The sequence below is a fragment of the Trematomus bernacchii genome, unplaced genomic scaffold (genome assembly GCF_902827165.1).
Source record: "Trematomus bernacchii unplaced genomic scaffold, fTreBer1.1, whole genome shotgun sequence".
Taxonomy (NCBI): domain Eukaryota; kingdom Metazoa; phylum Chordata; class Actinopteri; order Perciformes; family Nototheniidae; genus Trematomus; species Trematomus bernacchii.
The window spans coordinates 3,848,766-4,090,542 of record NW_022987739.1 but is presented as its reverse complement, the minus strand read 5'-3'; the positions used below and the strand labels follow the sequence as shown (position 1 = coordinate 4,090,542).

The window sequence follows — 241,777 nt, the reverse complement described above, 5'->3', positions numbered from 1 at the left end:
TGGGGTAGGTAATTTTGGAGAAACCAGCTCGAGATCGCTAGAATTTGAAAATACACAGCCGGAAAAAATCTGCCACTTCCTTACAGAGCCCCTCCTCCAACACACACGAACGCGCACATGACCAATGAGGGCACGAGATAAGTTTGTGCACAGATGGAAGGCTGACAGGCAGGTAGGCCATCCAGTTACTTTAGCCGGGCCGGCTAAAATGATTGGTCGTGCTTTTTACAGTATTACGGCTTCCACAGATGACATTTTTGTATGGATTTTTTGTCAAAGCACTTAAGATATTCATTGCTATCGGGATGTTAAAAGCATTCCATGGAATATAACAAAAAGTGTATCTCGAGCCGGTTTCTCAAACTTACCTACCCCACCTTTAAACCTACCCTAACAGATATGACATTTTTGAACCGATTGTGTGTCGGATTGGGCAGCATCTAGCGATAGGGTAGCAGATTACAACCAAGTGCATACCCCTCCCTTTACAAGAATGCAGTAATGGGAAGCCAAGTGCAAAACCATGGTAAGGCATTGGTATCTTTGAGGACCTTGACCTCAATCAGCGCCCCTACTGTACTTCCCACGGCTCTGACTATAGGAGTAGCAACATTCCGGCAGGGGCTGGCGCTACCACAGTTAAAAGGATTGTCAAAAAACTACAGTGGCCTTCAGCAAAAAAAAAGAGGTCTAGCTGTGTTTGGTTTGTCCATTCTGGACTCAGTGAAGAGGACCCACTCAAAAACACAACGATTCTTAGTTTCAGGTGATTTTAGAATCACATTTCATTTTTGAGAATATATCCCTTTAAAATACTTTACACCAGCCCTTGAAAATACCTGATAAGGCTTTTTGATTTGATTCGATTTATTTCGAATGTGTAAAACAATAATACAAACATTTAACATGAGAATTATTATAAAATACAAAATGTAAAAGTGTCAAATTGATATACAAATATATTGCTGATTCTAAATTATGTATAAACAAATAATATACTTAATTACACATCCGAAAAGGGGTGGGAAGAAGTTTACACTTATGTAATCCCACCCCTTCTCCCAAAAACTAAATTACTAACATATATATATATTTTTTCTTTTTGAATTGAGTTACAAGATTGCATTTCTGAACTCCTAACTGGATGTTTACCTGCATACAAAAAAAGCCAGCTTAAAATGTATTGGTCAATACTACTCATACCACAATTGAGCTACAAGCAGAAACCAGACAAAGTTTTTTGTTTTTTTCATTGAAATCAGTAGCCTGCAGCTGAGAGTGAACCAAAATAGAAAAGTTGTGGGTTGTAAAACCAAAATCAATGAGCCGAAAGACACTAAGAGCTCCACAGAGTTGAGAGGGAGTGTTGAACAGACTTTCTCCTCGACCTGCCAGGATCAATTCAGTTTACTATATTCCCAAATTCACTTTACAAAACTAGCATAGAAAAGACATCTCAATACATGGAAATAATGATTGAATATTATTTTATATAAATGTAGCTTACTTTTTTGGATCTATGAAACCCTATTTATTTTTGCTCAAGTACACAAAGGAGCAGCCGTACATCTTCCAACTCCACAAACTGTGCGACAGCTGCTCTTACTCGTGAAAATGGAGAGAGGGTGGTGAGCTGTGTCAGGTGGTTGAAACCGTTTTAGGTCGTTCAGGGTGGATTGAATTTCATTTCATGGTGAGGAAGAAGCTTTGCCCTTTAAATCTCTGTGGGAATGGCATCTCAAGATATATTTGGACGAAAAAGTTTTAAGATTTTGTTTTAAACATCCAGGTTATCTGCTAAATTATTATTAAAGGACATTTTCAGTTTGAACCAATAAGACATTTGTGAATCCCAAAAAATGATTCAAAATTAAGTTATCATACAAGAAAAAATATACATTCAGTATATTGGCTTTATTATCAACTACATAACAATTATAAAATACACCACAGCCTACAAAGACAGTCAATATGATTACATTACCATATTAAGTAGGTGTGAACTAAAGAAGATGTGGGCACTATTCCCACACAACTCATTCTTAACTTAAGTGCTAGTCTCTTTAATGGAAAGACTCTTTAATGGGCTCAGATGCTGACAAGGACAGGAAGACTCACGCTCTTCCTCCAGGCATCCTCACACATCTTTTACATTTCTCTGCCACTTTTTCTTTTTTTTACAGAGCATAAATCAGCGTCTGAGCCCGTGCAGGAGTGTCATATTCAGGTGAAGATGGAGGCTGTGCCATGTTTCATCTGATCTGCAGTCTGTGGTGCGGTCCTCAAAGAGACAATGGATCATGCTGCAGTCTCTGTGCATGTGTTGTGTGCGGTCTCTTCATTTGAGTGACTGTTTTTTTTACAGAATCTCAATTTTGCCACTGGTTTTGTTAACTTTAGCCCAAACTGCTGTACTGCAATATCCAGTGTTACGATGACCTTCACATGAATGTAATTTTCCCCTCAACCATTTCAAGGTAGAAGCTTTGCTGTGAGATGGAGGACACGATTTTGTAGCTCTGCAGTAGTTTCACAATAACAATACAGCACAGTAATAATCACCATGCTTCATACCTGAGGAAAGCAGTGAAACCAAGTCTGCTCTGGGTTTCTGGTGTAATATTTTCATGGGTTTTCTGCAGGAGAATTGAGGGTGTGGGTGTTGATAAATACATTATACATAAAACATGAAGGCAATGTACCTGCCTACTGTGCAGGTCGAAAAGGCTGTGCATTAACTCCAGGGCTCTATAGTAATTTGTCAAATGATACGTACTGCTTATGCTTGCTCTCTCTCTCTGTGTGGGTGTGAGAGGCTGAACAAAAAGCCAAAGTGCTGTGATAGAGACATGGTAGCACTCGGGCAGAGATCTAATTTAATTTAATATTTTAACATTAAGTTACAGTTTTGTAATTTTGCAAAGAGCAAGTGTGTTTCTAAAGGAGTTTACTCAACTCTTCCATTTACAGATCAAAGATGCATCCGAGTGGATAAGTGCATTTCTAAATGTTGCATAACTGTATGTGTGAATATTATATAGGACACTTGTATTCTTACTGGATCTTCTGATTTGGAGTTGATGTCTTCCTTGTATACAGGCAGACACATCATAGGAATGGATTGTCATATAAACTGTTACTTTGCAGAAACACTGTCTCAATAAAAGGGTTATCATTCGAGTCCACAGCAGTTTGTTGAGTTAGTAAAAATCTTCTATGCACAACATCAATCTTACAGTGTTTGCGACTAGTGAACCAGCACTTTAAGCTGCAACTCAAATAAATCATAATCGACAAGGCAGCTGCAAAAGGGAGTCATATTTAGTTGAATTATAATCAGCAGTACAGTGTCTGTCAGCTTTAATAAATAACTAGCAAAAGACTTTGGAAGTGAGTCGTAAAAAGAAAGAAAACTACAGTAGTAAAAAGTCAACCATTATCAGCCCTTAGTGACAGACATTTAACAACTTCACAGCCTCTAAAGTAAGCATCAACACTTTAACACACAGTCAAAGCTGGAAAACGAATGTTTGGAATGGAAAATGAGCTCCACAAATCAGTAAATACTACAGTATTATTGCTCTAGGCTTAAAACATCAACAACCACAGCACCTTGACTGAAGGCCATTAGTAAATACTGACTGAACCCCTCTGACAGTTTTACAGTATCTCTCAGACTCACCCACTCAAACAAGAGAAAAAACTAACTAATGGCCTTGGGCAACTTAAAGCCATTTTGACCATTAATGCACACCCACTCACTCAAAACTAAACGCACAACACTGCAGATTTCCGTGAATGAAGGACAAAGATACACAGCAGTGGGATTTTACATTTCATTAAACGTAATTCTGACAAACTTAAGAGAAAGTTACAGACAGTATTTTAATATATAGATGCTATTCTGTGGTAGAGCAATTTTGATACTATGGCTAGAATAAGATAAGCAAGTATTTGGTTTGTTGAATCCCAAACGTTTTGGCCAGTTGCCTTTAATCATGAAGCAATGTCTATAAGGTGCAAGCAGTTATAGCTAAATATAAGGTACCCCCTTTGACTTGTTAAATTTGAGCAGCGCCTAAATATGTATTTTTTCACAATAAACAAAACCGAGAATCGACAGCCATACTAGCAGCTCTGTGAGGCAGGTTTATTGTTAATGTGCAGCACCTCAATTTACCATAATGGCAAGCTAATATTAGCTTATCAATGTAAACACAATGTGAAGCTGCAGTTGATAGGATTATCATTAGTTTAGCTGGCATTTGGTCAAAGCATTTGACAAGCTGAAATGTTCACACTACTGTAGATGAAAAGTTAGATGCTCATCAAAGTTAGAGAATGTGTTAGGGCTGTGCAATTAATCGTATTTTCATCGCAATTACGATGTTGGCCTGCCACAATTACGAAAACAACATAATCGATAATCGAAAAACGATTATTTTGCTTTGCTAGGTTGTGACAGTGCACTGCAACATATTTGATCTAATTTATTTTGGTCTAATTTATATTAGACCATATTAATATATGTTTAGTAGCTTGTGGAAGTGCGCTCCAAAATATTTGTTGATTTTGTTTAATGGTATTTATTATTTTTGATATTATTTATTTAAATTTAAATACAAATGTATCATTTTTTAAATTAATTTTTGTATTGGTTTTTCAGTTGAATTATACGTTCAGGGTAATCAACAGTTAAAAAGATACTGTTCAAATGATTATATGTATTTGTTTTAAAGTTCAATAAATGGATGTTTTCAAAGTCAATGAATAATCGTATTTAATAATCGTGATATCAATTATTGACCAAAATAATCGTGATTATGATTTTTGCCATAATCGAGCAGCCCTAGAATGTGTTATCATTTCTCTTGAGGGGGGCATGAATGATTTCTGTTTTCATTTTAAGAAATGATATGGTTACAGGGTATACAAAAGAAAAGAAAGGTAAGCATATGATAAGATAAAATAACAATGAATCTGTTTTCAAATGTAATGGCATCCATCAAACAGTGGCCATCTGTTGCCATCAAATGCCTGGCTAGAAACAGAGAAAGAAAATGTGAATGTATTTCATATTTTGTTTATCATCCTACATTCCTTTATCTTTCCTCATCTTCCAACTACATTTAAGCGGCCACTTTCTTAACATACATTACAGAATACACTGGTTATCATGCATGGTTATTGTGCTGCAGCTCATTATAATTAAACAATGTTTATTTGACCTCGTCCAAAATGCCATTATATTATTAAGTGGGTGTGCACGAGGCATCAAATTGTTGTGCATCCATGTGTGTCCTACCTGCTTTGCATGCACACCAGTGCGTGTTCAGGAGTGTGTGTTCAAGAGTGTGTGTTCAGGAGTGTGTCCTGCAGCCTCACACTGAGTGCCGTGCGGAGCCCATCTGCCTGTTGGACCGGCCAGACTGCTGCAGCTGTGAACCACTGACAAGAAGAGCATCACACAACTTACAGAAACTGAGTGTGTTCGTGAGTGTGTGTCTGTGCGTGAGTAGGCATGCAAACACCGTGTTACATTTCACTGCAACTGTGAAAAAGGCTGCGTGAGTAATCGCTGCTGCTCAGCTCGTCTTGGACTCCCTGTGGGTGTGGCGAGCTCAGAGGTGGCACATGTATTCACGGACAGTGTAGACATATTCCGGCAGCAAGTACATTCATCACACCACAAGCATGAATGTACACAAACACAAACACAAGGCATCTGTCTCTGCTGGTGCGGTAAGCTGCTGATTTCTCCTCTGTGCTATCTGTGGAGCGATTAGGAAAACATGGACAGAAATTAAGTGACAACGCAAGATGACAAATGCAGGATTTATCCGAATACAAGCCAAAACCAAATGAAGCATTTAAGAAATGTAACACACAAGCTAGAGACATGATGCATTAAAAAATGTTTTATTAAGGTCTCTGCTAAATGTAACTTTCATCTAATTCAGCCTGTGGCTTGATATGCTTATCACTGCAGTGTCTCCTCAATTACACGGCTCTCTGTGGCTGAAGTGTGTGTGTGTGTGTGTGTGTGTGTGTGTGTGTGTGTGTGTGTGTGTGTGTGTGTGTGTGTGTGTGTGTGTGTGTGTGTGTGTGTGTGTGTGTGTGTGTGTGTGTGTTTGGGCTTTTTGAAACGTTTCTTCTTAATATGATGTGATAACTTCGCGTGAGGATTTCCATGCTGCAGCCAGGCAGAGGCAGGATGAGTAATATGCTGGTGCTTCAGTGTTTGCTTGACATATTATTGTGTGTGTAGGCTGGACAGTCCCTCACTCGCCGGCTCGGACAAAGGTTGGTGACTCACCAAGAGCTCTGCCGAAGCATTAAGAAAAACAAAGTGATATAGAGAAGACGAGGGACTGGATTAGTGGTGACTTTGAGAGGAGGGGCGGGGAAGATGGAGAGGATGGAGAGGATGGAGGTCTACGGGGAGCCCAAAGACCCAGAGGGAGAGGAGAAATGTGTGAGCAGAGAGAAGAAGGACTGAGAAGAAAGGAGGGGACGTCTGCTTGGGCCCTGAAGACTGAACTGTGGGGAGTGAGGGAAGGATGAAGGATGACGGGAATAAAGAGAGATAGAGAGCAAAAGGGGGAGGCTAAGCTGCACCCAGTGGGACTCTGAGAGAAGCAGGAAGGAGGAAGAGAGGCAGCTTGGAGGAGCTCTGGAGACTATAGACAAACACACAGACAATTTCTTTTGGATGTGGGCAGGAGAGCATATTTGCTCGAGCCAATAGACTTTGTGTGTGTGTATGTGTGTGATTACACTATATTTTCTTTCAGTGTTTACACAAACAGGGACCAGAGACTGCAGTGGGCCTCGAGCATCTTCTGACTTCTTACATTATGTCAGACGGTTTTGCAGATCAGCACGGACAAAACTAGAAAGGAACGCAGTTTAACTGTTTCCACTGGGAATAAGCGTGATCATTAATCGACTACTTCTTACTTTCAGTGCTGTGGAGTCTGAACATCATCTCAAAGGCACCCTGTGGTGTTCTGACCTCTGCTTTACAAAAGAAGAAAAGCAGAGTTTTGATGAGTGTATCTCCGAGGTATGGAGTAAAAATCATCATTTGGAGGTCCTAATTTACAAGAAGGAGAAACATGACCAGAGGCCTGTGTAACACTGAGCACAAATAATGAAAACATGCACATTGTAAGGCCTTAAAGACAGGTTATTTCAAAGGAATACAATATTTGCGCGTCCATATGTTATTTGAAAGAGTTACTGGTCATTGCAATCATTTTTTTGTCCATTCCGGCCCTAAAGAGATGTCTGCCATTCAAACCTGGCAAAAACTCTCTTCAACCCTAAATGACAATCTAACCTCCTTCAATAAAACCTGGTCTCCTTTCCTGCATTACATCCAGAGCTGATTCCACTTGGTTAGATACTCCCAACAACAACAGACTAATTTGAAATTATAAAGTAGCACAATATACTCACCTCTCTCACCTCGCAGATTGAAAATGACTGGAAATACAAATAAATCTGATCTGACCAGGTACGACTCACAACAAAATCAATACATATCTTCAATGGGGTCACTGAAAGTACCAGTTCAGCTCTGTTATGATTTTGATAGCTATACCCTAAAAAGAGCATTCAAATCTTTTTATGGAACCACAATCTCGAGTGAAAGCCATGCAAATTAACTTATCTGAGGACGCTCTCCTCTTGCTCAATTTTAATTGAGTTGGGCAACTGTGAATAACCAAAACTAATTTAGAAATAAATCCATTGAAGTAATAGATTTAGCAACACAGAGAAAGCAGAGAAATTGTTCAAACCAACTTTCAGATTTCACTTCCCTGCTGCAGTCGCACCAGCAGGGATGAAAAATGCAGGGATGAAAAAGGAAAATGTTCAACCCCTCAAGGATGAAATCTGAACTGCCCACACTTTCCTCAACTACAACACATGCATGAAATAGTGGAATAAAAACAGACTGCACGCTTCTGGGTCAATGTCAGTCGTGCTACAGTGGGAGGTCGTCGCTGCACTTGAGAGACAGTCCCTCTGCCGCTGAGGGTCAATGCCTCCCAAAAGGGAGGAGGAATATCTCTCAAACTCTGCACACATCACTGCGTCACATGAATAACCCCAGCAGCTTCCTGCCAATGTCAGAGACACACAGGGCATATAAACACCCACAGCGACAGCAGGGAGAGGAACCGAGAGCGACACAAGGACACATTTGTGACAGATCTCTGATTAAACAGACGCAGAACAAATAGTATTTAGTTTTTTCCTCTGCATAAGTACATAAGTCTGCAGCTGACAGCGGGAGGGTGAGCCGAGCTCCACAGATCCGGAGCCATGCAGGCGGCTTCAATGAAATGTTAAATAATTGATTGTTGCCTGGCAATATGAAAATAGCAGGTACTATAATGCCGCTCATAGTGAACGCCCGGCTCAGGCACCGTATGAATTTGTTAATTAAGTCAAACCCTGTGGATGAGAGTAATTCCCCTGCTAGGTTAGCTAATTAAATCACAGAAATTATTTATAACACAGACATAGCTAAGTTAAATTAATGTTTAATTTTAAAATGAATATAGGGTTGAGTATATATATGTAAGAGCATGTGAGGGAAAGATATCTTATAGAAATGAGGGAGAGTCTAAGCTTAAAGGGGCCCTATCATGCTCATTTCAGGTTCACATTTGTATTGTGTGCCTCTACTGTAACATGTCTCCATGCTTTAAAGGTAGGGTAGGTAAGTTTGAGAAACCGGCTCGAGATCGCTAGAATTTGAAAATACACAGCCGGAGAAAATCTGCCACTTCCTTATAGAGCCCCTCCTCCAACACACATGAACGCGCACATGACCAATGAGGGCACGAGATAAGTTTGTGCACAGATGAAAGGCTGACAGGCAGGCAGGCCATCCAGTTATTTTAGCCGGGCCGACTAAAATGATTGGTCGTGCTTTTTACAGTATTACGGCTTCCACAGATGAAATTTTTTTATGGATTTTTTGTCAAAGCACTTAAGATATTCATTGCTATCGGGATGTTAAGAGCATTCCATGGAATATAACAAAAAGCGTATCTCGAGCCGGTTTCTCAAACGTACCTACCCTACCTTTAATGTTCAAAAAGCTCTTTATTTTTCTCATACTGCCTGCAGTACCTCTTTTCACCCTCTGTCTGAAACCAGAGCCCAGTCTGCTCTGATTGGTTAGCTGGCCGGCTCTGTTGTGATTGGGCAACCGCTAAGAGATGTCCCGCCCCTTAGCCTATCATGTAGAATGTGTTGGAGCGCTAATCAATATAAGGGTGAGTGTAGCATAGTGCTGTCATTATGTAACAGAAGTACTGTATGTATGTCTCCCTCTGGAGGGAACTCTGGGATATTAGCCTTTACAGACCATTGACATGCACAAAAACCTATATACCACACTAGTGGAAAAGGAAAACCCCAAAAAGCATAATAGGGCCTGTTTAAAATGTGTTATCACAATGAAGAGAAACAAAAATAACCCATAAAAGGTTGAACTGGTGGGAATATGTCCGCAGCTCAAGGATAATACACAACAGCTGAGATTATCCCCCGTGGGATGCTTTTAGCCCCCGAACAAGCTGAGCCAGCGAATGGAGGTGCAGGTGAGAATCAGTCACACATTCATGCCTCAATAAAGCTGATGTTGGCAGAAATTAAGTGAGCGAGGCGAGGAGAGAGGAGGAGGAGGTGAAAGAGGAGGAGGAAGGAACATACAGTAAGCTGCAGGAAAATCTCTGGAGCAGCAGAATAAACAGCCCTTAGTATAAAGAGCAAATCCAAATATATTAAATTACACAATGTCACGTCATAAACTATTTATCCAGTGCTTTAACAAACTGACAGCTGCAGGTCATCTTTGTGTTGCGTCTCTCTCACACTCATCGGAACAGACTGCTCTGACATTACTGCAAAACTATGACTGTAAACAAATATTGTTGAGACACATTTCACTTACAATGCACTGCTGTTTATTTCCAGGCTACATGAAATAAATAAGGGGTCAGTCATGTTGTCGAGAATTATCTGTGCTTCTTGTATTATGTTGCTTTTTTTTTTATTAGTGAGGGTCATGTAAGGTTTTTTCTGCACTTTCTTGCTGACGTGTCTTTAATGTGCGTATCTATTGTTGGGTTGGTGTTTTGTACTGTCTTTTTGTCCTTGAGACAGGCATTGCAAATTAGCTTGGGCTATAAATGCTGTAAAGTGTGGCATTGGTTTATACTTGCCCCTATACAGAAAAACTATGAATACACAAAAAATAAAATACAAATAATATAAATCACTGGAGCGCTCATTTTTAAATCAACAAAGATTTTGAGCTTTTTGATCCACAAAGCACGGCTGTATCAGAGAATGGCATGTTGTTTATACACAGGGGAAATATCGTCAACATGCCTGTTTGGTGTTAATGAGGTATAGTCGGTGTGAGTTGCCTTTAATTGCTCCTTTCTTTACTTGACATGCACATTTTGCCGGGTGACTAGGACAATGATTAATTTGCCTGTAGCAGCACAAGCCTCTTTCATTATTAAAGCAACAAGCATGACATTGTGCTTCACTTTTAGCAGCGCAGTTACTCCCGGCTGCCAAGTCATTAGTCAAATAAAACAGCCTTTAACATTAATAACAAAATGTGTTATTTATATTGTTCCACCTCTAGACACATTTATACCTGAATCTGGCTTGATGACCTAACATTTTCAATTTTAAATGAACTGACATTGGCCTCTGACGATGCAAATTCATCTTTGTATTATTGTGTTTTTTGCACCATCTGCTCTCGCTGATACAGGCCTTCCACTGAGATTTACGCTCCACCTCTTCAGTTAATTGCATTCCATAATTACACTCACCACTTGCATCCCAACAACAAACTATCGAGAGATACTGATACCTTTCCAAGTCTAAACAAATGTTTTTCTACCTTCATTTGTATTTTGTGGCTCTATTGATTACTGTGAGTGATAGAGTGTGCAGATGAGGAGTCCTGCAGTCCATCTGGGCCTGAGCCTGGATTCCCCATGTTGCTCTCTGTTTGCTGGCCTGTGTGCCATGGGGCAGCTAATGAGCGATGTGAAGTCCAGCCAGGCGCTCGATCTGCTGTCCACAACATCATGCAAGGGCAAGTCTGGGCACGGAGCCAGAACTCAAACAAAGTGCGGGCTGTCACGGCGCCCTGTGTGAATGCTCTGTCTGCGGGCTATAGGAGGGCTTCCTGTCATCACCTCAAGAGTGAGGATGTGAAGACACCAGCGACATTAGTGTGCCAGTTTTACGCATCTATCACTGCCCGACCACAAAACACATTACTGTGAGCACACACATTCACATGTAGAGGAAATGTATCATATAGTCTCTTTAAGTTATATTTCGACTAAATTAACTCGTGATTCTGGCCTCATTATGTCTGTGACCCTATAAGGTTTCCTCACACTTTAGCACATGTCATCAGCATTTGACAGACAGTATGGTGCTACTGTGACCATTGTCAGGCAATAATCATACAGATGTTGAAGATTAAAGGCTCCCTATAATTCTCATTTCAGGTTCATATTTGGATTTTATGCCTCTACTGTTCAGAAAGATCTTTATTTTTCTCATACTGCCGGTGCTGCAGCAGCTGTTTTCAGCCTCTGCTCTGATTGGTTAGCTGCCTGCGGTTGTACCTGAGTATAATGACAATAAAGAACTTCTGATTCTTATTCTGAATGTGTGTCATCAGACCGCTGTTATTCAGGGAATAAGCAAAAGCCAAGGAGGGAGATATCGATCACTTTTTAGCTTCTTTTTGGATTTATATGTTGGTGCCCTTTAAGTGTGTGTGTGTGTTCAGACAGAGCCATCTGTTCCAGTCTAAAGATTTAATGTATTATCCACTTAGTGTCAACACTGGATTCTCCAAGTCTGTCATGTGCAACCATGCCAATGAGAATAACTGAATTAAATGTAAAGGGTATGTGCAGATTTTAGCCAACAATTACTCTTGAAAATCTGTGTCTTCCTGGAGGCGATCCTTAAAATGAATCGCTGAAGGACAGTCAGGAAGAGAGGGAGTTCAGACAAACAGACAGTATTTACTCTCCATGCAGGAGCCTTTGCTCCCATCCTATCAGGCCGTAATGAAAGAACTGTCTGTAGCCTTCACCTAGAGAAACACACTGGCTTTGATTAATCCACCTGTTCTCCTAATCCAATCTCAAATCCTCTTCTTTTTTTTCAGTCTTAACAAATGGACTGTCCAATCTCCAGAGAGAGACAAGAGACAGAGAGGCTGCAGGACTCAAAGAAAACAAAAACGATGCCAGGGTCGGCTATTGATGAATCCCTGAAAGAAGCCTGGGCTGCAGCGAGATAAGGAGAAAGTGAGACATCAGGAGGGAGAGACAGGGGGAGAAACAACAGGGGGGGGGAAAACTCACTTCCCTGTGCAAGCCTGGCCAACTCTAAAAGTGAGTGTGTCTGAGGAAGAGTGGGGTATATGTGGTCACAGTTTCAATTTGAAGCTGTCAGGAGTAAATCAGGAGTGTGTGGCTGGAAGGCTCCGAGGGCAGGATTACTCCCGGCGCTGCTGCTGCACCTCATTTCCACATTTACTACTAAAACATGCAGAGTGTGAGACGTTAAACTTCTTAATGCCAGCAGGAGAGAGGATAAGCCTGCAGAAATATATGGATCCGCCGTATATAAAATGTGCTATGGTTGAAAACTCTAAATGTGGATTATTGTGAGGGAGAATTCTGCCTCCTTTCATGGTTTGTGAATATGCATTTCCTCTCTCAGAGAATCAGCTGCAGATGTGATGCCACTCGCTGCAACCTCTTAGCCAAGACAAAAATAACTTCAACTCTCGGATGTAAAATATGCAGCCTGTGGAACGTGTCAGAGGGGATTATGGGAGCGTGGTCACAGCGATATTGAGCAGTAAGTTAGAAATCATTTTAGTGAGGGGGTAAAAAAAAAAAAAGCAGTATTTTTGTCACAACTTTGCTCTCAGCTATTTTGCAGCTCATACTTGAATCAGTGAGGTCATGCGTGATAAATAAATGCACATACAAAATCAGGCACGCAGCTCGAGGCAACAAATGCTCATAAAGACTCCTCTGAGCTTCCCATCTATTTAATATTATTGCGAAAAACATGCTGCATCAAATATTGTTCCCAAACTATATTACATTACAACATCCCCGGAGTATCATCTGCTTCAGGCCATATTTGCATCACATGTGCAATAACAACAAAAGCTTTTTATTTCCTGTTAGTTAGGAAACATTTTACTGCAGAGAAGCATAAACTGCAGGCATTAAAAAAATATATTCCAGGCTGTAGAAAAACGCGTTTTTTTTTTTTTCATTTAGGGCCTTGATTACACTTTCGGTATATTTTTAAATGGTGAGTGGTTGGTGTGTGTATGTGTATGTGTATGTGTATGTGTATGTGTGTATGTGTGTGTGTGTGTGTGTGTGTGTGTGTGTGTGTGTGTGTGTGTGCGTGTGTGTGTGTATTTAATGTGGCATCAGATCAGTGAGTTCACACAATAGCCTCCCACACCGTATGCATATCGAGCAGAGCAGAGGATGGTGGGTGGATTAGAAAGCTCTGGGGTTATGTTTCTCTTTCCAGCCTGTTTCAACAGCTCAGACAGGAAGAATCCAAATCACTGCGCATGATACAAGCGAATGAACCATGGGAGATACAATAAAAACCAATTAGATGAACACAAAAGGAGATATTTTCCATGCATGGCGCTTTGCTGAAGTGGAAAAAAAATGTTATCAGTAAGTGTACATTTCAGGAATTGGATTTTTTAAATGACTATAAGAGAGCAGCAGAGAGATTGTGTTCTGTCTCTGGCCTCGGATGTTTTACTCATCACTTACACAATGTAAAGCTGCAGCTGGTGTATGTATATATATAGGACACTGAAACCCAAGTCGTCCCAATGGGCCCGCCAGTGGGTTGCAAGGCAGCTTTGCCTAAAGAAATTATTCTGTAAGGTGGAAAGGCGCTATATATATATGAAGTGCTTTTACCATAGCTATATTGATTTACAGCATGTCTTGTGCAATATAAAAAGGATTTATAAACACACAATGGCTGTGCATTTGCATATCATGCACATGTACGGAGCTGAGGGTAAACGGCACGGTAAAAATATCCGTACAGCTGGATTTTTCATGCTGACCACTGCTGTGTTTTGTTAGCTCTCAGGCCAGGAGAGCCGATTAGGATGGGTGGCCAGTGGAGTTAAGCTGAGCCCTGATGTGCACACACAAACATCACTACAAATGCCAGGAAGCAAGGGGGAAAGTGTAGGGGGATTACAGAGTAAAAAAAAAAGTCCACCCCTGTAAATAAATAGTTATGTAATCACTAAAAGGTACAGAAGTATTCAGTAAACTACAATCTGAATCAAGAAAAATCTGCAAATCTTCATATTTGAGAAGCTGTTACCATGAAATGTTCTTAATGTTTGAATAAAAAATGGTTTCATACCTCTTTTTTTATTATCTGCCAGTTCATCTTTTTATAATTGTCCATTCATCTAAGCTTACATTTTGTATAATGGGTGATTTAATCTCTCACAGTACAACATATTTTAACCTTATATACAACATCTCTGTTTTAAACAGCTGTCAGATCAGTAGCCTAAAATATTTCCCTCTGAAATGCAATCGAGTCGGAATATAGTCACATAAAAGGGAACTTACTTAAATGTGTACGCAGGTTGAGTAACGGAAGTATTTTCCAACACGGAATTTGAGCGGTAAACACAATAGAAGGGATCACAGCGGGGCGCTGCGACAAACTTAACTCAGCTTGATGACTCAGCGGGAGATTATATTCAGCTACTATATAAGGGGATAAAGACAAAAAATAATTCTCCCATCACTCTCTCTGTCACCACATTGTTCTTGTTTATTTTTAGAGACGTCAAGTGGCCTCTGCTTTGGTGCGCTCAGGTATGAGTAGCGACTCGTGCCCAGCAGTGCACGGGTCCTGCTCGCATGCCACAGGCGACTCTCCTCCTGCTTTTTATGTTATGTAAGGAGGCTGGAGCCAAGTCTACAGTTGCCAGGTTCTGTTCCTGCTCCTAATGCTACAAAGCTACTCTGACGCCACTCTGCATCACTGCTTCTCTCTCTTAAAGCACACACTCATCCCTGACAAGCCTCTAACTCCGCTTTAGTCTTTTAGTGTGTCATGCCTCACTTCTGTCCTCTTTTCAAATTCACAAAAACACTGAGGCTCTTTTCTAAAGCGACATCATCAGTGTGGCGGCATAGGCTAAACAGGCGTTAGCCCTTCATGGCCTTTTGAAGTTAAATCAATCACAGCTGAAAAACCTTTTGAAGGATCCGAGGTATGAACTCACTGTGGTCATAAACAGCAGCCAGACAGTCAAGGTGAGGAGAAATGAAAACAAACGCCGAGGTCTCCAGACAGACAGTGGAGTCTCCAAAGAAATATGTAACCAAAACAAAACCCACGTCTTTGGTGGAAATGTTATTTTCTGTGGCCCAGAGCCATTTGAGTTGTCTCAACCTTGAAGTGTAGCTGATGTTATGAGGTGTTACCTCCCTGGTTTAATTTCCTGTTGGCTCACCAATCACAGATATCATCAGCACCGACAGCAGCCGGAGGAGGTCTGAGGGAAACATTAATATAACACTTAAAATCGATAACAGAGAGTGTGCACGCACCTGCAGCCTCACTTCCTGTCTACACATCAACATCCATCTGTTCCACTCAAAATCAAGGCTGGCCTGTCTTTGTCTAATATCATTGTTTGCCCTGCAGCCACAAGGGAAATTCATTTATAAATGATGGAATAACTGATAGGAAGTCATCAAACAAGCTACAGTCACTCCGGCTGCAGCCAGACAGCATGCACCTTTACCTCCCGAGTGTGTGTGTGTGTGTGTGTGTGTGTGTGTGTGTGTGTGTGTGTGTGTGTGTAGGGGGGAGATACATGCACACACTGAACAAGGTCTGTAGTCATTATTCTGTCGGGAAAAAGATGACAAATCTCATTAGTGCCAGTGGGCACATCAAAGATTTTCAGGTTTAGGATTTGACTTTCTCTCTCGCTGTGTGTGTGTGTGTGTGTGTGTGTGTGTGTGTGTGTGTGTGTGTGTGTGTGTGTGTGTGTGTGTGGTCTCCCTGTGACTAAGAGGAAGCTTAACATTCACTCTACATGTTATCACTACTGTCATTCAGCGGGGCCTGGCACATTCTCAAAAAGCAAAGGACGACACAGAGCTGCGGGGGAAAAAACATAATGACAAACAAAACGCGAGCAGACAGCGAACCACAGACAACATGCCACTACAAGCTAGCAGCGACAACAACAATGTGTTATTCCTGCAAGATACATCAAACCACAAAATAAATACTGTTTTTATAAATCAGAAAACGTGTTGCTCTAGTGAAATTCTCTGCAGCGGATGTTTTCTCTGCAGCCTCCCCCCCCCCCTCCCCCCCCCCCCCCCCCAATACAAGTCTTCACCATCGCAGCCCCCATCCTTTTATTTATCTGCCCTACATTCTGCTACCAGCATCAGAAATTCTTCTGATGTTGCAGAAATGTTTCCCCACAACAACAAGAAACAGCACGGAGATATGGGTTAATTGGACAGCTGGAAATTGGAGCGTATTAGTCTCTTTGCTGCCATGGACAGTAATCAGTGGAAACAGTAAAGTGGGGGATTTGCTAGAATCTTCATGGCCTAAAAACACTCTGCTGTGATGTAAAATATTCAAGAAGGACTTCCTTTGAAAATGACAATCCCATAAATCACATCAAAGAACCAACTGGTCCATGCACTAGAATTTCACTGTCAAAAAGAAACATCAGAGAAAGAAGGGATAAACATTATTTTGTACACCTTTTATTGAGGAATGTTCTTCTAATGTCGCCTCGTATCACGTTATTCATTATTTCAAGGCTCACAAAAGCTCATTCTCATTTTCCATTATTTTCTTAATTGCAGCTCCTCTCCCACTGCATGTTTTTGTATCCTTCAATTCAATTTACAAATAGCATACATTTCCTTTCTCCAACTATTGGAAGTAACGTACTTGTGTGCATTAACAGCACTTTACCTGTGAAGCTGTCTGCATTGGATAAAGTAATGTTTGTTATTTTAAGTATTTAGTAATCTCCTTAATCATGTTCCTACCCAATCCAATAATGAGTTGATTTGTTATACATGAGAAAATAGAGAGACATTTCAATTGCTTTGTTCTGTATTTAACAGAGATCACAGAGGCATCTTTTAAATGTCTTGCTTTCCAACCAATATTCAAAACTTAAAAAGGGCCCTATTATGCAAGTTGGGCTTTTCCCAAATAATATGTCCTCTTTAAGAATAATTCAGTTTACTGGAATTTTAATCAAGAAAAATCCTCACATATAAGAAGCTGTAACCATGAAAAGAAAAATGACTTCATACTTCTTATCCTAACAGTAGAGCAGTGGGGTAAATCTCTGAACAAAACCAGGTAATACCTGGATATAAGATTGTTAATGTCAACAAAAACAAAAGATAATAAACATGAACCCTGAAGTCACATTTCTTCTCTTTGAACCGCCAAACCAGAGTCAAAATAACAACTGTCCATAAAAACTCCAGGTAAAACTGTGGAAAAGACAACCCACAAAATAAATTGGGTATAATAAGTGTAATGTAGTTACTGAACTTCAAATGATAAACCTTCACACTGCCGGACACTGGGAGCTATTAGTTACAGGGCAAATGAAAGGCTCTGCACAGCCTCACAGATAAACAACGATTAAAAAACGAAATGAATCGATGCATGGAGGAGGTGTCCATGAAGCAGAGTAGATGCCCACACACTGTCCTGAGAGGAATTACGCAGCATATGTAAAAGAGTGTGTGTGGGCGGACTAATGGGTGAGCAGGGGCTGTAACTTTTACACAGTATAATTACTTAATAGAATGGGATGCTTTATTATTTATCTAACAACCAAGCAGCATAATAAGCTCTATCTCGACCAGCTACATTAAAATGTTGCTTATTTATTTTATTATTACTGGTAATATACATGTTATAAATTGTACTATAATGCACATATTTTTAACTTTAACTTCTTATGTTTATATAAGATTTTTATTCTATTTTATATTGAATTTTACTTAAACTTGTGTTTATATAAATATCTTATTTTTATTTTATCTGTTTATTGCACATCTCAGGGTTCATACACTTTTTCACCAATGATTTTCAATGAATTTTCCATGACCAAAAAAAATGACTCTTTCTCAGCGGTACCACTGAAAATGGTTTATTTGAACATGGAACAGAAAAATAAGGTCTGCATATGAAACATGTTGTGCCTATCTGAAACAAATCCAATAGGCTTACTAGCTCCTACACGCTAAAGCAACTCAAATCTCTCACCAGCAAAATACCTCGTCAGTTAAATGCCATTTTTAATGCCGTTTCATTACTATACAATACAGTATTTATTATCATTATAGTATTACTATTTCGGCGATTAGATCAAATGTAAATTATATTTGATGCAACTTGTTACATTTCCATGACTTTTCCAAAACTTTGGGAAAAATATTGTTTTCCATAACTTTTCCAGGGCCTGGAATTAGCATTTTGAATTTCCATGACTTTTCCAGGTTTTTAATGACCGTAAGAACCCTGGCATCTATACTTAGACTTCCTATGTTTATATGGGTTTATTTAATCTACATTTGTATTATCTTTCATTTTATTTTATTCTAAAATGGATTAACTGTCACAAAACCCAACTTCCCCTCAGATAAATAAAGTTCTGAATTCAGATTTTATTGTATTGATTGAGTAGTCAATAATCAATAGGATATGAACAAATATAAAACTGAACATTTGAGTTTTTTTTTTGTTTTACTTAACCCATTTATTAGAACAGGGTATATGCAGGAATCCTGAAGTCAAATGTAATACCTTTTAAGACCTGTTTTTAAGACCCTTTCCATACATTTAAAGACCTCATCGCCACTTTGAGTTTTAACCGGTTACATTGGCGACACACTTTACCTCACCTTTTAAGAGCCTTTTTACATTTTAGGAATTACTACTATGACTTAATTAGGTCTTCTGAATACTTCATCCATCCCTTCCTGTTTTTCATCAATGCAGATATATAGAAAAGTCAATATTTTAAACCCTGCTGAGAAATGTAGAAGCTGCAACACGTACAGCATGTATGCCCAACCTCTGCCACAGTTGAAGATAACACGGGATGAAACCTGCCAAAGCGTCTTGTATTCAAGAGCTGCACAAACTGTCAGCACCGTGTTGAGGCGCTGACATTTGACACTTTCTCTCCGGGTTAGAAGATTTTATACTTTTCGAGCTCTGACTTTGAGACATTGTGCCACTCTTACTTGTGACATGTTGTGCATTGTTATACTTTAAAGTTCTTTATTGTACAGTTTAAGGCATAGTCAAACTAAATAAATTAAATCACATCTTATCAATATATTTATCAAAACATATTTTGCACTGAACATTTCTGTACCAATTATTCCTTCCAACAGAGGATTTTGAATGAAAATATACCTGAGAAAAAGCTCTTTATAGCAATGTGTCCATTATAAATGTAGATATTAAGTATTTCACATTTACTCTTGCTACATCTGGCAGACATCATACAAAGCAGCTTACAGTGTGCTCAGTATTCAGGAATAAGACACCAGCAGATCAGGTGAAAGTGTGTCATTGAGTTGATAAGGTAAAGAGTTTAACGAGTGTCCTGGAATAATTCGCTTCTGATTAAAGGTAGGGTAGGTCATTTTGGAGAAACCGGCTCGAGTGCGCTGGAATTAGAAAATACACAGCCGGAAAAGATCTGCCACTTCCTTACAGAGCCCCTCCTCCAACACACACGAACGCGCACATGACCAATGAGGGCACGAGATAAGTTTGTGCACAGATGGAAGGCTGACAGGCAGGTAGGCCATCCAGTTACTTTAGCCGGGCCGGCTAAAATGATTGGTCGTGCTTTTTACAGTATTACGGCTTCCACAGATGACATTTTTTTATGGATTTTTTGTCAAAGCACTTCAGATATTCATTGCTATCGGGATGTTAAGAGCATTCCATGGAATATAACAAAAAGTGTATCTAGAGCCGGTTTCTCAAACTTACCTACCCCACCTTTAAGTAAGAATTTCTATTTAAATTTCATTTTTGTTCCTTTTATTTTGTAAGTCATTTTTATTCGTCCGTATGATGGATTTGAATTCTTTAAACTCTCATCAGCTTGTTGTCTCCAAAATGCATGTGCATGTGTTCACCTGTGTGTATTTGTACTGTGTCTCGCATAACAAAAAATGCATGTTAATGTCAGAATTGGTTTTATTACCAAGTAGGTTTAAACCTACAGGGAATTTGCTTTTGTATATGTTTGCATCTATATACTTGTACTGCGTGTGCATATCAAAAACAGTGGAAACTGAATTTCTCTCTAGGGGGATCATATATTTAATTTTTTTATTTCTTTTGCTCCTGTCCAATAAAGTTTGCACAAAAAAGCAACATAACTAGAATTGGATTTTTCACACAATGTGCACACATTAAATGAAGCATAAGCAGAGAGGAATGAGTGAAGTTAATCATCAGACTAAATATCCAGGTTCCCTCAGTGGTGTAAGTACTGGTGTTGAGATCATTTTTGTTATGAAACAATGAAATAATAATATGTAAAAAGTACTATTCTACAAGTAAAAGTCCAGCACTGAAAATGCTACTTAAATAAAAGCATGTAAAAACTAATCGGCACTATATAGAGTAAAAGTATTCGATGCAGAAAAATGTATATGATTGTTAAACCTATTGTGTATTATATAATGGCATTATTATTACCCATTTCTCAATGAATGAGGGATGTCATAAAGGAATATTTAATAGATTTTTTACATACATTTTGTAAGGAATACTCTTTAATATGTAAAGTAACTAGCAACTAATGTTTTCAAATGTGTTGTAAAAAGTAAAATATTTCCACTAGAAATGCATTACAGTATGTATAAAGGGACATGAAGAGAAATCCGAAGTATCTCCAATTTGTACTTAACTACAGTCGTTGTTTCCCATGCTGAGAGATTTACTTAATTGCTCATTCGAAACAGGCTTCCACAACATCACTAGAGGACAACAATGTGCCATAAGTAATAAGCTGATGCTAACAGTGCAATCAAAACAGCACTACACAGAGAGAAGAAGCTTTAAGACATACAGCGTTTTGTTGAGATCTACATGATTGACATTTGACCTCTCCCAGTCTGTCACATTCAGTCTGGCTTGTACAGTAGTTAACACAAAGTGACAGAAGTCCTCCAGCTGCTGTGAACAAATTAAACAAGAGAGAGAGAGAGAGAGTCTAAGGTCAAATAAATCAGAAGCACTGAACCTCCTAATTGTGAGTAAAGATTTTAAAGCGGTCTGACTTTCAGAACTGTTTCTCTGAATACCCTTTCTCGTCTGGTTGTTAGAAATCTGGCTGCGTCTCTTGGCTGTGTCTCAGAATAGCTTCATAAATGTGTGAATGGATTTTCTCAGCAGGAGCGCTGCACAATTTGCTGTGAGTCCGAGGTGTTGGTGACCTTCGAGCAGACAAGGACAAACACAATCACAGATAGCAGCAAAGCCTTTAAATCCTGCTGTTTGATCAAGGAGAGAGATGAGACGTATAATACACTCATCCAGATGAGAAGCTGAGGTGATGCTGCCGTGTGACTCTAAAGGGACTCTGAGGATAAGCTGGCTTGTGATAGGGGCGTCAGATTATTATATTAAAACAATTTCAAGAGACAAAATAATATCTGAGAGGCCGAGGTCAGGCCTGGTTGCTTTTGTCTGTGAGCTATCAAAACACACATTTCCGAGATAAAACAAAAGTGATTATAAAGTGTTATATAGGTTTGTGTGCATGTAAATGGTATGCAAAGGATAAAATGCCAGTTTCTCTCCCACACACACACTCCCCTGAAATGCCTCCATTGGAGTCTTTTGTTTACTTCTGTAACATAATAACATCAGTATTTAACACTTGTGCTTCTATTGGCTAGTGCTTCAACACATTGTACGTGATACTAAGCACGCAGTATGAGACAAATAAAGACCTTTTTGAACATTAAAGCATGGAGACATGTCACAGCAGAGGCTAGGGCTGTGCAATTAATCGTATTTTAATCGCAATTATGATTTTGGCCTGCCACAATTACGAAAACAACATAATCGAAAAAAACAATTATTTTGCTTTGCTAGGTTGTGACAGTGCACTGCAACATATTTGATCTAATTTATTTGTATTTATCATATTTATATATGTTTAGTAGCTTGTTGAAGTGCGCTCCAAAATATTTGTTGATCTTGTTTATTGGTATTTATTATTTTGATATTATTTATTTAAATGTAAATATAAATGTATCATTTATTTTTGGATTGGTTTTTCAGTTGAATTATACGTTCAGGGTAATCAACAGTTAAAAAGATACTGTTCAAATTATTATTTGTATTTAAAAGTTCAATAAATGGATGTTTTCAAAGTCAATGAATAATCGTATTTAATAATCGTGATATCAATTATTGACCAAAATAATCGTGATTATGATTTTTGCCATAATCGCACAGCCCTAGCAGAGGCACACAATTGCCCATATTCATGTGACTGAACTCATCCAACCCATTATGATCACAAAACAATAAACCAACACTGTGGGGGGAAACTTCTGAAGCAATTGGAAACAGGACTCAGAGAGACACGAGGAGAGCTGGAGCTTTGATGGCAAACACTGGTCGTTTATTTGGAGTTACGGCCGGAGAATTGACAAGACAGGTGGTGTGTCACGAGTTGACACAGCGGTTGCCAAACCAATTCTGAAGAACTCTTCTGCAGCTCGAGGTTTTAACTAGTTCGGAGTGTAATAATCAACATTCTTCATCAGTGAGACTAAACAATGATGGACCCTGAATCTAACTAGAGCTCTCGTCCATAGAAAAGAATGTGCGCCAGGGAACCTAAGTCCCTGAACAGTAAACTACCTCATGGCGGCTTGTGCTCGGTCATAGACTGGCAACAACAATGCGCCCAAGCTGCCCCTCCTTAAGAGAGATAGCAGCAATACCCAAGGCCGTAGACCTATGCCATGGGAAAGGAGACAGTGAAGAGAGAAAACGATGAACTGGGTCGAAGGTTGAATACCTAAGCAAATTATTCCCTACAAACACCAAAAATATAAACCATCAAAACCACTTTGTGACATGAATGGCTCCTTCAACAACATTACGGAAATGAAAAATTGCTGCCTTGTCAAAACCTCTAAGACAAATGTACTCGATTCTGTCTTATAGTGAAAGCTTGACTTAATTTTGAGAGACAGCGCCCTGAGGTAGCAGTTACTCATCCACCAACGACCTTCACTCACTCCCGAGCGCTTCAATCAACATTGATTACACAAGATCTCCTTCCTATGCAGGATGTCTTAACGCAGAAACTTCCTGAGAGCCCTCATTGTGCTCAGCATCAAAGTGTTACTGAAGGCTCCACCTGCCCGCTTCATTTTCATGCCTCTTTTCCTGGTCTACTTCTCTGAAGATGATGGATGCTTTTGAAATCTATGAGGACAGCTGGTCATTAGGCTAGAGGTGAAGCGAGACTCTCTGTATGACCGTGTTGAAAGGGGTGCAGGGGGGCAGTAAAGCAGGTTGCAGCGGAGAAATGAGAGCCAGGGGAGTGAGTTAGAGCACTTTTGTTTGCTGACATTACAGAGGCACATTGTAATGCAGCAGATAATAGCCTGCAGGTCAGACTGGGGGCCTAAAGGGGGGGGGGGGCGGGCAGCCGGCACCTGCTGCCATTCATTCAAGGTGACAAAAAGCTGATGTCACCACCTTGCTGTGGCTCTGCGGTGTGTCCAGCCTCTAGGTGTGTGTGTGTGTGTGTGTGTGTGTGTGTGTGTGTGTGTGAGGTTTTATAACCATCTGTGCGAAGTTGCTCACATGAATCAGGTAAAATGTCATAAACAAATGACATAAGGTGGTGCAGGAATGAGTCCTAAAACCCTGAAATGAGTCAGCATTTTAACACATGCAGTTTAGTCGTCATGAAGTCAACTCTTTTTAATAACATCTTTGTATCAGATGCTTGAAATGAGGTCTGTGGTTAACACAAGCTTTAGAGATTTTCACGTTTTATTCCACGACATAAAACACGTTAGTAAACAACGCACTTGTACATTTCAGAAACGGCTCAATGAGACTAACATCATCACAAAGAACTTTAGCTGCCTTTAGCTTAGCAGGGGTTACGTGAAGTTATTTGACCTTGATGTTATTCTTTTATAGCCTTAGCTTTTTACTTAAAAAGTGAGAGAAGTGGAATTAATATGTTGAGATTATCCTGCTGAAACAAAAACTTTAAAGTTTCATAAACGTTTGTTTGCCACAGAGCTTATTTTCTGCAATTTTCAACTGCCAGGTCAGCCTACGAAAGATAGTAATTACTGCACCACTATAAATGAAAGCCCCTGCTGTAGAAACCACCCTGCATATTAACTGTTCACCTGGACAAATCACTTTGCATGCATCCAGCCATTACACAACAACACCTGCACTGCAATCACTGCATGAGGCAGGCAGCTTTTGTTCTGCAGGACACCTGGGACTGTGCATGAGGTTTACAGCCCCTTTCCAGGCACTGTGTTTCACCTTGCTTGTTGAAAGGTAAAAACAGAGCTTTTAGGTTTAAAAGCGGTCTCCAGCTGGCTACAAACAGCAGAGATAGAGGTCGATGCTCTCTAACGCTGAGCAGTCTACCCTTCAAACACTCAGACAGCCATGAGAGCCCCCAGAGACGTTTCTGCTCTGTATCTAGCTCTCACTGCTGCCCTTCCCACAAACACACAATCACACACACACACTGAGCATTTAATTCATATCAGTGTGCTGCTTCAGTAAAGGTCCGGACTGCCTTCGCACCTGAGCGTCAAGAGGTGAAAAACACCTGAGAGGAGAAGAAAGAGAGAAGACACACAGTTCACCGTCAAAACAACTTCATGTGCTTTCAGGATTTAATTGAATTGAAGGCAGCCGGATCTCAGTGTGGAAAGATTAATCACTTCCCATTTATACCTGATCTAGGCTGTTTTAAAACTCTGAACTTTCCTAACAAAAAAAGACAGACTAGACAAATTAGCCCAGACACCATTATATGTGGTGCAGAGCTGTTTAATGAAGCCTATAATGATGTAACTTTCCTGTTTTTGTCACTTTGAAACACTTTTTCCTTTCCCACAGTATATAATTTAGCTGTGGTTCAACCAGACACCAGCAATTCAGCCCCTCCTCTGTGTAACCTAAGCATAAGGGAAATTATTCATTAGCGTGTGAGAGAGAAACTCCAACTCAACTTTGGGATTTTAGCCATTGCAGACCATTGACATGCACAATACCTATATAACGCACTACAGGAAAAGGGAAAACCCCGAAAATGCATAATAGGGCCCTTTTAAGATCGGAAAAAGCTCTGTTTTTCTCCTAATGACTAATAAACTGAACTTTATGTAAAAGATCAGTAGCTTACCCCTTGTTGCTTCTTGGATAAGAGCTCCAAGTTGATGAGCGATTCCTCTCACTTTAAACCTTAAGGGTATGTGCATATAAACCAGAGGAAAAAAAAACCTTGTGCACAGGATTAATAGACAAAAGCCCAACATTTGCACACCAACTATGATCTGCTCCAGCTTCAGCGTGGGCAAGCTGGAAAAGGACGAGCACGGGTTCAGTCATTTCAAGAGGTTCATTGGGTTCTTCACAGTAGCCACCCACCTACTCCAATAACCACAGCACACACACTCAGCCCCGAAGAGACACACTGCATGTGTACAAGTGGACAGCAGAGGAACAACCCTGTGGGCAGCATAATATTACCCTCCAAAACCTCTTTTTATCTGAGGGATAAATTAAACAAAAGACAAGGATGTGTTCACACTCAAGAGACCATCAGCTAGGTGCATTTAAGAATGAGGTTCATCTCTGGTTTTATAATCCTGTCTGCAAGTCAAAGAGATTTACTTTTTTCAATAAAATGACCTATTTAGGCTGATTTCTTTTTGGCTGGATGACTATAGTGTGATTTTTTTTTTTTTTTTTTTTTTTTTTTTTTTTTTTAAATCAGATTTTATTAGCCAAGCTTGAAAGAGAATAAAGAGTATTTTGTTTAAACCAAGCTGTCAATTTTTTTGAAAATGGGGAATGTAATAAAACGATGGCCACTGTTACTGGTGAATTGTTAACTAAAAATAAAGGCAGTTCTCAAATCTTCTCCTGATGCCACAACAGAGCTACATGGCAGCAGCTAACGCTTCACCTGCAGAGTGAGAGAGCCAGAGGCAGCGTGAGCTCACGGTAACACTCGTTTTCTGCTTGGATAAACTTGGGTCAAACAACAGAGGTTTAAAGTAAAAAATAGCACCGGTTCATCCACTGGTAGTGATGTGGTGTAGTCAACATTCCTTTTGTTTGGCTGACAAGATTCATCATCATTGCCACATCATATTTACACTATTGAAAGTGCAAACATTTGAATTCAAAAGCTGAGAATAATTTACATAATGATGCAGTCCCATGTAAATCTCGGTAAGTTTACAATCTGATCATCGATTGCATCTGACATTAATCTGTGAATAACTCCTTACAGTTGAATCAAGATAAAAACTGAGCGAGAAAAACTCTGACCAGCTAAAGTTATTTGGGATAAACTCCAAGGAACAGGTCAGGAATGTTGGTGTTATCCTTGACTCTGACCTTAATTTGCAGTCCTAAATTGAAGGAATATTGCGTGTGTCAGAGAGGATCTCACAGGCAGACAAGTTAAAACATGCCTTTATCTCCGGCAGGCTGGACTAATGAAACACATTTCTGTCTGTCTAGGAAAGCTTTTGGACAGGTTACAACTCATACAGAACATAGCCGCACGTGCTCCGACGAAAAAAAACAGTAGAGCCCACATTGCTTCGATCCCAAAATCTTTTCATTGTAGCCAGTCTGTCACAGAACTAATTATAATCGTTTATTGAATCACCGAATGGCTCTGCTTCTTGTCCGACATGTTTAAAACCTAAGTGACTGGAGGTTGTAAAGGCTTTTAGTCACATCTTTTACCATTGTTTTTTGGCAGAATTTTACCTGATGTCATCTTGTCAAAGCTTTTTTTTTTTCCTTTAGTATACATTTTGATCATGTAATTTCACATTTAGTGCTTGTTTTAAGAATAGTGCTATACATTAGACTAAAAACTGTGATATTAGGAAAATGTAAGAGGGGTCCGAGCCTCTTTAGAGACAAATGTTGGGAAACGGACATCCCCGATTTGAATATTGATACTTTAAAACTTAATGAGGCACTGTGCGCTTTGCAAAAACTCAATGCGTTTGTGGCAGTGATCACAGGCAAAGCTGAAATATGCCAGCAACCAGACTCAGGTTTAATTATGTTCAAGTAAGCTGAGAGCAACTATTCTGGTGCAGCTTTTATACCACTAACAGTGGTTGGTTCTAAGCAGTAGAAAACCACTAAAAATATATGCCCACTCGCAGGTCAGCTGATCAGTTGCTCCTGAGGGTGCCAAAAACTAAGTCTAAGCGCAGAGGCGACCGTGCTTTCTCTGCTGCCTCCCCTAAACTGTGGAACAACCTGCCCTTGCTAATCAGACAGGCTCCCACACTGTCTGTTTTTAAATCCAGTCTTAAAACCCACCCACCTTTTCTCCTTAGCATTCGTAAACAAGTAGATTGTTGCTTTCAGTGGTCTATTGTTTTTATGTTTTTTATTTTGTAATGGTTACATGTATTCTGGTTTGTTTTTTGTTCGTATTTTTATTTTAAATTGATTTTATGTTTTGTGAGCCGAGCAATTTTATATTTTATGTATCTCTCTGTACAGCACTTTGGTCTGGAGGTTTTAAAGTGCTATATAAATAAAGTTGGATTGGATATGAGCAACCTCAACAAGTTTGTAAAATGCAGGGCTATTGAAATACCAACTTATCAAAGGTTTTAAGATTAAGTCAATGTGATGTCTGTCTAAACACGCCGTAGGAACATGTTATCACTAATTTCGACACCGTGTTGCCAAACTGTGAAATAGAAAACTCATTACTGCCATCTAGTGGGAGGCCAGAGCAATGTCAAGGCAAATAACAATTTTATTGAATTAATACATTAACATACAAAAGCATTGAATACAACATTCTTCAATATAACCCATTTAAACAGCAGGGTAAGACACTTCATCTGGAGTGGACAGCTCAACATCCTGTAAACACAAAATGTGTGAAACACTCATGTTCAAATTCACAGATGCTGGTTAAAACATTATGCCTCCACCGATCTTACCGTGTTCACGTCTTCAATGAGCACTCGATTCCCCTGCATCTCAAAGTCGCTTTCCGTGTCATTGTGCGAGCAGTACTCTTCACTCTCAGTCTCGATAGAACTGGGCTGAGAGATTGATCAGCATTAGGATAATGTTTGCTCCATCATGTGGCGTTAAAGGCTTTTTTGTTTTTATGAAAAGGGTATAGATTTCACAGGTTCACAATGAACATGTGGTACTTGTAGCAATAAAGTCATCCACTTTGAAACACCTTCATTTCCCCTCAGAAATGGGAGGAAAATTAAATGTTTACCATCCTTCAAAACACAAGTTTGCAGCTCAGTTGAAAACTGGAAACAGCCGAGATCATGCGCTGCCTTGACCTTTAGCACTAACCTCATAGTCGGGATCCACCTCGAGGTCCTCGTCATCAGCGAGCTCCTGATTAAGCGTCTCCACCCAGGTCTGACTCTCCTCTTCTTCTTCATCCTCGTCCAACTCATTCTGCTTTCTCTTGCTGCCCTTTCCACAAGGTTTAGTAGGAGAGACTCCGATTTCTGTGGGGAAACAAGCATATATAGAAAGGTGCCTGGGGAGAGTCATGGTCTTGCATGGACCATCAAAAGGTCAAACCGTAAATCATTTTTCCACATCAAGCATGACTGTTACACCAACATTGATTTGATCTCAGTTTGACATGGTAAAACATGTTTGTTTTGGTGCTGCTTAACAGGGGAACCTTGTTAACAAAGCTATTACATTTGCCATGTTAAAAAAAAAGCAAAAACTAAACAGTTTTCTTTCAAAGTCAGAAAATGCTGCACTTTTCAGGGAACAGAAATCTAGCACTGGTTTCCCCGAGTAGTTAGTTAAATGTTAACAGTGATAGACCAAGATCATCCCAAGTAGCAGGGCAAACAATTAGCAACATTACTAGCCAAATAGCCAGTAGGTTCAAGTCACTAGCCAGCTTCCCCAAGACACTTAAGATTAGCTGGTAAAAAAAACAACAACCTTAACACGCTTTAATGAGGCCAAAGGAAACATCCTTCCCAATGAGAACAATTAGCAATACATTATCGTTGCATGAGTTGGGAGCATTGGTGTAGATTTACACAAGTACAATTGTGAGATACTTGTACTACTTTACTTGAGTATCTCCATGTTATGCTACTTTGAACTTCAATTCAGAGGTAAATAGTGTACTCTTACTTCTGGTACTTACATTTTGAATTCAGGACTTTTACTAACAGATTATTCTTACACTCTGGTACTACTTTTACTGAAGTACAAGATAGAATAACTTCTCCCACCTCTGGATTAGAATCAACTCATAAGAGTTTAACAAAATAAAAATGGGGCAACGTTTTTGGTATTGTAATGTAGTAGTCTACAAACAAGGCCTGCTTTCCACAGAGTAAGATTTTTCACAACTCTTGATACCTGGTGAGAAGGAGAGCCCGATGCTGCTAAACACCGGGTATCCCAGTTTACTCTGCACCCAGCGGGGCAGCACGGACAGCAGCAGGCGGGTGACCCGGTGCAGGCGCTTGCGGCTGGAGAGGCTCTGGCGTCCGGGGCTGAGGACCGAGGAGCTGAGGACCGAGGGGCTGAGGACCGACGGGCTGAGGACCGAGGGGCTGAGGACCGAGGGGCTGAGGACGGCCTTCTCCTGCGGCTGCCGGTAACCCAACACCCACCAAAACCCGCGGTATGTGTAAACCTGTAAGAAAGAGCCATTTTAGAGAGTGCATGTAAAGCTAAGTTGGATGCAAAGGTGACTTAGCTGCAGCTCTTACCAAGATGCCGAAGGGCCAGAGGAGGCCGCGCAGCACGGAGCGAAACACGCCACCGCTTCTCACCACGCTGTCCTCCTGCAGAGACAAAACAGGTGAGAACTACCATTTACGAGTTGTTACGTTAATTCATATGTTCTCTAGGAGTAGCATCTATAACACTTGTGGAGAACACCGAGATTTGATGCGTCTTTCCACCATTACGTTACCTCAGTAAGACTGTTTTCGACCTGCTCCAGCTCCACGGTTTCTGTGCGGATTTCACAAGTCATCCTGGTGGGTCTGCCGGCCTGAGATGATGAGGAACAGGCGTTAAAGGGAGTACTGGGTGGTGTGTATGTGTGTGAGTTTTGGTGGGTAATATGTAGGCTACCCTGAAGTTGCGTCTGTTTAGCCAATCAATAGGGACGAATGCACCTGGCGCAATCAGAGAGGACCAATGGAGAAATCCCGCCAATTAAGCTGCAACAGGCAGAGAGATGGTGGTCACATGACCGGTTTGAATTCAAAAAGAGGTCACATCATCCCAGAAATAGTGAACATGCTGCAAAAAGAACTATAAAACCTATCAACTAAGATAAGAATAAAGGTTTTAAAATGAATTAAACAAAATTATCTAAACTTGAAAACAAACATGTAAAACAAAACTTGTCTTGATAAAACATTTTAAAAGATGAGAAAACAGTTTACTGTAGGATTTCCTTTCCCACAGGTTGCAGCTTTATATTTGTATACAAAAGGTTTTTATATGTGTATAAATAAGGTTTTTATTTATTGATTGATTAAGTCCAAGTGATATGGACTATTATACAAATAAACTGTACCCTTTGAGCGATAGGCTTTATCAACTATTTTCAGACATTTTTAGACCAAACCTGACTATAATTGAAAATATAATCAGCAGATTACTGCTAATAAACATAGTCAATATATTTAGCCTTATTGCAACCGTAAACATAGCCGGAAACCATTCAACCATGAAAAGTCAAATGGTTATTTCCCTAAAATGAGGGAATGTTCTGTCCTGACGTTCTGAGAGGTAGAGAGATGATGCATCTCTGTCTGCTTGTTTGCATATGAAGAGGTTTAAGAGCGAGGCCCACCATTATGCTCCCTCAAGCTCCCTAATTGGTAACCATTTCCGCTTCTGGCTTTCGTCACATTTTGTTGATGCATTTGGTGGAGGACAAAATGTGCAAAGTGGAGATGTATAAAAGCTGCCTGTTGTCCCCCCTGTGCCAGTATACAACCGAGCCTGTTTGCAAAGACAGTGAAAGACGTTCAGTGATGGATCACAACACAGTCACACGGACCTTCAGTTATGGAGCTATTGGCAGTAGGACTGAAGCTCTGGAGGATTGGTCCACATCACGCAGACACAGCAGCGCAGGGATCCGTGCACTCCTGTGGGCTACCAGCAGTGCACGGTCCCTCGGGTGTTCACTAGAATCGGACTTCCAGACCAGCCGGGAGAACATTTATCCAAATATCCTGACACCTGACAGTATCCCACAGTTCACTATACCAAGTCTGTCTGTGCAGAACAGCTGCAGATCATTCGACAAAGAGAGAGACGAGGATAGTGCAAAGACAAATGATGGCTTAGGGAGTTCTGGGACTGATCTGGAGTCATCTTTATCTGCGTCTCTGGCCTGCTCCACGCTCTCATCAACCACATCTTCCAACAGCCTCACTTTGGTTCTGTCAGATCGCAGGGCCGAGAGGAGTCTCTCAGACCCGTATTCCCGGAAGAAATCTATTCTTCAGAGGGAGGCTTCCTATGATTGCTCCTTCTCCGAGGCCCAGCACTGCCTGGACCCTTCCAGCAGAGCCGCCCTCTCCCTGCCGCACTTAGCCAAAGTCACCACCCCGTACGGCTTCGTCACCTTGAGCCAGAGCCCACAGATGGCGAGCGAGGAGGCACTTCTCTGCCAAGCTGGGCTACGGCGCTTAAACAAGAGCGAGGAGACTGCATGCGCTTATAGCAAAACTCCACTGACAAGGACAGTATACAACAAAGGCAACTCCCTTTACCTGTCAGAAGACAAGAAGAGAGTGTTTAAAAAGTCAACAGACTCACAGAACAAAGAAAGATCAGTTTCTTCAGAGATGAAGGCTGCCTCTAACAACAACACAACAGTTGCATCCTCTTCTACACCCAAACAACCAGATGGCAAGTGTAAAAAGCGGTTCTATAATGTTATACGGAAACACTTCATCTCCCGCCATTAGAATTTAATCTTGGGACTGATTTGTAACAATGCAAAGTGTGTTTTAAATGTTTAAACTGTGTATTTATTCATGTAAAAACATGCCAATGTACACCAATGTTCTTGTGAAATACAAAGCATTTGTCTTGTGTGAGTTGACAAAAATGTCAGAATGATAAAGCTGTGAAAACTTTGTGGAAAATGTATCAATTGTCACTTAAAAAATAATAAACAACATAAACAGACTGCTTTTATATTGTGTGTACTATGTTAATGTCTTATTCATTTAAAGTTCCTGTTTCATGTGTTGAGTAGCTTGGAGAATCACCTTTAAAATTCTCATAAAGGGCAGAGTGAGTACTTCAGATCCACCATAGTGTTTAAGGTTAATGAATTCCTCCACCGCTTCCAGGATCTTAAATGTCACTCGCTCTCGGGCTGTCGGCTCCTATTCAGCCCCTTGTTGAATACGTCTGTGTAGTTTCCACGGTTAGCTGGATCTCTAAACCTGCATGAATGTGTGCTGGTTCGTCCCTCAGGAAATTGTTGCTCCTTAGCATACGAAGTGCGTCAGTGGAGAGACCCTTAATGATGGTCGACTAATGCATCCTCGAGGAGCCCTGCGCACTCCACACTCCCACACACTGAGATTTAGTGGGTAAATATCATTATGATGCAGAGTGCTCGGCTCTTGGAGCAGTGGAGGGCAATGAAAATACAAGAATAGGTGTGTGGACACAAGAACATCTACAATTATAATCACTCGCCATAAGGTTTGTTTATTTGCATAAGCGATTCTACATTCACAATTGTGGGCCTCATAAGGGTTTCCGCTACCATTTCATTCACAGCTCATTTCAGTCACTTAAGATAAAGAGATTGATGATTTTTTAGTTTTTCAGAAAATTAAGCAATAAGACAGTCCAAATTTAAACCCAAAAGCAAGTGTTATAGTTGTACATGCTTTATTTAGCCTGTATCTTTGATCTGTATTGTGTTGTGTTTATAATATTTAATTTTAGGCCATTATATCCCAATCATTTAAATGGGGTGAACAAAGTGCAGAAAATTAAAATCTTCTGAAAGCTATGGATTTGTTAAATGTATTTATACAGGAAATAAAATGCAACAGGCACTCGATTCTACAAAATAATAATGAAAAGAAAAAATCGTCAAGACCAAAAGAAATAAGATAAAAAGGTAATATAATTGGTAACAGAAAAGGGAATAATAATAATAATAATTCTTGAAAAAAAGTATAACCTATTAACACACACTTTAAATGTAATTCAAATCTTAACATGTTTAAGACTGCATTTGTTTTAACTAAGTTTACCAAATAAACTTGCTACTGAGTATATATCTGGAAGCCAAGAAAAGTACTTTATTATATAACAAAAGTCAATCAATATCAATATCAATCAATACATCGATCAATTTAATAAATGTATATTGATAGAGAAATCAAAATCAAGGAGAGTCTTTTTCATTGTCATGAAATATTTTTCAAACATTCCCGTCTCCCTCCGGAGGGATTGTAAGAGGTCTGGTGACATTTTGGATTTGATTGACACTTATTTAATGACCATAACCATTTTTAATTTCTCCTCTGTAAATATAAGTCCATCCAGTGCTTCCTTTTCAAAATGATGAGATTAATGGCCCATCACTGCAGCTGACATTTTGATTTACACAAAGCTTGTTTTCAGCTCTATATTTTGAGATTAGTAAATACATCAGTCACAAACATGTTTACACGTTGTCATTGTGATTTAAATGAGACAGTGTTATGATATAAATATAGCAGAAATGATTGTGGAAAACCCTTTGAGAGACTATCACCCTTAACCCAGAGGATGTGAGGGATGGGAGTACTTCAATAGAACACAGGATATACACTCCAGCACAACAGCACACACAATGGCAGATAATAGACACATGCGTGGAAGTTTTTCTGTGGATCACTGACGTCACAAAGGTGTTGTATCATCGCAAGATGGTCTCTAGTGCTGTTTTGATTTGATTTTCCAGAGCTGTGCTACAAAATTAAAGATGGTAATGTTGAATATTCAAAAAGGTCTTTATCTTTCTCATACGGCCTGTGCTGCAGCAGCTCTTTTCACCCTCTGTCCAAAACCAGAGCCCAGTCTGCTCTGATTTGTTAGCTGGGCGGCTCTGTTGTCATTGGTGAACCGCTTAGAGATGTCCCGCCCCTTATCCTATCAAGTATAATATGTTGGAGCGCTAGCCAATAGAAGCACAAGTGTTACATAGTGATGTCAACATGTTAAACAAAGGGGTCCAATCGAAACGTTTCAGGATGGGGGGGGGGGATTATAGCCTTTGCAGACCATTTACATGCACATATTACACAACCTATAACACACTACAGGAAAGGAGCACAACCCAAAAAGCATAATAGGGCCCCTTTAACTCCCTCCCTTTCCATCTTCATAGTGTGTAACTATTCCTCTCATGTCATCATAGGTCATAACAGAATGTATCTCCCATTGTTGCCATATATTGACAAGGTTAAGCTGCTTGTACTTTATCTGCTAAAATATTTAACCTTTCCTTTAAATTCAGTGAAAGCAAACACTCCTAAATGCAAGCACTGAGTCTTGAAGAGGGCGTTGCATTTGTTGAGACTTAAAACTGCATCATACAAAAGAGAGAAGTTCACTCTGAGAATACACATGACAAACGTAGATAAACTGAGAGAGAGAAAGAGACGTCAGAGCGAAATGAAGGGGCTTTCTGTAACTGCTCTTCCTCGTTCTGTCAAATTGAGGTTAGCTCAGAGAACAGTTGTGCCCTCAAAACAGACCCCACTTTTCCGGTACCCACTTCAAGTACAGAAGTAAAAGAAAAATGTGTGCAAAAGATAATAAGGGCAGAACATTTACATTCAACTACACAGACGAGAGGCAGAGCAAAAGTGTCAGAGGGAGTTACTGAGCTAAACGGGAAGTATTTCGGAGAGGCACTGAGTTAGCCACCTGTAAGCTACACACACACACACACACACCGCTTTCAGTGACAGCAGTGAACAGTGAGAGAGGTGGAGGTGAGGTTGTAACTTTATAGATTCTTGATGGCGTCTGGACCTGGCAGCAGAGCGGAGGAACAGCCACCAGCACTGCCTGTCAAAAAGCACAGGTAAGAGGAACAAACTGACTCTTAATAGAAGTTTAAAAGTATTTAAAAGATTCTCTTATTGGGTTACCTTTAGATCTAGTCCATAATCCTCAATAAGATCCTTATTTATTAGGTAGGACACTAATTTGCTTATGTCAAACCTCCTGCAGGGCTTGCACTTACATGTGTTTTTGTGATTCTGTGCATCAGTAGCCGTTCTTCCAGATGCTCCAGTGTTGGGTCTGATTGTCTGATGCTCAGCCCTGTTGGACTCCAGCATCAGAACTACACGTACAACGACGTATTCCCTGAACCCACCGATTGTCACGCAGCCCAGTGCCCCATACACTACGGTAGGTTTACAGAAGGTAAAGTGACTAAAGGTCGTGGGAAAGTGCTCCATTGTTCTAAATGTCATTGAAACAACAAATCCATCATCTACTGGTGCATGGTTCTCTAATTCGGATACAGCTCAGAGCGATGGGAAGAGAAACTTCTTACCATAATATGAAGTCTTCTCAGTTCGTCTTTCTCATGAGAAATGAAAGAGAGGAAGTTAAAATGTGAAACTCTTACCTTCAATAACATTCATTTAGTATTCTGACAGATTATAATGAGTTGCAGACTGTTAATGCTGACACACACTCCTCAAACTTGTGCATGTTTATTGCTTTTGCTCACTGACCCAAATCTCTGTCCCTGTGTTTCTCAGATCCCTCCCAACACCAGGTGAGATTTTTCTCCGATGGCACCCCGCCGCCTGTCCCAAAGAAGAGGTTAGCTCGCACCCTCTCCCTCCCTTGCTCCAATCTGCCTCCACTCTCCCCTCTGTGTCCCCCGTCTCCACTGCAAAGACACCCTCAAAACTTCGACAACCCCCTGTACATGCTGGCACCCATACCTGACGTGTTTTTCAGAGAGGAGACAGAAGAGTTTAAACCTGTCAGTGGGAGTAACGTCTCTTTCCTGCACCTATCCCAGCTGTCCTTTGACACCCCGGATGAACATCTGCCCTTCCTATTCAGTAGATTTGACGACCAGAGGGTTGTTTCTCAGGGGATTCAGAATCGACATCTACTGTTTTTGAGAAGCGTGGCCCAGAGTGTGGAGGCTGGGATCCTGCTGCAGGGAGAGGCCTCAGAGAGGGACGTGAGCTCGTACCAGCCTCAGGATTTCCTGCTGTGTGAGGGCAGCGGGCCAAAGCAGATCGGAGACACGCTTTTCTACAGCCTGCACAGCCCCAAGCAACCCGGGAGGACGCTTGCTTTAAGGGTAAGGTTACAACACTTTTAAATAGAGTACTGTACGTTCTGTATGATAATAAAAAAAGGTAAAATGTTCTGTTGTAGTATTCTGTTAACTTTGGGTCACATTGCAATTGAGGTCATCTGCAAAGCAAAGTGGTTTGCACATTGCTAGCAGTAAAACAAACTTGATCTTTATCACGATTGGCAAATGTGACACTGACTTGCGGTACCCGAAACACTTCCTCTAAACTGTCATCAGGTGTTATAACTGCAACAGGAAGGCGAGAGAAGATATATTTTTCTTCATATTTCACAATACATATTTTTGCAATGCATGTGTTTTTTTATTATGACTATGGAGTTTTCGGTCTTTCTGTGCAGGTACACAAACAGCCTGATGAAGCCTCCTCAGCTCACACCAAACACCAGCATGTCAACGTTCAAGATATGATTGCTTATTTCCAAGCAAGCAACGCCCTGAGGGAAGATTCCAGTAAACTACAAACTCAAGCTCCCTCTCATCCTCTGAAGTCAGACTGCAGTGCTGCTCCACCAGCAGTAGGAGGCAGCACTGAGTGTGCCACAGTTCATGTGAACATTAATCTGCCCTCTGTTCAGTCTCTCCTGCAGAATGGACTCTCAGTGGGTGTTGAGAGAGACCTTCCTCACGCCACTCTAGAGGACTTTGTCCAGGTTAACAGCTCACTGCAGAGCACTGACTGTGAGGCCTATGACAGACAGGTATGTGCTCTGTTGCTGCAGATACTACTGGGCTCACAACATCTGTATGACATCGGAGCCACAGCGGCTGAGCTCAGACCTCAGGGCATCTTGTTAGTGTGGCCGTACAGGGATAATGAAGAGGGAGAAGACAAGGATGATTCTGAAATGAAGAGCGGTTTCACTACCAACAGGAAGATCAAAGAAGGAAAGACAGAAAAAGGGATCCAGATGTTATGCAGGACATACGGTTCCCCTCGTGTGGTGTTAACCCCGGTATCATCTGCTCCAATACCTCACCTCTCCACCTACATAAAAACCCAGATTGCAGCTCTGATTGAATACTGCCTCCACTCACAAGAGAGCCTGGCCTCAGCCCTGTCCAAGTCCTCGTACCGCAGAGGGCTCCTCTTCCTGGGGTCTCTGCTCCACTCTGACAGCAGGGGGCCGCAGATGGCTGACATGGTGGCCCTGCTTCAGGTTCTCCTCTGGGGGCCACGAGCCTCGCTCTTCAATCAAAGCGGCTCTATGACCACCGCTGTGCACAACTGGCTGACAGTCAAGCGAGCGCTGCTGGTGATGAAGCTGGCAGAGAGAGGGCTGATCCAGGATCAGTCTGCACTGAGTTGGGAGGACTGTATGTGCCTGCAGTATCTGTCGTTCACAGAGCCGGAGACAGTCCTGAGTGTGACCAGTCAGCTGTCACTGGACGGATCGTCGTGAAGTTAAATCATTATTTTGCCCACTCTCGGGTATTGACAGTCCAAGATCATTTTAATTGTCAGTCTGTTTTATGCACAATAGTCAAAAATACACTGAGAAAGCTGTTCCAATCCTTCCTTTAAAAATACAAAACATGGATATTCTTCATATACTGCTTTTCATCATGTGACATTGATTTAATAAAATGCTGCACTTATTTCTGCTGTAATATTTAATATTAAGTGGCCTACTTTTGTATTTCCCAAGCAGCTTTGTACTAGAAGTGAAGGAATTAGGTGTATTTAAAAAACATATTAAATAACTAAATTACTCTCTATGTTTTTTGTGTGTATTTTTCGCGCTAAATATTGCACTCAAAATATGATTGATTTAAAACACGCTAGCTCTATATCACATGTAATATTAACATGATTTTTTGGGTGTTAAACATCAGTTATAGTTACTACCCGTACATAGCAATACCTCTAGATGAAATTGAATTTAATAGAAGTTGAGATTTCATTTTTTTCCATGCTTTAGATTTTTTAAGACACTTATATTGTGAGCATGACTGTCCATAATGACTCCATTGTATGCTTATTCCTAATAAAATCAAGATTAGTGACACACTTAAGGCTTCAGTATGCATCAAAGGAAGTGCTTTCAGACCTTCAAACACCAAGATTGAGTCATTAAATGTATCTGACTAAATAGACAATTATGCCCACTGCATCAGATCAACAGTTGTGCTTATGTGAGGAAAACGACCTTTTTCTCAGTTTTTCACACACCCACTACTATCTTGTAAAATAAGTTTGACGCCATGAATGCAGCCACAGGGATAGGCTAGGTGACAGCAGACTACTTCAAGTGTGTCCATGTGTAAACAAACACTTTACATGTGGTCAGAAACCTTATAGGATTAGATAAACCACAGACACCCCTTTCTTAGGTGAGCACTTTTATTTAGTAGTTACAACATGCAGATTTCTATCACGTGAACTAAAGCAACAAATTAGAATCATGCGCACGTTTAAAAAAAAAAAAAAAGGAATCAACTGGTACTTGCTATTGAAACATTTCTACTGACAGGAGTAGGATTAATTTAAATTTACCATAAATATCACACTGTGGAGATGATCATCGGAGGAGGAGGGGGGGAGAGGGATTGGCACTACACATCATGGATACAGTGGTGAGGACACATTGCCCGGATAGTAAGTGAACGCTTACTCTACATTCCTGGTACATTAACATCTTACCCTAGTGCAAATATAATTGAAACACAGCACATGGCAGGTGAAGCAAACAGAAAGGAAACCTCAAGCACATTGTATTTGGATAATATATTCATTTCCCGTAAGAATCATAAAGCTGTGTAGCGTATGGATTGAAATAAGAACAACAAACATCTGTAACTGCTCAGCGTTATTTAATCGTCATCAGAGGAGTCTCGCTCGATGCTGTAAGCCATGAAGAAAGCGTCGGGGCGGGAGGGGACGAGGGGATGACCCGGTCTCACAATCTCAAAGCCCAGGAAACTGAAAGTACGCAGCAGGGAAGCTGGGGAGGGACAAGAGGGACACGGATGTAAATAAAAGGACCGTGATCCAGAAACTGCACCTTCAAAATACTGTCAAAACGGCCAGTCTTGTGTACATATAAAGTATATTACAGCTTTGAGTAAACAAAGCAGTTCAAATGAAGAGTTTAACATAATAAAAACCCAGTAAACAAAAGTCTCACCTCTGTCGTCACGGCTCTTGTGAAAACAGATGAACGCGTGATCAACCTGCAGCTGCTCTTCTGCAAATTCCAGCAGAAGAGCAAAACTGTAGAGAAACAAAGCAAACAGACGGGTGAATGTTTCACAGGAGGAATGTTAATGAAGTTACAAAATATGTATTCATTATGGTCTAAGCATAAGAGTAACATTTAACAAGAAAACCAAAGCATTTAAACCTTAACTTGACTTAAAATGCTTATTTGATCAATCAGGCTGATCAAATGATCTTTTTCACATTTATTTGTTATATTAACATTCAAGTTTGAGGTAATCTACTGTACGAATTAGAAAAAAACCTTAATGGTCTGTTATTCCCTTAGGTGTAGACACAATCTATCAATTTCTTCGTATTATTTGGAATTAGTACATAATGTACATTTCATCGCCCATCAATCATATAGATAGAAACAAGTTTAAATGTTTGTACAAGAGATTTCTTTTAAATGTTGAAAAGCGTTCTGCCCACGGACCTTTCTTTGCTGCCCTCGGGCAAAGCTCCAGGAGGGATTTCCACATAAAGATTATCTCCCTTCAGCGCCGCCCTCCAGACACAGTGCTTGCCCTCCGAGCGACGGGGCTCAAAGAGCAGGAAGCGCACTCTGCCGTTGGCAGGGGGGGGCTCCTCAAGAACCAGCAACTGAGTATCCTACAAGACAGAGAGGACAAAATGTTCAGAGGACAGAGTATAAAGTTGCAGGATAAAAATAAATGCAGTTAAGGAATCTTGATGAAAATTACAGAAATACTTTAGAGTTGGCAAGGAAACCACAGCTGTGCTTAAAGCCTGAACATGAGAAGCAGTAAAGATAAAAACAATCAGGCGAATCAACTTCAGAGCCATAAACATTCAGTAGATTGGTGGCTTTGATAGACAGGATGAGCCTCAGGTGAAGAGCGCCCGGGGTAACGGTTGTTTTAAGATAAATAGAAATGGCACAGGACATTTAAGGGACCATCCAAAGGTTCACAACCTTATCTGGGATGTCCTGTTTTATTAGCGGTCTAACCATTGTGATTGAAATGATATGTCTAGCTTCATGGTGTGTTCACAACAAGCAATTCATTCAAGAGGCATTAGTGTTGATGCAGCTGCAATGTCGGCAAAGCCCTAACGGATATGTACAGGGTTCTTACACCTTTTCCAAAGTCAAATTCAAGCACTTTTCAAGCATTTTCAAGGTGCATTTTCAAGCTTTTCAAGCATCTTACAGCTGTTGTAAATTACATATTTATATACACATACTTATACTCAAATGATTATTTCCCTACCTCACATTAAATCAGATGTTCTTTATGCTATAAACAACCAAATGTGTGTTTCATAATAGCATTCTACATGAGGATGAAAAATTAAAAATGTTAGAAAAGAAAACTAAGTTTAATATTTCAAAATGAGTGACCCATCTGTACGTAGACTGGGCATCCCATATAACCTGGCTGAGCCAATATAAAACAATCAGCCAAATAACTTTTCAATATATTATTGATTACTATTTTTGAGGTACTTTTAGGTTGGCAGTAAACACAAGTCAGAGGTAAATGGTGTACTTTGACTCCACTACATGTATTTAATACCTTTAGTTACTTTACAGATGTGGATGAATGATGTGAAATATAATCAAGTGTTAAATCAGACTTTAGTTCCACCTGGAGTAAATTCACAAGCTACCCTGCAGTATACAAAGTCATTCAAACTAGCTGCACCTTTACCAGCTTTGAGAACACTTTCATGATCAATCATTATAAAACATATCATATACAATTATTAGGGATGCTCCGATCGCCAATTTTGGGGCCGATCGCCGGAATCAGTATCGGCCGATACCGCTCTCTTTTCCTCTCTCGCCCTCTCTCTCTCTCCTGACAGCCCGTCAGTATCTCCTGCAGCTCACTGATCCAGTAATGAGCGACCCGACAGTGAAGAATAAATATATTTATAACTAGTTTAGCTTGTTCCAGAGGTAGATAAAATAGCTAAGTGTGTTAGGTCTAACTAATGTGTGTTCTGCTCCGCTCACCGGTCCGTCACAGCGGGTGGAGCTGCAGGATTTCTGCTTCACACACACGTTGCATACCGCTATTTTATTGTCATTTTCGGACACTTAAAATACTGCCAGACTAGTGAAGCCATTTTGGCGGGGTTGTTTTGCCGCGCACAGAGAAAAGTGTCATGTATTTTACATGCAACGATAGCCTAATCTAAAATGCTCTACTCTGGCGTACCTTTCGTGTGGTGTGTGGCGTCAGCGCAGACTCTCGCATCGTTATTGTTGCACACTTTGCAGGAGGCTACTCTTGGGCTTCGCTTGACCCTCGTCTTAGCCATGGCTTGTATTTGTCTTCTGCTAGCCAACGCTCGTTGAAACGGCAACCTCCTGGCATACTGTCATCTATCACTCTCATCAGAATGCCCAGGTCACACACACGTAACAAAAACACTTGCCGGTCACGCGCATAGCGCGGGAAGGCCGGAGCGGAGCTGTTTTATGTAAAAGCGAAGCAATTAAGCGCGCTCCGACTTCTTTATTTTCTTTTAATCTAAAAAGCGAAGTAAAGCATTTACAATTTCAAGCACTTTATCCCAAATTCAAGCACCATTCCCAAAATTCAAGCACTTTTCAAACCTTGAAAACACCTCGTACAATTTCAAGCATTTTCAAGGATTTCCAGCACCCGTACGCACCCTGTATGTACTTCATTCACAAAACAAACATTTTAAAAGTTGATGGCTTTTCATCTTTCCAACTTTAAAAAAATCGACATTATGGTTTAGTTATTTCTGCATCCTTTTGATCAGTTTATTGCATCACAATCATATCAAATGTTGCTTATTTTGGGTTAATTTCAGTGTATTGAACCAGATTAATCAAACGCACTAAACATTACATTACATGTCACTTGTTAGACGCTTTTATCCAAAGCGATTTACATACTCAATACTGTGGGCAATCCCCACAGGAGCAATTTGGGGTGAAGTGTCTTCAGGGACACAACGACATGCTGACTGCAGTGGCGTTTGAACCTGTGCTCCCCTGATCCGAACACCAACACACTAGCGCCACAGCCCCTCACTAAACAAATAGTCCCATGGTGAATTTCCGTAACGTAAGTAACAAATGGCAAAAATGCACTTTGAGTTTGATGTGAACACAGCATAACAATTGCAGTAACATAAGAACTGTTGATTTACTGCAGCAGTAAAACGATTACATTATTAGCTGGGTTGAAGATGAAGATTGAAAAGAGCAGAACTTATCTGCGTTGATAGTTCAAAGAGGTTGCTCTCTGCATTTCTAAAAATATTAAGAAAGTGCTTTTTAACTCACAGAATAGAATGTCTTAGCTGAAAGATTGCGATCCCTCTGGTCATTCCCTCGCCCACCTGGGATCTTCAGGGGTGGGAGAGGGGCATCAGGAGCACCACAGAGGCCCCGGACACGGGTTACTGCAACAGCGGGAGCACCTCCTGGGATTGGAGGTACTGGAGTGCGAAACAAACACACACACAGAAGGAGCCATTATTAAATGGAGTATTCACTGGAGGTTCTGCTACCCGACTCCCGATATACACAACAGGGGTTAGACATTAAACTGTTGAGTTACTCATCTTCAAAACTACGGTTAAACAGTGGCTAAAGTTGAGTGAGTCCTAAGAAACTAAATATAAGGCCGATGGGAACAGTTCAATCAGTAACTGTCCTCATCGCCAGCAGACAGACAGGAAGCTGAAATAGTTTGAGTAACACTTCCACATTTGAGATGTCCCATGTGCAATGTCAACAAGAGGTAAAATATTCACTACAAGATATTTTTGTTTCCATTTCACAAAGTCCCAATCCTAATCCCTGTAACCTTTGGAAAAATAGGCTAGTTGTTCACGTAAGAAGCTTGACGTCTTTTACTTCCAAAAACAGATTTGTGTGGGGTAACTTTAAGCTTGTCACATAATTTCTAGAGGAAGGCCACCAGAGGATCAGGCTCTTATTTGTCTAAAAATCTGCCTACTTTAGTACTGCTGCACTGACAATGTCCCCCCCAGGCTACAACAGACAAACAACCGTTTAGCAGGTGAGATGAGCTATATTAATTCAGAGGCCAGCCAACGAGCTCTGTAGAATTAGCTTGGCTTACCGGCGCAGATGTCTGTTTGTACGGTTGCATTCATTTACAGCATTGTGGGTAGGTCTATTCTCAGGGTTCATATCGGGAACCCATCCCATTAGCAACAGCACTACCACAGCGATGCAAACGCTCTCACACACACTCACTGATGCTCTCCTACGCAAATGTCACCTCTATGCTATATGTGGAGCAGATGTGGGAAAACCATTGTCACTCGCATAACTCAGGCTAACCAAGTCATTATGCAATATCAAACATATTGCCTGATTTTGCAAAACTAACACAAAAAAAACTCAAGAAATGCCATTATTTGATTATTTAAAAAGCCAATCACCATCTTTTTCCTAAGCATTTGATGGTGAAAAGTACAGCATCAGGTTTTCAATCAACGTCTTCATTCATTTAACAGCATTCTTTGAAATCCCCATGCCTACAGCAGGCAGTGCAACACACACTCACACCCATGTTGTATTGGCAAGACTGCTCTGGTCACATGAGCGATGATTCTCTCAAGCTTCTGCTGCTGCATAAGAGCACCTTTGTCATGTATGAATATCATACAAAAACACTTATCTCTAGGGGGGGATATCATAATGCAAGTATCATGGGGAAAGTGTTTTTGCTTCAGATGGACAACATGCTGGCGTCATCTCAAAATAAACCACAGAATCAGTTAGTATAAAAGGGCACCTGCTCATGGATAAAGAGAGAAAACGGTATCAAATGATCGTAACATATTTTACACAATCTATAACAACATCTATGCTGTTATTGCATGTTGCTGTTATCCATACCACCCACCCAACCCCCAACCCCCCCCCCCTCCCCCTCGCAGTGCAGTGGAAATTTCCTACGAGTCCTTCACAAACAGCCTCTACAAAAAAATCATGTCAGGACACGAAATAGATTAAAACACCACAAAGGTAATAACTCACAGGTTGTGTAAAATGATGGTACATATTTGCAGTAGGGTCAACCCCACTCTATAATCTTATTTCCAGTCAATGAATACATTTAAATTGGAAATTCCCCAACAAACAAGCAGTCTCCGGCTGGAGTCCAATGGCTGGCAGAGGCTCACTCAATGGTTAATATAATACCACGTTAAGATAGCACATAGCAAAGGTTATTTAACTATCTGCACTGTTGTAAACAAATTGCTTAATTTTAACATTTCGTCGATGCAAAATTGCAACGCTTGCAAGCACCTGATCCCGAGAGCAAAATGGGGAATAAACAAACCATGAAACTACAAATAATCAATTCAGCCATAATTTAACTACGAACAAGCTCCATGTACATAACATTATATACACATTTGTAGTGTGCCTTTATTATTTGTATGCTTTTAATTCAATTGTGAAATATTGTATTGTTGTTTGTGTTACTGCAACGGCTGAGATATGAAAACATCCCTCTGATGCAACTGCTAACGTTCGCGCTAGCCGTATGCTAACACCGCTAGCAATTAAAACCGTTAACATTCAGATCAAACATAAACAAACACTACATTACCGACACAATACAGTTATTAAAACTTTTTACACATAAGATTTTTAAATATATAACATTGATAAAATGCCATGAATGTATAAGACGGCAACATTAAATGTTAGCTAGCTAGCATCTCATCTTTTAGGTAACTCATTTCAATGGCATTTCACATTAGCTAGCAAGCTAGTGCATGGATATCAACAGCAGTGATGATTATATTTTTGTGTATTTGCTAGATAAATACCAATGTTACTTGAATGTCAAACATTCGGGATAAATGACAGGAATGAAGAGTGGATTTTTTAAGACATTTTTATAAAAAGGTATTAAACCAAACGCGGTTGACGATTTAATTTGGAAACCTGAATAAATAGTGCTGTTATGTAAACAAGAAGCCCAGGTAATAGTACTAGCCACTCCAGGAAATATACAGCTCCCTTAGCTAGGCCGCGGCTTTTAAATGTATCCTAGCTTGCTAGCTTATGACAACAATTCACAACGGCTACAACAACATACCTTCCACTTTCAGGTTTATTACTGGATTGTTCAATAACAGGCATTTCGGTTAAGTTTCTCTCTTTTTCTCTAACAAAACAATGACTATTCAAAATCGTCTGTAGGTTAGATTTAACCATAAGGCCAGCGTCCACACCAGCGGCTCTCTGTCTCTCCTCTACCCTAATGCTGCGCTCAGAGCCGGCTGCAGTATTTCAGAGGGGAGGGTCCTGCCCTGAATGACGTGCTGCTGTGAAAATATGACGCATTATGAACCACTTCACTAATAAATAAACAAGCACATTTATCTTAAGAAAGCATCAGAATGAGAAATCCTTTGTTTGTGGGAAATTAGAAGCGTGGATGAGAGGCACACATAAAACTAGGCTTATTTATTAATTTTACAAATAGTGTGTAATGATAAGAAATCCTTTATTTGTCCGACAGCAGGGAAATTAAAAGTGTTGATAAGAGGCACACGTAAAACTAAGCACATTTATTAGTTTAACATACATTGTGTAAAACTAATCATAATGTCAACATTGGGGTTTTTTTCTGATAAAATGTTGTAGCCTATATTTAATCTTAAAGTGCACCTATCATGCTATATTTGAAACATATATTGTAGGGCCATACCTATATAAAACATGTCTGTGAAGTTTTTTTTTGGTAAAAAAAAGTAATATCTTCCTTTATATATTGGTAACTCTAACTTTCCAAATAGAAAAATACAAAATTACCCTTTGAAATCTAATTTAGTATAGTACTGTATAGCGCACAATGGAAACCGGTAAATGTTAGTACCTCAAATTTGCAACTCAATACAGTGTAGTACATGAGTAAAAGTACTTCCACCTGTCACTTACGGGTACTAAACAGACTTATAAGGTACAAAAGAGAAGCCCTATTTTGGATTTTCCCAAAAGAGCAATAGTTTTATGATTTTATACCATTAGGCATCTAACTAAATGCAATTAATTAGTATAAAAAAGGCTAATGCTGTTTAATGCTCTTTAAACTTGTCCACCCATAGCCTGGTAAGTGTAAACAGTCTCTGTAAATGTCATTTTCCTTTTTTCAACTACTGTCATCTGTGCCTGTCAATCAAGGAGCTAAAGAGCATGGTGCATGGTGCAGGTTGTGTTTAACGCCGTCTCTGGTGCCTGCAGAACTGAAAACACTGTCAAAACAACCTCCTTCACTTCAATACTGAGACACAACTGAAGGCTCAAATCAGGTACGTTTCTTAATGTATTCAAGATGCTCATATATAACCTAACTCATTAAATATCATTATTGTGATTAGCCAAGTGACTATTTAAAGCTGGCTTATTTAAGCCTATGAGACACTGCGACCATTTTTAAGACTGTGCACACAGCAATACAGGCGCATATACTTAGACTTTCAATTGTCCTTATGCATGTCAAAAACTCAATTTCTTATCTTGACTTACTTTAATTTTGTGACCAGCTATTAATATAGGAGTACAGGAATTAAGGAGGGAGAGTTGGAGTGTCTGAAAACATCATAAGTAAGACAAATATCCATAATTTAAAAATAAATACATTGTGAATTGTATTGCAACAAGCCTCTGACTTGTTCGTGTTTGTCCACAGTGTCGGGTTATGACCGTATTTTGTCCATCGAACATTTGAGTGATGTTCCTAACCCATGGAAAGGTTTTACCATGAACCGCTGCCTAGTGCTGGCTCTGGTTGTTCTGCTGGTGAGCTCAGGAGTCAGCGAACTGCACGGTGAGTCATGATACACAACGTTTTATATGGTTTGTTTTCAGTGGTGGACTGTGATAAAGTACATTTACTCAGTTACTATTTTGACATACTTGTTCTTTACTTTACTAGTGTTTTTATTCTATGTTTCATATACATCTGATTTACTATATTTTGGAGGCAAATATTGGACTTTTTACTCCACTACATTTATGTAACACTCATAGCTTTTAGCTATTATGTACATATAAAAACACATCATATACTTACATAATATAATGCACTGTACAATCTACCCAGTATTTAAAAAAGTATCTAGATTTGGCTCAACATTGGCAAACTGTAACATTAAAACAATATGTATTTGTTTGTGTTAAAAACTGAATTTTAATGTTCTACAACACCATGAAAAGAGCTATTAACCGGGTACTTTTTTGATAGTAAAAAGTCAATTTTTATGAAAATACTTCTGCACTCTAACCTTATTGAATAAAGTAAAGGATCTAAGTACTTGTTACGCTACTGTTTGTTTTTCGTCTTTATGCAATAATACAGTATGCAACTTGCATGGATACTTCTCTATACGACATATATGTATTATTGTTACAGTGTATTATTTTAATATTTTCTACACAACAAACTCTTTCTCCTCTGTTACAGTCAGCAGGAATTTTTTGTGTTTTACATATAATTTTCTTTCTAGATGCAATGGATTCTTTTGTTGAGGAGACAGGAATAAGGTCTTTTGTTGGAAGTCTGCAGGATGGTTCAATATTTCAGGTATAGTCTTCCTCTTTAAAGAAGATTACCCAAACCTATTGGTTTCGATGTTGAGTGATTTAAAGGGTAATATTTTTGTGATGTTATTTAGATTTCTTATCTACTCAGTGGTATAAATCAATAGAGGCCTTGTGTATACTGAATCTCTGTGTGCAGTTTAAAGGTACTTTATACTGAACGATGAGACTTCTTGATGTTATCCCGTTTGCATGATGTGAAGGTGATCCGTACAGTCAATAGTCAGCACTAAGCTATTACCTTTTTATCATCAAGCTTACAGAAGTTTAAAGAAAAGATTGTCAAAATATAGAAATAAAAAGAGACCCTAAAGCATTTACTTCATTTATTTTCATTTAATCGTTTATTTGAAGAGGGACAATGCATATTGATGAACATTTAAAACAAATAATGCTTTAAAACGTAAACATGCTGGATTTTAGCTTTGAGCTCATTTCCATCCGTAGTCCCTCACATACAACATTTCTACACTTCTTAGGCCCATCATTCAGAAATGTAGACATGCTTACAGTGTTGAAGTGTTTGTAAATTGCTTTGGATAAAAGTGTATAATACAAATCATAACAATGCTGTTAGGCCAATAAGTTCAATGCATTAGCGATACACACTTACTATTGGTAAGTATTGGTCTCACTGCATTGCAAGTATGACTGCACTTCATTGCATCACTATATATGTGACATTTTTAAAGGGTACAAGTAAAAAAAAAACTGAACAAAGATATGTTCTGCTTTCATGTGGTGGTATATTGTGTGTATTTGAGGAATCACCTGTGAACTCAGACTGTTTTTTCCTGCTGCCTGTCTGCAGATCTCACTATGGGACAATTTCATGGAGTGGTGGGGAACTGAAGAACTCGGAGCGATAAGAAGAAGAAAAAAGCCGATTGGCAACAAGTCGATCCTGAAACCCAAACCTAAAGTATGATTTGAAAAAATAAATGTAATCAACTTTCACAACAGCATGTTTCCAAATTGAGAACACAAATCATCTTCATTATACAGTACCTTGCATTTAATCAAATAAAGATGCAGAATGCTAATCCATTTTTTATTTCATTTGTCAGACAGGAAACATTAAATCTACCTTTTAGCATCACTGATTTAGAACTGTAATGTACTGCCACAGTGTAACAAAGTCTTATATTGTCTGTAAAGTTTGCCTTTAAAAACATTGTAATAAAACATATTTACAGAAAAATATGATGATACTTATCATAACTGAGTGTGAAAATACTGCAGATAATACATTGTCTTTATACTGTATGTGAAAGCATATAGCATAAAGAAACCTCTGTGAATGAACACGTACATTTACTAAAAGCAGAGGTGGACAAAGAACTCAAAACCCTTATTGAAATAAAAATAGTAATTTGACAGTAAAATTACAAAAGTAATAGTCAAGTATATTTAAAACACCAAAACTGGACAGTACTCATTCTGCTGCAATTGCCCATTTCAAAATGAAATATGTTATATTATTGGATTATAATTATTGATGCATCAACGTGTTCACCATTTTAATGATGTAATTGTAGAAGGAGAAGCTATTTTTTAGGTTGGAGTAAAGCACACAATATACTTGCCTCCTAATCCGAAAATCGAAGTATAAATTAGCAATAATTGTAAATAAGTACAATTCCCTCAAAATTATACGTAAGAAAAGTACATACATGTATTAATGTACTGTCCATTGCTGACTACCAGAGTATTAATACTGTAGGAATAAATAAATGATACTAACGTGTGATATTTAAAATAGTTTTACAAGTTAAATATGCAAAACATATTTTGTGTCGTAATAAAACTACAAGACGAAAACATACTCAGCGACATCCGCACTCCTTCGCCAACATGTTTGGTTGGAGGGAGATGGAAGTCCCGCCTGGGTCCAGGGACATCACATCCAGGGGATCGTAGGCTGTGGGCACACAGCAGGGGGTCCGCTCCTCCACGTTCCCATTCTCGATGTAGGAGTTGAGCAGCATGGCGTGGTGGGTGGGGTTGACCAGGGGGAAAGCGCACGAGCCTTGGCAGTTGTTGATGTTAGCCGTGTTGGGACCCAGGAATTGCTTCAACAGGGACACGGTGAGGCTCCTCAGCCCGCACACGCTGGCCCCCACTGGGTTGTCAGTGCTGTCTCTGGTGGATCGCAGGCTTCTCTGCATCTCGTATCCACGGGCCACCGTCTGCAGGGCCCTCAGCAGAAGGAAAGCACGGTACTGGCTCGCTCCTGTTCTAGAGGGAACACAAGCACCAGTTACAAAGTGAGTTTCATACTGCCAGGTATCTTTATTGATTATAGTGCTTCTTATCTATTAGATTATTTATTTATTTATTTCATTTATTTTCTAGTATATGAACGTGCAAAGTAACCCAAGCTGTCAGATAAATGTAGGTGAGTAAAAAGAACAGAACAGTACTTGAATAAATGTCTACATTGACTGTGATTTCCAGGGGCTTTAGTTATTTTGCATGTGAAGAAGCTCAACTCATTTGAAAAAAATATATTTGATCCACATATTGAGTGAGCTATGAAACTAAATATAACATATCAAATATTGCATATCAATATTCCATGAACAATAATTAAAAACAATTATGCTTTAAAAAGCAAAACTATGAAATCCTTGAAAAAAAAGAGAAGGGGTGCGATTAAATAAGTGTAAACTTCTTCCCACCCCTTTTCGGATGTGTAATTAAGTAGATTATTTGTTTATACATAATTTAGAATCAGTAATATTTTTGTATATTAATTTGACACTGATTAGTTTTGTATTGTATAACAATTCTCATGTAAAAATGTTGTATTAGTGTTTTACACATTCAAAATAAATCCAATCAAATCCAATCAAATATTCCATAAAAACTAGTTGAGTAAGCATTACTAAAGCCAAGGGATACATTGAAAATAAGTCGATGTAGTAAGCTTAAGATAGTGGTTGAAATGTCTAGCTTAAAGCTAGAGCAATGGATACATGCAAATAAAAGCAAAGGCTGAGTATATTTAGTTACTAAAAAAGCAGCACGTTGAAATAGTAAACTTAAGGTGTGGATTCGATGAAATAGTTAGCTAACCATAAGGGTAATATATAAATACCTGAAATGGATGAAAAAAAACGTGTCAGCTTAAAGTAATACATTAATGATTCAAATATCCACCATCTGCCACCTTAAAGCTAGGGTAGGTAAGTTTGAGAAACCGGCTCGAGATCGCTAGAATTTGAAAATACACAACCGGAGAAAATCTGCCACTTCCTTATAGAGCCCCTCCTCCAACACACACGAACGCGCACATGACCAATGAGGGCACGAGATAAGTTTGTGCACAGATGGAAGGCTGACAGGCAGGTAGGCCATCCAGTTATTTTAGCCGGGCCGGCTAAAATAATTGGTCGTGCTTTTTACAGTACTACGGCTTCCACAGATGACATTTTTGTATGGATTTTTTGTCAAAGCACTTAAGATATTCATTGCTATCGGGATGTTAAGAGCATTCCATGGAATATAACAAAAAGTGTACCTCGAGCCGGTTTCTCAAACTTACCTACCCCACCTTTAAGTTGTTGAATGGAAACCTTAACCGACCAAACATTGATCGACCAAATATATGGGAAACATATTGTATTGCTATCATATTATTCAATGTAAAATAAAATCCACCTTAACTTAACACTGTTGAACCTGACAGGGGGCTTGATTAGGGGTACTTGAGTTCATCTGAAGGGTCTGTAGCTCTGACAACAAAGCTTGGGAACATCTGCTTTAGGAGTTTTCTTGAACACATCACCTGCTGCAGGCTCCTTCTCTGGAAATGCACTGAGTTCGGTGAGCCTTCGCAGCCTCTTTGTGGCTCTGCAGCCGACCTCCCCCTCTGTCTCTATGACCTCCGTCACCTGCGTCACAGTCTGCTGCAACCTCTGCTTCACCTCCTGCAGCAGAGCAGGAGACATGGCCAACTCCCCAAGATACACCTGAAACATGGAGCCCCGGCTGGTGAAGGAGAAGATGGTCAGGGAGGAGGAGTTGATCAGTTCAGCAAGCAGGGTGTCACTGGAGGACAAATCGAGCATCAGGGGGGGCAGGGAGTCTAAGGAGTTCAGCTGCAGGGCGGGGGACTCAGGGGGGTCCTGAGGCGGGACATCACCCAGGAACCTCTTCAGCTCACAGAGAAAAGAGGTCTGTGAGGAGGCCGGGGATGAAGTGTGGGTATATCTGAGAAACAGAATGAAACATGTTGCTGAGCATCTCTCTGGCAATGGTTGAATAACATGTCAATAAGGAACATGAAAGCCAAGAAAACCTTCTTTCTGTTCCTCCTTCCCCAGAGAAAAGCAGAAGTGGAGTCATGCTGGTGGTACTTCCTGATTTTCCACCAATAAGAATGTCTCGTAGGCTTTGGTCTGCAAAGAGAGGAAATGTGAGGTGAGGGCACATGAAAAAAGAAATGATATCAAATGTCATATCTTACACAGGTCATATCTTGCTAATGTCTTTACTTATTACTACCATTCCCTACTCATGACATATCTTACTAATGACATGTCTTACTGATGTTACTTCTTACTCATATCAGGCTTTTTTGTTTCAATAGACATCCTCCATCTGTGGTGAACGCCGCCCTCTGATGCTTTTCCTGTAAGTATTATGTACTGTGTTTTTTCTGAAATGCACACAGACTAGAAGAGAACAGTAGTAGAAAAGAAAGAAGAAGACAACCATTATCATCTACAAAAGATTTAGGGACATCAGGACAGTTTTAAAACAGGCAATATTTACACAAGGCCTGTCTGTACCTGTGTGTTAGGATGCAGCGACGGACTGGAGAAAGTGACGTCCAGGTTTCCTCCTGTGAGCGGACTTTCAAACACCAGGAGCAGCACGGGGTTCGGCTTGAGCAATGGAGACTGTGGGAGGTCAAAGGTCAACAAGAGCGCTCCTCTTTCATTTTCCTCTGCCAAAATCACTGATGGAGAAATCAAGACATGCTGTAAAGATAAAAAAAACAACAACATTCAGACAAATGATTGCGTTCAGAGAGCAATAATACCTCCAGTTGGAGGCAAAACCTCCAATCCATCCCTATGGTTTCTCCGTGTTTCCTTAGCAAGCTGCAGTAAGACTGATGAGCGTTCAGATGCCGTGCAGACTCCAAACTGATACACACTGGAGTTTGTGAGTTCATCATCGTTACCAACACTTTCACGTAGCGCTGCAAATATGTCATCCACAAAGCACGGTGCATAGTGAGGGGCGGGATGAGAGACTGTGGATGCTGTTGTTGGAAAGGTGTGCTCTGAATAAAGAAACAATACAACAACATTACAAACTAAAATAATATGTATCCTTGGAGATTATTCAACTGTGCAATATTTATATCAAGTTGGCATTATTACTATACTAAAATGTACATTTAGAGCAATTATCTGGTTTTCAGCATTACCATTATTAATAAACTGCTATTGTATTATTCATATTTTTACATATATATAGTTGTTTTATATTTTGGACAAATGTGCACATTATTCCTTGGACTTCTCTCATTTCTATAAATGTTTTTATTTTATTGAAATGTTCAAATGGAGCGACTGTTATACAATTAAATTCCTAAACATATAGTGTTAAACATATGTTTACATGTTTATTGTTGTTATATATTATGGAACAATATGCACATTTGTACTTCTTTACATTTAGATTAATTATTTTGAAACATAGAATTGTATTTTATTTTACATAATCTATTGTCTGGTTTTGTTTTAATTGCAATTTCATATTAAAATGGAGCAACTTTTAATAAATTCAATTTCCCGCTGAGGTTAAAAAGAGTATTTCTAATTCTGATTCTGAAAAATAAACGAGAACTTAAAGGGGACCTATCATGCAAAATGCACTTTTGTACGTCTTTTACACATGAATATGTGTCCCCGGTGTTCCAGGGAACTCACCAAGTGTCAGAAAACACAACCCTCTCTATTTTACTCCATACCTAAATCCATGGGCGTCGCAGCCATTATATGAGGGTGGGACAAGTCCCCCCCACTTTTTCAAATGATTAGTTTAGACCCCCCCACTTTTACTATGCGGAAAGTCCGTGAATCGGTCTATCCACTCGCTGCACTTTGTCGAGCGCTGTGTCAGTGCTTCACTATCAAATGAAATCCATTCCACTTGCTTATTGAGAGAATGCCCAAATCAATGAAACTCCGTTCCATGTTTTCACTGCTACTTTGTACCAAGGCAGATTCTCACATAGCGCGCGCATGTTCAAGGAGTGATGTCATAGTTGGACAGCTCAGATCTGTTGTATGAAGCGATGCCGGTAGCGGAGGTAAGGCACACACACCAAATGTTCAGGAAATGGTTAATACAGCGAAAATCAAAGCTGACGATCTCTTGGTTTGATATGTTTTCTCCCCCAGACAACATGGACATAAGAACATTTTTTTCAAAGAAGAGGAAAGTAAGTCATCAGCTGGTAGCAGTTAATCAGTTAACAGTGATGGCGGTGTCTCACTTCTGGAGAGGAGTTTCGTCTTTATGTCATGATAGAGAGAGATACAAATACTGAATAGTTTAGATGAGAAAAGGCATCGAAATGCCAGGTTACTAGTATTTATCAGTATTTATTATCACTTCACCACCTCTCTTGACATCTAGGCACTTGAGAGTGAGTCAGAGGCAGAATACAGGGACAGTGGAGAGAGGTCCATTGCTGAGGTGAGTGATGAAAGGGAAATGACAGTTGAGAGTAAATTGTGATGTGGACTCTCATCCCAGGATTTTAAGGAAATCAGTGGGGATCTTGAACAGGAAACATTTCAGTCAAGGGGCATCATATGACCAATATAGACAGAAGAGCAACATTTATTTGAACATTTAAGTCAATGATACCATTCCTAGGTGAACTTAACATCCGTATGGAGTCAGATCAGTCTCAATATTAATAAATGCTCACAGAAGGATTCACAAATGTATTTTGCGATTTATATATAAATGACTCTCCACAACAATATCTCTCAATGCACTCACAAATATTTATTGTTGTATATAAATGTACAAAAAATGGGCATTTAAACTGCTTTTTATTCATTCAAAGACAGCTCTGAATTAATAATCAAATATGTTTCCTTTCTTTACTACTGAAATTACAAAATGTACCCATCATTTTCCTCATGCTAGTATAGCCACATAAAAGTATCAAACCACCTGTTAAAATGCACCAGAATACAGGAAATCTATATATTTTTTCGCCCCCACACCCCCGTTAAAAATGTCCCCCCCACATTCAGGATGCTTCCTACGCCCATGCCTAAATCTCTAAAAAAGGGGCTGCAACGGATCTGATAAAAACGGATCCAGATTTGAACACTTTCCTGATGTCAGGACAGTGGCGCTACGGCTATTGGGCCAACTCCACCAATCAGGAGGAGACAACCACGGTATTGCCGTTCGAAAGCGCTGGAGACACTGTAGTACATATGCCAGGCCTCTAGATGGTGCTGTTGCTCACAGAATCAACCCTTGCTAAAAACAGATCTAAAAAATGTCAAATTGAGCAAAATGAGGCATGGCTAAAATGCATGATCTGTTTGGTATTTTGAAAAAAAAAAAGTATAAATATGCCTTATATAGGTATGGTCCTACACTATATTATTCAAATATAGCATGATAGGTCCACTTTAAGGCATGCAAACAATCCAAAACACACTTATTGACCAGATAAATACACCACAACATAAAAATAAAGGCATTGCACAGAACTGCATGAATATTATTGCAAACCGCTCATCATTGTGCAGAGTCTGACCTGTGAGTGAGGGGCTGCGGGCCGGGGGCCGTCCGTGGGAGAGGTGCAGGCCAACAGAGAGCCTGGAGCAGCAGAGCATCAGCGCTGCGACACAGAACACATCCACAAACATCTTCCTTCTATCTGTCTGAACATGTCTGGTCAGACCTATCTTTATCACATGTTATGAATGTGTCAAGCTCGGGAGGTAGGGAGGTATATGCTCCCACCTTCTCTTCTCACTAACGTGGTCACGTGCTGCCAAATATTTGGCCTTGATCATTTCACGGTGGATTCTTTTTTTAGTTGTTTGCTGCACAGAAATATGTGTCTTTCACCTCACAAAGGCAAGTTGAAGTCTGATAATGGGAGAAAGGCAAAGAAAAGGCAATATTGTTGGTTTGGAGCTTAATGTGTGTAAACTCAAATGGATATCCAAGTATATATTATACACAAAAGAGATAAGGTGTTTTAATCCTTCATGATTGTATAGCAAAGCTTCATTTAAACTGAATGTAGAAAAGACACAGATGAGTTGAATGTTGTTTTTCATAAAAACACCTGAGCTGAGCAGCTAAATTAAAAAACAACAACAAGCTCTATTTTGTTTAAATCAAATAAAAAATACAGAAGTGCAAAAGATAAAAATAAATAAAAATAAAATAGCTGTTTGTTGCATATGAAGCTAGAGCCAGAGTATGGTTAGCTTAACTTAGCATAGCATATGGAAGCAGTTTGAAACAGCTTGCCTGGCTCTGTCCATAGTTTACTACATTTGTCTACCAGTAGGCCTACATCCAAAGCTCACTATTCAACTCGATAAATTCAATTTAAAAAACAGAAGTGCAAAAGATAAAAAATAGCGGTGTGTTGCATATGAAGCCAGAGCCAGAGGATGGTTAGCTTAACTTAGCATAGTATATGGAAGCAGTTTGAAACAGCTAGCCTGGCTGTCCATAGTTTACAAAATGTGTCTACCAGTAGGCTACATCTCACTATTCAACTCGTTATTTTGAAGACTGCAACAAGGAATTAAAGTTGTACATGGAGTTATTAACAGGACTATTTCTTGACTGGATGCAGGGACTTTCTGAAGTCTTGAAGGCCACCAGTAGAGACTTCAGGAAGTTCCTGCTTACTGGCTATGTAAAACCACAACTAATCTAACACTGCATTATTTTGTGTGGTAAACGAACACAATAAATAAAATGTTTATTAGTGAGATTTAGAAGTGTTGGTAGGCTCATTTTGTTACTTTTAGCCAGAGCTAAGCCAACCGTTTCCTCTTGTTGGGCTCTCAGTGCTGTGGGAGTGGATCACTCTTCTCATCCTACTAGCAAGTAAAGGTGGGGTAGGTAAGTTTGAGAAACCGGCTCGAGATACACTTTTTGTTATATTCCATGGAATGCTCTTAACATCCCGATAGCAATGAATATCTTAAGTGCTTTGACAAAAAATCCATTAAAAAATGTCATCTGTAGAAGCCGTAATACTGTAAAAAGCACGACCAATCATTCTAGCCGGCCCGGCAAAAATAACTGGATGGCCTACCTGCCTGTCAGCCTTCCATATGTGCACAAACTTATCTCGTGCCCTCATTGGTCATGTGCGCGTTTGTGTGTGTTGGAGGAGGGGCTCTATAAGGAAGTGGCAGATTCTTTCCGGCTGTGTATTTTCAAATTCTAGCGCACTCGAGCTGGTTTCTCCAAAATTACCTACCCCACCTTAAAGTGGACCTATCATGCTATATTTGAATAATATAGTGTAGGACCATACCTATATAAGGCATATTTATACTTTTTCAAAATACCAAACAGATCATGCATTTTAGCCATGCCTCATTTTGCTCAATTTGACCATTTCTAGCTCTGGGCAGATTCAGTGAGAACAGCACCATCTACAGGCCTGACATATGTACTACAGCGTCTCCAGCGCTTTCGAACGGCAATGGCTGTGGCTGTCTCCTCCTGATTGGTGGAGTTGGCCCAATAGCCGTAGCGCCACCGTCCTGACGTCAGGACAGTGTTCAAATCTGGATCAGTTTTTATCAGATCCGTTGCAGCCCCTTTTTTAGAGATGTGGGTATGGAGGAAAATAGAGAGGGTTGTGTTTTCTGACACTTGGTGAGTTCCCTGGAACACCGGGGACACATATTCATGTATAAAAGACGTACAAAAGTGCATTTAGCATGATAGGTCCCCTTTAATAAAGCATATTTTACACAATGGAGACATATTCCTTTAGGTAAATGCTCTCACGGTGATAAAAGAGCTGAATGAAACATGTTTATCTCGTAAATGTGTCTAATTGATCTGCTCTTATTCATGCTAAAGTGGGAAAACAAGTGAATAAAGTCCTGCTCCCATAAAGAAACGTAGACATGAGGCCCGACTCCTTTCATAGGGCCTTCACTCCCACCATCTCTCTCACAGCTGCACTCCTGTTGTGCAGACAGTCAAGGTCTCAGATGTTTAGTAGCCGTGTATCCCGAGAGATAACACCAAGGCTCATTCTTGTACATCACAAACCTTCATTGTGGAACGAAAAGAACAGTTCATTATTTTCTAATGGCTGCAACATCCGCCAACACTGTTTGTGGGACAGGAACCACTTAATCGTGATGTTCTTGAAGAGTGTGAAGTAATGTCTGGTTGTGTGTAAAAACACACATCTATAATCTCAAAGAGAATTTAGACAATACTTTTGTAGTCTCGTTTGAATGTGTAATGTAATTGTGTGTTTTATATTATGCCTGTGTGCTTTTTTTATTTATGAATGTTAACATATGTAAAGTGTCTTACCTTTTAAAAGCTCCAGTTGTAAAAAAAATATTAATTATTCTCATCTACATACAGCGCTATTTGGACCCCCCTAATTTATCTTCAGTGTTGATGAAAACTTTTTTTTTTTTTAAATATACAATTCTAATGAAACCATAAGGAAAGTTTGGTACGAATGAGTGCAAATATTCTTATGTTAATGGGAGGTATGGCTATTTGTGAATCATTAAATCAAAAACAATTAAAGTTAATTAAGTTGGCTTTGTAGTTAAAACATATTTTAGCCTTTTTTAAATATACAGATTAATTCTCATTACAAGACGTGTAATTTTGCTTCATCTGCATCACAGATAATCTTCCCTTTAGTTAGCATCAAAACTAATTAAATAACAAAAATAATTTTGTTAATAGTGGCTAGAATATTTGAAAAATTAAAAGACATTTAAAAATAATAAATTATAACCCTTACGAGGGAAAAATAACAATTCGATCAGACAAAAATGCCACTAAACACAAAATGAATTCAAATAGAAGAAACATTTTTATTAATAATCATAAAACGCAGGGGAGAAAAAAGAACCATGTTTTTCATTTCTTTCATTATAACATCTTAGGATAAAAGCACCAACATCGAACAGTAAGAACTCATGTAAATGCAGGGCCTTTTGGGAAGTAGGTTTGCGTTATTGCACCTCAAACCTGCCCTGGCTGCACCCATCAGACATCGCTGTACACATCCTGTCACATGTCCGCCCACCAAACAATGGGAAGAGTCCCAACAAAGGACCGTGAACCTCTTTTGTTTGACAAATTTAGACAAAGGCATTTGTGAGATGAGGAAGATGCTGAAAGCCATTTCACAGCATCTGGATTCTAAAGCTTTATAAAGCTGGATTCAACCGGAGGCGCTGGATGTATGTGACAGCGAGAATAAATCTGAGGTTTGAATGTTACCTCGCTTACTCAGGCATTGTCCTGGTCCTGAGTTTGGTTACAAATAGGACTCAATCATGCCACGAGATGGAGCATACGTTTATGACATGCAGTAGTTTTAAGAAAATTGTTTACATAATTTCAAGCCATGTGGGAAGTTCCTGAGTTACGACCTTTGGCAGGATTTAGAGTAAACAGCCTCCACTGCAGAGCTCTCACAGATTATTAATAATGTATCAGGATGGAGCATGCGGGAGAACTGCATAGAGGCTTTTATTTAAACCATGCTCATACACCAAAGGACTTGAATAACAGCACCTCATCCCTTTGACTGATTATATAAGCAGCTATAAAACTGGTTGAAATCTGTAATGATTGCACATTTTTTGCCGTCTCCATAAACTGTTCTCACTTCCACATACATCACGCAGACACTCCAGATTCGAGAACATTTCTGGTAAACTCGTGTTGAAGATTATTAAACCATAAAACCCTGCAGCACAACAGGAGGAGAGTAGTATTTATCAATAGCTGCAATTTCCTTGTTTTAAGTGAAGGAGAGCACCGTGCTGTCGGTCTAAATAGTATTACAAACTGACAGGAATCTGAAGACACCATTAAAAGCATAACATGTGACTGCAATTGTATCAAACACCAAGAATAAGAAAATCAAAACAGCATCAACAATAATTACAAAATACCTCTCAGTGCTGGTAACAAACGGACTAGTCTCTAAATGTTGCACTAAAATGATTTTTTCTTCTTTTATATTTAAAACAGTCGCAGGTGAGAAACACATTGAGTGCACAGGACAGGCGGACAATAAAGCTTTGATTATTAATCTTATCTTCCCTTAGATATGCACCGGAGAGTGGGGACAAAAAGCACACACAAACTGAGCCAAGTGTTTTCCCACTATCAGAGAAAAGGGAAGCTTGGATGTTCTCACTCCCAACAAAGTGTTACACATACATCCTAACACAAGAGTTGTACATCTTTCCATTGACACAATATGCTCACATCACAAGGTAGGGCCTTGTGTAGTGCGATATCTAGCGACGGACAGTTTGTGTAAGACGTGGACATGAGGATTTGTATGCACCAGTGAAGTTTTTCAGAACAGAATTGCGATTGTTTGGAAACAGAAGCACCGTTTTTTCCTGCAGAAATTGTATTGGTAAAAATAAAAATAAACAAGAGGTGACAACATCTGATAAAAGTGAAATCTAGTCGTGTTTAAGCCACAGCACCTTTGTTTGTCTGCATTAAATACGCACAGCTTTTCAGTTTCTATTTCTATCACAAGGTCCAGTGATGTCAAAGCTCCTCTCTCATTGGCTTCAAGCCTCCTGTTTAACAGGCTGAGTTTAAGGTCACAATGCCAAAACAACCCTTTTCACTCATATATATACATATACATATACATATATACATATATATATATATATATATTTAGACTGTGTATATAGATACATATTTTGTATACCTTTCTGTTCATAAGGAAAACCAAAGTTATGCACAGAAACATTGAGTATGTTCACTAACAGATAAGCAGCTCGCTCTGAGGCTGACTTGTGTTTGAAACTGTGGCGTGAGAAACGTCCTCACAGCGGTTCACTCTGAGCAGCTGCTGCAGAGTCGTTCTGTCGGATTGGGGTCTACAGCTATCCATTAGGAATTCCAAGAACCAGACATTAAATATCAGAAAGAAAGTGCCAGAAAAAGGCTAAAAAAGTGTCCCTGTGTACAGCACCAAGTATTCGATTTGTTTTTGATGTTTTCACCACAGAATAAATAATCAGATACAGTCCAAATGTAGCACCATAGTTTTCAGACTGTGAGTCAAGCACCATTGCATTCTAAAATGCCAACACATTTCAGGATAAAACAAAAAGAAGAATAAAACCAATACCAAGGCAAATGGAGGCCGACAGCATAAATATAAGAATCTAAATTATACACAACTATACAGTCGGAGAATGAATCACATTCACAGTACAAATCTTTTTATACAAAAAAACTAATTACACAATAAAAAAAAAAGCAAAAAAAAAGGTGTGAAGAGAGTCCAGTAGTTTGTTGTGGTTATGGTTTTCTCAGTGTGTGAGGATTTGCATGCACGAGTGTTAAACAAAACATGTGTCCACATTTTATGCCCTAAACAATCACTTAAACCTGCGTTTCCCAACAGTAGAGATAAATATGAATATGATTAGCTTAAGAAGAGTTCAAACATTTCTGCTGTTTTAGGCTGTGTTCCCTCAAAGTAGTGTAACTTACCAAATTGACTAAGGAGAATAAATGTTAATAAATACAGAAAGTGGCTAAAAATGTCAAGATAGCACCATTTTATCAATCAAATATCATGGGTTATTTAAAAAAATAAAGAAAATGTACTCAGCTCAGCGTTAAGTCCACCCAATAAAGAGTTGCTAGTTCACAATATTTCCAAATCTAGGCTGAAATCTTACGTTTTTTCAGATTTCAAAACATGAATGGATCTTCATATGTCCATATTTTACATTCATTGAGCTTAATATGCTTGATTAGTCACAACAGTAAACATTTTAATAAAAAAATAACTTTCACTGATTTGTTAAATATCTGATATTGAAGATAATCACACCTGAGAATTATTTAATTGGATTTTCTCAACTTAATAACAAAGAAATAGCATATTAGTTCTGTGTTTCTTTGCTTTTAAACAGAGACTTAACAGTACATCATATTTTTAGAAAACGTAAAAATGTTGTAAATCATGAACAATAGCAGAGTTTAAGGGGTGTCAACAAACCAGGCTGGACTAGCACATCTTCTGCTACATGAGTAACTTTATCTTACCATCCAGTGTGAAGTTAGACCCAAAATACTAAGTTCCTAACTTAAATTCATTATCAAATATGTTGGTGTATGCAACACAATTTCACCCAAGGAAGAAAACAGAGATAAGAGAGCGTGCAAGCAGGAACACTGCATGACATCTGAGTTCAATTAACTGGTCTGTGTGTGTCTGTCCGTGTGCGAGTGTGTGTGTGAGTGCACTCGGAGGAAGTGACACTTTGGAGGGAACAGATCAGATCAGTTTCAGATCAGAAAGCTTAAGTAAACAGATTATTTAGCTAGTTGCTATGATAAGTGACCAAGACAAAACTGACACTGTCATACTATGAAGCACCTTTAATTAAAAGCAGACAGCCTAATGACTCAGTTCACCCAGTGTGTGTGTGTGTGTGTGTGTGTGTATGTGTGTGTGTGTGTGTGTGTGTGTGTGTGTGTGTGTGAGATCCCAGTACAGAAGCCGGTCTTGGAGGCGGTTGGGTAGTGCAGACGTTTTGAAGCACCAGTGATGAGGAGAGTGTCTCGGTCCACACCTCTGACATTTGCATAGTTTATTTCATTTTGAGGTAGTATTCAACAATTACCTGAAACATCGAAGAAGACAGAAACAGATGATAATGAGTGTTTGTTATAAGGGGACAGATTCATCAAATAAGACAACACAGTAAGTCAAATCCTGTCACTTTCAAAATCCATTTATCTCCAACCAACGCTATACGGACTTTGATCTGCCACAAAACTATTTAAAAAAAGAGACGGCGGCGTAGTGAAGTAGCGTGGAGTCATGGGAGTTTGTCATTGAAATCATCTTGTCCCTGTTATGATTATTTCATTATTCATCAACAGAGATTCTTACAGAACCGAATAATCTGAAAGGTTACCTCTTTGCCAACACAAAAACAGACACGGTGAGTAACACCGGGATAAACTTGACATAAAAGCTGTTTCATGCTAAACATCTGTGTTTCTCCTAAGCAGTTCAGCGGGCATAAAAAGTGTGGCTGCTGATTTTGTGGTGAGGGCATTTCTGCGATAAACTAAGGTCCAGGCATCCAGTAACTAAAAGTGTTCATCCTGAATGAACAATATGGAAATATATAGGTAAAAACAACCAGGAAGTGTTATCGTTTAAACTGGTTAGACCGTCAATTTATAATCACTCCTGCCAGTTAATCAACGCTGACACATGCTTTAAGGGGACAGGACACCAATACAAGCGTTCAAAGTTCTCTAGGTTGGAAATTGTTGGAAAAAGATTGTTGTTTTGCAAGTGCACAATGGAGCAAAATAGCAATGAATAGGTCAGGTCATTTTTTGGACATTTCACTGCAGAAACCCACATTTTAAAACCTGAGAGTGGACTTACCTTGTTCAATCAGAACAACAGCGTAAGGCAGCTTTAGAACAGGTATCCTGTCTCTCTCACTCCCTATCAGTCTCACTTTCTCTCCTCCTCTGATTGCCCTTTGCCCTTACCCTCTCCATCCTCCCCCCTTCCACTCACCCCCAAACCCTATCTAGGTCTGGAGCCAGGAGGCTGGGAGGTGGTGTAGGTGCCATGCGTGCCCTGAGTCCTCCACATGCCCCCGCCTCCACCTGAGCTGCTGGCCTGAGGTGGAGGAGGCAGCCGGGGGGGGTAGTGCACTGCGAATGGGCGAGAGGAGGAGAGGGAGGAAGAGGAGAGGGAGGAAGCAGCAGCGACTGAGACATAGGGGGAGGAGGAGATGGAGGCTCTCTGGTGGTGGGACAGGCGGGAGGAGTCGGATCGAGATGAAGGCGGGGCGTCAGAGTGGGCGGCTGCTGAGGAGGAGGAGGAGGTGCTGTGCAGGGGGGGGAGGGGGAGGCAGGGTGAGGGTGGGGGGGGAGGCGCTGTGCAGGACCGACTGGGTGCGAATGTGATGGGACAGGGAGAGGGGGAGAGGGGACAACACCAGGCGGGTGGAGGCCTGTTGGGGGGGTGGTGTGATGCTGGATTTGGGAGGAGGGGGAGGAAGAGAGACTGAGCAGAGAGCCGAGGCCTCCAGAGGAAGGCAGCCTCACCCCAAACTGATGGGAGGACACTGAGGGCCCCACATGGTGAAATATACCTGCAAATCATAATGCAGAAACGGAGGAGGGGGGAGAGTGGAGACAGAGCAGAGGTGGCAAAGACAGCGAGAAAGAGGGGTGGGGGGCGACAAAGAGAGAAGCAAGGACTGAGCCGGGTTGTGCAGAGCAGCAAGCAGGTCTGAGACCAGCACACAGAAAGCAAGAGTCAGGACACTGTCACCCAGCATGTGGGAGCCAATTAGAATTGTACTAAAGCGGTTCTTATTGCAGTAACATTTAATTATTTATTTTTGCTTACAGGTGAACTGACTCTGACATACAACTCCAATAGATACACCCACAGAAAATGACAATATAGTGAAGTATTAATGATGTATATTTAATTCATGGTCAATCACAGATGTCAAAATAAATTATTTGTTCAGATTTTTACTTTTTATTAAAAAAATTCTCAAGCATTTCTTATTTTTAAAGTGCAACATTTTCCAAGGGTGTTTCAGCATTTAAGCAGCAAGCCCATCTCAAAGCAAGGTAGCACAGTCAGCCAGTCAGTCAGTCAGTCAGTCAGCCAGTCAGTCAGTCAGTCAGTCAGTCAGTCAGTCAGCCAGTCACTGAGTCAGTCAGTCAGTCAGTCAGCCAGTCAATCAGTCAGTCAGTCAGTCAGTCGGTGAAACTGTCAGTGAGTCAGCAGGAAGCGGGCAGCAATGGACCTTGACTTACCTGCTTTTATCAGCAGGCCCTTTCCCTCATCTTGGACTCATACTATTCTTTATCAATCGACCCCAAGCTAAGAATAAACCCTCCCTCTGTACTGTACGTGATCAGTTTGATCTGACTCACCTCCAGCCGCTCCACCTGCCAGCCCAGCACTGGAGAAGCTTCCCAGGACGGAGTTTCCGTTGACGAGCCTCGGTGTCCCACTCACCGTGGATCCGCCCGTCTGGGCCCCGAACAAGGACTGCAGGACTGAGGCCCCTCCGAGTGGGAACTGAGACCCCAGGTACTGGCCCACAGAGGGTCCTGTGGTGGAGGAAATGGCTACGGGACCGCCCCCCACCTTCCCACTCAGGATGCCTCCACCACTGCTGGCAGCGGCAGATATGAAGAGGTTCTGACTGGCCATGCTGCTGCTCGTCTTCATCTCCCAGTCTCGAGGGCCCTTCTGTTTCTGGAGGTTCTGGCGTTGGTCCGATCCCCCTCCTCCCTGGGACCCTCCCCCACCGCCGCTGCCTCCACCCCGGGGCCCTGTCTCCTGACTGAGGAAGGGGTTGGGGTTAATGTAGCTGGACGACTCTCCTTCACCTCCTTTCCTCCCCTGCTGATGATGCTGTTGTTGTTTGTGGTCTGAATCTGAGTCCGTGCCCCGGCCCGACCCCCCCATGCCGAAGGGGGAGCCCCCCTGCCTCAGGTCCGAGTGAGGCTGCTTGGGGTCAGAAATGGGCGAGAAGGTGGCTTTCCACTTGCTGTTGGAGGACAAGGAGGAGGAAGAGGAGGCGTCACTTCCTGTGCTGTTACCGCTGCTGCTACCAGACTTCCTGACTAGTGGAAAAAAAGAGAGAAGGAGAGAAAGAAATATTGGCATTAAGCAGAAGAAGTGCAAGATTAAAAAAGAAATATTCGAGATACGAATTTAGAGCGTAGTCAATTGAAGCTAATTTGACCAAAAAAGCTGAGTAAATGTATTAATTATCTCTTCATCCAATCTCTTAAACTAGTTATGCTTCCACCAGCAGTATATGGGAGTGGGATTATGGATGAGGATACATTTTACAGTTTAGTTTTGTGCGACTCAAGATATTCAGTCGTGTTTATTTCCATGCCTCCACGAGCAAGTTCACTTCTTGATGACTATAGCAAACACTGAGGAATTTATTTCCTTAAAATATTTGTATTTGGAATGACATTTTCTTTTCTTACCTCTTTCACCGTCCCCTATTCTACCAGGTCCATCTCTGCTCTCCAAAGATATAGTGGCAATTTTTCTTTCAATTCTAGAAGAAAAAAATAAACTGTCAAGAAAAAATGCAACTAGTTTTATTGGTCACCAGGACACTTAAAAAAAAGAAAAGGGGAAAAAGCCTCAAGCTGTAATGGAGACCAGCAGTCATCTTTTATAAAGGCGGTTCATCAGGGACACGTTGTTACCCGTCTTCATATTAATGACGAGTTTCTTACCGTGAACTGGAGCTGTCGGCAGGGTATCCTGAGTCGTCGTCGTCGTCGTCGTCGTCAGAACTGGGGGCCGAGGAGTACCGGCCGGCCCCTTTGAGCTCCAGGGGGCGCTCTCTCTTCAGGACGGGGGGCTGGTCCATGTCCGGCCCAGTGGGGCTGCGGCTGGACTGCTCTGGAGAGGAGATGGCAGAGATCTCCAGGGGCTGGTTGATGTTGTTCACCTGAGGGACAAAGAACAGAAAAGGCTTCGAGTAATGTGAAAGCAATCCAATGTCCTTGATCCATGGGGAAAGAATGGTGGTAATGCACCAAAGAGGTATTTTTGAGTAAAGTGTCACAACATCTAAGAAAAATTCATGATTGAACTGCAAATAAAATAAATAATCATACAGGCAGTCAAATGAACCCATATTAATCAAAGTAATGTGATACATGTAATATTACATATGTTCACTGTTTACTATAATGTGTACACATATTTACTAATTCTTGTTCTGAGATCAGAAATTATTTGTTCAAAATGTCTTCTTCGTGTTCATTCATGGTTTGGAAAATATTCCTTTTTAATACATTTAAACTCTTGAAAATCTTTTTTCTTCCGTTTTATGATATGCATTTTATTAAAGTGGTTGTATGAGGAACACCCTCACATCACACAGTGGATAGGGAAAGGATCCTTTTCAGTTTTATGAAGATTGTAGTGCATTTATACCCTACTCAGGTCCTGGTTAGCCGCTTTTCCACTGTTGGGCCATCTAAAGCAAGTGGCATCTTCGAGCCAGCAGCCGCTGTAAATCTGCCAAGGCCCCAAGCCACGAGAACAAAAACCACTCGCTTAACTTCTATCGAGCTGATCCCTTAAACCGCCTATTATATGCAACCTCTTAGTATGCGACACACAAATAAATAACAGCACACTTGTCATTCACCTGACATACAGGAATTACAGTTAGCACCATCAAAAACGGCATAATAAAAGTAGACCATGATGTGTTCAGTTGAATTACTATCACTGTTAAATTTGCAAAATAAAATAATAACTCACCGCCTGAATCTGCCTCCTGCGACTCGAACATCCTGAAAGTAAACATTGAGGTCCCGCCGCCATCTAAGCTACTTTCCAGTCTCCATAAATACATTGCTTTAATTGACATTGGACACATACTTTGGGATGATATTTGGATATCACAGCTCTTCTGTAAACTAAGTCAAATTAAGAAAAGTAAGATGTGTCACACAGGTTTGATATTTGTTCAGCGATTCCAGAAACACTGCTTGTCAACTAGATTTTTATAATGCATGTTCTTTTTGTTTTGTGATACATGGCAAAGGAATCCGAAGAACTGAGTGGACGGTATAAAGTCTGTTTGGGAAGTTCATTTACATTTAAAATGCCTGACTGACTGAATGAAGGCTTGAAATGTTTCCTAGTGTTGCTGATTTTCTTATGACTCATAAACACCAATTCGTTCTGCAAACATCATTCGACCTTATTCTGTAATCATATTTAGCTCGCAAGAAAACGCTCTGCTTCACAGTTAACACGTATTTATTTGTGGTTATTCTTTAGTGATGAATCCCATCTTCCCCCCCAAAAGACAGATAAGCGCTGCCTATGCCCCCCGACTTTGCCCCCAGGCCACTCTTAGCACTAGCTGGCCTGTGTTTGGAGCGACAGTGGAAAAGCGGCTAATGCTAACGAATAAGAATAGGGAGGCTTTTTGGTTTGGCGTGTGGACAGTAGATGTTTATTTTCAATTCATTGTAAGTGTACATTCCTGTTTTGTATTGTCTTGACCTTTACTTTAGTCATGGACTGTAAACTTGTCGGTGTAAAAATAAATATTATATCACATCATGTCAGGTCCCTGTGTGTGTTCTCTCTTCATGCTGTTGGGGACTCACCATGGAGTTAATGTTGAGAGGAGACCCTGAGGAGCGGTTGGAGGCGAGCCCGGGGAAGGACCTCCTCTTCGGGGACCCCCCCGCCGTGACTGACGCGGTAGAGTTGCGTTTCCGTCTCCCCCTCTTACGGCCCTCCTGAGCACCGAGGCCGTGAGAGGAGTGTGACGACGATGTGTGTGTGGGTGTGTGTGTGTGCTGTGTGCCGGGGGACTGGTGGTGGTGGTGATGGTGGTGGTGGTTTCCATGGTTACTGTGGTATCCCTGCTTGTTGCCAGTGTGATGGTGGAGGCGTAATCCTCCGGCCGCGCTGCTGCTGCCCGAAGAAGAGGAAGACGAGGATGAAGAGGAGGAAGAAGAGAAGAAGATTCTCCTCCGCAGTTCAGTGTCCTGCGGCTCCGTGTCGGATTCACCTCCGTGGCGATCCTGTCCATCTTCCGGAAGAATCCGAGGGGGTCCGTCTGCATACTGGAGCACCCCCCCAGTGCCCAGTGGAGGGCTCTGGATGGGACCACCCCGTCCCATTGGTCCTGTCAAGGGAGCGTTGGGATGCGAAGGTGATGAAGAAGCACCATTATGGTCCTCAGGGTGGGGACCGCCATTCATCAGCCCTGAGCCCGATAAATATCCTAAACAGAAACAAACAGACAATTAGGAAGATGCACAGGAAGAACATGAAGTCAAAAATATGATATGCATTTTATTAGTAAAGAATAAGCTACTAATCATTGTGTGGTCAATATAATACATTAAGTAATTAAACGTTATCCTTACCGTTGGTTTGACCCGACTGAGATACAGGACTCGGAGTACTCCTCTGAAAAAATAAAGATCAATTAAAATCCAAAGAAACAATATCAAACTTAAATGACTGGGTTGAATTCCTGTATTCCTATTACGTTTTATAAAGTTGCAGTATATATTCATGTCCTTACATAGAGTCATCACTTTATCATTCTGTCCTTTATCCACTTGGAAAGTCTAATAATACCTAATTCACACCAACGCAACTCCGGTTCAAGCTCCGTGCTAGAGCTTTTCAGGTTCAGAACCGGTTCTTCGGTTCAGCTCCGGCTCTTTTCACACCGCCCAGAGTCCGACTGGGGCTGCGTCATTGCGTCATCGTTTGCGTCATGACGTAACCGTTTGCGTGCCTGTTTCATAAAGCCAAACCGCGCTGAAACCCCTCACAGCTCACACCGACAACAACAACAATGGCCGATTGTGCGTGCTCCAGCTTCCTCTGTACCTCTTCGGAAGACCAGATTCCCAGTAGGTAGCTGGTCTCTTCAGTGGACCACTGCGGCTTGTTAAGTTTCTCCATCGTTGTGTACAAACTGGATAAAACGCGGGCTTTTTGTTGTTGTTCAGGAGTTGATCCCGCCCCTGCCCCTGCCCCTGATTTTCTAAGATATTGTGTTCACGAGAATGGACGTTTGTACAGACATATGAATGCAGAGGCATAAAGGTCACACAATATCTTACATTTAAAAACTAAAATCGATGTATATTAAGGTGAATTAACTACAATTATATCCGCCATATCTCTAACCTGCGCATCCTATTGAGCTCACCAATTCTTCACAAGTGAACCTTGGAGCAGGGCACTAATATAAAGGCACGATAGCAGTACCTATTATACTACTACACTGGATGTACTCACCAGTCTTTCAACTCGACTGGGCAGCACCACGCTGGCCAGAGGAATGCTGACCGGTAGTTTACTCGGGTGGACCGTGCTCAGAGGAATACTGATTGGAAGGCTTTTAATGCCGCTGTCACCCTGAACAGATGGGCTCCTCTCTTTGCCCTATGTGAGAATATAAGAGTGCATAATGGTTAACATTGAGAAGCGGCAAGAAAGGTTAAAAAAAAACGGATCAACAGTGCAGGTGTACATATTGGAAATAAAATAAAATGTTACCCTCTCAAAGCCTTTATTCTGGGCATCACAAGCATTGGGAGAAGGACAGTTCAGTTTTGCTCCCAGTGGCGAGTAAACACCTCCCAATTCCCTAAATGAAAAAGGAGAAACAGGTTAGCTTTTTGCTACCCTGGGGAGCAACGTAGAGACATTGAAAATAAATGCATTTGGGTGCTTTTAGTGCCAACCAACCTGTGCATGTTCAGTCCTGGACCTCTAAAGTGAGCGTTGGGGTCCTGGTTAAGGTGCCTCCGCAAGGCAATCTTGGCGGGGGAGAAGCGTGTGTAATCAGGAAGAGCGTAGGAGGAACTCAGCTGCCTCTGCCGGGCATCAGAGATGGCGGGTGCTATCTCATGGTATGGAGAGATTGGCAGATAGCGAGACAGAAGTTCCCCCTTGGTGTTGGTCCGGTCAAAACAGGGCAAGCTGGTGCCGTTGATCTCCATGCTGACGCCGTTAAAAGCCGGGATCGAGCACAGGCCGTGCTTAGAGGGGTCCATGTCCATGGAAGAGCGGGAATCCAGGTTCTTTCTGTATGGGGAGCCGTGACAGGGGCTGTAGGATTTGAGCTGAAGCAACTCCTGCTGCCTTTGAGTTTTCTCCAGCTCCACTATGCTGATCTACAAACAGACACAAGGGGGAGACATTACACGAAAGAAACAGCACTGTATTACACTCCTGATATGTCAAGAAATGTTTATGACAGGAAATCCTCAGCTCTTCCTGAAAGCTATAATTTATACGGTTTAGGTGACAAGCATAATTCCTCTTGAATATCTATCTGAAGAGCGAGTTGGATGGGCAAAAGGGGGGCGGAAGGATAGAAGAGAGAACAGAGCAACTGTGGGGGAGTATTTCAGAGGTGGAAGAGAGATGGAGAATCCAAAAAGTTGAGGAGGACTGTGTACCTGGAGCTCCAAGCAGTGTCTCTGCTTTTCAGAGATTTGTCTGCGTAGCACCTGCTTCTCCTTCAACAAATTCTCCAGACACAAAGAGCCCCAGTCCAGCTTCAGCTCCTCACATCGAGACTTCAGCTGGAAAACAACAAACATACACGCTTGATGTTATTGAATCGTGAGAGAGAGCGGGAAGGAAAGTCACATCCAGATTCATATGGGCCTGAGGGCATGGCTGTGGAGTGAAAACTACAGCTGAACTGGGACTTCATCCACCATTACACAAATGCAGAGCAGCAGGAATGGTGACAGGTGTGAGCCTCTGGGGATGATGTAGTAGTAAGGGTGGAGGTTACAACAACATAGTAAGCCCTGAGCGCTCACCAGAAGCAGGCTATGGTCTCTCAGTAAGGCCATGTCTCTCTCCAGCTGCTTAGTCTGCTCTTTCAGCTGACGGTTGTGGGCTGAGATCTCCTTCTGGGCTTGCAGCAGGTCCTCCACAGTCAGGGCTTTCACCCCCAGCTGATCACCACATACACACATCATATATAAGCCACAAACACAATGCCTAAACAACAACTTAGCAGTACAAATCTTTAAAGCGTTATGCAGCCGTTGTTTGGTATAGTGTAAAAAAGCAAAGCAAATGTGGCAATGGTTCTTATTTACTACGGTTTTATGGAATAAAGTGATAAAGCAAAGGGGGCTTTTGACACCACTGACCGTTCTAAGTCAATAATAAGAAAAGCATCATTGTGCATTTGTGTTTTTCCTGTGTTCATTGCTAAAGCACTTGCAAACCGTTTCTGATCACTGTAACCTCACATCACTGTAACCTCACATCAGTGTTGGGTGTAGTAAGAGCTTTCAACACAGCACTCGTCTGATCAACCCAACGCTTGAGACACTACGCGCTTTAACAGACTTAAAGTTTTAACCAGGCGAGCTTAGTGTTAAGTTTATTCTCATTACAACACAACGCTGCAGGTAAACACCCAAAATAAGATCTGCCTCGCTTTCATTAAAGATTAGCTTAAACCATGTTCACCTGGAAAGGGATATAAGTCATTCAGGCTGTCGCTCAAACAGCTGTAATTAAGGGCTAATCTTAGTACAGGATAGCATTTTTGGGTTTTATTTGTATCCTTAATTTTATGAATTACCGTAAAAGAAAAATAACTTTATAAGCATGGATGAATACAACTGCTTTTTAATACAAGAAGTTAGTGGTAATATTACCGATTGTATCTGTGTAGCTGTGTTATGAAGTGAAATTGAGAAACGGCTCCTACCTCGTCTAGTTTGGTCTGAAAGAGACCTTTGATCTTGTCCTTGTGAGTCTGACAAACAGAGTGGAGCTGCTCCGCCTGCCCTGACAGGTCCCTGTGCTTTTGCTAGAGACAGAAAAATAGAAGATTACATGTAAGAGGTTGGGTAAAGAAAGTTAAAAAACAAGGTTTAATTTGTGTTAATGATATGGCCGTTAAATGCCCAAGTGAAACTGCAGCAGAAGCCAATAATGTCTGCAAAGGAAGTGTTTATCACCTTCTCCTCTTCTAAAAGCTCCTGCAGGTTGGAGCGGTACTGAGGAGTCTTCATGTGGGTCATAAACTGGAGGTATTGTACTTTGATGTTATCTGTAAGAAGATGTAGGTTAGGGACACAGAGAGAGGAACAGAACAGAAACACAGGGATTATATTTAGGTATTTGTTGGAAAAAAGGAGTTCAATATAATAATTTTACAACTAAATGTGAGACTAAAAGCAATAGTTAACACTATTATCTTACATACAGATTTGTACAGAGTCTGGTATAATATTTATGACATATTTTGACAGATAAAATAATGGAAGTGAGTCTTCCTCAGCTCACCTAGCAGGTGCTGCAGCCCGGGAGGAGTGGGGCTCAGGATCAGTTGAGAGGAGGGATAGTGCTGGACCTTGGGAGGTAGCTGGTAGAACGGACTCTGAGGGGGCCGGTAAGCATCTGTGCACACAAGGAGAATAATAATTGTTAAAACTGAGATCTCTAAGCTTTCTGTACTTTGAGGCACATTGTGTGTGTGTGTGTGTCTGACCCTGAGGGGGGGCTGCAGAGAGGGTCTTGGCGTGCAGCAGATCCAGCGCACTCTGGTTCTTTTTGTTTTGCTTCTCCACAGCGGGGGCGGCCTTCTTGGGTCGACCACGTTTCTTGTTGTTCAACTTGCGAACTTTGGGCAGGAGTCGGGCTCTTCGGGGTTTGGCAGGGGGCTTGACCACGGTCACCAAGCGAGGACGCTCGTCTTCACCGCAGGAGTCCTGCTGCGATACGCATGACAAACACACCGTACATATTCATACAAGGAGAAAGAGAGCTGGCCCTGCTGTGTGACCTTATCGACTTGTATGAAAACCAAGAGAAAAAAGTCAAGGACAAAAAAGCACACAAAACAGCAAGAGGTAATACATGGTAGGAACATTTCAGCTGTGAATCGAATTATGAACTCTCGTAAATTCAACGAATGAATGTTTTCTTATTAAAAGTTTGCTGAAGTCATCAATTACTACAATTAATTACTACTACATGTACAAGTTGGATGTTTTTTTACTGTACCGTTTGACCAAAATGTATGACAACACATTGACAATTTTCCTATCTCAGCAAATCTTGACAGTAGGTGAAGAAATTCAGGTTCAAGTAAGTTCAAAAGCACCCGTGGATATAAACACAAAAGATAAATTTGAGCCCTGCACTTCGTCTATCTCGTCCTGAGAACTGCTTTCCAAACAAAGTCTTGTGCATGTCCTACCTTGTTTTGTTCTTTAGGTTTTGTAGGCGTGGTGCTATTGCTTTTACTGTCCTTCGTGTCCTTCTGCTGACGCCGCCGAGCTGCTTCCTGCTCTTCCTGATGAAACCAAGATGAACCAATTTCATTGTCTGATACAGAAAATAAAGTAAATACAATGATTGAATACAATGAGGAAGAAGAACATGACTTACCCTGAGTTTAGGATTTTTCAGACTAGCAAAATAGTTTTCAAGCTGAAAAACAGGAAAATGTGAATGTGAGAATATTATTTTCATAAATTGTTTACGATCAAATATCTATATATTTCCCACTTTTGCCTCCAACCTGACGTGATTATGAGATGTTTTTGGATTATGATGATTACTGACCAGTTATTAACTTTAATCCAGACATTAAAGCTTGAGCAGCCACATCTATTTCAGGTGACAACACAGAACAAGGATGTCACTGGCACTGTAGTTAGCGTGCCAGCTCTCTCACCGGGTTTCACGCTGGTAAACAGGGATTACATTTAACCAATTAACACACACATCAGTGTTATCTGATGCATCTAATGCAGTGGTGGTGCTAGACTTTTTCGCTGCCTGTCATTTTGACGGACAGGATCGTAACATTTCTGTCAAAATCCATTATTACCCGTCGGTCTGTACACAACTCTGATGGGGGATGGGGGACGGGGCGGGGGGAAGAGAGCACGCTTGTGAACTGTCAACGGTGGGGGTGGGGGGGGTGCGCACGCTCGTGAACTGTTAGCGCCCTGTTAGCACCCTGTTATGCATGCTCACTGCACCTCACGGGAGCGTGCACAGCGTAAAGCAAATACTCAGACATTTCAATGATTTGTACGGCAAAGAACGGTTTCGAAACTATATAATTTCCTTTTTGGCGGGCATGCATAACACGGCATAACACCGGAGCCTCGCTGCGGGGAAACTTTGGCGCTGTTCTGAGTTTGTTCTAATCTGTCAAAATGACGGAATGCTTTCAGATTTTTTCGTCATTGTTAAAAAGAATCCGTCATAGACGGAAAATATTCGGTTAACGCGACCTCTGATCTAATGTGTTACCCTGTTTTCCTCAGATTAATCCCTCCTGGGACTGACTGCTCATTAAGACAGTGAGTCAGCCCATCTCAGGAGTTTGGTGCGTTTTTTTGTCTCTGATGCATAATATGTTTGTACCGCCTCAGCAGTCATTTGATTGGTTTGTCAAGATCTCCTCTAATAGACGTTCTAGTGTCAGCATTTGGATCCTCCTTCAGGAGCGTCAGTGCTTACTATAGTGCGGTCTATGGTATGCAGGTAGTAGGAAACTGGCTTCCCAGTCCAGGACACAGAGCCCCTCAATGGAGAGAGCTCCACCACGCGCATTATCGTACCAATATCTGCAGAGAGAGGAAAAACAAAGCGCTGCATGTCAGATACACATTGAAGGAAGCATAAGACATTAAATCTGTGTTTCCACTAAATGTTGCTACTTACCGCTCAAGTTTCGACTGTTTATTCTGAAATTTAAAGGTGCAAAAGGTTTGGAAGATACAATTTTTCCACCTGTGGAAATAAAAAAAACAAGAGAGAAAACAGATTCAGCAAATACATGTAAAGATAATCCATCCATCCATCTTCTCCCGCTTATCCGCGGTCGGGTCGCGGAGGTAGCAGTTCCAGCAGAGAGCCCCAAACGTTCCTTTCCCTGGCCACGTCAACCAGCTCTGACTGGGGGATCCCAAGGCGCTCCCAGGCCAGCGAAGAGATATAATCCCTCCACCTGGTCCTAGGTCTACCCCTCTGTCTCTTCCCAGCTGGACGTGCCTGGAACACCTCCCTAGGGAGGCGCCAAGGTGGCATCCTTACTAGGTGCCCGAACCACCTCAACTGGCTCCTTTCGACGTGAAGGAGGAGCGGTTCAACTCCGAGTCCCTCCCGGGTGACTGAGCTTCTCACCTTATCCCTAAGGGAGACGCCAGCCACCCTGCGGAGAAAACCCATCTCGGCCGCTTGTATCCGCGATCTCGTTCTTTCGGTCATGACCCATCCTTCATGACCATAGGTGAGGGTAGGAACGAAAATGGCCCGGTAGACGGAGAGCTTTGCCTTCTGGCTCAGCTCTCTTTTCGTCACAACGGTGCGGTAAAGCGACTGCAGTACCGCTCCCGCTGCTCCGGCCCATCTCACGCTCCATTGTTCCCTCACTCGAGAACAAGACCCCGAGATACTTGAACTCCTTCACTCCTATCTCACATTTATAGATAATATTTGGAATATATTTAAATACATTTTAGATACTGTTGTACAGTTGACACAGATAGTATCTATGGCTCACTACATAAATCTAACAATATGGAACACAGTGATGTCGAAGGGTCGGGGAAAAGCGTCTGCTGGATTCCATCAGCCATTGTGGTTTTAATTATTAACAAGAACAGCCGAATAAATATGTTTCCAGGGAGCCAAGGCGTCTCGTCAAGTGAGGCCAACAAAAGGCCTTGATTTTTTTCTACACAAATTAAATGTTGTCACCTGATCTTTAAAAGCTTTTTTTGTCAACTTTTGATTGGTTTACTCCATAGGCCTCATAAAATGTCTCAATTTGTTGTGGCTGATCTTTTCCTCTGTACACGTCAATGAATGACATGTAAAAACACACTTACACTAAGCTCACTGTGGAGAATAAAGGATCAGTAGAATGATAATCCCACTATATACACATTACATTACATGATACTTGTTAGACGCTTTTATCCAAAGCGACTTACATACTCAATAGTGGGGCCAATCCCCACAGGAGCAATTTGAGGTGAAGTGTCTTGCCCAGGGACACAATGACATGCTGATTGCAGTGGGGTTTGAACCTGTGACCACCTGATCCGAAAACCAACACACAACCCACTGCACCACACGCCTCCCACATGTTTCTATCTTTGTGAATTGATTGGGAAAGGCCAGTTTATATTGACTGCTCTTATGGTTGAGTGAATGCATTGTAATTAGTACAAAATATTCCCCTTTGAAAATCTAATCACGGTTGCACACACATATCTTGTATTTAGCCGTTAAATACTAACCTTCCTTCATGTTAGCAAAACGCTCCTTCAGCTGGTGATCTACCTCTGGACCAAAGGCAAAGTTATTCACAAAAATAATACTGCAAGACAGACAGAAAAGAAAACATTTTAGATTGACAGTCGGCAGCAAAAAAAGAGAGATGAATGTTATGGCAAAGTTCTGCAGACACATTTATAAAAGGACAAGGTGACTTCTCTAATTTCACTAATATATCTCGGCCATGTCAAACAACACGAACGCTTAAGCTTAAGACTTTTCCTGAAGATCTGTTTGGTAACTTTTTACCTTTAGGCATTCAACTCTGGACCTTTATAAACTTAGGTTTAATAATAAATAATAATAAGTAAATATGTTTAAATTAGTAGCTTTTATTAGGGACTGGGCTTTTGCATTACATGTTCAACATGCCCAGTCCCTCTGTTTATAAATTCAGCTTATAAATAGTCTTATTTATTGGAAAATGTGTCTTGCAGACGGTTGCGCCGGTCCGGTTTGGTGTAACACCTTGTGGTGGCAATTCTTTCCTTCCATTCTTCAGAGAGAAAGTCCCCTCTCTCCAGCTGAAAGCAACAAAACAGACAATAATGAATACCTGTGGCTCAACACAACAATATTAAAAGGTTTTGAAAGTGTTTATTATGATATTCAACTTACTGTGTACTCCCCATGTTTCTTTCCGTACCATCTCATCCACTTCTTAAACTCGTTATCCATGCTCTGAGAGAAAGAATTTGCATATTATTATCCAACAAAATGCTGGTGTTGGTGTGTTGCAACAGGGTAATGATAAGAAGATAAAGAATGAACCAGGAAATCCACTTTGGAGACGGATTGGACGCAAAAGGCAACACACAGCGGAAAACTTTCGGCTTCGCTTTTATTTTCCAGAGGTGATTTGCACTGCGCCAACACCGCTGTCTCTCTGGAATAGCCCTCTGGTCCTGCCATAATTATGTGGTCACCTCTGCATAGGTAGCTGGAATGTCTGCTTTCTCTACACCGAAGTAGTGTTTACAGTTGGTTGCTGCTGCAACTTGGAGCACTACCTGCCCCACTCCTGCAAATAGGAAAACAATAGGGTCATGTCTTGCATCAAACAGAAAACATTACTTATATATATCTTGACAATAATTCTGTTGAAAACGATTTTTCCCACCTGCATTGGCATCCTGACCCACTCCTACAACTCAAAACATAATCATTGCCCTGAAAACCTGTCATTTTAAAAAGCCAAGCTGCGCTCAATAGCGAGATTTTTTTTATTCAGTCAATTCACTGAGATTTTTTTTAAATGGCAGCCCGAAAGGACACGGCACACTGCAGACAAAAGGGAAGATGTCCTTCTGTTTGCTGCCATTTAAAGGATCAGCACATGATGATGTTACTGAAGTTTCCGCTATCATCGCTTCAGCTCTCAGCCTGCAATGGTTTATCCAAAGTGGGAAAGCCAAACAGAGTGAAGGACCTGGTACCAAAAATGTGTTCAAATAAGTTGTGTCAAGCAGATACAGTGGAGGAAACAAATATTTGATCCCTTGCCGATTTTGTAAGTTCACCCACTTACAAAGAAATGAACAGTCTATAATTGTAGGTTTATTTTTAACAGTGAGAGTAAGAATATCAAGAAGAAAATGTACTTGGTGAACTTACAAAATCTCCAAGGGATCAAATACTTATTTCCTCCACTGTATACAGCATAATTGAGTTCACAAAATAACAGCTGACTAACCACTGCCGAGGTCAACAAAGGTGTCGTCTTCCATAATTTCCATCTCGTCGATGATCTGAGCCACCAGGTCGAAGGAGGTCTCTCCGTACACCTCGGGGGAGAAGGGCTCGTAGTTGTTGAGCTTCTCGGGGTCGGTCACTGAGTGGTTGTACACCTGCTGCAGGATGTGTCTCAGCAGCCCGTTGGAAGGTCGCTTGTTCAGCTTCATGGACTGGGTCGTCCCTTTCCACTATAAAATGCAGATTATGTATATATATTTATTACATGGCTTAGTTGAATACTTGATTCTGATTGGTCAATTCAGAACACGTGACACGTTGTTAATCCAGAACAGACAGACCGCTGTCAAGGACTTATTGACCGTTGTTAAGGACGCTCAAATCTGCAGAAAGAAGTTCGGTCGATTTAACTGTATATACAGTTTTCAAACCGACAAGACAAGAGGGACAAGAAAACAGCGGAGAAGTAACGGGGCAGAATCCCTCCTTTTTACGCAACGGTCCAGACATAGACATCAAAAGGCAAAACATATTCAGTTGCCAGTTACTTTGGCATCAGGGCAGGGATATCTACCGTAATTTTCGGACTATAAGCCGCGACTTTTTTCCCATTTTTCGACCCTGCGGCTTATATAACGGTGCGGCTAATCTATGGATTTTTACAGCTCCGACTACTTGCTCTGAAAACACGGAGGAGCAAAACAACAAACGAGTGAAACAAAGCGTATATTAAAGCCCGGGAAATATACCCGTTTTGACGCTGTTTCAGGAGCGCCTCTAACATTGTTTTGAAGGCCTGTTGCTAGCGGGGGATGCTAGCGGGGGATCCTCGGGCTAGCCCTGTAGACACCGGGCCGAGAGAGCGCAAGGGACCGGGACAGGAGCTCCGCGGGATAACGACCAGGTTTGACTGACCCTGCCAGTCCTATCTTATAACACAAAGAAGACGTAACCTCTCCTAAGTTTGAAAGTTGAAAAGTTTGTGTGTCTGAAACGCTATGTGATACAGTACAGTTTACACAGCACAGTACATGTTCTGTAGCTACTATTGCACTAAATGGTAACACTTGAATAAGTTATGCAAATATGCAACTTGTTTGTTGAAATGTTAATAAATGGGAGCTTCCTCAAACAGCCATCTCTTTCCCGACAATCCCCTCTGTGCACGAACCCTTAGATATGGTAATTAAACATTAAAACACCTGCGGCTTATAGTCCAGTGCGGCTTATATATGTACACATCATTCAATTTAGCTGCTGCGGCTTATATTCAGGTGCGCTTTATAGTGCGAAAATTACGGTAGATACTTTCCAAGGTTTGACATTAATGAATTTTGCTACTTTTAAAGCAAGCAGCGATGTTTTCAAATCTGTTATCAAAAAGGTCCACAAAAAAACGCTATCGAAGCAGTTCCTGCCGTTGCTACATAGTTCAAACAGTAACAACGGACATTATCCCTTACATATTCACACACTCGAAACAATCCAGAATGGCTTTTCCCACACATCAGAGTCACATATTGTACAGTGGGGCTGGCCTTTCAAGGACAAAGACAAATGAATACACTTGATTTGTTTTGTTTTAAAAAGATTCCACAAATGAGATAATTTGTGACACAAATATTGTAGCAAGAGTGATCATTAAAAGTATTTATTGTAAGACAGTGGAAGGTCATATGCAGCAATGATTAAAAGCTGTGATAGACTCACAGTCCATACAGCGTGGTTCACTTTCAGTGACTAATGTTTTCTTCACCTACAGAGCACTGAAGGCCCTTCACACATACGGACTCACCAGCTGGTGGAAGCTGTCGATGGCCCTGTTGTACTTGTCACAAAGTCTCTGCATACTCTCGAAGCTGTGAGAATAACAAAACACAATGAACACCATCATTTTGTACAAGATGAACTCCAAAATCACAGTCCAACACCTATTTCAGTGTTTCACTCATATTTTTCTAAAAATACTAATAATTGTGTCATTAGTGGCAGAGATATTTACTTTTACTGACACTTTAAGATTGTAATTTTGATAGAAATTCAACAGACAAATAAGAAAACCGACTATTAAGATATTAGATATATTTAGATTGACATACTATCAGCTATCAGCTGTTAGATAAGCTGCTAGCCTGACTGGATGAAGTGGTACCTTAGTATGTTTTCCAGTTTTTTTCTTTTTAAATCACAGTCATAGCAACACAAACTGTTTATGTGACCTTATGGCGCATTTCCACTACAGCGCGGAGCTCGCTTTAAGCGTGCAGTGCCGTGCCCGGCCTGTTTTTGGTTGCGTTTCCACTTGGCGTAGTGCCGGCTAGCGGGTACTATTTCACAGTTTTTCTGGCCCCATCAAATCGAGGTTCTTTCCGGGCCAACAACCAGGCTGAGTCGGGCTGAGTATGCTAAACCATGAATTAATGCTTTGACAAGTCTGCAGACAGACGGCAGGCAAAAAACCTTTTAAAATGCGTGTTTTCTGAATGGAGATTGGCTAAGCTAACGCAGTATATGCTCCGACCGTCCACACTCACAACAACGGCCTATAGAGACATAAATAAACCAGCGACTGTATTCGCCATGACACAGGCAGTCTGTGGTTTGTACTTGTTTAACTTTTGTCTAGTTTCTGAACCGATATGAGGAGCTGTGAGGGCTAACAGCTAGCGGCTGATGTTGGTTTTGTGTTTCGCATGGAAGATGACGTCACGGCTCCGCCTACACTGTGCTACTATAGTTACTGCCCCAGCTACTAAACTGTAATGGAAACGCAGCATAAAGTGAGCCAGTCCTAACAAGGCCTAACGAGGCCTAGCCATACCGAGCGAGGCCCTGTAGTGGAAATGCGCCATTAGACTGACCATTTTGTGTCGTAGTCAATGAGTACGTAGTTTTCCATGGCGAGTTTGAGGTCTGGGATCTCCTCACACACCCACCTACAGAAAGCACACACATAAAAACATCATTAGATCATCATCATCGTCAGTCACTCACTGGCTGTTCATGTGGGAGTTGAGTGAGACGGGAGAAAGGTCACTTACCGAATGGTCTCGATGATTTCATTAGCAGCATCATGGTGTTTATCCTGAAAACAGAGAGAGGGAACAAAATATTCAACATTAAACTTAACAAACACTACAGCTGGAAAAATGACCATGACGTTTAATCTTCATCTCTATAAAAACTAAACATTATAACCTTCATGACAGTAGGGTTTATAGCAGGACTTTTTTATTACACTGCACTGGATAAAGCTTAGTGTAAACTGAAAGTCTGTATATTTTCCCCTCGAAATATATATTTAACAGGAAGCACTTTACCGGAAATAAAGAATACCAAACAGCACCAGGAAGAGGAAAATGGTATGCATTGTTTTTTCAACATGTGATATTCGTCATTGAGTGTAAAATGTCATTTAAACTTCCTACTGCTATCATGGAAAACAGAAGTGTCCCAGAAAACAAGAAATTCATATAATAATGCAGGATATAATCTTTATAAAACTAGAGTAAATGAATGATTGCCTGGCAGACAATAACTGTTATTACTATTACTTCACTGGTCTCACGATTCGATTATCCTGTCACCAATTCGATTCATCGCTATACAGTACTATCTGTGTGAGAAATCGTTCCATCCTCAAAAACAAAAAACTAATGCTTCTGCAGTCTAGCAACGGTCTTCTGTTAAAAAAAGGACACTGAATGTCAAACATGACTTGAGTCTGAACACAGCAGATAACAGGAGTATTTACAACAGCATTATAAAAACTAAAATACTGCATGTGGGTGCACTTATTCTCTGTCTTACTGTTACATAAATCCCATGATTGTAGGAGATTAAGTTAGCTTCATCATATCTCAATCAGTGATTAAGTGAAGAATAAAGTTTCTATCAGGTTACTATCAGCCTGTCACTCATTATTTTCAGGGAGGGGCGGGGTTTGGAGGAACAGAGGAGACGGTGATTGCGGAAGCTTTTTCCTCCTGCCTTCACAAACTTTACACCTATGCTTTACACACGTATTTATCGTCTGAAAATAGCAAGAGGACATTCATACTCTGCAATCCAAGACTTAACTAAATCCACCAAAAACCTGACATGATTGTAACGCGAGTATTTTTTTAAAACATAAATCCTTGTGTGTCTGAGCCGCAGCGACACGGACTGATTCTGAGCGTGTCCTTCTGCTGTTGGTTCTGGACTGGTGTTCTTGTGCTGGTGCATAAAGCAGACTGCTCCGTGTGTGGTGTCGCTGTGCCGCTGTCACGTCTGTTCCCTGATCTCTGCGTCACCGACCGATTTGATATTAAAGTGACAGAAAAAACGTTATTGTAAAGCCGCGGCCGTAAAACAAGGAAGCAACGTTACTACGCTATAATCGATTATGTTCTGTCATGGCATCGATGCAGAATCGTCCACGTCCTTAGAAACGATTCATTTCAACACCCCTAATTACTATGCATATCATGTAACTAATGTAAAGTATGCATAATTACAAACACAGGCCCACTGAAATAACTTAATTACAGGTTATTGTTAACACAGTGCCATGGCCACCACAACTATTACATCAGATTCATCCTCCTGTGGCAGTAACATCTCTCAGACACAACAATGAGCACTAATGTCCCTGAATGCTGTTTAGACTTCTCAGGAACTCATCGTTTAACACCAAATTGCACTCAGTATGTATGAAGCAATTTAGTTGTATATTGTAATTCTAGGAATCACATTACTAAATAATTATTCATGGGGTCCAGATAATAAATCTTTGTCTGTCTCCTAATGCTTGTCGGCCTAAAATCCATGTGACTCTCCTGACAGACAGCATTTATCTCAAGTTAAAACTGCATGCTGTGTTTTTAATTCAAAGTTTTATAAAAGTTGGAGTACACCTAACCAAGGGAAATGATTAAGGATTCAGCACAAACTGAAGATTCCAAACCATTTCTTAGATTTAAAGGTGGGGTAGGTAAGTTTGAGAAACCGGGTCGAGATACACTTTTTGTTATATTCCATGGAATGCTCTTAACATCCCGATAGCAATGAATATCTTAAGTGCTTTGACAAAAAATCCATTAAAAAATGTCATCTGTGGAAGCCGTAGTACTGTAAAAAGCACGACCAATCATTTTAGCCGGCCCGGCTAAAATAACTGGATGGCCTACCTGCCTGTCAGCCTTCCATCTGAGCACAAACTTATCTCGTGCCCTCATTGGTCATGTGCGCGTTCGTGTGTGTTGGAGGAGGGGCTCTATAAGGAAGTGGCAGATTTTCTCCGGTTGTGTATTTTCAAATTCTAGCGATCTCGAGCCGGTTTCTCAAACTTATCTACCCCACCTTTAAATGAGACTGGTTCATAATGGCACTTTAGAAAGAAAAAAAATCTAAATAAAATAAGATAATATTTACATTGATCTCCTGCAGGAAGTCTATCAGAATACCTTTATTAGTCCCACAGAGGGGACATTTACATTGTTACAGCAGAAAAAGAGCCAAAGACAGCTTAATGTTACATGCATAAAAAGTATTAAAATTTAAAAAAAAGTTATAATAGAAAAAAAAAATAAAATAAAAAGTTACACAATTTACAAAATACACATCCTGTAACAGTTCTTAGGATTTAGCAGCCAGGTATATATTACAGTTATTAACGGCATATATATATATATATATATATATATATATATATATATATATATATATATATATATTGCACAAATAGCACATAGTTGGTTGGTATTTAACAGCAAGGGGTGTTATAGTCTGTGTTGTGTGTGTGTGTGTGTGTGTGTGTGTGTGTGTGTGTGTGTGTGTGTGTGTGTCTACTAGTGGCCGTGCTGGTTATGTAGCTATAGTAACTAAGTTAGAGTGTGCTGAGCAGCTCTGTGTGAGTTAAAGGAATCGAGTTACAGGCAGAGCGCAGCCAGCCTGAGCCTGTGTCCTGAGCTGACCCACTGACCCACTTTCTGCCATGCCTCTGGTAGAGGGAACAGAAAAGAGGGGAAAGTACGAGAGGAGGAAAAACCAGAGGGTAGAAAGGGAAAGAAAGTGAAAGGAAGAAAGCTGGAACAAACTGGTGAAAGTGAGGGCGCAGGAGAGAGGAGGGGAGGTCTATTTGTCAGCTGTTTGAGGCCTGTACAGCAGCCAAAGCTAACTGCCTGGAGCTCACGGCTTCCCGCGCAATATCCCTCACCAGCACTACGCAAACTTCCGCCAAAGCTCAAAAATACATGGGCAGACTCTGAGAAATGCATGGCAACAAGGAAATCTACTATTTTTGTCAGCACAGAGCAGTTTTGGCTACAGCTACATGATCAATCTAACTGCTTGCTGTGTTCCTAAAAAGCACCATGACCTACAAATCTTCTCCAGCATATTTGTGTTCGGCTAAATATGGAAAAGGTGTGTGAGTATATGAAAGAGACTGTGTGAGCGAGCGAATGAGAAGCTGACGGGGGGGGGGGGGGGGGGGGTGTCATCTGATCAAACAAAGACGGCACAGAGCAACACCAGCGCAGGGCTGGAGCTAAAAATAAACACTGACTGAAAGCGAAAGTCAGACATAAAGAACAGGAGACCTTCCTCTCTCTCCAATGTGGTTATACCGTCGCATGAACGACGACTCCTTACCACATCACCTTTTAAGTCAATTTCTCCTAACATCACTGTGACGCACTGTGGTCGACGGGGTTTTACACTACGTGCTGCTCCACTACGTGCTGCTCCACTACGTGTCCCTGAGCAGCCTACGAAAACAAATGACTAGGCAGGCGTGCCACTCCCACCCTGTTACTCTAACCAGGAAATACAACTCACACAACATCACAATCTAAAACAAGACACTAATCTATCTCTCTTTAAGCAGAGATTCTTAAAACAATCAATTGTAGCATCTGATGATTACAATCATACGGAGGAACGGTTTTGACATTCATTTGACAGTCATTACGCCTTTGTAAATAGAAGCTACATTTCCCAGGTGAGATCGAACAAAGACATTCAGCAGTTTCTAAACTCAGAGTGTTTTTTAAGTGTTACATAGGCTTAGATAGTGCTCACACCCAGAACCAGATGGACAACGAGCCGCAGCACACCAGAAGTGTCCTTCATATGGAAGCATTTACTGATGCACAGATGTGGGGATTTAGTGAGAAATGGGGAGACACGAAGAAACACAGAGCTAAAGAAAGAAAGAGTACTTTTATGGGCTTCATTCTTGGAGCTGGATTAGAATAAGAGCACGCCTTATATTGCAACAGCCTGTACAACGGCCATGTTGTGTGCATCACAACACTGACAGCACTGTGTTCATTCTCTGTGGGTGAGATAAGCAATCTTAATGCTCTGTGGGAGGGAAGAATACATATACATGGAGTGGGATCTGTTGTTACCAGCAAGCAGTTTAAACAAGTATAAAACTGTGAAAAAAACACATTTGAGCTCAAATACTGCCATGCGTCTTTGAATTCTATTAATAAAGCATTGCTAAAGCGAAGCAGTCTCTTATCCTCCTCCCTGTTGAGTTGACCATATGGACATGAGAGGAAGGGGGAAGAGAGAGGAAGTCTTTCCTCTTTGAAAACAGGAGGAGAGCACTCTATGATAAGGCTCCATATTGCAGGACTCCAAACGCAGGACTATCAGTTGTTTTAATACAATGCACCACATACAGCAAGTCCCAGTATAAATAGTTATCAAGCAGGACCTTAGATGTAACTGTATACATTCCTGACATGCCTGCTTCTGTGTTTGTCCTTAAAGAGCTTAACATAAGGAAATGGGTGAGGCAGTGAATCCAGGAGGGAAGAACTGCAAGTGATATCAGATTGTGGCCTGGTGTAAAAGGGAGGGTCAACTCGAGCAGCCAAACAGAGGGGAGCGGCTGATCACATCAGCAAGGAACTCTGAGACTCATTCAGATCATGATGTGATGAACAACAAAACAAACTATATCTCGAGATGACAAGACTGCCAGTCTATCTGGGTTCAGTGTGGGTGGAGAAAGAGCTCAGACAGACCCCCCTCAGACATTCTCAGAAATATGACAGCTACAGCTACTCTCAGTCAGACCGGTATGTGTCACCACAATTACCATAAATGAAAAGCACAATTTTAAGTGAACCATACAACACTAAAAAGATCACAGAACAGACAACCGCTTCCCTTTCCGTTTGTCTTCAATGAGTCAACTGCAACCAGAAACTCACATGCTGACAGCATTTTACATCAAATACAACTTTAAAGGAAAAAACTACCAGCAAGCATGGTTTGTAATGAGTAACTTCAGAAATGACAGATCAGGGATCACACTAATGTATAGAGCTCAAAAAACAAAACCCAACCAGCTGGTCTCAATCATAGGAATGCCATAACATTACAAAAACAAACACACACAGCACTTTAGGAATGCCAGTCACATGCCTGCACATACTGTGAGAAATCTCGCTATGCGTCCTGTGTGTGTGTCCTGTGTGCGTCCTGTGTGTGTGTGTGTGTGTTTACTGGTGTGAGAATGGAGGATCTGTGCAGAGAACACAGGCATGACCTTTTAATGTACTGACACTTACATGTGTTTTTAGCATATCCATGTTATGTGGGGCTTATGTGCCCCAGTTTATTTCTCTTGAAAGATGACAGTACTGAGACTTTGCGAAAGGGCTTTATGTTGTTAATGCTCTATTTGAAACTGTGTTTTAAAACAGTGCAAGATAATGTTGCAAGACCATTGTGCAAGTAATGCTGACTAAGTACACCATATACATGTCAAATAAAATACATGACCTGGTGTCTCAGTATGAACATGACGGATCATAACAGAGACACATTACTGTGTGTTCAATGTTGAGGTACTTTTATTGTTTGCTACCTTGTACTTCTACTACAGAACAGTTCACAGGTAAATCGTATACTTTTACTCCACTACATTCAATTAATACCTTTAGTTTGTGGGAGTAACATTCACATGCTACCATGCAGCACACACAGTAAATACAAATAGCTGAACTTTGACCATCTTTGATAAAAACATGAATGCATCCATAATTACAATCAAAACATGAAATATATTATCAGAGAATGGGCCAATCTGCATAATGAGTACTTTTACTTTAAGTTTATTTTGATGCTGATACTTTTGTACTTTTACTTGAGTAGCATTTTGATTGTAGTACTTTTACCTGTGACAGATCATTCTTAAACTCTACTTTCACTCAAGTACACGATCTGAGTACTTCTCCCACCTCTGCTGATCAGTCATGGGAGCTGCCTCATGTCTGTCACCTTCCCGACCAGTATGACCTGATTACCCGGACGAGCGTGCCATGGCTCCCTTCAGCTAGCCAATGTTAGCAAAGAGCTAGCTAACAAAGCCCAGAGAAACAGACACTAAATCTCAATATATAACCTGTATGGATTTGAGGTTCAACACTTACGTATACTGGTAATGGCCACGGATATCCAGCAGGTTCGGCTCCAACCGGCGATTTGAGCTTTAGCTCCAGCTTTTCTCCCATTCTCCACTTCACGGCTTGGCTGTGGTTAGCTAGCTAGCTACTGCTCTCTGTTAGCCAGCCGGTCGTTTAGCGAGCGAGCTACAACGTGAACATGTTGTAAGAAAGAAACGTGGAAACGCGTGAAATAAAAAAAAAGACGCCGGCACTGGTTGCGAGGTAAACACCCACACAACACGGTCAAGTGGATAAATGTATCCGACTAGGGGTTGTATTTGGATTAAAATGCCTGTTTACGTCCACTGGCAATAACACATCGTCCGTATCGCCGCCATCTTGCCCGGCATGAATAAATATGGCAGGGGGCGACTGGGGGCAGAGACGACACGACGTCACTGAGACCGTGATACCAGGTGGCGTTAAAATCACTTTCTGTCAGCTAAATGTAGATATAATGTTGAGTTGGACGATAACACTAGTGTTTAATTTCGCAAGTTATCATTTAAGCCTTGAGGAAATGATTATTATGTTTTGTTAATTTATATAGCTAATGTTCATTGTTTTAATATAACGATTTTTTATAAATATTCCACTTAATTGTGTATGCATTGGGTTTGAACTGTATGTTTTTATAGGCTATATTAAAGGCAATTCATGTTTATTATGTGTTATATATTATAGGCTATGTCAGGTGGACATGGCTCTGATAAAGAAATACATCTAAACAAGACTAATCAGCCTTTCATAAACTTTCTGTACCTTAAACTTTATTGAACATCATTTAGAGTGCTCATCATGAGATTAAACTGTGACCAATGCGGACTTCTGCTATTATAAAGGCACGTTTTAATCACATAAGGTAGGCTACTAGAATACAAATGTAACAGAAAATTACAATTTAATTATAGGCCACATGATATAGTCTGAGAAGGTTTATGTATTGTCAAAATCATACATTTTTGGCTAAAAGCTGCTTTTACTAGGCTATTCAACACACATATGCAGAATATCTGCTCATTGCATGTTATATAATATCTAAATGTCCCTCCCTCGCTCATTGCAGACCTTCGGTCACGCATCAGACAGCAGTGTGTGTCAGTTCAACACCTGGGTCCTAGAACTAGCACGTCTATATGAAATGCACAAGTTTATTAATGTTGATTACACTTGGATGTGAGCTAATTTAAAATATCAGCTGTTAGTACTGAATATGGGCTGCACAGTCTCTTACAGCTCTGTGTGTATCAGTGAGAGTTTAGGTTAGGACTTTAATACAAGTTGTCATCATTCTCTTTGAAAGCAAGACATAGTAGTAAATACTGAACTCAGAGCACTTAAGTAAACAAGATAAGGCATTCACTCTAGAAGATGCATTTTGATGCTAACAGCTAAAACAAATTGCAAAGCATTTCTGGTCTGAATTGCCTGAACATCTTAAAGCTCTTATGTATTGCACAGTATTGCAGAAAACAAAAGTTAAAGAATGCATTGCTGGAAACACAGTAAGGTAATTGAAATATTGCCAAAGTAAGATGTTCTATTAATATCACACAATGAAATGCAGTTCCCTAAAGAGTTGAGGATGTAAAAGAAGTGGGCTGAATCCCATTGCATTGGAACAAAATAAAGCACAAAATGCAATGATACACGTAATTAATAATGAATCCAAGAGAACAAAGACAAATAAATAAAACTTTAATGATTCAAAACTGTAAATATTTAAAAGAGCTGATTGTAATAGTTCACAGTGTTGTTATGCTAAATGAAGTGCTACAGATGTAATATAACTTCAGTGGAAGTGTAGTAGGTTTGAACAGGATTTGAAGATTATCCCATGCATCCACTGCCATTACTAAAGAAGCTCAAATAACGATGAGAATTAGAAAGTGGATTGAAAACACACATGCTCAAAGACCTGAACATGTTGCTAAGTTTGGTTTGAATAGAATAGAATTGGGAGGGATGAAACCCTCTTTAATGGTCACACATGCAGAGCACACAGCACACACAGTGACATTTGTTCTCTGCATTTAACCCATCCTAGTACCAGGAGTCTAGTACTAGGAGCAGTGGGTAGCTATTGTACAGCGCCCGGGGAGCAATGGGAGTGAGGGGGGAAGGGGGGTGTCCGGTGCCTTGCTCAAGTGCACCACGGCAGGGCAGGAGGTGAACTGGGACCTCTCCAAGTAGCAGTCCACACTCCATATTTTAGGTCTGGTCGGGGACTTGAACCGGCGACCCTACAGCTTGCAGTCCAAGCCCCTACTGACAACATTCATCAATAGTATGAATGTTGCTGAATCATTAACTAAGAACTAATAAACCTTTCATCACAGACAGCAACTGACCTTTAATACAGATACATATTTACAGACAGAGAAAGAGTGAAAGATAACGAAAAGCATAACGCTGGTTGAACCTGAATCACGATCAATAGACCTGGACTGATCAGAGTCCTAAATGAGGACAACTGTCTAAGTATAAAAATCTGTTGTTCAAGAGTCGTACAGTGTGGTTGAACCCTTGAACAGCATTTTCTTCTCCATGTGCAAAACAAAATCAAAAGAATATTCCCCTCAGCCTCAAAGTTGTAGTTTAGATAATATTCATACAAATTGCATTTAACTCGACCAGCACTGCTACAAAATGGCTCATTACCAAGATATTTTTTATTAAATATCAAAGATGCATTAAACTTTAAGGAAACAACATCCTTAAATTGTAATTTGACTCTGCTCTGCACCTTTGTGTGTTTCTGATTGCCAATGTAATCAGAAGAGAATATAGTGTATACAACAAGATCAGCGGTGAGGGGAATCAATCCTCTTTAAAATGACACTTTTCTTAGTTCTTAGCATTAATATGAAGCTGAAGCATCGTCAAGGGCCATACCTATATAAGGTATATTTATACATTTCTCAAAATACCAAACAGATCATGCATTTTAGCCATGCCTCATTTCGCTTTATGTGCCGTTTGCTGTCTACGGGTCTGATTCTGCTGACCACACCCCCCTGCAGGAGAGGGGAGCCGTGCTCTGAACAGCTGCTGGGCTGTCAGAAGAGGGGGAGAAAAAGAGATCTCCGTCCTCCGTGTTTTATTATATAGAGTCGTTATTCATTTGTTTTAAAGCTCAATAAATAACAAAGAAGACCTTTGACCGGCACTTTTCTAATTTTGTCCGGAAGATTTAAACTTTAACGGACATCTTGATCGGCAAAACAAACTGAAACTCTGCCGCACGGTCCCCTCGTTCCTTGGAAGAGGCGGAGAGGTGGGTGTTTGTCATCTGCTGGTGGACTAACCGGAGAGAATTACAGTGCTTGCCTCGACGGGGAGGGATTGCATTGCAGCGGGAGCAAACGCTTGCCTCGGGGAGGGAGAAAGAAAGCCACAGCGGAGAATAAACAGAAGGGTAACCATGGTAACCAAGTCTTCTTCACTGCTTTTGTGGCAGACTACAGCGCCACTTACAGGCCTGGCATATGTACTACAGCGTCTCCAGCGCTTTCGAACGGCAATGGCCGTGGTTGTCTCCTGCTGATTGGTGGAGTTGGCCCAATAGCCGTAGCGCCACCGTCCTGACGTCAGGACAGTGTTCAAATCTGGATCAGTTTTTATCAGATCCGTTGCAGCCCCTTTTTTAGAGATTTGGGTATGGAGGAAAATAGAGAGGGTTGTGTTTTCTGACACTTGGTGAGTTCCCTGGAACACCGGGGACACATATTCATGTATAAAAGACGAACAAAAGTGCATTTTGCATGATAGGTCCCCTTTAAGTAACACAAACACTGCACAAGGAAGTATTCAAGAAGAGACATTTACATAAGGTAAAAATAGCGATTTGATTGGTTACATGTTTATTTTGAGGACTGTAGGAACACAGGCAATAACAAGATAAAGAAAGGGGGAACTGAGATTGATTTGAACTTTTCCTTCCCAGCACTTAAAATGACAAAAAGTGTCTGCAGCTGTTTGGCTGTAAATCAGCAGAACTGGTTATTGCTCTGTGCTTTGAACCCTCACCGGCACACAGGTCTGTGGACAGTAGTGTGCACGACTGCTGTTGTGTGTTCAATTCTCTGCAGCATGAGCACACAATTAATCAAAATCAGAGGATGCTACAGGAGGCAGAGTAACAAAAACAACAGTCACTCCTATCGCTGAAATGTCTAAACAGAGGCAAAAAAAACTGTACATGTATGTCGTTCTGTATTATATGATAAAGTTGATTCGTTTTTAATGTTGAAGAAATCACATTAACACGCAATTTAATTTTAAATTAACTGATCTGTATTAATTCGGACTATATAAGACTGTTTTGGACTACATATTTTATGTCAACAAATTAGTTGATGGGAGTCAGATATATTTGGATGCCAGTGAGAGTTCTTTTCTGTCTTTTGGATGTACAATGTGCAGGTTACATATATAGACAAATGAACCATTTTAGAATGTATTATGAAATACCCTCATGTCCAATTCACAAACCAATTACCTCGGATAATTGACTGACCTTTGTTTCAACCGTGGCCTACATTTCACCATTAGAGCTCCAACCCGCTCTGTTAGCATACAATCTAAATTGAAAGCCCAGACAAATAAAATCAAAGTAAAACCTTGGAAACACTGACGGGGAGGAGAGCTCAGTTTCTTTTCAATGTGTGTACACATGTATGCACTGCTGTATGTTGAGGGGAGGTGGCAGCCTACCACAATGAACCCTCTGACCTGGGACCCCCCCCCCCCTCTCCAGCTCCCTGAGCAGCACTGAGGCCAGCATTAGGACGGCAGCCAGTAGCAGCACAGCGAGGCGAAGCAGGGCCAAGTGGAGCGCAGTCGCTATGTAGATTTCTGGGATTGTTCACAGTGTGTCAGATTACAGCAGCACTGTCCTCTCCTTCGCACCGCTGCAGGTCTTCTGCTCACACTCACATGCTGAGGGCCTTTTGTGGAATCTGCATTTCGGTGCAAGGGACAGACTTGGCAGTAAAACAGCATGCAGTCATGGGTTATAACCGGATGGTCACTAGGAACACGTACAGAATACTGCCCAATTACCATAAATAGTCAAAGGAGTGGGACAACTAAACATTTTCCATCATTTCCTTGGAGTAAAATAGATTCTAGAGGCTGGCGCTGACACTTTGTTACACGTTAACTCTCAGGTTAAACAATGCAAACTGAGGATAGCAGAGTGATCCAAAGGTTTCTAGTGAATGTCTCTTTTTTGGAACAAAAACAAAGTGTCCCTGCACCATGTGGAGGCATTTGGGACTAAACGTGTGACACTGCTGCCATCTACAGGACAGCCTTTTCAATACAGGCTGCAGTAATTCTAAACAAATGTTAGAAGACTATTCAGAGTGAGAAAAGAGTAAAAAATTATAAATCAAATACTGAGTTTATTTATTTTTAATAGTTTTATGGAAAGGAGAAACCAGACTCCATCTTACTTTGTTTTAGAAAATGGTTTTAGGGCTGAAATAAGCTGATCTATGTACTCTCCAAAGTAAAAGTGTTACATTTGGTCTTTTCCTCCTACAAAAAAACGACAAAACACCCGTGTCATTTACATTCACGGTATTGCTATCCATGTTCAAGACGATAAATATTCTCCATTAAAAAAATATATAAGATTAATAAAAAATAAAAATAAAAACTTAAAACAACCAAAGTCTACCACTTCTAATAAAATGTAACCTTGTAATAATAATTGACAGCAACAACTGGTTCAGAATTTCACAAATAAGGATTTTAAAGAATTTTTATTGAAACAAAGATCAATTTCAGTCCCAGTCCCTTATGGTTTTTCAAAAAGGCGTGCTTTGGGTTTTAGCGCCAACATTTCACGACTCTTCTCCAAAGCCCTCGTTGCTTATACAGCAGCATGTATATACTCAAAGAAAAAGAAAAGAAAAAAAACCTATACAACAGGTCATTTTGGCACAATCAACTCATACAACGGTACTCCTGTGCTGGCATATCGTTACTCTTAAACAGTTTGCTGTGGTGCAAAACGTTTTTTTACTGATGAACTCATTCACAATGGATTTTGACCGTAACAGAAGAAAAGATACAGTAAGAGAGGTGGAAAGTGTCTGTACTGCCATACTGGGCGATGATACATCTGGTAACAAGACATTCCCCTTTACAAACTTAACGCCTTTCCAGATACACTAAGTCCCAGATCCAGACTCAGCAGCATCGTTGTGATGAGTCTCGGAGCATTGGCCTAAATGTAGTGTTTGCAAAAGGAGAGCGATATAATCTGAAACCTGCCGTACAGTCATGCAAATCTCATCAGAAGCAAAGGAGCCTCCTCTGACTTCTCACAAGAAAAACACTGAGGAAAAAGTCCACTGGGTGATAAATGATGAAAATTGAAATGATAACAGGAAGTTGAGAATACTGCGACATGTTCCTTTGCCAACATTTGGTAGAGCGTTTGTTTCATCCCACCCGGTAAGCACTTTGGTATACATGCTGGTCAGAGCCACGTCGAATTGATTACAAACTGAATTCAGTTGGGCTAGGCCTTTGCTTGGCTTTCGATATCCTTGGGCAGTTATTTTTTTCTTCTTCAAGTAAAGATACAAAGACTTGTTCATTGTAACACATTCATAAAGCATGCACTCTGATGGACAAAGAGAAAAGTGTCATTTGGACAAAACCCCCAGGTAACAGCAAGATCAGGAGAAAAGTGCAGATTTTTCATATTCACATAAAAAGATCGATATCAGAAATGCACTCGCTGACCAAACTCGACTCATCAGGGGAAGTTCTGATACAGCAGGTCTAATTTTTCTTTCGGAAACGCCGAGTGGATACGTCTTGACGCGGCATTTCTTAGAGCTTATCCAGGAAATAGATTTCAGGTCCGTGAAAATCTGACATCACATTTGAAAAAGGCAAAAACTGGTCGCAGGTGAGCGTACGCCCCACCCCCCGGAAGATGATTGAGGATGGCTTCATCTTAACAGTCGTCTCGATGGACTATCACATGGGCCGATGAGCAGACAAAACCAAAATTCTGATCTTTTTAAAGAAACTGTAAACACCATTTCAACATAACTAAAAGGGGACAATAATGCTAACTTAGGAAATAAATCAAATCTGTGGATATAAACCACTTTTTAAAGATGAAAAGAAAAAAGCCTCCCCTGTCTGCATCATCTTACAATTCGAGGATCTTCTGAAGCATGATGAAGAGTAGGCCTGGCGATAAACTCTTCGGATAATTCATATTGCTACAAAAGCCATCATGACCTAAAGTGGAAAGACAACCAATTAAGAGCTGATTATAGTTTTCCATTGATGCATTATGATGAACCATTACTAACGACCGCTGTAGTAACCGATGAACAAGCACTGCAGCTTGTAACGACTGAGTGAGGAGGACAGTGTTCGGAGAAGGAAACCGCTAAAGAGTGACGGGACACTTTCTCACATGTCCCCTCTGTTAAGACATCTGCACAATATTTTAGAAAAGAAAAGCCGAGTGCACAAACAGGCGTCCGACTGTGTGCATTTGGATGCTTGATTTAATCAAAAAGGTATATCTGCATCTCTTTAAAAGAGAAATCATATATTAAACGCCAACAGATTTGACAATTAGATGAGCAAGGCAGCTTCTGAATAAAATACTGGCGGACATTCAAGATGTGAGGACAGAAAAGAAAAGACAGCTTTTAAGTACTGATATGAAGGAGTGTAAAATTCGTTCCCCCCCCCAATTTAAGTGTCAAAAATAAATAAAAATAAAACAAAAACGGAGACTCCAACGTCATAACCATTCGATATGGGGGAAACTGATGTATCATTTCATTACTCAAAAACAAATTAGTTGCATTTGGCATACAGTCTGCCCCCCCCCCCCTTCTTCCCTCCAGTTTCAAAAGCAGGAAAGATTTTGGGGGATTTTCTCCCGAGAAAGTGGGAAAGTTTCCACGTTTGTCTCGTTCAGACCTCAGGGTGGGCTGTTGAGAAAAACAAAGCCACACAGAACTTTTTTTTCTGAATGCATTGTAACTACACAGACGGACCTGGCCACACTAGGCACAACCCCATCTTCCAAAAAATAAACAAAAATAATAAAATTAAAGAGAGAAAAAGATTGTGTGTCCTGCTTATTCCTCATTAGAGCCTTTGGCCCCAATGAGGGGAATACTCCTTTCATGGCATCTTTCATGAGAACACTTTTTTTAGTCCAGAGCTTTCCTTTATCTGCGTGGTTTCCAGAGACAACAGGTAAACACTGTGCAATAACTACTTCTAAAGCTGCTGTTGATCGTACTCGGCAATAAGTCTCTTTATATGTGCCAGTTTGTTGTGTAGATATTCACAGCGGTTCTTCTCTTGGCTATAGTTTGGATTAGTCTGCAGGGGACATGAGAAACAGTCACAATCTGATCATCTATTTACGCACTTTTAAAACAGAAATATGTTATAGCCGGACTTAATCTTACCTTTTTTATTTTATGATACTCTTGAAGTATCTGATTGTGGATTGTCTGTAGAGAGAGAAAACACACACAGAATAAAGGGTAAGAATAAAACTGATTGGTGGATCGTTGTAGTGCTAAAAATGACATTGCGTAGGGGATGTACCTTGTACTTGTCTGTGCCTTGGTTGAGTTGTTTGAGCTCGTTGTCGAGCACCGTGAACTGCCTGGTGATGCCTTCTATCCGAGCGTGCAGACCCCGGTACTCGCTGTACTCGGCGTTGAAATCGGTTTTATACTTCTGACGCTGCTCCGGAGAGCCGATCACCATGTACTTCCTAGGAGGGAAATAATTGAGAGATTTAGGGAGGAGCTATCCAGTTACATGAAAGCTCAAGAGAGAGAAATAACGGTTATTAGAGGGAGACAAGCAAGAGATACAGATTAAGGACATGACGATACTAGCTCGCACACACAAAAACAAATAAAAAAAGCTTTAGGATCCCTTCAACATTTCAAATAACTAGGTTGGCTGTCCAATAAACCCAATAACCAAAAACCCACATGTCATGCAGGACATATTTATTAATCCATATAATCCCACCCTTCGTCAGAGCTAATTAGGTCCCATTTCAAGTTGTGTTTTGCCTCTCTGTAAAGGTTTGTGGCAATATTTATTTCCAAAAGAAGTTGGGTTCGCAATGTATTATTTCAGAGGGGAGACTTTATGAGAGGTACCGACACAAAACAATCAAACAATTCATTAACTTCAAAAGACTAAAACTGTCAAAATGAAAACAACTGCGTTAAATACTCACGATAAATAGTCTGGCACCTCAGGTGATGACGTAGGAATACTGGTACTGTTGCACATCCCATTCAGATCTGAAACAAAGACACTTCGTTATAAAAGGGCATTCATCTGAATAAGTCGCGTCTGTGTGAAATCTGCCGTGGAAAAGCTACCCTGCAAAAAGATAATTATGGTTTTTATTGTTATTGTTTACAACAATATCCTCTAAAGATGTAAGCTTCCAGTTGGATTCACAGGAGTGTATTTGGGGTTATTGAAGGCATAAAGATGAACAGCAGGGGTCTCCGTTTAATCAGTGAGTCACATACTGGTCACATGACACATCACCTACTCACAGTGATGACTAAGTGTTGTTCATCCACATACAAAGTAGTACTTTTTATTCAGAAATCTCTTGCTGTGAAACTGAATTTGGTAGAGAAGGTGGAGGTGTGTGTGTGTGTGTGTTGCTCCCACCTGTGCTTTTGTGTGGAATACTGTTGCTTTTGAGGTTTGCTGGGCTCATGTCACAGGCAGGTTTCGGCTCAGGCACTAGCTGCACTCGCTCCCCACGACTCTTCTTCTCCTTCCCCTTTTCTCTCACCCTTTCCTTGTCTTTGCTCTTTTCCTTGTCTTTATGTTTTTTTGACTTCTTCTTGGACTTGTTGACAAAGGTTGAAGGACTCTTGTCCCGGGGGACATCCGGGCCCGTGTGTCCCGGAGATGATGTGACGATGCTGGGCGCCGTGAGCGTTGTTGAGGCCGTGAACAGCGAAGGCGGCGGTTGGCTGAGCCTCTCGGACACGGCGGTCTCCTGAGAGTCGCAGTCTCTCCCGTTGTGGCTGGAGTCGTTGCTGACATCTGACAGTGCTTCGAAAGGCCGAGGGATGTCCAGCACCGGGAGCTGCTGGGAGCTGGACGTCATGCCGCTGTCCGCCATGGAAACCGCCACTGCTGCCGGCGCTGCACCCGTCTCCACTCTCCCCGTCTCCACTCTCCCCGTCTCCACTCTCCCGTTGCCCGTCTCCACTCTCCCGTTGCCCGTCTCCACTCTCCCGTTGCCCGTCTCCACTCTCCCGTTGCCCGTCTCCACTCTCCCGTTGCCCGTCTCCACTCTCCCGTTGCCCGTCTCCACTCTCCCGTTGCCCGTCTCCACTCTCCCGTTGCCCGTCTCCACTCTCCCGTTGGAGGAGCCGAGTTTGCCGTTCACTGGGGCTGTTGCAGCCTTGCTGGCCAGGTGGGATATTCTGGGCTTCTTGTTGGCAAGAGGGTCGGTGAAGTCAGCAGCTGGCCGTTTCTGTCGGAGAAATAACAGTTTAAGTAGCTGAACCCTTACATATGGTTCAATAGGAGTTCAATTATATGGCTGCACATTTTAGAAAAAATATCTAATTTTGAATATTTTAACTGATACTGCAATATGATTCAAAATAATCAATCCCTCCAACATATACATTTTTTTCTTATCATTGATAAATATCTTAGGTGTGATTTTTTTAAGAGGATCTGCACCAACACATTTGTTTTATAAAGTTTGTAGAATATAATTTGTAGGCCAGGATACATATGTTGTACCTTTTGCTCTACTACATGTATTTATACATTGAGTTATTAGTTAAAAATTAACAATATTACAACAAATGTTTGTTATTGTCATTGATTGAGCTAGGCAGATATGTATAAAGCAATACAAAATTCTACAAACCATCTCTGCAGCTCCACAATTATTCATTATAATTTTTAAACATTATTTAGGCTTAAAGAGATTTTTTTCTTCCTGTGATTTTAGTATTACAGCATATTGCCTATTACGCTAAAATGTCGATTCATTGTGCAGCCCTTTTCTATTCAACTCAGAGTGAGCAGCAGGTAAAGCACAGTCCGTGATAATAAAATGTTCCGATCAGAGGAGGTCAAAAGGAAGTGTGAAGACAGAGGAGAGTATCTAGTACACGCAGACAGATGGAGGAAGCAGAAAGAGTATAAAGAAAGGTGATCTGTATTCACAGCAGCACTGAGAATATAATGACTGTCATATAATCCCTGGTATTGTGAAAGGCAGCACAGACGGGCTCTGTTTGACCCAGCCTAACTAAAGTCTCTGGGAGTGGCCGACCCACCACGACTACTTTAGGGTGCTGTAACAACAACAGTAATGGCAAACGGGGAGGATTCCAATAAGACTCTTTTTACAATAAGCTATTAAGGTTAAAGGTGGGGTAGGTAATTCACTTCAGAAACACTTTTTGTTATATTCCATGGAATGCTCTTAACATCCCGATAGCAATGAATAAATTAAATGCTTTGACAATAAATACATAATAAAATGTCATCTGTGGAAGCCGTGGCGCTGTAAAAAGCACGACCAATCATCTGAGCCGGCCCGGCTAAAATAACTGGATGGCCTACCTGCCTGTCAGCCTTCCATCTCGTGCACAAACTTATCTCGTGCCCTCATTGGTCATGTGCGCGTCCGTGTGTGTTGGAGGAGGGGCTCTGTAAGGAAGTCTGAAGGAAGGGGCAGATTTTTTTCGGCTGCGTACTTTAAAAAAATTCTAGCGCACTCGAGCTGGTTTCTCCATTCTTACCTATCCTACCTTTAATTCTCACTTTATAATCTTTTGACACCCAAAAAACTGAAACCTGAAGACACTGAAATGTGGAGGAATGGCTGTGAGGTTGTAGTTTGGACAGGGAAAACATGGCTCTAATGCTTGTGTATATTTTCATGGATGCAGATAGGGGCTATACATCAGTATTCGGAGAAAAGTTAAATTGATAAGATGGCTGTGATAAACACATCTTCCACTAACAGTAGATCAAGACGCAGAGTTTTGGTCTTCGTTTCTGTATTTCAGAGTGAATGTAAAACTTTTTGAAAGTGCCAGCGGGGGTGGAAATTATTTACGCATTTATCTGTGTTTGTGTGGACGTCCTCTGTTTGCATTGCAGCTCTCCATCCCTCACATATCTGACGTTTTACAAACAGCTTTACCTGCTGCGCTGCTCTCTTTTTATACAAATAATTCTAAACGAGAACCGGGGGTACTGTTTGCTTGTGTGTTTGTGCACAGTGTTTACTGAGGGAGGGAGCGGAAAGGAAGGGCCGTACACTAGTTGTCTGAGGTGAGAAGAACCTGAGAGGAAGGAGCTATTAATATAAACAGAGCGGCTCCTCCTCCTACCTAATGGAAGTGTAAACAATGGCTAAACTCTGGAGTCACGAATGACCTTAAAAAGAGAGCAGCAGGACAAGGTAAATGAAAAATGAATTATGCAACGAGGAGGGGGTAAAAGAGCTTCAGTCAAATGATGTTAAATATGGAAGCAACTTGATTTAGTTCTTATACAAACAATGTATATTGAATAGCCCATAAGTGTGTAAAACTGGAACTGGATCCAGTTTAGAAAACATACTCCGCAAGGAAATCCACTGGAAAGACAGGGAGGAAACACAAAACACACAACTCAGAGTTTGGAGGGAGCAAGAGAATTTAGAAGAATCCTCCCTGGGAAATACCAGAAGCTAAAAGACTGCAGGCACGACCCAGTAAACCAGAATGTAGGTAACCTGGGGTAAATGTAAAATAAATAAATAAATAATTTGAGACGCATCTTTGTCCCCGATTCCCCTTTACATTTGCATTGGATCAGCCAGAAAAGTCGCAGGCAAACAAGCTCTGGTTAAAGATGAGCTATGCAGAGCGTATTTACACTCTACTGAATTAACATCAAGCTGCTTGAGAGCTCAGTATTTAACAGCCTATAAACTAATATTATTTTACAATAAAAACCGGTATTGCAAAACGATTATTTGGTTTTTAGCTTGAAATTGTTTTATGCAGTTACAATATTATCCATCACTAGCCCACTGGGAACGTGAGAGTGCTACAGTAGATTAGGGATTAGGAAGTGTGAGGAAGTGAGAGACGAGGAAACGGGAAGCTCACCTGAGATGGCGAATTGCCGGCCAGCTCTTTGGGCGGGCTCTCCACAGGGGGGGGCTGGTTCTGTTTCCTATAAGAGAGTGTGAACACATGAAAGTATGAATGACGACAAACGCACACACAGAAAACTTGATATCATTTCTGAATATTCTATATATCCACCTGCATACAAGCACTACAGGAACACTCATTTATCTATCTAGATGTTGAGGTGACATGGCATTTCTATCCACTCCAGCACATTGTACATGATAGGCTAAAGGGCAGGACATCTGTAAGTGGTTGTGCAATCACAACAGAGCTGCCCAGCTTACCAATCAGAGCAGTCACAGCAGACAAAAAATGACAAATATGAACCTGAAACTGAGCATAATATGTCCTCTTTATGTGCTTGAAAACAAACTGTGTGGCTACCATTTCCTCAGTCACTAATTCTACAGACGCATGAGGACATTAAAAACAAGTTACAACAGTTGGGTAGCTATGACAACAGAGCAAATGAGGGCCTACTTGACAAAAGCAGCACTTGGTCATAACCGCAACCTTGATGTTGAAAAATGGACAATCATTCAATCTGTTTGCAAGCTCTATACCAGTTTATGAGTCCAAATCTTCCTTTCTTCTCTACAGAGGAATATGTGTAACCTCACAGACAAATGCTGCGTGTTTATTAATGGTTGAACAATTTTGGCTGCTAGTTCAGGATGAGTGAGAAAGCAGCGTGACACTGTTTAGTGAGAGAGAAAGCGAGAGAGACAGAATATGGTGCTGCAGCTCATTTTGGGTATAGATGTTTGAGAGTTTTATCAAGCAATATGCACTCTATGCAACATGGACATTTGAAAGGAGCAGGGACACACTGCACTACTGTCTTTCATACAGACAACTTAACTCTATAAAGTACTTAGAGCCAAAAACCATCTTAGTGTCAGGTGTGAACAACAGAGCCCCAGATTGATTATGATGCACTGAACTCAGACCTCATTATGTATCAGATTAATGTGGCACACAGTAGGAGTGTCAAAACAAGAGAGCAGTGCCAAATAAAAAGCCTTTTAACCAAGACAAAAGGTGCCTACCGAACTAGGGCAAGACAAAGCTACACGTGGATCCAGTCTTGTTTGAACAAATGCAGTCTAATCCAATTTACTTTTATTTAATTCAGGGAGTTCCGGCTGTTGCAATATACCGGTTATAATGATATTGACCACAATACTTTTAAAACATTTTTATTATACACATAATGTTGATATAATTCATAATAATATCATATTGGCAGATGTTAGGCATGGTTTATTCATTTTATCTTAAGTCTTCCTTCGTTTGACTGAGAGGGTTGTGGTCGTGGACTTTTTTTGAATACCGTTTTTATCTCCTTTTGTTCCTTGAATTGTTATATTATCATGATATTCAGCATCTATGCAAAAAGGTTTAAACTTCTGACCTGACTTGAATCAATTGCTGTCTTTTAATTTGTGATGTGTGCTATTTTGTTAAAGCACTTTCAGCAGCACCTACTGTATGGAAAGTGCTATACAAATAAAGCTTTTATATATTATCATTAGTTGATTTAATCAGTTCATTTGGTTGCCTTTTTAATATACACTTTTGCATAGTAACAGAATCTTTCTCCAACTCCCTATACTTGTATTATGTAGTAATTTATTTGCCATTAAAAGACCCAAAACGAACAATAAATACACTTGAAGATTGATTTAACTGATAGCATTGTATTTTAAGATTTTGTATTTTCAGATTTTCCAGGAAACATCATGAAAACATGGTCATCATGAGTTCTTTTAACCGTGAAATCCTGCTGTGAAAATCTGATGTCCTGACAGCCCCGAGTAATTTAAATATCAACACTCTTTCTCCAGCACGGCCAATTCCACCACTACAGCTAGAGCGCAGTATACTTGCTCAAACACACTCTGGTTTAAAGTACAAATAAATTCTACAAACAGGCTGTCATAACTTGACATGTAGAAGAGCACTTTGCACACGCAGACACGCCACTGTCACAGCTGACAACTGACAACTGCATCAGAAGGGAGCAGTTGGGAACAGCGAGTCTTGTCAATGCCCCACCCTAGTTCAATCAGGGTGTGTGTGTTTGTGTGTGTGTGTGTTGGGGACAGGCAGATAGAGAGGCAGGAGCTACGAGTGAAACAGCACGCTGACCGATATGGCTGAACCTTGGCCGGCAGCCATCTCACGCACGGATCAGCATGTGCTGGAACACTGTTGCATCATGTGCGTTCCTATCGTGTTGCTGTGCTACTCCTGCGTGACTGCCTGCATTAGCTCAAAACTCTGGAGGACATGGGGGTGGCATTAGTTTGAAGGCTGTGGCTGTTAGTCAGCTGATTAACTCACAAACGGAGCTCAAAGTACGGTTAAAACAGGGACACGGGAAGTATTCATGCCTTTACAAACTAAATACATACACTGGAATTAAAGAAATGTAGAACTAATAAAAACTAACATTGTAAAAGTTTATTTCATCTTTCACTTTTAATGCCACTTTGAAAAGGCTAGATTGTGTCGTTACATTTATTATATTGCCAGGTCGTTTTTGCTCTCCATTTATGTAGATTTGGTGGACAAAAACACCTTTCAACAGCCCAATACAAAACATACAACTATGTCAGCAGCAGTCTCAACAAAAGCTGGACATATCAGCTACGTTTTATAAAGTAGTATATGTTGCAGGATTATTGCATTAAGGGTTTACATTCTGCTGGTCACTCAGTGTTGACACTCTTGACGCTGCATTTAAAGTTGCACCACAGGTAAAACTGAGCTGATTATGGTGAATAGGGGCTATTCTTGAGTCTGACGTCAACACAAACTGAGCTCCGGAGCACTGCTGCCTGCCTGCCTGCTCTATAAATAGTTAGCAGGAAGATTGCCTTCCCTTGGTGTCCCAGATCCTGAGAAACCACATTTTTTCCACTAGGAAGAAGGCCAGTAGCTCACGCTGTCAACAAATACAACACGGTCCTCAGTAGAACAAACAGAAAACTTCCTTGGGACACACCGGCCGTTGTAATAGAAAAGGTGGGTTTTTCACATCCATTTCAAGTGTACAGAATACAGAATTAAACCTCAGACAGAAAATAAGTTTATCTACAAAGCTTGGCAGCTCTATAGTCCCAACATACCAGAAGCACTCACCCTGCAGCCTAGCGTTCTCCACAGAGTAACCACAAACAATAACACAAGGTGCTTTGCTGTGTCACAATACTGAACTCTACTCAGGGTTCATACAGCATAAGGCAAGTTAGATTTAAGACATTTTTAAAATGCCTATCAAAAATAAATTGAGATCAATTTTACAAAAAAGAAATTCTGCCATCTGAATCTCGGTAAAAGGGTTTTTAGTGTTTATCCAACTATTTTAGGTTTTACAAAGCAACAATTCATAAAATTAAACTTCTGATGTGATTGATATAATCTTGACTGATATACGGCTGATGAGAATCATCACGAGGGTAACACATGCGTTTAAAGCGAGTGATCCACATCTCTGACTTACTTAACCAGGATTCTCTTGAGAAGCTGCTGGTCTCCTTCAGTGTAGCCTGGCCAGTCCATCTGGAGGTCCTTATACAAATTGTCCTTCAATGTGAAGGTGTTGTCCTTCCCATTCAGAATCGCCACCTGGGAGAGCAGAAAGATGGAATCGTGAGTCTACTCCTCAGTTTCTGAGAGGAAACAGAGGCAATAAATGTGTTTGTTTAACCTGTTGCAGGTAGCTATCCAGGGAGTCCTTGTCTAATGGCAAGAGGCCGTCTTTCTGCAACCTCAGGATCAGCTCAGCCTTCTTGTAAGGCTTGAGGGCCAGCAGGTGTGTGAGGCGCTCTCTGAGCGGCCTGTGCTGAGGCGTGCCCTTCTTCAGCGTGCTGCTCGAGATGATGACGGGCCGAGACGTCCTCCGCAGCGGGGCGACGTCTGAGAGGCCAGGTGCCGGTTTCCGGATCTGAACCTTTTTACCTTAAGAGTGCAGGAGTTACAGAAGGGAAGTAGGAGCATTAGAAAAGTTGAATTTATCTCAACTACTTTTTTAGGACTTGCATTATTCTGAGTATAAATGGCAGGAGTCATTTAGTACTTCAATCTAGCACTGAAACAAAAGTGCTGGTGGCAGAGGACCCGAGTGACTTGTGGGCTGGCAGCCAATGCCTGCTTGTTTTCATAAGAACAGAAAATAACAAAAATCACAGCAAGAAATATATTTCTGTCAACATCTTTTATCTCAGTGACTTATAATGGCTTCGGGAACTTGCAGATGACTCAGATAAGATGCATCAGGCACTGATCTTTAGTGCTGCCACGTCCCCCGTACTCACCTTCCATTATACACATCAGCTTTTATCACCTTATCCCACGGAGACCTTTTTCAGGTGATTTAGACTTAATATTGTGTTGCCTTCTTCTGAGCCTGAAACAGCGTTTGGCTCCACAGCACACAGGGACTAGACTTTTGTTGACTCACTGCTGAACAGTGAATAGGCTAACACTGGATTTCTTTCTTTGCAGGCAATGAGGCAGTGCTGCTGTGGTTTGCTACTGCTGCTGCAGCACGGTTTGTTTTATGGCGCAGGTCCGAGACCAAAACAAGAAGTCAGAAACTCTGCATGTTTAAAATTACAATCACGGGGTTGGGGAGAAAGAGGATCAGTGTGCATGTGGCACATTAGCTGCTTGAGCATTTAGAAAGCAAACCACCATCAAATTCAATAAAGTCCTGGTTACAGATGAGGCATTCTGGCCCTCCGCCATTGGGCCCCAGACTCAAACTGCCCGTCTGCTGCAACATGAACCCATTCACCAGCAGAGAAAGGCTACACAAACACATGAGCTATTTGACTTTTCGCACGGTTCGGATATTCTTCTACTCTATTCTTGTCTGTCAACTCCCTAAAACTTTATGGAGTTTAAATGGAAATAACATTGGTGGAAAGTAACTAAGTACTGTATTCAAGACATTTGAGGTAAATGTACTTTACTTGAGTTTCCCATGTTACTTTAAACTTCTAATCTACAACATATTGGAAGCAAATCTTAAATGTTTTACATTTATTTGGACATTATGATTTACAATACATTATGATATGCCATTATGGATGGAGGTAAATGGCAGTATAATAAGATATTAATGTTATCTCATCCTTTGCTAGCTGTAAAAATTAAATCATGAACACATTAATGCTCACTAATCATCATCGAGCGATTTAACATATTATTCCATAAAATTGCCACTTTGGATAATGAGTACTTTTAGATTTTGTACTTTTCCTTAGGTACACATTTTTTGAATGCAGGACTCTGACTTGCAACAGAGTATGTCGTCACTGTGGTTTCATTACTTTTATTTTAATATAAGATCTGAATACTTCTTCCACCACTGGGAAATACCTCCTCCTGATTAAGCAAATGAAGAAGTGAGTTTAATATACTACTAGGAGTGATAGTCAGGTGGTCTGCTTGCATCTGTGCCGGTTTTCCTCACCTACGTATCTCCCCCCGAGCTTGATGACGATGGCACTCCGACTGCGAGTCTCCTCCTCGACCTGGGCCATGTTTTCCCTGGCCTTCTGGTACGAGTCGTCCGTGGCACAAACTGTAATTTTGTCCTGGATCCCACCCAAACAATCCAGCTGAATGCTCCCTTCACTGCAAAAACAAAGAGGAGACGGTGAGAGAGGAAGACTAGGATAGAGTGACCAGTAGCTTCAATAGAAATAGGATGGAAAAGATTGGATATCCTTATTTTAAAGAAGTTGCAACTTGATAAGTTTGACAGTTATTTTAAATAGACAGGAAATAAACCATAAATCCACTAGGCATTAACCTAGAATCTCTCCCCATTTGTAATAACCCGTCTGTTCTCTGTGCATTCCTTCCCAGATGAGCTCCATTAAGCACCCTGGAGGGAACAACTATTATTTTTACAATTTCCATCCAACTGTGTGTTCCCACAGTACGACTCACTGCCGCATCAAATCCCATTCTTTCCCGACTTTCCGGCTCTCTTTGATTCCCCTCTACTCCGATGGGGATTTGGCAGAAAATGAGATGGCGCTGGAGCGGTCAGTGGAAGCTGAGCTCCGTCATTTGGGCTTTAGACTGGAACTCGAGGTTGATTAGGATCCAGTCGGAGATGTGGATGAACTCCACCTGACCCACTTGATACAAATATTCTATGAATAATGGGGTCATTGAGAGTCAGAAATGTTTTGTTGTTTCCAATTCTGTTTTCTACTTCCTTCCCCCTCATGACAAACATCTGGTCCTATTTATTTCAAGCACATTTCTGCCCATGTTATGCCAGAGAAAGTGTGCAGAACAAGCTTTATGCATAGAACAGGACGGCCCCTGATGCTATTAAAGGACACAACACTTGCAGCAAGAGCAAGACCTACACTAAGTTTAAATATTTTTAAACACTTTTTAATTTATCTTAAATGCATAAAAACAAAGATGCATGCACTTTAAAAAAAAAAAAGTTTAACAACTGTGTTCTTATTTTTGCAACTGTGCAAAAATGTATGTTGTTGAATAAAAAATTATAAAATAGACAAATATACAATTATTGTAAGATCTATTATACATTTAATTACACTATTTGGTATTAAACTTTTAAATGAAAGTAAAGAAGGCATGTGCATGATACTGGTGTAATGCAATGTTATAGACATCATGTGTGCATCTTTCCACACCGTAGCAGCTATGTTCAGCCAAAATCCCAACTGTGTTCACCAGAGCTGATATTAAGCATCAGGGATTCAGCTCACGTTATAGAAATGTTAAATCAAAAATAATGTCTACCCGAAAACACTCATTGTCTTTCCAAAGACTGCTGATTATTCACACGGACCTCAATGACAGTATTCAAATGTTCCACCACAATTGACATAAATGTTACTGTCAGAGAATCTGTTTTTTGCAGAAGAAGATTTGTTGCAGATCTGATGAGAGAAAGGAGTAAAAGTGAGTGAAATTCAGTGTTGGTTTTACCTGGTGATGTACTGCTGGATGCAGTCGAAGCTGCCCTGGGGGTTATCTCTGCCCACATGTGACAGGTAGAAAGTAAACGTTTGCAGTTCACTGGAATTTTCTGACCGTGGTATTGAAATTTTCTGTTGAAGACAAAGAAGAATAAAACATTAAAATATGAAATCACCATGAGCTATGCGCGTTTTTAATTAGTGAGTGTCAGAACAAGGGGCCACAGAGCCTTCAAAACCTTTTACAATACAGCAACAATCATTTTCTTTTTTTGAGGCATTCAGAAAGCAAATGCCAGTGCTCCATTCTTTGAAAACCTGGCTCCGACTACGTACATCTGTCAGTAAGCCCAAGGCATTTTCTCGCCTGCTTCAAAAACACTGAAAGCCTCAGAAAAACGCAGCTAAAATCTGCTGCCTTGTCTTCCTCCAGCACGGCAGAGTGTTCCCAACGTGTGATTGGAGGAACCACAGGTAAATGACTATAACAGAAGAACTATGATAGGTATTTCTGCAGTGTCTAGCCTCAACATAGTTAGGCACATCTTATTCGTCCCCCTTCATCCCACACTACAGGTGTTACATTTGGAAGACTACAGAGGACATGGAGTCAACTCTGCGAACCAGTAATCAGACAGCTGCGGGACAATTTGGTTAAATTGAGGAAATAATTTGACATGTACAACTGTGATGCAGATGCTTAGTTTTCTGCTTTAAAAGACATCTTTCATTGAGCACTGGGTGAAATGGTTAACATTTGAATGCGGTGCACAGAGGCATGTCAGTAATCTGCTTAGAGAGAAATGTGAAAGAGAGAGCCGAGGGTGACACTGAAACTTTGCCTCGGCGATTAAGTCTACCTGACATCACCTCAAAATTATTTTCACACCCTATCATTAAAGGATTGACAAGTTAATTCATTTGATAAGTTGAGAGAAAACCAGCAGGAACGGTAGTTTAGGAGCAGGTAAGGTAAGGTCAGGCGGAGGGTTGTGTTTCCACGAGGCCCTGGCAGGCTAACCCCAGCTCAGCTCTGCTTTCATGAGCATCAAGGCTGTGCATCACACGGTAACAAAATATGCTGAATTCGATGGTTCAGGATCCCCAGTTCAGCTCCTCTTGACCAGTGAGCACTGAGCTAACCTCCACCAGAGGCTCAGCCGGTGACTCACTGGCCTCTTCATCAGGAGTCAGACGTGCTGTCAGACTGCAGGCAGATTAGCTCTGTTTACTCAAAAATCCGAACACATGAAGGTTGCATATGGCCGACTACAAATAACTACAATATCCATTTATGTGTGCCTGTCGTATTATGTATTGATTATTTTATCCGCTGGAAGACCTTTGCTTTTAGTTTTCCATAATGCTCCATAACATAACGCACTTACTGCATCTGCCGCACTCGACCTCATACAGATAAATCAATAACCGATACAACTTCAGCGGTACTTGTTATTATCGTCCTTATGACAATAACCAACAATTTACACAGGAAGAGGACGATCCCACACCACATTGTGTAATAGGTTAGTACACATTTAAATGACAGGATGTAGAGACATTTGTGGCCGCAGATGTAAAAGACAAACTTAAATCCTGTTACAAAGAACAATCTGAAACGTCTGTGAGGAACAACAAGATATGTTAAAATGATAAATGTTCTTGCTCTATATTTTCACAGTTGCTACAACCCTCTGCTGTGTCTAATCTATAGACTTCAACCAGCCAGTTGCTGCAGCACAGGCAGTATGAGAAAATAAAGAGCTTTTTGAACATTAAAGTATGTAAACATGTCACAGTAGAGGCACAAGACACAAATATGAACATTAGCATAATTCGGGCCCCTTTAAATGTGAATACAGCAAATACAGAAGCAACTCCTGTTACTCACACAAAGCCCAATACATAATTTATAAATGGCTTATTCCAGGACCAATAAAGATCAATCAATTCCTTGTAAGAGTGTATTAGAGGATATGCCCAGCCTCAAATGTGACAGTCAGATTCTATTCCTGAGTTTACAGGAAAAAACGTGTGGTAGTTTGAATACATTAAATATGCTAAAAATGTCCTATGCCAGAGTTGAAGGACACCTACATGCACAGCTGATATGCAGAAACATTGATTGTGTAAACCCAGACATGATTAAGAGGCAGAGGAACCAACAAAAAGGAGAGGCTCTATTGACTCACGCTGTAGAGGATAAAAGACGCCTCTCCACACCAAATGGCTCAGGCTTAAGAAACGAGAGAGTGTTGAAACCCACTATATGCATACACTAACTTACTCGTGCGTGGTAAAGTGCAGTTTCTTAAGAAAGCGGGTCACAGGGTGGAAGCTGACACTCCTTTTTTTGTCAATGAGTTGGCCTTACTCTAGTTTATAGTGCACCTGGACTATAAAACAGTCTATTGTAAACTAATATAAAAGAGTCGTTCTAATGTGATGTTTGTCATGTTCAATCTTGAGCATTGAAATATGTCAATGTTTTTCACTTTTGAAAAGTAGAGGGTGCATCTTGAGGGGTTTGAGGTGAAATAACAGGTAATATCGAGTTGTGGACAGGGGAACCTCAAACGAACATTATTTTAATGTGAACCCAACTGCTTTCTCGTCTAAGGAAACACAAATAAACCCACAGGTTTAAATCTGTTTTACTTGCAAATTAAAAACTTTGCATGCAACAGCATCGGTTGAAGTGTTTATCAAAGCTTTAGCCAGCTGTTGACACAAAAGCTAAAATAAGAGAGCAATGGAAAAAGGCACAGTTTAAAAGAGACTACTTTAAACACTGGATGAAGGACAAAGAAACACTATCTCTACAAGTAATAATCACCTTTGGAAAGCTTTTCTAGGGCTGGAAGTGGATTTTCAACAGGTGTTCAACCACCCCCTCCTTAATCTGCCTGCAGCTAGCCTCATCTTCTCATTCTGTATGGCAGCGAGCACACAATGCCCCCCACGCACTTCACCCGGTCCTCTCTCCAAGAACAGGCGAGAGAAAAGGAGCAAAGAGGCAGAACAACAACAAAACTGATAGAGGCCAGAAACACAAAGCCCACATCAAAGATGAAGCTTTGCTTTGCTTCGCTTCATGTGGCCTAATTTCTGTCTTCTGTTTATGAACTTATCAGCAGTCAGTATTTGTTATCCCAAATTGATGGTGCAGGAGAAAAACTCAAATAGCCTAATATTATACAACAATGTAAACACACACAATTTCTTCATCTAATGTTCAGATAACATTTGTAGCTGGAATTTAAAGATTTAGCTTGTATAATATATAATAATTAGAGATTAAAACTGGCTGGAAAACTATTGTAAACTGTTGATTTGCTCGGCCGAAGAGCCATTCAGAGAGCTCTCTCTCTCCAACTGCCTCTGCCAACAATTAAACATGCTAAATGGACATCAGTTGTGGATAAGGCTCATCTAGTGTCAATGACGGCTGATTGGGCTCTGAAGCTTCCATTAACTCTCCAACTAGACAGTTAATAGAAGCTTCATCGACCGTGTTGAGTTATTACTGATCATACGTGTTTAATGTAGGCGTTGTATACACCATCTTTTGTCACTTCAAGTCTGAACTCCGACTTTTCGCTAAATTGCCTGTTTTGTGTCTTTAAATACTCTCCTTTGCAAAACATGTAGGAAACTTGTTATGCGAGTGTGCACTTAGTCAGAGCCCAGAGAGAAGCAGCACCAGATGAATGAATATGAGTGAATGAATATATGTGAGCTCAGCCAGCCAGGCCATCTGCTCTGTAATTTAGCCACTTTCTCCCTTCTGACTACCATTCTGATAACAGTGACAGATTCTCCTCCACAAACCGAGCCGGCTGCACCAGAAAAATACATGCCTTCCTTTACTCTTCAGCATTAGAACTTTGGATAATACACATCAGGTTTACCGTCTGATTTGTGCAAACACGACACATATGCCTGAATGCTTGTATACATATGCGATTTCAATGCCTGCGAAAAAAGGCGATTTAAAGAAACGGACACTGGCTCTGTGCAGAATTTCACAGCACTGTTCACAATTTCATACAAACAAATTGAAGCAGGGTGGCAGCATGATTCGTTTTAAGAATCCGAGAAGACGCTCAAATAATAGCTGCAAACTGGACACTTTTGGTGAAGAGGACGACACTGGACAAACTGTTTTCAATTATGGATAACTGTTAGCACCCTCTCCAACATCTACCGGACTGACAGCGGATCCATCCATCCATCTTTCTATTGCCAATGTAGAAATCATAGACCATAACAAAAATACTCAGAGCTATACAAAGGATCATATGATATCCAACATCTTACAAATTCTTCAAGACAACCTGCACACCCAAAACATTATTTTAGACAAAATTCTCTGCTGCTGCCTGAGGTTTATTGATGAGAGTTTGGAAAGCATTCAGTTAATTCCCATAGCAACATATCGAGCATTATAAATACATGTTAACAAGCTGTGTGTGTGTGTGTGATACTGCAGCATGGACAAGACGAGGTGTTAGCGGGTTTTGTGCTATAATGTGAGTGCAGCTGTCTGTAAGCAGTTTTTGCTCGTTTGTCCTTAGACATGCGAGTGTCAAGTTTAAGAAAAAACTGCTTATGTCTAGAAATCACAATACAAACAAGCTGATGTTCTAGTTATGGCCACCTGCCATCCACCTAAACTTTCACCCTTTTCTAAGAGTGGGAATTCGCACACTGTATTCAACGATGAATGAGGGGAAAGCCGATGAACTCAGCTTCATGATCTTGCCGTGTCATAATAAAAACACAACTTCAAAACATTGAAAAACATTGAAGAAAAAAAAAAGGAAGAAAGTGCTGAGTCTCTTATCTAAGTGTTTATGTTCTTTTGGCCAATAACAACATGAGGATGTGGCAAATCTAATGTTTCACCATGAAGCATTTTAGAGTAAACAACTCTGAGATCCTCCTCAGAAAATTGAGAAATGTGCAGAAGTTTAGATGCTGACTAGTGTAACAGGTAAAACAAAAGGTTAATAATTAATCAAACGTCTACCCCAAGGACAGACATTCAACCTGCATTTCTGGATATGGTGCTAATCGTTTTACAGCATATTTGATGACCTTTGATAACCTATAGTGTCAACCCCTTCACAGGATGCAGTGTAGGCAGTAAGGTTGAAAGGGAATCGGTCGGAAGAGAGGAGTATATATATGTCAAAACATAGGATAGAGCTGCTAGAAATCCTGCTATTGGACGCATTGTGACCAGTAATGCCTCATAAGAGCGTTTTGTACAAAGATGAACCGCAAAAATAATCTTTGGATATAAAAAGGAGGTCGCTGATTGAACAAGATCTGTGGATGTCAACTTCACACACACACACACAGTAAGTCAGTCTGGGCAGGCTAACACATGCTAGTGCTGCCTTTTGCTCATGCAGGAATACGTTTATTAAGCAGAGAATGCTTATGAGCATGTGGATGTTTATTGTCTTTGAGGAGACAATTGCTCATAGAGAGAGTACTGGCCCTCGTGTGAGATTTGTCATTCTCATAAACAACCAGAATCCAGTTGCAGAAAAGGAGGCAGTTTCTTCCATTGTGGGAAATAAGGATCCTCAATCTATTTTATTGCAACTTGTTTTGTTCCTACACTTAGCATACATTGTGCATTTATTGCCGTGCCCCTATTACAGCAAAGAGGCAGTGGCAGGCAGATGTAACTCTACTTTTGCTGCAGTAGTGAATAATAGCAGCTCCGCGCTTTTAGTGTGCTCTAGCTCAGTGGTTCTCAACTGGTGGGTCGCGACCCAAAAGTGGGTCGCGGACCCGTTTCGAGTGGGTCGCGGATGTGTGAGTGAAGAAAAAAAAGTTGGAAAAAAAAAAAATTGGATTTTTTTTTTTTTTTTTTTTTGGGGTGAAAAAGTCAAACTTTTATTTTGAAGGCCCGATTTTCTTCTCAGAGTGTACCAGAATGCGTAGTTTATGTTAGTATTTCTAAAAATCTTCTGGGGGAGAATCCCCCCAGACCCCCCTGCTGGGGTTGGGTTTCAGCATGTGTGCCTTTTTATATAGTTCAGCTTTGATTCCATCATCTCATTAAACCTTTTTTAAAAGCATACTTTAGTTCTGTGAAGGGATATAAGGGATATATGCACTGTACTTCAATTTATTTTATTAATATTGTATGCTCAAAAGCGTATATATATATTACAGCACGATTTTTTGTTGAATAGATTTGAGTGCTTCAAAATGTTGGGTCGCGATGTATTGACCAAGTAAAAAGTGGGTCCCGAGGCCTGACCAGTTGAGAACCACTGCTCTAGCTAAAGCCGCTTTATCACTAGTCATGTTAAAGGTCCCATGACATGGCCATTTCTACTGATCATAATTCCATTGTTGAGGTCTACTAGAATAGATTTACATTGTGCAATTTTCCAAACTCACATTGGTTTCTCATACAGCATCTCTGTATAGTATGTGTATTCACTCTCTGTCCTCAACGGCTTGTTGGAGCTCCTGCCCCCCCCTCCCTGTGAGCCCAGTGTGCTCTGATTGGTCCACCACCGTTACAGCGGAACATCAGTGATTATGTGTTACAATGTGTTACGCAACGGCTCCGCGGATTGGTCCATTGGGTCGTCGTTACGTCACTTGGTTCCCGGAAGAAACAAACGGAAAAAGAAAAATCTCCAACGAGGCGTTCTGGGGCAGCATAGACAGGCCTTTTCTGTGTTAGAGTTTTACTCGCTACAGGGTGTACTTTGAGGGTTTTTTTACTCTGCAGACCGTTTACATGCAGAAAGCTACATAACACACAAGGGGACGGGTAATAACTGGAAAAGCATGACATGGGACCTTTAATATTGGTGATAGCACAATTATTGACAGCCACCAAAAGAGCCACCCTCTCTAATCATCAAAAGAGCCTTTGATCCAATTTGATTTCCAAGATATGAAATGTCCCAAATATCATTATACTGGATCCTAGAGAACTCAGAGAGATTAACGCATAAAGATAAAGATCATTATCATCATCTGTTAAACATTTTTTACGAAGAATTCAAACAAACCTTCCTTTAGCTTTATATAATACATCGGAGGCACTTACTAACAACACAGTGGGAACTAACAAGTGAGAACTTATCATGTATTAGAAAATAGGTTTGGGAGTATTTTGCCTGCCATGCAAAAAAGGCCCACTTGACATTTTGTACATTTAGGAACCAAAGCAAAAATAAAACTAATCTTGTGCCAAGAGAGGCTGAGAAATAGTGCCTTATAAAAAGTTCTGTTGACACTGCACATGACACATATGGCAAAAAGAACATCATTCAATCCGAAGCAGCTTTGCTAGCAGCTTTCCTACTGCTCTTGAAGGCCGACACTTTCAAGACATGGCACTGGAGTGTCATGTTGGTGGAGGAAATAGCTAGCTTGAAAATGATACCCATGTTGGCATGATCACGTGCCCGTTTGTAAAGACGCCTGTTGGAGTTTGAACTTCAAAATGCTCTTCTGAAAGTTCGGAATTTCTGTGAGGCAGGTCATGTTAAATCTAAATTCATTTCTGGCTCAGACACCTGTAATTTGAAATCCATCTGGCCAACTATAATATTGCCCGTATGAATAAAAGAAAAATACTTTATTTCTTTAACATTATCTCTATTAACCAAAAAACTCAGTTTGCATTGAATGAGGAAATTGCGAAGGCAGGGTATATGCAGGAGTCAAATGTAATACATTTTAAGACCTTTTTTTAAGACCCTTCCCATACATTTTAAGACCTCATCGCCACTTCGAATTCTAACCGGTTACATTGGCGACACACTTTACCTCACATTTACTATATACAGTATTGATTGTAAGATAGCACAACTTAACAGCTTGTGATAACTCCTTATCATAATTCACATGAGAATGAAGTGTGACCAACCCAATGCAAGGTTTATTAGAAAAATAAACCATTAGAAAGTAGCATTTGATTTAGGCATTGTTCCCAAGAGATGCAAACTTGCATTTCCCCATAACGATGTTGTTTAACAACCGGCGTAAACGGACCTTCGCTCGCTATCAAGCAGTGAGCGTGCGATGTCCGGTTCAGATGACGTCAAACCCAACGGGATGCCATAAATAAACTACACAGAATCACACTACACACCTACGCAATGATTACATTCAGGCACACTGTAGAACACAACCTCTTTGGACAATTTATATACTTATTGAAAACAAGCTACAAAATGTAATACCTTGGAAAATGCTGTTTAATACTTTTTAATAGCCTTCATTTTCGCTAAATTGATTTATCAACTTGTAATACTTTATAAGACCCCGCGGACACCCTGGAAGGAGAGAGCGAGAGAGAAAAATGTATTCTTACCCCTTGGTTTCCATTAAATCTGATCAATGGTCGTGATGAGAGGACCTATAAAAGACCAAGAACAGCATTGTTAGATCATTTTCAAATAACCACAATTAAAAAATTCACAATGAGAATCCATCTTATACTGTAGGTTGAGGTTCCAACAATAAAACTGCTTACAAATGTATTTGTATATGAGAAGTTTACGAGTTAAAAAAGACAACAGGATGTAAATAATGTATACAAGGCAAAGCATTGCAATAGGTTTGTGGCAAGCACTCAGCATCAGTTCATAAAGGGTTTTGAGCTAAATCCACCATCATTTCCTGTTTCTTTATTTCCAACTAGGGTAACGAAGAACAGGTAGCTGAATGTAGTTCCAACATAAAACCAGTTTAACACACCAAACCATTTGTTTAAAGGAGATGTTAGCCACAACTTTAATATGATTATATTCAAAGCTTTGCTATTGCAATTTCAATCTGCATTAGCATAACTCACATCATGAAGACAAATACAGTCTGATTTCAGTACTGAGTATAATGCGTGTCAAGTTTTGCTTATATCATTCATAAAAATCCAAGTTAAGTTTGTTTGTATTTCCTATTCAAAATGATATTATTTAAAAACAGATACAATTGCCTTACATCTATGACAAATATACAAAGACACTTTATATATTTATGATAGTCAAATGTGCAAATTAAGATGGCATGTTTAATATAATATATAATACACTTCTGTAAGATATGTCTGCTTTGGAAATGCAGAAGAGGAAGGGTTGATCAGGGTTTTTTCTTTGCTGTTTCACTATCAAATCCACCGTCCAGGGGGATACCCCATGCTATGAATTTATCAGAACTTTTCTTATAACTCCACATTTGGTTTCAGTTTCTCCATTTCAATTAAATTAGAGGCAGAAGCACTCAGCACTTTCATTTCCGTAAGATCAAGTCTACAAAGAAATCGAGCAATTCACAGAATTAAAAAAAAAAAAAAAAAAGGCTAACTTTGTTGCTATGCTAATGTGCTGAGACTGTTTGTACACAAAACAATGTGTTTTTGAAAAGTTGACCTAATCTGTATATTCAGAAGTGTTTGTGACACCAGAAGCTGATTTAAGGATTTGTAACTCAGTGTTGAATATCATTTGTTTGTAAACATTAAATTAGAAAATGCTACCAACATGAAACAGATTGTAAAGTATAAGAGGAATTAAACCTGAATATTAAAAAGAGGAAGGTATTTTACTTTTCTTCCTTGGTTTAGTGGATCAAGTGAGAGAGCATAAAGTTTAAAGGAGGTCAAGCCCGTTAAAGACACAACGTGCTTTGTATAAATCCTGACTGATCCTGATCCAGAGATTTGGAGCATGCATACAAAGACTGGTGACCTTCTGTCCTGAAATGTATAAAGCACACTTTTTCCACTTAAAAAGTCCAAATCAGTATTTACAACCAACCAACCCCTGAGCTCCAAATATGGGCTGGCTAATCTCTTGAATTCGAACAAATATGGCTATTTATCGGGAGCTTTGACTCTTAGCTTTATGATCATCATGTACCAAACCTTTCAGAGATGTGGATGTAGGCAAAGTCTACCCAAACCATCCCAAAGTCTATTTACAGCCTAACAGTTTAGCTAGAAACGCTAGATTCTGAGAAACTCTTAACATAATCTGAAGTAGTAGCCACTTCCCTTCACTCACTCCTGCAATAAGTGAAAGTTTCAATTCGTAGCAAATGGTCACGGCTTACAACTACAGTGTTGTGACCAAACTGATTGCACTATTGGATGGCTTCTGATCATTTACATAGACATTCATGGTCCCCAAACGTAGCCAAGAAATCACCAAATCCACATTCACACACACTTCTCCTGACAGAGGTAGCTCCACTGCTACAGGACATGTTCTCCTTAACGTTGTCATCATTAGTTCACAAACGTGCTGGTTTCCACAGTACATCAACTCATACATTAATTTGTGAAAGCTGACTTCAGTGTCCTGCATGTTTATTTTTGTACGACGTTGTGTTGCCTGTGATGTTTGTTTTTTGTGCATGTGTGTCAGTACTGAACCGTGACCATTTAAAAATAATCTGATATAGTAGAGATTTTAAACACAATGTTAAGATCATAACAACATTTGTTTGAGCAATACATCAGAATTGAGCACTAAGGCTTGCTACCGCCAGACATGACTTCATATCACCATATTGTCAATGTCATGATTTTGGTTTGAGGACACAGTGTACTCTGGGACAGTAATTCACATTGCAATTACCCTCTTGGCATAAACAAATACAACCTTAAAGAAGAAAGCTGCCGTTTCATTTATCTTACCAACAGTATTATATTGTTTCACTGTGTCCTGAGCTCAGAGCCTATGGAGGAACACCAGACCTTTCATGGAGCCACGCTCCCTGGTCTACCCCTGCAATGTTTGACACAGCACCAGTTTTAGCCCTCCCCATCCCCCATCCCCCATCCTAGCACTGCTAATATAGTGCTACCCTCAGCCTGTTCATTTGAATGGGCTGCTGACATGTCACTATTCTCTGGGACCTGAGCCCAGAATGTTCCACAGAGCTAACCTAAGGGACAGAGTGCAGGTCCTGACCATGGATCGATGACAAGGCTATGGATGTTCACATACACTGCCAACCAGAATGAGGGTCAGCTGGACATGGCATGGACTCTCCGCCCAGCAGCCTGCGATAAAACTGAACTGATGACAATGTTGTTTATGTCTGTTTCCTATTACCTTTATTTGCAGTATTGACAAAGCAAATGTTTATAAAAAGAATCTAAGCAGCATGGATTTCAACTATTTCTTCAGCCTGGAGTTAAGCTTTTAACTATTCAACAGAATCTACAACTTATTAGTATTCACATTGTAACACGTAAAGCTCCTTTTAAAAACAACGTACATTATTTCATGGCCCAACATTAGCCACACAAACAACCACCACATTGTATATCTAACTTTACACCAGTGCACTCCAGGGATCTTCCAGTTATGAAGAAGTCAAGTTTCTAAACTTTAGAAGTTAAATATTGACCTCTGAACTGGCAAAGCAATCTCACAAGAGAAGTCCATTATTAGTGATGATACACAATGTTCCACAGTAGATTAAGTTGAAGAAGTCCTTTTTGTCAGATTTGTTTTGCCAAATGTGTTCTAGTATACGCTTTAAAACAATTACTCGAGTCCTGTTGGCAAACAGACTTTGGTACTATTTTGATATAAAAACAAGCCTATGTTTAGTTAGAGATTTGTCAGATATAACATAATCTTAATGAAGCCTTACTGAAAACAAGCACCAGGCTTTCAGCTGACTCATTAGTAATACATTCAACAACAAAGGATACGTTTTAGCAGGGTACAAATTCACTTTTAAAAATGAAAAACATACAAGCTCACAAGAAATTTGGCAAAACTTATGAACAATCCCCAGCCTCTTGATACAGATTTATATAAAAACCATATCCTTATACATGCACAAGTGTTATTTTCTACTCTATCAGGTTGCACTCCTTAAAGGATTTCTATGTTTTATAGTAGATGCACACAGGAATAGCCACATCTAAATCCCCATGGGTATAAATGTGGCATCCAAATTGTCAGGTGTTTAGTTGCCTCAATGTCACACTGATGAGATGTTCCGCCTGTCTAGGATTTCAGAGGTGGAAAAAGCACTGGGCAAGTCTGAAATGGTACTGGGTGTCCCCGCTCTCAATACACAGTATGCATGAATCATAGCTGGGTATATCCTGTGTGTAAAACTAGCTATACAAGTTTACTAGTGTGTTTGACAGATGATTGTCCGGTACGTTTTTGAAACAACATAGGGCCAACATTGGGGATCAACATAAAAAAAAAAAATGTCACTGACAAAAGTTTGGCATGAATGCAAGTGAGTGTAAACTTGTTTTCCGTCATTTCGGATAAACAATGTCATGAGGTCAGTGTGTTCACGCTTTTTGTGTAGCAAGACATTTTGTTTGCGCTTGTTGTGAACTAGGGACACACTAGACATTTTGTTTTCAAAACCACTATTAGTGATATTCCATGTGTATTGACCAATGTACTACCAGGGTCTCGTTACCATAGGCTTGGATCTGAGGTATTGTTTTTTTATATCTGCAACATCCCTAGTTTAACACACCACTAAACTGCCAATAAAATGATTGAGTTTCGACAAAATATAATGTGCCACATAACCCCTCGCAGTGATACATACACGTATTGGAACATATCAATAAAGTTGTGTTATAAACAAATAAACTACATTGAAAATCGCACTTCACAATTTTCACATTTAAACGACTGGAAAATACTATTTTTTGGAGACTTATTTCCTTCCATTACAAAATAAAAATCAATCAACAGTACTCTGAACAGATCCAAAGCATTTTGTACAAAGCTGGTTAATTGAAAGGATCTAACGTAAAACTGTTTTAAGTACATTGATTTTTACGGCAAAGAGGTGCATAAAAGCCAAGCACGTATGATACCTTTTATACTACTGGTGTTAGCACTGACTGCAGGTAACGACGGGACATTCACAGCGAGTCAATGGTGTCTCTGGCTCATTACCCTAGTACCGCTACCTGAATATTTCAGTGCAGCTGGACTTTTTCTTGTATAATTTGATATGCTTTTATCACGCCCTCTCCTACTAAATTATTCAACTTCAGGTTGATATATATAGATCTGTCATTGATAGGCATTTGGTATGTTGTCCCGTAGTCTTGACATGGCAGTTTTACATTTCTTAGTATCATGAAAAATGAACTGTCTGACAGCACTAAGAAAGATAAACATGTGGACTCTAAGAGACAATTCACAAGGAGAGAGCGCATGAAGAGATACAAATATAAATCTCCTTACTTAAACGGTCTTTTCAAAAGAGGAGAGGCCTCATTGACTTAGGAGATATCCTTCATGGTTTGGCCTAGTTCAAGTTTTATGAATTGATGCAGTCAAGTTTCAGGAATTAAATCTGTGCTTATACTCAAATTGCATTACTCCTCTACTGAGAGATACAACATCCTCAAAGGTGTAAAGGCTATACGCAGATAATTCTTATGCGTGCTTGAATTTTTTTCCTCTGGCTCTAGTCAAAATGTAATTATTTGACACACCTATTTTCAAGCATCACAGTGCTCCATTACTGGTCAAATACCACCAGCACAACGCATGTTGCTGGACCAAAGATCGAACACTGCACTGACTGACCTATTGGAAAAGACACAGCAAGTCATGTTGTCTGTCCCGAGTGCAGTGACACTAGGTTGACATGGTCACTTGTGGCATCCCTGTCACAGGGCAGAATAACACCATGACATTTAGAGTCATATTTGGCCTTAGAGGTTATGGTCATCTCATGCAGTGTCACGTGATCTGCTGAAAGTGAGGGGTCAGCATGCCTTAAATAACCGTAGCACTGGCACAGGCTGACCAGCATCAAGCAAAAGAAAACCAACCAGTCTCCATTACTTCCCATACTATTTCTATAGGGGCCGAGATAGGAGCTATAGAGTGCAGCAAAGCACGTGAACAAAACTGACTGGGTGTAAATTGACCTCTACAGTGATGAATGTAGCCTGTCAACACAGCTAATTACTGAGGATTGATCTCCATGTGGACAAAAACCTCTTGCATCCGACTCTTTTAAAAAATGTATACTGTAATTTATAATCTGGAGGGCTTATTGATTATGGAGAGGGTGTCAACGTTAAATCTATGAAAACAGACAAAGTCCAGTAATGAGAGATTTACCTGGAAAAGAAACCAAAGTGCAAGCTGAGTAAATGAGAATCCACTATCATATTGCAATCAGACCCCGTTTCTGTGGTAACAGTGTGAAACTCATCTAACAGTACTGAGGAAACCCCCACATGTAGAGATGTAGTTCAAAGACAAACAACCCATTTCAAATAAACACAATGGGTTTCCTGAGAACACTTTCGGGAAATAAAACAAGATTTAATTCTGGCATCCACTGCCATCATTTGACAGGTATATCGTCTTTTACCAAATCCTCAGACATTAACTTTAACAGGTTATTGTTAAAAGTACTGGCTAAAGGAAACATCATAATGGGCCTTACAATCTAAGCTCAACACACAGCATTAATTGCCAACCTTAAGATCACTACTGTGATGCATGTCCTTAAGAATGTAAGACCTCATACTCCCAGTTTATAATCCCTGATCTATTACATAAACACAAAACACAAGGCGTGACATGAGCCAACAAAATGTTAACATTCAAATGGCACTACTCATCGCTCACCACTGTAACACGGCTGTGTCGGCACACATCATTTATTGTCACTTCATGGCTTGCCAATGTTCATTTTATACTTTAGTTCATTGCTTGAGTTTTCATTCTGTGGGCTTTCCATTTGGATAATTATAAGAAAAAATGAATTAAACTGTTTAAAAAGAAAAAAGCTTTGTCCTACAGCGACTTCATTATAAACGTTTTATCTGTACTCTCCATAACCTTCAGCTTGATGACGCTCAAGTAGCCTTACTCATTTCCTTGCTTATGTCACAGCCGGTAAAAAAAGAAACAAGAACATGTGAGTCTCTGGACTGCCAGTCCCACAGCAGGAGCTTTAGTTCTCTCTGTCCTCAGACGCACCAACAGAGGAAACAGCTGACAGTCACGTCTCAAACAGGAAGTATTGCGACTTGATGACTGTTGTTGCACAAGTTACTTACAGAAACACAATAAGAAATATTCACAGAATTTTGTATCAACTACTAGTACAATAATATTGAATATTGGATTGCTTGACTGAAAAAGCTTTACATCTGGGCTAAGAGTCAGCATTTTGTTAGCTTAGCATCTTGTTCTTTAACAATGTAGGGGAAGTAACTCATGACATGAGTAAGAGTTCAACCTTTCCAGGTTTATACTTTTGTGTTAGCTTAAGTCTACATTTCTTTTAAGATATTATGCCAGACTGGATTCAAGCTTCCTTTTAAAAGCAGGGGCCCGCCAGAGTTCACACATTTTCCAGTCACACAATAGCTACATTTGGGTCGTAAACATTACAATCTCAGTCTAATTAAATCCTTGGCATCACCACAACTTTTACATTGAAAAGGCGTGTGTCGTTCTGTAGCTCTCTTCCTCTTCCTTTACCGAGTTCCCGGCACACAGCTGCTGTTGGGTGCCAGCCAGTGTCTGAATTATGAGGAAGCACCGGAGGGGGCACAGCTCCCCTTAAAAAGATACTGGAGCAACACTGACAGCAATAAAAGCTAATAGTCAACCCTTAATTTTAATAAGGAATGACATTTCAACCCTTACAGTGGTTATTTTTTCTATGTTAGAGCAACACGCTATTTCTCAAAGCACAGGAGAACTGAAGCCGATCTGAACTTAAGGCAGCAAAATGTAATTGAATATTAATCACGTTCCCCATTTCCGGCTTCCTACAACTGACATGATCTCATGCAATATTGAGGTGTAAATTGTGTGCACCACTTATAGAAAACCGAGGCATATCAAATCAAGTTCTTCCTCATAGCCAGCTGGCTCCACTTTTCTCCAATGCCTACATGTTTGCCGCAACTGGAACGCAAGTCGTCTTGGAAATGCCCCGGTGAAGGTGGCTTGCGGTTTTTACTTTTTTTCCTGCCAGGTCATCATCACCACCACCACCATACATGTACAACCAATGTTTTGATAGTCAACACTGTTTACTAGAGCAAACAGATGTTAACAAGAGGGTTTTTCTGCCTTCTTTAGTTTGCTGTCAAAGTGTGCCAAGTTGAGGCATTTCACTTTAAAACGTAGCCTACAGAATTTAGGACGTATTATTAGGAGTACATTTCCAGGAAATCGGAATATCGTGCAGCACTAATTTGCATATTAGCAGGAATGTAGCAAAACATGTTAAACCAGTACTTTGTTTATTCACTCAAAATCAATTAATAATTGTGATAAATAAACCATGATCTCAGTATAGATCAAAGTCAACGCGATGTACCTTTTGGTTATATCCGTGAAGCTATATTCGATATGGTAAAGTAACAGAGTAATGTTTCTCGCATTTGCACTGCTCCGTATTGTTGGTTGAAATTCTTCTGTTTGAATTTCAATATGCCTCTTTTAAATATGAGGACATTTTTGTTTATGTAGTCATTCATTGTAGCATATACACATGCGGAGCACCTGTGCATGATTACACTGCATCACACGAGTGGTTTGGTGTATGCTCATCATCTGTGATCGTGTGGTGATACAGTGAGTAAGCTGCGACAGAAGCTGCCAACAGCCTTCATGTGCCGGTGTGTGTGGTCCTCATATGTGTCTGATAGAAGAAGAGTACACTGTATCATCATGTATCACCAATATGTATGTTTAACTGCATAAAGCTTACTTCAATAGACCTAATCAAACAGCTTAAATGTGTGGCAGCCAAGGTGCAACATCCCCAAAATGGTGCAGCACATGTTTGCATCACCCTAGTGCTATGAAACTCCTTGAAAAATCAAAGCACCCACAGCTATACCATGCAGACATTTGATTACTCAATAGCCTAGATGTTCTCTGCAACTGTGAGTAAGGGTTTTAACTCAAATGGTAGGGAAAGGTGATACAATACGCAATTCAGAGTTTGTGAAACTGCAAGTCTGTACAAGAGGCAATTGTCAATAAAAATGTTCAACTAAACTGTAAAACATGATTCCAACTTGCCTCTTTCGTCATTAATGTACAAGTTAACTGCGGGAATACAATTCCCAGTGGGGATGAGTTACTATTTAGGTTATGTTCCTGAATATGTGCGTGATAGATATTATCAATATAAAATGGAACATGTGTGTATCGAACACGACTGTGTAGGTAGAACAATGGTGCTACAAATATGGGCAGCACTCTACTCCTTAAGGAAAGCCCTGCCGATATAAACTCCATAGGGCCCAAGATGCTTGAGAAAATCTCACCTGTACAGTCATATCTGTTAAGTTAATCCGAATCACTATTAATAATAAGCTGTGGTAAAATGATCTCGACTGTATGCTTTCCATGTTTTAATAAAAAAAAAAAAAAGGAATCAAATTTTACCTGAAGGCTAGTAGATAGTTTACACAAGAAAAGTCCAGTTTGTGCAGGGACAGATGTTATAATCAAGGCTACGTTTGAATAGTTACCCTTAAACATCAGCAATGCAAGTTTGACACAGGTATCCCGGGCTGCATGCTTTACGTATTGGACCAAAACATTTGCCTCTTTTGATTTGATAAGTCAATAGCTGAACACAGTTTAGCAAAAACATAAGTTACAAAGGTTCTTTCTTGCAATAATGTTCAAATTATGAGAACAGACTAGATCTCTAAAGAAAGAAGGCCCTATGGATTCAGATATTTGCCTACCGTGGCTACCATGACAATTTAGGAGTTGAGAGATTCCTCTAATATCTTCTGTCTGTCACACCAACACTTTTCCTAAAACTACTAGTCCCCAATTTACTTGTCACAATTGTATTGCTCTCACTTATCAGCCACAGTGCTGCTGTAAACAGCCACAGGAGCTGGGGATAAGGCCCTTTCCTCATGGCCTGCCAGAGTTTCCCTGTCAAATATTTATAGAAGCTGAAACACTAGATGCCCGACATCAGACTTATTGCTCTCTACACAAGAAGCCAGGCAAGAAGCAGCAGCAGCAGAGCCATTTCAGGGACCAAAGCTCTCATTGAAAAACTACTTCTGAACAGAAAATGTGTTAATCCACTGTTAAATAACATTGACGCACTTATAAAGCTGTCAAGTGAACATGAACCTTTAATGGCAGTGAGGGGGTTGGAAAAGGAGATGGCCATCTTTCGTCTGAAAACTGGGTATTTTTCCAAATGATTCACTATGTTTTCATTTGATTCTTATCCAAAGCTATGCTATATTTGAAGTTAACAAAAATGGAGTAATCGAGAAGACAGGGATTGTGTGTCCACCGGTCAGAGGTGGAAGAAGTACTCAGTAATTTAGTAGAAGAAGAACTACTACAGTGTAGTGGTTCATATTTCACAATATTATCTGCAAAAGTTATTAAATAAATGTAGTAGAGTAAAAGTACACCATTTACCTCTGTAGTGGGATATAAGTACAAAGCAGCATACAATTGAAATACTGAACTAAAAAGCAGAATTGTTGAAGTAGAGTACTTGAGTAAATATACTCAGTTACTTTACACCACTGCCAACGGTAACACTAGCTGTTAACATTATGTGTGGGCAGCTGCCGGCTAGTTTTTGTTAGGATTGCCAGTTTTTTTAGACAGTTTAACAAACATTCTGGAAACATCTGTAACCTAACACGCAGCAGAAGTTGCTCTGTTTTCACTTGAAATGTATATACACATTCTGGTGAGGTAATTTAGCAACAACACCAGTATAGTTAGTCACCAATATATATTTTAATAAAATGGGCCAATCTCTATAATGAGTACTTTTATTTTTGGTACTTAAAGTATATTTTGATGCAAATACTTTGGTACTTTTACTTGAGTAACATTTTGAATACTTTTACTTGTATCAGAGTATTCCTACACTCTGGTACTTTTACTTAAGTACAATCTCTGAGTACTTCTTGCACCTCTGAATAACACCAAGTTAAAACTGTTGAGCTAACAACAGCTAAACACTCCCAATGATTTAACTAGCAGGGCTACATTTTGAGTAGTGTTGCCTGAGCTTGATACATTACCGAGTATGGTGTTCAACTATCGGTCATGGTAAAGCTAACCAACCTAACAACCAGGCCCAGCAGCAGTTGAGACATATTAACGGCTAGGGTAAGACACTTAACAAACCGGACTAGAGGCAGCTTTGGATTAACGATGTGAAACATAATCACACCTTAAAAAAGACTTTAGTTACACCTGGAATAACATTTCCAATCTACCTCACAGCATACAAAGTAAATAAAACTAGCTCCACCTTTACCAGCTTTGATAACACTTTTATGTATAAATAATTATAATCAGTAGTATATTTTAATGCTAATAATGTTGTACTTTTACTTGGGTAACATTTTGAATGCAGGACTTCTTATAGAGTACTCCTACACTCTGGTACTTCTACTTTTACTTAAGTATAAAAACAACACTGTTAAGCTAAGTTAAAACTGTTGAGCTAACTCTATATATATACAGTTTATGAGCTAACTACAGAAAAACACCCCCAACGATTTAACTACCAGGGCTCAATTTTGAGTAGGACTGCCTGAGCTTGATAAATGACCGAGTATGGTGTTCAACTATCGGTCAGGGTAAAGCTAACCATCCTAACAACCAGGCCCAGCAGTTGAGCCATATTAACGGCTAGGGTAAGACACTTAACAAGCCGGACTAGATGTAGCTTTAACCAGCCTGCTGTGTAATGTATCGCAGCAGACTACTGACCTCACTCTGTCTGTCACAGCCGAGACAAGACACACTTAAACCATCACGGTTACCGAAAATGTTGACTTACCTTGCTGCCCTGATATCCCTCAAACGCTTTCAGTGCGCTGTCAGTGAGTTTAACGTGAAAGACGGAGACATTGCTACCGTTGCTCACTCTTCCACAGGACAGTCCGTAGCACTGCTCCTCCTTCAGCGCCGCCATCTTTGCTACCGTTCACCACCATGCGCACGGACGCACTCGTACTGTCGTAAAGCGAGAACTCCCGTTGCTTTTCTAATGAATATTCAGTGACCGGTCCCCGATGATGATGATGATGAAGTCACCGAGCAGTAATGAAGCCCTATATAGTCACATGTGCAATATCAACTACATTTACACTTCTGAATACATAATATAACATGTATGCAAAATGAATGGACCTACATGTAAAACTAATTTGGAGAAAACCATTTAAATATATACTAGCATATACTAGCATTGTATTTTCTAATTATATGTTATAGTTATTTATGGGTGACAACAAATATAAAATTTTTCATACAGCTTTTAAGAATGGGCATTTCACAGCAGTGATGCGTAGGAAAGGGAAACGATAGGTCATCTAATTGCGTCAGCGAAACGTCAATGTCTGAGGAAGAAAAGAAAAAAACTCCAGTTTGGGAATATCCACAACATTTGTGAATGTCCACCTGTAATCTAATAATAGGAGGAATGTAAATGCTGAATGTGTTATCTTGTCTTTATTAATAACACATATTGAGTTTCTGTATAACTATAACACGTATTTAAATGAAATATGTGTCTACCTGGAACTGGTTCACTTTTATATTTCTTCTATTGCCAGTTGTATGAGGCATAAACGCCACGCATCTTGTGGACTATGGATACTACATGATATCAGTTCAGGATGTAGTTAAAATCAACATACATGGTCATGATTTCACTGCATATATTGTCCTATGACACAAAAAAGAGGCTGTAGTTTGATAACAGACATATTTTATTGTGATGAATATAAAATTAACAAATACAGGGAATGCTGGGAACTTTCACAACTACTTCATTTGTATGCAACTTTTGGCTCTGTAGGCCTGCAATCTACTCTGAAGAAGCCACAGATCCATCAGTGTCAGTTCAACTCGTGTTAGAAAACAATAACCAAAATCAAAACAATAAAAAAAAAAATCACAGGCAAAAAAGTAGGGGACAAAAGAGAGAAAGAAAAGATAAACACCAAACATTGTACTTAAATGGTCATCCTTCAACATTTGGTCTTAATCATCAAAAATTGAGGTATAATCGATAGAAACGGAATCATTATAAATAAACTCTCCTTTAGCGTTACTCATAGCCACATCACTGAGAAACTATGTGCTCCTCTGTTCTGTGTTAAAACTGTACCTCAATAACAGAACATCTATTTAAGCTGTGACCAAGAATTTAGAAACACTGGAGCATTGATGTTGATTTATGTTTCTGTTTGTTGCTGTTGACAGCGTCAGAAACGCAATGATTTAATTCCTTGGTATGTTCTGGGGCACCAGTTTGTTGTATTGTGTTTTACTGCATTCATAGTTTTTTTCTTAGATAGATTCAATGTTCAGATCAAGACACAAAGATTGATTAAACACACAAAAAACTTTGGCATCAGTCAACAAAAGATGTGTGTGCTGTTGTGTTGCATTACAGGACCGGTGCGTTCTATTTTCTGATCACTTAACATATAAATAGAGTCTGTAGAGAGTGTTTAAGAGCTAGCATACAAGTCAGAAAGATTTCCATTGTGTGGACCTCTAATATAACATCTGCATTAACATCAGTCAAGATTAAACATTGTACCATCATTAAAATCAAAGTGAAATCACATATTCTCTCTTGGATAGTAAATATGAATTTACCTAAATAATCTGGCGTTTTAAACTATAGCATAACAAAAGGACTATATCACAATAGCTATTCCTTAATGGGAAAACATGATTAAATAGCTCCTATCTTAATCTATGGTAAAGTATCTTACACTTTGATGATCATTAAGCAATTTCCTACCACCAAGAACATAAACAATGGCAGCAAAATAAAGCAGTGTCTGGCAGCGTGATGGATATGCATAAACCTACACATTTAGAACGTTTTCATATGCAAATATTGACGTTTTATTCATTTTCAACTCGTTCTCAAACATAGCAGAGAAACAAATGACAGTGGAGAGGAATCTGACCAACCAACAGACATTTTCTCCCCCCCTCGACCAAAGATTAGAAGGCTGCGAGATGTGCTTCTGTGTTGAGGCTCACATTGCAGGGGCTTGGTCAGACTCATCACAGACTTGGTTCAGTTTCTAGCAGCTATGACGACGGACAACGCCACACCGCCAAGGGCTACGGCAGTGGCACCGAAGAGCCATTTCCAGCTGAGACCCTAGGGAAGTAGCAGAAAATAAAATAAGACGAGAGAAAGAATGTTAAGAATGGTCAAAAGTCAAAATCTAAAGTAAAATATGTATTTGACCTAACATTTTTATACTTAACTTGTTATTGCACAAAGGCTCCCTTGATAATTACATACATCAATTCAAAAGCACCAATTTAAACGCATGAGCATCATATGATGATAGAGAGCCATTTGCACTTAAACACTTGAACAGATTTGTTTCCCCAGCAATGACTCTCACCCATGAAGACTTGGCCCGGTGTTTCTGTGAGCTGCTGCTGCTGCTGCTGCTGCTGCTACTGCTACTACTACTAGCGGGGTTACCCAGCATCTTCTTATACAGCGCCTGCTCGGCTCCTCTCTGCTCCGAGTTCTTCTTCACCAGCTTGGAGAGCTCAGCATGGATTGTCTGAACAGAAGAGACAAAGACAAAGGCTTCAGATCGACATCCTAAGGTGTAAAACAAAGCAGCGTAAAAACATCAATCACTCGGATGAACAGGTTGTAGCAGCATTGCTCAGGTGCTGTGGAAGCAATGCTTTCATATTAATTTGTTTGTTTGTACACAAAGTACTTCTTAAAAATGTGTCTGTTGACTGTGTTGTTTTAAACCTGTTTCATGATGGATACCTTGTAATTTGACTGCATACCTACAGGTAAAATCAAAAACCTCAACTCAAAACCTTGCTTTACTCTACCAACCTAGCTATCCCGACATGAAAGGAACAAAGTCCTGCTGCTGTAAAACAACCTAGGTATGATTTCTTTGTTAATGGAAATATGTGAAATAACAATACACTTACATCAACAAACAGAAGCGTTCTGGAAAGCTTTACAAATGACTTATCAGGAAAGCTTTTCAAGATATGGATGAAGCGTTGATGGATGAAGCATCGATTAAACACTTGTATAAATAAATGCTGGGAAATTATTTGTTCTTACAATAAATCACAAACATAGCCTGCCATTGACACGACATGTACAAAGTATTCCAGTATATGGGTTCAATTATTGTTCCAACGTTGTCTCGGATCTGAGTCACTTCGCTCTTAAAGCTGGTGAGTGACTAAGCAAACCAATGTTTTTAGAAACAATGTAAATGTTTATGCTTTTTAAAATGCACTTAAGAGTGATGGGGCCCTATAGCATTGAGTTTACAGCAATGTTCACTAAAGTGGTATTTAAGAAAGGTCTACCTTTACAGATATGTGTAATTAATATAAGTGTCTAAACCCTGCCCTGAGGATTTATCCGTCATATTCTTTAAAGAACATATTAAAGCGATCATGTTGTGATATCTTGGGAGGATCTGTACCACACATAAATCTATTTCTGTCTGTACAGAACAGATTGTATGATTTGTAGACATCTCTGCAGAACCACGACACTTTGACACATATTCATGCCTTTTACAAATAGTGTGCCCCCAGCAACTTTGATATTAACTATTCCACATTGTCCTTTTGATAAGGATCCAATTCATTGTTCCTCTTTATTCAGCAAAGTGTTTGAACAGTTGGCACCACTATTGTGCAATAAGCTAACCACCAAAATGACAAAAATGACAGAACACTGACTCCCAAGGACAAGGACTAAATAGGGTAAAAAAACATATAACATCCTGTCCTAGCAGCATCTGAGGCTGTCTAAACTGGAACCGTCAAGCCTGCGTGTCATGTCAAAAAGTAAACAAACCCCAGACAAATACATTTTCTCTCATTAATTTGAGTTTGAGGGTATAAACAGCCGACACCAGAGTAAAAAATTCAGACAGCATGTTGCTCAAAGCTTGGAGAAGAGCGATGGAGTGTCTTTCTGTCACTCCTGTCACTGCTTCAGTTTGAGACCGCCTCATTGATTATAATGGGAGAGTTCTGGCATTGTCCCTGAAGCACACCCACTGTTCTTGCTGTTGGAATACAAGGTTATTAAGGGAGAGCTTTCATTATTATAGCACTTAGATGTAAGTCCATTTGGACGGCTAAACAGCTAATCTTATAGGTTTAAAAGTGTGTTGACACAGAGCCATCTCACATACACAACATTTACAGCTATGCATTGACCATATACTGTATATAAAGGCATTGACACAACAGCCAGAAAGTGGAAAAAATGACATGCATCTTTTTATTGCCTCCACACGGGCAAAACTACAATCTACCTGGGATGCATTATTGCAAAATGTAATAGTACATTATATTTACACTACGTGTGCTGGATGAAAAGCTTAAGAGGTGGCCACGCCATGTGTTGTTTGACAGATTGGTGTAGGACTCAAGTGGGGGATTCTGGGCTCGAGTACCATGCTGCTGCAGCTCAAAACGAATCCAAAAAGCCCACGCACTGAGCTCAGTTCTGTCAAACGGCCTTGTTTGGCCAAAGAACCGCATACACCCGACTGTAATAGCAGCAGCAGCAGGAACAGTAGCTAGGTATTAGATATGGCTGGGTGCAGGGCAGACCTATTTACAGCAACAACATGAAAACAGATCCCCTGAAATGATGAGTCAGCAGTTCACCTGACCTTGCACAACAAACTAAGAGATTTGATGATTAGCCAATGGCACCATCTACTGGTGATAGGGAATAACTGCAAATTCTCCATACTAAAAGGTTTGATTTACCTAAATAGTATGTGAAAAGCCCAATAGTACCTTGTTGCTTGGTTCCAACTTCAGTGCCTTCCTCAGAGTTTGAATGGCTTCTGCGTATTCCCCTTGTAAGGCTAGTACCTTGATTAAAAAAAAAAACCCACAAAGTTCAAGAAAAACATCCGACTTATAATGACAGTGAAAGAAAAAGCGTGATGTTTACCTTGCCCATGCGGAAAAGTGCTTTTATGTTGTCTGGCTGGTGTTCCAGTGCTGAGACACAGGATTTAAGTGCTGCATCATAGTGGTCCAGTTTCAGCTGAGAGGCAGCCATGTTGTTTAAACACTTCACTCTTACATCCATCAGCTCACTCTCCTCCTCAGGAGTAATGTCAACTGCAGCAAAATAAACCACACAAACAAAGAGTTTTAAAATAATTGTTATAAAGTATCAAGACAATCAATGCATTATAAAAGTTAATGAAGAATAGTTATATCGGGGTATATGCAGGAATCCTGAAGTCAAATTTAAGACCTTTTAAGACCTTTTATAAGACCCTTTCCATACATTTTAAGACCTCAGCGCCACTTCGAGTTTTAACCGGTTATATTGGCGACACACTTTACCTCACATTTACTATATACAGTATTGATTGTCCTTCCTCCTTATCTTCCAACCATTTGGACGCAAACTTGCATTTCCCCATAACGATGTTGTTTAACAACCGGCGTAAACGGACCTTCGCACGCCATCAAGCAGTGAGCGTGCGATGTCCTGTTCAGATGACGTCAAATCCAACGGGATGCCATAAATAAACTACACAGAACCACACTACACACCTACGCAATGATTACATTCAGGCAGACTTTAGAATACAACCTCTTTGGACAATTTATATACTTATTGAAAACAAGCTACAAAATGTAATACCTTGGAAAATGCCATTTAATACTTTTTAATAGCCTTCATTTTCACTAAATTGATTTATCAACTGTTAATACTTTTTAAGACCCCGCGGACACCCTGTATATATATATATATTCCCTGCCTATCACCGTCTAAGGTGGTCGATATTGTTTTTTTCTACACACAGCCCCTTTTTTCGAGGGGGGGGGATTCAAAAACTTCCAAAAATGCATGAGTAAGCATCAACTCTTTCAGTTCCCCCACCTGTTAGTCGCCTCCTTATCCCAATGCTAGGTGACAGAAACATTTTCACCTAAACCCAAATCCCCCGCTCTCTCACCTTTAGAACTAGACTCTGTTATGGTCAAGGCAATGCTGTATGAATTCACAGCGAAAGCATAGTCCCCACGCTGGTAATGAACATTGCCTCTCTCTCTCTTATGAATGGCCAAGGCAGTTTTTTCTGCAGGGGGCAGCAGCTCCAGGTCCGGGGCATCAGAAGCTTCCAGCAGTTCCACTTCTAGAGACAATTCTTCATTGGGGGGAACCTCGGGTTCAAGACTGAAAAGATAAGGAGAAACAGTCAAATTCAGAAATTAAGTGGCATCAATCTCTAGATGAGACACAAGGAATTGTTAGAGCTTGGAGAGCAAGCAGAGACAGGGAATTTGTCTTTTAATAGAAGCTTCAGTAGGAAATAACAAGCAGTAATAGATTTTAACAGGTAGAGGAAAAGCAACGTTTAATGTATAGTTGTGTAGGTATATAGAGCCTATTGAATACCATTGTCTTGCCTTTTTGTAAGAGATATTGTTAATGGTGGAAATTCGTTGAATATATGGGCAATGTTGATAATAATAATACATTTGATTTGTAAAGCACCTTTCATTACTATAAGCAATCCCAAAGTGCTACAAGGGGCATACAATACATACATGTTTTGTTGGTTTGCATGAAAACTGCAGTTTAAACAGCCTTTAGCAGTGTTACTTTAAAGCACGTCCATACCTCCCCCGTTCACCATATGCATATTTTGCATTGGCCTGGACGAGGGCCTTCTCTCCCATTTCCATGAGCATGACTGTGAGATCCAGAGCCTGAAAGAACAATTTCATTGAGTAAGAAAAACTAACTGAGGTCAGTAATATAAAGCAAACTATGTAAAACCGTTTGTGACTCTGTGAAATCAGTCCATTTTTACTTTTCCATTTGAAAAGTATGGTCCATTTTACCTGGATGACATCTCCATCTCCAAGAGTAAAAGAGAGGTCAGACTGCTCCTCTACAAGTGTCCCATCGCTTAAACATGTTTTGAGATTAATCTTGACATTCTGTCCTTTCTGTGGGCGACTGTCTCGCCCTTTTCCTTCCTCCAGGACCTTTTTCTTCAGCTGGTCATTACCTGGGGACAAACAAAGTCATATTTATTTTATTTACAGCATTGATCACTCTCCAGGGAGTCTTAAGCCTTGTTAAAGAGAATCGCAACGACTTCCGCTCTTGCTGAGGTGAGCTGCTCATCAATATTAAATGGTAAACCAAGTTAAACAACTACTACAGGAATATGTTCAGCTATAATCTAACCTGTTACTCATGGGGCTTTTGTCACCTACCTAATACATCCAGCCATTCTTCCACTGGACCTGGAGGATCAGAATCTGTGTCTGCATTAGTCCTCTCAGACTCATCTGTGTTTTTCCCCTTCCCACCCCCAGCATCTTCCAGAGGAGGGGGCTCGTCGTCAATATCTTCTTCATTTAAAACCTCAAAGTCCTCCCCGCTGTCCAGCAACGAGGTTCGTCCGCTCTTCTTCCCTGATGTCGCACTGTCATGGCTATCAGAGGAGTCCATGCTTTCCTCTATTTCCGTCATTTGAAGAATACTATGAGAAAAAAGGAAAACAACTTAGGAAGAATGCAACTTCATTGACTTCATGACTGCAGTGTTTCCCAAAGATGTAACGCTTCTATCATCAGTGGTGTAATGTAACTAATTACATTGAATCAAGTAATGTACTTATAAGTAAAAAGTTGTACTTGTACTTTACTTGAGTATTTTCACATTTTGCCATTTTATACATTTACCCCACTACAATTTGTTGGCAAATGTTGTACTATTTATTCCACAACAATTATTTTAGATATTTAGTTACTAGTTCTTTGCAAATTGAGGTAATTAATACAAAATCTGAATCGACACATCCATCATCATATATTATTATAGGTTGAGCTAAACAATAGCCTAGAGTAATCTAAAATAAATAACCCAATCTTTCCGAGGTACAGCATTACAGTGATGCTCACATTAAGGCAGCAATACTTTTTATACAATAATTATGTTGTTTAAATGTGCCTTTTAAAATAATTAATACTTTTGGTACTCAAAGCATATTTTGATGCCAATACTTTTGAATGCTAAAGGGCTTTACGTGTAGTATTGCTACTTTTACTCTAGTAAATAATCTCAGTACTTCTTTCACCTCTGTCTATATTAATACATCAGTGAGCTTCTAACAGAGCTATCACAGCATTTAAAATAAAAACGACTGCCATCTCAAACAATGTAGCACTTAGTTGCGTATTGTTATCACCTAGCTAACACATTACAACTCACCTGTTAACAGTTTTTCAACGGCAGTATTTAGTTATTTTTTGATATATAGAAGCCAAGCTAAGCCAACGTTTTCCAGAAGTTTCTGTCGTTATACAACGGCTCCTCAAGAGGCTAACAGCATGCTAACAGGCGTTAGCCGAGGAAGTTGACAATAGCAAACTAGCATTAGCTGTAATCTCGCTAGCTACTGTAAGTAGTAGATATTAAGGGACTGTTTTTATCTCATCTTGCAATAAACCAGTGCCTACTTCGACTTGAGATAGGGCGAGTCAGTCAGAGCGACATATTTGATAACCACGTTTAACAATAGAAACGGCACTTTACCTTCAAGCACTATCTGTGCAGAGGCTTGTTTTGGTCCTGTACAATCTCCACTCCAGGTTACACTGATGAAGTCAGCTTGCTGTTGGGCAATGCGAGATCAACGTGACCCGTATATGTTGCTAGGCTTCAACCTCAAACTGACTTCGCTGCGGTCTCTAGCTCATCCCAACAATCTGCTTCCTGTTAACCTTGAGCTCGTGGACTTCTATTGGACCTTTTCATGCATATTAATGTTTAACCTCATGTAAATAACCAATAAATAACCTCTGTACTTATATCTCAAGTATATATTACACTCAGCCTAATTGTGACTACATCCACCATGGATTCATGAGTGGCTTTTAATGGTGTTATCTCACAATAGCAAAATGCCAATGGTGTAGCAGCTGGATGTACAGTGACTTTATCGTTTATATTTAACATGTTTTTTAGCTTGGAGCTGTGATAACCTTAATGCAAATTCAAAATGTGTGGCAGAATCATTGAGTGTTATTTAAAGTTATTTAAAAACTAAACTGGTATAATACAAAAAATTACAAAATTGAGAGCCTAAATCAAACATTGATAATAACTGTTTTGAAACGTGTGCAAAGGTTGAGGCCCGAAAACAAATAGTAAAAAGCTCAAAATTAAACCAGGGAACCTTTTAGTTGCAGGAAGTTAACCCATACAGTCCATTTACCTTTTCAAGGAATATCATGCAGGTTTATTGAATCTATAGCAGAATTGATTAGATTTTTTAGCTTTAGTCTAGTTGACAATAATGACATACCAAGTAATATATTATTCCACATTGTGAAAAGCATGTTTTAAAAAAATATGTGGCCCTTTCCTTTGCACTAAATTCCTATTGTGTACTACATAGGATAGTGGATGAAAGCTAAATGAGAGCTCAGAGGAAGAGATTGAGACAACAAGGAAAAATCAAATTACATTTATTATTGATGCATTGTTTCTTTTTTGATAAGCAAATCATCTGTTTTTCTTTCAGTCTAAAGAAACTTTACAATATAAAGAAACATACAAAGAACATCTTTATTACCTACACAAGACACCTAAGTCCCTAAGACAAGATTTCTGAACTATCCTACCATGAAAATACAAAGCAAACCCAAGAGACAGACTGCTTCATATTGAATACTGCCGTGTCATCAGAAAGGACCATGAATGGTACAGGAGAATCATTTATATCCCATTCCCTTGAACCCCCACCCCTCCCCAACTCAACATAACCACCCGCACCCGACCAGCAAATCTTCCTAATGGTACAGTATTATACATCACAATAGAAGTACAGAGATGGCCAACGATCGATATACACAGAGGACTGAGAGAGGATCAGTGAGAGAGCTTCCATCTATACAACGCTATAACAGGAATAGCAAAGGACACAGTTTCTTTTTGATCTATTCTTAATTTAAAATGAGGTTCTCTTAAGTACTTTTACCTTTTTAAAAGTTCTCTTAAATTGATAAAAATCCTTCATATTAAAAACTGCAGTAAGAGGTCACATGTTTTTTTTTTGGGAGAAGATGCCCTTTGAAAAAAAATGATGAACAAGGCCAATAGTAAAACTGAAACACAAGGAGACGAGGGCAGAGTGAGGACGCCACAGTTTGCTTCTGTCTGTCCTGTCCTCTCTCTGTCCTGTCCTCCCCACCTACGAGTCTTTAGCATACAGTCTGCATTTATTGTGTCGACTGTATTCTATACATTTTAATGGAAATGTAGCCACATGTGTCAAATAGTCATCCTTTCACTATGAAAAAACATGGACAGTTTTATTTATAATTTACTTTCAACTGTATTCATTGGTAGTGACTGACATATCAAAACATGTCAATGATATCAAAATGCATTATACAGTATTTACAAAAAAGGAAATTAAAAAGAGAAGGGAGGGGAGAAGTTTGGTAGGGACGAGGGGAGGGATTGGAGGAAAGATGGGGAGGTGTGTGTGTGTGGCTACATTGAAGGAACACTGGAGTGTGTGTCCCAGGCCACCAATAGCCAAATCCTGGAGATGTCATTGTTGAACTCTGGGTACAATCTGTTCACATTGATATCAGAAAATTGACAAGTACGTCACCATCACCCATAGAGGCTACAATGGTTGTTTTAGTTATTGTTGATTTGAACACAGCAATGCCATTAAGTGCTGCAGTGTGATGCCACGAGAGATAACGTAACCCTTTGAAACGGAGAGTTGATCAGGCCAAGAGAACATAACATACAGAAAGAAATTAAATAGCGTAATATGTAACTATGATTTTCTTTGTGTGCAGATTCTACGGGCTTTCATTTTTTCTCAGTTGAATACATTACAAATAAAAACAATCTGCTGAAAAAACTAAACAGAAATATCCTTTACAAAAGCGTCCCATTGTTGTTTCCTCTTCCTCAGACCGATGTGGCAGTCTGTTTACCCCGAGGTGCATCACTCTGCTCCCATCATCGACGCTACTCTGGATCCACTTTCCCATATGGGAGTCGTTGAGAGGATCTGATCGATGGGAGCTCCGAGGAGACTGTTTTTAGCCTGTCTTGTCTGGGTTCAAAAAGTGTATCATACAGGATCTGTGAGTTCACCCTAAAATCCAAGCAAGAAAGCAGGCGGCCTCACAAGTGTATCTGAAGTCCTACATTTATCTCCAAGTCTGAAGAAAAGGGGGCATTGCCTGGAGACCAGAATGAACCCTGGGAGGAAAACAGTGCCACTTGGGAGTCCACAGTGAGGTTGAAATCAAACAAAGTGATGGAGGGGAAGGAAACACGTTTTAGGATTCACAGACAACTTGTAAATAACAAATAAAACAACCACCATACACGCTAAATATGTTGTATTTACAGACAAATCCATAGAAGAGATGCTCTCTTGCTCTGTTGGATACTGAATGAGAACTGGCACCTCAGAGCTGTTCCCATGTAGTAAAAACTGTGAGAAGGGGGGCGTATTAAGACAAGATAGCTAGATGATCATTCAGGTGCATCAGCAGACATTTTGTACCAGGAAACAGCAGTGCTCTGAGAAAGCCTCTGTTTTAACTGTATGGGTAGTTTTAGCCAAAATACTACAGCAGAAACTACTTTAATTGGTGAAGACAGTCAATTATCCCGATCACTTTAAATGTTTATGCAAATGGTGCAACACACATTAAAGTGGCAAAGACTCAAGCTACACGTTCAGTTTAGTTTAAAGGAGAGGTATGTGATGTGAGATAGACTGTAACAACAAAAACAAGACGAACATCAAATAGCCTTAAATCATGTAAACAAAAAATCATTGTGCATTTTTCAAATGAGTGTGCTTATTCTGTCATTGTTGATGCTGCTGCTGAGATAAAATGTGCCCTTTACAGGAAATCATAACTACATTAGTAGAATAATATCAATTATGAAAATTATAACAATAATATTACCATCAACAACAAAAAATACAAACATTTAAAAAGAAAACCATTCTTGCCCTAAAATAACATTATCAGTTCATGTTTTTTTTCTTGTTTTTTTGTTTTTTTAAATCATTCCTGACACAGGAGTTTTTGAATGAGGGTTTTCGGCCCCTGTCAGTCAACAACCGTGTGTCCTTATAAGTTATGATCAGCGAGATATAATGGAGTGGTGGTGGTACAGCGGGGCATCGTGTTTGGTTGTGATCGCCACCCATGAGGGCAGGTTTTTAGGTTTTGGGAGAGACAGGATCGGAGCAGATTCAGGCTCTTTCTGTCCTAGGGCCCGTGTCGAGGCCCGGCAGGCGAAGAAGAATCGGAGAAGAGACCCTTCCTGTTGCTTGGAGGCCTTTTCATGTTCTTAAACCCATTTTACAGGCGTTGGGATGGGGGGCCTTGAGGGGAGTCCTGCTTTCCAGGTGCATCCCATGGGGCTGTGTGGCACACCATCCACCAGGAGGAGGAGGAGGAGGAGGTAGGAAGGGAGAGAGGAAGGTAATGCAAGACGCACCAGGGTGGATGGAAGGGGAAGATTTGGGTAAGGGGAGATGAAAAGGAAATAAAATAAAATAAAAGATAAAATAAAATAAAAAAAATCACACACTCATCGTCATGTTGGGTGAATACTGTAAAGGGAGAAAAAAGAAAGGGAGGGGAAAAAAGATAAGCCAAAACTATATCATTAAACTACCCAATTCAAGATAAAAGCAATACAACTAACTGAACTAAATGCCATGTCCAGCAAACATTACACATTAACATTAACCCTGACTAAGTCTTTAAACCAGCAGCAAGCAAAGCAGCCCAAGGAGAAAATGTTAAGGAATCGAGAACACAGTGAAGAGACTGTGGCAAAATGTAGTCGTTGTCAGTCTCGTATTAATCACTCTATGACAATCTCTCCATGCAGCAGAGAAAGCATATGATGTGGTTCTTTCTCATGCTTGTGTTTGTGCATGCTGTGTTTTTGTGTATGTTGGGTAAAGATGGGGAAATATTGCACAACATAAAGGACTCATTACCGGTTCAATTCAGCCAGGAGGACTGGTTTTAAGGTCAAAATAGAGCATGGGGCTGATTTCACTAACACATTTGACAGTGTTATTCTCTTTAAAATGTTTTTATAACTGTTGAAAGCAAAAACATTTTGGAAGAGTGAACATACTGTAGCTGAGTCGTTTAAAGTGGTATCTCAGTCAGTTTTTAATTAGTTTAATGTCCTTCAAGAACCTAATGGCTTTGTGCAAGAGACACATTTAGAAACAAATCTATCTAGAGTCTGGGTTTTATTTTGATAAGCAATAGTGAAATTCTATTTTCTACTTTAAACCGGCCCCAGGTCACCTTGGACAATTTACATTTAAACTATTTAAATGTTGCATGCTTTAATTGAGTCTCAAACCACATGGATAAATCACAACTGTATTAAAAACATTAATATGTTTATCAAATAAAAAATGTGATACTGCTGTTTGATCATGTTATCATCAGGGATTTGTGCAGATACTACTGTCATCTAAAGCAAAATGTTTGATTTAAAAACCTGACTCTTTACCTTATCACAGTCAGATATGATTTTAATGTCGTTTTTTTTGTTTGTTCCCAGTTTAAGAAGTATGTTGTCTCCTTTTGGTACTCACACTTTCACTTTGGAATGGGTTTTAAAAAGTTGCCTGCCATCTCGCCGCCGTCGTCCCGCGGAGTGCCGGGAGGATTGTTCATGCCTGCCATGTTGTTAGGAGAATTCTGTGATACAGGTAAACAGAACAAGTCAGAATACAGAAGTCATACGGACAGACACATTGATAGACTGAGAGTCAGTTAGTCTTACCTTTGGCAACCCATCCATGTCACCAGAGCCTGTGATTAGAAATAGAAAAAGGAGAAATTGTTATGAGGTTACTGTTAACTGATCCTAATTCAACACGATCAGGATATCCAGAGCAAGTAGGAACAGCTTGCCCTCTCACAGGATATGGCCTTTAATTAAGCTATTTGTTTCAGATACAGATGAGCACCAACTCGCTGGCTTCAATGTTCACGTCTCGCAAATCTACCGGATCAATTGGCCTTCTCACTGCCCCACTAATCTGTTTTAGCTTTGATCAATAACAGGATGGGGGGGGGACACTTCCTCTGCCGGCCATGAGAGGGCACAGTCTCACTTCTAAAGACATTAACAGGTATGAAAATACTTAGGAGCCTTAAGGAAGTGCATGCTGTACACACTATCTTTGGCTACTCACCTAGTGATCCGTTCATATGATGCTGCTCCATAGCACCCATTCCTCCCATAGGCCCGTCAGGACCTGGCCCCATAGGGAACTAAAGAAAAACAAATGATAAAGGTTATTAGTTTTACTCTGTGTAAATTGTACAGAACATTTCTAATAAATATTGGATAAATATGTTAAGTGTAGATCAAAATTAAACAAAATGACTTACATTAGGTCTGTTTCCACCAGGGCCGATAGGGTTCATCATTGTGTAGATGTTTTCACTTGAGTTTGTCGAATCTATGAATTAAAAACAGTGGTATATGTGAAATCAGAATACTGTTAAGTATTTTCTTCCTCCGGGAAACACTTGCAGATAAGCCCTATATCAACGACATCCGTTTTCTATCCAATTGTTTGGGCCGGGGTGTGGAATGGGGTAATGAATAGAAAATAACGAGCTGAGCTGCACAGAAACGACTGGAGCGGCACAGTCCTTCACTGAGTCTGACGTTGTTTCAGCATAATTCTGCAATTTGTTCCCCATATTCAGCTAGAGCCCAACCATGTTCTTATTTCTGTTGAACAAGACAAGAACCAGCAGAAAAAAGTTACTCTAAGTGTCACTACATAATGTCAGTGAATCTGTCCGTCAGTCAATCTTCACACCCTGCAATGTTCAATAAAAGAAACCTGCAATCTCTCCTTCCTAGAAGCAGGAGATTGGTATATCATATGGACAACTTGACAAATGTGCGACAACCAGCACATGCTGTGTCTGCACATCTTGTGTCTGCTTATCCTGACAAAATTCAGAAGGATGAGGTGACCTTGATCTGACATTGCAGGCGGAAAGTTGTGAGTGACAGACTGAGAAAAAGCAGGCTGGAATCAGAATAGCAGATTGAAAGACAGGAGAGGACAGTATGTGCAAAGTGGTGGAGAGATCTCGCCTTTTAGTGTCCCTTCATCTAATAGCCTGTTTTGTCGTGACTGGAGAAGGACGGGGGGGCAGTGCTGAGTGGGAGGTGTGCATTTTTTGTGGGAGGTTTGTGTGGAAGTGTGTGTGTGCGCACAGTCTTGGCGACTGCAGTGGAAATATGTTTCCACTCCCGGTGTACGTGTGAGCAGGAGCATTTTCTGCAAAAGGTTGCCCCGGCAACGTATCACAATAGAGGTATGTATATAAATAATAAATAGTGGACACAAAAAGAAGCTCTCGGCAGGCCGGCAGAAAGAGAACATCCACAGGATATCAGCCCACAGGGTTTTGTTCTCAGCTAATCCTCCGCTCAGACTCTAGATTGATGGGTCAAAGCTGAGGAAGATCACTCGTCTGATTGCAGACTGACATGCCTCCGCTTTCCTTTCAACATTGAGAGAAAACACAGCTAACAACGCCAGAATATTTTTGTTCCTTTACTGAGAAATGCTTACAAAATGCAGTGGTGGCAGAAGTATTCAGATCATTTAGTAAAGTAAAAGTACTGGGAAAAGGAAGGTCCTGCTTTCAAAACGTAATTAAGTAAAAGGATGTGAGCAAAATGCACTTCAAGCCCCTGTCAGTGTTTAACTACCATATATGATGTTTATGATTAATGTTAAAGCTGCATTAATGTGTATGATGCATGTCACTGATGAGGATGTTTTAAAGGGCCATATTATGCTCACTTTCAGGTTTCATAATTGCGTTTTGTGCTTCTACTGTGACATGTTTGCATGATTTTATGGTAGGCTTTATTTAGGGAACTTTGGGATTTTAGCCTTTGCAGACCATTTACATGCACACAAACCTATATAACACACAACAGGAAAGGGAAAACCTCAAAAGAGCATAATAGGGCACCTTTCATTTCAAATTTGTAGACAAAAGCCTATCAAAATATGTAGAGTAACTAAAGCCTTTAGATAAATGCAGTGCAGTAAAAAGTACATTATGAGTATCTGAGATGTAGTAGACTAGAAGAATAAAGTTGCATAAAATTGAAACTCAAATAAACCCAAAAATGAGTACTTAAATATGGACTTGAGTAAATCTACTTTGTTACATTCCACCACTGAATAAATGTTCGGCTATCATGCATGTGTAACATTAATCGCAAAAGCTCATTGCAATATTTCCAAATGTTAATGTTTTAATCTTACAAAATAGATTGAATTCCTTGAGTATTTGGAGTGCTATCACTGCCTGTCTTTCCCAAAGAGAGATGTGTATCTGACAGAGAACAGGTTTGATGTTTCTTAGAAAGAGCCTCTGTTCAGTGAACGCAGGATAAAAGTAGAAATCAGACGGGGAACTGAAGTGTATAACTCACCTCCGGGGCTAGGCATGATGGGAGTTCCTGGTGGGCCGCCTCCCCCTGGAGGGCCCTGAGGGGTGAAGAGGAGAGAGACAATGAGAAATGAGTGCTGAGTGCATCTCGATGGCAGTGTGCCTGTTAGATATCACTGCATGACAGGTAATTTATGGCCGCCGGTCCAACACGAGTCCATGACGGGACACTTACCACATAGTTGCCTGGAGATGAAGATGAATAAGCTATCTGTGGAGAGAAGAGAACCGAGGTTAAAACAAAACATGAGACACGGGTATTGTAAACACACTCAGTCATGTAAGAAATGAAGATGTAAGACAGTGAGACTCACTGAGTTGGAGTTGGGGTTCGGCCAGGGACCTCTTCCACCTGGACCCCTGCAGGAATACAGAGAGGAAGAGATGGAGAACTTTAATAGAAGACTTCAGGCACATATCAGAGCAGCATGCATCATAGGAGATGCTTGTCATTACTCACATGTTACATTTGATGATTTTGTGAGTGCATAAATAAAGTCTATTAGTCTATATGCACATATTTGAGCTGTGAGACCATTGCTATTTAGCTGCAGAAAGCACACCTTAATAGAGTAATTCCTTCTGATGACATCATCTTTCAATTGAGATTTTTGTAAGTGAACAATGTTTTTTTTGGATAGGGGCAAAAGTTGTTTTATAACCTGTTGATGCAATTACATTTCTCTTCTCACATATAGTATGGTGAGATCTGGGGACAAATTATTCCGAAATGCATAAACACAAACAGTATTTATTAAAACTAGAACAATTAAAACACTAAAGCAATTCAAAGTTTAAGTTTAATGCGCATTTCTCTCTGTACTTGTATGTATACACACATTTGTAATGCATTGTCAAGTCTCCATATCTCACCAAGTGACTGATGAGAAAATGTTCACCTCTAGCAACCACAAAAATCAGTGAAGAAAAATACAGAATTTCCCTTTAATTATGCTTAACTCTGGCAGCAGAATATAGACATTTAAAAACTAAATTGTAAATGTACTCACATGTTCATGCCCGGCATCCCTGGCCCCATGGAGTTTGGAGGAGGCCTCATCCCTCCGCCGTAGTTCTGCACAAAGAGAGGAACACACACACACTGTCACACCTGCTCCGTCTAAAGGTTTGAATCTTAATGAAGGTCAGCGACCATCATGTCTCCCCCTAACTAGTGTTTAATTATGTGATATATGGGCTGTGTGTGAAAGAGGACAGCTGTGTGTGAGAGCACGCCTGTATGTTGTGTGTCTCTGTCTGTGTGTGTTCATGTTCCCCACTGTGTGTTTGCGTGTATGTTTTCATGGCTGCCCAGCAGGCGGGTTTGGCTGCCACTACACGTGTGTTCTTGTGTAAGTGTGTGTGTGTGTGTGAGAAAGACAGAGTAGGGGGGCCGGCCAGAGAGCAGCTCCACTCAGAGGAAGAGTTTTGTTCAGCAGACGATTACACTTGTCGAGCAGATGCCACACCAGCTGCTGGTACACACACTGCCAAAGTCACCGAGCCAGGGTGGCACAGAGAGGGGCCGAGGGGCATGGGGGGAGAGTGTGTGTGCGTGTGTTAGGTGATGTTGGAGCGAGTAGTGGTTTGTTGCAGAATAAAGCAGATGTCTGGTAACAGTAATTCAAAGGGAAACTGTTGTTTAAGCACCTTATGTGTGTTACTGAGGCTGTGGGTATGAGGTGGAGTTGTCGTTTACTAACCAGAAGGTAGCTGGTTCGATTCCCAGCCCCTCCAGTCAACATATCGTTTGGCAAGACACTTAACCCAACATTTCTCCCTGATGGCATAGCCAAGGGCGTATGAGTGTGTGAATGCAGCCTCTGCCTCTGCCTCTGTATGAATGTGTGTGAATGCTGAGACGCCCAAAGACGAATAAAGCCGTATATAAAATGCAGAGTATTTATGTATTTCCCTGGATTACTTTGACTTAAAAAAAAAAACAACAGTGCAAAAATTGGCACCACTTTTGGTCAAAATGTGTTGATGGCTGCTTGCTCAAAGTTTGTCTCCTTAGGTGGGATTCACAAGTAGGATTGAACATGAAGTCCTGGCGTTAGCAGTGGGTGAGCTCCGCTTAGAGCCAACCTAATCATCAGAGCACTTCTGACATTTAAAGGCAGAGTAACGAGGCTGGCACAACCAGAATCCTTCCTCTTGATTATCTGCATGCAGTTTATAGGCTGCTGGTTTGACATTATGGCCGTTTTTATGGTAGTCCTTTAATGAACATTTGGTGTGTTCATAAACTGTAACTCTGAGCACCAAATGTGGCTGTGTGGCATCTGCAGAGTGGGAGTGCAATGGGCTGGCAGTGAAGGATATACCATCCTCTGTCATGACTTTATTAACTCAATTCTCTCTATTTTATTCTGTATGTGTGTTTAATTCATATCCTTGGTGCTTACCTGTGGGCCCATGCTTCCCATGCCTCGAGGGGGATTCATTCTCATTGGACCGCCCATGTTTGGATGTCCTGTGGTGAAACAGCAGCTTGTTAGAATAGATACACTATTTGGATCAATAATAACCCCATAAATGAGGAGAAAAGGCTCAGACTGAGACGGGAAAATGACATTACTCTGAAGGTGCTTTCTGGAATAACAGCACATGTTTTAATACCTTGAGGTCTGGTGGGGTCCAGGCTGTTTGGTAGGAGAGGCTGTGATCCGGGGATGCTCCCAGGAGGCTGATTTGGCATACGGAGGGAGGGCCTTGGGCCGCCTGGGTACCGTGGAGACATGAATGGCTGCAGGAAGGACATAAGAAGGACGATAATTACTTTAGTTTAAACTTTAGGGTATTCAGAAGCAGAATGGTTGTTAAAATGATTTTTCCTGTGACATTGTTTCACTTAAAGGTGGGGTAGGTAAGTTTGAGAAACCGGCTCGAGATACACTTTTTGTTATATTCCATGGAATGCTCTTAACATCCCGATAGCAATGAATATCTTAAGTGCTTTGACAAAAAATCCATAACAAAATGTCATCTGTGGAAGCCGTAGTACTGTAAAAAGTACGACCAATCATTTTAGCCGGCCCGGCTAAAATAACTGGATGGCCTACCTGCCTGTCAGCCTTCCATCTGTGCACAAACTTATCTCGTGCCCTCATTGGTCATGTGCGCGTTCGTGTGTGTTGGAGGAGGGGCTCTGTAAGGAAGTGGCAGATTTTCTCCGGTTGTGTATTTTCAGATTCTAGTGCACTCGAGCTGGTTTCTCCAAAATTACCTACCCCACCTTTAAGTGCATTTCACACAGTCTAAGACGGGTTGAACATTTCCTTGAGTTATAATAAAACTTAGCATCTTATTTATAAAGATAGCAGGTCAAATAAATAGATTCACCAACATAAACAAAAATTAAGAAGGTTGTCTCTTAAGACTGATGAGGAAAAATACTTTGAATGTTTTACTTGAAAGCAAACCATGTAAACAGGTCACTCTCTATTTATAGGAGGGTTTGTGAAATGAATGCAGCAGAAGTAATGAGATAGAAGGACATGGATAGAGATATAACAATGCATGAATTGTAAAATACACAAACCACAAGAGTGTGCATGTCTCAGCGTGCCATGGTCATTTTAGCTGCATATTCAAACTTAATAACCTCACATCCATAAGTGTTGGTCCACTGTTATGTGATTTAAGACGGAAATAAAATATATTGTCCTTTTTATGAATTCATCTCTATTTTCTCTCTCTTTTAAGATGCTGTTGAACTAATAAGCCACAGGTCTTTACAGACTAGTGTTTTCCCTACTGTTATGACGCTTATATCAGCTTTAATTAAAAGCGTTTATTTGAGTGTATCTGGGCTCTGTATGTGTATCAGTCACAACGGTATACCGCAGAAAAACCTAATTAGCACAGATACTTGTAAAGAATGGAAACAAAAGACTCAGTTAACCTGACTTCCTGTTTCTATCTCTCCCTATTATGAAGTGCTGCCTTTCAGGTCAGCAGGGGGAGCTATTGTGTAACAGAAAAATGTCCTATAGTAGTTTTGTTACATTTACTAAGAAGGAGGGGCTTGTTGTTAAGTTTTGTAAAGTAAGACCTCAGGTGGTAAAATCCATTAGGATAAAGGTAAAGGAGAACAGATAAGAGAGAGGAGGGGAAACATGGAGGATTAAACCCTTGGACTGGGAGACAATATGGGAGAGGAGGAGATGGAGCAGCGAAGAAGAGGAACATGGGAACTGCGTTGTCTTTATTTCAGCACATTTTCTCACCAAGTCGGTATCACCAGTGCTTCAAATAAACAGCCTGGATAGTGTGAATTATAACAGAAAGTGAAGACACCATGCACACAGATGTTTCAGCAGAGAGGGGACAAGAGCTAGCCACACACACACACACACACACACACACACACACACACACACACACACACACACACACACACACACACACACACACACACACACACACACACACACCACACACACACACACACACACACACACACACACACACACAACACACACACACACACACACACACACACACACACACACACACACACACACACACACACACACACACCACACACACACACACACACACACACACACACACACACACACACACACACACACACACACACACACACACACACACACACACACACACACACACACACACACACACACACAACACAACACACACACACACACACACACACACACCTAGTGAATAATGTAAAGCACCCCAGACAGATGGTTTTCAGAATTACCTATGAGAGTCTGCTGCTGCACAAACTACAAATACCCACATCCAGCGAGCCATATTTCAGCGTCAGATGATAAGAATTAATCACACTGTTTTAGTATCAAGGGGAAACATGCTGATTGGAATGCCGATTGGGTAAGAGTTGTGTGTTTTGGTCACGGAGTATGAACAGCAGAATAATGTTCATATCTTCATTTTCACACAGCGATAAGCACCGACAACGCAAATACAACAGGAGACTGGCTTTCAATAGTAATTATGCAGTGTGTGTTTGGTGTATGTGTGTGTTTGGGGCAAGTGGAGGACAAATTATATAATCCCATATACCCCTTGAGGCTAGGAATGACTTACTTCTTTTTAAACCTCATCCTACTCCTTTCCTGTCTACCTTCTCCTCCTCTCCACTCTATCCTTTGACCGTGTAGTGGTTTTTGCACGAAGAGCTGCACTGTGTCAGGCTGTGCTGCAATATTAATGGTCTATTGATGGACTATGGGATGGTGAGTGCTGGGCTGAGGGAGAGAAGAGGCCCTCCAGATGCACCTCCGCTCCTTACAGCTGGGCCAACACCGCTAAATTATTCATCCGACCCACCATCGTGGATGCTGCCTGTCCTGCCTGCTAGCACAACAAGGGAGCGGTGTGCTGTTTGTACACTGCTGTTGTGTGAGCCAGTGAAAAGGTGAGGTGAGTGTGAGAAATGGCTTAGAGTGAAGTACAACACAGCAGCAGCAGGGGGGGAGAAGGGGAGTAAATGTTTCCGTCTTACCTGTCCGTGAGGTCCCATCATGGGATTACTGGGGTTGTGTGGGGGAGGCTGTGCGTGTGGGGAAGGCTGAGATCCTGGAGGACCCTGGTGGAGAAAGATGGAAAAAGATGTCAATAAAGTGTCACAATAAAGTATTTAGTTATATTGAACACGGGAGATATTAAAATAAAGCACAATGTCATATAATAATAATAAAACATGTTATTTATACAACGCTTTTCCTGGTGCTCAAAGCGCTTTACATGCAAGTCAAGAAAAATAACAACAAAAGTGAAAAAATAAAGTGCAAAGCTAGGTGGAATAGGGGGGGGGGGGGGGGGTTTATAGGGTTAGAATTGAAGGCAAGAGTGAGTTTTGAGGGCTTTTTTGAATAACATCATATGACATTTAAAGAGGCCCTGTTAGGATTTTTGGGCGTTTCCCTTTCCTGTAGTCGTGTGTTATATAGGTTTTGTGCATGTAAATGGTCTGCAAAGGCTAAGATCCCAAAGTTCCCTCCAGAGGGAGTTTCTCTCCCACACACTCCCCCCCCCCCGCCTGAAACGCCTCCATTGGACTCCTTTGTTTACTTCGTTAACATAGTGACATCACTAAATAACACTTGGCTAGAGCTTCAAGACGGTGGGTGTTTCTCAATCGCAAGTAAAGCTGCTTCAGAGCCACTATTTCAAGCATACTACGTCATCGAGTGCCGCCGAAGTACTGTTCCAATCTCCAGCATACTTGGAAATCTACCGAACCCGGCGTACTCCGTTTGGAGAAATATCGAGGCTGCACATGAGTAGACTCCGCGGTCTTAAAATCCCCACAATGCTTTGCGCACGGACCAATTTCCCCAAATCTGTGGCGGAAGATGTAAGGCGGGGCCTCTCATATGACGCACACCTGCACACTTGCTAGCGTGTTCCACTCTTTGTTTTCCGAATGCCAGGAAGTATTCTTGACTCGCTTCTGAAGCAAGATGCTCCGCAGACATGTGCTACCAAGCAAGCGTACTCGCGATTGAGAAACACCCATTGTCTGTGAGAATTTAGGGGGCGGGACATCTCTAAGCGGTTGACCAATCACAACAGAGCTGGCCAGCTAACCAACCAGAGAAGGCAGTATGAGAAAAATAAAGACCTTTTTAAACATTAAAGGCACAAATACAAATATAAAACCTGAAAATGAGCAAAACATTTCCTCTTTAAAGTAAATACAGAATCAGTGAACTTTGACCTTATTGTCTCCCTCTACACTCAGTAACCTCATCTGACTCCAGCAGCAGATGCTCCAACTGTTACTACCTGTAGATGAATACGGAGGAGAAGGACCACCCACTGTCAGACCAGGCTTATCTACTATTCTGCCAGAGCTTCTCAAGCACTCTGCTATCAGGTAACATTACAGGTGTGTGTGTGTGTGTGTGTGTGTGTGTGTGTGTGTGTGTGTGTGTGTGTGTGTGTGTGTGTGTGTGTGTGTGTGTGTGTGTGTGTGTGTGTGTGTGTGTGTGTGTGTGTGTGTGTGTGTGTGTGTGTGTGTGTGTGTGTGTGTGTGTGTGTGTGTGTGTGTGTGTGTGTGTGTGTGTGTGTGTGCAACTGAGCGGTGATGAGTGCGAATATGAGATCTTCCTTTTTTTCACATAGGTGAAAGCAGGATATTCTTCGCTCAGGTGCTGAGTGTGTGCTGGCTTCCATATGTGTGTGCATGTACAGTGTGTGTGTGTATTGAAGAGGGGAAGGGGGGCTGCTGAGGGGTGTTACTTCAACAGGTGTGTGTCTGACAACAGAGGGAAAAGCTAAAGGATTAGGGGATTACTCATGTGCAACATAACCTGAAACAAACACACACACGCACACGCACACGCACACGCACACACACACACACAAACACACACACACACACACACACACTGGTGAACATGTTGACATAACTTTGAATTAACTTGCCCATGCAAATATGCAGGAAAAGATGCATGTACACAAATCAAGGCTCGATTATACTGTTGTTCTTTATTGATTTAACATTTCCTTTTAATTAACTGGTTTATAAATAGACTTAATTAATCCAGGGATTGTTCTCGGAATAATTGTCCACTTATAAAATGTCAATAAAACCTCCACTGCGTTCAAATTTCAAATTGTGTCTCATAAAAGTCCTAAAACCAAAGATATTAAACTAATAATGACATAAGTTGCAATAAAAAAGCCCCACAATACCAGGAAAATACTTTTTATACTGTCTTCATACATAACTAAAAGCCATTCATACTTAATGGGACTATAAAATCTTCACATAAAAGGTTAAAGAAGTTAGGAACAGTTAACCATTTTTCACAATGATTTTCAGTAATCTATTGCTGTCATCATCTGTTGAACAACTTTGATTGATCAAGTAAGTGTTTTAGCACCAACACACACACACCTATGCACTCAAAAAACCACACACACTCAAAAGGCACGCATCTAGACTTGTGCAACACACCTGAGTGCAGCATTTTCTTCAAACTGAGTGAGGAAGCTGAATCTCTACTGCCTCACACAAACACTTGCACACTCACTCCCCTTAAATGTCTCCTTCCTCCCCCCCCGCTTCTATTGTCACCCACACTTTCCCACCCTGCCCACCATGCAGCCCTCCCTGTGTGAGTGCTCTGTTGGCATGGCTGGCATGGTGGAGTGCCGACAGCGCTGAGCACCAGGATCCTGTGGGCGCTGCTACAGTGGGAAAATAAACATGCCTGACAGGCAGCATGAAACGAGTGCATTCCCACAGGCTCAGAAACACTGCCGCTGCCAGGTACCCCGTATAACAGAGAGATTTTGGCAGGGGCGATGAGCTTGTACATACACGTGAAAACAATCCCGCTCATAAGCAGAAGCACTTATTCATGGACTCACAACTGTTTCTCAAAAGGCACAAGTGTTGAGCTCAGGAGCTCTCGAGACACGTGCTTACCATCCTTTTGACACATGGCAGTTTACTTCACTTGCTGCATTGATTCCATTCATCTCACTGTCTCGAGACTTCATTTAATCTGAGAAGCAGTCGAGCATTCAATCGAGCCATTTATTAACCAGCTACACAACATGCAGCTGGTCAATAATCCATCCAACAATCTGGAAATGTTTATTTAGTTGTACATACAGTGTACTCTGGATGTGTTGGCACAATTATTGCATTTGTATCGCTGCCACTGTTGGGGATTTGCCTGTTAGTGTGTGTGTGTGTGTGTATGTGTGTGTGTGTGTGTGTGTGTGTGTGTGTGTGTGTGTTTTGGGTGGTTAACACCAGCTGTAGTGGCGCGCTCTGTCTCTCAGCAGGTTCACACTGAGGCTAATTCAGCGCTAGCTCTCTCTGACCTCAGAGGTTATTGTTGTTGATGTGCCAGTCCTTGTGTGTGTGTGTGTGTGTGTGGGTATGCATGTATGTGTATGCCTAACAAGACACCCCTGCAGAGTCTGGCTGCACTGATTCAGCTGCAGCCGTCTGCTTCTCCGTTACACACACGCTCGCGCACACACACACAACCTAGTTTTAGTCACTTAGGAGGTCTTATGTTTATTTCCTGGTGTTAACCATGACCATTTCCAATAGATTCCCAATCCCATCCCTGACTGTAACTTTACATTAAAGAAGCCCTAGAATGCTTTTTGGTGAGTTCTCCTTCCTGTAGTGTTATATAGGTTTTTTGCATGTAAATGGTCTGCAAAGGCTAAAATAAAGTTCCCTCCAGAGGGAATCCAAAAATAACAAAAATGTTTGTCTTGTAGCCCTGAGTTTGTATGTTTATGGTTTATTGCATTTATTGTAAGTTGCTTAAGATAATAAGATAATGAAATACAATTGTAATGTAATGTAACAAACAATAAGGCTTAACTTCAAAATTGAATAGTGTGTTGTTTGTTTCGTGGGGATCAGCTTTTTGTACCTACATGTGAGTTGAGTCCCCTGAATGTGGCTGTATGAACACAAACACACACACAGGACGGACACACACACACACACACTTTGCTCCCCTCTTGTTCCCCTCTATAATGTTCCATAATGGAGCATTGCTCCTCAGGCTGGGCCTCCCTGGGCCTTCCTGCTATTACATCTGAATGGGCCAGCATATGGCCTTTATGGCCGCACTGCTCTCTCTACAGGTCCCTGCAGAGAGAGGCAGAGAGAGAGAACATTATAACTGTCAGAGGTGTATGCGAGTTTGAAAAGTAGCTTCGCCGGAGTGTGTGCGCGCATGTGTGTGTGGTGTTGTTTGTGTACGAGTGTAGAAGAGCGGAAGAAGGAGGGGGACACGGGGAGCGTTAAATGAAGCAATTAATAAAATCATTTTCTACCCGGCTAAGGAGATAACAGCTTGGCACAGTACCACAAACCCATCAACACAACCCCCTCGCCTCCCCACCACTCATTTCAGCTTAAGGAAGACCCACACCGCTGCCCCTGATGGACCACTAACACACAGAGAGAGAGAGAGAGAGAGAGAGAGAGAGAGAGAGGGAGAAAGACATGGAAGAGTACCAGTCATCTACCAGTTTTCTTTTTATTGTGAACGCTGCCAACACTAGAGGGCAGTGTGTAACTGCCATGAAACTACTGGACACACACATACACACACACACAAACAGGGTGCGAGAACACAAAGCATCCTGCATCACTGAACACAACAAACAAAGCCAGGAGGGAACAGCAACACACACACACACACACACACACACACACACACACACACACACACACACACACACACACACACACACACACACACACACACCACACACACACACACACAACACACACACACAACACACACACACACACACACACACACACACACACACACACACATACACACACACACACACACACACACACACACACACACACACACACACACACACACACACACACACACACACCACACACACACACACACACACACACACACACACACACACACACACACACACACACACACACACACACACACACACACACACACACAGTCATTCCTTGCTAACATTCCTGAGAGAGCGGCAGTGGCAGCAGTAGGTCTCCTGCTAGCTCATTGTATATAGCATGGCAACACGTCAGCTCGGAGACAGAAACACACACACTATCGGGCTGTTTTCTCCCAGAGGACAACCATGAAAAGCTGACAGCCATTTAAATATGTTAGGATGCCACCAAATGATTTATATACTGTATATCCGTGATCCCCTCCTTAGTCGAGATTAACGTTTGGAGCCTACAGGAGAAGTTTCACCAACACACAGGGAAATGTGTGTGTGTGTGTTCTCGCGTATGTCTCTATAAACAGATAAATCACACTGCTGCTGATAGGGATGAAGCAGTAGGAGACAAAGACTACATTGAAATCACTGTTTAACTGCAGTGACTGTTATCAACCTGTAAACTAGGTATAAAGGTGGCTACGTGCAGACAATGGACGCAGGACAGCCTCTCGTTTTTTTAAGTGTCTGTCATCATTCAAGGAGAACTGTTAGGTATCATTTTAGCGGCTGTCCTCCCAAGGATAAGCAGAGATGATAAGAGTCAAACGCGGTTTCTCTCATCAATGGGTTTAGTTCAGGCTGAAGGGAAAAGTTTTGCACACTGCACACTCTCATCTTCAATCTTCTATTCACAAGATAAGGCAGAAACAGATATAGAAATGTTTGAAGGTGGGCTTTTTACTCATAATCTGTAAGCGTCTTTTGTACAGTGGTCAAAGAAGTCAAATACTTAACACAGTTTTGACAATATGTGCACTGTGTTACAACCTTGTAACTATCTTTCCATCCTAAAGTCATTCTTCAAACTCTGACTGAGATCTGAAGTTCAACCTTTTACAACAATAAATAATACCTGAGCCACTATTCTCCAATCGTTTCTGTAAGATTGTAAAGGGGCCAAATTATACAAATGTTCAGATTGCATACATTTATTTTGAGCCTCTAATGTGACATGTTGACATGCTTTAATGTTCAAAAAGCTATTTATTTGTCTCATACTGTCTGTGCTGCACCACCTCTTTTCAACCTGTGTTAGCTGGTCGGCTCTGTTGTGATTGGTCGAACGTTTAGAGATTTACTGCCCGTTCGCCTATCACATACAATGTGTTGGTGTGCTAGCCAATAGAAGAGCGAGTGTTACATAGTGATGTCACTTTGTTACAGAAGTAAACAAAGGACTAAAATCAAGGCGTTTCAGGCAGGGGGGGGGGGGGGGGGGGGAGTGTTGGAGGGAAACTGCCTCTGGAGGGAACTTTGATTTTAGCCTTTGCAGACCATTTACATGCACACAAACCTATATACAGTTACCCACTACAGGACAGGGAAAATTGCAAAAGAATAATAGGGCCCCTTTAAGTCTCGCATTCATGTTTTGCGGTACTTAACCTTATTTATATGCATCTTTGTAACACGGCTGACCAGGATAACATCCTGTGATCAATCCTACCATTGATAAATGACTGAGAGCAGATGTCTACCTAATTCACCATGTGCCTGCCATGTCTCAGCTTTGAACAGCTTCTCGAATGTGTCTTTGATACCTGGGTAGCTTGTTGTTAAATATGTAATCAAACTTAATCCTTCTCTTGTGCTTTTTGGTGTTCTCTCTGAAGAGCCAGTATTACCTGCAGCAAAACAAACTGCCCTTGACTCTGGATCTCTTTTCTTTTTTTTGGCAAGAAAAGGAATTCCAATTTAGTAAAAAAAAAATATGCTGCCCCACCCTTACTGGTTTCCACACATAATGGAGCTCATTGAGTTTTCAAGTACTTGACGCATGTGCCGATCAGAGAATAAGATCAACAAAGAGGAGATTTTTGAGGCATTGTTTGACTGGCGGACCATATCAATCTAAAAATAGCACATTCAATCTAATTGGCTTTTCCTTAGGTGCTCTTATTAGGCTGTATTATTCTAACATGTATTGCCTCTACATATGCATCAATGGATTATGAAAACTGTACAGTTTCAATTCTTTCTATCTCTCTATGAAACCATTACCTGTCCACTACTGTCGTCAGCTGTCATTTTTATGATAAAACATCTCTAAAGGCAATTATTTAAAGACTTTCCTGACGTCCTCTCTTCTCCTCCACTCTGCCTCTCTTTCTCCTCCCTATCATTACCTCTGTCTCTCCTTGCAGCCTCTCCTCCCTCTTTCTCCTCCCACCGTCAACTCCCCCTTTGCAATGTCCTCCCCAGAGGGCCATGATGCAGCAGCGATGGACTTTCGCTGTGCGGAGGAATATACACCAAACGTATAGAGAGCCCTTTCTCTCCCACTTTTCCCTTTTTCTACTCCTACCTAAAGCATGTCTCTCTTCATCTACCTTTTCTCTCTGCAGGAGTCCTGTGAGCTACAGATTAGGGGGAGCATGGGAGCCGACTCCCTCCTTCTCCACCCTCCACCTTCCACCTCCATTTTCCCTCCACTGTCCCTCCTTTGCCCCTCATCTCTCTCTCCCAGGACCGTAGCCAATAACAGTGTTGGGGTCACCCATGTTAATTACTGTGCTGCTGCAACTGGGAAAAATGTCTACCACACACACGCGCACACACACGCACGCACGCACACACACACACAGTGCACGCTAACAGTTCACACACAACAAAGTTGGTGAGTAAGCATGTGTCATTGAAGCAGTGAGTGTGTGAGAGCGAGAAAATAATAGTTTCAAAGACAAGGGAAATGGAGAGAGTGAGGAAATGTCATGGAGAAGGATTCCAGGCGTACGAAGGAGAGAGGAGAGGAAGCCGACCCGGAGATGAGAAATAACTCAAGCACAGAGAAAAATTCAGTTTTAGCCAAAAAAAAAAAGATCACATTTACAGCTCCACACCAAAAACATAATAAAAACATTGTTGACTCTTCTACAAAAGGTGCACATTTCACTCTGTCAAATGACTGACCTTACCTCCAGTGTAACTGAGAGCAGTGAGATGAGAATATAGTAAAATCCCAACAATATGTGGGAGAGAAAGATAAAAATAATAAAAACTGCTTCCCCTTCACCTGAATGAATAAATGAACTGGAGAAAACTCATAGGCTGCATTTTCAGCGGAGACCGCAACCATTAGTTCACCAGGGAGTGGATGTCAGCTACCTAGGCAGTGTGTGTTCAAAGATGCTATATGAAGGGGATACAATGCATTGAAATATGCTGCTTTTCTGCACACCCTCTGCATGATGTAGGGGAAATCTGATGCAAAGTTTGGAGAGGTGCAGAGAAAAATGTTCTTTACGTTTTGGTGCGTGATGCAGATTTTTCATTCACACTTTTATTTAGTTGTTTTCTTTACATTTGCCTGCTTTGCTGCTAAGCGAAGAGAAGTGTGTGAAAATTGCAACGTTGGAAAGAAACCATCCATCCCGTCATTTTATCTTCCTCTCTCCCCTCTGCTAATCCTGTCTGTGTGTCTGTGTGTCTGTGTGTGTCTGTCTGTGTGTGTGTCTGTGTGTGTCTGTGTGTGTCTGTCTGTCTGTCTGTGTGTCTGTCTGTCTGTCTGTCTGTGTGTCTGTCTGTCTGTCTGCTACGCACACGGGGTCTATTTATGGAAAGCAATGTCACTCATGCAACACCATAAGATAGCATTCTCCCTGGCCTGCTCACTGCTCACTGCTCATACATCATTAACATTCTCCACGACCCCTCCACACTCACACACACTCGCTGACAAATACATACACACACAGAATATACAGCACACGACATGCTGCCAATCAACCAGTGCAAGACAACGAAGGAAAATGGTGTTGCTGTTCAACACTGTATGTTACATTATTATTATTATTTACTCTTCAGGCATATTAAAAGTCCAATAGAGTGGTGCAGTGATGACGTATTTTTGTAGGAAGACCCGGAAGTTGCCATCACAAGGTTACCTCAACAAAAAGCAATGGGATTTTTCCATTCCATAATCTCCACATACTAACACCACTTAGTCATTTTTAAATTCAATCGCCAGTAAAAAAGCAAAAACCAACGTTAGGCTATAAACAAACTACATCACAATCGTTATGGCTGCGCATAACCACCGCTAAGCTAAATGTGGCTAATGTTCTGCGTGATGATGTTTAGTAGTCTCATTGAGACACTTGTTACCAACTGCCATTTTAAGTCATTTGGGAGTGAAGTATACTGACATAATATACTACGCTTAAAACAAAGCGTAAGTATATCTTCAGCCTGTGTTAACCACGGACCTTCAAACAAATAAAATGTTCGAAAAACCTTTGACTTTGAGACAAGGGAATTGGAAGTGGTAAAATGCTAACGAGTATCCAGGTTTTAGGACTCATTCCTGCATTACTGTGGCGGCTGTGGCTCAGTGGCTAGAGTGCTGGACTTCGAATCAGGGGGTAGCAAGTTCGAGTCACACTGCAGTCAGCATGTCGTTGTGTCCCTGGGCAAGACACTTCACCCCAAATTCCTCCTGTGGGGATTGTCCACAGTACTGAATGTATGTAAGTCGCTTTGGATAAAAGCGTCTAACAAATGACATGTAATTCCTGCATTACTCTAAAAAATGCTGACTTAACAAACTAAAATAAAATGTGAGAAATAAGTTGTTAATATAATATTCCAACACTTTAACATGTAATTAAAGTAGTCAAGCCTTGAAAGCTGAAATCAATTTCTTCGGTTTTCTTTTCACCTCTTCTAAATCGGCAAAAATCTTTGCAGGTGCAGATATTTAAAAAGGTGTCCTGAGTTTAATGTGTGTCAAAGCGTCAAATAAGTGCTTGCATGTGTGCGTGTTTCAGAGTGACGGAAACGGAGAGAGAGAGAGTGTGCGTGACCTCGTCAGCCTCGGAGACAGCCTTCAGAGAACAGCGATGACAGGAGGAATTAATAACACAAGTAACACAAACTGGAAAAAATAGCCTCTTCTCCTCAACTCCTCAACTTGCTCTATCACTTGCTCACTAAAGCATCATTTCATATTTCAGCAGATACAAAAAAGCTCTTAAAAAGTCAGAAAGCAGTAACCGAGCTTCACACAGAGCAACGAGAGTTAACAACCCGAGTATGGACATATGGGACGGAGTCAGAGAGACAGGGAAGGGAACACATCTGGACAGGGATTAGGACAGCTAAAGAGGCTACAAAAGGAGGAGGAGACAGAAGGATAGGCTTAGCGATGGCTCAGGGAGGGGTGAGGGGTGAAGCTGGGGGTGGGTGAGGGATGACGTTCTTACTTGAAAGAAGCCCGGGGGCATGGGTCCTCCTGGCATGGGACCTCCTGGCATGGGACCTCCTGGCATGGGTCCTCCTGGCATGCCATCATTGGGTGGCATGTTGCCCATCACTGGACTGGGAGCAGCGGCCGCACTCTGAGGAAAAAACACAAGTAAGCTTAGATTAATCTCTGGATTCATGTTTAGCAACAAAGAGTAAACAGCAGTCCGGAGGTGTCAAAAATAATCCGCTGCCCACTGAAAACAATCAAAAGAGAGATATGATGTGTGGGAAAGATCCAACCCTCATTACTGAATTTCTGGACACAAATAGAGCAATTACTGATAACTGATGAAGATATGATTATTTAGTCAGAGAGATAAATTATTTGATGTACGACACAAAACTATCTACTTCTGTACAGTATTTAATTTAACAGTTTTTATCCTATATTTAGCTTTATCTGTATCAGTCCTTAGATCGGCATCGAAACAAACTAAACATGCTTAATACAATGTGAAAAATAAGCGATACATACTCTAGATCAAGAATTGTACTTAAAGGGGACCTATCATGCAAAATGCACTTTTGTACGTCTTTTATACATGAATATGTGTCCCCGGTGTTCCAGGGAACTCACCAAGTGCCAGAAAACACAACCCTCTCTATTTTCCTCCATACCCAAATCTCTAAAAAAGGGGCTGCAACGGATCTGATAAAAACTGATCCAGATTTGAACACTGTCCTGACGTCAGGACAGTGGCGCTACGGCTATTGGGCCAACTCCACCAATCAGGAGGAGACAGCCACGGCCATTGCCGTTTGAAAGCGCTGGAGACGCTGTAGTACATATGCCAGGCCAGTAGATGGTGCTGTTCTCACTGAATCTGCCCAGAGCTAGAAATGGTCAAATTGAGCAAAATGAGGCATGGCTAAAATGCATGATCTGTTTGGTATTTTGAAAAAAAAAAAGTATAAATATGCCTTATATAGGTATGGTCCTACACTATATTATTCAAATATAGCATGATAGGTCCACTTTAAAATGTCGAGAGTTTAATATGTGTCAACCTGTCAGATAGGGCTCGTCTAGGTTTCACAGTGATGCAACTTATATGAACCATTGTATATCCTTTATGCTAAGTATATCGTATGTTGCATCGATGGATTGTCAAAACAACCAAACAACAAAATCAAAGAAAGCATTTCACAAAAAGATGAACTAGTACATTTGAGAGGGACAGGGTTAGGAACAGTAAGATTCATTGATATAGTATTAACTGCTCTATTTCAAATCCCAAGTGGATTCCTCTAAAATAATGTTCCATCTGATCTGCTGGCTAACAAAATAAATTGTACTTGCACACAAACTCCAGCAGCACAACAATATTCCTTTATGTCAAAAATCCTTGCCAGCCCATCACTCTTTTTATTCTCAGTTTTGCAGACACATGACGTAAAAGTATTGAGGTTTATTACTCAGACAAGCCTCATGCTTTGGGGAATTTTGGTAAATTCCTAGCCGTGTTTAGGTCCACCTTGATATTGATGAATAGCATTAAAATGTAAATCAGTGCCATGATCTTGATTCATACAAATTCCTTTATTCCTGCATGCAGCCCCAGTTTGACTATGGCCTCCAAAATGTATTCCTGGCAATATTTCCATCATCTTTGCTCTGAATTATAATGATTTTCAACATCAGGGAGAAGACAGCTCACTGCTCTGGTTTTCATCTGAGGCGGTGATGCTGACAGGCGCTGTTTGGTCATGACTGCTTTGTCAGAGCTCGACATTCACACATGGCCGACGCGATGAGATGAGGAAACAAAAAGTTACCCATTTCCAGTCAGGATGTGGAGCTGGAGGAGGATCCAACAGGGTGGAAGATGAGAGCTACAAACAGCCCTCCTTCCACACTGACACTGTCTTTATAGGAGAAGCAGTGATGTTGGATGTACGCTATAACATTTAAAGCAACCTGTCTTTATATTTGGCAATGTCTCACTTGTCAAAAGGTCAAAACACTATAAACTGCAGTTTGAATCCTGTCTGTACAACTTTAAGACCTATGCTCATTCTTTTTTCTTAACCTTTTTTAAGTAGTTTTAATTACCTGGAGGTGGCAGAAAAAGCAATGTGCTCACATGAACCAAAAGTCAAGGCTGCAGGACAGTTAGCACAACAGTGAAAGAACCAGAAGCTTTAATAGCTATAATATTCTTTTTTTCCCACACAATCTATTAGCTATCAAAACAACAATACTCTGAATAAAATGTACAAACACACATTCACACACACTGCTCTCCTCCTGCCCCTCCCCCCACTGTAACTAGAGCTTCATTCACTTCCAGAGCAAACAATCCCTCCATCCCTCGGCTGACCTGCACGGCCCAGACACTACTAACAGGCCCCGGGGCCACGAGGCAGGACACACACACACACACACACACACACACACACACACACACACACACACACACACACACACACACACACACACACACACACACACACACACACACACACACACACACACACACACACACACACACACACACACACACACACACACACACACACACACACACACACACACACACACACACACACACACACACACACACACACACACACACACACACACACACACACACACACACACACACACACACACACACACACACACACACACACACACACACACACACACACACACACACACACACACACACACACAGCACTGGTAAGAGGGTGTGAATCTGTGGGACTCTGAATGAATCATAAGAGACTTACATTTCCACAAGCGAAAAGAGAGGGAGAAGAAGAGACCGGGAGTGAAGAGAGGTCGGAAAGTGAAGAACTGTGTGTGTGTGTGTGTGTGTGTGTGTGTGTGTGTGTGTGTGTGTGTGTGTGTGTGTGTGTGTGTGTGTGTGTGTACCTTCCTTTAGTCTCAACTGTCGACGAGCATTGAGAAGTCAAGAGTATCTACCAGGAAGTAAAGGAGAGTACAGCTAACTGGCTACTAGCATTGCCCCCAGCTTTACAAAATGATTAATGCTAATTCAACTTTAAAGACATAAAGTTCAAAATAAACATTACATCTGACTAAATCTGAATATACCCAACCGATTTGAAGGGAATAATTATTTTACTTCCCTTTTACTTTGTCAAACTTTGGAGGGTCCTTGTAGCCTGCTGGTCAATTAATTTAAAAGTAATTGAATCCATTAATCAACTAGCACCTCTAGGGCTAAGGATCAAATAAGGGCAAAAATGCCAAATAAATATCTAAGAAAGAGACCTCCAAGTAGAAGTTTTTCAAAAATATATTCAAACTTAAATCGTCGGATCCCATTGTTTTGTTGCTTGTTTCAAGTCTGTTATGAAGGGAGCGAACCCATCATCAGCTCTGATCGCTGCAAAATACAAACGCAATATTTTTTTTTTCAAGATGAGCGCTGTGAACTCTGAAAGAACAATGAGCCCTGCTTCTCAATAGATGCTGATTGTCAGGGGGTGTTTTCTCTCTCTTAAGGTCAAGAACGTTGCGGGTCGAGTTGAATTATCCTGGCGTGTGTTTGTATTCCTTGCAAACAGGGTTTATTTAAAAGAGAAAGCCATCAACCACCATTCAACAGGTCTGTCTGGTGTTACCAACATTTCCAAATGTTGACCCCGAACACCTCTAAATGAGACATGTCGAACAAACAAGTGTGAAATGAGTTTGACCTCAACTGGGCGCTATAAAGAGCATAATTGTATGCTGTTATCGTACAATGGGAGAGCAAAAACAATATATCCTAAATGCTGAATATTACAATCAGTTAACCAGCTGTGGCTCGCAGAGTATTATCTACACAGCGAGATCAAAAAGAGGATGAAAATGTTTTAGTTTTTTTAAAGAAACGGAAGAGAAGACGGGATGATCGGCAGGGAATCTCAGGAAGAAGAAGAGGAGGAAGAGGGAATGGAAGTGTTGCTTGGCTTGTGTGGCGAGTTTGTGCGTGTGTGTGTGTGTGTGTGTGTGTGTGTGTGTGTGTGTGTGTGTGTGTGTGTGTGTGTGTGTGTGTGTGTGTGTGTGTGTGTGTGTGTGTGTGTGTGTGTGTGTGTGTGTGTGGCTCCCTGCCTCAACCAGCCAATGAGGCTCCACAGTACTCAGGTGAAGCAGCAGCAAAAGGCCCCTTCTCCTAGTTGCCATGACAACCCCGACCTCAGCTCCTGCTCTCCAGTGCCCATTAAAACCCTCAGGCCGTCAATCATCAGGATGGCCAGGGAGCACACAGAAAGAGAGAGAGAGAGAGGGAGGGAGGGAGGGAGGGAGAGAATAGAAAAAAAAGGAGAAAAGAAAAGAAGAGAAACAGAAACAGAGATGGAGTTTAAAGCAGCCTGTGGCTTTTGATAGCCGCCCAGTATCTCCCTCTCTCTCTCTGCACACAAACAAACCTGATACACAATTTGTGCGTGGTGTTAACGCCTCACACACACACACACACTCCTCTGTGTCCCTCTCTCTCTCTATCCACCTCCATAAAAACAAATCGGAGCTGCATTTCATGATATTATCTTCCTTCATTTCTAACTGAGAGCCGTCTTCATTCAGCCTCCTGTTTAACTAATGACGCTATTTGTTTTCTACAACATCCTCTCTCTTAATTCTGCAGCCATCCACACCTTCTCCTTCATATTGGAGAAAGAGCTTCTGGATCAATTACGTGTGTGGGAGAGAAACTCCCTCTGGAGGGAACTTTGGGATTGTAACCTTTGCAGACCATTTACATGCACACAACTATATAACACACTACAGGAAGGCCTCATTAATAAAACCCAGCCAGCTATAGTTAAGAGATATAATTACAATCACAATCATGTGAATCCATGCCGTCTGTACCTGCCATCTCTTGATTTGTCCATAACTCAAAGATATTTAGTTTACTGTCATAGAGGAGTAAAGAAACCATAGCATATTATTCACATCTAAGAAAGTGGAATAGTTGGTGATCCATTTAATAGTTGATAACTAATTGAATTCTCCCTGCAGCTCTACTGCTAGCTAACAAATTAGAGCAAAAAGCTAAATAAAAATCTTAATAAGAGACTAAGTAGACATTTTTCACAATTCGAGCCTTTTTTAACAGGGAGGCGTGTAGCGCAGTGGATAGAGCCTTGGTGTTGGGATCACGGGGTCACAGGTTCAAACCCCACTGCAGTCAGCATGTCGTTGGGTGTTTCTCAATCGCGAGTAAAGCTGCTTCAGAGCCACTATTTCAAGCATACTACGTCATCGAGTGCCGCCGAAGTACTGTTCCAATCTCCAGCATACTTGGAAATCTACCGAGCCCGGCGTACTCCGTTTGGAGAAATATCGAGGCTGCACATGAGTAGACTCCACGGTCTTAAAATCCCCACAATGCTTTGCCCACGGACCAATTTTCCCAAATCTGTGACGGAACATGTTAGGCGGGGCCTCTCATATGACGCACACCTGCACACTTGCTAGCCTGTTCCACTCTTTGTTTTCCAAATGTCAGGAAGTATTCTTGACTCACTTTTGAAGCAAGATGCTCGGCAGACATGTGCTACCAAGCAAGCGTACTCGCGATTGAGAAACACCCGTTGTGTCCCTGGGCAAGACACTTCACCCCAAATTGCTCCTGTGGGGATTGCCCACAGTACTGAGTATGTAAGTCGCTTTGGATAAAAGCGTCTAACAAGTAACATGTAATGTAATAATGTAATGATATGATATGATAAACATAAACTAATACATTAAAAGGTTGGGTGGTATGGAAAGGTTTATGGACAGAGGATGCTGTACACACTGTAAAGTCCCCTGAGACAAATGTGTGATATTGGGTTAAATAAATATCATCTGATTTGATTGGGTATTTTAAAAGTCTTCTACATGCATTTTTGTACTTGGCTAAAAGATACTACACTGTGTATTTCTTATATTTGAAAAAAAGGGTATCTCACCATTCAAGCCGAGGATGTTAAAAGTGCACCTATTAGCGTTTAGCTTCTGATTAACCTAATTGTGAAGTAATAAACGGACATGTTTTGAATCATGTCCTCTAACAGAAGGGGTCTGCTCTGCCCTGCTCCTGGTCGTGCTCCTCTCTCTCTGGACGGCCCACAGACAGTGAGTGAGCGGCTCTATCTGTCCGCTGATCAGACCTCGGCTTGCAGGGGGTAATGGATCTGCTCTTATCTGGGTCCAGACAAGCAGGCCAACACACTGCTACCTGCTGGCCACAACAACACTGATACCGACCTGTTAGTGTGTGTGAGTCAGAAAATGTGTGTGTGTTTCTTTCAGATCGCAAGTGCTCAGCTTGACTGAATGTGCAGTCTTCACACACTTTATATATCTCCACACACACACAGAGAGCCGCAAACATAAAAGAGGTGTCCACACTGGTATACCTAAGGATCTGAACACAACGTTTTCACACACACTTTTCTATCAGCTTTATTCACACAATGCCTCTTTGTGTCTACGTCATTCTTCTGGTTGTACCGGCCACATTCTCTGTCTGTTACACAAAAAAAGTGAATGCTGCTGAAAAAACAAGTTGGCGCTGTTAATGTAAAGAACTTGTCATTGATGCGAATAAGACTGCGAAGAAAGAGGCTAAGTTAGAAGTACATACCAGTTAAAAGATGCAGGAATAAACAGGAATGTGTACATTTGGTGAATGATATCTCCATTCTGTGTCCACACATGACGTTTCTGTGGCTTGCAGATTTGCACACAAACGGCTGATTTCATCTCCGTAATCTTCAAAACTAAACCAGCAATTCCCCTCCGAACTGCTCCCAACTGTCATCGCCATCACCCTCTCCTCCTCGACTCCCTCATTTGTCCTCCTGTCACAGCCCTGCTTCTCCTCCTCTTCCCTCGGCTTCAAGTGCTCCAATAACTCTGTCACTGAAGTCAACTCTATAAAGATTAGCGAGGAGGCAGGAGTGTGTAAGCAGGGCTGAAAGACGGGGCTAATCGTCGGAAGACGGAGAGCTGACGGGCCGCTCTCCCTGGACTCCCAATCCTACAACATGGAAATTCCCTCACACACACACACAACAGGTATGTACCCAAACACTCTCACACACACACACAGCGATTAATGCATCAGAGCATACTGTATAATTTAGACACACACACAAACACACACACATGTGCCGTTGCCTTCCCACAGCTCCGGCAGCTGTTATGTCAATCAGGTGAATTAATTACCGGTAAACAAATCTGCTTGGGATCCCCCAGCAGAACACACACACACACACACACACACACACACACACACACATATACATAACCTTCCTCCTTTTTCACTGCCTCTGTCTCATAGCATCTCGGCCCCAGCACCAGGGCCCTGGGAGCCTGGAGCTTCCTCCCAGCCTCCCAGGCAGTGCTCGGAGCTGAAGCCCAGAGGGGAGGCGCTGCATGGGGGACGGCGCCCGGCTCTCCCCCCTCGCTGCCCCGGAGCACCTGCCTTAACTCCCGCTGCTGCCTCTGAGGCTAACCAATCAACCTACTGCGATTCACACTTACTACCTGACAGGAAAACACACACACTCTGGAGTACAGATGGCCTAAAAACACACATGTGTGTGCACACATGTAAACACAGCGACACAGAGGATGAACAAAATAATCATATGCAGAAACACACACACTCCTGCCTCCGGTCAACCTGATATTGACGTTATGAAGGAGGGATCCATACCACATGACAGAACAAACAACACCAAATAAATACATGAAAACAAGCAAATAAAAAACTGAAAAGTCTGATTTCACTTTCCATGTGAACAATAGGACACTTATACGTTATTTTACAACTTATTGTCATAGTTTTAATCATCCGTCCTATTTGATGTCATGACATCAAACAAGTTGTTCATTGATGAGATCTGGGTGTCTTAGTTATGGGAAGAAAACATGCACAGGACAAACATCCAAGTTTACCAATCATATTTTTAAGAAAATACTTAAATACATAATCAATTCATTATTTGATAATGATAATGAACATAATCTCCATCTGCAGCACTAGTACTAGTGTTTAAAGCATAAAGGTATTAACAGTAAGAGTTAAACTCAATCCAACTCGGAGCTAAAGTATAAACTAAACCAAAGGGACACAGCATGCATAAAGAGAGTGAAACACTTATTGATGTAATGTTATTTAGTAGCTGGCCTCCTGACATTAACACACAAACACAAACACACACACACACACCCAAAAGCCTGTATTGGCGGTGTCGTTAGTTAATGACCAAAGGTTGGTGATGGCCTGCTGCTCGCTCTGGTGACCCTTTCTAACACAGGTCCCCCCTGCTGACACTGCTCTTTAATTACACACACAATCACACACAATCACACACACACACACACACACACACAAGCGCACGTATACACACTGATATGAAGCCCCCGCCTCCACTGCCCGTGGCCTTTCACTCCCTCATTAGGCAGTTGGTGTTGGGTGGAAAGCCACCAGAGGACCAGAGGACAGGGTGTCACAATGACGCTCATACGCACACACACATGCAAACACATCCACACTTTGAATGAAAGAGGTAGACTTCCGCATGCACTCAAAGCTATATGCCTAATTGAAGATTATTAATGCTGCTAATTAGGGAATAACAGAATGCTCAGTTGGAGCTTGGAGACCAAACCTAATGTGAAAAATACAGGTGTGCAGGCGGTAAAGAGAGGAAGAAGAGAGTTAGGGTAAAGGATTTTATCATGCTCTATCTCCTGTCCCTAAAATAACTGTCTGGTGTCACTCTAGTCTAGCAGAGGCGTGTGTTCCCTCTCCAGCGGGGCTTCAGTCTCGCTCAGCTCTGCAGGTCAGAGGGCTGTAGATCAGAGCAGGTAAATCCTCTCAAAGGTCACTTTACAGGTGATGGCAGGCACTTGACACACTGTTAAAAAGCTGTGTGTGAGGATGTGAGAGGAAGCTCTTGGTCTACTTCATTGTCTCCTGGGACAAATGTAAATAAATATGTGTGTGTAACACAACTGCAGTGAGTGGCAGGTTCTTGTGTCTGTAGCTCAAAATCAAAGAGCTAGACAGTCTTCACCTAATGTAAGCCAAACACCAAGGGAAATCCATTTTTAAAGAGGCCCTATTATGCTTTTGTGTGTAATGTAGGTTTTGTGCATGTAAATGGTCTGCAAAGGCTCAAATCCCAAAGGTCTCTCCCACACACTCCGCCCTGACTGAAACGCCTACATCGTACTCCTTTTTAAAAATTTTAATTTAGCCTTTATTTATACAGGTGTAAAATCTCATTGAGACACAAGGTCTCATTTGCAAGAGAGACCTGTCAGTGGTAACACTACCACACAAAGTTACAGACAGACAGGACACTAAACACAGAGGCAACACTAAAATACAACATCGTAAAAAAAGTAGTCATTGAAATCCATATAAAGTAGTCAGATATAGCAGGTGCAAACACCCACAGATGATTTCTCCAGCTTTTTTTAAATTAGTTTAAAATCCGTGATGGGTATCAAGCTGGTCAGCTTAAGTTCCTGCTGAAGTGTGTTCCAGGTCGAGGGGGCAGAGTATGATATGGCTTTTTTCCCAAGCACCGTGCGTACTGAGGGGACGGACAGAGTGATGTAATTTTGAGATCGTAGGCTATAGCTGTACTGTTTGTGTGATATGTAAGTGGATATGTAGAGGGGCAGCAGTCCAAGCATAGCGGTATAGATGAGTTTGTACCAGTGCAGTGATCTGCGCATTGATAATGATGTCCAGTTGACTAAAGAGTACAGCGTGCAATGGTGTGTGAGGGGTTTACAGTTGGTTATGCACCTCAGAGCCCCATGGTAGACAGCGTCCAGCAGATGAAGGGAGTGAGCTGAGGCGTTCATGTACACAACATCCCCGTAGTCCAAGAGCACACAAAAATGTGTACTCCTTTGTTAACTTTAGTAACATAGTGACATCACGATGGGCAGGAAATCTCTGAGCGGTTGACCAATCACAACAGAGCCGACCAGCTAACCAATCAGAGGAAAAATAAAGACCCTTTTGAACTTTAAAGCATTTCAACATCTCTTAAAATACAATTATGAAACCCAAAAAGGAGCATAATAGGGCCCCGTTTAAAAGAAACACAGCTAACATCTCAAATCAGCCTCCTACAGTAAGACCAGAATGCAATGCAGCCAAAACACATATTTCCTGTTGCCAACCAGACGAGATGCATACTATTTTCAGCGACAAAACCTCAACATCCATCACCACTTTCATTGTCACTCTTTACACCTACATGTGAAAAAAAACCACAGCAGAAGATCAACAGGTTCAAAGCTGCTTTCTTGAGGTTTGTAAAACATCATTGTAGGAAAAGTTGAGGGAAAGCTGGCACCACAAAAGGTATGTAAATCATAAACAATTCATCACCAAAAACACTCCTGAAATGTTGTGTTGATACATAACAGCATGAGAGGATCCTACAGTGGAACACATTTGCATATACTGAACTTGTGTACACACATACACACACACTCAAGCACGTCAGTATAATTGCGTATGTATGACAAAATGACATTTAGCACAGCAATACCAAGTGACATTTACATATCTGCACATATATATTTGCTGTACTGTAGATGTAGAAATCCACATTTATGTTCCTACATCCTACAAACTGTATTGCAAATAACACTGCTGATATATGTGTTGTACTTCATCAAACACTAGATATATATTTGCTAAATTTCTATCCAAACAGACAGATTTAATAGGTCTGAACGCCTGCTCAAGCTTCAAAGATTCAAAGGTTTTATTGTCATATGCTACAGCGTAGTTAATGGCAATGAGACAATTAAGTCCCAGGCTCCACTGTGCAATGAACACATACTTAAGAGATAAAAGAAAAATACATAAAATACTGCAAAAAACACAAAGGTGCAAATTAAATGTGGAAAAAGAGAAATGCTAAAACTCTGACCATGTAATCGCAATGCTTGTTTTTCATGCATGTTGAGTTTTATTGCCTGTTTGTCGCGACAGAAGACTCTTTACTCATGGTTGTTTAAAAGTGCAACAAGCTGTTGGTTAAATCTCAACAATGATATCAAACAGAGGTAGGGATAATCAAACTATGCTCAATTAATTATAATGTTTGTATTCATAATGTACTGAAATTATAGGCTGAGGGGGCGGGACAGTTGACCAATCAGAAACAGAGGCGGCAAGCTAACCAATCAGAGCAGACTGGGCTCTGGTTTCGGACAGAGGGTAAATAGAGGTGGTATAGCACAGGCAGTATGAGAAAAATGAAGACCTTTTTGGACATTAGAGTCTCAAAATACAAATATGAACCTGAAAATGTGCATTATAGGGCCCTTTAATGAAACTTATGCTTGAAAATCTCAAAAAAATCAGAAAACATGTATCATTACAGGGCTGCAAGATGCCGTCCATACATTTTAGCTGCAGCTTATCTAACCTACAGACTCCCTTTCGCACTTGCTACTGTTGGAATCAGTTGCAGCTCAAACTTTGCCGAGATGTAATAATATAATATAACACTTTATCAGCCAAACCTCCTACGGGACTATTAAAAAATGAAAAGAGTCTCTGGCAACCTTGTTAGCTATATCTACCTCCTCCTTATTCTTTGGCATTCTTTCATATTCTCCCGCTCACTTCTACTTCTTACTCTCCTTTTCTCATGTTATGCTCACACAACTGGATTTTATTTCTGCTGAGCGGAGAAGGTGCGAGATGAAAGGGAGAGGGAAGTGGTGGTATATGAGCGCAGCCAGTCGGGCGGTACACATTCCATAATGCCTAAAGCAACACGGAGGACCTTTAGAGTCAGACGTCTTTTAATTACTATATATTATCCTGAATAATGTGGAAATGGTGAAAATGAGCTGAGTAAACACTGTGTTAGGGAGACAGCATAAGAGTAACATTAAAGACAAAGAGAAGAGTCTCAGCATAATGATATTCTTCTGTATTTTAACAATAGATATTGACATTCAGACTCTCTATGTGTGTGTGTGTTTGGCAACCAACAGAAAACAGACCAGACATTTAAAACCATCTCACGCCAGTCTGATCCAATCGACCCATTTCTATTTTGAGTGTATGTGTGTGTGTGTGTGTGTGTGACAAGGCAGGAAGAGGCATTCCCATAGGAGCAGTCCTCCTGAGTGCCAGACATTGGGGGGTTGGGTGTAACACACACACACACACACACACACACACACACACACACACACACACACACACACACACACACACACACACACACACACACACACACACACACACACACACACACACACACACACACACACACACACACACACACACACACACACACACACACACACACACACACACACACACACACACACACACACACACACACACACACACACACACACACACACACACACACACACACACACACACACACACACACCACACACACACACACACACACACACACACACACACACACACACACACACACACACACACACACACACACACACACACACACACACACAATTTTGTATCCAAGAGGCCACTTCCACCTCCGAAACGAAAACATAAGATTCAAATATTTTGCTGAATATAGAAAGCTTTAACACTTGCAGTGATTGGGTTTCTAATGCGTCACACTGTGATACTTCTCTGGCATCATACGAATGCATATGCTATCAAAATGACCCACATTATAACCAAACATTCATTAAGACAATAAAGCAAGTCAGTTAACCGAACAACCTCTAATGAGGACATCTAGATGCTGTGACACAATTGTGCAAACTTTAACTTTTGGGAGCACTTTTATTTTTTAAATGTAAATAAAAAATAACCAATCAGAGCAGACTGGGCTCTGGTTTCAGACGGAGGGTGAAAAGAGCTGCTGCAACACAGGCACAAATAAAGCACTTTTTGAACATTAAAGCATGTAAAAATGTCACAGTAGAGACACAAAATAGAAATATGAACCTAAAAATAAGAAGAATGGGGGCCCTTTTAAATAAATGCCAACATTTCTAGCCACTTAATTATGAATCCAGCTCTTTAACCGCTTAATTAAACAACCCAGAGTACAAAGGTGTTTGCAATCTCCAAACTGACAGATATCATCCATCTTCTCTAAACACTGCTCAGATTTCCCCCAGGAATAACGCCAAATGTTAGTCCTGATCAGAGGCCTGTACTACGAAGCTGGTTCAACATAACCTGGATATGTTTGAGTTAGCCTGTTGGCCTAATCCAAAACATACGCGCTCTCGCTAAACGGTCCTACGACGCGGGTTATCAAGTGGATCGCTCAAGCCAGCCGTGTCCTATCTAGTTAGGTGCGCGTTCACATAAAAGGGGCGGGGTTAGCAACATTTGACCAATCACAAACATGGAGAAGTGCACTGACAGCGCAGCGTCATACTTCCTGAATGAAAAGTGAACTATAATATTAGACAAATATGAAGACGTTAAACTTTAAACATCCATGACTTAAATACTTTATCCAGGATAAAAGCCACATAGCTGCACCTGCAAGGTGAATACAGCTGGTAAAAGAAAAAGTGTTTGAATGCGTACATTAACAGGTTTATGAAATCACTGCCCCGTCTAAGACACGAGTGGATCTGACTTTAATTACATTTGACTCGAGTGTTTCGTCAACTTAATGTGTTGCTTAAAATAATACTTCTGCATACAGTATGTGACACTGTGAGTGTTGCACGGCCAGATACGGCTCAAGAAGCTGACTCAGATAAGGAAATATATGATACATTATGATGTGATATGATATGAATGATAAGACACATCGCCGTCTGCACTCACAGTGCCGCGGACTGTACGTAATGTTACTCTGATCCGGTTACTTATGTCGTGGCAGATATTTAAGTAAGCTTTCTTAACGCTAATGTTATAATAGTCAGATTGCTCTGAAGATAGGAGGTGATATTCTATTCATTTTCACGTTCACACAGTCAGTTGATTTTTGCCGGCCGTCTTTCCTGCAACGGCAGTTTTTCTGTATTTCCTCTATCCTGTAATATGACTTGATCGCTTTAAACTCCGCACACGGAGCTCTGATTGGTCAGCAGGCGGTGCTTTCACTGAGTTGATCTCTTAGCCTGCAACCTAACCTGCTCCGGACCAGGTTAGCCACTCAGCATAAGTTACCATGGAGATCTAGCCCACTAAAAAGAGAACCAGCGTCGTAGGACCGGAAACCCAAGTTTTCCCTGAAGTTAGCTCGCTAAGCGAAAATCCGGCTTCGTAGTACAGGCCTCAGCTGTCCTGGACCAGGTCCTGGTGTTAGCCGACTCTTTAAACTCAGTGGCCTTAAGGACCCAGGAGCCAAACACTACCTTACCCTGTCTCCTGCCAGACAGGAGGAGGAGGAGGAGGAGAAGGAGGAGGAGGAGGAGGTGAGTGGAGACAGCAAACCACATTCCCAAGACAATGGATGGTCTGTGGGACTTGCTGAAACTCTGAGGGGCCTGGGGCACTTTGGGGAAAGGGGGAAACATGGAGGCAGAAAGTCAGAAAGGAAGAGAGAAGGTTATTAAGAAGAGTGAGAAAAGTCAAAAGTAAATAAAGGGAAGCAAAAACAAAAAGACAGAGTGGCCACATACTGTAGGGAGGAGGTGTCAGAGAAAGGGAGTGCTGGCACCATTGTAGGGAACTGATAAGGAGAAAATGGGATAGGGGGGGGGGGGGGGGCTGCTTTCAGTTACACAGGGAGAGAGAATGAGGGGAGAAAAGAGCTGACTGTTACTGCTGTTCTGCTGTTCCTTTAGTTCACCTTTGAGCACTTTAGTTCAGTCGCTACTCGTGTTTCAAGTGTATGCCACACGTCACGTCATACAAACCATAAGTATCAGCAAACATTTACGTCAACCTCCTACTCCGGGCTTTCCCCCAGGAAATAGTTGAGGATAAGTCGTGCGCCACCAATCATTTATCAGATTTCTATTTCTGTTTGAAATAACAACACTGTTCTCTAGGTTCATTTTCTGTTTCATAAAAGTGAATTAATCTGGTTTCACAGTTAGTGGAGGCTTTCTTTTCACTGTGTTGTGGCCTAGCTCCTCTGTGGGAAAACCTGTAATTACAAGTAGGAGAAATTGAGTTTTTCTGACAGCTACGCAGCTACAGCCACTTGAAGCTGAGTCCAAAACACAGGAAGCAAACTAAAGGCAAAGAAATTGGAATATAAAATCCAGCACATACAGTTAATTCGGCTGATTTAAATTAGCTACCTGGTTTAACTTGCAAAAGTTAAAAAAGATAAGCACATTTTCACAATTATGCTTGGTGTTATATGTTATTTTTATCAAACCAAATGAAGGCAAAATGACGTTGGAAGCAAAGGAGATTTCACAGTACCATACACTTACAGTAGTAGTCGGTACAAATACCCGTGAAAGTCCACGATTGTCAATGCAAATATGAACAGTAAAAAGCAAACCAAACACTCCCATTTAAACTATTTTTAGATAGGAAGTTTAACATATCACCATCTTGTTTATGCTGCTGTGAATACATCTGGTCACCGTGAACTCATAACGTTTCTCGTCAAAGACTACATTTGACAAGATTACCTTTAAACACATCATGATAAAGTTATTTACCTTCGTCCAATACTGATTTTTAGAACCTGAACGCACCTCACTACAAGTCAATAGCACCTCTGATACCGGCTGCTAAAAGCTAAGTTAACTATCTCTCCTGCTGATTTAAACACAGATTTGTGTTGTTAACAATGTGTTATGACCTACACCATCGTGTACTTCCCTGTATTCCACTTCTCTACCCAGTCTCCCCCCGGAAGACACACTGGGAGCTAAGCAGCCTCAGAGGGCCCTGCTGACCTCACTACCACCAGTTGAAAAGCTCCAAGAGTTCGACGGGGCCTAACACACAATGAGATCTGACTTTAATGTGCTCTATTTGCATTCTTGCAGTATTTTGGTTGCCAGGCAGCGTGTCTCTCCGTAGCTTGTTGTCAGAGACAGCGGCGTCGGGGATGATCTCTTTCAGGGATGATTTAAACTTCCATTTCAGTGACAACAAGCCTTTCAACCTCCGCACGAGACAAGACGGAGAGCAGGCAGCAGCGAGCTCCCGTCCCGCTATTCAGAGGTCAAAGGAGCCGACACTTCCTGGGTCATTAGGACGGAGGTTGACAAATATTTACTCTGGAGGAGACTCGGAGAGGAGAGGGAAAGATTTCCGGAGAGCACCTCACTTTCTCTTAACACAAGCACGCATGTTGGCAGGCGAACTCTCACCAGCATCGCCATCAATAAATAAATAGAGGCTGACAGAAATATCCCCAGCATAGTCTCAGCCTGCCTAGCACGCACAGAGAGAACCAGAGAGGGGACCACACACACACACACACACACACACACTCCAGCATACTTGGAAATCTACCGAGCCCGGCGTACTCCGTTTGGAGAAATATCGAGGCTGCACATGAGTAGACTTCGCGGTCTTAAAATCCCCACAATGCTTTGCGCACGGACCAATTTCCCCAAATCTGTGGCGGAAGATGTAAGGCGGGGCCTCTCATATGACGCACACCTGCACACTTGCTAGCCTGTTCCACTCTTTGTTTTCCGAATGGCAGGAAGTATTCTTGCCTCGCTTCTGAAGCAAGATGCTCGGCAGACATGTGCTACCAAGCAAGCGTACTCGACACACACACACACACACACACACACACACACACACACACACACACACACACACACACACACACACACACACACACACACACACACACACACACACACACACACACACACACACACACACACACACACACACACACACACACACACACACACACACACACACACACACACACACACACACACACACACACACACACACACACACACACACACACACACACACACACACACACACACACACACACACACACACACACACACACACACACACACACACATCACACACACACACACACACACACACACACACACACACACACACACACACACACACACACACACACACACACACACACACACACACACACACACACACACACACCTACCTCTTGGCCCCCACCTTATCCAAGTCAGACTTCCTTCTTTCTCCACCTCTTCACCTCCACACCCCCAACAGACAGACCAGTCTGGGCAGCGCTGCAACACACACTTACACACACCCACACTCCGGAAACACACACACACCCACACACGACCCCCCTATCCGAGCCTCTACTCCGTCACTCTGTCTCAACTTCTGGTTCTGATTTAAAAAACCTCCTCCTCTCGTTCCCCTTCTTCTATTAAATTCATCTCTCTCTCTCAGCATAATGTGTGTGTGTGCGTGTGCGTGTGTGTGTGTGTGTGTGTGTGTGTGTGAGGGAGAGAGTTAAACTCCTGCAAATGGATACACCAACACGTGTGCAAGTAGCCTGAGACATTTATGCCCACAGTGTGAGTTTTGGAAACACACATACACTGTCACACACACCGTGTCACACACAGCATGCAGCACCCATGATCATATTCATGGAGACACATGCTCCCCCTCTTCAATGATTAGTCTAAATATGCCAGTGATCACAGAACGGCAGGAAGGACCAGTGCACATGGAGCTAAACATACACACACACACACACACACACACACACACACACACACACACACACACACACACTCAAACCATCCCCTCTCTCTCTTTGCCCACACACACACACACACTTTTCATTTGCGCTTTCCCCCTTCGAGCGGTGCCGGCAGGCTGCCAAGCTACACATAAACACAGTGCATTGCATTTCACAGCTTTCTCTGCAGGTACAGTAATGCAACCACTGGAAAATATTTCAGCCACATCAGCGGCTCGCTCGCTCTCATTCGGAACCGAGGCTTCTGAAACTCTGACGCTTTCACCATCAAGTCACATCAGCGAGGAATGAAGAACCCGATGTGCGTCCAAATTAGAGCACGAGAAACAGAAAGTGATTTCATTATTTATAAGTACTAATATTGGTTTCAATTACAAGTGTTAGCTTAAGAGTCAAGCAGCAACTGGAGAATATTTTTGTATCTTTATTCTGTCTTTTACATGATTGTTTTTTTATTATTTAGTCGTTCTTTTTCGGTTAGACAAAACAAATGAAACTCAATTGGACCCTTTCTCGGTTTTATAATTCGTCCATATTTGTCTTCTTCCAGCCGTTAATCTTTCTGTAGTTTGTTATATCGTTTTTAGTGCATGTAAATGGTCTGCAAAGGCTAAGATGGAGTTTCTCTCCCAACCGCCTTTTACTTTTGGTTTTTCTCCATCTTTGACCGATAGGCAGTTTAAACTGAAGCACTTAACAATAGTTTCTACAAATTTGTCAAAAGCAGCCATGTACTTTCAACATATGTGTATATCAACAAAGTCCCTCCAGCGGAAAGGAGGTTTTTACTACAACAAACCATCAGCTCTTTTCACTGATTAACACGACTTCAAACCGGAAAGTCCTACTGGGTGAGTGACGTCAGTAAAATCTGCAGACTCTCAGCTCCACATGGGTTTTAAGAGACGGTGGGAGAGTTTTCTGGCTGTGACATTAGTCCAAACATGTTCAGTCGCCTTCATCATTTGCTCCTGTGATCCACAAAAAGGAACACTTAGTTCTAAAAACATTCTACCAACACATAATTAACACATTTGTTTGACTGTTTCTCCTACTGTGTCTGTGTCTCCAACATGTCAAATTAAATCAATTGCATTTCTTTTTTAAGAGTCATACCAGGTTTTATCTCTGTCAGAAGTGAGGCTTTTTCTTTTGTATTGGCCAAGATGCAGTCGAAACAGGTGGGTTTTCAGTCTGCTCAGAAGATGTGGAGGCTGTCATGATATCCATGTGGAGCTTGTTCCATTATTTTGGATCATAAGAGTGTGAGATAGGAAAGTGACAAACATACACAGACACACAAGGCACACACGATTGCACGCATTTACACACAAACCTGGACCACATCGTGATTATTCGTCCCCGAGAGGATAATTTACACACATGCTTGCACACACTTTAACACACACACACACGCCGGCCTCCTGCCTCCCCTCTTCTTCACCCTTCTTTATGTTAAACCTGCACAGAAACAGACCCACGAGGAGAAATGGGGTCGTTTGCCTCCGTTATCTCGTTTTCTCTACAACACCCCCCCCTCCCCACCACCTCTTTACACTCCCTTTTCTCTTTCTACCCCTTGCTTAACTTACTCCCGCTACTCTCTCTCTCTCTCTCTCTCTCTCTCTCCCGTTCCCCCTCCCCCATCAGCCCTCAGCCAATGGCGTCTGGGTGTCAGGCAGCTCAGAGAAGCTGTTGTCATGGTGACGGGGCTCCTGTCTGTGCTCTGTCCCTCAGGCATCCCAGATCCAGAAAAGCAGCATCGTGTTTACGTGAGAGGAGAGGAGAGAGGAGAAGAGAGAGAGAAGGAGAGGAGGAAATAATAAGGGGGAGGGGAGGAGGAAGAGGAGGGAGGAAGAAAACAGTTCTGGGGATAGACGTGAGGGAGGGAGGGAGAGAGAAACTGCCCCACTTTGACCAGCTTTTGTTCTGCTGCATCTTCCAGTTTAAAGGCCTTGCATGCATGTGTGTTTATGTTCATCTCTGCACTTTAAGTAACACACTGCAGTTTGTCATATATCCATTGTTCCGTTTTTGTTTATTTTGTATATTTAAATTTGGTGTGAAATACTTGTCTTTACCCTGTGATAGGACAACATCGTTTTTTTGTTAAATATTTTCTTCTTACAACTTATTTTCTTTTGTTGTTTAGGTTCATCCAGGTTCATTTAGCACATCTCTGCAGCTCTCCATGTTCAAATATAAAAAACTGCAGTTTGTCACATGTTATTAATTGTACTTCGTTTTTTGGTTGCTTTTGTGAATTGACTGGGTGTGAATATTTTAAGTCTTTATAATTCTTTAATGCTAAATAGTTTTATTTGTAATATATCATATTTCATAATTGTTATGTTGTTTATGTTTGCACCAGACACCAAAGCAAATTCCTTGTATGTGTAAACGTACCTGGCAATGAACTTGATTCTGATGTGTGTGCCACAACCTCAGGACACACACACACACACAACCACCCACACACAAGTATGTTTCGTAATCTACTTTTTTTTACTTTGCTGTTGCCACACCTTGTAAAACATGCTTTGGCAATGCTATGTTTTAGATATGATCATGCCAATTCATCTCCTTTGAATTTGAATTTGTGTGTGTGTATTTTTGTTTGTGTGTGTGTGTGCCTCACATGGCCCTGTAGACACCCAGGCATCTCACACTCCTATTCCTGGCACCTCCACCCAATATCTGACCTTTCCTGGACTCCAGCACGCAGACACACATGGGCCTGACCCCGCACACAATCACAGCTCTTTTTATGACACACACACACACACACACACACACACACACACACACACACACACACACACACACACACACACACACACACACACACACACACACACACACACACACACACACACACACACACACACACACACACACACACACACACACACACACACACACACACACACACACACACACACACACACACACACACACACACACACACACACACACACACACACACACACACACACACACACACACACACACACACACACACACACACACACACACACACACACACACACACACACACACTATCATGTAACCAGCCCAAAACACTTGCACCTGGTGTGGCCCAAAATAACGTCCCTAGGCCGACATGTTGGGGGGGCCAGAGTTAACCAGTATGCCTCAAAACACCCACACAAACACAGACACACACCCACACAAACACACATTCACAGTCCAGATCATTTATCTCCAGGGGGCATGCTGATTGGTCGATGCCATCGTGCCCTGACCATGACACTCGCAGTATGGGGGTTTGCTTTCCTACATGTTATTGCTTTACAGTGTGTGTGTGTGTGTGTGTGTGTGTGTGTGTGTGTGTGTGTGTGTGTGTGTGTGTGTATTTGTTTGTAACAAATAAACACAACTATCCCAACAGAGCAGGTGTTCAGGCAGCGTACAATGAGCCCCCTCAGCTCCTGGTTCTTATGTTACTCAACACCTAATATGTTACTTATGTCACTCAGTTCTTTAAATTGCTCTTGGGTTAGGTTAGCTTACTCATCCCTTTGTTATACCTGCTATGCCACTTTTGCTGTAGCACTGTAAATGTCCCTGTTGAATCAGAATCAGTTTTATTAGCAAGTAGGTTTACACATACAAGGAATTTGCTTTGGTATAAGTGGTGCAGGACTAATAAAAGAATTTTCTTCTGATTCTTCTTCTGTATCTGCATCAGAGTTCGCCTTTTGCTCTATGTGGTCCACACACATGACTTTTCCTCCCTTTTCACAGGACAATCCAGCACATTAATTGCAAGGTAAACAAGCCTCAGGAGCCGTTTTTCCTCTCCTCCCTCCCTCCTGTTCCTCTTGTCTTTTCTGAGGTTGGTTTAAGCCCCCCTTCAGAATCAGAATCTGGACAAGCACCAGTTGGAAGCTAATGTGACTCGCCGACTGGACCCCTCCTTCGGATCGGCACAGCGGGGGAGGACTGATGAAAGGAAGGCTGATATGAGGCAAACAGAGCCGCAGACGCAGCCTCAGACTCCGTGGGGCTGCGTTCAGAACTGTACAACCAGGCATTTAGGATATTAGAACAACATCCTCCGACTAGCCCTCATTATTCGAGCTCAAGGCTGCCGTCCAACTTTCTTTTTGGTGGACTTTTATCCCCTGCTGCCACTTCATGCACAGGTTAAAGGCACCTAATGGCTAATATGTTCTAACCACTTTTAACATCCTGTTTCTTCAAGGCCAAACCTTTTAACTGCAACATTACAATTAAACTGAGATCAATAAAGAACTGCAAAAAAAAAGGGCTTCTATTGGAATAAAGAGAGAGAAACCCTGAGGGCCATTCTGTCTTATTTACTTTTTCAGCACAACTGTCATCTCACTAACATAAAGTAATAATGAAATAAATTACAAAAGTGCCAATTAACATTGTTAAAAATCAAACATTTCTCTCAGCTCAGCTCAAGCTTCAGTTTGGTTAACTCCATGATGTCTCTCTAAACAATTAACTTTTTTACTGCCCAGCTGCCAACAATCAATATGAGTGAAGAGCTGATAGAAATGTTGACATGCTTATCATAGTCACCTTAAATCATTACCATACGCTCACAGCTATTAAGATTTATTAACAGCAGCAAGTGATTAGAGGACTATAATAACCCCGAGTTTTAACTCTCAGGCTATTGGCCTATAGAGGAGGTTGCACCTGTAACCTGAAAGACACTACTCAGGGATATTAAACTCAATTACCACTACATTTTTCAATTAAACAGCAAACTAAATGTGTTAATCCATACATTTATGTACAGTAACTCTCCATAAAGGATGATTGAATTGACCACCAATCAAAAATAAGGATCTATTGCAATCCCAATATGTTTTACAGTGCATTTACCTTACTGCTCCCTTCACTTACCAACAGTTTGGAAAGCCTGATAACCAATTCAGTGATAACAAGCTATTTGCTAAATCTTTGTAAATGTATTAACACAGGGACCAGCATTGACATGTTTTGTCTAGTAGAATGACACCAAATCCAAAGCCCTCTTGTGCACCCCTACTGTTAATCGCACCATTATCCTCGCGCTTCATGTTCAAAATTCAAGAGATTAAAAATAGCAATAAAAACACAAACACAATTGACCTGCAGCTGACAAAGAAGAATCCGGTGCTCTGCTCGTTGAACTGAAACATTTGGCGAGGCCTCAGCCTGAGCACTAACCGTGGATGAAAGCTACGTGAGTGTGAATGACTTTGACAAGATGGAGTAAAACGAGATTTTGATGTTTTCAGAATAAAGAAAGAGAAAAATCAAACCAAGGACGTTTTTTGTATTTTGTCTTTGAAACACATAACTGACTAATTGTCTTTTAATATCTGAGAGATATCTATTCATAGACTAAGACAGACGCACACAGAGGACAACTTGATGACAGATGGAAAGAAATTAGAGGCAAAGTAGCATTAATATTCACACACACACACACACACACACACACACACACACACACACACACACACACACACACACACACACACACACACACACACCACCACACACACACACACACACACACACACACACACACACACACACACACACACACACACACACACACCACACACACACACACACACACACACACACACACACACACACACACACACACACCACACACACACACACACACACACACACACACACACACACACCACACACACACACACACACACACACACACACACACACACACACACACACACACACACACACACACACACACACACACACACACACACACACACACACACACACACACACACACACACACACACACACACACACACACACACACACACACCCACACACACACACACAGTCCTGGAGAGCATTTCTGCACAGCCCGAGACGAACAGGAAAACATCTCTGAATTCAACTGCTCCCTCTCTCCTCCCTCTCTCCTCCTCTCCTTCCCTCCTTTTTTTTCAGAACCCCAACCCCCTCTACAACCTGGTCTCCTTCCTTTTCCTCTCCCCTGCTCCCCTTCCCCTCACCACACCCACCCACCCAGCCCCGCTGCCCTCCAGCCCTGCAGCCTCACAGCAAAGTAGAGAGCAATCCCTTGGTGGGTCAGCCAGATTAAACTGCCACTGTAATCCGCTTGGCTTTCACCTCCTTGTCCTCAGTCGAGGAGAGAGGGAGAGAAAAAGAGAGGTAGAGGGAGGGGGGGATGGATGGAGAGGAAGAGAAGTGAGGTAGGTGGAGGAGGATGAAGAGAGAAAGAGAGATATGGGAAAAAATGCAAGATATAATAAGGAAGAGAGACAGAGGGAGTGTGGAGAGAGGGGGGGGCAGAGCTGGGGGAAGTAGCTAAATGACAACAAGGGCATGGAGAGAAAAACAAGGAGTAGAAAAAAAAGGGAGAGAAAGCCAGAGAAAGAGGCAGTGCAAGGCTAAATTAAAGGAGTATGAAAAGGAGGAAGTGAATTATGAATCTCATAAAGAAAAGATATTAAGGACGAATAAGAGTCAAATAAACTGTGTTACGAGACGCAGCGATGAAGGACAGAGGGTAATCCTGGCGGCAGAGTTTCTGCGGCGCATTAAAATGAAACAAAACAGGAAACGATGTCTAAGTGCGCCCTCGTTTTCATGTAATGATGAAATGTGTTATGTGTGAAATTCGTAGGAAATGGCGGTCCCCCTCATCAGCACCGAATCACTCCCGTCATCTCACTCTGACCTGGTGTTGTCAACAGCATCGGAGTGATCAAACATGACGGGCAACATGAGTGAATGAATGAATGATGTGTAGAGTGTAGACGTTGCAGATGAAGATGGCTCACGTTTAATTTAAAATATTATGGATCGTGTTCATTTATGAATAGAGAATGGAGGATCTGTGCTAGCATGGCTAATTTACACAAACAATTAAAAAGTATTTATCCTTTTAGAAAACATTATTACCAAACTATTTCCTACTAGTTTCAGAGTCGCAGTCATACGGTCACTTGCCAATTGATCAGTCCATTCTAGTATTCCCAATTTTAAGTTGTTGGTCTCCACCGCACCTCCCAAGGGGAATATCCTGCTCTTAAGCTGCTAAATGCTGCACTAAATAATTTCTAACTTTGTCTATTGTCCCAATCAAGCCCTCTAGCCTTTGTTCACCGTTGAATTTAAGACGCCCTATCGTAAAAAAATGTGTTATTTGAGATGTTAATTCTCATAAAAGCCAAATCACTGTGGCAAGTTTCAACAACTGCAGACCATGATGCTCATTTTTCAACCCGCCTCGAATTGGATTAAACTGTAAACATTGTGCAGAATCAGAGCCGCAAACAGAAAGCAGACTAAGCGCATGCCACGTGTAATTTGAAACATTGATGAGCATCTCAGCCCTTTTAATCAAGTTATATTGCAATCATGACCTTAATGCAAACAAGATAAACAAGTCCATTTGTGTACATGACAGTTTCAATAATCAGAGAATTGCCACCCTCTGGTTAAGGTCTAACAGTGAAGTGTGAATGCACTGAATCTCAAGGCCTTGTCTTAGGCCTCCTTCACACGGGAACGTTTGCGTTTATGCACAGTATGCGTATTCAAAAAAGTCTTCCGTTCACATGCATTCGTTTCATTTAACGTGTCTGTTCAAACGAGACCGCTGGAAACGCTGTAGTACATATGCCGGGACTGTAGGTGGCGCTGTAACTTCCGCCAAAATACACCAAAAGCAGCGAAGAAGAGCAGCCCCGCAGCAATGTTGCCATGGCTACCCTTCTGTTTATGCCCCGCGGTGTATTTAGCAACATGTAGTTCATGTAATTCTCCATGTCCACTTGTTGCTGATGGTTGTGGTAGAGGAGCTGTAGATTTTGCACTAATATCTGTAGCATGGTCAGTAGCAGTAGCACTAGCAGTAGCTACTGACAGGAGGAAGTGTGTGTGGCGATTGCTGGTATTCAGCGGGATATAGTAATTTCCTCAGCATATGGATAAATGCAACGGGGAAGTTAACTGAAAGAAACCGAATCTGTGGATATTGCATCGACCGACCAAGAAGCACGTCTCCGTGGAGAGGACGCGCTCAGAAAGAGAGATATTCTCTACAAACACCGGGTGAGATCGCTCCTCTGGGACACGCCGGTCCTCTGCCTACAAACATTTCTCTTTTTGCCGCCGACGGGCGCAGGAGCAATGAACAATAATGGCCTGGATTAGGCAGTAAAGACAAGTTTGGTGTATCGCAGAGCGGACTGTTTAATTTTGTTTGTGTTGTTTGGCTGGAAAATTGTCAATATAATGGATCAATGCATGACATCTGACTCTGTTTATTTTGTTTAAGGAGTATATTGGGCGTTAACAATTCTGGTTTGCCTTTTATAATATTATTTCATTCAAGAACCCCTTGTGCGTTTAATTAACACAGCTATTTTTGATAGTTGCTACAGCAGTGAGCAGGAGAGGCGGGGCTATCGTTATTTTTTCAGGAAATATTCGTATAGAGGTGATTACACGGACTCGGTTGACCCCCCAGAGCGTTTCGTTTGCAAATCTATCCACCTTGGGACCCGTTATCGTTTGTGGGGTCAGTTTCTATCGGCCTCGTGTAAATAATAGGGCTATACGCACGCGAAACTATGCAGATACAAGCAGTTTTCTCCTCGTGTAAACAGCGCCTTAATGTACTGTATGCAGAAATGCAGAAAAGTCAAAGTTAAGTGCGGAGAAAATGTCAAAGCAAAACATTGCTAATCTAATATACCGGTATTAAAGTAAAAGAATCATATCAGCCATTCACTGGGAAACTATATTTTATTTGTCTATTTGTCTATTTGCATATGTGACGATTAAATGTACAATGTTTCAGTAAATCTGGAAGTAATCCAAATGAAGCCTCAAGTCGATGTAATAGATTGAGTCAAAAATAAATCAGTAAATAAAACATGATTCAGTATCAGCAAACAACTGTCAATATCAATGTTGTTGTCTAATTTAACTATTCCAGTTATTAAACTTTCATTTCAATTCTGATTCATGTGAAGCTGAGTAGATCTACACTGCAGACAACTTTATCATCTGTGTGTGTGTGTGTGTGTGGGGGGGGAGCATGTCTGCTGGGTATATGGGAAAAGTGTTAAAGTGTGGAAAAGAAATAGAGTTAACAGGTATCCCCCCCCCCCTATCTGACATAAAGGGGGGTGATGAGAGAGGGAGGGGATGAGGGAGAAAGAGAGGGGAGAGGCAGGAAGAGGGAGGATATCCTGCGAGGAAAAGCTGTGATATATGAGCGGGCCACTTCAAACAAGCAGGGGGAGGGGGACACTCCTTCTGCAATAAAACCAGGGGAGGTAGAAGGGGGAGAAGAAAAGAGTCAGGGAGATTTAAAGAGGGAGTTACAGTAGAAAAGTGGAAAGTTGGTGCCAGAGTAAATCTAAATGAGAGTGGGGTTTCCCCATTTTCAGAGCACAGTAACTCCCCGAAATGGAGAATAGACTGACCAGGCCTTGCCTCTCTGCACGAATCTGCAGGGGGCTTTAATGCTGAAATTAGATCTGATTCTAAGTAAATGATTATAGGAAATTAGCTTAAAACAAAAGCTTAAACTATTATTTTGCTAATATCATGGTTTATCATTTGAAAAACTAACTGGAGATAACTTTTAATGTGTTGGTGTCATTATATATCTTACATTTTACCCACTTACAACTCCCTAAAATACCCGAAAAATACACACATTTCTTAAGAAAGCACATCGTTATCATCTAGATTTGTCTAATTCCATCCAATCGCTGTGCCCAAAAAGGATGCTGACCACAAGTGAACTGTTAAAATGATCTGTTGCACCATCACAGCTCAGAAAATGCACTTGAGTGCTGCTAAATATGCACCAATATCCCTCAAAATTATAAAATATATCAACAAATGCTATATTTTCAATCAGTATTTTTGCATGTTTTACCTGATATCAATATTCAAATATACACTGATGCATTCCAACATTTCTTCAACATAAAATTAGTCCTGATAATCAATAATTTAATAAATGTTACAACCTAACTTGACACTGAAAGCAAGCAAAAAAAGAAATCCCACACTCACACACGTGGACAAACGCAGCCGTGCCCTACGAGAAGTGATTGATGATTTCAGGAAGGGGCTCTTTGGGCAGAGGAAGTCCAGTCTGGGTCAGACTTCATCCACACATCCAAACATGAGCACCATCTGCATGCACTCACAAGTCACACTCTTAAGCCCTCCACACACACACACAGGAACTCCTATACCCATTTCAACATGTGATACTGCGCCTCTCATGCTGTTTACTATATAATGTCTTTCCTCTGCTCATACAGCAGCAGTGTGAGTAGTGAAGAGGGGGGGGGGGGGCGGGGGGTTCAGAGTCAAGATGTGTTGAGCGAGTCGGCACAGTGTGAACTCTACAGTTTTAGGGCTCTGTGTGCCACTGTGGGCCAGCATGGGGCTGTTTCTGACAGCAGCCATTACAACAAATAATTGAACAGCAAATGAAGACAAATGATATGATTGCAGAGCGCGTCGCAGCAGTCAATCCGCTATCTAGGTGGTTCCCATTCAAAGCCATTGATCAGCTTTACAACCTAAGTAGCCGGCCAGGAAACTAAATGGTGGCGATCAATGCTATTTAACAGATTATTGACTGCTGACTGGTTGCCCGAGATCAAAATAGAGACAGGGGGATGAAGAAATAAGCAAATAGAGGAGAGGAATGAAAACACATGAAATTGGAATCGGTTCCTTTGCTTCAGTGATGATAAATGGGAAAGAAAAACACTAAGACAGCAGAGAGCGCAGAGAAGGAGAGAGGTTGCATTTCCCTGTGAGCGGCTGAATGTGCATGATCATGTGCATTTAATATAGAAAGCAAACAAGAAAGACAAAAAGAAAAGAAGCTGTGAATAAAGAAAGAAAGCTCAGCTTGCATACAGTCAGTGTAAGCTAAAGACTCTCTCAAGCGCCACATGTGACCAGATGTGGTGCAAGTGTGTGTGTGTTCATGCTTCTCACACTCTCCAAAAAGCTTCCCTGCAAGGACTGCACAATTAATCAACATTTTATCAAAATAGCAACATGAACTGGTGCAACATCCAAATTGGAGGAACCCATATTACGTATAATGAGTTAATATTGTTTGTTTAACACTAGAACCACCAGAGATTTTTTATACCTAAAACCGCCACCTGGGTCAAATTGACCCGCTATTAGAATGCATTGATTTTCAAGGTAAAATGTTCTTTTATTGAACAGTGAGTTTTGATCGCAAAGGGATGAAACGTATACCAATAGAATCTGTGGACTCTCAGGGCTCGACATTATAAATGGCCCGCTAGGCCGGAAGCATTATTTAGACACCGCGGCCAGCATAACGTACTTTCAACTCACCCCACAGCTGTTTGCTGCGGAGCGCAGCGCGAGCAGTCTCCCGTGAGCGGGAGCGCACTCCTTACACTCACTACAGACTGTCTCTATCTCTCTCTCTCTCTCTATCTATAACTATCTATCAATATATCTATCCATCTATCTCTCTCTCTCTCAATCTATCTCTCAATCTATAAGGAACCGCAGTAGACAAAAGGCGTTGCTATAGCAACACGTCATGTTAATATGAAAAGGGGTGGGGTCAATATGACCCTCTTGGCGGAAATAGGTATAAATGGCAATTTTTTGGGCGATTTCTTCAATCTGACTTCATATTGACCATTTTTAACAACATAGGGTGCTACAGTACATAACACACTTTCAGGAAAAGTCACGGACTGGAAGACTTTAATATTTTATTGAAAAAAAGTTACACACAATAAAAAACAGCTCTGGGTCAAATTGACCCGATTGGTGGTTCTAGTGTTAAGGCTAAATATGTGATGAAATACAATTTTTAATGAATTATTGTGAAGCTGCAGGGCTATAACGGCCCACAAATAGTATTTAACAGACTATCAAATAAGACATATGATGCTAATTTCCAGGTTCATATATGTATTTTGAGCCTCTACTGTGACATGTTTACATGCTTTAATGTTCAAAAAGTGCTTTATTTTTCACCCTCTGTCTGAAACCAGAGACCAGTCTGCTCTGAATGGTAAGCTGGCCGGCTCTGTTGTGATTGGTCAACCGCTTATGGCGCATTTCCACTACAGCGCGGAGCGCGGTTTAAGCGTGCCGTGCCCGGGCCATTTTTGGTTGCGTTTCCACTAGGCGTAGTTCCGGCTAGCGGGTACAGTTTTCTGGCTCTCCAAAATCGAGGTTCTTTCTGGGCCAACAACCGGGCTGAGTATGCTAAACTAGTGAGAGAATCGCTGGCAACTACAACAAAATGAACATATTTTACCGTGATTTAATTGTAATACACGTTTCAAAATGATGCCGAAGTAACGACATACTGATACCGGTTAGTAAAAACCATGAATTAATGCTTTGACAAGTCTGCAGACAGACGGCAGGCGAAAAACCTTTTAAAATGCGTGTTTTCTGAATGGAGATTGGCTAAGCTAACGTTGTATATGCTCCGACCGTCCACACTCACAACAACGGCCTACAGACATAAATAAACCAGCGACTGTATTCGCCATGACACAGAGAGTCTGTGGTTTGTACTTGTTTCACTTTTGTCTAGTTTCTGAACAGATATGAGGAGCTGTGAGCTCTGAGGGCTAACAGCTAACGGCAGATGTTGGTTTTGTGTTTCGCATTTAAGATGACGTCACGGCTCCGCCTACACTGCGTTACTATAGATACTACCCCAGTTCCTAAACTATAATGGAAACGCAGCATAAAGTAAGCCTGGCCTAACAAGGCCTAACGAGGCCTAGCCATACCGCACTAAGCCGAGCGAGTCCCCGCAGTGGAAAAGCGCCATTAGAGATGTCCTTCAAACAGGGTCCCTTTAAAAAATGAGCAATGTCGTGAACTATATCACAATTGCATCATCAGTGAAAATACTTGCAATTAGTAATTTTTTCCAAGTCGTACAGCCGTATTCCATGCACACCTGAAATCTCCATATATTAGTCATGGTGTGGGGAAAAAAATCAGCTCATCGAGGAAGATCCTGTGCAGAATCAGCCGGTACTTTTCTGCTCCCCTTTGTTCAGCCAATCCTTGATGGAGCTTTTCAAGTGGAGCACAAGCTGGCACATCACAACAGACGCTTGCATCGCAATTACATCCTTTTGACGGCACGCTCCTTCGAAAGTGTTTCCACTGTTTGTGTTTACAATGCATACACAACACTTTGGCCACCCGTCAGAAAAATGGTGGCCTTTAACTGGAGAGAGGGCTTTGTTTCTGTTTGGCTGATCACATGGCTGTTGTGATCATTAGTTAATGAAAATGAGCAAAGTGCGGGTTGATGCTCCTAAAGATTGACTTCAGTCCAGCAGAGAGAGACTGATGTGGAGAGACGGGGGGAAACCTATACTGACGTGTGTGTGTGTGTGTGTGTGTGTGTGTGTGTGTGTGTGTGTGTGTGTGTGTGTGTGTGTGTGGTTGGGGCTGTTTAACTACAATCAACAGTCTCAAATCACTGTAGTGTTTAATACACAGTAGTGTGTTACCATGGTGACTGGGACCAGCTATGGAGCCCGACTCATAAGATTGCATGTGTGTGTGTGTGTGTGTGTGTGTGTGTGTGTGTGTGCTATACAACAAGCATTACAAAAATAATAATAATTAAGTTGCATGTAACATTAAAGCACAAAGTGTTTTGTTATCGACAGCTAAATATTTAATCCAATTAAAATACACAGTGAAAAGACTGTAAAAGTAAAAATCTGGTGTTTTCAGTTGAAAAAACATAAAAAGCATGCAAAAATATATCTTAATGCAGGATTTGCAGTAACAATGTCAGATTGAATACTTTGTGGGAGACTGATCCAGAGGTGGAAGACAGGAAACACTCTGACCTCAACCTGACAGCAGATCTGATCTGAGAGGCCTTTCTGGACAGTAAGGACTTAAGAGTTCACAGATGTTTCTGGCGCCTGGCCATGTAGATTGTTGTTGGGCAGATTCAGCTTCATTTGTGATTGTTGTCCAACTCTTTATCTCCGTCCACACTCCCCAAATGTTACTTTAAAACAAAATACTGTTTGTGCTTTGAGACGGCAAAAAAGTGGCCACGCTTCAGTGAACCACTGTGTGAGTGTGAATACGGACTTAAATATGGCTATAGTAGATGTGTGCCTGTGAGAATGTGTGTGTGTGTGACTTTGTATGTGTGTCTCCCTGCCTGTGTCTGGTGTGTGTGTGTGTGTGTGTGTGTGTGTGTGTGTGTGTGTGCGCACACTCCCCTTGCCTTTTCTCAGTTCAGCAGAACCTCATTAATTCAGCAGGAATGGAAATCATTTCTGCACGGAGAGCACAGGAGACAGAAAGAGATGGAGAGGAAGACGCGTGGAGGGGTGGGGGGTGCACAATGAATGCTCATATTTCTTCATTTTTCTCTACTGAAAATGATTCTATTAAAAAAATAATAATTTAATGTTCTGGGTAAATAGCACAAGGAATCCTTGGTATTAGTCACAAAGGGAATTCTACACATATTTTAATACAATCTAATCATAATGTTACATTGTGATTTAGCCATTTGGTCGACAGCTCTTGAGAAATAACACGTATGTCTTATCTCAGCTTTGATTCATCTCGACTGAGAGGTTTATACAGTATGTCCTTAAACACAAACAAACAGGATGGACAAACAACCAAATATAGCAAGCGTCCAGATGGATGCATTAATAAAAAGGTAATCTTGCTCATGTAGCATTAGATCAGAGCAGAGCCTCCTCCTCCATCCCTCCCGCTCTCTCTCTCTCCTCCTGCCATCTCTCCATCCTGCAGCCCAACACCAGACAATATGCAGCAGACAGTAATCTGGCTATGCACAGAAGAGATTACAGCGTCCAGCAGAACAGAGGAGAAACGCTTTCCTCACAGAGAAGACGACACTCCAGTCAACACAAAGCAGGTATATATGGTCCACCAAAGTGAGCTGGTGTAACTGTTCAGAAGAAACCCCTCTCTCTATTCTCACACACTTGCAGAGCCTCAGCTGGTGGCACACACTCCGTCAGTGACCTTTCCAGAGTGCAGTGCATTGTTGTGGATCTCTCTATTCCAAATGTCCCTTTTAACAGAAAAGATGTGGTGTGAAAAAAACAAATCAGATGGCGGGAGCGGGACGCATAAGAGGAATAACACCTGTACAGTATGCAAGCATGTTGCACAAAGTCAGTGTGGATTTACTTTGTGTTTATTTCCATGGAAGCAGACAAACATTCACACTTAACAAGCCCAAACATTGAGTCAAAAACTAAACAGATGTGCCGCCCTATTTATTCACTGAACTTAATCATGATGTGAGATATAAATAACTGATCTGAAGGCTTACATCAGAGGCGAGGTTGGTTCAGACAAAGTACATGATGTGGGTTTTTTTTTAATTTACTCACCCTCTCTGAAGAATTAACCCTGAACTGCAACAAGGGCAGCTTTTGACCCCGCGCTGACCTTAAGGCTTGCAGCGCGGCTCAGTCGGGGGCACACACACACACACACACACACACACACACACACACACACACACACACACACACACACACACACACACACACACACACACACACACACACACACACACACACACACACACACACACACACCACACACACACACACACACACACACACACACACACACACACACACACACACACACACACACACACCACACACACACACACACACACACACACACACACACACACACACACACACACACACACACACACACACACACACACACACACACACACACACACACACACACACACACACACACACACACACACACACACACACACACACACACACACACACACACACACACACACTTTTAGCTCTATTGTCTGAACAGATAAATGTATGACGCATCGGTCTGGAGAGGCTAAAATCTTCTCTGTCATTTCTTCCAAAAATCAGTTTTAATGTCAGATTTCCTTAATATACCGATATCTGTTGCATAGTTGCATAGTTCAGAGAAAAATGAACTCATTACACATGTCACTACTAGTGACATCTCTATGTAACACTGACGCTTCTATTGGCTAGAATCCAACATATTGTACGTGATAAGCTAAGGGGTGGGACATCTCTAAGCGGTTGACCAATCACAACAGAGCTGGCCAGCTAACCAATCAGAGCAGACTGGGCTCTGGTTTCAGACAGAGGGTGAAAAGAGGTGCTTCAGCACAGGCAGTATGAGAAAAATAAAGAGATCTTTGAACATTAAAGCATGTTGTCCAAACTCCAGGCTAGCTACAGTAAGAAGGGGTTCCAAAGATAATTTCACGTTAGCTGTTAAAGCAGTTTGAGTAAGCAGCTTTCCTCTTGAGTAAAAAAGACAATGGTTGAAAAGAAAAAAAGTGTTGATAAAATTGAACAGTGGTGGATAACCAAACACAAGGTAAGAGCCTTGAGAAAGATTTAAATGAGAAGCAGTATATATATTGAGGGTGTGAAGAAGAAAGAAGGAGCATAAGAAGGAAAGTGGTAAGTGTGGCTGAAAAGCTTAATAAGAGCCACTTCACCGACATGTTTTTTCAGGGTATCTGTTGCAGAGGTTTGCAAAGAAACAAAAGGAAAACAAAGAGGCAGCCGACCCAGAAAAAGTCCTAACAACACCGTAAACAGTAACTGTTGTTTAAACGCAATACAATACAATTATCTTTGTAGCGCCAGTGTTGTTTCCACATTACGGCTTTAAGCTCATGAACACATCAATGTCAACTTCCCTTCCAAGGAGCATGTGAATGCACCACCATTGGCCTTGGCGGAGGTCAGTGCCATTATATCCAGTTATCGTTTTACGATTAATTAATTAATTAATTAATTCGATTTTGGTTTGATATTATGTGACACTGCCATCCAATGCACGTAGAAAGGTAATTCTGTGGTACACAGAAGTATTTTTGCACACCTCAACAGAAAACTTCACAGACTAGCAAATATAATGTGTTGAGCAGCAAAAGAGAAGCTACGAAGCATCAGAGCTAGACACAGTTAGCAGGTTGAAATCAGGAAATGTGGAGGAGTGAATGTGTAATGATTGAGCAAAGGAAGATGATAATGGTGTTTTCAGAGAGAAGGAGACCATGGAAAATGAAGTTGTGGGACTCTGTTGGATTAACACGATGTGTGAATGTGAGGCATGATGAACATATGAAGGTGTATAAAAGGGGGGACGTTTTTAAGGGTGAACTGGTGGAGGGAGAGCCAGGTGTGGCAGCAGCCACAGAGGTAATCAGTGGGCCAATGGGGAGTCATTCCACTCTGAGTGAACGGGCTGCCGAAGTACCTGGAATAAAAATAATCATTACACTGCATTAAAGTCACTGTCTGTAAATATACCCAGGGCAGCAGTAAAGCAATCTCTCCCAGGCCCCTGCCATCAGGAAACACCTTAACGCATGTGAATATGTAAAAAAACACACACGCATGCAAATAAATCAATATGCAAATATCTGTGCTTCAACTCTGTGCACACGCGGTGTAAAAATCAGCGACTCCCCTGCTGATTCTGTGCATTTACCCCGTCACTACAAAGACTTTAAACACAAACTCTTCCCCAAATATAACTCAACCAGCTCAAAGCACATTCATTATCCCCCCCCCCATAACTTATAAGTGTTATTTTAGCAGCAGAAACCCAGACAGAGGCTTGAACTGGATCTCTCTCTTACACATTTACTCTGCCTCTCAGTATTGCTGTCTTTGGAAAATGGGGATTAAATCTGCATTTAGGAGAATTTGAATTGCAAATAAGGCTTTGTAATTGTTTTAGTCTTTAATCCTAGCAGGGAGGGCCTCAGCGTAATGCAGAGTTGAGACAGGCGAACATCTCAGGCATTCATCTGAGGAAGGACAGTGTTTGTTTCGCCACTCGGTTCAATGACACTTAATAAGCAGCGTGTCCGATGTGTGTGTGCACCACACACACACATATATACATGCACAAACACACTTATCAATGCACGCTGCAACCCATGGGCTCATTGGTAGAGCGGCCAGTTTATTTTGGTTGTGAGTTTGGGTGCCCAGCTGGTACACACACACACACACACACACACACACACACACACACACACACACACACACACACACACACACACACACACACACACACACACACACACACACACACACACACACACACACACACACACACACACACACACACACACACACACACACACACACACACACACACACACACACACACACACACACACACACACACACACACACACACACACACACACACACACACACACACACACACACAACACACAACACACACACACACACACACACACACACCACACACACACACACACACACACACACACACACACACACACACACACACACACACACACACACACACACACACACACACACACACACACACACACACACACACACACACACACACACACACACACACACACACACACACACACACACACACACACACACACACACACACACACGTTTGCCAGATAAAAGCATGCCCACTGCCACAAAGAGAGGCAGAGGCAAAGGAGAAAGGGCAGTACAAAGTGTGCATGAGTGTTTGTGAAAGGGAAAGAGATTATAAGAGGGGACAAAGACGTGGGGAAGAAAAAGAAAAAGAGAAAGTGTGACAGACTTTTTGAAAAAGGGGTTATTATAGAGTTTAAAAGGATGAAACTCAAACTCAAAAGTGTAGAAAAGCCGCTCAAACTTGAGGAAAGAAGTGAAGTTGGTATTAATCAAACATTTAGCCATTTCAAAGAGCAATTTAAGACGATGAAGTGGTATTATGTTGTGAGAATACAAGCGTGCAACATGTAGAATAATCAAGCAGACAGGAGACAGACATGTTTAAACTTAGGACATTTATGACATGCATGCTTAGTCACTGAGACAACAAGTCATAAAGCACCTGTTAGTGATAAGGAAAACAAACTAAATGCTTTGTTTGTACCAAAACGTTAATTTTTAACCACAACTGGCAAAAACACCAATTACACAATCAGTGTTTGATAGTGACAACACCACAACTCAACACCTCAAATGTATGCAAGCACACAAAATACTGTGAGAGAAAGCGGGGAAATCTACAAAGACTCCTGCAGAAACCCTCCTGCTGCACCACATGTGTCCCCTTCGCTTCTCAGAAATCATGTTTTTGTTCCTGCTCACTTTTACAGTCTCAGGTGGACTATCTTACTGCAGGTTTTCAGAACATTGTTATCAGACTGTGCTGCCACCAACGTCCAGATGAGAGAAGATTTGAGCTGAAGAAAAACCATGAAATGCTCATTTGAGTGGCTTTCAGTTATTATTACTGTCCGCTCAACTCAATAAGCGTGTGCTTTTTTTGCCCATAGCTTCCCCTCTCAGGCTGCACTAGGGGACGTATGCATCAGAAATTGACTGAATATAAATCCAGCTAACTCTGTTTTTTGCTTTATATTTTAACATTAAGCACATTTGAAGTCTTTTTTATGCAGAAAAAATCCTCTAATTTGACAAAATACTTAAAATTCTACAAGGCCTTACTCATCTTACAGGTTATATATTTTAGATTGCTGACCATACATTCATCAACATATATATAAATGCATGTATATATATATGCAGTGTAAGAATCTCGAGTGGAAATCTTGATGTCAAACGTTGTGACTCCTGTTTAATCCATAACCTTGCAGGCTTAAATGTGCACACACTTTCATATCATGTCCCACTTCTTCATTTCCCCCACTTGCACAGTTTGCCAAACACTAAATTCCTCAGCGGATACTTAACGTGCGCTCCTGGACCTGTACAACAGCAAGCAATCAAGCTTGACTTTTAAAATCTAACTTTGCTCATATTATGTCCTCCACTGCAGCTCCAGTGTGGGCTGATTTAATTTAAGGACTTGGCGTAAAATAAGCAAATGGCTTCACATCTCGGTGAGTTAGCCAACAGGAGTGTGTGTTTAAAGATAAGTTTCACTCCCTGGGACCCCGGCTGACAATCCTCGCAACCATCGTCAGTGTTTTAGACCTAATGAGGAACGGCAGTAATGGAGTACTGCTCCAAGCTTTGCTCGGAAAGAGAGAACAGGGAGCTGCAAGAAAGGCGACTGGAGACGAGCAGCGTCACCTCACTTTGAAGACCAACCTGCTTTGAAATTTGCTTAGTGGAACGGGAAAATGCTCACAAAAGTTACCCTACTTTGTTAGAAAATAATAGCAGGTTGTTCTTTCCAGGGAAGTCACAATACCAGAAGTTTAATAATATGGTAAAAAAATAGAATTTGTTTTCCATTTACTTCAACCTACATCCCTTTTTGACAATTTAAGTCATGTTTTTTGTCAGGTCAGAATTTCCCTCTATTATATCTATTTTATGTTGCTGTGAAACCTGTATTAATGCAAGTTTCAAATATGTTTTACAAGACTATTTTGGCACACAGCATGATAATCTTATAATAGCCTTTGCTCAATAGTTTTTCTAATGAAAATAGCTTTAACACTTACAATAAATACTTTTAAAACCATCTCCAATCAGCTAACGCTATTAGCTCTCTTTCTGCACATTTCAATTTGGATTTGTTGCTCAAAAATGCATCCTGGGTGCATCACTGGGATGTGTCAATAGTGAGTTTATTGTGTCCCAAACACAGTTTCACAGGGCAAGGGACGCCTTTAGTCTTGAGCCCCGATACTTCAGGCACTAAGGTACATGCAGTCACTTATTCAGTGTTTTAGCATTTACAATTTTATTTCCCATTTCTCTTTTTGTTATAGTATGTTGTTTTGAGTATACTTCTGGCTGTCCGGGACATACGATTTTCATTGCCAACAACTGTAGCTTTTGTGAATATGACAATCAAATCTTAGAATTGTTATCCTTAAATCTTTAAGAATCGGTTCTATTAACATCCCTAGTTGTAGCTTCTCTTCACAGATTTAGAAGTCGGTTTTATAAGCATAAAAAAACGGTGAACTGTGCCAAGTGAGCACAAGCAGAACCAGCAAAAGCATCATAATTACAGTAACCAACGTATGCCTGCATGAAGGACAGGGTCTCTTTACACAATGGATATGTGTGTGTGTGTGTGTGTGTGTGTGTGTGTGTGTGTGTGTGTGTGTGTGTGTGTGTGTGTGTGTGTGTGTGCGTGTGCGTGTGCGTGTGCGTGTCAGAAGAGGGGCAGGCTTGGCGGGAGAACTCACCACAGACAGACACAAGCACCTCGGGCATGGAAGGTCGCCCTCGAACCTCCCACCCCCTGACCATTTTCTCACTTCAATCCTCCAGAGTGAACTGGTTACAGTCGAGGCAAACAAGTGATGAATGTTGCTTTCTTTAATTATTGAACCATTATCTATTTCCTGCTAAAAAAATGAAACAGAATTGGCAACGTTCCGACTAGTTTTACTTTGAAAGATAAACAATTGCCCTGAGGAATTTCTACTATTTCCCAGAATGTAGTATTCATTTAAAGCATGCGTTCAAATTTTATGGATGATGATGTTGCAACTAAGAGGGCATTCATGGGTAACTGGGTTAGGGAAATTAAATGGGACTGGGTTGGAAATTTGCATGCAAGTAGGGAAAGTAAACGCTGCAGGGTTCGGCTTTTTACAATAACTTTGCTCAGGCAGATTCATGGCATTTAAGCTGCTCTGGCTAGCAATATGCATGGTACCAAAACTCAGATAAACTATGAGAAATGCAGACTTCAAAAATAGTGACTTTTTGTTTCTTCCTGCATGCTGATACATCTCCCCTCTCTCTTTTCTCCAACTCCATCTTCCCCTTCGTCGCTTGTCTTTCTGTCCCTGGTTGGTTGTCTCCATTGTTCCGTCTTCATGTCTGTCTCTGTCAAACACAGATCCAGGAGCTCACGCTTGCGGAGTCAAGATCAAATGCTAAACCATAGCACATTCTAAGCTTGCCCAGAGTGAACTTGCGAGGAAGGGAATCATAAATAATATTTGATCTTGTGCTTCTGTCACTTCCAGACCTCCAGCCGAACACACACACAGCTTGAGGGCAGAACTTTCCCGGCTTTGTTGCTTCCCTCAGATAGAGGAAGGTATACACAGACAGAGGAGCCAACTGGCCTTTTTCATTTAGACAGAACAACGGTAAACAACGGCACACAAAGACAGCGTCCTCTCGCTCAACGCCCGTCTGCCTGCAGCCTGCACTCCACGCACTGTTTGATATTAAAAGACGACACAAACGGAGGAGGTGAGGAGGAAGGGGAGGGGGAGATAGAAAGACGGATAGAGACGGACAGAAATGGAGACACAATGTTGTGGCATGCCATTTGTGTGTGGGCTATATTTAAACTAAAAACACATAAAGAAGACATCGCCGTGCCAGTGTCGACTCCCATTCCTCTGCTCTCTCTCTTTCTTTCTCCCCCCTTCATCCCTCCGTCCATACCTACTCTGCCTTTATTATGGATGTTATTATTATTCCTGCATGTCGTCATGTCGCCCCCGCTTCTCTCCTTCCCCCGAGCAAGAAAGCGGGCACTACTGGCACCCAGCCAGATTACCCAATCAATCTCCTCTGAGAGAGGGGAAGGAGAGGTGGGGGGGGAGGCAAAAGGAGAGAGGGGGAGGATAAGGAAAAGAGAGCGGGGAACAGAGAGGAAAGGAAAGAAAGAGCGACGGGGGGGGGGGGGGGGGGGGGAGAGGATGGTGAAGGTGGTGAGGAAGGGGGGGTGTAAGCGGTGAAAAAGACCTGAGAGGAATTGAAGCAGAATAAAATCGGTGCAGGGTGAGTAAATTCTGTCTTTCAGAAATAAAAATGGACAGAGACAAAGACGGCCATGAAAGGGAAGGAAGGGCTTCAGCAGACGTGTGCCGTCAACATTAGGCGAGTGGGCACCTGGTGTGGCAAACACTGTGGAGACGGGAAACACACACACACACACTCACACTCACACTCACACACAGAGTCCAGACAAAGGCTTGGCCATCAACGGCTGTTTACAGAGAGCGGCTCCTCCCCTCGTGCCACCTGTTACTGCGGACCAGTCTAACAAATGTTTAACCCTCTCAAAGAATCCCCAGGCAACAGCCAACAGCGCACCTCCATCTATATATACTGTCTGCACACTGCATGCTGGGAACAGAGCAGCTTAAAGGCTCCAGCCAACACTTATTTTCATCATGTTTTCATGTAGATTAACTGGTTTACAGCTGGAACAATTAGCCATTTAATTAGTTGATTGACGGTGAATTAATCAGCAGCAATTGTGATTGATCATTTGAGTAATTTTTCAGACAAAATAATGAGAAATATGTTTGAGTCCCGCTGGTTTCCGATATGTTTTTCCTGTAGGTCTGAAAAACAACATATTTGTAGACGTCGCCGGTGTCTTTAAATCTATGCTTCGCCATTTTCTGTATTGCGCAAACAAAACAATTAATTGATTAAGAAATGTATAATTGCAGCCTGTAATTGATTACTAATTTAGTCTTCAAAATCAATAAACCATACTACAATGTTCAGATTGCTTTTAATTCCCCGACTCGAAAAGGAAAAGGGGGATAAATGTTGGGAACATGGGATTGTTATAAACATCTTATCTTTTTGTCTGTCCTATTTTATATGCATTGTGAACTGTACCTCTGCTTTTATTTTAATTACTATTTTTAATGTTCACTAATTGTGCTGTATTGTCCCTAGTCCTCACCTAATTAAGAAGTGTTCAGATTGCTAATTTGTCCCCAAAAAAGAACCTCAAATGCTAAAAAGTTGCAATGATATAAAACAAATTTAGAAGTTGGAACCAGATAATGTCAGTTTTTCCCTGACAAAAAACCTGCACTATTAAATGATTATCAACAATATTCCACTAATCAATTCAGGTAAAATTCACAAACTCATTTCAAACTACTCTTTACCTAACGCGATATATTCTTGATGCTTAAAAGAAGATGTTTAGATGCCCTTATTTCACTCCTTCATCCCAACCATCATGACAGTTCTCGTCAGCAGGCGCAGAGTGACTGCAGTCAGTGGAGCGCTGTGCTGGAATGACGCACTTGTGGCACTAAATCTGTGACACTCCGCAGGCGCTGCACCCAGATTGGCATGAAACGCAGATGTTCGGGGTCACGACCTCTGGCTGGGGCAAAGCAAAATGTCTCCAACAACAAGGCCGAGTGTATCACTTCCTGAAAGACTGTTTGTCTGTGATTGCAAGTGCGTCTGTGTGCAGAGACGGAGAAAACAGAGACTCATTCTTCTGGCTGCTTTAATGTGAGCAAGAATGTGTGTGTGTGTGTGTGTGTGTGTGTGTGTGTGTGTGTGTGTGTGTGTGTGTGTGTGTGTGTGTGTCCTCGCTCGTCAATATGTATGCTTTCTTCCTCACAAAGCTCCCGTCCTTTAATCATTCATATTGAGTTACCAAAGACGTGCCATGTTCTTATAATCAAACACGTTTCCTCAACAAAGTGCTCTTTTGAGGAACGTCCAAATTCCAGCAGAAAAGAAGAATATAAGATGTGGATCTCTTGAAGGAAATAAACATGATTAAACGGCAATGTGAAGAGGAAGGACAGAAACACAACTCTGACAATTAAGACAACAAGAGAGAGCACTCAAATGACTTTACAGAGGTACAAGACGTCAGGCTCGGTATCATCTCGCTTACTTTGAGTGTCTTTTGTGTGGGTGTGTGATATGCACACAAGCGTGGCTGCATGTGTGGGTATTTATGTGTGAGTTTCGAGTGGCAATGATAGTCAATTTGCCATCCAGGGGTGAAGCCATGCAGCGCTGCAGCCATTCAGAGGCCTTCAGTTTCTGGGAGTGCGGCCAGGGCTCCAATCCCACCACATTCCCCTGGATTAGCTGTCAACCAGTCCCCAGATTTGAGGATTAACACATTATATTCCATTATCTTTTCCAAACGGGAGAGTCAACAAAGTCTACATCGTCGCTCACAGCAGGGAGGGGGGGGGGGGGGGGGGGGGGCAATAGGAAATAGCTGATTAAATGGTGCCTTTCAAAAACCAGGGCCAAATTGAGCCAAACTGATCCGAGCCAAACCAAATCTGTAACTAACACTGTGACACCGGCTCAATGTTGCCTAGCAACCGCATTAGTTCCAGGAAACAAATAGGAAAAAGTATTTATAAAAAAAAATCAGTTTTATAGACCATTTTCTCATTGTTATCCACAACAAACTGACAGCGTAACTAGCCAAGAAGACTATAAATTATAAAGAAATAAATACAATCAAATCCTGCTTTATCTCGCCACACATTCCTCTTTCACTTCTCCCGCTGAACGACACGCAGAGCGACTCCTGGGAGCCGTGTTGTTTTTCACTCTGTGATCCGCGGGGACCGGGGGGGAATGAGGGAGCCGTTATCAGCAAGGGGCCGAGATACAGACTTGATCAGGCCGTCGGTCTGCGGGGACCGAGGAGCCAGAGTTAATCAGAGACAGACAGACCCCTCCTCACCCCGGGGATTCACACGCTGCGACCCTGACACCCTCTCTCTCTCTCTCTGTCACACAAACACACTCAGACTCTGGGTAACGGTCACTAAAGCATGTGTGTGCGCTGAAACACACCTACTCTTACATGTTCGTGCTCACAGAGCCACACCCTCTGAGCACACACTTTACTGTCCTTTTGGGGGTGGATATTAAAGATTTCCAGTATTTACAATCAGCAATAAACCATTAAAAAAAAGGCGGAAAAAGTGCAATAATGTTGCTTAATTATAAAATAGTATCAATAAAAGCAGCTCCCTGGGTCAATCAGTCCCAACTCGTGCTGTGCAGCCAAACACTCAGAGATATATCACTTTATTTAAAATTATACTAAAGTTTCCACATTTTCCAAATACAGTAAATATCTGACTTGTGGTAAAGTAATATATAAAAAGAAGCATAAGATAATTTAGATAACATAACTGTGTCTTAATGACCTAAAGGCTGACAACTAATTATGTAATACTCCAATGAATATACATTTAATTTACAGCGAAATAAAAACTACAAAATAAAAAGGAATTTAAAACAGTTAGAAGTCATAAAAAAGTTTAAAAGAAAGGACATGCATCTTGTCAAATCTGTCACATTGATTTTTCTGCACGACATGGAGGTCGCATCAACCTGAATCACCATCCAGTTACATTTCTAGCGTAAAACTATTATTCACACCATCCTTTCTTTTCTGTTTTTATCAAAGAGATCAGCTCTCTCAGACAGACAGCTCACAAACTCTGACCCCCTGAACTTGAGCCAGGTCAAAGGTCAAACAACAACACGGTCTGAATCCTTGAAGCCCAACAACGTTTGTCCGTTAAAAAAGGAGCTCACAGTCATCCTTCACTCCAATATATCAACTTGAACACGAGTTATCATTTGTTTATCCCCTCTATGTTCAAAGATACACAGCCTTAGTGATTTATGGGGCCGAAAGACTGAAACACTTTTATGTATTTTTTTACGGTGGCAGAATTTGAAGCTTGATGCCGAGCCATATATTGACCAGGCCTGTCACACCGGAGCCGTTAAAGAGCTGACATGCAGGTATCCAGCTGGCCTACCTCTGGAGAAAGGTGTGGGAAATTATATTGCATTTAGATTAATTAGACACAGTTGTCAGATTTAATTAACTACTAGGTTTAATTAACCATGTAATTAATCTTATGGTGGTCCAACGCACGCACACACACAGACACGAGCGGAGACACGCAGATTAAGTCGTGCCGGCACACACATGCGTAGTACATGCACAACAAATGTAATCTGTTCGGCTGACAAGTGCTCACACTTTTGCTGTCAGACCTCATAAGAGAGTTCGGCTGAATGGGTGACTGGCTGTGGGCTAAAACAGCCTGAATGAAATGCGTACGGTGAGAATAGAATCGCTAATCCATTTCAGGTTTCACCGCTGCCCAGGTGGAACGATAATCTAGTGGCTGAAGCAGTGCGTCCAGTCAACACAGTGACACCCGTGTAATCCTTATTCAAATATGTCTCAGGCAGAATAAAGTGCGGACGAGCCAGGAAAGTACATCCTCAAACACATTCAATTGGATCTCGATTCACTAACTGGCTCTTTTGTGTGCGTGTGTCCGATAGGTTACTGATCGACTGCTCGGACTCCTCACACGATGACAGGGTCAAGAGGGCCGCGGACCCCGACCTTTCATCGCGCACCGAGCCCCTGCAGCCACAATTAGCAAAGCCTCTGCAGCTCTAAATGTGTCCTATGTGTATATGTGTTGTTTGCCAATGTGTGTGGTAATGTGCTTGTGTGATCACCCAGCTGCTTTATGTGCTTTGACCTTTTGCCGAAGCCTTCAGTGGACTAATAAATATCCAGGCAGAGATGTGACCTTTCACCTCTGGCCGACGGTTTCGCTAAGACCTCAGGGGTCAAGGGTCGCGATTGAGGAAGTGCAGCCAGCAGCTGAGCTACAGCGTTAGAAAACAGTTACCTAACCCCTCAGGTGAAAAAGAGGTAGAAGAAAGGCATGGAAAGTCTCCATTAGACTTTCAAAGATGGAAGGGTTTTCCCATAAAATATAGACGTGGCGTTCATAGGTGCTGCATTTTTAAAAAGCGTGCTTCAGACGTCTGGCTCAGAGTCCGTCCCATCCAGAACAGAGGCTGCAGCAGGCAGACCAGACATGTCAAAACAAGAACCAGCAGCCTTATCACAGTCTCTCTGATACACACTCTGCGTGCGCTCATATGTCCTCACCAGCATGTGTGAGTGTGTGTGTGTCTGAGTGTTGGATGTGTGCATATGTGTGCAGCTCGTACACAACTGGAGGGTTGGTTCACTCACATAGTCATGGAAAGCCTTGGCCTCGCTGGAATGTTCACATGTCTCCCTCCGGTCCGGGGCGGCGCAGTACAGATCCCAGAATACACTGCAGGATAGAGAGCGACAGCAGTTAGACACTTCATAGTGTGGTGCAAACACAAATCATGTTCATGGTGTGTGTGTGTGTGTGTGTGTTTCTAAGGTGGATAGAGGGCTGGATAATATGTGTCGATATTGTGAAACACGACTAGATATTGTTTTAGATTCCTGATATCATTATATAGCATTATATTGTTGTCAATTGCCTTATTTATTAATCAACTTGGCATTTAGGCTCTGCTTTACAGTTTACTGAATTCAATAAAGATTTGATACCAGGCCCTTTTAAAGAGCAATGTAAAAATGTGATCCCTCTTCAGTCAGATGCATTATGCTCTAGGTTTTATCCAGGAAGGACTGGTCACCTAAGGCTCCTCTCTATCTGCCCTGGCAACCTGCAAGTTATTGACCAATCAGATGTGATTATGTTACTTACTGCCCAATCAGCCCTACTCATATTAGTTAATTAGACCAATCCGACTCCTTCAGGGCAGCAGGGGCACCAGGTCCCTCTCCAAATGAACCCTAAATTACTGCTCTGAAATTAAGTACCTGCTAAGCCGGTCCACATTGAGGACTTCTCCTTCTTCAAGATATTGATTTAATGGACAGTGTATTAAAAAAGAACAGCTGAACTCACTCTTGCTGTCATTTAAAAAAAAGGTGCAAATAAACTGTTAACATGCATTCTTTGTGCTGATGTTGGGGACAGCCGTGACACTTGATATGACAGACTGCGAAATGGAGCAGAAAATATTAGCTGATTGCCTAGAACTGTCAGAGAATCGCTCTCTAGCGCCCTGTCACATGTTGTTCATTTTTCATTGAACAGGGTGTTTGATTTTCACGGTTTGGTGCTCTTATCTCCTCAATACGGTTTAAATAAAACATTGTTCATCCCTGATCTACACTTTCCCTTTTCTGCCTTTGATTATTTTAGGTATTTGAAGATATCAAGAAAACAAAAGTGCAACAATAGGTGTCGTAAAAATAAAAAGGATGACGCATTGCAACCCTTCGGCGCACAGTACCAACCTCTAAAAGAATATGAGCTACAATAGAAATGTGTTAGTAAAGTATTTAAAGATTAAAAGACAGAGTCTGTGCCCTGAGGCGTTCAGCGAGCACAGGGGTCCCCTGAAGACAAGGAGGGCGCTGAAGGAACAGAGAGCGACTGTGAAAAGACGGCGACGAAAACATATGGTGTGTGTGTGTCCTGCTGCCCTTCTGTCACTCGACAATAACGCCAGTGTACATTATCATATCTATCGCTTGGTGTTAAAGAGATTGCTGCTCCGTCAGACACGAGCGGTGGTGAAAAGGCTCGACCATCGCAAATCCAATCAGCTCTCAGGGAAATGCAATGAAACGCAGGTTACAGTTTGTTACCTGAAAAAAGACACAAACAGGTACAGGCGCATGTGTAGGGGAAAGGTGATCTAACATCTCCTGGCCTGTGAGATTTGAGCAGCTGACCTGCTTCTGTCTGAGCAACGCAGGTAAATCTCATTCTCTCCGAGTCTCTGCATAATCTGAAGCAGGATCACGGGAGGAAAAGAGTAAACGTAGAAACCAAGACTTTCATTATTCTGATATTATGGGATTTACATAGGATACATTCCTCTGTATAGCTACGACAGGATACATTCCTCTGTATAGCTACGACAGGACTATATAATTGTTTTTTAATTCAGCCAATTCAATATTAATATATACAATTTCTACAAGCAGCTACAAGAAAACACAGTTAGTTAAAGCAGGAGGGCAGAAGCATAGCTTATAAAGAAAAAAGCCCTCCTGTGAGTTATCCAATCACATTGTATCGCCCAACGTCTAAATATCATGGTGGAAAAACTGCAAGCTTCATGATAAACAAGCTCCAAAACTCAAGGTAGGAATCCAACAAAGTCACTCACAGAAGCTGAAACAACAAGACAACACCAAAAATAAAGAGAACGAACAAATAAATGTCAAAAGGTATTACATTATTGAGCAAAATTGCTTAGATTATCAAAATTAATCAAATATTATACAAATCAAAGACAGATTCTAAGGGTGCAATTAGAGAAAATAACACCATTTAATTAGCGCTGTACTGATTGTATGACAAACATGTCATTTATATTTTTAACTGTTTGTACTTTCAACCTTTAACTGGACTTATCCTCTTGAGAAATTAATATATAACATTTGAATACTTTATCTTTTAGCATCAATTATGCTGTATTACTCAACGCAATTTATGTAAATGATATAGTTTATTAGTATATGCACTTCTGGGTAGCTGCTTAGCACAATGCATTGGCTTCTACCTGTACTCTGCACAATGACAATAAAGAGAAATGACTCTAATTAAATCTGATGTATCACTGGGACTGAATTCAGGATGGGACCATTGTTAGCTATCATTTACCCACATTTCGAGGAAAAGCCCATGTCACAGTTGTTGTTGCTTCCTTTTCAGAGACACTAATCTTTAGAAATGATCTAGGAAGTCAACATTCACAGTTAATTAGCACCAGCAATCTGCGAGAAATCTTGTACTCTGCACACTCTTGTAATAGTAAATGTTCTATCCAATTATCTAATCATTTCAATCTAATCATCTCATCATGGGAAGCTTTATATGGTATTATGGGTAGTAACTGATGGTATTTGAGCCACAAAATGTTGTATAGAAGAGGCATTAAAACACTCTTATTTTGAAAAGTCACGGGAGAGATTTCAATTTCAGTTTAAGGTCAAGCAAACTCTTTTTTATTCATTCAAATAAGGAAAAAAAAAAGGCATACAAAAATATTGAGCTGGACACACACACACACACACACACACACACACACACACACACACACACACACACACACACCACCACACAGCAACACACACACACACACACCACACCACACACACACACACACAGAAACACACACACGCACAAACACACACACACACACACACCCACCACACACCACACACACCACACAACACACACACACACACACACACACACACACACACACACACACACACACACACACACACCACACACACACACAGCACACACACACACACACCACACACACACCACACACACACACACACACACACACACACTACACACACACACACACACACACACACACACACACACACACACACACACCACACACACACACACACACACACACACACACACCACACACACACACACACACACACACACACACACACACACACACACACACACACACACACACACACACACACACACACACACACACACACACACACACACTTTGTATCCAGAACAGAGGAGGAAGGGATTAGCGACCAGCCGTCCAGAAGAAGACAATTACTAAAATGAAATGCCATCACGATAATTATTTGCAATTAACTGTGGTCTGACAAAGCCAATGGTTACAATGTGCTTTTCCATTATAATAAGGAGGGTAAACAAAGACACAGAAAGACAGAAACACTGGTGGCAGGTCTACACGATAATCCTGTGTGCGTCTTCAGCCTGTGAGTCACAAGGGACGGAAATATTCATAGAAATGAAGACAGAATTTAAGACAGATGAAGACGCAGACAAAATGAATGAAATTCCAAAAATGCTAAGTTAAAGCAAGTCCACCATGCTGCTTCCTACTTTTATCAGCACAGGCTCTTCTTAATGGGTCAAAGTGCTACAATCACAGAGCGGAGACGGGGAATAACAACCCTTCCAGTGTCTTTATTACCTCAAGAACCAGCTATTCTGCTGGAAGAATCCACCACTGTGCCATGCGAGTCAGAAACACTCCCTTTGGACTGCGGCTAGTAAATACAAACTGACGGCTTTAGAGAAATCAACATAAAATAAAGTTGCATGTGTGTCTTTACATGCTCACACATACAGGTGGAGGATATGCACTGAAAATGCAAAAATCTCAAAGTTCCCCCCCCCCCCCCCCCCTGCCTGAAACGCCTCCATTGGACTCCTTTGTTTACTTCCTCCATATAGTGACATCACTACGCAAAACTCACGCTTCTATTGGCTCGCGCTCCAACACATTGTAAGTGATAAGCTAAGGGGCGGGACATCTCTAAGCGGTTGACCAATCACAACAGAGCCTACCAGCTAACCAATAAGAGCAGAACGGGCTCTGGTTTCAGACAGAGGGTGAAAAGAGGAGTACAGGCAGTATGAGAAGAATAAAGAGCTTTTTGAACATTAAAGCATGGAGACATGTCACAGTCGAGACACTAAATACACATTTGAACCTGAACATTAGCATAATACACCTCTGTCCTGAACCACTTCAAGTATGTTTGCAACTGCTGTAAAAGTTGAGATAAGATTCATACAGTTTCAGGTTTCAGGATATCCAAAGAAGTCATCAGGGAAGCCTTGATTTCAGAGAATGATCAGAATATCTGATGCCTGCTTGGTAATATTTCTCATACGCTAGGATTGGATTTGAATATGCTGCAATGTTAAGGGAGTGGGAATAAGAGGAAAACCTCCAGATACTCTTAAGACTGTTGATGCATTGATGCCAGGCTTGTAGGCACACCAGCCTTAATGAGTCTTTTGTTTTGTTGCATAATTGTAGCAGTTTGTTAACAAGTGAAACCAGATACAAATTCACAGTTTACAGCTCCTTTTAAATTAGCACAATTGACTGTATTAGTGTTACTATTGGATTTTATTTAGATGTAACTGCAACAAAGGTCCATCTCTGTCTTGGAGCTGAAACTACGAGGCTAACGTGGATGGTATTTTAAACTCACTGCTTCGATTTGAAAGATATGTTGTGACCAAAGCAGAATAAATAAGCAAGAAGAGTATATTGGAGGAAAAGGAAGAAGAGAAAATGGTGCAGAAGACTGAAACCTGTTTTTGTAAAGAGCCGTCCACACATTCAGGAGCAGAAGACCGCTGTACTTTCACTGTTTTCTCTACCCCTCACAAACAAGAATCTCAGCTGGAGGCAACACACAGGATCCCTGGACATACTGTTATTGTGCTGAGGTTTTAATGTGTGTGTACGTGTGTGTGTACGTGTGTGTACGTGTGTGTGTGTGTGTGTGTGTGTGTGTGTGTGGGGGGGGGGGTTCAGTGGCCATCCAGAGAAAACTGGTTAAAGCAATCGATTTGGGGATAAGGAGGAGACAACTAGCAGCGACCAATGGAGAGGGAGCTAATGACACAATCAACACCTGCAGCCCTGGCTGAGCCCTTTCTTTATCCTTCCACCCATAACAACAGATGTGGATGAGTGACCCCCACCGCCAGGCTGCCTCTTCTCTTCCTCCCCCAACATCCCCACCCTCCCCCTCTTAAAGCCTTCTCTTTCTGAAGCCCCCCCACCACAACCACCACCACCACCACCACCAACGCCATCCTCCAGGAAGCAGCCACAGAAGCAGGAGGGAGGAAAATCCCAGTGAGGTGCTGAGGAGGGGAGGACGGGGGCGGGGCCAGGGTCGGGGTCTTAAGATTTGGCTGTTTAACACAAAAGAGGCTGGAATGCAAAGAGTTAATCCGTTCGGGGGTCTCTCTTCCGCAAACAAAGGGACAGGCCTCCAGACAAAGGTTGAGGGAGGGGGAGCGAAAGGGTGAGGGATGGGGAGGTTGGTGGCTTTCCTACCATCTGGAGCTTTTGTTTTGGGGGAGGCTAGAGGTTGCCGAGGGGGTCTGCTGGGTGGCATAGGGTGTGGACAGGGGACTCCCCCCCCTCCCCTCCCGACCCCCGGACCCCCCCCCCCCCCCCCAGAGAGTCTCCATGTCCACGTGCTGCCCAGACAGACGCTGCCCGGCTAATCATCAGACTACCCTCCAACCGCTCTCTGGCACACACACACACACACACACTTTCACACATACACACAGACACTTGCACACACACTTACACACACACACACGGTCCTCTCTAACACTGTGCTGATATATACCAATATGGTCAGTGGATGCATGTAATTTACTCACTTATCGTACTTAATGTTTGAGGTACTTGTACTTTAACTACATTTTGGAAGCCAATATAATACTTTTACTCCATTACATTTATATGAGAGTTTATTAACATTGCATATTCAGATTACTAGCTAACACAAAGCTTTATTCGCCTATGTCAACATTTTGTTAGTAGATTAGCCTACCCATGGTGTATGTTTGTATGTATGTATATATATTTACTTTTATTTTTTATTTTATTATGTTAATTGTTTTTTTTAAACGTATATGCAATGCCTTGTTAACATGCTGCTGTGACAACAAAAAAATCATAAAGTATATCTAATCTAATTTAATAAATAAACATTGACATTGTAGGTTAGGTTTCTTCCGGCAGCCTTATACAATGTCATTCAACTCAGATCCACCTTTACCAGCTGTAATAGACGTATTAATGCATCAAAAAATCATAATCCAGTAAATATATACAGTATATGATTCAGAATCGTCCGTTACACTGAACGAGTTTGGTACTTAAGTATGTTTTGATGCCAATAATACTTCTGTACTTTTACTTAAGTAATACTCCGATCACATGACTTTTACTTTATTAATTTAGTATCCCTACTATTATAAGTACTTATTCCACCATACACACACTTTAAGCACTCAGTCTCCCTCTCTGTTTTCCACTTTCAAACACTTACACACACACACTCGCTCTCTCTTACACACACACACACACACGGCCAGTCTCCCTAAGCCCTCTTATAGGTTCAGGCAGAGGCGAGAGCAAACTTACACTGCGCTGTATGTTTGTGTATGTCATTCTGTCAGTATTACTGGTAGCTGTCCAATTGAGCGCTGTCAGGTTGAGGGAAGCCAGACTCTTTAAGGACCATTATGAACCGTGTCAACAGGCTGCACAATTACAACACACACTGGGGCCAGAGAGGATGAATGAATGAAGCCGCGTGTCCGGGTTTATTACACAGGGCCGGCCAGGGGACTTTGGGGATGAGCTGGATAGCATGAATGACAAACAAAGCGGGCCCTGTCAAAGCTCTTATCCTGGCTCTCATGCTGCCTTGCTGAGGATTCAGCCTCTCAACCTCCACTCCTGTTTGCCTGCTTGACTCTTTGTCTGTTTCCAGCCCAGCTTCCTCTTTACTGCCTGGATTTTCTAGCTCTTGGCCTGACAACTGTAAAAAAGGGGGGAATCCACGGGAACACATTTGGGTGTTCCCCCCCCTGACCCCTGTTCTTCCAGCCAGATAGAAAACCCTTTTATGTATCTAGCATTAAGAGATCTGTCAGATTTGTTTAAAGAGCCAGAAAGAGAAGAGGAACAACCCACGTCAGAGCCTTGTCCTGTTAAATGGAGCATCACATTAAAATAATCTTGAAATCTCCACGATGGAGACGAGTTTTTAAACTGGCAGGACAGATGTCACGATGAGAGACTGAATGAGGAGAAGTAGACGCCATTGTTCTAAAAACATTTATCATTGTTAGTTAGCATATTTTGGCCCGCTGCTCATCAACTCACTTAGCAGTTGGTGACACGCAGCTCATGGAGGCAATTAAGTATTTTTAAAGCCCTTAGTGTTGTTACGGTTTGTGTTGAAAATAGCACTGTCATGATATTAACTCCGTCAAATCTGAGGACAAAAGACATAATACACATCAAATCAAATCAAGTTTTATTTATATAGCACATTTTTAAACGATTTTTGGTTGAGCCAAAGTGCTGTACATATAATAAAAATACTCTACTACAGTAAAGACACTTTACAGCAAATACAACAGCACAGTTTGTTCAGAATATCAGTATGAGTATGAGCACCCTCTGTCCTTAGACCCTCACATCGTACAAGGAAAAACTTCCAGAGAAAAACCCACAGTTTAAAGGGGAACATGGGAGAAACCTCGGGGAGAGCAACAGAGGAGGGATCCCTCTCCCAGGACGGACAGACGTGCAATAGATGCCGTGTGTAAATCGAAGAGATAATACATTTTACAGCGTAGGTATAAGTATGAGTAGATGCAGCGTTACTTACATCTCCTGAGGATTTCCTTCCTATCAAAAAGTTATCAGAACCTTCTTTCAACTCAGAACTTGCTTAAGAATCGTCACGTTTGAACTTTTCTTCAGTATCAAAGTAATCCACTAATATACTTGTCGGTACATGAATGGGTACATGCAAGCAGGAACTTAAAGCAAGTACAGTACATAAGTAAAAGTTTGAGAGACATGTACTTCTACACTGTGGAACTATGACTTTTAATTGAGTAAAGCAGCTGAGTACTTCTTCCACCACTACATTGGATTGTAGTTGCAACACTTAAGAGGTTATCCAGGGTGCAGTTAGCTCTATTTTGTCTGCTCAAGAGTTCACAGTGTCAACATTTGTAAACCCAAGCAATGTTGGATCCGTCTCTGACTTTGATTTGGCAGTGCAGAAAGAAGAAAAAAAGAATTGTTGAGCTTAAATAACAGAGTGAGGCAAGTTGTCTTACTTGTCAATCTGAGTGAAACCAGGATCTCACTTCAACACGTGTGAGATGATGCACTTAGCATTCCCTGCAATTATTGTCCCTCTGCACCCCTACACATTCCTCCAGTCCATCAAGAGTACTTCTACAGAATGAATGTCAGCTGTTGAAATATATATATATATGTGTGTGTGTGTGTGCGTGCGTGTGTGTGTGGTCAAGAGACAGAAAGGGGATCATATACATACCACCACCATGAGTGTAAAAATCCAGGCGGTTCCCCAAGTGTGATGTTCTTCTCCCATCGGATCTGAGTGGAAAAGAGGATTGAGAGTAGAAGACAGAGGAGGGATATGAGGGATTAGACATCGCTGCATGTTTTATGCATATTGTAATCTTTTCGCCCAACTGTCCTCCCAACTTTACACACACAGAGTGAGAGTTGGACAGAAAAAAATAGGCCAACTGGCAGCGCAGTGGAGTGCGGTGCAGAGCTGAGTTTGTGGATAAGAAACTGGGACTGTATTGAAGCAGCGGCCCTCTCCACTGCCCTCACACACCAGCAGAGCTCCTGCATGAATCTGGACAGCGAGATAAGATGCAGTTTGAGATAGCAGTCCTTCTCCCTGCTTCACACACACCTACTGACATGACTGCACACACACACATTCACATAGTTAAACCTACACGATTCAACCGGGTCTGTGAGGATAGCAGTAAGATTTGTCTTTGTTTTTCTAAATATTTATTTATATATATATGGAATATCAGATCCTAGCTTCATATTTCTATTTAAGTGTCTACTCTATAGATTTCCCCAGTGCAGTTTATAGTGATGTGATGTGCCGTATGTGGGCTGGGCCTGTTGATTTAATGCTGCTAAAGAGCTGAGTGCTGCACTGTGCAGGAGAGCATAGAGTGGCAAAGTCCTCCCGGGGACAGGAGTGTGTTCTGGGTATCCTATAAATATGAATGTGTGTGAGAGTGTTTGTTTGTGTGCTTCTCACTGAAGAGGAACAGAGGCTAATTGAGGAAAGTAAGTCCAGGTGATAGCGCTCTCATTAGATGAGCAGGTGTGTGTGTGTGTGTGTGTGTATGTGTGTGTGTGTGTGTCTCCAGTCTACCTGCGAGGATAGAATTCCCTTATCTATTGAAACATATCTGTGTGTTTTCCTGTGTGTGTGTTTGTGTGAGAGGAAAAGACTACGAGGTACATAGGTGCTTAGCCTCAGAAATCTCAATGCATGGCAAAGAAAACATCATTATGTCTTAAACAACACATACATCGGGTTTAACGAATATAAGGCAAGCCAATTGAGAAACCCATCATCATTTTGACGGCGCAGCATATAAATAAACTCTCCGTCGCTGCAAATCGCACCAAAGAAATGGAACTAAGTTTAAACTCTATATACTTTAAATCTAATAATTGATCGGTAATGATAATTGATTTCTGATAATCAAATTTGACGTTTTTAGAATTTTTAAAAGCAATAATGCTAAACCTTTTCTGCTTCTATGGTTTTGTAAGGATTTTATGTTTTTCTTTGCCTTTTATCATTCGTATTAGTAAACTGCAGTTCTTATGATTTTAAATTAACAAAAAGTAAATTGGTATGGTATTTTAGAGACAAAATACTTGATCAATTAATCAAGAATGAATGGCAGATTAACCAAAAATGAAAATAATCACTATTTGCCGTAATGGACTGATTCCTAGCTTTTCCACACCAGAGCATTTAACCAACTCATTGAACAATTAACTTTAACACTCGATTCTGTTGTATTCTGTATAATTTTGTAGCATGTCTTTGTTTGTTGGTATATTTTCTTGAATCTATTTCTCAATTTGCTTGTGTTTTATCAGAGCAAGTGGAGGGTGTTCAGGTTTGTGTGTGTTTCCACAAAGATCTGGAGTGTGTTGAATGACTGCTAACATGGATGAGTAAAAACAAGTCTTGTTTCTTCAAATACTCGTGAGAAATCCCTCAACACTTTAAAGCCTACTGCTAGGACTGCATGAAGGGGGAAAGGTGAGAGGTCAAGCTGCTGTTTGCACGGATATGTTCCCATTACTGTCAGTCTAATCCAAATATACTGACTCTGACCATAAAAGACAACTAAACAGAAACGACGCTGAGGTTGAGATAAACAAAAATGACTACAGTAAGCCATACAGTGTTGCCGGCACAGCATTTGAGACAACTGGCGTCAAATTGACTTAGCAGTCTGCGCATGCATGCCTCGTGGCCATGGACTGTTTGTGTGTGTATGTTGTTTTAATCCCTGTCTGTGTAGATGTTGTCTTAATTCCTGTTTTAATGTGTGTGTATGTGCCTCTGGTTGCCTGTGACCCAGCGCTTCACCCCTTCCCACTAATAACACTCAATCTCTGGATGAAGATTCAGCCACAAGGGCCCTGAAATGAGCGAGGCTTCGACCAATTGATCTCCTTCTGCTGCTCCCCCCCCATTTTTGCTTCATATTTTAGTCGACCGCTCGTGGTTGTTGGCAACTGGGCCGGCCTCCAGCGGTCCTGCCCTCCCTGCTGCCAGCCTCCCTGCACAATATAAGCTAACACAACCAATTTCTGTCTGATTGATCCATCCACGTCCCAGCAAGTTATTATATTTTTTCATTGATTTTGAGGTATTTTTCTCTACTTTTTGATTTGATTTCTATTTTTTCTTTTTTATCCAAAATACATCTTGTAGAGATTTATAACATTTAAGAATTAAAAAGAGGAAATATCTTATATTTGTAGAGACAGTTCTTTTTGGCCAGAAAATAAGACTCAAAATAAATGGTTGCGGGTAAAATCATTTTTATCATTTTTATTATTATTATTATTATTATTATTATTATTATTATAGGCTAACCTTACAGAAGCTCCAGCAACACTTGCAATACTGGTATTTATTTCATATGTCAATTCGAAAAATATGAAAGGAAATATAAAAATCAAATCACAGACAAAATAAATGTTTTTCAGATTCATGCAGGCACTAGAAGTGACAGTGCTCACCCAGAAAATTGTCCAGGACATCGACCCGATATAACTGCAACTTGTTTTTTCACAGTTTTTGTAGGAATGAAAGAAAAAACATATATTTTGGTAATAGCTAGAATAAAGGCAGGCTAGTTGTTTCCCGTGTGTCCACTCGTAATGCTAAGGCTGCTAGGTATAGCGCTATATTTACAAAAAAATAAAGAAGTTGTATAGTATAGATTAGTTAGTTTGACTTTTTCCCTTTAGAGGAAAATGTTGAGCTGTTCCTTAAATCAAATAGGTATAACATAAAAAAGACCGTTAGAGAAGTCTCAATTGTAAAAAGACTTTCATTATTTAATCAAAGCTTGTTTTCTAGCACTTCTGAAATCAGAAAATGTAAGTATCTGTGATTCTGATCAGTGATCTGCTTGTTGTTTACTAGACTCTCTCTTCCATGTGAGCAGCATGCATGTGTGAGTTTAAACCGGTGTTACAGTATCTCTATACGCAAGTGACTCTACACTGAGCTCACCTGATGAAATGTCAGATAAACGCTGTCAGTATTAAATGATAGAGACCTGCCTTTGCCTGCTGTTAAAGCCCTCTCAGTGTGTTAAGTGGAGCTGAATAAAGCCAGTGTGCAGGAGAGGTGTTGTAAAGGAGACGGTCTGAACATGGGACCATTAGCAGGAAGGATGTCCATTAAGGAAGAGGATGCAACACATTAGAGACCCTAACCTCTCCAACAGTTCAGGGGCCTGATATGAGACTAATAAGTCTGGGATACCTGGGACACATGATCAAATATTGAAAAGGTACACTCGATTTAACTTCAGGGACTGGCTCCACTTATTAAATGTCATACCGAGCAACAGCACATGCCCACAATATGTCAAACTGCACTAATTATACAATGTTTATGATGACAAATTACATCTAATAATGAAGGGCTGGCAATCATAATAAGTAACCAATGTCATGTTTACATTGTCCCAAATTAACAAACACTCAAAAGAACATTGCTGTAAAAAAAAGTTTTGGCTCCTTGATGTAGTAATATTGTTACAGTTTTTAAGTGTCAAGAGCCTGGCTTTTAGTAATATTGCTCAACAGCTGCTTGGACACAGAACCATTTATAACAGGAATTCCAATCCTGGCAATACAATAGAGGGGGAACCCCATTCACGCTTTAGAGACAGGAAGTCATACTGAAAGAAAAGCTTACCTCTGACAGGAAGGTCTGTGCGGATTTCTGTGCGCCGACATGAAGCAAATACTCATACACATATAAAGCTAACCTGGAAAACAGAAAGAGAAAAAGAAGAAATTAGTGTCAAGGATCCCAACTTTTACACTCATCATCTTCCTCATTTCACTCAAAATAACAGCACTCATTTAGAAAATTCATGACCCACATTTAATTCAAAGGAACCCATCAACATAACTTCAACAAATGCGAACAACCGGCCGAAAATCATCAGTGTGTCAGTTTAGATGAAGCCTGGATAAACAGGATTTTACAGAGCGAGGATCATATACGCTGTGGAGGGGTTGTAAATGTGTGATGTAAAGCTCTGCAGCTCTGAGCTAAAGAGCCTCGGTGGCACTGAGCCATGTCCCTGTGGTTTGAGGAACTCTGCTGTTGAGGCTCGGAGGCCGAAAACAAGACGGCGTACACGCTGAGAGGAACTCGGACAGAGGAGAGGAAAAATATCCTCAGACGTGGCTGAAGTTCTCAGATGTCAACGCGCTGCTTGTTGGATTCCTGTCATTTGTAGGTGTCACACACATGTTGATGTCTATCTATGCATCAGATATACGTTGCTGCATATCAGATTAAGTATATTAATTATACCTCTTTTCAATAGTGGATGTTCAGATTTGGTTCAACTTGGGAATCTCCTAAGAACTAGTTTTCTTTTCCATTAACCAGAGCTTTTCGGGCTCAACGTCATGACGTCCCCGTTTATATTGCTCCTTTCCCAGCAACACCAATTTCCCTCATGGTAACAACAATGGCGACTACATTTGGGGCTCTGGTAATGCTGCTCTAACTCACGCAGCTAAGGCACGAGTTTTCTAACAACTTCAATCGTTGTTGTACTCGCCAGGAGCTGATGTTGTTCACGTAAATCCCGTCCAGGCCTCAGAAACTCTTGGTGATGGCTGGGCAAATAGTCGATGCCCAAGTTGAACCAATGTTCTGGACGAGAGCAGGCACCTCTGCACTGGAAACACCAAGATCAGGTTTCCAATTGGGCTCCTGCTTCGAACCGGCCCTAAAATTGCCCCGGTGGAGGTGCATTTTTTTTTTTTTTCTTCGGACAGAGCATATTAGCAGTTTGCAGTCGTTGTACTTAGCTAAGTTTATTGTCTTCTGGCTCTAACTAAAAATGTCCTACAAATATGAGAGTAGGATGGGCTGCAACTCTCACCATGAAAGTGCTTATCCCAAGTGTTGGACTGGTATGTGAACTACTTCGAGAAATAAGAAAAAAAAAGGCCTGTAACTGAAGAAGTAAAAAGGCACAGAGTGGCTGAGGTTTCTGTGGATTGTTCTGGATCTGAGAATTAAAATCAAACCACCTCAAAGAGTTTTTATGAAAGAAGAACCAAATCATTGCTCTCTTTTTCCATCGAAAGTTGACTCATCCTTGTCACTGTCTTTCCCTTGTTTACTCAACTAGTGATCGTTTCTAAGCAACTACAGCCGCTAAACCCGACTCATCTCAACTTTAAACAACTCTGAACAATGTTGTCTTCTACTTTAATTGCAACTAAATCTCAGATATTCAGAATGTTGTCAGTCTCAATTAGACCACACAAGAAGCTGCAGACACACAAAGACCTCTAACTCCGACATCAGGACAAACGCAACATTTGCCCAAAACAAGCACAAATAAGCAGCTCAATATTTTCACTACGATGCAGAACAGACATCATCATCTGTCTGCACCGGTCTCCAGAGGCCTGTACTACGAAGCTGGTTCAACCTAACCTGGATATGTTTGAGTTAGCCGGTTGGCCCAATCCAAAACATACGCGCTCTGGCTAAGCTGTACTACGACGCTGGTTATCAAGTGGATCGCTCAAGCCAGCCGTGTCCTATCTAGTTAGGTGCGCGTTCACATGAAAGGGGTGGTATTTGGAGCATTCGACCAATCTCAAACACGGACAAGGTACTGACAGCGCAGCGCGTCATACTTCCTGAATGAAAAGTGAACTTTAATATTAGTCAAATATGAAGAAGTTAAACTTTAAACATCCATGACTTAAACACTTTATCCAGGATAAAAGCCACATAGCTGCACCTGCAAGGTGAATACAGCTGGTAAAAGAAAAAGCGTTTGAATGCGTACATTAACAGGTTTATGATATCACTCATCACACGAGTGGATCTGACTTTAATTACATTTGACTCGAGTGTTTCATCAACTTAATGTGTTGCTTAAAATAATACTTCTGCATACAGTATGTGACACTGTGAGTGTTGCACGGCCAGATACGGCTCAAGAAGCTGACTCAAATAAGGAAATATATGATACATTATGATGTGATATGATATCTCTTAGCCTGCAACCTAACCTGCTCCGGAGCAGGTTTGCCGCTCAGCATAAGTTACCATGGAGATCTAGCCCGCTAAAAAGAGAACCAGCGTCGTAGGACCGGAAAGCCAGAGTTTTCCCTGAAGTCAGCCGGCTAAGCGAAAATCCGGCTTCGTAGTACAGGCCTCAGGTCTGCTGTGCTCCTGTTTTTATGCTGATCACATGCATACAGACAGAGTTATGATGTTTGGGTTGATTAAAGGTGATACTGAATGAATCAACAATGAGCCAGAGTTGAGCAACCTGAGTCTTTAGCTCTTCAAACATATCGCTATCTTCAAAGATATCGCTACATTTCACCGCAATGTCTTGACAAAAAAAGAGCATGATGTGCCACATCTGGTCCGAACCAGTTTCAACAAGCATTTGACACTAGATGATATCCCCTCCTCTATTTCTCACTCTTACATCAGATTAAACTGTCTCGACACCCATTGCAGATACAAAGTGTAAACACGCTTGTTGATTGAGGTTTTCATTAAAGTGTGGGTTTGTTTTTCCAGGATGTCGTCAGTATTTCTTTAAAGAGGCGTCACGTTTTAAGGCCTGATCAATGATAACATGTGCAGAAAAGGATTATGAGAAGTCACAAGGAGGGGCAAACTGCTTGTAAATGTTTAATATTGATCTAGAGTGACTGTCCTAGTGTCGTTAAGTGAAACTGATCAGTGTTGTGTTTAGCAGTAAGTCCATCACGTTTAATTACGTGTTGTCGGAAAATATGAAAAGACATATTTCTCTCTTTTAATAATAATTTTTTTTAAAACTTCTAAAATGTTAAGTTGTTTGTTTTGCAGGTATGATTGGGGATGCAATATTATGAGATGACACCTGTTTTATTGATCACCTGCTTGTTGTTCTATCTCTTTCTATGTTTCATTCATTTATTAATCTTGTATGGTTTTTCTTTTGTTAGGAAGAAAATAAACTTGTAATCAAAATGTAAATGTTAAAGCAAAATATTGCAATACCCCCACTTTTAATACATTAAAGGAATGATATTAACCTTAAATAAAACATAACACTTTTTTTTAACAAAGTTTTTTCAAGGCGACATTACTGTACGGTTGTAAAAGTGAATATTTTGGATTTTCTTTTCTGTTTCGTGTTTTTGCTCATTCACTGTAAAGCTGATGTTGCCATCCATGTTTGTTTTTGCTCCGTCAGCCTGAGCAATTCAGGGGATGTTGAAGTTTCCTGTGTGTTGGGCAAAGTGGGGACTCTCTTGTTATGAAAGGTGAAAATGTGGCCCTCGTCCGGCGGCAGCTCCTATATGCCCTGTCCGCACTGCACAGGATATTTCCATGGGCAATGCGGCAATACAATGAAATGTTCATGGCAGAGCCTGGTGAGATCTGAGGGTCTCTGTGCCCAAGTGATGGGCACCTGCCCCAGCTGCAATGCATTATTTAACAACACTCATTCAATCCCGGCTACAGGGGACACCTTTTGTTGCCCTGTCAGAAGCAGTAAGTGTAACTTGGCTGAGGTGGAGAATTTTTTTTGCAGGCTTATGGAGCAAAGCCTGAGGAAGGCCAGGGGGGGGGGGGGGGGTCTACTGTACAGGAGAGCTGTGTCAGAGGGAAAGGAAAGGTCAGGGCCTCAACTTCTTCCACTGGATACTGTAAGCCTTAACTCCTTCCCTGTGAACCCTGCACCAGTTACACGTGTCACTCAGGAATAAAAGATGAGATGCTTACAAGACAAACCCCCCCGCACGCAGTCGACTCAACATCTCACATTTCTTCATCGCATTTTACTCTCTGCTCCATCGGCTTCCACGGAGGAAACGTAATAATAAAAGTATTCTGATGCAAATTAAATGATGAGAAGAAGGAGATCTGTCTGAGTGGGAGGAAGAATATTTGACCTGTGCTTTGACGGCGGACTAAATGTCAAGGCTTATGATATAAAGCTGCTTTGTGACTTTATATTAAGAGAGACACAAAGCCAGACAGTGCATCTTCTCACGATCCCTCTCTGAAGCTTAAAGATAATTTGCAACAGTTTTTCCAACAAAGATCAACTGGTGGAACTTTACTGAACCATTGTTTCCTTTTCTTTCCCTATGTTGCAACTATTATGATGCTTGAACAAACACCCCTCTGCAGTGCTATTAAGATGCATTGAACTAACGCACCTCTTCAAAGACATCAGTTTTCAATGGAGCGGCGCAATGATGACTTATTTTTTAGGCTAACCCAGAAATGAGCATTGCAAGGGCTTCCCCAACATTTTTCCATTGTATTTAAAAAATATTGCAGAGAATAGGATCTTGTCACACGTTTATGATTCTTATTTGTTTTGTAAGGCAGGATAATCTCGAAATATTAACACCAATTTTATGGGTTTTGAAGCGTAAGGGAGCTTTGGGATTGATGTCTTTGCACACCATTTACGTGCACAAATCACACTACAGGAAGGAGAAACCACCCTAATAGCCTAATATGGCGCCTTTAAAGGTCACCTATTATGCAAAATCCACTTTTCCATGTCTTTTCTACATCAACATGTGTCCCCTCTGTGTAAAGAGATTCTGAAAGTTTCAGGAAAAAAGATTCGCTCACTTTTGTCCTGATCCATTTATATAAAAACCTGTCTGAAAAAGAGCTGATCAGATTTTGGCCACTTTATGATGTCATAACAATTTTTTGGCTTGGTAACCACTAGCCAATCACCAACCAAGGTAACCCCCCCCCCCCCCCCCACCTTATCACCTGAATCTCCTCCTAGAGCACCATTGAGTTCTTTTTAACCAAATATCTCTCAGAGGGGCGTGGGGAGTGGCTCTTATTTTCATCTAAAGTAACAGACAGAGAATCAGCACTTTTGAAACAGGGCTGAAACAGAGGGGATTATGGGATGCTGCAATGATCTGTTTGGTATTTGGAGCCAAACATTTCAGAGACATGATTTGTATATATCTGAGACCTATAATATATTGATGAAAAACAGTATGATAGGGGACCTTTAATTCATGCATCTAACTGAGAACCCACTCAAGGAACAGTCGAGACGAGGGAACCAGATGGGATAACATGCTAACTCATTTCCGGGTTTTAGGACTCATTCCTGCATCACTCCAAGAACTGATCTGGGGGTCGGGTTTTGTGTTTTAAATATTTGTCTTACTCTAAATGAGTGTTGAGATTAATGAATGAATGAACAGCACTCCTGTTTCTGTCTTCCTTGAAGGTGTCTTGCTAAACCAAAGCCTTGTGTGGCCTATAGTGCGCTGCTCCATGTTCACACATCAGTGAGATCTCTCCCACTGCCTCGTCCCCAGGAAACACACCTGACATTTAGCCCCAGGCCGCCCCATCCAGCCTTCCCTTTCCTCCGCTCGCCTCCAGAGACAAGGGCATCTCGGCTGAGTTTAGCCAGCTAAAGCACAGACAGTTAGCAAATTAACTTTCATGTCTTCGTTTCAATAATTCAGCAGAGAGCGCAGGGGCTGGGTGAAGTAAGGTATGAATGGAGGAAGTGAGGGCTCATTACTGCGTCTGCTTTTTATACATTATCCTTCGCCAAAGAATAACATCTATAGCATGCATCATTTATATATTTAGTGACGCACTGAATGTAACATATATTAGAACTGAAGTAAAACACATAATATTATTTCCTCAATATTAAATATTGATATCTTAAAGCAGTATAGATGTGAAAATGGTGTGGATCACTGAATGAGAGATGTGATGTTTGAGACACCTGTGACACCGTGAAGCCGTTTCACTGCAGCCTATTCCCACTGCACACACTGTTTGTATTTACTTAGCTTTGTTATGGCACTTCCTTTGTCAAAACAAATCAGTGTCAACACGCGTGTAAACACACATGGCTTTAGCATGGGTTAATCCACACTCTGTCACACACACACACACATTTAGTCCTCTCCCTTTCTACCAGCACGTGATATTTACCTATCGACTGACTCACCTGTAAATGTCCTCTAACCTCACAGTAGAAGTTTTTCATTTTCAGTTTGACAGGAAAGACAGTATTGGTGTTTTGTGATTTTCTTTTGGCATAGCTGACATAGTTTTGCTAGCACAGCAGCCCCCTCCCACAGCAGTTACTGAGGACCGTAATATGAGGAAGCTTTAACAACAATAACAAACAATAATCCGATAATGTTGATTCCTATGTTTATCTTTATGTACACATGATTGTTATACCTGAGGCCTGTACTACGAAGCTGGATTTTCGCTTAGCCGGCTAAATTCAGGGAAATCTCGGGCTTTCCGGTCCTACGACGCTGGTTCTCTTTTTAGCAGGCTAGATTTCCATGGTAACTTATGCTGAGCGGCAAACCTGCTCCGGAGCAGGTTAGGTGGCAGGCTAAGAGATCAACTCAGTGAAAGCACCGCCTGCTGACCAATCAGAGCTCCGTGTGCGGAGTTTAAAGCGATCAATTCATATTACAGGATAGAGGAAATACAGAAAAACTGCCGTTGCAGGAAAGACGGCCGTGAAAATTAATAGAATATCCCCTCCCATCTTCAGAGCAATCTGACTATTATAATATTAGCGTTAAGAAAGCTTACTTAAATATCTGCCACGACATAAGTAACCGGATCAGAGTAACATTAAGTACAGTCCGTGGCACTGTGAGTGCAGACGTCGATGTGTCCCATTATCATTCATATCATATCACATCATAATGTATCATATATTTCCTTATTTGAGTCAGCTTCTTGAGCCGTATCTGGCCGTGCAACACTCACAGTGTCACATACTGTATGCAGAAGTATTATTTTAAGCAACACATTAAGTTGACGAAACACTCGAGTCAAATGTAATTAAAGTCAGATCGTGTCTTAGACGGGGCAGTGATATCATAAACCTGTTAATGTACGCATTCAAACACTTTTTCTTTTACCAGCTGTATTCACCTTGCAGGTGCAGCTATGTGGCTTTTATCCTGGATAAAGTGTTTAAGTCATGGATGTTTAAAGTTTAACTTCTTCATATTTGACTAATATTAAAGTTCACTTTTCATTCAGGAAGTATGACGCGCTGCGCTGTCAGTACACTTGTCCGTGTTTGAGATTGGTCGAATGCTCCAAATACCACCCCTTTGATGTGAACGCGCACCTAACTAGATAGGACACGGCTGGCTTGAGCGATCCACTTGATAACCGGCGTCGTAGTACAGCTTAGCCAGAGCGCGTATGTTTTGGCTTAGGCCAACCGGCTAACTCCAACATATCCAGGTTAGGTTGAACCAGCTTCGTAGTACAGGCCTCTGTTGTCTGTTCAGGCAGATGCTGTTCTCCTTATGCTAATACAAGACGCACACAATTCTCCTCTGAGCTCTCTGTTGCCAAACTGATTAACAACTTCAGGCACGGAGCCTCAATATTTATACCGTCTCTTTTATTTCAAGTGAGAAAACTAACAAATGTGTGCGGATGCACCCAGAGCAGCTGACGAAAGGCAGCATTAATTGACTGTTGACATATCTGAATGAGAGCAGTCAGCCAAAGGGTGCCGAGGGTAAATCAAGGGTTTCTTTACTTTTAGTGCAATGTTTCTACATGTGTTAGTGCGTAGCTCTTTATGCTTCTTTCAAAAGACTGAAATGCAGATGGCAGGGCCCTCTGTGTAGAATCAAACCATGCATTCAGACAGAAGGAGGAGCCAGAGGAGGAGCGGAGGATGTAAAGAACCCCGTATTCAAAACAAACTGATTAACTTCAAGTTCTTTTCACAAACAAATCCAACAGCACTTGAAATCGCACAGAAATATCTGTAAACAAACACAGAGGGTTAGGAAACAAACCCGCGGAGTAGAATTATTTTAAGAACGTGATTTTTTAAAATGAGATGTTTGATCAAGCTATTTAATGTTTGGTGAATGGCACCTTTAATTAGGAAGCCAGATTCATCAGCGCGTATTTCAAAGAGGTACCAGTTACTGAATAATAAGGTGACATTAATATAGAAGCTGTTGTATTACTGTTCAAATTAAATTAAATTAAAGGCTGGAAAAAAAGTGTGCAGGGTAATTAATTTCTTTGCTCACAAGGGCACCAATTCTTCCTCTACCTTTATAATATTTGTATACAGACAGTCTGAACACAATAATGTTTCTCAAGGAGTTGCAAAAGAAAGAGCCCCCCCCCCCCCCATGTGTCTGCTACCTGTGTGGGATCTGGATACAGCTACAGTAAACTAGGCAAAGCCTTGGCTGTTGAATGTAAAAGTGACGGTTTTATGTTGCATTTCTGAACAAGCCCTTTGGATTTGAGCCTTGGTTTCAAGGTTTTTGAAGAAAATAAAAATACACACTGTACACATGCAGTTTTGTGCCGTGTGATGTACACACTTACATTGGAGTTTGTATATTTGAACATGTTGTATAGCAAACCTCAGAACTATTCTTTACTATTCAGGTAGCTGAAGGACATGCTGCACTGGAAGGGGGCTTTTTCCTTTTTCTTTATAAGCATTTTAGATTTAAGAGCCTACATCTGTACAGAACTTTGTAGCATCTGTGCTACTACAACTTTTTCAGATTGTCTTGGACTTAAAGAGACAGTGGTGTAAAAAAGATGAACATGTTTCTTTTGGATGTTTAAAAAACTTTAAGAGGGAGGTTGATCCACAATTTCCCTGAAAAGCTTCAGCATCTGGCCAATTACTAACACCAGACTACTAACAAAACCAAATGGTGTTGAAGAATAAAATCTGTTTGAAATACTGCATGTGTATAAAATATTTGAGCTATAGTTTGTGCAGGAACTACACAATATTTCCTCTTCTTCCTTGTAGCAACAGGTGGTCACAAGCCGACACCCTCACTGTCTGATTGCTTTTAACTATAGACAAAGCTATGGACAAATACTACAATTATTCTCTTTTTCTTTAACCACTTTTGTGTATTATGCAATATGATGTGTCTAAGTCTCAAATAAACATAATATTAAGCTTAAAAAGGCATAGTATTACCACATAACTTATATTCAAATATAAGATTAAATGAGATTAGATCAAATAAGATATGAGCGACCATTATTGATCCCTGTTGGGAAATTCAGGGTTCATAACAGCAAAAGAAAAAGATTGAAACATAGAATACATTTGAGAATAAGGAGAATAAAAGTAAAAAAAACAATATGCAGTGTGAATAAGAATAAACATAATTTAAAGTAAAACATAGTATTAACATATAAACCGAAATGAGCGAAGACAGTTATGTATATGTGCAAGTATTTAGTGTGAACCATAGGAATAAATCACCTTATATATATTTAATTAAAGTGGCTATACAGTAATGCCATTATTTTAAGTTTAATTAAGCAGCTGAACAAAACTGATTCCAACTTTACTCAAACCAAAAGAGAGATTTATATATATTATAATCCATTTTTATTTAAATATTTGACTTGATATTCAACCCTCTAAGCAAGCACTGCAGCTGCAATACTCTGTCAATCTGAAGTCCATCCGGGGTGCTCTTTTTATTCACTATCTGAATATGTAAAGACTTGATATGAATATGTAAATATGAATATGAGCTAATTCAGGGATACATTCAGGCAGCTGTTGTGAGCTCCACATTTACAAGGAAACATGTGTTGGCCCTGCGGGGCGGGTTAGGGTGACAAGACAGGTGAGGGGAGAGGGCAAGCGCCGTCCATTATGTCTGTGCAACACCTATAGGCCTGTGACGTGCCCCCCCCCCAAACACACACACACTGGATACATGGGATTAAATTATATTTCCTGTGCGGTTTCTAAACAAATCCAGAGTTTTGTTTTTCACAAGCAGGAGGATTCATCATTTCCAGCCCCCAAAAGACTTGTATTTCTTATGAGTTAAATTATTAATCCTCCTCCTACACTATCATTTGAAATACATGCTGCCTCTGCACTGATTTCACTCCCAATAACACATGGAACATAATCCACACTCCCTGAGCAAGCAAGTGCAACTAAAAACAGTCGGAAAACACAGCATTTAAATCATCCCCTGCTCGTTGTAAATAAAGCAACGCAGCCAAGGCACACAAACAGGTGTGGAAGCAGCCTAACGTCTGCTGATGGTTCATATGCAATATTAAAGCATCATATGCTGGTTCAAAGGTCACTCTGCCTGCTGTTCATCAAACCACATGGGACTGTTTTCATTTAGGATTCACTCCTCCACCTCGACACAGACACAAACACACACGGAGCTTCTACATTTTCCAATAATCTGATGTGAATTCTGAGTGAAATTAAACGCTTGTGGCACTAAAAGTGTACAAAGTCATATTGGAGGGAGCTTACACTAAGCACATAAGCGAGCCACATCTCTAGAAAGATTAATCAATTGAATGTGACACAGCAATGCATCAAAAAATACAAAAGAGTCTCTAAAGAAATGTTGTTTCTATTACAGATGTATGAGGAGCGGTGTAACACAGCCTCTCAGGACTGGACAGTGTTTTTAGATCACAATTGCATCCCAGCAGGGAAACTATACCTCACTTCTCTCACCTCAGACTGTTTAATCCTTTAAAATAGATCATTTTGATAAAATACTACTCATTTTTAAAGTGTGGGTTTGCAATACAGGTTTAAATCTTTGAATGGATCCATACAGGAATATTGGAGGCAGCGTCGATATGAAGAGCAGGCATGAGGAGCAGCCTTCAGTCAAGGGACAGTGACATTTAAAAGTAACATAGTCTTATACAGAAAAACACTAATTCATGCACTGATATGACTGATGTTCGTATGTAAAAAAAAAAACATTTAACACCAAATTTAGCAAAGAGCATGATATAAATAACCCATATTTAAAACACACAAAAATATTATTTTCAGACACAATAAGGAAGATTTCGCGTAGATGCGACAACTTACTACATTTATCAATAGGTCTTATAATATAAATCATACATATTATCAGATAAATGCTCCTTGCAGAATGACTCTCCTTCGTGTGAACGGATGCTAAAAAGTTTACCACCGCTGTATGATCTCTGAATGGGACCAAACTTTTCCTACATCGCCAGGTTTAGATACTACCGGCTTCACGTTCAAAACATACATCAAATGTCCCGAGCAATCTACCCGTTTATATTTCTAAAACACACAATAATCCAACCATGCAGCAGCTTCATCTCCTAAAGTTTAAAATAAAAAACGACCGAGCAGCAGCAGCAGCAGCAGCAGTCCGCACAGGGACGATCACACAGGAACATGTTTAACCCAAAATTAAACGCTTTCTCAACTTGAAACGCTGCAGAAGCGAAACATAAAATACATTGTTGCACTCAAAATGCTGCACCAAGTTACAGAAGAAGTGTACGCGCCTTGCACGAAGACACACTATTGGTAAATATCCCATGCAAGAAAAACGCGAAAGTGCAAACAAAAGGTCAACATTTAAAAAAGTTTAAGAGACGCACCTCTAAGGTGGTAGGAGGGGAGGGGGGACACGCAGGCACGAGCGCACTTTAGTACAGTACACTGCTTTTAAATTACCTAGTTTTGAAAGTTGGACTCCCCTTCCCTGTCCCACACGCCTGTGCATGATAAGCAGGTAAAGTGTCACATATTAGCGCATAATTCACTTACTTTTCTCTCGCTTGGTTATCGGAAGGGACGACAGCTCCTTTACCTTTGGCGTACATGCTGGATTCTGTTTTAAGACTTTTGCCCCACTCAACACCTGTCAAAGAAAGCAGCCAGGAAAACGCTCCATCTCCATAGCTACCCCTTTAGTGTTTTTCCTCCCCCCCTTCTCCTCCTCCCCCTCCTCCTCCCTCCTCCTTCTCTCTCCTCTCCCTCCCTCTCTTCTCTTCTATTTTTTTTTTTTTTTTTTTTTACATCTCCAACATTGGCCACAAATCAGGCACAGTTTCTGTTGGGGGAACTTGAAACCGTCCTCTGTTGGATTTTTTTTCCCTCCTCAGCCGCTGTTCCGCAGACCTGCTCCTCCTCCCTCCCCTGTGCAAACGGTGGGGGCTCCTTAAAGGGAAACACACACTTCTTGTTTACTGACCTCAGAAACATGAGGAGAGAAAAGGGGGGAAGATAGGGGAAAGACATGCCGGGTACAGGCTCTGCACTTATAACGACTGCAGCCGGCTCGTTTTGGGAGGCTTGCAATAGTCGTTATGTTTTTCCCCTAAAAAGACATTCCAGGACTTCGACTCCAATTTGGTTTCGAGACTTTGACTAAAAAATGTAGGAAACTACTCTCATTTTTTCACAGGATTGCACACCATCCTATGGAAGGTAGCTTATTATTTCCCATATTGTGAGGTGGTCTCGATGTAGCAAACATTGTTTTGTCATAATCACTAAATAATTACCGCACCTTATTAGGTAAAGAAAACTGTCATTGTTATGGTCAACCAACACATTATGATGTTTAGTATGGCCACAGGCAATGGTTAAAGCAGGGGTGATTTCAGGATTTGTTTTAAATTAAGAGTCATGGGGGTTAAGTACCACGTGAACGAATTAGCTTAGGCTCAGTTCAAAATTACTTTAAAATGTGTGAAATACCCGTATGTTTACTAAATTAGCAAGAATTTTCTGCAACATATTCGAACATGTGACGGAGTTGCTGGTGGGTTTCTTTCTCAAACGGCGGCCTTGCCGTCAGTCATGTAATATGTCTCCCAAAAATATATACACAGACATTATTTAGAAAGGACACAACACACTGAGAGACAATTTCCTATATATTTTTCACATGGGCAGGGCCACGGACCGGCATCTTTATGAGACTAGCGGCAGGTCTATAAGTCGATTATCTCTAAAGGGAGTGAACTCAAACACAGATTAGGACCAATTCTGTGACCCCATACTCACTAAAGTAAATATTGGACCCATTTTCCACAAGCATATACATATCTTCCGTACAGACAATAAAAAATCTTCTGCTTTCATTAATTAGCAAACGTTCGCTAACACACTATAGCTAACTAATCTTCAGAATGTCAAATGTGTTTTTTAGGTGTGTACATATCAAATTTGAGCAAAATAAGATATAAATAGCCAAATGAGACCGTGCCCACTAAGGATACAGGAAGTACATACGATTTTATACAACTGGCTATGTTTGTAATGCGTCATTTTTTTAATTGAAATTAATCTGGTGTTTTTTTTACCATTACAGTCAACATTGCTTTTTTCTTGTTGCTTGAAACAACAATTATATCAACTGTACAGATGTAAGCAAAACTGCAACCATGTGCAAAATGTCAATGTGCTGTGACTGACTTACAGTTTAAGAAATACTAAATATGATAATTCCAAGCCTCTTGCACAATTTGTATACATTTCTTGACAGCAACACCTTTAGGGTCGATGGAATACTTTTAACTTGAGTCTATCCAAGCGTTGCCAAGACCGTATGCGACCAGGTGTACACGTTTAAAATGACATCTAAATAAGCATGAATTAGACTTCAGGTAGCCATAACAACATTAGGCTACACATTTCTCATGCTACTGGATGCAGTACAATATGGTATAGTTCCACTTACACCAGGTTAACTACACATTTCCCAACACAGAGAGGGACAATTTGTTTGGGACCCTTTGACAACAAATCTAATGACCCATTATGATCCTTACAATCAACCGGACATATGGGGTTGTGACAAGTGTCAGATAGTTTTCTGCTCACTTGTCCGTTTAAACCTCTATATCAAGGTACTCACTTAACACACGTGGCCCTGATGTTGATGACATGGGACATCTATACAGGTCATTGGACACGGGGAAAATATCATCAACTCTTAACCCTTACTTACAGTAAAAGGAGATGGCTCTTGAAACTGCTCAAGAAATGTTTACAATATACATCATGCATGTGAGTACTATCAAACTAATTGAGCCATTAAAAGAAATAAGGTGGTTCTCTTGAAACCCTTATTGATTTGTGTTGATATTGGTGGGTGTTGTTTGCCCTATGATGATCACTGACTGAGTTCATAGTTAGTGCATTTATTAATTTACAGTAATTTACTGATATTATAGTTATTTAGTCTGGTCATAGACCGCCCACACGACAGACAGCTATGAGGTTCACTTTTTAGAATTTGCTTTCTCAGCAACAGAAATACATGATCTATTGCTTTTGAATAAATACAAAAAGAATGTACTGTTTTGGATGTGGATACAGAAGTGAGGAGTTAAGCAAGGGCGTTTTTGGTTAACACATGGGAGGCTTAAGCAGCAGTCACCAGTGCCAAATCGCTGCTCTGCATAGAGAGCCTCTACTGTACATTTCACATTTCGCATAGGGCTTCAGTCTTGATGAGATATTTAGCTGATTGCTAGCTAAAAGGGGATTGGTTATTATTATTCATTTCAACTCTGACACCTAAATGACCCGAGGGCATCCCACTTTCCCTGGCACTCCTACACCTCAGACTCCAATTACAAAGCAGCTGTAGTTAGGTGGTACACTGGTTGCTCCAAATCACAGAATGTGACCAGCTCTGTGTAATAACAATTATGGCCAGCTATTAGATCATTTAAAGGGAGACACATTCATTTGTCAACAGGGTCTAAAGACAGCACATACTGGTGATCTTTAACTTTCACCAAACTTTCTATTATGCTTTTTGGGGTTTTCCCTTTCCTGTTTGTTATATAGGTTATTGCGCATGTAAATGTTCTGCAAAGGCTTAAATCCCAAAGGACCTGAAACGCCTGAAATTGACTCCTTTGTTTACTTCTGTGTAATGTAACATGTAACACTCGCGCTTCTATTGGCTAGCGCTCCAACATATTGTACGTGATGGGCAGGACATCTCTAAGCGATTGCCCAATCACAACAGAGCCAGCCAGCTAACCAATCAGAGCAGACTGGGCTCTGGTTTCAGACAGAGGGGGAAAAGAGGTGCTGCAGCACAGGCAGTATGAGAAAAATAAATAACTTTTTTAACATTAACGCACAAAAACAGTGTTTGTTTTGAGACAACCCTACACTGCCAAAAATCAGTAAGTACAAACTGTACGAAGTGTACGAACAACTTATAATTTCAAGAAATAGAGACCACGCCTTGCAGGAGAATATATTTCAATTCACTTACAATCGGTTCAGGGTAAAGAAGGAATTTGAAATGTGAGAAATATAAAAGAAAAACACGATCACATGTCCTTATGTTGGCAACCGATAACATTTTAGAGCAGAAACAAGGAGGAAAGCTATAGTGCTGTTATCCATTTGTCTTTTTCTCTTTATTGTGGCCTTTCTTACAAGCATGAAACTTGCAAATCCAGTAACTACTAAGCCCAATGTCCACATTTCTTTACCCTGAAAGTGTGTTAAAATCTTGTTGCATTTTCACAGAATTAAAGACTTTCATGTTATGCAACAGCTCCAACAGTGAGGGCCCACGTTAGACGTGCAGGCATTCAGTACCTCTGTTAGGTCTCTGCTCCGCCCCGACATCGGCCTGCACGGGAAGGAAAAACACAATAAGTTGCAGTCCAGACCAACAGAGGAATTCCCCCAGCCCCTGCCTTTGTGAGGCCAAATTATAATTAATCACAGGTTGAATAATTCAGCGCCAAGCGAATGGATGCCTTTCTCAGCTCATTTCTCGCCACCTGCCTCAGGAGGCGTCCCCAGAGCAAGCATGTGTGTTTAGGTTATGTTTACGCATTTGTGTGTGTGTGTGTGTGTGTGTGTGTGTGTGTGTGTGTGTGTGTGTGTGTGTGTGTGTGTGTGTGTGTGTGTGTGTGTGTGTGTGTGTGTGTGTGTGTGTGTGTGTGTGTGTGTGTGTGTGTGTGTGTGTGTGTGTGTGTGTTGTGGAGAAGCTTCTACAGGCCCAGTAAAAAGAAAAACACAACCCAGAAACAACCAAACACAAGACAGCAATGAAACCTCCGCCCTGCAATCCCTATGAGTCAGCCTTGACTTGCAGTGGCCCCTTGATCCGCCTCTTCTCTTCTTTTTCACTCTCAGTCCATCTTTCTTCTCGAACATCTTGCTTACGGAAGAGACATGGCCCTTTTAAGCAACTTGGAGGACTAGATTCCTGAAGGGGGTGGGAAAATCTATTCAAATACCTCCTTACTTTCTTTGTGTCCCGTGATTGGGTCAACAACAGGTTACAGGAAGTTCATGTGTGTGCATGTAACAGAGAGTGGGAGACAATGGGGCGCATGCTCATGTGGCAAAATCATTGATGCTAATCATCCTGTCTGCATGTACGTGTGTGATTTACACAGGAAACTGCAATGAAAAGTGAATCAATAGACCGTTCAGCCATTGTTAACGTGAAACATTTATTTGTGGCTGTCATTCGGTCACTGAATTGAAAGCAGGGTCTCAAAAATCATGCTTCCAGGAACAAGTTTGAATAATGCTCAGCATAAATTGTGACTTCCTCTGAACTTGGAGCCTATTTTCCCATGTTTATGTGTCTAAGCGAATGGGGACAACATTTACATTTGATCCAGTATAGAGCAAGAGCAATGCAGCGGCCTATATTTAACAGTAATATAAAATAACATGTCTCGGTGACCATCTACTGCAGCTGAAATATTTTTGAGTCTTTAAGCCCCTGCTTACATAACTTCAAGCACTCTGTTATCCCAAATATGAACCTGTCTGTCTGGTAAAGTGTCTGTCTGCTAGTCTGTCTGTCTGTGTGCCAACCTACCAGCTGTTCAGTCTGTCCGCCTGCCTTCCTGTCTATTTGCCTGTTCGGATTTGTGTCATTCCACATGGTCACCAAGTTCGTCTGTGCCATTCTCGAGCACCCAGCACCCTCCCAACCCCCCCTTGCTCCGCTTCATCCATCTGACACCCAGCGGCTACTGCGAGCCTCTGCTGTGATGAAGAAAGACTGGGCTCTTCATCGTTCCCATAATTAGAGACAAAGAAAGAAAAGAAAGCTTTGGCACGCGTTGCTTTTGTGCGCCTCCTCTGCAGATACAGGTTGCAGCCACACATGAAAGCAATAATAATCAAATCCATCTCCTATATATTTCTTTCTGGGCCGCCTCGTAAACATTTTCAAAGTCATTGCAAACTTTAAGAACACTATCTTCAGATTGTAGTTGACATCACAAAAGCCTTCATGGGTAAAATAAGTCTGTGTTACATTTTCACTTCTTTCTTTTCAACTTGTGTATGCTGTTTCTTCAGATTTACCAGCTGCTAATGCCACATTATCATCAAGCAAAACCATGAACCCAGAAGAAGCGCGGCCTTAAACAGGGGTTCAGATTAAAAACACTTCTGCATTAAAAAAAATGCAAGCGGCTGCGTTGGTGGGGTCATGTTGTTTCAGATACCATGAGAGAATGACATATGATCAAGGAAGTGCAGTGTGAGTAGCATATCTGTAAGTCTGAAGGCTTGTCATACGCGATAACACATAGGGTTTCCAGGTCATTTTGATCTCTGCCAACAATGAAACACCTGAACTACATTAAAATGACTAAATCTACTTCAGCTTATATTTTTGCCCCCTTTGGGACGGGCAGCCCAGCTGAACAAATCACTATTTTAATGGCTGCAACGTCATCTGACAAAATCAACATAAATACAAATGAATACGGACAGCTGTGTGATAGGCTAAGTCGACATTTGAAATAAACAAAAAACAGTTGTCTACTAAACTTTGCTGTCACACAGACCTTAGTGGTTTAGCTCGTGTCATTGTTTTATAAACACCTCAAGTTCCGTTTTCCTCGTTGAGACTGAAACGTTGGCATTTTAAGAACTATACATTCGGTAGGCCATTATGAAATGAAAAATGTGTTAACAAGTTTAAGTGGCTTAGTGCCGACGTAATCTAAGAATTACCTTTTCCTACCATATGACACTGCATTTTATTTTTGCCGGTGTGTACAGATACATGTCATTTGAATCATGTTAAAGGTAGGGTAGGTAAGTTTGAGAAATCGGCTCGAGATACACTTTTTGTTATATTCCATGGAATGCTCTTAACATCCCGATAGCAATGAATATCTTAAGTGCTTTGACAAAAAATCCATAAAAAAATGTCATCTGTGGAAGCCGTAATACTGTAAAAAGTACGACCAATCATTTTAGCCGTGGCCTACCTGCCTGTCAGCCTTCCATCTGTGCACAAACTTATCTCGTGCCCTCATTGGTCATGTGCGCGTTCGTGTGTGTTGGAGGAGGGGCTCTATAAGGAAGTGGCAGATTTTCTCCGGTTGTGTATTTTCAAATTCTAGCGATCTCGAGCCGGTTTCTCAAACTTACCTACCCTACCTTTAAGTGGTGGCTCTTGTAATTGGTTAGCTTCTTAGAGATGTCCCGTCCCTTAGCTTATCACGTACAATGTGTTGGAGAGCTAGCTAGTTATGTAGTGATGTCACTTTGTTACGGAAGTAGACAACGATTCAGGCAGGGGAGGAGTGTGTGAGAGAGACACTCCCTCTGGAGGGAACTTTGGGGTACAATGTTAGCCTTTGAAGACTATTAACATGCACAAAACCTATATAACAGACTACAGGAAAGGGAAACCCCCAAAAAGCATAATCGGGCCCCTTTAAGATCGCTGTTATCACGATGTCTGTGCATTGACATACAAAACACATTTGGTATACATACAACATTTGACCCTGAACTGTTTTGGTGGTGCTTGTTTCACATCATGTGATAAGCATGTGATAACTGTGTCTCCCTCCTCCACTTTTATTCTCGACACGGTAACTCTGTCCCTGTACCTTTAAGAAGAACAAGAAGAAGAGAGGGGAGGGGGCGAGAGAGAACAGGGAGAAGTGCAGTGGCTGAGAGAGAGAGAGAGAGAGAGAGAGAGAGAGAGAGAGAGAGAGAGAGAGAGAGAGAGAGAGAGAGAGAGAGAGAGAGAGAGAGAGAGAGAAAGAGAGAAGGAGGCGGTGGTGATGTTCTCATGTGTTTTCTTTCTGTGGGAAGTGGCACAGCCCCACCGCAGCATAAACACACACACGCATGAACACACGCCTGCCCACACTCACACACACATCGACACACACACACACACACACACACACAGGAAGGCAACACATTTGTCTACGTGTGAGAGAGGGTCCCTATCCTCACAGTCAGGGAAGAGAGAGCCATGTTGACGACCATATTCCACAGCTGTGATCCCATCATGCTCTGCAGGCATGGAAAAGGAAGGGACGGCGGGGAGAAGAAGGAGGAGGGGACGTTTGAGAGGAGGACAGAAAAGGAGGATTTCTGAGAAAAAGTTTTGTATGTTAAAGAGGGAGAGATCTCAGATGGGCCTTGCAGTGAAACTATTGGTATTGCTCTAAGGCAGCGTGTGGCGCAGTGGATAGAGCCTTGGTATGGGGATCAGATGGTCACAGGTTCAAACCCCACTGCAGTCAGCATGTCTTGTGTCCTTCACCCCAAATTGCTCCTGTGGGGTTTGCCCACAGTATTGAGTATGTAAGTCTGCTCTCACCAGAGGAATTTTGTCTTAAGGTTGATATGATACAGAGACAAACTTGATTGGAATGTCTCCACCAGTAAATCCTCTTTAATTCTGCCTGATAACTGTGAGGAAGAATTGCTCTGGATTTTTCCAATGCGGCTTCCTGCTTAGCTTTAGATGGGAACCACAAACAGCCAGGCCCAACCCCACAGAGCCACACTGAAACATGTGGTTACATCCTCTGCCCGCTCCCTCTCTACTGCCATTACCCACCATCCTCTTACTTCCCCACCACCACAGTATATTGGCTTTGCCTTCCTCAGAGTCAAATTACCATGACACTGCTGAGGATGACGACGGGATGGAGTCAGCCCCAAAGTGAGTTAGAAGTGAGAGTGGCAGCTAGCTGTTTCTGTAACAGGCTTTGTGGTACAACAATCCTCTAAGCTGGACCCGGAGGGCCATGGCGAACCGCGGTCACACTCCGATAAGGACCGGCCCGGCAGCGGAGAGGAACACGCGCCGCCTGTGACTGGCAGGCAGGCGGTGAAATTGCATCATCAGCGTGAAGGCAGCCACCATTGCCAAAGACATGGCTTGGTGGAACCCACAAAAAGCATGCCGTGCCAACCCACTCCTCCTCCTCCTCATCTAACACCCCCCACTCTCCATTTAGTAACCACTCTATCTCTAATACCACCCCTCATTTCCCTCCCCCTCACCCGTTCTGTCACATTTTTTAATTCTTCATTCCAAAACATGCTCATGAGCACGCTTGCCAGCATGCGTGCCCACACTAGCACGTGCATCCTTTCTGCATCACAGTGTGTCTCTGCTGCATGTCTCCCACACGCCCTTGTACACCACTGCCAGGCTTCATGGAGCACAGTGACCTCTTACCGCCCCGTGTGTGTGTGTGTGTGTGTGTGTGTGTGTGTGTGTGTGTGTGTGTGTGTGTGTGTGTGTGTGTGTGTGTGTGTGTGTGTGTGCGTGTTGCGTGGTGCAGGGGGGATGGGGTTTAAGCAGACGGGTAATGGGGGTTGTCACACCAGGGATAGGCGGTTGTCTGCGTCTCTGTGCCCTACAAGAGAGAACTGGTGCCATTATGAACATCATTCACTCCCTGAGCTTCAAAACACAGGCCTTCAGTGATGAAAATATACCATAACACATAGAAGAAAATAAAAGCTCCCACTACATCCAATTAAATATTTGTACTTAAACTCAAGGTTGCTGTTCTCCTGCACTATTCATAGCAATACCTACCAGAAACAATAAACTATAAATCATATATTTCCCACAATAACAATTTGTATGTAATCCACATAGCTTGATTGTGAACCAAGAAGTATAAAGAGCAATACCAATTTCAGAAGGTGAATTCAGAATTGATTAATTAATCACATAGTTTGGGTACTCGAGTAACCCCCTTTCTGTAATTATTTTACCCCAAACGTGGAGAAATGTTCACTTAACTTTCTCTCTTTTGTAGTTATATTAACCTAACTCTTAAATCGGCATTCACGTATATATGTCTTGGAAAATATATTCCTTTTTACTACATGACACCCATACTACACTGTTATTACAGCCATATTACACATTAATACATCCCATTACACCGTTATTTCACATTAATACATCCCTATTACACCCTTTTTATACCCATGTTACACCCACGTTAAACTGTTGCTAGACCTATATTACAACCATGTACTGTAACACCAATATTAAACCCATTTAACACCGTAATTACACTTTTATTACACCCATTTTACACATGGACACAGCCTGTCAAATGATTGTATCTCCCAGGATACATAGGATTTAGGGGGCTAAAAGATATTTTCCCAACCCTTACCATTTGGTTTTGTTGCCTCAAACGAACAAAGGTGTATCCCGTGAAGACTGATATTTAATGAGCGGAAACTGACAGTATATATATATATATTGTTAGATATGATACGAACTGTTTATTAAGTCGATACTTTCTCCTGCTTGCAAGTCAGATCTCTCCAAACATCTAACCTTCCATTTTAAAACACCTGCAAATATGACATCTCAAATCAATTACAGCCATGGATTTGCCAAGTGTTACATTTGTTATTTATAAAGAAGCAGTGACAGGCTGATGGGGACAATCGAGGGAAAATAATGTGTTGTCTTCTGCGATTTGTTCCAGCGTTTTGCTCAGCTTCGTGTACATTTGACTAACCTTGCTAAACTGCGTGTGATGC

At 41.3% G+C, this 241,777-nt stretch overlaps 8 protein-coding genes across 11 annotated transcripts; 1 reads left to right on the top strand and 7 right to left on the bottom strand.

Moving 5' to 3' along the window:
* Positions 1-28,210: 28,210 nt before the first annotated feature.
* Positions 28,211-30,578, bottom strand: org (oogenesis-related gene). Its single transcript, XM_034147733.1, has 6 exons — positions 30,425-30,578; positions 30,219-30,293; positions 29,863-30,142; positions 28,816-28,976; positions 28,440-28,544; positions 28,211-28,359 (listed from the first exon to the last, which is right to left on the bottom strand). The coding sequence occupies exons 1-6, from the start codon at positions 30,485-30,487 to the stop codon at positions 28,312-28,314; spliced, it is 732 nt and encodes a 243-aa protein (XP_034003624.1). The 5' UTR covers positions 30,488-30,578; the 3' UTR covers positions 28,211-28,311.
* A 4,638-nt stretch (positions 30,579-35,216) lies between these two features.
* On the top strand, positions 35,217-38,563 carry peak3 (PEAK family member 3). Of its 2 annotated transcripts, none has more exons than XM_034147234.1 (4): positions 35,217-35,584; positions 35,777-35,916; positions 36,276-36,835; positions 37,192-38,563. In XM_034147234.1, the coding sequence occupies exons 1-4, from the start codon at positions 35,520-35,522 to the stop codon at positions 38,251-38,253; spliced, it is 1,827 nt and encodes a 608-aa protein (XP_034003125.1). In that variant the 5' UTR covers positions 35,217-35,519; the 3' UTR covers positions 38,254-38,563. The 2 variants fall into 2 exon arrangements, with proteins under 2 accessions (XP_034003125.1, XP_034003124.1); XM_034147233.1 differs by having other exon boundaries at positions 35,218-35,584; positions 35,774-35,916.
* A 613-nt stretch (positions 38,564-39,176) lies between these two features.
* oaz1a (ornithine decarboxylase antizyme 1a) lies at positions 39,177-46,342 on the bottom strand. The gene is given in 6 exon segments (XM_034147235.1): positions 39,177-39,795; positions 39,979-40,064; positions 40,489-40,664; positions 43,345-43,431; positions 43,433-43,499; positions 46,151-46,342. Coding segments are annotated over 6 exon segments (666 nt in total). The 5' UTR covers positions 46,270-46,342; the 3' UTR covers positions 39,177-39,664.
* Positions 46,343-49,500: 3,158 nt separating this feature from the next.
* Positions 49,501-56,579, bottom strand: amh (anti-Mullerian hormone). The gene is made up of 8 exons (XM_034146407.1): positions 56,468-56,579; positions 53,708-53,953; positions 53,454-53,623; positions 53,225-53,336; positions 52,961-53,060; positions 52,448-52,872; positions 50,484-50,890; positions 49,501-49,574 (listed from the first exon to the last, which is right to left on the bottom strand). The coding sequence occupies exons 1-7, from the start codon at positions 56,577-56,579 to the stop codon at positions 50,484-50,486; spliced, it is 1,572 nt and encodes a 523-aa protein (XP_034002298.1). The 3' UTR covers positions 49,501-49,574.
* A 3,165-nt stretch (positions 56,580-59,744) lies between these two features.
* Positions 59,745-89,313, bottom strand: dot1l (DOT1-like histone H3K79 methyltransferase). Its single transcript, XM_034146599.1, is given in 31 exon segments — positions 59,745-63,581; positions 64,364-64,831; positions 64,833-64,952; positions 64,954-65,084; positions 65,887-66,585; positions 66,964-67,037; positions 67,222-67,439; positions 69,124-69,749; positions 69,895-69,937; positions 70,784-70,930; positions 71,045-71,135; positions 71,237-71,664; positions 71,953-72,078; positions 72,325-72,462; positions 73,233-73,334; positions 73,486-73,577; positions 73,814-73,927; positions 74,019-74,241; positions 74,730-74,825; positions 74,921-74,962; positions 76,007-76,113; positions 76,211-76,279; positions 77,794-77,873; positions 78,299-78,354; positions 78,449-78,511; positions 78,757-78,851; positions 79,524-79,752; positions 81,318-81,381; positions 82,384-82,458; positions 82,564-82,607; positions 88,960-89,313. Coding segments are annotated over 30 exon segments (4,794 nt in total). The 5' UTR covers positions 89,041-89,313; the 3' UTR covers positions 59,745-63,581; positions 64,364-64,510.
* A 5,397-nt stretch (positions 89,314-94,710) lies between these two features.
* Positions 94,711-129,186, bottom strand: ell (elongation factor RNA polymerase II). The gene is made up of 12 exons (XM_034147169.1): positions 129,011-129,186; positions 117,537-117,581; positions 109,185-109,306; positions 107,677-107,840; positions 105,907-106,157; positions 105,700-105,824; positions 102,165-102,231; positions 98,692-99,511; positions 98,240-98,306; positions 97,588-97,759; positions 97,446-97,490; positions 94,711-97,356 (listed from the first exon to the last, which is right to left on the bottom strand). The coding sequence occupies exons 1-12, from the start codon at positions 129,143-129,145 to the stop codon at positions 97,252-97,254; spliced, it is 2,118 nt and encodes a 705-aa protein (XP_034003060.1). The 5' UTR covers positions 129,146-129,186; the 3' UTR covers positions 94,711-97,251.
* A 740-nt stretch (positions 129,187-129,926) lies between these two features.
* fkbp8 (FKBP prolyl isomerase 8) lies at positions 129,927-137,885 on the bottom strand. Of its 2 annotated transcripts, none has more exons than XM_034147659.1 (9): positions 137,810-137,885; positions 136,486-136,754; positions 136,105-136,274; positions 135,881-135,969; positions 135,213-135,433; positions 134,189-134,361; positions 134,029-134,106; positions 131,616-131,783; positions 129,927-131,362 (listed from the first exon to the last, which is right to left on the bottom strand). In XM_034147659.1, exons 2-9 carry the CDS (start codon positions 136,742-136,744, stop codon positions 131,276-131,278), a joined length of 1,245 nt encoding a protein of 414 aa, XP_034003550.1. In that variant the 5' UTR covers positions 136,745-136,754; positions 137,810-137,885; the 3' UTR covers positions 129,927-131,275. The 2 variants fall into 2 exon arrangements, with proteins under 2 accessions (XP_034003550.1, XP_034003551.1); XM_034147660.1 differs by lacking the exon at positions 137,810-137,885 and adding an exon at positions 137,486-137,790.
* An 842-nt stretch (positions 137,886-138,727) lies between these two features.
* ssbp4 (single stranded DNA binding protein 4) lies at positions 138,728-232,015 on the bottom strand. Of its 2 annotated transcripts, none has more exons than XM_034146685.1 (17): positions 231,749-232,015; positions 219,796-219,868; positions 215,827-215,888; positions 207,067-207,151; positions 161,505-161,639; positions 151,307-151,390; positions 148,429-148,555; positions 148,215-148,282; positions 146,817-146,881; positions 146,121-146,166; positions 145,982-146,017; positions 145,790-145,844; positions 143,704-143,774; positions 143,505-143,583; positions 143,090-143,118; positions 142,899-143,004; positions 138,728-141,884 (listed from the first exon to the last, which is right to left on the bottom strand). In XM_034146685.1, exons 1-16 carry the CDS (start codon positions 231,802-231,804, stop codon positions 142,903-142,905), a joined length of 1,173 nt encoding a protein of 390 aa, XP_034002576.1. In that variant the 5' UTR covers positions 231,805-232,015; the 3' UTR covers positions 138,728-141,884; positions 142,899-142,902. The 2 variants fall into 2 exon arrangements, with proteins under 2 accessions (XP_034002576.1, XP_034002577.1); XM_034146686.1 differs by having other exon boundaries at positions 138,728-141,692.
* Between the last annotated feature and the right edge of the window lie 9,762 nt (positions 232,016-241,777).

Bases quoted from the DNA above. Each gene is read 5' to 3' on its own strand.
- peak3 (XM_034147233.1), top strand. From the start codon at position 35,520: ATGGCGTCTGGACCTGGCAGCAGAGCGGAGGAACAGCCACCAGCACTG. The intron at 35,585-35,773 runs GTAAGAGGAACA...TCTGTGCATCAG, and splicing joins CTGCCTGTCAAAAAGCACAG to TAGCCGTTCTTCCAGATGCT. The intron at 36,836-37,191 runs GTAAGGTTACAA...CTTTCTGTGCAG, and splicing joins GGAGGACGCTTGCTTTAAGG to GTACACAAACAGCCTGATGA.
- ssbp4 (XM_034146685.1), bottom strand. From the start codon at position 231,804: ATGTACGCCAAAGGTAAAGGAGCTGTCGTCCCTTCCGATAACCAAGCG. The intron at 161,640-207,066 runs GTGAGTGAACCA...TTTTTTCCTCAG, and splicing joins CCAAGGCTTTCCATGACTAT to AGTGCGGCCGCTGCTCCCAG. The intron at 143,005-143,089 runs GTAAGACTAACT...CCTGTATCACAG, and splicing joins ACATGGATGGGTTGCCAAAG to AATTCTCCTAACAACATGGC.
- org (XM_034147733.1), bottom strand. From the start codon at position 30,487: ATGACTTGTGAAATCCGCACAGAAACCGTGGAGCTGGAGCAGGTCGAA. The intron at 30,143-30,218 runs GTAAGAGCTGCA...TCTTTCTTACAG, and splicing joins TCTGGCCCTTCGGCATCTTG to GTTTACACATACCGCGGGTT. The intron at 28,545-28,815 runs GTTAGTGCTAAA...TCAATCTCTCAG, and splicing joins AGGTGGATCCCGACTATGAG to CCCAGTTCTATCGAGACTGA.
- amh (XM_034146407.1), bottom strand. From the start codon at position 56,579: ATGTTTGTGGATGTGTTCTGTGTCGCAGCGCTGATGCTCTGCTGCTCC. The intron at 53,624-53,707 runs GTATTATTGCTC...TTTCTCCATCAG, and splicing joins GGTTTTGCCTCCAACTGGAG to TGATTTTGGCAGAGGAAAAT. The intron at 52,873-52,960 runs GTTTTCTTGGCT...TCTGTTTCTCAG, and splicing joins GAAGGAGGAACAGAAAGAAG to ATATACCCACACTTCATCCC.
- ell (XM_034147169.1), bottom strand. From the start codon at position 129,145: ATGGCGGCGCTGAAGGAGGAGCAGTGCTACGGACTGTCCTGTGGAAGA. The intron at 102,232-105,699 runs GTAAGTCAGAGA...ACTCTCTTATAG, and splicing joins CTCAAGAGAATCCTGGTTAA to GAAACAGAACCAGCCCCCCC. The intron at 97,357-97,445 runs GTAAGATTAAGT...TGTCCCCTGCAG, and splicing joins AGTATCATAAAATAAAAAAG to ACTAATCCAAACTATAGCCA.
- fkbp8 (XM_034147659.1), bottom strand. From the start codon at position 136,744: ATGACGGAAATAGAGGAAAGCATGGACTCCTCTGATAGCCATGACAGT. The intron at 136,275-136,485 runs GTAGGTGACAAA...GTTTGTCCCCAG, and splicing joins AGAATGGCTGGATGTATTAG to GTAATGACCAGCTGAAGAAA. The intron at 131,784-134,028 runs GTACTATTGGGC...TCTTCTGTTCAG, and splicing joins AGTTGGAACCAAGCAACAAG to ACAATCCATGCTGAGCTCTC.